The sequence below is a fragment of the Oncorhynchus mykiss genome, chromosome 8 (assembly GCF_013265735.2).
Source record: "Oncorhynchus mykiss isolate Arlee chromosome 8, USDA_OmykA_1.1, whole genome shotgun sequence".
Classification (NCBI taxonomy): Eukaryota; Metazoa; Chordata; class Actinopteri; order Salmoniformes; family Salmonidae; genus Oncorhynchus; species Oncorhynchus mykiss.
The window spans coordinates 27,809,243-28,030,421 of NC_048572.1; the positions used below are offsets into that span (position 1 = coordinate 27,809,243).

The 221,179-nt window shown below is 42.6% G+C and overlaps 6 protein-coding genes across 16 annotated transcripts; 4 read left to right on the forward strand and 2 right to left on the reverse strand.

The window, feature by feature from the left end:
- Nucleotides 1–14,907: 14,907 nt before the first annotated feature.
- On the reverse strand, nt 14,908–142,208 carry brf1b (BRF1 RNA polymerase III transcription initiation factor subunit b). Of its 3 annotated transcripts, XM_021612195.2 has the most exons (19): nt 141,929–142,208; nt 141,279–141,487; nt 121,389–121,469; nt 114,653–114,826; nt 110,185–110,216; nt 108,078–108,150; nt 92,230–92,379; nt 90,219–90,312; nt 87,889–88,015; nt 87,503–87,542; nt 87,112–87,207; nt 86,443–86,748; nt 57,952–58,013; nt 57,337–57,418; nt 56,653–56,705; nt 54,858–55,135; nt 37,556–37,607; nt 17,865–18,060; nt 14,908–17,288 (listed from the first exon to the last, which is right to left on the reverse strand). In XM_021612195.2, exons 2-19 carry the CDS (start codon nt 141,460–141,462, stop codon nt 17,251–17,253), a joined length of 2,118 nt encoding a protein of 705 aa, XP_021467870.2. In that variant the 5' UTR covers nt 141,463–141,487; nt 141,929–142,208; the 3' UTR covers nt 14,908–17,250. The 3 variants fall into 3 exon arrangements, with proteins under 3 accessions (XP_021467870.2, XP_036841109.1, XP_036841110.1); XM_036985214.1 differs by lacking the exons at nt 114,653–114,826; nt 121,389–121,469; nt 141,279–141,487; nt 141,929–142,208 and adding an exon at nt 110,761–114,613; XM_036985215.1 differs by lacking the exons at nt 114,653–114,826; nt 121,389–121,469; nt 141,279–141,487; nt 141,929–142,208 and adding an exon at nt 110,742–114,613.
- Nucleotides 100,463–105,321, forward strand: btbd6b (BTB (POZ) domain containing 6b). Of its 3 annotated transcripts, none has more exons than XM_036985218.1 (5): nt 100,463–100,662; nt 102,076–102,370; nt 102,516–102,606; nt 102,915–103,033; nt 103,498–105,321. In XM_036985218.1, the coding sequence occupies exons 2-5, from the start codon at nt 102,165–102,167 to the stop codon at nt 104,528–104,530; spliced, it is 1,449 nt and encodes a 482-aa protein (XP_036841113.1). In that variant the 5' UTR covers nt 100,463–100,662; nt 102,076–102,164; the 3' UTR covers nt 104,531–105,321. The 3 variants fall into 3 exon arrangements, with proteins under 3 accessions (XP_036841113.1, XP_036841112.1, XP_036841111.1); XM_036985217.1 differs by lacking the exon at nt 100,463–100,662 and adding an exon at nt 100,689–101,824; XM_036985216.1 differs by lacking the exon at nt 100,463–100,662 and having other exon boundaries at nt 100,689–102,370.
- On the forward strand, nt 122,259–138,809 carry LOC110529728. 3 transcript variants are annotated; one of them, XM_036985211.1, is made up of 19 exons: nt 122,259–122,541; nt 122,671–122,729; nt 122,806–122,892; nt 123,133–123,260; nt 123,615–123,758; nt 124,039–124,116; nt 124,219–124,389; nt 124,615–124,711; nt 126,620–126,843; nt 128,461–128,650; nt 128,792–129,000; nt 129,106–129,223; nt 129,334–129,539; nt 132,528–132,645; nt 132,727–132,896; nt 133,160–133,257; nt 133,501–133,616; nt 133,700–137,197; nt 137,372–138,809. In XM_036985211.1, the coding sequence occupies exons 1-19, from the start codon at nt 122,510–122,512 to the stop codon at nt 137,410–137,412; spliced, it is 5,784 nt and encodes a 1,927-aa protein (XP_036841106.1). In that variant the 5' UTR covers nt 122,259–122,509; the 3' UTR covers nt 137,413–138,809. The 3 variants fall into 3 exon arrangements, with proteins under 3 accessions (XP_036841106.1, XP_036841107.1, XP_021467871.2); XM_036985212.1 differs by lacking the exons at nt 133,501–133,616; nt 133,700–137,197; nt 137,372–138,809 and having other exon boundaries at nt 122,263–122,541; nt 133,160–133,414; XM_021612196.2 differs by lacking the exons at nt 132,528–132,645; nt 132,727–132,896; nt 133,160–133,257; ... (1 more) ...; nt 133,700–137,197; nt 137,372–138,809 and adding an exon at nt 129,982–132,514 and having other exon boundaries at nt 122,264–122,541.
- A 184-nt stretch (nt 142,209–142,392) lies between the features above and the next one.
- On the forward strand, nt 142,393–161,588 carry xrcc3 (X-ray repair complementing defective repair in Chinese hamster cells 3). 2 transcript variants are annotated; one of them, XM_036985220.1, is made up of 8 exons: nt 142,393–142,564; nt 155,193–155,330; nt 157,024–157,236; nt 157,506–157,660; nt 157,976–158,188; nt 158,590–158,636; nt 158,903–159,492; nt 161,123–161,588. In XM_036985220.1, exons 1-7 carry the CDS (start codon nt 142,546–142,548, stop codon nt 159,195–159,197), a joined length of 1,080 nt encoding a protein of 359 aa, XP_036841115.1. In that variant the 5' UTR covers nt 142,393–142,545; the 3' UTR covers nt 159,198–159,492; nt 161,123–161,588. The 2 variants fall into 2 exon arrangements, with proteins under 2 accessions (XP_036841115.1, XP_036841114.1); XM_036985219.1 differs by having other exon boundaries at nt 142,436–142,634.
- Nucleotides 161,589–167,500: 5,912 nt separating this feature from the next.
- Nucleotides 167,501–191,664, forward strand: LOC110529731 (kinesin light chain 1). 3 transcript variants are annotated; one of them, XM_036985221.1, is made up of 15 exons: nt 167,501–167,672; nt 173,438–173,498; nt 177,698–177,977; nt 178,989–179,228; nt 181,799–181,874; nt 182,233–182,461; nt 183,337–183,424; nt 183,642–183,743; nt 184,021–184,194; nt 184,549–184,648; nt 184,902–184,948; nt 185,094–185,173; nt 186,010–186,118; nt 188,538–188,702; nt 190,564–191,664. In XM_036985221.1, exons 1-15 carry the CDS (start codon nt 167,582–167,584, stop codon nt 190,675–190,677), a joined length of 1,956 nt encoding a protein of 651 aa, XP_036841116.1. In that variant the 5' UTR covers nt 167,501–167,581; the 3' UTR covers nt 190,678–191,664. The 3 variants fall into 3 exon arrangements, with proteins under 3 accessions (XP_036841116.1, XP_036841117.1, XP_036841118.1); XM_036985222.1 differs by having other exon boundaries at nt 185,106–185,173; XM_036985223.1 differs by lacking the exon at nt 173,438–173,498.
- Nucleotides 191,665–202,554: 10,890 nt separating this feature from the next.
- On the reverse strand, nt 202,555–214,683 carry LOC110529732 (zinc finger protein 436). 2 transcript variants are annotated; one of them, XM_036985224.1, is made up of 3 exons: nt 214,307–214,683; nt 204,724–205,617; nt 202,555–204,194 (listed from the first exon to the last, which is right to left on the reverse strand). In XM_036985224.1, exons 2-3 carry the CDS (start codon nt 204,977–204,979, stop codon nt 203,314–203,316), a joined length of 1,137 nt encoding a protein of 378 aa, XP_036841119.1. In that variant the 5' UTR covers nt 204,980–205,617; nt 214,307–214,683; the 3' UTR covers nt 202,555–203,313. The 2 variants fall into 2 exon arrangements, with proteins under 2 accessions (XP_036841119.1, XP_021467876.2); XM_021612201.2 differs by having other exon boundaries at nt 202,555–204,197; nt 214,307–214,674.
- Between the last annotated feature and the right edge of the window lie 6,496 nt (nt 214,684–221,179).

Below are 221,179 nucleotides of genomic sequence, written 5' to 3' on the forward strand. Positions count from 1 at the left end.
ATTTATTGGATATTTCAAACTTTTTTAACAAATCAAAAACTGAAAAATTGGGCGTGCAAAATTATTCAGCCCCTTTACTTTCAGTGCAGCAAACTCTCTCCAGAAGTTCAGTGAGGATCTCTGAATGATCCAATGTTGACCTAAATGACTAATGATGATAAATACAATCCACCTGTGTGTAATCAAGTCTCCGTATAAAGGCACCTGCACTGTGATAGTCTCAGAGGTCCGTTAAAAGCGCAGAGAGCATCACGAAGAACAAGGAACACACCAGGCAGGTCCGAGATACTGTTGTGAAGAAGTTTAAAGCCGGATTTGGATACAAAAATATTTCCCAAGCTTTAAACATCCCAAGGAGCACTGTGCAAGCGATAATATTGAAATGGAAGGAGTATCAGACCACTGCAAATCTACCAAGACCTGGCCGTCCCTCTAAACTTTCAGCTCATACAAGGAGAAGACTGATCAGAGATGCAGCCAAGAGGCCCATGATCACTCTGGATGAACTGCAGAGATCTTACAGCTGAGGTGGGAGACTCTGTCCATAGGACAACAATCAGTCGTATATTGCACAAATCTGGCCTTTATGGAAGAGTGGCAAGAAGAAAGCCATTTCTTAAAGATATCCATAAAAAGTGTAGTTTAAAGTTTGCCACAAGCCACCTGGGAGACACACCAAACATGTGGAAGAAGGTGCTCTGGTCAGATGAAACCAAAATTGAACTTTTTGGCAACAATGCAAAACGTTATGTTTGGCGTAAAAGCAACACAGCTGAACACACCATCCCCACTGTCAAACATGGTGGTGGCAGCATCATGGTTTGGGCCTGCTTTTCTTCAGCAGGGACAGGGAAGATGGTTAAAATTGATGGGAAGATGGATGGAGCCAAATACAGGACCATTCTGGAAGAAAACCTGATGGAGTCTGCAAAAGACCTGAGACTGGGACGGAGATTTGTCTTCCAACAAGACAATGATCCAAAACATAAAGCAAAATGTACAATGGAATGGTTCAAAAATAAACATATCCAGGTGTTAGAATGGCCAAGTCAAAGTCCAGACCTGAATCCAATCGAGAATCTGTGGAAAGAACTGAAAACTGCTGTTCACAAAGTCTCTCCATCCAACCTCACTGAGCTCGAGCTGTTTTGCAAGGAGGAATGGGAAAAAATGTCAGTCTCTCGATGTGCAAAACTGATAGAGACATACCCCAAGCGACTTACAGCTGTAATCGCAGCAAAAGGTGGCGCTACAAAGTATTAACTTAAGGGGGCTGAATAATTTTGCACGGCCAATTTTTCAGTTTTTGATTTGTTAAAAAAGTTTGAAATATCCAATAAATGTCGTTCCACTTCATGATTGTGTCCCACTTGTTGTTGATTCTTCACAAAAAAATACAGTTTTATATCTTTATGTTTGAAGCCTGAAATGTGGCAAAAGGTCGCAAAGTTCAAGGGGACCGAATACTTTCGCAAGGCACTGTACCTGAACATTCCCCTGACCACCCCTGAAGAACCCCTGTCTCCAGGAAATGAGCGGATTGTGAATAGCCAGCCAGAGAATCCCCAACACCAATGAAAACGCGGTTGAATCGATAAGGTAGAAACTGATGCGCCCCCTATGATCCCCCTGCGTTACCATGTCCAGCGGAACTGTGGCCTCCCTGACCAACCCTGACCCTAACGGTCGGCTATCTAAGGAGTGCACGGGGAAGGGTGGGTCTATCTGCACCAACAGAATCCCCAATTTACGGGCGAGTCCGCAATCCATAAAACTCCCTGCTGCGCCTGAATAAACTAGCGCCTTATGCTGGAGAGAGGGAAAAAATGCAGGGAAAACCAACAGGGAGCTCTGGGTGAGTTTGGTGCCTACTCACCTGGGGTGGCCGAGAAGTGTTCCGCCTGCCATCTCGACTCCCAGACGGACTCCTCCAGCACCGGTCCAAAGTGTGTCCTCTCCAGCCACAGTAGGTGCAGGAGGAGCCTCCTCCCCCGGTCCCCCTAGATGCAGCTCCTCCCAACTCCATTGGAGTTGGAGCGGGAGGGCTGGGAGGTGGAACTGACAGGACCCCCTCTGAACGCCCGCGGGCAGCTAGCAGGTTGTCCAGTCGGATCGACATGTCTATAAGCTCGTCAAGGGAGAGTGTGGTGTCCCGACAAGCTAGCTCCCTGCGGACGTCCTCCCGGAGGCTGCATGGTAGTGGTCCATCAGGGCCCTGTCATTCCACCCTGCACCAGCAGCCAAGGTCCGGAACTCCAAGGCAAAGTCTTGCGCGCTCCTCGTCTCCTGTCTGAGGTGAAACAGTCGCTCACAGTCGCTCAACAGGAAGAGGCACAATCTTCGGTAGGATTCGTGACACAGTCCTCCATAGGAATGAATGTAAATCTGCAGTATTTCAATTAAATGTTTCAAGGACAAAATTATTATTTTTATTTTGTTGTAGTGGGGACAGTAACATAGTATATAGTTTTTTAATGTTTAACTTGCATAATATAATTTACAAGTATGCATTAAGATGTCTGTAATAGAATACATTTGGAAAAAAACAAATATACATATTTTTTAGAATGGTGGGGTAGTGCCAAGATGGAGGCTAGGTAGCTTCAACAAAGATCCCCCTACCAGTTATCTAGTGTATATATAAATCATTGGTTAGAACCAGGTATAAACAGGGCTTCTGAAACACAATACTGCTGTATACTAAATAAACACAGTACATTACATAGTCACCATAATACATAAATTGCACTGACCTTCTAGCTCAGCACATTGTCTATATGTACACCCAGATACTGGTATGAACTAACGTGCTAAATTGGCATTGTGGCCGACCACAGGCACGTACGTGGTCACCAACAGATTTGGGGTAAAAAAAACATTTATTTGCATTGAGGATGAGATGGTGCTCATCGCACCACTTGACAAACCTTTGAATCTCTGACCTGTACCAAGTTGTATCAGCATCTTTACACATCAGACTAAGAATGGCAGAATCATCAGAGAACTTGACATTATAATTATCGTAATTACTGGTATTGCATTCATTTGTGTACAGTGTGATAAGATGGGAGAACTCACACAACCCTGCAGGGCCCCAGTGCTAATGTCTAGACTCAGAGAGTATACTGTTAACTCTAACTGGTTGAGTATGGCCAGTCAGGAATGAGTGGTACCACCAACATTTTATTTATTTAACTAAGCAAGTCAGTTAAGAACACATTCTTATTTACAATGACGGCCTACCCCGGCCAAACCCTCCCCTAACCAGGACGAAGCTGGGCCAATTGTACGTCGCTCTATGAGACTCTCGATCATGGCCGGTTGTGATACAGCCTGGGATCGAACCAGGGCCTCTAGTGACGCCTCTAGCACTGAGATGCAGTGCCTTAGACCGCTGCACCACTCTGGAGCCCCAACACCTAATGGTGTAGTCGTTAACACCCATCTGCTTTAACTGGCTGAGTAGGACATGTGGCTGTAGCATGTTAAACGCTGAAATCAATAAACAGCAGTCTAGCATAGGCCTTGGGGTTTTCCAGGTGCTTAACAATGAGATGCACTATGCTGTTGATTGCATCATCAGTCCCACGATTTGCCTTTAGGCAAATTGATAAGAATCTAACAAAGGGTTCACATGAACGGAGCTCGCACACCCGGGTGCCAAAGATGTGCATGTCGATTAAGGCAGCGTGAATTTCGATCAAGGCAGCCCCCCACACCTCTCTGATTCTCTGACTCTCTGATTCTGGGTTAAATGTGGAAGACACATGTCAGTTGAACAACTGACTAGGTATCCCCCTTTCCCCTTATCTTTTCAAAACACGTAATTACAATGGGGGGGGGGGGGGGGGGGGGTCACAGCAACTGGTCTGTAGTCATTTAATTCAGAGATGGGACAGTGTGGAAGTATACGGACCTCTGAAAGATGGAGCACTAAGCTGGGATAGGTTCCTCTGTACAAGTTTTTAGAAGAAAAGCAGAGATGCCATCATGGCCCGTTGACTTATTCGTTCAGATGTGCTTACTGATTTCCAACCTAAGCAATAACAATCAAATTTAGCATACAAACATTTAATTCATTAGCTTTTGTCAGTTCAGCTGGTGTGTACAAGGATTTTGGGGGGGGTTCATGTTGGTTATTGTCTTCATCGACCCATGTCTGCATGTCAGGTACTCTGACATGCAGACAGACATAATTAACTTGTGGCTAAGAGCAACTCTAAACACAAATTGTCAAACGGGAAGATATTAAATTGAATTTGAAAACCATATGAGCCTCTTAACGGTGGACTTATTCGTGTATCTCTTTTGCTGTTCTTTTAGGCCCTGTACACACTCAGGTTGTACAACTGATGTACAACGTATTTGACACAATGGTTCTGATACAAGTGATATTTTTGTGATACAATGGAAAGTTTGTTTGCACAGAAAAGTTCACAGCCATTGTGCTTATTTTTGTGCCAATAAACTCAATTGTATCACAACTGTGCCAAATGTAGCATGGGTGGTCACATATAGTGATTCTCTGCACATAGTCATAGTATCTATTGATAAGCAACTGCTTGCTAAGGTTAGGGTTAGGTTTAGAACAAGTGTTAGGGTATGAGTTAAGGTTATGTTTAGTAGATTGTTAGTTGAAATGTTACTCATCTACAGTACAGATGTTAGAACATCTACAGGATTATCCAAATAAAATGTTACTGATCTACAGTACAGATGTTAGAGCATCTACAGTACAGATGTTAGAGTATCTACAGTACAGATGTTAGAGCATCTACAGTACAGATGGATTATCCAAATAAAATGTTACCGCATGGGCAACACTTTTGACAACTCCACATGGACTACTCTTCTGACCACCCCGCCACTCTTCAGTGCCAAACTTGTTTTTTGACGTGTTCACGAAGTTAATATGGTCAATGAAAGAATCCCGTTCCCTAAAGGTTGCTATCCGACCTACGCAGTAATGACACTGCAAATGTCTGCTTCTCTAACTGCATTACCGCCACCTGTCCTCCTCTTCCCTCTCAGATTTGATCAATTTTTCTCCCCTTTCCGTTTGATCATACTCGTAACTGATCCCTTTGTTTGAGGTGCCCCTTGTAGTGCTGTATCACATTAGACTCCTTCAAAGCGTGTGCCGACCTCTTTAGCTAAGGGTTTTTGTTTAGCGGTTGAAAGATTTTGTGTGTCTGCATTATTGACTAGACCACATGGTGGGTGTAGGGTGAAGTTGCCCCTAGATGCTGATCTTGGGTTAGTTTGGCTTTTTCCTCCCTAAGGGTTCAGGCTAGGATTTGGGGAGGGGAAGCTGATCCTAGATTTGTACCAAGCGGAAACTTCACCCCCAAGTGACCTGGTGCTAGTGGTAGGGTATCTGTTGAAAAAGATTGAGATGATAGTCACTTTCTACACATACTGTAAATATGTGTGCTTGTTGTGACTGCGTGTGCTTATGAGGTTAGGGGATGAGTGTATTTCTTTTTAGCAGGCCTTCCTCTACAAGGCTGTGACCCTTCTCCCAAGGCTTCCCCTGTTCTTTTCAATATTCTCCTGTTAAACTCTTACACTTCTGTAGACAAATGTGATTCCTATGTTTTTTTGGGTGTGTTTTTGTTAAGTGTCCACATTCATAATTACTCATACATGTTCTCGTTGTAATTTGCAATCAGGAAATAGGTACAGTATAACTATAGCATTTTTTAGTCAAGGCCTTAATGTTCAACGATTCAATCTTATCGTACAAAATTGTGAAAGACTAATTTGCTCATTCACAGACGAATAAGAGTGGAAACCAGCGCGCGCACACACACACACACACACACACACACACACACACACACACACACACACACACACACACACACACACACACACACACACAGACGGCAAAATACTTTTGGGAATCCTACTAAACAGACCCCTTACAAAAAACTCATCCCTGAATCCCAGAGTGGCTTTTGACTCGGAAAAGGAACTTTAACTCTGTTAACCGTCAGGTACTGCAGAGAGTCGTCATGAGATCTGGCTGCCTTTCAAAATGTGTTAACATCCTCTGTCTCCTGCATGGCAGTATGAAGGCTGTCATCCTCTCCGGTGGTTAAAGCACAAAGCCAATCGAGGACCTAGATTAAATCAGTTCAGCGTTAACCCGATAATATGTTTTTATTTAGGCGATATGTCGGAGGTGTAACTGTGTTGGAGCTGCTTGTGTGGTCATTGTTACGAAGCCACACATCCCACTCGCTCTAGAAGTTCAGAACAAGAAAGTGTTCAAATTGAAAATCATGAAATTAAAAATGAGGTTTTCAATCAGCCTAATCAACGTGTAGATTACATCACACATTCCAGCATGGGATTCATACTAATCCAACTGTGCAGCCAATAGCAATGTCCATGATAGGTATAACACCGGGAGCTGCTTGTGGATTTGACAGCTGTAACGCAGTTCCACCTCAGACACATCAAAACAACAGCTATATAGGAGTCAGCTAGCATGGATCTGATTGAATCTAGCCTGAGGTAAGGACCGGAGTAAAGCAAAGCTGCATCATTGCACCAACCCTCTTCTTCAAACCAACATCAGAGTCCTGGAGTGAACCAACTACTTCAGTAAAGAAGTCACAATTATGAAACATCAACTCCGATGGGCAGGTCACCCTGTGAGTATGAACAACTCAAGGCTTCCTAAACAGGTCTTCTACTCCCAGCTCAGAGATGGATCCAGCACCCCTTGAGGTCAGAAAAAGCATTTCCATGACCTTAAAGCACAGATCAAGAAACAGGGAAGAGTGGGTTATGTTGAGCCATTTTTTACATTCAGGATCACTACGTCAAGGTGAATATATCTACATATATTTCAGGATATTGTCTCTTTGCAAAACTTACACTGGGTATGGGGTAAATTTTGCATAGGGACAGGGTAAGTTGAGTCGCCTTGGTAAGTGGGTGATGGTGTCCTGTGACAGTGGGTGATGATGCTGGTAGGTCAAAGTTTAATTCATGAAATGGGGGTGTGGTATATTGTATATCTTAAAATGTATGCCTACATTCAGATATATACAGTGCCTTCGGAAAATATTCAGATTTGACTTTTTTAAATTGATATGGGAAAACAATTGAATCAATCTACACACAATACCCCATAATGACAAAGCAAAAATTGGTTTTTAGAAATGTTTGCTAATTTATATAAAAATAAAAAAAACTGATATAAAATATACATAAGTATTCAGACCCATTACAAGTTTGGCACACCTGTATTTTGAGAGTTTCTCCCATTCTTCTCTGCAGATCCTCTCAAGCTCAGTCAGGTTGGATGGGGAGCGTTGCTGCACAGCTATTTTCAGGTGTCTTCAGAGAAGTTTGTTTGGGTTCAAGTCAGTGCTCTGGCTGGGCCACTCAAGGACATTCAGAGACCTGTCCCGAAGCCACTCCTACGTTGTCTTGGCTGTGTGCTTAGGGTCGTTGTCCTATTGAAAGGTGAACCTTTGCCACAGTCTGAGGTCCTGAGCGCTCTGTAGCAGATTTTCATCAAGGATCTTTCTGTACTTTTCCCCGTTCATCTTTCCTACGATGCTGGTACCTGCCACTAAAAAACATCCCATCCAGCATGATGCTGCCACCACTATGCTTCACTGTAGGAATGGTGCCAGGTTTCCTCCAGGCGTTACGCTTGGCATTCAGGCCAAATAGTTCAATCTTGGTTTCATCAGACCAGAATATCTTGTTTCTCATGGTATGAGAGTCTTTAGGGGCCTTTTGTCAAACTCCAAGCGGGCTATCGTGTGCCTTTTACTGAGGAGTGGCTTCCGTCTGGCCACTCTACCATAAAGGCCTGATTGGTGGAGTGCTGCAGAGATGGTTGTCCTTGAACCTTCAATGCTGCAGACATTTGTTGGTACCCTTCCCCAGATCTGTGCCTTGACACAATCCTGTCCCGGAGCTCTACAGACAATTCCTTCGACCTCATGGCTTGGTTTTTGCTCTGACAAGCTCTGTCAACTGTGGGACCTTATATAGACAGGTGTGTGCTTTTCCAAATCATGTCCAACCAATTGAATTTACAACAAGTGGACTCCAATCAAGTTGTGGAAACATCTCAAGGATGATCAATGGAAACAGGATGCACCTGAGCTCAATTTCGAGTCTCATAGCAAAGGGTCTGAACACTTACGTAAATAAGGTATTTCTGTTTTATGTTTTTAATATATTTGCTAACATTCTAAAAACCTGTGTTTGCTTTGTCATTATGGGGCATTGTGTGTAGATTGCTGCGGAAATGGTAGACAACAGGAACTAGAGACAGACAGGTGCACTGGAAAAATACTGGTAGGCTTGACAAAACAAAACGAACTGGCAACATACAGAGAACACAGGTATAAATACACTGGGGATACTGAGGAAGATGGGCGACATCTGGAGGGGGGTGGGGACAAACACAAATACAGGTGAAACAGATCAGGGTGAGACAGGTGTGAATACCTCCCGAAGGCACTGTAGATCACTCTGTTCAATTTCACTTACCCTTCCATTTCTTGATTAGTTGTCTGGGACAGAGATGTTGTTTCGATGTGCCAATTCGAAGGTACTAAGCCCATGAAACTGGTCCGGGAGACTCTTGATACGTTTATCAAGCTCAGACTCCATGTCATCAGACATGAACTTGTGTGCCTCTGTTACTCTCTCATAGCCTGTCTTTCACACAGGTACATGTTCGTTATCCTTTGTGTACCTCTTCAGTGTCATTCTGTCATTTTTTTTATATCTCTTGCTGCTGCTCAAATGGACTTCTTCCATTCTCTCACTTCCTTGGCTGCTCTCGTATGAACATCAATGGGGGCTAGACCCTTACTTGTTTTACATTTGTATACACGGGGAATGATTGTCTTCTCTGTAACAATAAAAATTCACTATCTTGAGTTTATATGCATGACACATTGCAAAAATACTACTATATTATCCCACCTACATACAGTGCCTTCACACCGTTTGAATACAGTATTCATACTCCTTGACCTTTTCCCCAATGTGTTGTGCTACAAAGTGGGATTAAAATGGATTAGATTGTCATTTTTTGTAAACGATCTACACAAAATACTCTAATGTCAAAGTGGAAGAAAAATGTGAAGATTTATTTGTAATGAATGGAAAATAAAACGCAATATATTTTGATTAGATAAGTATTCAACCCCGAGTCAATACATGTTAGAATCACCTTTTAGCAGCAATTACAGCTGTGAGTCTATCTGGGTAAGTTTCTGGGTAAGAGCTTTGCACACCTGGATAATACAATATTTGCACATTATATTTTTTATTTATTATTCAAGCTCTGTCAAGTTGGTTGTTGATCATTGCTATACAGACATTTTAGACATTTTATTCAAAACTGTAGCTAGGCCACTCAGGAACATTCAATGTCGTCTTGGTAAATTAAATACATTTAAAAATAATCATAATTCCAGTGTATATTTGGACTTGTGTTTTAGGTTGTTGTCCTGCTGAAAGGTGAATGTGTCTGTCTTGAAATTCACTGCTCAACTAAGGGACCTTACAGATAATTGTGTGTGGGGTACAGAAATGGGATGGTCATTAAAAAATCATGTTAAACACCATTGCACACAGACTTAGTCCATGCAACGTATTATCTGACTTGTTAAGCACATTTTTACTCTTGAACTCCTGAACATTTCAGCTTTTAATTTTTCAGAATTTGTAAACAAATCTAAAAACATTATTATACTTTGACATTATGGAGTATTGTGTGTATCATCAGTGACACAACATCTAAATGTAACCCATTTTAAATTCAGGTTGTAAAACAACAAAACATGGAAAAAGGGTGTGAATACTTTCTGAAGGGACTGTAGCTACAAGGATGCACTTTCATGCTCGATTTAGGACCTCATATTGTAGCTTATAGAGACCCCAACTGATGTATAAAACAATCTTAAAATGATCTACTTTGGTTTAGATACAAGCATTATGAAATACAAATTCATTTTACTTTTTGAAAATCATTTTTTTGGACCTAACATGCTTACCACTTTTTCCATGTGGTTTCTTCCTTCAGACTCCGTTAAATTATGACTTCTTACAAAATACTTTGTGTATGGTTTCCTAGAAACAAGGGGTGGCTCAACTTACCCTACTCCTCCCTATGGATCCAAACAACTGGGTAATCCATTCCCTTGACAGATCCTCATGGAAGACCAAAATCACTAATGGAACACAACTCTTCGAGGCCGAAATAAAGATAACGCTAGCCGGGAAAAGAGCACGCCGCAAAGGACAGACACCGGTGCCAACAACAAGCCCTGGCCACAAGATGTACCATCTCTGCCCCCACTGTGACGAAATGTGCAGGTCACGCACGGATTGGCCTATTCAGCCATCATTGGAACCGTGGCCAGTCACACCATAACCCGGACCTGTGATAGCTGGAGGGAAATCATACTCGACTACGAGGGATCCCAAAGGAAGGACGGTTTGTGTAGCTGCATTGGTAGCCTCTTGATACTTGGCTCTATGGCCTACAGTGAATGTGAGAGAAAGAAAGATGGAGGGAGACAGAGAGAACGAGAAGGAAGGGAAAGACCGATACACACCGAGGAAAAGAGAGAAAAGGCAGTGACAGCCATAGAAAGCGAAGGGGGAAAGAGCAAGGTAGAGATACAGTACAGTAGACACAGGAAAAGAGAGTGATCGTCTCCTCTGCCCTACGTATCAGTATGTGCAGTGGGGCTCGAGAGCTGTCCTCCCTCATCGATCACCCTCATTTCAGGGAGGTGAGGATGAGGCACAGTCCAATTCAAGGTCAGGCCATGTGTATCTGCTCCACGTGTGCATGCATTGTGTGTGTGTGGGTGTATGTATGCTTGCATGTGTTTAGTACTGCTTATTCTATACAAGTGGGATTGTGTGCACATGGCAGTAGTCAGTGTAAACATCTATATTCTGTGGGTGCGTGCTTACTAGTGTGCATGCATATACACGTGTACAACCAGCTCCTGCCTCCCCCGCCCCCCACTCCACTCGGCATAAGTACAGTAGCTGAACTCCTGCTATCAGCTCATGCAGCCATCTCCACAAGAAAATGTCTAACTAACCCAAGATAGACCAGAGCCTGTCGTTTTTCAATGGGAGCAAACTAATCATAGTGGGCAGAACAAGCAAGGAGGTGGGCAGAGCCAAGCTGGAGCTAGTGAGATCCTATTGGTGCGTTCATCCATTTATTTGCAAATTTCTGTTAGGAATGCCTATGCTGTGAAGTGTGCATGTGCAATAACTAAATTCGCCTTTGCACCCCTTCTACATTTAAAAATAACTTTAGCAAAGGGTAAAGTCTACAAAAAGCTGTTCACTCTGTTACAGATTCTAGTTTTGGAAACAGAAAACTTTATAGAGATCAAATGTTTCATCAATGAGAAAATTAGCAGAATGTCGGCCATTTTTCTCCATCTTCTCCCACGGCTGGCCACTGGGCTTCCTCTCATCACCATATTTGGTAGTGAGTGGAAATGCCAACCGGATGCTTCACATTTATACATCCGGTGAAATATCTGGCTCATTGTTCTATCTGTGATGTCAAGCTTGCATGGGGTCAGCACCGATACACACATTGTGAGAGAAGTTAGCTGTCAAAGTAATTTCAGACCCATGCTCCGTGTTTATGAAAAACATCTTATTCATCTTAGCAATGCCGCTGCTCTGAGGAAGACTGTGCTCCAGATGGCACCCTATTCCCTAGTGCACTACAGTCGTGGCCAAAAGTTTGGAGAATGACACAAATATTAATTTCCACAAAGTTTGCTGCTTCAGTGTCTTTAGATATTTTTGTCAGATGTTACTATGGAATACTGAAGTATAATTATAAGTATTTCATAAGTGTCAAAGACTTTTATTGACAATTACATGAAGTTGATGCAAAGAGTCAATATTTGCAGTGTTGACCCTTCTTTTTCAAGACCTCTGCGATCCGCCCTGGCATGCTGTCAATTAACTTCTGGGCCACATACTGACTGATGGTAGCCCATTCTTGCATAATCAATGTTGGAGTTTGTCAGTATTTGTGGGTTTTTGTTTTTCCATCCTCCTCTTGAGGATTGACCACACGTTCTCAATAGGATTAAGGTCTGGGGAGTTTCCTGGCCATGGACCCAAAATATCAATGTTTTCTTCCCCGAGCCATTTAGTTATCACTTTTGCCTTATGACAAGGTGCTCCATCATGCTGGAAAAGCATTGTTTGTCACCAAACAGTTCCTGGATGGTTGGGAGAAGTTGCTCTCGGAAGATGTGTTGGTACCATTCTATATTCATGGCTGTGTTCTTAGGCAAAATTGTGAGTGAGCCCACTCCCTTTGCTGAGAAGCAACCCCACACATGAATGGTCTCAGGATGCTTTACTGTTGGCATGACACAGGATTGATGGTAGCGCTCACCTTGTCTTCTCCAGACAAGCTTTCTTCCGGATGCCCCAAACAATCAGAAAGGGGATTCATCAGAGAAAATGACTTTACCCCAGTCCTCAGCAGTCCAATCTCTGTACCTTTTGCAGAATATCAGTCTGTCCCTGATGTTTTTCCTGGAGAGAAGTGGCTTCTTTGCTGCCCTTCTTGACACCAGGCCATCCTCCAAAAGTCTTCGCCTCACTGTGGGTGCAGATGCACTCACACCTGCCTGCTGCCATCCCTGAGCATGCTCTGTACTGGTGGTGCCCCGATCCCGCAGCTGAATCAACTTTAGGAGACGGACCTGCGACTTGCTGGACTTTCTTGGGCGCCCTGAATCCTTCTTCACAACAATTGAACAGCTCTCCTTGAAGTTCTTGATGATCCGATAAATGGTTGAATTAGGTGCAATCTTACAGGCAGCAATATCCTTGCCTGTGAAACACTTTTTGTGCAAAGCAATGATGACGGCACGTGTTTCCTTGCAGGTAACCATGATTGACAGAGGAAGAACAATGATTCCAAGCACCACCCTCCTTTTAAAGCTTCCAGTCTGTTATTCGAACTCAATCAGCATGACAGAGTGATCTCCAGCCTTGTCCTCGTCAACACTCACACCTGTGTTAACAAGAGAATCGCTGACATGTCAGCTGGTCCTTTTGTGGCAGGGCTGAAATGCAGTAGAAATGTTTTTTGGGGATTCAGTTCATTTTCATGGCAAAGAGGGATTTTGCAATTAATTGCAATTCATCTGATCACGCTTCATAACATTCTGGAGTATATGCAAATTGCCATCATACAAAATGAGGAGTCAAACCTTGTGAAAATGTATATTTGTGTAATTCTCAAAACTTTTGGCCACGACTGTACTTTTGACCAGAGCCCTAGTGTACTACTAAGGAATAGAGTGCCAATTGGAATGCTGCCTTTGACTTGAGTGAAATGGATTATCTCTGCCTCTGTAATCATTGTAACACGCCTTGGTAGATTTGTGGAGTGGATATGTGTTTGTAAAAATAAATGCTAAAATGTGTATTTATTTTTAGAATGTTATATTCAAAGTTTTCCCACAATAAACATCCGGTCACAATGTACAATTCAAGATATCATTAAAGATGGGCTACTTGGCTTCAGCACCCAGAGAAACAACTGTGTTTTCCTGTTTGGGCTACAGTTGATCATACCAGATTGTGCAATTGGGGCGTGCTGTGACTCACCTGAATCAGTCTTGGAACCCCCAGGGTGTCTGTGCACATCTTTGGTCAAGCCCAGCACTAACACATCAGACACAGACACCCTGGGGGTTCCGAGACTGATTCATGAATTTCAGCCTCTTTCTCCTCCACCTCTCTTAGGCTCTCCCTTCTTTTTCTTCCTGTGTCTACTGTACCGTAGCTCCACCTTGCTCTCTCTCCCTTCTCTTTGAATCAGTGCTCTTATAAGCTATGTTCCAGCACCTCCTGATTAACAAATTAAGCACTGGTGCATACCCTAGGGATCCTCCAGTGATGGATTGGGAAATGTGTCATGTAGGTATTATGTGTTTGGATGCAGTGCATTGTAAGACTTGTTATGAGCATATATGGCATTGTTATAATGCCTTTATAGTCACCTCATAACGATCCGGACTAAATAGCATCATTGTCGGATGAGACAGTTGAAAATGTTGTCCATGGAGAGACATAACATATTATAAGCCTAATAAGACATACAGTTAACACCAACACTAAAATAAAGAAAACACCAACATAAAGACATTGGGCCACCACAAGCCAGAACAGCTTCAATGCACCTTGGTATTGATTCTACACGTGTCTGGAACTCTATTGGAGAGATGTGACACCATTCTTCCACGAGAAATTCCATCATTTTGTGTTTTGTTGATGGTGGTGGAAAGCGCTGTCACAGGCGATGCTCCAGAGTCTCCCATAAGTGTTCAATTGGGTTGAGATCTGGTGACTGGCACACACGCACGCACGCAACACACACACACAAACACACCATTAAACCCCCTATGCTCCTTTGAGACCCCTCTGTCAAAGTCACTGAGATCTCTTCTTCTAGCCATGGTAGCCAAGATAATGTTATGTAACTCTGCCAGACAAATAAATATTTGGACACCTTGTAACGATTTCGTTCTAATCCAAGTCAAGGTCATGCTTTTAAATATTCAGAGTATATGATACTGCTGCAAATTCACAAGAGTAAGAGTTTTAAGAAACACCACATTAAAATGTCAGTGTCAGTTCAATATTTCTTAACACCTACTCCTATCTTTCTCTATTTCACCCTTTCTTCCCACCAATTCCACTCTTTCTTTCCACCTGTCCTCGCTTTCTCTATTGATTCAAGCCCCCTTCCCACCCAGTGGAGTCCCCCCCCCCCCCCCCCCCCTCTGCTTGACAGTGAGATACATAGCTGATACGATCATATCATCCAATTAAAAAAATACACACTAACTGAAATGAGTTTATTCACTGATAAAAATGGAATGTGTGTGATTGTGTTGTTGTGAGGAACTATTGTCCCTTAACTAGGGCCGGGATTCAATGCAAGGAACGTTATTGTGTACCACAGTACACTATACCACAGTACACTGTAACCGACTTTAAACAGTAATTTACGATTGAGCTGCCATAAGCACTGTGAATGCTATCTCTGCGAACGTCAAGGAAAATGCCTTTAAAAGGCACATTGTCGGATGTATAGCGATGTGCGCTATAACACACCTTGGATTGAATCCAGGCCTAGATTAACTTGGAATGCTGTTAGGAAATGTTCTGTTCAAAAGCTGGTGGAGTTGACGTGTAGAATATCAAAATACAGAACACCAGGATCTACAATCCTTTTCAGTTTACCAGTGAATTCATATAAAATCATAAAATGACAGAATTTTGTCATAAAACATACTGTAAGTAAATGTACAAAAACACAAAAGCAGGCTAATATTTCATCTGAAATGGCCATTTGAGGCGAAACAACATATATAAACATACAAACAGACTACCCAACAAGGATTGATATTTACATTCATACATAGTTGTAGTTCTTCATATTTGCTTTTGAAAAGTATGCACAAGATAAAATAGCTAAAATACAATGACATTTCTACAAACAAACAAAAGCATTTCAGTAAACTTTCTTTTCTTTTTTTCCTTCCTTTTTACAATGATATACAGAGCTCTACCAAGAGATAGCTGCCTTGGAGTGCTTGTACTATTCTAGGTTTCATGGATACATCAGGCCTCACTTTGTCAAAGCATAAAAGTGCCGCTAGTGTGGAAAGTGACCGTATTACTCCTAATAATCGTAGCAGCATTTTATTTTTGAATCTTTCATTATCAAAACAACCTGGGAAAAAAAATCGGCAACGAGCAGCGCTTATACACGATGCACACAATTTATTTGAAGTGATACGGTTTGTTATGACAACAGCAGCACTTCTTTGCTTTTTCAAAATACCACCCACTGAGTTTTGCATTAGGTACATATTTTACAAAATGAATGCCAGTTAATTTCATTATTTAAAAAACTGCATTTGTGAATACCATCATTTGATGACGATCATAAAGGAAGATTCTACAGAGATCAAAGGACAGGGGGTAAACAAGGATGGACGTAAGCACAGTATCAATTCCCTTTCAACCACATGACAGTCGGTAATAAACAACAAGATAAATACGTCCAAATGTTAATTTCAATGACTGGAATTGAAAAGGGACTGACCAACTCGGGTATTTATTGAGAGAATGGTGATGGGCATTTTGTGCCCATTGTGCTACTCAGTGCCCATAGATGCATTGAATAGCCCTGCCAGCTGAAGCCAACGTCCCGTTTTGACAATTATAGCACCGCTACGAAAGGCGAGCAAGGTTGAGTGGATACACTCCGGTATGCCCTTTCCCTGACCGTTTCCCAAATGGCATTCCCTATATAGTGCACTACTTTTGACCATAGTGCATTATGTAGGGAATAATAGGATGCTATTTGGGACGCAGGCCCTCTCTACAGAGCATAATGCAATGCGGCAATGACAAAAGGCCCATTGCAGTACCAGTGAACTGGCACGACCTAGCTGTTCTCGCCGACTGCTCATTGAGTGGACAGACGGGTCAGTGTGAACTCTGTAACAATAGAAAAGTAGGTGACCGAGGATTGTGGATATTTGTGAAAAATATTTTTCCAAACTAAAGCACAGGATCAGCGTCCCCCCCCAAATTCTAACCTTCATTACTGGCAAAACTGATTCAAGATCAGCATCTAGAGGAAATTTCACCCTACGCTTCAAGATGGCTAAAGAGGTATAACCACATTGTAGCCATTGAAGATAATGTGAAGCCATTCACTGAAGCCAGTCACTTGCAATCTGCATATACCCTGCACTGCTTTAACTTCACTGCTTCGCGTATATATGTATCTTTTGCTAATGCACTCCAGAGTTCCCAACCCCAAAATGGTACCCCTGTCTTTCTAGAAGACCGGGGATGGCCAACCCTCCTCATAGAGAGCGACTGGTTGTGCAGGAACACACCTGATTCTACTAACCAATTCCTGATCATGACATTGATTGGCTGAATCAGGTGTGTTTGAGCAAGGCTGGAATAAAATCTTGCATACCCCGTAGCTCTACCCACACCCAGCCACACTCCATGTTCACCTTAGCAGTTTATCTGAACAGTGGATGTCCTTTTCCTCTCCTCCCTTCCTCTGGCGACTGTCCCCCGCTCAAAGAGGTCAATGGTGAGACAACTATTTTGGAGAATCCGCAGTATTTGATGAAAGAAGAGGAAAAATCGAGCCTAGAAAATCTCTTCCTCTTCAGCCTCACAGCCGTACTCTAAGAGAAAAAGAGAAAGGGAGTGAAATGCTAGTGTGCAGGTCCATTGGGTTAGCATTTCAATCAGCACCATCACAAGCTCACAGCGCTAGGATTATGTTGCCTGGGGTATGCCTTCAGGGCTGATGCAATTTATTTTACCAGGCAAGTCAGTTAAGAACAAATTCTTATTTTCAATGACGGCCTAGGAACAGTGGGTTAACTGCCTGTTCAGGGGCAGAACGACAGATTTGTACCGTGTCAGCTCGGGGGTTTGAACTTGCAACCTTCCGGTTACTAGTCCAACACTCTAACCACTAGGCTACCCTGCCGCATGCAATTTTTAACAACGTTGATGAAAATAAGCCATAACACCTACGATTCACACGCGTTGAAAAGAGCTTGCAATGAATTGTTACTTACCTATTGTGCCATGGATACGTTCTATAGTCAAGTCTGTAATGACATGCTATGACTCGCTTGTGTGTGTGTGTGTGTGTGTGTGTGTGTGTGTGTGTGTGTGTGTGTGTGTGTGTGTGGTGTGTGGATGTTTTTGTACTGTAATGTGTGTGTGATCTGCATTGCATGTTCACTCACCGTTTCCTCCCAGGAGCTGCAACGCACTGACACAGGGCTCCTCCACTTCTTCCTCCTCATCATCCTCTGCCACTTCGTCATAGGCCACCGGGCCACTCTCCACCATAGTGGGTCCTGGAGGGGCCGAGTTGGGGGTAGGCGGGCTGGACAAGTTGGGCAGAACAGCGGTTGCAGCCGGGGTCAGGTTAGGGGTCACCTGGAAAAGGAACGTGTTTACGTTAAGCAATACTGTTCCTCGGCGTACACATCACAAACAAACTGAATTGGTCCACCCACACAGACAGCATCGTGAAGAAGGCGCAGCAGCGCCTCTTCAACCTCAGGAGGCTGAAGAAATTCGGCTTGTCACCAAAAGCACTCACAAACTTCTACAGATGCACAATCGAGAGCATCCTGTCGGGCTGTATCACCGCCTGGTACGGCAACTGCTCCGCCCACAACCGTAAGGCTCTCCAGAGGGTAGTGAGGTCTGCACAACGCATCACCGGGGGCAAACTACCTGCCCTCCAGGACACCTACACCACCCGATTGTCACAGGAAGGCCATAAAGATCATCAAGGACAACAACCACCCGAGCCACTGCCTGTTCACCCCGCTATCATCCAGAAGGCGAGGTCAGTACAGGTGCATCAAAGCTGGGACCGAGAGACTGAAAAACAGCTTCTATCTTAAGGCCATCAGACTGTTAAACAGCCACCACTAACATTGAGTGGCTGCTGCCAACACACTGACTCAACTCCAGCCACTTTAATAATGGGAATTGATGGGAAATGATGTAAAATATATCACTAGCCACTTTAAACAATGCTACCTAATATAATGTTTACATACCCTACATTATTCATCTCATATGTATACGTATATACTGTACTCTATATCATCTACTGCATCTTTATGTAATACATGTATCACTAGCCACTTTAACTATGCCACTTTGTTTACATACTCATCTCATATGTATATACTGTAGTCAATACCATCTACTGTATCTTGCCTATGCTGCTCTGTACCATCACTCATCCATATATCTTTATGTACATATTCTTTATCCCCTTACACTTGTGTAAGGTAGTAGTTTTGGAATTGTTAGCTAGATTACTTGTTGGTTATTACTGCATTGTTGGAACTAGAAGCACAAGCATTTCGCTACCCTCGCATTAACATCTGCTAACAATGTGTATGTGACAAATACAATTTGATTTGATTCATCTGCTTATGGCCATTGGATACCACTTCTGCCACCGAAATGTCGCTAAATCATGTCTCTAGCAAAAATTGAAAATATTAATTAAATGAGGGAGTGAGTTAGAGAGAGCAAATGGAGACAAAGAGGTAAGAAAGGGGAAAAAAGAGCAACAGAGGGAGTGAGGGATAAATCAGGGACCGCATATCCCAGCAGGCATGTTTGCAGGAGTGAAGGGAAGCAACGCCGGGAGGTGTGAGAGGCCTAATTAATCATCATGTACTGGAAAAGAGGAGGCTATTTGAACTAATTATAGCATGGCCCTCTCTTTTTTCTCTCGCTCTCTCTTTCTGTCGCTGCCTCTTTCCTTCTCTCTCATGCTAGGGCATAATGAGGACCATCTCCAGGCGGTGACAGTCAAGTCATGACCACCAGTAGGAGACCTGATGGCAGATGGTCAGGGAGAACAAGTTGACTAGCCTCAAACCCCTACAAGGCTCTGACCAAGGGTCTTCAGTACTGTTCACAGGCAGGCTTGTTGAAGCCTGGGCCAGTGGGGCCTGGGCCAGTGGGGGAGATTGACAGAGAGTGGAGACTGGGATAGTGTGAAGCCATGTTGGCCTTAACTAGTGGGTTCACCAACGAGAGGAGAGACAGCACAATGGTTGGGCCAGGGCAGGGAGGATCCCGATTGAAACTGCAGCAGAGCCATGTATACAGAACAAAAATATACAGTTGAAGTTGGGAGTTTACATACACCGTAGCCAAATATATTTAAACTCAGTTTTTCACAATTCCTGACATTTAATCCTAGTAAAAATTCCCTGTTTTAGGGCAGTTAGGATCACCGCTTCATTTTAAGAATGTGAAATGTCAAAATAACGGGGTCAGAAGTTTACATACACTCAATTAGTATTTGGTAGCGTTGCCTTTAAATTGTTTAACTTGGGTCAAACGTTTTGGGTAGCCTTCCACAAGCTTCCCACAATAAGTTGGGTGAATTCTGGCCCATTCCTCCTGACAGAGCTGGTATAACTGAGTCAGGTTTGTAGGCCTCCTTGCTCGCACACACTTTTTCAGTTCTACCCACAAATTTTGTGTAGGATTGAGGTCAGGATTTTGTGCTGGACACTCCAATATCTTGACTTTGTTGTCCTTAAGCCATTTTGCCACAACTTTGGAAGTATGCTTGGGGTCATTGTCCACTTGGAAGACCCATTTGCGACCAAGCTTTAACTTCCTGACTGATGTCTTGAGATGTTGCTTCAATATATCCACAAAATTTTCCTGCCTCATGATGCTATCTATTTTGTGAAGTGCACCAGTCCCTCCTGCAGCAAAGCACCCCGACAACATGATGCTGCCACCCCCGTGCCTCACGGCTGGGATGGTGTTCTTCGGCTTGCAAGCCTCCCCCTTTTTCCTCCAAACATAACGATGGTCATTATGGCCAAACAGTTCTATTTTTGTTTCATCAGAACAGAGGACATTTCTCCAAAAAGTACAATCTTTGTCCCCATGTGCAGTTGCAAACTGTAGTCTGGCTTTTTTATGGTGGTTTTGGAGCAGTGGCTTCTTCCTTGCTGAGCGGCCTTTCAGGTTATGTCGATATAGGACTCATTGTACCTGTTTCCTCCAGCATCTTCACAAGGTCCTTTGCTGTTGTTCTGGGATTGATTTGCGCTTTTCGCACCAAAGTACGTTCATCTCTAGGAGACAGAACGTGTCTCCTTCCTGAGCGGTATGGCGGCTGTGTGGTCCCATGGTGTTTATATGTAACAGATGTGAAACGGCTAGCTTAGTTAGCGTGGGCGCTAAATAGCGTTTCAATCAGTGACGTCACTTGCTCTGAGACCTTGAAGTAGTAGTTCCCCTTGCTCTGCAAGGGCCGCGGCTTTTGTGGAGCGATGGGTAACGACGCTTCGTAGGCGTCAGTTGTTGATGTGTGCAGAAGGTCCCTGGTTCGCGCCCGGGTATGGGCGAGGGGACGGTTAAAAATGATACTGTTACATTGATGCTGTTGACCCGGATTACTGGTTGCTGCGGAAAAAGGAGGAAGGTCAAAAGGGGGGTGAGTGTAACAGATGTGAAACGGCTAGCTTAGTTAGCGTGGGCGCTAAATAGCGTTTCAATCAGTGACGTCACTTGCTCTGAGACCTTGAAGTAGTAGTTCCCCTTGCTCTGCAAGGGCCGCGGCTTTTGTGGAGCGATGGGTAACGATGCTTCGAGGGTGACTGTTGATGTGTGCAGAAGGTCCCTAGTTCGCGCCCGGGTATGGGCGAGGGGACGGTCTAAAATTATACTGTTACATATACTTGCGTGTTATTGTTTGTACAGATGAACGTGGTACCTTCAGGCGTTTGGAAATTGCTCCCATGGATGAACCAGACTTGTGGAGGTCTACACATTTTTTTTCTGAGGTCTTGGCTGATTTCTTTTGATTTTCCCATGATGTCAAGCAAAGAGGCACTGAGTTTGAAGGTAGGCCTTGAAATAGATCCACAGGTACACCTCCAATTGACTCAAATTATGTCAATTAGCCTAACAGAAGCTTCTAACACCATGACATCATTTCTGGAATTGTCCAAGCTGTTTAAAGGCACAGTCAACATAGTGTATGTAAACCTCTGACCCACTGGAATTGTGATACAGTGAAATAATCTGTCTGTAAACAATTGTTGGAAAAACTACTTGGGTCATGCACAAAGTAGATGTCCTAACCGACTTGCCAAAACTATAGTTTGTTAACAAGGAATTTGTGGAGTGGTTGAAAAATGAGTTTTAATGACTCCAACCTAAGTGTATGTAAACTTCCAACTTCAACTGTAAAAACAACATGTAAAGTGTTGGTCACATGTTTCATACGCACAAAAAGGTTATTTCTCTCAAATGTTGTGCTCAAGTTTGTTTACATCCCTGTTTGTGAGCATTTCTCCTTTGCCAAGATAATCCATCCACTTGACAGGAGTGGCATATCAAGAAGCTGATTAAACAGCATGATCATTACACAGGTGCACCTTGTACTAAGGATAGTTTTGTCACACAACACAACACAATGCCACAGATGTCTCAAGTTTTGAGGGAGCGTGCAACTGGCATCCTGACTGCAGGAATATCCACCAGAGCTGTTGCCAGATAATTGAATGTTAATTTCTCTACTGTAAGACGCTTAAGAGAATTTGGCAGTAATTCCAACCGGCCTCATAACCGCAGACCATGTGTAACCACACAGCCTAGGACTTCCACATCCAGCTTCTTCACTCGCGGGATCAACTGAATAATCAGCTGAATCAGCTGAATAAACTGTGGGTTTGCACAACCAACGAATTTCTGCACAATCTGTCAGAAACAGGGTCTTGACCTGACTGCAGTTCGGCATCATAACCGACTTCAGTGGGCAAATACTCACCTTCGCTGGCCACTGGCAAGCTGGAGAAATGTGCTCTTCAAAGATTAATTCTGGTTTCAACTGTATCAGGCAGATGGCAGACAGCATGTATGGCATCTTGTGGGCAAGCTGTTTGCTGATGTCAACGTTGTGAACAGTCTGCCCCATGGTGGCGGCTGTGGTTATGGTATGGGCAGGCACAAGTTACAGACAACGAACACAATTGCATTTTATCGATGGCAATGCATGAGGCAAATGGTGGTCACACCAGATACTGATTGGTTTTCTGATCCATGCCCCTACCTTTTTTTAAAGGTATCTGTGACCAACAGATGCATATCGTATTCCCAGTCATGTGAAATCCATAGATTAGGGCCTAATTGACTGATTTCCTTACATTAACTGTTACTTAGTGAAATTGCTGCATGTTGTGTTTATATTTTTCAGGTTAGTGCACCTGGGCCACGTGCTCCTGGAGGCAGGTTAGTGCACCTGGACCACGTGTCCCTGGAGGCAGGTTAGTGCACCTGGACCACGTGCCCCTGGAGGCAGGTTAGTGCACCTGGACCACGTGTCCCTGGAGGCAGGTTAGTGCACCTGGGCCACGTGCTCCTGGAGGCAGGTTAGTGCACCTGGACCACGTGTCCCTGGAGGCAGGTTAGTGCACCTGGACCACGTGCCCCTGGAGGCAGGTTAGTGCACCTGGACCACGTGCCCCTGGAGGCAGGTTAGTGCACCTGGACCACGTGCCCCTGGAGGCAGATTAGTGCACCTGGACCACGTGCCTCTGGAAGCAGGTTCCACCACTCACTTTCTGTACTGTATCCCTCTCCTTTATCTCTCCATTTACATTTCTCTCACTGTCAATAAAACATGTACAAATTCCTAATAAATATATGTAAAAAAAAAAAAAAAGACAACATAAAAGTGAACCTTACAAAGTGAACCTCTATGGTTACTCTTTCGAAAGATGCCCCTTTGACGTGTCTTGTAAACGTTTCACTCCTCTCTCTTTCTCCTTTCCTGAATGCAGGCTTTACTTCCATTCTGAACACTATGCTCCAGCCAATTAGTGGACTTTTTCATTGGTTCCCTGGAGGTAGCATTGGGTTGCCTGGCAACGGGCAGATGACCCCCACAAGGTTCTTGTGTGAGGTCCTTTCTACTGCTGATTGGTGAGCTGTGAAGTCTCATTCAGTTGTCAGAGCACTGAGGGAGCCCAGAGTAGACCACTAACATGCCAACTCCTGTGATAATCAACATTTAGCCCCATGCTAATACCTTATTAACCAAATGCTTACCGAACTTGAGTTACGTGCTAATACAATGTCGACTGCTGACCCTAAGTTGAACAAGAGCAAACCTAATGAGTACAGTGGACTGTATCAAAACAAAACAATGGTAAGTAGTCACTTACAAAACAGGGTATGGAGCGATCTGAAGTGTAAGATTGAAGGTGCTATTTGGTTTAGGGGTCAAGGGAAATCAATGATAATCAAGGCCCTATTCAAATAAGTATTAAAAAATACAGACCTGCCAACTTCAGACTTTTTTATGAGTACCTCTTCAGCACGGTGGCGGTACTCCCAGCCCCGGACCCCATGACGCGCACGTTTAGCTTAATAATGATGTTGGCAGAAAACTGCCTCAGTAGTGATGGGTTCTGACTTCTAAACTTGAAAATATGAAATATCCTTATTCAGGGAGAAGGGAATGCAGAACGTTTACATTCTGTCAGAACATGTTATTGTTAGACATCATGTATCTTATGGAAAGAAGAAGCGCCACAGTCTGGTACAAGTCAACAGGACAGCCAACAGTGAGTTGGGGAGGAGTAAGGAATTTGGCCGAGGTCAGCTCAGATGAAGTGAGAAGTAATCACCAAAGTCCAGTCTAGCAACAGAGATCTATTGGCTGTCCAGATGTGTAAGGAGGAGACTCAGCATAGGAGGAAGGTTTAAATACCAGTGCTTGTGTAAATATGTCTTTTGCAGCTGTGTGACCCAGTGGGTGAATAAACTTGGTTTAAGCTTTACTAGACATCTGAGTTTTTACTCGGTTTATTTAGAACCTAACAGTTGGCACTGCGAGCAGGGTTCACCACGATTTACAGTTGAACTACAGAGTCAGAATCAGTGACAGTTCCTACATCTGTTACCACTCATTCTAACATCTTGGGGAGATGAGAATCGTAGGCTGAACAATTTTAGGATATGGACCTAGAAAGCCTGAGTTTATTCAGTAGGCCAATTGTGTAACGACTGGTCGTAAATATATGGTGTAGGGTAGGTGTTACATCTGCTCCTCCATGCCCTCTACTTCTCATCCTGTGTCTCCCTAACCTGCCGCCACTCCCCCAGTGCTGTCTGTCTGTCTGTGGGTGTATGTGATTGTGTGAGTGGAGACAGGTGTGCTGGAGTCAGAGCGGATCCCCACCAACTGCAACCTGTTCCATAATCAAGACCTCTACAAATATTTAGCCCTGCCACTTCCACTCTGCCAGATCGTAGCCTCTGCTCAGTCAGTCTGCGTTTCAAGCCATTTGTTCCTGCATAGATCTTATCCTGTTGTGCCTATTTTTCCCTAGCCTGACCCTGCTTTTCTCTCCACTACTGTTTCTGTCCGCACTGACTCTGGTCCCTGTCTCCAGTCCGCTCGTCTCGTCAGTCCTGCTTCCCTGCCCTGAACCCCCACTCTACTGCTTCCTTGGATTCCACTCCGGACCTGCTTATCCTGCCCCTACTCCCCTTGCCCCAGCCTCAGTTCCTGGTTCCCTACGACCTGCCTGAGCTTTCCCTGGCCTGCACCCCCCCAACACAAACAGCTGAGACTGGGTTTAACAGCTGAGGGGGTTTAATCTCGTGAGACATTTTATTTCCTCTTATTCTGAAATAAATGTATAGAATTGACGAAAGGGAGGAGGGGTCACGAGAAATTAGATTGGAGTTAATGTTGTAAGTGTTAAGAGTTTTAAAGAATAAATTCTGTCAAGCGACAGCATTGGGGTTGCCAAACCTGAAATTACTTTTTAAAATGTTTGTTCATGAACATGTAGGGCATTGTGGTGTGGTGGTTAAGGAAACTCATGGGGAAAAGAGAGACCAATGAATTGTTAAACTTGGTTGAGAGATAAATGTCACCGTGTCTAAGGGTAGTACATGCTAAATAAGAGTACATTAACGTTGGGGTGGATTAAAACAAACAATTGGAGGGAGGACAGTGGACTCATGTTTTGATTGTAATGAAAACTTTTATGTTGCTGATTAAGATGTACACTTTCACTTCCAGAAGAGGAGGGGCTGTCATCATATCTCCCTTTAGAATGTTTCCTGAGACTGTTGTCTTGGGAGAGCAGTTGTAATGAACACGAGGGGAGACAGAGCTTGTTTCAAGCGCAGGGAGCAGCAGGTGTTTGCAAAGGACCACAGGAGGAGGCTGGGTCCTGGGGCAGGCAGAAGGTCATACACAGGGAGTCCAAAAGGGCAACAGTACAGACATGGAAAAGGCTAGTAATGTAGTTCGGGAGATCAGGCAATAGGTAGATAACAGGAAATTCGATAGACTAAAGTACAGGCAGGGTGTTAGTGAGGCAGGTAAAAAATATCATACACGGGAGGAGTAAATCACAGGAAAAACAGAGCTCAGAAAGACGTGTGTCACAAAACAAACAATACCTCACAGTGATGGGGTGCAAAGAACTGAACTAAATAGTGTGTGATAATAACATACAGGTGTGTGAACAGGTGATTAGAATTCAGGTGACTGGGATCTGGAGAGTGAGCTGCGTTCAGGGGATCTAGGTGTTTGAGGGTTTGAGTTGGAAGTAGCAGTTAGTGAAATTCTGCAGTTTTAATAAGTATAAAGGTATCCGGATTCAGCCATAAAGGGAGCTCCCAGATAAGTAAGACCTGGTCATGTGTTTGTTTTTTCCCTACGGTTTACCACACACACAAGCACGCACACACAACTCACCGGTTATGAATATTTGTTAGTGGTGTTAATACCGTGTATGATTTATTGTGTGAGGTCTTTTTAATTTGGTTTTAAACTGGGTACGCAGAATGATGGAAATGTTTGACATGTTGTTAAGTGGTTCCTGAATTACAGGGAAAGAAAAGGAAAATAAAATACTTAATGGTGTTAAATTACCTTTGTCCTGACTTTCTGGTGAGGCCTGATCAACCTCAATAGAAATGATCAAGACAATAGGTGAGATTTAAGCATAATATGAATGTGGGACACTCGTCTCTAGTCTATTTTACCATTACCTTATGGGATACAAACTCTTGATAAATTGACCAAGAACAGTGTGAACCCCCCCCCCCCCCCCCCCCCCCCCCCCGGCAGAAGAAGTAGTGACAAAGGCATTCACTACGGCCTTGTCTTTCACCACTCCTACCTGTGATCTGAGTCCGAGCCGTCAACCTGTGTACGAGCAGCAGGAGTGCGGCATGAGGCCTGAGACCGTGCATGTGGAGTGAGCATGGAGAGAAATCACGTCCAAACTTCTCTCATGCTGCTGGTGTACTGGTGGGAAAAATGCACCAGCAAGAATGGACTGCACAGAATGGTGGTGGCAGCTCAGTTGAGAGACCCGTGTGCTTGGGAAAATCTGATTCATTTCCCAGATATTGAAATCAGGACATTATCATGGGCCATCAACTGTAACAGGCACGAGTTACCTATGTGCTGTTGGGAACTGTAACGCTACCTGTATCGCTACCTGAAACGCTAGCTGTATCGCTACGTGTAACTCTACCTGTATTGCTACCTGTAACATTACCTGTAACGCTACTGTAACGCTACCTGTAACGCTACCTGTATTGCTGCCTGTATCGCTACCTGTAACGCTACCTGTAACGCTACATGTAACTGTACCTGTAACGCTACATGTAACGCTACATGTAACGCTACCTGTAACGCTACCTGTAACGCTACATGTAACGCTACATGTAACGCTACATGTAACTGTACCTGTAACGCTACATGTAACGCTACATGTAACGCTACCTGTAACGCTACCTGTAACGCTACATGTAACGCTACATGTAACGCTACATGTAACTGTACCTGTAACGCTACATGTAACGCTACATGTAACGCTACCTGTAACGCTACCTGTAACGCTACATGTAACGCTACATGTAACGCTACATGTAACGCTACCTGTAACGCTACCTGTAACGCTACCTGTAACGCTACCTGTAACGCTACCTGTAACGCTACCTGTAACGCTACCTGAAAAAGAACATGAAGACACGCTAAAAGGATGAGTCCAGGGAGAAACGGGGGGTGGTCAACCATGCCAATAATTGTTTATTTGGGGTATCAGGTTGATTGTGGAGGTCTGCACACTGCAAAATGTATAGTAATTTAGACTAAGAGTGCATTGAGATACCGATCTGTCATTAACATGCCACTCGTGACAGTAAAACAGGGACAAACGGGGGCTGTAATGAGAAAAGTTAATATGGGTAAAATATGGTCCGGTTTGTAAATGTACATTCTAACCGTGACAATGTGTGCTAAGTTGAGGGGCTTGAATTCAAGTGATGGACTCAACATAGAGTACTAAGGACTGTAATTCTAAATTTGGGTTGGATAATTTATCAAATGTTTTAATTATGATTAGAAGATAAAGAGAGAGAGAGTGAGCACTGCCCCTCAGCTGTGAGGAGAGCACAAACTGAGGGGAGGGTGCACTGCTTGAATTTATTGAGGGTTTTAATTACTTTAAACCTTATCTTTTAGTGTCCTCCGAAAGGGAGGTTATTAGAGAACCCACTAGATGATAGCTTGGGCCAACCATGAGGGGGTACTGGATAGTAGGGATTTCGTTTTACAATATCATCAGAATCATAATGTTAAAGCGCATCAATACATGTGGATTGCTGGATGATACCGTACAACTAATTACGTACAAGGCTCATAGTCTGTGTCTTGCTTTGTCACCCGAGGATGAGGATGAAGGAGACTTGCATGGAGACTAGCATCCCATGGGCATAGAACAGAATGGATGGATGGCTCTCTCCCCAATCTCATCCGCATCAAGGGTGGTGTGAAATTGTTAACATGTATTTTTGTCTCTTCCCTGTTCAAGTCAATATGTTTCTAGATGTCGTGGAACATAAGAGTGATCATTGTTCCAGAAGAGGGATTGTTTGGAAATTGACTAATTGACTTGAGAATGTTTTAGTATGTTTATAACTATAGAAGTGGATTAGTAGTAGTGACTAATGTGTTATGGGTTAGATTAAATGATTTATGTGCAAATCTATTTGTAGCAGGAGGCAAGGTACGTACAAATCAAATCTTATTTGCCACATGTGCCGAATACAACAAGTGTAGACTTTACCGTGAAATGCTTACTTACAAACCCTTAACCAACAGTGCAGTTCAAGAAGAAAATATTTACCAAGTAAGCTAAAATGAAAAGTAATAATAAAAAGTAACACAATAAGAATAACGAGGCTATATACAGGGGGCACCGGTCCTGAGCCAGTGTGCAGGGGTACAGGCTAGCTGAGGTAATCTGTACATGTAGGTGGGGGCGAAGTGACATATGCATAGGTAACAAACAAACAGCGAGTAGCCAGTGTACAAGAGGGGGGGGGGGGGGGTCAATGTAAATTGTCCAGTGGTAGATTTTTTAAAATTGTTCAGCAGTCTAATGGCTTGGGGGTAGAAGCTGTTGAGGAGCCTTTTGGTCCTAGACTTGGCGCTCCGGAACCGCTTGATGTGCGGTAGCAGAGAAAACAGTCTATAACAGTTTATGGGCTTTCCTCTGACACCGCCTATTCTATAGGTCCTGGATGGCAGGAAGCTTGGCCCCAGTGATGTACTGGGCAGTTTGCACTACCCTCTGTACACCGACATCAGTGCATTCTGTGGAGTCCCAAAAATCAAGGCATTAACGTTACAGGGAATTGGGAGAGCGGGATGGACCGTGTCTGGGGTGGAGATCTGTGTGGCTCATAAATTAAGGAAGGGGTTAGTAGAGTCTGGGGAACAATACCACTCCGCTGTGCAGAGTGATACCATGGAATAGCTCAAAGAACAGGAAGGACAGCTAACTGTGCACAATATAAAGACAAATATGAAGTTAAATCGTTACGTCACACATACCCATATTATTGTGGCAGAGATACTGTTGTCATTTCAGAGACTATTGTTAACTTTCAATGATGAGTTTGTCAAAGAAGGTATCGACCGTAGCAGAACACAGGTCATTGAAAATGTTGGGTGCTAGGGAACCGGGTATGAGTTGGGAGACAGGCAGGGAGTATCTGAAAGGGTTAGTCCTAGATCTATCAGTGAACCACAAAGACAATAGGAGAGCAGGAGACAGATTCCATGCAATAGCTATTCTCACGGCAGTCGCTGTAGATACAGTAACTGAAGGAGCGGCAGTATGGCGAAGGATATTATAGTAACAGCATGGAATTGGACTACGGCTCAAATGAGGGATTTTGAAGTATGCGTCATGGGCAGTGTTAGTAGTAGCAGGGGTTACCTTTGTAGCATTGTTGGGATATCATCTTCTGAGGGAAACGTATATACAGTGCTGAGTTACCTCCAGATGAGGTAAAGTTGATTAAGGCCACCACACGTGTATATCGGGTGGCCATTCAGGAGGAAGGAGATGGAGAGAAGTGAAATTGATATGGCTTGGGAACATCTTTTTGAAACATGTGGCCGGACAGGGGAAGACTGGGTGAAAGCATAAGGAGGTTTTTTAGAACCTTCATTTTTGTGGAACCCAGCAGAAAAAGTATCCCGAAGGCATAGAGTCAGGTGAAAAGAGATTGGGAATCGTTATGTTATCAAACTGGTTTTTCCTTGCATTTACAGTTGAAGTCGGAAGTTTACATACACCTTAGCCAAATACATTTAAACTCAGTTTTTCACAATTCCTGACATTTAATCCTAGGAAAAACCCTTTCTTAGGTCAGTTAGGATCACCGCTTCATTTTAAGAATGTGAAATGTCAGAATAATAGTAGAGAATAATTTATTTAAGCTTTAATTTCCTTCATCACATTCCCAGTGGGTCAGAAGTTTACATACACTCAATTAGTACTTGGTAGCATTGCCTTTAAATTGTTTAACTTGGGTCAAACGTTTCAGGTAGCCTTCCACAAGCTTCCCACAATAAGTTGGGTGAATATTGGCCCATTCCTCCTGACAGAGCTGGTGTAGCTGAGTCAGGTTTGTAGGCCTCCTTGCTTGCACACACTTTTCCAATTCTGCCCACAAATTTTCTATAGGATTGAGGTCAGGACTTTGTGCTGGCCACTCCAATACCTTGACTTTGTTGTCCTTAAGCCATTTTGCCACAACTTTGGAAGTATGCTTGGGGTCATTGTCCCTTTGGAAGACCCATTTGCGACCAAGCTTTAACTTCCTGACTGATGTCTTGAGATGTTGCTTCAATATATCCACATAATTTTCCTATCTCATGATGCCATCTATTTTGTGAAGTGCACCAGTCCCTCCTGCAGCAAAGCACCCCAACAACACGATGCTGCCATCCCTGTGCCTCATCATTGGGATGGTGTTCTTCTGCTTGCAAGCCTCCCCCTTCTTCCTCCAAACATAACAATGGTCATTATGGCCAAATAGTTATATTTTTGTTTCATCAGACCAGAGAACATTTCTCCAAAAAGTACGATCTTTGTCCCCATGTGCAGTTGCAAACCGTAGTCTGGCTTTTTTATGGCGGTTTTGGAGCAGTGGCTTCTTCCTTGCTGAGCGGCCTTTCAGATTATTTCGATATAGGACTCATATTACTGTGGATATAGATTATTTTCTATCTGCATCCTCCAGCATCTTCACAAGGGCCGTTGCTGTTGTTCTGGGATTGATTTGCACTTTTCACACCAAGGTACGTTCATCTCTAGGAGACGCGTCTCCTTCCTGAGCGGTATGACGGATGCATGGTCCCATGGTGTTTATACTTGCGTACTTTTGTTTTTACAGGTGAACATGGTACCTTCAGGCATTTTGAAATTGCTCCCAAGGATGAACCAGACTTGTTGAGGTCTACAATTTTTTTTCTGAGGTCTTGGCTGATTTCTTTTGATTTTCCCATGATGTCAAGCAAATAGGCACTGAGTTTGAAGGTAGGCCTTGAAATACATCCACAGATACACCTCCAATTGACTCAAATGATGTCAATTTGCCAATCAGAAGCGTCTAAAGCCATGACATAATTTTCAAAGCTGTTTAAAGGCACAGTCAATTTAGTGTTTGTAAACTTCTGACCCACTGGAATTGTGATACAGTGAATTATAAGTAAAATAATCTGTCTGTAAACAATTGTTGGAAAAATGACTTGTGTCATGCACAAAGTAGACTTCCTAACCGACTTGCCAAAACTATAGTTTGTTAACAAGGAATTTGTGGAGTGGTTGAAAAACGAGTTTTAATGACTCCAACCTAAGTGTATTTAAACTTCCGACTTCAACTGTATAATTATGCATAGCTTGACACATTATTAGTCTTGTGCTATCACTCTCTTAGGAACCAGTAGGAGGAAATAGAGACAGTCAAAAGCTCCAGCTGAAATGCCATTATCAGTTGTCCGACGAGAAAGGGAAATAAGAGTGTGCATAGTGTGATTACAGATCAGAGGCCATACGTCTCGGAGATGATGATAATCATGTTTTGTTTCTTTCTTTTTTTTTCTTTTTCATGTGAATTTTTACCCCCTTTTTCTCCCCAATTTCGTGGTATCCAATTGTTTTAGTAGCTACTATCTTGTCTCATCGCTACAACGCCGTACGGGCTCGGGAGAGACGAAGGTTGAAAGTCATGCGTCCACAACCCAACCAAGCCGCACTGCTTCTTAACACAGCGCGCATCCAACCCGGAAGCCAGTCGCACCAATGTGTCGGAGGAAACACCATGCACCTGGCAACCTTGGTTAGTGCGTACTGCGCCAGGCCCGACCACAGGAGTCGCTGGTGCACGATGAGAAAAGAATAAGAATCCCTACCGACCAAACCCCCCCTAACCCGGACGACGCTAGGCCAATTTTGCGTCGCCCCACGGACCTCCCGGTCGCAGCCGGTTACGACAGAGCCTGGGCGCGAACCCAGATTCTCTGGTGGCACAGCTGGAGCTGCAGTACAGCGCCCTTAACCACTGCGCCACCCGGGAGGCCCATGTTTTGTTTCTTGAACATGTTTTATTTTTTTGGTTAATTTCTAAGTAATTTCCAAGTTTATATAATGTTAAACAGTATGGAATTATTGTTCAAAAGGGGGGACTGATGGGTTCTGACTTCTAAACTTGAAAATATGAAATATCCTTATTCATGTCACTGAGGAAGAGAGGGGAATTTCCTATGGAAAGGAGAAAAGCCACAGTCTGGTACAAGTCAACAGGACAACCGTGAGTTGGGGAGGAGTGAGGAATTTGGTTGAGGTCAGCTCAAATTAAGTGAGAAAGAACAATAATCATTTAAGTCCTGCCTAGCAACAGAGATCTATATATTGGCTGTCCAGATGTGTAAGGAGACTCAGCATAGGAGGAAGGTTTAAATACCAGTGCTTGTGTAAATATGTCTTTGTCTTATGCAGCTGTGTGACCCAGTTGTGGTTTGAGATTTACTAGTCGTTCGTGAGTTTTTTCTGTTTATTTAGAACCTAAGAGTAGGAATGGTAGGATATAGACTGCTATGGGTACTTGGTAATTGGCTGGTCTTTAGAAACTACCTAAAAATATATTTTCAATCAGGGCTCTCCCTAGCATTTTCTGACAAGGTGGTGCTGATGAAGGTCAAAGGTCGTGACCCCCTCAGGGAGTTGGAGCATTTAGCATTTTTAAAAACCTGTAACTGCCATTTCCTGAAACCTAGTGTCTTAAATTAAATCAAACAATATAGCCATAACAGTAGTCTAGTGTTTGATCCAGAATTAAATTGAGGTGGTCTCAATGACACCTTTACATGATTGTAGGTCAAATGTAGGGGTAATTTTTATTCCAACGCAGGGGTGTCAAACTAATTTTGCCTTGGGGGCCACATTCGGTCATCAACGAGGTCCGGAGGGCCGCACTGAATTTAAAAAAATATTTCCTAGCTGTCAATTTTTTTTATTATTTCCCTGACTGTCTAGCTTTCATTCAGGTGATTATGAGCGAGCTGGACACAGTCAACAAACTGTTAGAATGTAGGTCCATTATAATTTCTACACAGTTTCGATTTGGTTTTAGTTATTTTGAAGTACAGTGTATATATACAGTACCAGTCAAAAGTTGGGACACACCTACTCATTCAAGGGTTTTTCTTTATTTGTACTATTTTCTACATTTTAGATTCTTCAAAGAAGCCACCCTTTGCCTTGATGACAGCTTTGCACACTCTTGGCATTCTACCAGCTTCACCTGGAATGCTTTCCCAACAGTTTTGAAGGAGTTCCCACATACGCTGAGCACTTGTTGGCTGCTTTTCCTTCACTCTGTGGTCAAGCTCATCCCAAACTATCTCAATTGGGTTGCACTCCATCACTCTCCTTCTTGGTCAAATAGCCCTTACACATCCTGGAGGTGTGTTGGGTCATTGTCCTGATGAAAAACAAATGATAGTCCGACTAAGCGCAAACCAGATGGGATGGCGTATCGCTGCAGAATGCTGATTAAGTGTGCCTTCAATTCTAAATCACAGACAGTGTCGCCAGCAAAGCACCCCCAAACCATCGCACCTCCTCCTCCATGCTTAATCTACTCTCCGTCTCACAAAGACACGTCAGTTGGAACCAAAAATCTCAAGTTTTGACTCATCAGACCAAAGGACAGATTTCCACCGGTCTAATGTTCATTGCTTGTGTTCCTTGGCCCAAGCAAGTCTCTCCTTCTTATTGGTGTCCTTTAGTAGTTGTTTCCTTGAATAAATTTGGCCATAAAGGCCTGATTCACACAGTCTCCTCTGAATAGTTGATGTTGATGTGTCTGTTACTTAAACTCTGTGAAGCATTTATTTGGGCTGCAATTTCTGGGGCTGGTAACTCTAATGAACTTATCCTCTGCAGTAGAGGTAATTCTGGGTCTTTCTTTCCTGTGTCGGTCCTCATCAGAGCCAGTTTCATCATAGCGCTTGATGGTTTTTGAGACTGCACTTGAAGAAACTTTCAAAGTTCTTGATGTTCCGGATTGACTGACCTTCATGTCTTAAAGTAATGATGGACTGTCGTTTCTTTTTGCTTATTTGAGCTGTTCTTGCCATAATATGGACTTGGTCTTTCACCAAATAGGGCTATCTTCTGTATACCACCCCTACCTTGTCACAACACAACTGATTGGCTTAAACGCATTGAGGAAAGAAATTCAGGAAAATTACTTTTTACAAAGAACACATTTAAATGCATTCAAATCAAATCAAATGTTATTGGTCACATACACATGGTTAGCAGATGTTATTGCGAGTGGAGCAAAATGCTTACGCTTCTAGATCCAACAGTGCAGCAGTATCTAACAGGTAATATCTAACAATTGCACAACAAAAACTAATATCTAACAAATTTCAAAACAAAACCTAATACACACAATGTAGTAAATGTAACCTTTATTTAACTAGGCAAGTCAGTTAAGAACAAATTCTTATTTACATTGACGGCCTACGTAAAGGAATGGGATAAGAATATATAAGTATAAAATATATGGATGAGAAGCGACAGAGAGGCTAAGATAGAATAGATAGTGAAGGATACAGTATACAGTATATACATATGAGATGAGTAATGTGAGATACAGTGCCTTGCGAAAGTATTCGGCCCCCTTGAACTTTGCGACCTTTTGCCGCATTTCAGGTTTCAAACATAAAGATATAAAACTGTATTTTTTTGTGAAGAATCAACAACAAGTGGGACACAATCATGAAGTGGAACGACATTTATTGGATATTTCAAACTTTTTTAACAAATCAAAAACTGAAAAATTGGGCGTGCAAAATTATTCAGCCCCTTTACTTTCAGTGCAGAAAACTCTCTCCAGAAGTTCAGTGAGGATCTCTGAATGATCCAATGTTGACCTAAATGACTAATGATGATAAATACAATCCACCTGTGTGTAATCAAGTCTCCGTATAAATGCACCTGCACTGTGATAGTCTCAGAGGTCCGTTAAAAGCGCAGAGAGCATCATGAAGAACAAGGAACACACCAGGCAGGTCCAAGATACTGTTGTGAAGAAGTTTAAAGCCGGATTTGGATACAAAAAGATTTCCCAACCTTTAAACATCCCAAGGAGCACTGTGCAAGCGATAATATTGAAATGGAAGGAGTATCAGACCACTGCAAATCTACCAAGACCTGGCCGTCCCTCTAAACTTTCAGCTCATACAAGGAGAAGACTGATCAGAGATGCAGCCAAGAGGCCCATGATCACTCTGGATGAACTGCAGAGATCTACAGCTGAGGTGGGAGACTCTGTCCATAGGACAACAATCAGTCGTATATTGCACAAATCTGGCCTTTGACAATGATCCAAAACATAAAGCAAAATCTACAATGGAATGGTTCAAAAATAAACATATCCAGGTGTTAGAATGGCCAAGTCAAAGTCCAGACCTGAATCCAATCGAGAATCTGTGGAAAGAACTGAAAACTGCTGTTCACAAATGCTCTCCATCCAACCTCACTGAGCTCGAGCTGTTTTGCAAGGAGGAATGGGAAAAAATGTCAGTCTCTCGATGTGCAAAACTGATAGAGACATACCCCAAGCGACTTACAGCTGTAATCGCAGCAAAAGGTGGCGCTACAAAGTATTAACTTAAGGGGGCTGAATAATTTTGCACGCCCAATTTTTCTGTTTTTGATTTGTTAAAAAAGTTTGAAATATCCAATAAATGTCGTTCCACTTCATGATTGTGTCCCACTTGTTGTTGATTCTTCACAAAAAAATACAGTTTTATATCTTTATGTTTGAAGCCTGAAATGTGGCAAAAGGTCGCGAAGTTCAAGGGGGCCGAATACTTTCGCAAGGCACTGTATGTAAACATTCTTCAAGTGGCATTATTAAAGTGACTAGTGTTCCATTTATTAAAGTGGCCAATGATATCAAGTCTGTAGGTAGGCAGCCACCTCTCTGTGCTGGTGGTGGCTGTTTAACAATCTGATGGCCTTGAGAGAGAAGCTGTTTTTCAATCTCTCCAGCTTTGATGCACCTGTACTGACCTTGCCTTCTGGATGGTAGCGGGGTGAACAGGTAGTGGCTCAGGTGGTTAATGTCCTTGATGATCTTCTTTGCCTTCCTGTGACATTGGGTGTTGTAGGTGTCCTGGAGCGTAGGTAGTTTGCCTCCAGTGATGCGTTGTGCAGACCGCACAACCCTCTTGAGAGCCCTGCGGTTATGGCCGGTGCAGTAGCAGTACCAGGGAGTGATACAGTCTGATAGGATGCTCTCAATTGTGCAACTGTAAAAGTTACTGAGGGTTTTCGGTGACAAGACACATTTTTTTCAGCCTCCTGAAGTTGAAGAGGTGCTGTTGTGCCTTCTTCATCACACTCTGTGTATGTGGACCATTTCAGTTTGTTGGTGATATGTACACCAAGGAACTTAACACTTTCCACCTTCTCCACTGCTGCCCCATCGAGGTGAATAGGGGGGTGCTCCCTTTGCTGTTTCCACGATTATCTATGTATGATTGGCTCAGCTCCAACTTCAAACGGTTGAGTCTAAAACCACAATGTGCCAGCTAGAAGCCTCTTTTTGAATATTTTAGAGTAGTTTTTTAACCAGAGTACTTTGACCTTAAATTGCGGGCATGGTATGCAAAATGTTTGCAGGTTGGCAGGTCTGAAAATGGTCATCCTAATTTTTCCAAGTCGCATTAAATACAGTTTATTTTACAGCTCAGTTTAAGGTGGTATTTACGTTGTATTTACTAGGAAACTAGGTGGTAACAATGGATACTTTCTGATACTTACCTCACATAATTTATAACTACTTGGTACCAAATGGTACAAACTACGCTTATGTAAATTAATCTCAAAGAAACTAAATTGTAATTTGTATGCAATTATTATATAACTGTAATTTCAAAGTAACTATCTGTTAAATACCGGGTTGTAAAAAAAAAGGTTTACAGAATTTAGATTTTGTTGTGTGTGGTGGGGCTCACCTGTGAAGCGGCTCTCTTCTTCTTGGTTGCAGAGGATATAAGTGGACGGAGTCTGAAAGAGAGAAGAACGTCTAAACCATCAGAATTGAAAAAGAGAGCACAAGCATGAGTAACCTTAGCTAACACTCGATGAAAAAACAGAATGCTACACAAAAATGTACCAAACTAGCACACCTCCTACATTCTAGGACTCCTGAGTGGTGCAGAGGTCTAAGGCACTGCATCTCAGTGTAAGAGGCGGTCACTACAGTCCCTGGTTGGATTCCAGGCTGTATCACATCCGGGCCGTGATTGGGAGTCCCATAGGGTGGCGCACAATTGGCCCAGCGTCGTCCGGGGTAGGCCGTCATTGTAAATAAGAATTTGTTCTTAACTGACTTGCCTAGTTATATAAAGATACAAAAATTATAATCATTTTCTACATTATAATTGAACGCAAAAGATTCACCAACCTCTCCTCCAATAAAAAAAAAACGAGTTTTCTGGAAATAAACTATTTATTACAGCAAATTAACAACCCCGCCCACCCTTCAACCTACTTGCCGTTTTGACTTTCAAACCTGCGCATTTGAAACATTTCAGTCCAAGACCTTCCCCGCTGGGGTTCAAGAAACCCTCTGGCATTGATGAAACGCTGGGGCTAAATTGGCTAGAAATCAGCTTTTAACATCAAACGCTACTATTTAAAGCTAATGCTATTTAAGGCTTATATCAAAAAGCGCTCTCTTACAAAGTTAATTAGTCTTAAGGGGGAAGTGGGGGAAATGAGGGATTCTGGAAGGTTGGATAGAAAGTGACCTTGACGTGTTTCGGTGTGGAGAAGGAGAATGCGGTGGTACTGTATTTCTCTAAGGTAGGCTACGTCTGTAAGGCTGTTTTATGGCACCTGTTAGTTGGGGAGTTTCCTCTAACTCAGGCATCCGGCCACATTGGGACGCATGAACATGGATGAAATCATACATGCATTCATCAATTGTCTGCTTTTGTCCGTCAAATGACAGCCCAAGTCAACTATTTTCATACAAGTTGCATAAATAAAAGACGGACCAATTTGTGCATTTTTTATCTGACAATCATCTCTGTTGTCCATCATATATCAACAGATGACTCCGGTTGAAAGAGGAATTGCTCAATATGGAATGTTCACACAAAATGTAAATGTGGCCACAGCCTAAATAAGACACCACTGACTACTCTATCCATCAGTGTCGTTGTAATATTGCCTTTATAGAAGGCAGGTGTAGCATATTAAAAAGGAAAAGCAGCAAGAAATATTTTAACAAAACACACAAGTGCCCTAGCCACACCAAACCCAGACATATACACAACTAAGTCGCTCAAACATAACTCATATACCCTGACAAATTAATTCATTAAATATAGTTTACACACAAACAAATGCAAATACAAACTCCCTCCCTTCCTACCCCCCTCCCTCCAGCGTGACACACATACACAACACTCCCTCCCTCCCTGCATGGAAGAGAGAATTTCCCCCATCTCCTCTTCCACCCCCCTTGTAGAGAAATAGGGGGTCTCCCTGAGGACTCAGTGGGAGTGCTTTCCCCTTCGATAAGGGAAAGTGCCACTAATTAATCTGATTAGGGAAAGGGAGGAGGCAAAAAAAGGGGTGTGGGAGGGATAGCGTTTCTCGTTTGCCAAGCAGGGCTCTCTCTCCCTTTGTCGAGCCTCATTAAGAGAGGCTGTAAGCATTAGCCATCTGCGTAGTTTGACGGCACATGCTTCTAGAAATACAGTGGGTTGAACCTCCGTCTTCCATTGAAAGCAGTGGCTAGCGGTGCGCTAGTAGTTTGATTCTAGGCTAGCAGACGTTGAATCAAACTGCTGCTTTAGCCACAACAGTTTTCAGTATTCAGTGTGTTTGTTAGTGTTTTTATAACTCAAATGTTCCAAATTCAATCTCACTGCCACATAGAAAGACCTATTAAAAATGGGTGGAATATGAAGAAGAAGCATGTCATTTCCAGCCATCCCATGTCTACGTCCTCCCCACAACGACCACAATAACCTTCCTCGGCGTGCCAGCGAGTTCACCAGTGCCACACTATCATTAGGACTGCTGTGCGCCCTTACTGGAGAAACACAACCATCCCTGGGGTGGGTATGGCGAGCGCAGCAAACCGTAACACAACCGAGTAGAGTGAGTCAATAGCCTTGGACAGAGAGCTCTCTTTCGCCCAGCTGTGACTAATACACTTACAGCATGGGCCAGATAATAGCCATGTAGCCCGCGGGTCCTGAGTTTCGCGCTTGCACGCTTCCTAAAGTTAAATACAGTCGATGCATATATAGCTATATAATCCTGTCATAGGCGGATCATGGTGTGCTGTGCAACCAGCTAACCAGCAGACATACAGAAATATTCTGGATGCAAGCATGAAACGGAATTGAGGTGTGAGGAATCTTAGTCATATGCACACAGTGTGAATACAGTCACACAGCTGATAGGCGGATCAAAGAGCGTAAGGTTGATTGAACTCAAGGTCGAAAGGTCAGGTTTGTTTTTTGTTATCGTATACCACAGCATTGTTGAATACTTTATTCTGATGTGCTTGTAAGGCATTCTAGAGTGTGCATTATTTTCAGATAAATGGACAGTTGGAAAAGTTATTGTACACCAATTGTTTTTTGTTCCAGCAATAGGTGCCTTATTAACGTTTTAAATCAATGCACCAAGCGGACCTTACTTGTTACAAAGTGACAAAAAACGAAATCAACAACCACACATACAGAAATGTCTGGATGCGAAGGTGAAATTGTATTGAGGTGTGAGGAATCTTAGTCACACGCAGTGCATATACAATAAAACAGCTACTCGGTTGGGTTGATTGAACACAAAGGTCAAAAGGTCCGCTTGTTGTGTGTAGAAGCGCTTTTGATTTTTGTTATCATGCCAGTTAGTATTCTGACCTTCCATTTTGGTCCAAAAGTAATGGAAGGGAATCAATAGCAATTCTACAGAGCACACTGCACACTGGGCCTTAATGCTGTCTGTGAGGGCAACTATGCAACCGCAGACAGACCCGAGCAAAAGCATCTGCCAATTCAATCAGATATTATATGGTTTTCAAATTCAATTCTCAAAATGCATCAGGGTATTTTCCTAGAACGAGCTGCCACTTGCCGATGCAATAACGAGTATCCATTTGAAGGAAACGCATGTGCGTATTACACACACACACTAGCACGCGACACAGAGTGGTAGGTAGCCTAGTTAGGGTGGCAGGTAGCCTAGCGGTTAGAGCGTTGGGCCATTAACCGGGAGATGGCTAGAATCCCCAAGCTGATGTGTCCCTGAGCAAGACACTTAACCCTAATTGCTCCAGGGTCACTGTTGATAATAGCAGACCCTGGCTGTGACCCCACTCTCTGAGGGTGTTCCAGGGGGAGTTGGGATATGCAAAAAACACATTTCCAATTCAAACATGCGTATTAATACACACTTGTACATGAGTTAAATGTGTTTCCATCGCAAAAAAAGCGGATGCGATAAACAGCAAACTTGCCCAATCTGTTTTTGGTGCTTGCTTTCTAGACAACAGTGGACAGGGTAGGTGGACAGGGTAGGTCATGTCATGAGATATGGATAAGGTCAATATCATTTATATTTGATAATTGGCAGCCAAGCATTGATCATCATGTCACCAGCATTCAAATAATAACCTATCATCAATACTTATAGAAAATCCCCGTCCATCACTTAACCACCATAAAGTTTATCATAACTTATACTGAGTGTACAAAACATTAAGGATACCTGCTCTTTCCATGACACAGACTGACCAGGTGAATCCAGGTGAAAGCTATGATCCTTTATTGATGTCACTTGTAAATCCACTTCAATCAGTGTAGATGAAGGGGAGGAGACAGGTTAAAGAAGGATTTTTAAGCCTCAAGACAATTGAGACATGGATTGTGTAAATGTGCCATTCAGAGGGTGAATGGGCAAGACAAAAGAGTGAAGTGCCTTTGAATGGGGTATGGTAGTAGGTGCCAGGCGCACCGGCTTGCATCAAGAACTGTAACGCTGCTGGGCTTTTCATGCTCAACAGTTTCCCATGTGTATCAAGAATGGTCCACCACCCAAAGGACATCCATTCCCTGTGGAATGCTGTCGACATGAAATGAGGCTGTTCTGAGGGCAAAGGGGGTACAAAAAGATCCCACCATGTCGAACTAACAAATTGTGAAATGTATATGTTACAATGACACTATATGAAATTATACCGACACTTCATGTTTCCATCACACCTGTCACAATTTTTTTTAATGCATTACATGACTTAACTCGCATAAAAACTGTGGATGGAAAAGTGGTTAATGCTAGTGAGGCATCCTAAAATCAGGACCATTTCCACCCTAGAGTCTTCACCAATATGGTAGTTAATTACATGAATGGGGCTCCGATTAAAAAAGACTGACTGCGCTGTTGAACTCCACAGACATTCTCTGAGGAGCAGCTATACTGTTCAGTCATGTAACAGTTATATCAAAATGGTTTCTGTGGGCAACTATAAGCACATTTGTAGAACTTTTGCTACTCGTCTCCCTTTAAAAAATGTTTTTACTTAACTGGCCTTTTCTCACTAGCCTGGGAGGGGACGGCTTGGGGACGGATACATGACCTCGTATGATATGAGCTCCCAGATGGCCCTTGGGGACTGATTTGACACTGTGTGAGGCTAACGCAGAGTGACACCCATTCTGTTGGGGGTGGTGAAATGTGACCGGGGGCCACGCACTGAGGTGCTACGGCTGCTCTGACGGCCTTGCAGTCTGGGGGCCCTCTGGTTTGGACTGGTGTGTGTGCGTGTGTCTTGGATCTGCCTGTCTGTCTGTCTCTGTTTTTGTGTGCCTTTCCCATTTCATGTGCATGCTTTCATGTCTGTGTGCGTGTGCTCAAGAATGTGTGTGAAGGGTGTGTGGGAGCAAAGTGGATGTGACTATTGCGTATGTGAGGGGGTAAATTGTGTGTGAGCAAGTGTGTGATTGGGAGGAGGGTCTGTGAGCACTTGTATGATGAGGGTGAGGGTGCAAGGCGGCTGTCGAGGGTTTTAGAATGCGTGTGAATATGTGTAAGCATTGTATATGTGATCAGAATGTGGCCGTGAGGAGTGTAAGTGTGTGAGTGTGTGTGAGTGATCAGAAGGTGTGGTCCCGAAACAGTTAAGATATGTGCATGTGGGTTTAAGTGTGTGTGAATGACATTCTGAGCCTAGGGGTAGATTTTGGACCTGGGTGTGGATTTTGACGATGAGGTAGATTATGTGGCATTAGTTGACAGTGGCTGACTGAAGTGGAGTGAGAGACACAAAGGAACCACTCACTGAAACCCCCACAGGGGCGGAAACTTCACAGTTTGGCACGAGACACACAGCTGTCAGACACACCCCTCCCACCCTCCCTCCCCAAGCACAAGTCAAAGTCTGGGGGGGCAGGGGTCAAAACTCTCACTTTAGTGTTGGGGTCAATTCCAATCTACGTACATTCCAGTCCTTTCAGGAATAGCCCCATTCCACTGTGACGTCAGCATAAACAACATGCTGTCTGAGAAAGGTGAACGGTTGCTAGCCTGAAAAGCAATGACTCTCGGAAAATGACAAAAGTGAGCTATTGTGTGCCATATTTATTGCTTTGAATGCATAGGAAAATGTATAATATACACTACCGTTCAAAAGTTTGGGGTCACTTAGAAATGTCCTTGTTTTTTTAAAGAAAATCCATTTTTTGGTCCATTAAAATAATATCAAACTGATCACAAATACAGTGTCGACATTGTTAATGTTGTAAATGACTATTGTAGCTGGAAACGAGTGATTTTTTAATGGAATATCTACATAGGCGTACAGAGGCCCATCATTAGCAACCATCACTCCTGTGTTACAATGGCACGTTGTGTTAGCTAATCTAAGTTTATAATTTTAAAAGGCTAATTAATCATTAGAAAACACTTTTGCAATTATGTTAGCACAGCTGAAAACTGTTGTTCTGATTAAAGAAGCAATAAAACTGGCATTCTTTAGACTAGTTGAGTATCTGGAGCATCAGAATTTGTGGGTTCGATTACAGGCTCAAAATGGCCAGAAACAAATAACTTTCTGCTGAAACTCATCAGTCTATTCTTGTTCTCAGAAATGAAGGCTATTCCATGGAAGAAATTGCCAAGAAACTGAAGATCTCGTACAACGCTGTGTACTACTCCCTTCGCAGAACAGCGCAAACTGTCTCCAACCAGAATAGAAAGAGGAGTGGGAGGCCCCGGTGCACAACTGAGCAAGAGGACAAGTACATTAGAGTATCTAGTTTGAGAAACAGACGCCTCACAAGCCCTTAACTGGCAGCTTCATTAAATAATACCCGCAAAACACCAGTCTCAACATCAACGGTATCAGAGGCGACTCCGGGATGCTGGCCTTCTAGGCAGAGTTCCTCCGTCCAGTTTCTGTGTTCTTTTGCCCATCTTAATCTTTTCTATTTATTGACCAGTCTGAGATATGGCTTTTTCTTTGCAACTCTGCCTAGAAGGCCAGCATCCCGGAGTCGCCTCTTCATTGTTGACGTTGAGACTGGTGTTTTGTGGGTAACATTTAATGAAGCTGCCAGTTGAGGACTTCAGTTTCTTGGCAATTTCTCGCATGGAATAGCCTTCATTTCTCAGAACAAGAATAGACTGACGAGTTTCAGAAGAAAGGGGGCGGCAGGTAGCCTAGTGGTTAGAGTGTTGGACTAGCAACTGAAAGGTTGCAAGATCGAATCCCCAGGCGGACAAGTTAAAAATCTGTCGTTGCCCCTGAACAAGGCATTTAACCCACTAGGCCGTCACTGAAAATAAGAACTTGTTCTTAACTGACTTGCCTAGTTAAATAAAGGTATAATTTAAAAAAGGGCTTTGTTTCTGGCCATTTTGAGCCACAAATGCTGATGCTCCAGATACTCAACTAGTCTAAAGAATGCCAGTTTTATTTCTTCTTTAACTGTTTTCAGCTGTGCTAACATAATTGCAAAGGGTTTTCTAATGATCAATTAGCCTTTTTAAATGATCATCTTGGATTAGCTAACACAACGTGCCATTGGAACACAGGAGTGATGGTTGCCTATAATGGGCCTCTGTATGCCTATGTAGATATTCCATTAAAAATCACCCGTTTCCAGCTACAATAGTCGTTAACATTAACAATGTCTACACAGTATTTCTGATCAATTCGATGCTATTTTAATGGACAAAAAAAATTGCTTTTCTTTCAAAAACAAGGAAATGTCTAAGTGACCCCAAACTTTTGAACGGTAGTGTATAAGAATTTAGAAATAATAAATAGTTGTGATATATATTTTGCTTTCATCCGAGTTTAGTTTATAGCAGAAATGGCTCGCTCACTAACTAGCAACAAACTTCTTCGGCTGTCCCCATAGGAGAACCCTTTGAAGAACCCCTTTTGGTTCTATGTAGAACCCTTTTGGGTTCCACTGAGGGTTCTACCTGAACAAAAAGGGTTCTCCTATAGACCCTTTCCCAGTACACGACACATTGACGTCATGCACAGATGCGCGCGACTCTTGGCGGCAGTTAGAAATTCATCGCCATCTGCGCCCATAGCCTAGATTGAAGTTTTTATTATTTCTAAACAAAATAACTTTTTGGGGTTCTCATACGCTTACAATGATGTTATGAACAGCTTGAACAGTCACTAAGATTACATTTGTTTGTAATCTTAGCAAAATAACTATTTTGTATGCAGTTGTAGCAAAAGCTAGCAAAAGAGCCATTTTACTGGTTGAAGTTGAAGTGTTTTTTAAGCATTATGTAGTTATGTAGGCTCCCGAGTGGCACAGCGGTCTAAGACACTGCATCTCAGTGCTAGAGGCGTCACTACAGACCCTGGTTCGATTCCAGGCTGCATCACAACCGGCTATGAATGGGAGTCCCATAGGGCGGTGCACAATTGGCCGGGTGTCATCCGGTGTAGGCCGTCATTGTAAATAAGAATTTGTTCTTAAATGACTTGCCTAGTTAAATAAAAAAATATGAATAACATTTGCGATGATGACACAAACATTGTGTTAAGCAGGACATTCATAGGCTAATGTAACAAAAATATAAATGTATTTAATTTGACCATGGGAAAAAAGATACTACATAAAGACTGTACTACAGGTTAAATTGAATTGAGCCTCGACTTTCATTTCATCATATTTGAAACCAAGATTGAGGAACATCTTTTGTGGTAAAAGGGGGAGATGGGACCGCTTGTGTGAAACCGGGGTCACCCAAAAGGGGAAAGGAATCTTCCAGTAGAATTGGCTGGCATAGGGACCACGCCCAAATGTGCCCAAATGCCCGCCCTGTGCACCGCAGGTGCCCTCTCAGCCTTTAGTCAGATGGTCAATACAAGCTCTAATGGAGCGAGTACACCAAAGACAGATCTGCCAGTTAATTATATCATTAATTCCTAGGCTTCTCCAAGCTCCCCCTTGCACCCCCCTCTGAGATGGGGGGCTAGGCAGGGTTGGATGAGTATTCCCATCTGCTTAAAATTTGTATTTTATTTGTACTGATATTTTCTTAGAGTTATGTCTGTCTGAGATGTGGGTCGGTTAGGGTATTACCAAGATTCAGGACTTAGACTGAAGGCTTTGTAAGTCAAAGTAACATAAGTAACACAAGTCTTTTTTTAAAGCAAATCTGAGCTCAGATCAATAATGGCAACATGGAAACTTCATCACAGTTATCAATTGGGGGCAGCAGGTAGCCTAGTGGTTAGAGCGTTGGGCCAGTAACCAAAAGGTTGCTGGATTGAATCCCTGAGCTGACAACACAAAAATCTGTTGTTCTGCCCCTGAACAAGTCAGTTACCCCACTGTTCCCCGGTAGGCTGTCATTGTAAATAAGAACTTGTTCTTAACTGACTTGCCTAGTTAAATAAAATAAAAATATCAATGAGAGAAATGTAACGCTTCTACAGTTACGAGATACATATTAGAGGGCTTTGCAGCAAGCATTTAAATGACAGCCATTGGACTTGACTGTAAAATGTGTGGTGGTGATATTAGAACATCTCTCCCCTCCACCGGTTCAGAGCGAGAGCTTTTTCCAGGCAGGCCCATATGTCACCACGTCAATAATGCTTGTCAATTCAATCTGACAGCAGGGGAAGGGAAGCCATATTTCACTGGAGCCAATATCGCACAGCAGATGTGTGGATATAAATATATTTGAAGGGAGTGTGCACTCGACCATACCATAGTGGGTGGTGGTAGTAGCAGTGATCACCCACAATGGTCCTTTCTGTCCAGCTGGTGTGGGTACCAGTATGAAGGGGCCACACCCTGATTATTTCCCCCCATCGCCTTCCTGCAAAGGGGTGAGCACAGATGGAACACGAGTATTGCCAGGTCCCTCACTATCTGGTGGGTGGAGGCGGACGACCTGTGGGGCGTGGGCCCAAAGGGCTAGCAGGAGCCTCGGAGCTCCACCACTGTGTCCGAGCGTCTGGAAAAACGCTCCTGCGGCACGGCCATTCAGAGCCAATATGTAGAGCGCTGGCTAAAGCCACCTAGTGCGAGGCAGAATGGAGGCAGACGGCCAGGGACAGCCTGGAGGATAGTGCTATAGGCTGGAACATGCCAGAAGTGAGGCCTTCTGGTATGTTCCAGCGCACTGCTGCTTTCACACTCCACTATCAGCACTGAAGAGCGAGGTTATGGATTCTAACCTTTTTTCAGGGGGGCTGGCTCAGGGAACATGAAGCCATCCCTTTCCCCAAGGATAAAGCCATTAAAGATGGAGTACAATGTCTCCAATCCAACAGCCGATACGGGCTACCCCGGAAGAATACAGATGCAATCCGACCAGGGGCCGTGAGTTTGCATCAGCAGTTTTTCCCCTGCACACGTGATTTCACCTCCTCTGGCTGACCAGCGGGCCTTATCACGCTTCTTGCAGACACATTCTGGAGGGCACGGAGGGTCTCGGGAATAGGAATGAGATGGGGAATCTTCGGAATGGAGGAAGAAAGAAGTGACTATTATCTGATGCTCCCACTGAGCAGGTCAGCAGCGGGGAGAGATTTAGTTACACCCACCCCACCCCCCACTGTATCTCACTGTTGTGACGGCACTCTCCCCCATCTCTGCACACCCAATTTCACAGTTGGTATTCTCCAACTGTAAATGGGACTGCCTGTGGGGGGCTTTCTTCCACAACCCCCAACACACAGACACGCTCCCCCTCTACATTTTTCTAACTCTCAATAACATTCACAAATAGTATTGCGAACAGACCGCTTGGTTGGATCAGGTCAGGTTTGTTATCTACTAGGGAAATGTTCACCATGCCCTTCCCTGCAAAACATTGATCATCTGAGATTTATTTGTATTTTTATCATTGTCACATACACCAGATAAGTGCAGTGAAATGTGTTGTTTTACAGGGTCTAGATCATGGGAGATTTTATGACCACTGCGACTACACTGCCAGTCAGTAATATCAAATGGCTGTTCTTGAATTGCATTTAGTCTCATGTTCTCATTCTATACATGAATCTCCACCCCTAACAAAACAATAGGGTAAGAGGTGGAGTTTCTTTATTATAATCCTGCACTGAATATTTACTCTAACAGTGGTCAGAACGCCTGTTCAGCCCAGGCCTATCTAGTAGGACTACAGCTGAGAGCTGTGCCCATGGCAACCCGGTGAGTGGGAGGGAGTTCCCACAGAGACAGCTTGAGACACAAGAAATGTCTGCATCACCTTCCCTTGACGCAGAGAAGCAGATGGAGAAAGAGGGCCGGCACAGAAATGTGTGTGGATCACCACATAGATAGATTTGCAGCACCAAGGCTCCGTGATTTATCTTCACCAGTTGCCCTGAGCAGTTCAACCTCTGAGTCTATGAGGATTCATGACTTCCCTCAAATGGTTAACAACCTGCTTGTTGTTGTGAATGAGTGTTCTTGTGAAAGGGACTTAATGTAATTTACCATTGGTAAATAAGAGCAAAAGTATCAAATGTAATAATGATTATATTGCCTATCACATTAACAAATGTAGCCAATTGAATGGCTGATTGTCTACGATATAAAGAGTACACACTAATACATGAATTAAAACATAATAAACATCAATGAATCAATAAACATGAACTAATGCACACCCTACATAAGGTGAAAAAGATATTTCCTTCATACGTCAGATATAAGTGTTAACGTTTAGCATGGAAGGCAAAATTGACAAAATTACATCCACTGAAGTAGCATCCCCTCAAGAGCTCCTAGCCAAGGAGATTGTATGGTCCAAGCCACCTTTGCCACATTGGGCACTTCCCAAATATAACACCCTATTCCCTACATAGTGCACTACTTTTGACCAGAGCCCAATCAGTACCATAGGGGTACTATTACCTATTCATACTAGGCGGTGTCTGAGGAAGGCCTCAAATAATTGCCAAAGACTCTATCCACCCCAGTCATGGACTGTTCTCTCTGCTACCGTCCAGCAGGAGGTACCAGAGCATCAGGTCTCGGACCATCAGGCTCCAAGACAGCTTCTACCCTCAAGAAATAAGACTCTTGAACAGCTAAACAATGGCTGCCCACCCTCACCCACGGACTATCTGCACTGACTCTATGCACACCAACAGGTGTATACCCATACATTCACAAACACTGACACTGACACGCTTGCACACAAATGTTGCTGCTATAATTGTTATTAATTTATTTATATTATCTATCCTGCTACCAGTCATGTTTTTACCCCTGCTTACATGTACATATCATATCTACCTCTACTCCAGTATCCCTGCATATCGAAATTATGGTGCTGGCACTGACCCTGTATATAGCTTACATTCTCATATTTGTATTATTCGTTTTTTAAAACTTTATATTATTTAATCTTAACTTGATATTGAATAATGCATTTTTGGGAAAGAGCTTGCAAGTAAGTGTCTCACTGTTCTGTTTTACACCTGCTGTGTCCTGTGCACTTTGATTTGAGTTGGGACACAGCCATTGTTCCTAACAGCAGGAAGTGGTTTTCGAGCTCAAACATCAAGGTGCCCTCCAGACTGCCTGACCACAAGCTACAGATAAATCACTGCCCTCAACAATGTGGAACAATAGTGGGTGAGCCATCTATGACCTCTGTTACCATTCACTTTACAGAGAGGTCAGATGTCAGTGCAGCTGAGGGAAGTTCCTTTGAAGAAGGACTTCCACCCGGCCAACAGTCTCCACTGCTAATCTTTAAGAGAAGACTCTGACTAGCTGCTGTTTCGCACAATTGCACAGACGGACAAGGGGTGCCAGTGGGGGAGACAGTGACTGTCTGGCTAAGAAGAGGCTGGGATTCTTCCACACACAAATAAGTGGCTGCCCCTGACAAGAGAGGCACTGCGAGAGTGGAGCGTGGGCAGAGATTTACTGACATAAGAAATGCATCTGCGAGCTTGAGCCATCCCTCAGACTGTTTGAGAACAGAAAGAATGCCAGGCGTTCCGGAAAATACATCTCAGGAAAAGAGCTCTCTGGTGCATTAAGCAGACTAAACATTACAGAGTCTGCTATGTGATCTGTATAGTCCATAGGAAAGAGAAGCCCACACAACCAGACATCCAGGTCCTGTTCTGCACACGTCACTCTGCAAGTCCTTTCCTGCCTACGGGTGGAGACAGGGTCTGCTCGCGTGCCTTCCCTCCGCTCCCCACAGGCATGGCTCAGGGAGACACTGATAGGCCAGATCCTGCCCTCTGGGGAAATCGTCTGTCAACAACTCCAGTGTTTACCAATGCAGGGATACTGGGGATGTGGCACGACATGACAGAGATGCTGTGGAGAGTTGACGAATCAATCTGTCGGTTGGGGGCTGTGCTTAAGGGCATGGAAGGGGGTGGGGGTCTAGGGGAGAACCAGGGGGTCTGGCTGTATGGTGCATCATTCACACACAGCCACAGCACATTCCACACCCAGGTGCCTCCATAACAGGTCCCCTCAACAGCAACCGGATGGGCATCTGAGGGCTTTGGCATGAACCAGAGCATCTGTGTCATCTGTTGGTTTGCAGAGGTAGCCTTTCGCACGGGTGCTGGGAGTGGGTTAGCAGGCAAAGGGGGAGGGGGAGTCACAGCAGAGGGAAAAGTAGCAGCCGGATGGAAATGATGACATTTCAAGAGGAAATTGGAGATAGTTTGAGGGGGAGAAGGCGAGAGGCAATCTCTCAGAGACGAACCCTGCAAAACACATCAGGGTGCCCCAGATCCTGGGCTGCTATTTCTGGCCAGCGTGAGACGAGACAGCCTGTGCTTCTTGCTCCAAACTTTGACCTTTGTGAGGTCAATAAAGACACAAACAAACACACCTGACCCCAAGGTTGACATTATTGTATTGTATCGAAAACTAGTCAGGAGAAAAAAGGTCGCCGGGAGGCTGGAATTACGAGCCCTTTCAAATGCAGAACAGCTCTGTGTGTCTGCTGAAGTTTCCTGCTGTGTCACTGGTCCCGAATGCTACCAGTAAAACGAAAATCATATCAAGGTCAAGTAAAGGGTACGGTTGAGAGGCTCCTGCGGGACTCCCTGAAAAGAGATCAGCACACAGACTTTTCTGCCACCGTTCGTTACAATTTACACTTAAAACAACCAACCTTGACTAGTCAGGGATTGCAGCTTTCATAAAGAGAAAGGGATGGGGCGGGAGGGAGGAGTTGATGAGGGACAAAGAACTACAGGGTAATTAGTTTTGACCTCTCTGGAAGAGCGCTTTTCCATCTTTGTTAGTTTGGTGGGCGCGGAGGGGGCTTTCGTCTGGCAGCTGGTGGAGGACTTGTAGTGAAAGGGAGGGGTGAGACTTCTCGTGATCTGTGGCTGTGGGAAAGTTTCAGTGTTCAGAGTGTGTCTGAATGCGAGACAGAAAATTAATTCTAAGAGTCTCTGCTCTGCGAGTGAGAGAGCACCACAGATAGCTGAGCACGTTCAGACTCGGACAGTTAGCTCCAGTTCTGTCAGTGAGAAAAGAGTTTCAGCCCTGTAATGGGGGAAATATATGTTTAATTACTGTATTGGACTGACTCTGCTGTTGTGTTTGTTGATGTCTCTGTTGATGTGTCCTGTACATCTTGCTGGGCCATTAATGCAGATGACAACTACTTCTCAATTAATTTACCTGGTTCAAATGAGAAGGGAAAAAAAACATGCATCAGATACTGTTCCAAGTTTGTGTCTAAGAAAGTATTTCAATTCAGTGACAAAGTTCTCCGCTCTGAGTGGGAGGGGGAGGCTAGGATGATATTATCAACAACACTAGCTGTGCGTCATCCGAGGAGAAGGAGTCTGGGGGGGTTGTGTAAGCGCGGCGGCGCACTAACCAACAGGATCACAGCGAACAATGGATTTACTGTCAGGCTCCCTTCTCCCTTTCCACTCCTTTCCTCTAAGGGCTTTTAAAACACAACGCACGCTCTGAGGTACCAGGTATAACAGCCAGATCCAAGAGCAGGCTAAGCCACCTGAATCCCACAAGCTCGACTCGCATCGCGGTTCCTCATACAAATGGGAGGCAGCAACAACTTTAAAGAGAGCAATCTTGCCTCCGACTAATGTAAGATGCATCACAATGACAAGCACTGAGCATTTTATGTGACAACAAACTGAAATGTGTTGTGCGGGGATACCAAGTCACATACCAAGTGCTAGCTTTCAAACATTCAAGAGAAACACTTAGAGAAAGTCACTCTGTTCCCTCAGTCTCAGATATCTGGCTGTGATTCAATACTAGATGCTGATATAAAGTTGAGGGAGTATTAAAAATGCACACATTCTTATTTGAATCCAATGAGGAAACACGTACGAAACAGAAACAAAACGTAGCCATTTCTCACTGACGGGAATAGAAGGTGCTTTATGAACAGAAGTGAGGCTGGCATACCTTATAGTTCAGGGTGCTGGCCCAAGCTAGACAAAACCAGGCCAGCTAAAGTGCACACAGGGAAACGAATCTTACCCCCCTCTCATCATCCCAATAGACAGAGTTCCAGATGCTTTCCCATAATCCAGCAGGAGGCTCAGATCCGCTGCTGTAGCACTGGAACTAAAACTCGAGTTCATTGTCATATTTTTGGCCTTTCTAGGGAGTCTTTCCTAGCCACCGTGCTTCTACACCTGCATTCCTTGCTGTTTGGTGGTTTTAGGCTGTGTTTCTGTACAGCACTTTGAGATATCAGCTGATGTAAGAAGGGCTATATAAATAAATTTGATTTGGTTCACGTCGTCTACTCCCCACCTCCCCCCACGTAAGCTGATCACATTCTGAGAACCGGTAGTCTGTTCGGTTGAAGCCCAGAGCCTCAGCAACTTCAAGGTTGCAGTGATGGGACACAAGTGCATCAATGAGTCAATAAGACTGTAAGGCTTTGTGCTCAAACAATAGGAGAAGACGTGCAACCTTAAATATGACGAATGAAAGGCTGGACCCTTCTTAGTTGAAACATGATGTCTAGGTCTTCAACGTTCATAAAAAATCATACCGTAATGCTTGTATCTAATTCATTAACACACTGAATAGCCAGAAGTGACACGATTCCATCAAATGAGCTCTACTTCCATGGACACATAACATTCATAACTGATGGCAGTCAATCCATTGTTAGTGGGAGAAAATTGAATATAAACCCAGCATCTGCCTTTTGATGAAGAATCGAGGCCTGAAGGGATAGCTCCAATCTGTTGGAGTTGACCAGAGACTAGATAGTACCGACCCCGGCACCTGAGCCTGCTGAAGGGGGAGTAGGGTAGGTGATGGGGGGCTTTGTAATTCTACCGGCAGTCTACTCATCAGCTCTCCAACAGTGCCTCACATCTCATTTTCATTACCAATTCAGAATTCATTACCAAAATGTTAATTATCATTAATGTGGCCGTGGCATGATCTAGAAATTATTGGCAAAATGAGAAATGGTCTGCCGTGGCGTGTCAGTAACAGAAGTCGTGATCTCATGCTCCGTCTGCTCTGCATTCATTACATCTCTCACAAGGACATTTGGAGTCCAACTGGAGGATTAATTGGAGAGAGGGGGGAAGACGGACACCTCAGACATGACGTCCAGAGGGCAAGATTGGCTTGTTTTCGGCAAACCAGCCTAGGGATCAGAAATGGGGTGGGTGGTAGTGGGGGACTGAGGAGGGTGTACAATTTGAACACCTCCAGAGGCAATAGGGGACCTTTACGCCACAATTGGTGCCTATTATTGGTGGTAAAAAGGGCCTGGTTCCTGTGGTTATGTGAAAGTGTTTCCATGTTGTCAGGAAATTATAAAAATGGCTTGTTGAATAGCCTGTCTGTTTAATACCTCGATAAGAGAGAGGCATCATAAGCAACATTAGCCTTGTTGTATTTTCTATCCCAGAAGTGCTTCTCAGAGCCCAGCTATTGGGATATTTTCCAACCAAAAGGACTTTTCGCAATCTAAACATTTCTATATAACTCCAATTCCTTCTCTGTTGAAGCATAGTCCTGACATTAGCATTTCACTACTGTACCTTCTCCTATATTCACACATGAATAGCATTCAAATCAAATCTAACTCCCATCTAATTTTTGTCACATACAACGAATACAACCTTACCGTGAAATGCTTACTTACAAGCTCTTAACCAACAATGCAGTTTTAAGAAAATAGAGTTAAGAAAATATTCAATAAATAAACTAAAGTAAAAAAAAATAAAAAAAAGCTATAAAAAAAAGCAACACAATAAAATAACAATAATGATGCTATATAGTCGAGGTAATTTGAACATGTAGGTAGGGATAAAGTGACTATGCATAGATAATAAACAACGAGTAGCAGCAGTGTAAAAACGTTAGCGCAATGACTGGAAGTCTATGGTTGTTAGCAATTGCTCTAACACTAGTTAGCCACTTCCTTAAACTGCACATAGAGACATAAAAATGGTATCCACAAGTTCATCTGACTCTGGGAAAGTAGATAAAGGGCTTTCATTGCCAAAATCCCAAAGTATCCCTTTAAGAAATAAAACCTGCAGACCTACTAATGAGAACAGAATTAGCTCAACCCAAGCTAATTCTCCCGTGTGGATCAGTTGGTAGAGCATGCTGCTTACAACTTCAGGTTTGTGGGTGTGATTCCCACGGTGGACCAGTAGGTAAATGTAGGCACTCACTACTGTAATTGCTCTGGATTAGAGCGTCTACTAAAATGTAAATGTTAGTTACACTCATCCATATGTGAAGGCTAGGTTACTTCTAACAATTCTAGTTGAAATCCCCTTACCTCTTGCCCATGATGGTGGTGGCCAGGCCCATATTGGTCTTGTTGGGCTGCTTCTTGCGGCGGGTCAGCCTCTTCCGCCCAGGGGGGCCACTAGGTGGCTCTTCCGTGGAGGTTGGCTGGGCAGGGCTGCTGTTGCCGCTGCCACCCTTGCTGTTAAGGTCACGCAGCACGTCGTAGTTGATCTTGCTGGAGATCTTCTTCTGCTCCAGCATCTTCTCGATGGCCTCGCCCGCCGTACTGGCACGGATGGGCTCCCGCTTCTTGGACGTTTTCTTGGGCTGCAAGGGGAAGAGAGAGGGGGGAGAGTTGAGAAGATCTGGAGTGTGTTCATTAGTGCACACCATAGTAAACCGGAGCAAAATGTTTTGCAACGAAAACAAGTGTTTGTTATTGGACAAGTTCAGGTTAGTCCCTCCCCATTTCAGCCATTTGCTTACGTTTGGTTCCTAGTGAATACCCCCCTGATATGTCGGGAGGAATTTAAAATTGGTTGAATGAGTTCCATTAGATTGTTGGAAGCATTAAGATTACCTTTATTATTTCTTTTTTATTTAGGGAGGAATTTGCGAGACTTAATAATGCGATGCAGATATACTGTACATACTACTATGTCAGATATGATAGATGTATAGAGTGGCATTCTCTAATCTGGTCCTGTAGACTTTTGTTCCAGCCCAGCAACCAGTAGTTCTCCAAGACCAGAGACGGAGAACTCAGCTGCAGGACATTGCAAGCCGGGAGACACCAAGTTGAGAGTTACATTCACAGATTGATATATTGATATTAGTGATAACGTATCAAATGGTAAACTCATTAACTAGAATCGCTGTTGATAGTAATAACAACAGTAGCTAGTTAAGTGTTGTATTAAGTCAAGGACGATACGCCCTTTTTCTTTGGGGTCAGGAAGCATGATGTCACCCTAAAAAAGTCTGTGATTAGCGAGATGACAGAAGCTCAGTAGGCCCTGAAACCTTTCCATGCCTCTCGGTCGGCCGTGACCTTCAAGTGATCTCCGAAAGACCTTGGGTGTGTCCCAAATGGCACCCTAATGTAGTGCATTACTAATTTTGACAGGGCCTATAGGGCTCCGGTCAAAAGTAGTGCACTATATAGGAAATAGGGCACCATCCGGGACGCAGGTCCTGTTTATCATACAGAACGCTGTATCAGCACAAGGAAAACCCCCACTGCCTTGACCACAATAAGACCCCAACTACTGTGGACCTTGAGCCCCTCCTCCATAGTTGTGCCTCTTGACACTGATCTTGGGCCAGTTTTACATTTTCTCTAGTAATGGTTAAGGTAAATATTGGGGGGAGAGGAAGCTGATCCTATATCTGTACCTAAGGGTAACTTCACCCCTGAGCATCTGGAATAGGTATCATGTCCTCTCTGCACCTCATTAGGCGGTCTGCTACTCTGCTAGAGTACGGCTAATCCGACCGGGTTGAAAGCGGGCAGATGTGGAGATGGCGAGACAGGTTAGTGCAGGGTTAGCGCACCCCTGCCATAGTAGTCATATTCATATAGTCTCTGGAGCCTGCATTGAAACTGAAGACCAGAACAGAGCACAGGCTGATTTGGCTCAAACTGAAAATATGCGAAAGCTCTAGACAAACAGCTGTTCTGTGTCTGTAGCCAGCCGTGGGACTGAGGAAGGGCCACCTCTACACACACGTGCACACACAATTCTTGAGCACACAGCTGCAAAAGCATGCACATGAAACAAACGCATATAAAACCCAGACAGACAGAAACACACACACACCATATCCACCCTTCAATTCCTTACCTTTTCCTTGTAGGTCCCTTGCTCTTTCTCTTTAGTTATCCTCTCCTCCTTTTCTAAAAAAAAAACAAGAACAAAACAACTGGATATATCACCTCCACAATAGACAGTAAGGACTGAATAGGTCATTATGTATAGACAATAGTATAGTATAGGTAATTACTGTATTCTGGTACTGATAGAATAGAAGACTTAGTTACAGCTGTATTTCAGAGGGAATAGAGGATGCATCCCCAAATGGCACCCTATTCCCTATATAGTGCACTACTTTTGACCAGTGCCTTATGGGAGGTAGTACACTATAAAGGGTATAGGGCGTAATTAGGCACACATCCTTTTTTGTTGACCCTAGCTATTAAGCCACTTACAACAAAATAACAGCCTAATAAATTCCATTGGTTCAACTGGGCGAGGGTGAATTAACATAAATTAACATAGATAAATATATTGAAGGGACTTAAAGGGACAAGTACTTAAAATGCTCAACAAAGAGGTTAATGACCATGATGACAGCAGAAAATCTTAAACAAACATTTTTGACCATCGAGGATTGGGAACAATTGGTTCGTTACAGAGCTGGCTAATATGAAAACCTGTTTGGGAACTGCGTCGTAACACGGTGGATCAATATGAATATGTGTATTTTGAATGGGGCATGAGAGGTTTTGCCTTTGTCTGTTCACTCACCTTTCTGCTCCCTCAGATATTCCTCATTCTGCTTCATCCACAGAGCCGTCTTAACTCTCACTTCTTTGTCGTTGAGGATATACTGCAAGAAGGAAGGGGGAAGTAAGGGTTTTAGTAAGGTGCTATAACGGTAAAGTGCTAGGGTACGTAGACTAGCAGTTAGAGCATAGGGCCAGTAATTAAAATGTTGCTAGTTCGAAATCCCTGAGCAGACAAGGTGAAAAATATGTTGATCTGCCCTTGAGCAAGGCACTTAACCCTAATTACTCCAGTGTCGTTGTTGATAAAAAACATTTTTATTTAACTAGGCAAGTCAGTTAAGAACAAACTCTTATTTACAATGACGGCCCAGGAACAGGGGCAGAACAACAGATGTTAACCTTGTCAGCTAGGGGATTCGATCTATCAACCTTTCGGTTACTAGTCTAACGCTCTAACCACTAGGCTACCTGCCACCCCATAATGGCTGGCACTCTGTGGGAATTGGGATATGGAACAACAAAAAAGCTCTCATGTAAGGGACATAAGTAGAGGAAGCTTGTGTTTAAAGAAAAATCATTATGATTTGTGTTAAAAGTATTCTTATCTCAAAAGCACTTAAGAGGAAGAGCATACCCTCTCAATTTCATTATCGTCGATGCCGTCCAGGTCCAATTCCCCGCTCTCCGACTTGCCATCTGAGAAGAGAGACAGAGAACAACACATTTACCAGTCTAATAACAACACTTGTCTTCACATTTTCTGGAAGACAGGGCTCCGTTTAATGTCGTATCAAGGGTAGCATTCCAAATGACACCCTATCCACAATATAGTGCACTAGTTTTGACCATAAGGCTCTGGTCAAAAGTAATGGACTATATAGGGAATAGGGTGGTATTTGGAATGCAGACAAAGCCTCCTGTTTTCACGTTTTTAATAAAGAGGGCAGTTTTTTATTTTTTATTTGACAGGGACTTGATTTCCATGTTTCCAGGGGGACGGGGCAAAAGGCTTGATTATCTGATAATGATTTCCCCATTTTCTTTTGGTGCCCTCGAAACCTTGCATGCCTTCAGGCGTGACTCTGTGATTACTGCGCAGTCAGGTAATTCATTGGAGAGGGAGGCCATTTTGAAACGGAGAGATAATCTTCTCCGCCTCGCTGGAGTCTGGAGTGTTCAGAGTCTCTGAGACAATGCGATGCTACGCTGTTTAGTATTAACCCAAGTTGCATCAATAATGTAGGCGGACCCCGGGCCGCCTTTGTGGTATGCTGTAATTGTCGTAACAGGCTTAGCGGTGAGAGCTGAGAGGATTGAGTTTTATTTGGAGAGATTTTGGAATTGTCTTCCACTGCAATGTGTGTTTTGTATTAATCTCCAGCACCCATTATAATGTTGCATTTTCAGGCAGATACAAGGGAAATACACAGAGAGCCTGGTATAATGACTGACACCATTACATATTCATATTGTGTGATGCAGTTCATCAATATGCTCACGTTTATCAGTAGCTTGACATGGGTTAAATATGGATATCCGAGTCTGAAATTATTTGGGCAAATTCAGAATATTGGGGATATTGATTTACATGGGGTTTTGGTCGGGAAATGCTAATATAAAAAAATAAGTGTGGATTGCAGACATTCCTTATCCAAATACTTATTTTAAGGTAAGGAAACAAATATCCCCCTTGTTAAAATTTGAAATTGCATTTGGAGCCGATTAAATGGCAAATTCTTATTTCAACATGCGAAGAAATATTGAATTACAAGGTGCCTATATCCCTCTATGAATAGTTAAAATCCAAAGGTAGAACTGAGGAAAAAAACTATAGAAAGTTGACTTGTGGCATAAGAGATCTGACCTCTACTTAGCGAAAAAGGATAACATTCTCAAAAGCGATACAGTAAAAATACTCTCCATAAAGTCCAAATACTCTTTACATAGAAGGACTGGATGTGTGACCAGGACACCACTATAACCAAACAACACAAATAGCCCTACCTAAATAAGAATCTAAATAAGATTGTCCTGTCCCCATAGTTCATTTCACCTCAATAAACTGTCCCTAAGCAACGGTTTGTGACAACAGTGCAACTTTCAAAACCAGCAGAGCACAATCTCATTTGACCCATCTTTCTTTTTCAAACTCTTCCAATGGCTTCCATTTATAAAAGAGGCATCATCCCTGACATTCTTCTCCCAGGATCTCTTTCCTCCGTTTCTGAGACTCTCCTGACTTCAAAAACGTATTTTGTGTGATAAAAACAAGCTTTGCTGGATCATTAAGAGCTATGAAAATTTCATTTATCCGTTATTTTACCAGGTAAGTTGACTGAGAACACGTTCTCATTTACAGCAACAACCTGGGGAATAGTTACAGGGGAGAGGAGGGGGATGAATGAGCCAATTGTAAACTGGGAATTATTGGGTGACCGTGATGGTTTGAGGGCCAGATTGGGCATTTAGCCAGGACACTGGGGTTAACACCCCTACTCTTACAATAAGTGCCATGGGATCTTTAATGACATCAGAGAGTAAGGAAACACATTTTAACATCCCATCCGAAAGACGGCACCCTACACAGAGCAGTGTCCCCAATCACTGCCCTGGGGCATTGGGATATTTTTTTGACCAGCGCAAAGAGTGCCTCCTACTGGCCCTCCAACACCACTTCCAGCAGCATCTGGTCTCCAATCCAGGACCAACCCTGCTTAGCTTCAGAAGTAGGCCAGCAGTGGTATGCAGGGTGGTATGCTGGGATAGTTTAACAGCTTAGCGCAATATCTACTAATAGGGACCTATGCCGATATTCTTTAAGCAGGTTCGGTAAATGTTGAATGTCGTAATGGTAGACTTAGGGAGATGACATCATCATCATAAACACTGGGGAAACTTCCTGGTTTAGAAGCTCTTTTTGGGAAGAGCCATATGTTATTTAGATGTAGGCCGATATAATGTAGGGAAGGTATAAGACACCTTCCCTACATAAGGAGCCACGTAGCATAGATCTAAATTGATAGCTTTGCAACAGAAAAAGGCAACCAGAAACGAGCATTCAAAAGAACGAGCCGTGTGTGCCAAGCTGCCAAGAAGATCAAGGGAACGCCAGAGAACGGGGTTGGTGGAAACCCATCATGAGAAATAGCAGCCTAGATATGGGTCACAATCTGTCAGCCATCTTAGTGCCTTCATTATGCTGTCATTTGGGGGTTTGGATGGGACCCTGCAACGACTGATACAGGACGTCGTACTGTGATGAAAATAGCAGTTGTGGGGGACAGAGAGAAAGAGAGAGAGAATGAAAGAAAGAGAGGCAGATGGAGGGAGAGGTAGAGAGAGAAAGACAGAGAGAGAGGGAGATTAATTTACAGATCTGGGGATTATCTATCCAAGTGTCACTGTGAATTTCAATCCAAATGACACAGCAGTATAGAGTCTCCTTATTGGTGACAGATCTAGTCACAGGCAGCTACCATCTTTGGACTGTGCTTCCATGTATAATGGCAACAAAGCTGCCAAACCTCAGACTCTAACGTTCTGTATATTCAATCAATTCCATTGTGTATTCCATTCAATTACATTATTTTCAATTAACTTTCAATTCAATGGAGGGCGAGAGAGAGAGAGAGAGAGAGAGAGAGAGAGAGAGAGAGAGAGAGAGAGAGAGAGAGAGAGAGATAGAGAGAGAGAGAAACCCAAAGACAGACATGAAAAGAGAAGTGAAAGGGGAGGGCAATAAAAAGCAGAGTAGAGCAAGATTGTTTCCAGCATATATTTCCAGCATATTGACAGGGGTCCCCAGTGGCCAGACTGTCTGTTGGGTAAGATTGGAGTTGGGGCTGCCAGTAAACATTAGCCACAAATGCACACAGGCAGAGAAATGACTCCCTGCACGTTCAGGGGCCGTCTTGGGGTCAACAACAAGGCAGTACAGAGCTGCACAGACACAGGGCTATGTAGCGTGCAGACAGGAATACTGTGTGTGACTGTGTGTGGACTGCTTGCTCAGAGTGAAGAGTGGAACTGATATTTCCAATATTCGAATGGTGAGAAAGTTCCAAAAGTGTAAACTTTAATAGGGAGAACCTGGTTACCGAGATTTACCGCCCAAACCCACTCCTGTTTCCTGTTGTGAATAAATGTTCATTTTTATTACCTTTTATTTATTCAGGGTAGCCCAATTGAGACCAGTGTCTCTTTCCCAATGGTGACCTAAGTACAAACATTTTCTCACAAACAGGAAGATAAATGTACATTACAAATAAAACAAGAAGAATAAAAATAACCACAAGGCACAACCTCAACACCACAATTTCTACAAATAAACCACTACAATCAATCGAAACAACTGCAATTAATGAATTCAACACCAGAGTCCTAAACTGCACTAGTGGCACCAGGGAATTAAGATGCAACGATTTTGGGGGATTATTTCAACATTGGGGGGAACTAAAACTAAAAGAGGATTTAGCTAAATGGTTGAGACCAGAGGGACATAAATAGTTAATCAATCCTTCGAGCAGGTTTGGTAGCTCATTATTTTATGCGTTAGAAACAAAGTTAAGTAAACTGGAATCTTGAGTAGAAGTGATCTACGGGACTTTAAAGAGGACCAGCCAACCTTTTGATACAGGATGCAGTGGTGAGTATTAAAACTGTCCCCTGTGATAAAGCGAAGGGTGCTATGGTAGATGGCATCCAAACGTTTAAGAATAGTGGCTGCTGCAATCTGATAAATGGTGTCAACATAGTCAAGAACTGGCAGAAAAGTTGACTGTACAATCTGCTTCTTGCTATTTAGGGAGAGCCAAGATCTACTTCTAGCTTATCCATATACACTGCTCAAAAAAATAAAGGAAACACTTAAACAACACAATGTAACTCCAAGTCAATCACACTTCTGTGAAATCAAACTGTCCACTTAGGAAGCAACACTGATTGACAATAAATGTCACATGCTGTTGTGCAAATGGAATAGACAACAGGTCGAAATGATAGGCAATTAGCAAGACACCCCCAATAAAGGAGTGGTTCTGCAGGTGGTGACCACAGACCACTTCTCAGTTCCTACGCTTCCTGGCTGATGTTTTGGTCACTTTTGAATGCTGGCGGTGCTTTCACTCTATTGGTAGCATGAGACGGAGTCTACAACCCACACAAGTGGCTCAGGTAGTGCAGCTCATCCAGGATGGCACATCAATGCGAGCTGTGGCAAGAAGGTTTGCTGTGTCTGTCAGCGTAGTGTCCAGAGCATGGAGGCGCTACCAGGAGACAGGCCAGTATATCAGGAGACGTGGAGGCGGCCGTAGGAGGGCAACAACCCAGCAGCAGGACCGCTACCTCCGCCTTTGTGCAAGGAGGAGCAGGAGGAGCACTGCCAGCGCCCTGCAAAATGACCTCCAGCAGGCCACAAATGTGCATGTGTCTGCTCAAACGGTCAGAAACAGACTCCATGAGGGTGGTATGAGGGCCTGACGTCCACAGGTTGTGCTTACAGCCCAACACCGTGCAGGACGTTTGGCATTTGCCAGAGAACACCAAGTTTGGAAAATTCGCCACTGGTGCCCTGTGCTCTTCACAGATGAAAGCAGGTTCACACTGAGCACATGTGACAGACGTGACAGAGTCTGGAGATGCCGTGGAGAACGTTCTGCTGCCTGCAACATCCTCCAGCATGACCGGTTTGGCGGTGGGTCAGTCATGGTGTGGGGTGGCATTTCTTTTGGGGGCCGCACAGCCCTCCATGTGCTCGCCAGAGGTAGCCTGACTGCCATTAGGTACCGAGATGAGATCCTCAGACCCCTTGTGAGACCATATGCTGGTGCGGTTGGCCCTGGGTTCCTCCTAATGCAAGACAATGCTAGACCTCATGTGGCTGGAGTGTGCCAGCAGTTCCTGCAAGAGGACCAGAACTCCATGGGTTGATAAACTTGATTTCCATTGATAATTTTTGTGTGATTTTGTTGTCAGCATATTCAACTATGTAAAGAAAAAAGTATTTAATAAGAATATTTCATTAATTCAGATCTAGGATGTGTTATTTTAGTGTTCCCTTTATTTTTTTGAGCAGTGTATATATATTTTTGCTTTAAATCTTTGTCAATCCAAATGCTCAGATATTTATAGGAGGGAACCTGATCGATGGAAGAACCATCCAATGAATAAATATGTAGTCCATCTGAAACTTTTTTGTGAGAATTGGAGAACAACATATATTTAGTCTTACCTGCATTAAGTACAAGTTCTAAACAAACAAGGGCTTTCTGTAAGGCAACAAAGTCACATTGCATCTCTAACATAGCCTGGTCAACAGTTGGGGTAATGGCATACATATCAGTGTCGTCTGCATAACCGATAGACCAATATTATTGATTAAATTGTAAAGAGAACAGGCCCCAGTACTGACCCCTGCGGTAAAACCTTTTGTAATATCCAGGAAACTAGACTTGACACCATCAGAAATCACGCATTGAGTACTATCTGACAGACGATTCTCCAACCACATGCAAGAAGCCTGATACAGGCTATTTCACTCAACCTTAGAATAAGAGTGTTTTGGTCAACAGTGTCAAAGGCCTCGGAAAGGTCTATAAATAAGGCAGCACAATGATTTTTATGATCTAAACAATTCAACACATCATGTAAAACAAGCGTAGCAGCTGAAACAGTGTCCAGGTCTAAACTGAATTGGTGCACATTAAGAATAGAGAGAGAAGTTAAAACAATTCTTAGCTGACAGGGAAGATAATTTGGAGATTGGACGGTAGTTATCTAAGTCAGAAGGATCTCCTCCTTTATGTACGGGGAGGACATGTGCTGCTTTCCAGATTTTAGGGATAACAGCAGAAACAAAATATGGGTCAATGGTTCTACAAGAATGGTGCAGAGAGCTGCAGTAAGAAGGGATTAAGTGAGTCAGCGCATATGGATTTTTTTTTAAACATCAATCTTTAGCAAAGCACTTAGTACATCATAGATATCAAGTAGCTGAAATGAAAATAAAATATGTAAGTCTGTTTGTGCATCATTCCCTACAATCTGTTCTGAGGTGACTAGAGGACTCTCTAGTAGAATTATATTAATTTTTAAAGATTATCCTTTCAAATACGTTGCCAGCTGAAGCAAAATACACTACAAATGTACATTTTGTTTAGTATGGGACCAGAGGCTGTCAAAATGTGCTGTAGTAAGAAGGGGGTGTAGTTTTGTTTCAAAGATTTGACCACTTTCCTGAAATTAGCTGGATTACCACCACTCTCCGATACACAAATAAATATGGTGATTTTGCTTTTCTAACCCCAGATATAGACATTCATTTTTCAATTGTCTGAAGGACTGCCAATCTGATGTAGAATCAGTCAGTCTAGCGTTAGCCCAAACTAAATGTATTTCCTGTAATTTCAGACAATTTATGCGTGAACCAAGGATTAGAACTGTTTTCACCCTTAGCATTTTGTGCGGTGCATGTTCATCTGCAACATCTCTTATGCAGGCAATGGGACAATGGTTACTGAACTGATATATCCCATTGGCTGTAAACTCATGAGGGGTATTAGAATAATATCGAAGAGAGAAGATTTTTCAGGGTGTTTAAAGTTGGAGCGAGTTGGATTTAGCTCAGTACAAATATCTTTAAGCCCATCAGATACTGGAATCAACCAATCCAGATTAAGATCGGCAATTATTAATAATTCGGATTTAGCATAGTTAGACAGCAGGTGACACAATTTGATCAGAGCATTAATTATAATACATTATCTCTATGAACAGCATGATGTGAAATGGGACTGTTCAATGATATGCGATGTCTAAATCTGGCTTCTCTACAACCTTCTCTGCTCTACTATCTGCATGATCAGTCATCAACGTTCCGGGTGGGGACAAACAGCTCATCTTAGTATAGAATGCAGTTCACAATGCATGTATCATCTCATCAGCTGGAAGCTTTTCTTCTTGTGACAGGTACATTTGCTGCAGAATAGCCTATGCTACAGTAAAATTAGGACTAATACAGTGCACACAACTTGACTTTCCCCATATTTTGTTACATTACAGCCTTATTCTAAAATGTATTACATTGATTTTCCCTCAGCAATTAACATGCAATGCCCCATAATGACAAAGCAAAAACAGGTTTTGAGAAATGTTTGCCCAATTTAGATTTTTTTGTTGTTGTTGAAATATCACATTTACATAAGTATTCAGACCCTTTACTCAGTACTTTGTTGAAGCACCTTTAGCAGCGATTACAGCCTCCAGTCTTCTTGGGTATGATGCTACAAGCTTGGCACACCTGTATTTGGGGAGTTTCTCCCATTCTTCTCTGCAGATCCTCTCAAGTTCTGCCAGGTTGGATGGGGAGCGTCGCTGCACAGCTATTTTCAGGTCTCTCAAGAGATTTTAGATCGGATTCAAGTCCAGGCTCTGGCTGGGCCCCTCAAGGACATTCAAAGACTTGTCCCGAAGCCACTCCTGCGTTGTCTTGGCTGTGTGCTTAGGGGCGGTGTCCTGTTGGAAGGTGAACTTTCGCCCCAGTCTGAGGTCCTGAGCGCTCTGGAACAGGTTTTCACCAAGGATCTCTCTGTACTTTGCTCCGTTCATCTTTCCCACGATCCTGACTAGTCTCCCAGTCCCTGCCACTGAAAAACATCTCCACAGCATGATGCTGCCACCACTACGGTTCACCGTAGGGATGGTGCCAAGCGTCCAGACGTCCAGACGTGACGCTTGGTATTCAGGCCAACATTATTTTGGCAAACTCCAAGTGGGCTGTCATGTGCCTTTTACTGAGGAGTGGCTTCCTTTTGGCCACGTACCATAAAGGCCTGATTGGTAGTGTTGCAGAAATGGTTGTCCTTCTGGAAGGTTCTCACAGAGGAACTCTAGAGCTCTGTCAGAGTGACCATTAGGTTCTTGGTCACCTCCCTGACCAAAGCTCTTCTCCCCCGATTGCGTAGTTTGGCCGGCCGGCCAGCTCTAGAAAAGGTCTTGGTGGTTCCAAACTTATTCCACTTAACAATGATGGAGGCCACTGTGTTCTTGAGGACCTTCAATGCTGCAGCATTTCTTTAGTATCCTTCCCAGATCTGTGCCTCATAAAAATCCTGTCTCGGAGCTCTATGGATAATTCCTTTGTTTTTGCTCTGACATGCACTGTCAACTGTGAGACCTTTTATAGACAGGTGTGTGCCTTTCCATTTAATTTCCAATCAATTTAATTTATCACAGGTGGACTCCAATCAAGTTGAAGAAACATCTCAATGATGATCAATGCTCAATTTCGAGCTTCATAGCAAAGGGTCTGATTACTTATGCAAATAAGGTATTTCTGTTCTTTATTTTAAATTTTTAACAAAATTGTCTAAAAACCTGTTTTCGCTTTGTCAATATAAGATACTGTGTTTAGATTGATGAGATTTAAACACATTTCTTAAAATCAATTTTAGAATAAGGCTGTAGCGTAACAAAATGTGGAAAAAGTCAAGAGGTCTGAATACTTTCCGAATGCACTGTATATCTGAAACCGGTCGACTTATTTTTAAATTGTAAAGATGATTTTAATTTTTGCAGCTGCAGAGTTTTAAAACAACATCACTCTAAAATGGCTGCTTTAAATCAGTACAAAATAGATGATCCTGTTCAAGATTGATATATATACACATATGTACCAGTCAAAAGTTTGGATACACCTACTCATTCATGTTTTTGTTTTTTTCCCACTATTTTATACATTGTAGAATAATAGTGAAGACATCAAAACTATGAAATAACACATATGGAATCATGTAGTAACCAAATAAGTAACCACCCTTTGCCTTGATGACAACTTTGCACATTCTTGGCATTCTCTCAACCAGCTTCATGAGGAATGCTTTTCCAATGGTCTTGAAGGAGTTTCTGAACCCAGAACTGTTTATGTTCATGCCTTATCCATGCTGCCATTCAAGTCAAAGAAGGAGTGGCAAGGAGTGGCATGATAGCACCCAGGCTAGGAACAGGCCGCATTAGACTGCCTTTTCGACAGTCAGCATATTTCAAGGAAGAGTGTGCTCCAGCTACTTCTGTACACTTGACTGAGCATTGTCCCAAATTACATAACAAATTATGTAAATAATTACGAATTATACATGAATCAGCCTTGGCACTCCTGTCGTAACTAACAAACACACACACACACACACACACACACACACACACACACACACAGACAAACAAACACACACGTGAATATAATTAGCCTAAATATGATTCAAATAATCCCAAAAATGTACCAAAACGTGTTATGTTGCAGCAAATTGCCTAGTAATGGTTATGAGAGCTATAAAAGCTAATTTCACCTCAAAGAACACCGAGTGAAACATTTAGTGCAATCCTACATAATAGCATTGGAATATAAGAGGAACACTGCTTTTGGGCTATACAAGGATACATCTGCCGAATAGAAATGTATAGAAACATTTTACATTTTAGTCATTTGGCAGACACTTTTATCCAGGGCGATTTACAGTTACTGTATTCATCTTAAAACAGCTAGATGGGACAACCAAATATCACAGTCATAGTAAGCACATTTTTCCTCAACAAAGTAGCTAGCAGTAAAATAAGAGCTAGTAAGAGGGAAAAGAGTCAAGCGCAAGTGTTAGATCACGAAAGGTTTTACTACATTTTGGGGGGAGGGTTGAGGAGGGGGTGCTGTGGGATCATTTAAGATACTCTTTCTGATGTTTTCAGAAAGATGGGCAGGGACTCTGCTGTCCTAGCTGGTTCCACAATTGGGGTGCCAGGGCAGAGCTTGAACTGGGCTGAGCGGGAGCTGCCCTGCCGTAGGGGTGGGAAGGCCAAGAGACCAAAGGTGGCAGAATGGAGTACTCGGGTTGGGTGTAGGGTTTGAGTAGAGCCTGAAGGTATAGGGAGGGGCAGTTCCTTTTGCTGCTCTGTAGGCAACTACAATGGTCTTGGTGTTAATGTAAGCTAGTGGAGTGTGCGGAGGAGTGGGGTGACATGGGAACACACAAACATTCTAGAAACATTGTACTAATGACTTTCAGAGGAATCCTATTCTATTCACATTGGGCAAATATTATGATATCATATCGCATTGCATTATACAACTACAGTCGTGGCCAAAGGTTTTGAGAATGACACAAATATACAGTTTCACAAAGTCTGCTGCATCAGTTTGTATGATGGCAATTTGCATATACTCCAGAATGTTATGAAGAGTGATCAGATGAATTGCAAAGTCCCTCTTTGCCAAGCAAATGAACTGAATCCACCAAAAAAAATGACCACTGCATTTCAGCCCTGCCACAAAAGGACCAGCTGACATCATGTCAGTGATTCTCTCGTGAACACAGGTGTAAGTAAGTGTTGGCGAGGACAAACCTGGAGATCACTCTGTCATGTTGATTGAGTTCGAATAACAGACTGGAAGCTTCATAAGGACACCCTTGGTGCTTGGAATCATTGTTCTTCCTCTGTTAATCATGGTTAACTGCAAGGAAACATGTGTCGTCATCATTGCTTTGCACAAAAAGGGCTTCACAAGCAAAGATATTGCTGCCAGTAAGATTTCACCTAAATCAACCATTTATCTAATCATCAAGAACTTCAAGGAGAGCGGTTCAATTGTTGTGAAGAAGGCAATTTATGTGTGGGGTTGCTTCTCAGCCAAGGGAGTGGGCTCACTCACAATTTTGCCTAAGAACACAGACATGAATAAAGAATGGTACCAACACATCCTCCGAGAGCAACTTCTCCCAACCATCCAGGAACAGTTTGGTGACAAACAATGCCTTTTCCAGCATGGTGGTGCACCTTGCCATTAGGCAAAAGTGATAACTAAGAGGCTCAGGGAACAAAACATCGTTATTTTGGGAACATGGCCAGGAAACTCCCCAGACCTTAATCCCATTGAGAACTTGTGGTCCATCCTCAAGAGGCGGGTGGACAAACAAAACCCACAAATTTTGACAAACTCCAAGCATTGATTATGCAAGAATGGGCTGCCGTCAGTCAGGATGTGGCCCACAAGTTAATTGACAGCATGCCAGGGCGGAATGCAGAGGTCTTGAAAAAGAACGGTCAACACTGCAAATATTGACTCTTTGCATCAACTTCATGTTATTGTCAATAAAAGCCTTTGACACTTATGAAATGCTTGTAATTATACTTCAGTATTCCATAGTAACATCTGACAAAAATATCTAAAGACACTGAAGCAGCAAACTTTGTGGAAATTAATATTTGTGTAATTCTCAGAACTTTTGGCCACGACCGTACATAAAAATAAGTGTTGCATCAGATCGGCAGATGGCTATATATGACGTATTTCAGGAAGCTAGGTGTATGTCACACGTTACAAGAGAGACATTTCAACATATTATTATTTTTAGCAATTGCGTTTTTTTGGTAGAAATACCTTCTGGAACATGTGAACTTTCATGGGCCTTAATAACAAACTTGTATTCCATCTGTAAATACAAATAGCATTGTTAAATTACTAGTTGATTTGCCGCGGAAAAATACAGGAACCTTCCCGCTAGCCATGATTGGCTGAGATAATGGATGGAATTGTATGTGCAGAGAAATAAGTTTGGATTGGCCTGCCATGTAGCGTGCTTCTGTCTATAACGTGAGCTGATCAATATGTGTTGATAGTCCTTTCTACCTCAGCGCTTTTGGAAGATATAACGTTTGCCATCGAGAACTACAAAAGGTTTACTACTTTTCTCAACAACATTGATACCCTGAATTTAGCAGCCGCGATCGACAGATCAGTTGGAAAAAATTGTGATGGGCTACTTTCTGCAGACGCAACGGTCAGTGTGAACCGGAGTAACTTGACACAATGCTGGCCAAACAAGATGTATACTGAACAAAAATATAAACGCAACTTGCTAACATTTCAACGATTTTACTGAGTTACAGTAATCTGCAGATTGAAATCAATTCATTAGGCCCTAATCTATAGACTGCACATGACTGTGCAGTGGCGCAGCCATGGGTGGGCCTGGGAGGGCATAGGCCCACCCACTGGAGGGGCCCAGCCATTCAGAATGAGTTTTTCCCCAACAAAAAAAGGGCTTTATTACAGACAGAAATACTCCTCCGTTTCATCAGCTATCCGGGTGGTCTCCGATGATCCCGCAGGTGAAGAAGTCAGGTGTGGAGGTCCTGGGCTGGTATGGTTACACGTGGTCTGCAGGTGTGAAGCCGGTTGGACCTACTGCCAAATTCTCTAAAACGATATTGGAGGCAGATGGTAGAGAAATTAACATTAGATTCTCTGGCATAAGCTCTGGTGGATATGGCTGCAGTCAGCATGCCAATTGCACGCTCCCTCAAAACTTGAGACATCTGTGGCATTGTGTTGTGTGACAAAACTGCACAATTTAGAGTGGCCTTTTATTGTACCCAGCCCAAGGTACACCTGTGTAATGATCATGCTGTTTAATTAGCTTCTTGATTTGCCACACCTGTCAGGTAGATGGATTATCTTGGCAAAAGAGAAATGCTCACTAACAGGGATGTAAACCTGTTTTTTGTTCGTATGGAACATTTCTGAGATCTTTTATTTCAGCTCATGAAACATGAGACCAACACTTTACATGTTGTGTTTATATTTTTGTTCAGTATAGCTATAAACAAAACTAAGTTAAATGGTTCCCGTCTGCCATGAAGTGTTCATCCATGTATACTGGTAAGAGTCTATCTACATATTCAGATATTATGCGTTTCTAATTTTGCCAGAAAGTCATTTTCATTGCAAGTTAAAGCCTACTGTGAGAAAGCTAGCGAACGTTAGCTTGCTTGCTGGCTCACTAGCTAACATTACGTGTATGATCTGTGTAGTAATATTATTTGAATCAGAAATCCAATTGTATTTCTAGTTATAGCCTAATGTTAGCTAGCTAACATTGAACCTAGTTGGTTAGCTGTAGCTACATGCAGATTCATACTACAGCTATAACAATGTTTGTTTTGTAGTAGTATGAGTTGGGATTATGCCGGTTCATTGTTTAGCTAGCTAGCTAGCTACATGTCTAAACAAAAGACTCCATTTCGCCAGATGATTACATGACCATCAAGATAACCAGGTGTGTCTGGGGGTGATTACGGCCATCTATTGCATTTCATGAACATGTGTACATGTCTATAGACAATAGTGACCCATCCACTTCAATGAGGGGTGGTTATAGCATTTATTTCGCATGACCCATCAATTTAGACAAGTGTATCAGGTAAACATAATCTAATAATTATAAAATATTTTTATCTGGACACTTTCTGTTTTTGATATTGCTACCATGCAAGTGACCATTTCACTGTACCATTCACAACCTCTGTATCCTGTTCATGTGACAAATAAACATAGATTTGTATTATATATAGTGTGTGTGTTTAGCAGAGACAGTAATGTGAAGAACAACATGACCTGCACCAAAGTCAGATTATGATATACAGTGCCTTCGGAAAGTGTACTATTTCCACATGTTATTACGTTACAGTCTTATTCTAAAATGGATCAAATAAATAAATATCCTTAGCAATCTAACCCATAATGACAAAGCTGAAACACATTTTTAGACATTTTTGCAAATGTATTACAAATAAAAAATAGAAATACCTGATTTACATAAGTATTCAGACCCTTTGCTATGAGACCTGAAATTGAGCTCAGGTGCATCCTGTTTCCATTGAACATCCTTCAGATGTTTCTACAATTTGATTGGAGCCCACCTGTGTAAATTCAATTGATTGGACATGATTTGGAAAAGCCAACACCTGTCGATATAAGGTTCCACAGTTGACAGTGCATGTCAGAGCAAAAACAAGCCATGAGGTCGAAGGATTTGTCCATAGAGCTCTGAGACAGGATTGTGTAGAGGCACAGATCTAGAGAAGGGTACCAAAACATTTCTTCAGCATTGAAGGTCCTCAAGAACACAGTGGCCTACATAATGTTTTAAATGGAAGAAGTTTGGAACCACCAAGATTCTTCCTAGAGCTGGCCGCCCGGCCAAACTGAGCAATCGGGGGAGAAGGGCCTTGGTCAGGGAGGTGACCAAGAACCCAATGGTCACTCTGACAGAGCTCTAGAGTTCCTCTGTGGTGATGAGAGAACCTTCCAGAAGGACAACCATTTCTGCAACACTCTACCAATCAGGCCTTTATGGTACGTGGCCAAAAGGAAGCCACTCCTCTGTAAAAGGCACATGACAGCCCACTTGGAGTTTGCTAAAAGGCACCTAAAGACTCTCAGACCATGAGAAAATCTCAGACCATGAGATTCTTTGGTCTGATGAAACCAAGATTGAACTCTTTGGCCTGAATGCCAAGCGTCATGTCTGGAGGAAACCTGGCACCATGAAGCATAGTGATGGCAACATCAGGGACTGGGAGGCTAGTCAGGATTGAGGGAAAGATGAAAGGAGCAAAGTACAGAGAGATCCTTGATGAAAACCTACTTCAGAGCGCTCAGGACCTTAGACTGGGGCGATGGTTCACCTTCCAACGACCCTAAGCACACAGCCAAGCAACGCTGGAGTAGCTTCGGGACAAGTCTCTGAATGTCTTTTAGTGGCCCATCCAGAGCCTGGACTTGAACCCTGGAGAGACCTGAAAATACATGATCAGCAAAGCTCTCCATCCAACCTGACAGAGCTTGAGAGGATCTGCAGAGAAGAATGGGAGAAACTCCCCGAATACAGGTGTGCCAAGCATGTAGCATCATACCCAAGAAGACTTGAGAAGTAATCGCTGCCAAAGGTGCTTCAATAAAGTACTGAGTAAAGGGTCTGAATACTTACGTAAATGTGATATTTCAGTTTATTATTTTTAACAAATTAGCAAAAAACTCTAAAAACTGTTTTGGCTTTGTCATTATGGGGTATTGGGTGTAGATTGATGAGGGAAAAAAAAAAACAATTTAATACATTTTACAATAAGGTTGTAACCTAACCAAATTTGGGAAAAGTCAAGGGGTCTGATTACTCTCCAAAGGCACTGTAGGCCAAGGACTAGATAAAGTGTATTTTTATCTGGAGATTACTACACTACTCACTCTGTTTAGCACATGGCCTCACATGTGAATCCTTAAAGAGATGGGTGTGGCTAAGGCTTAAGAGAGTGTGAACAATGATTAGTGGGTGTAGAACTCTCCAGTAAGTGTACCAAAACATTCAAGGGACATTTTCTCAAAAGTGGGGTTACAAGTTTGTCAACTTTCAAAGCAGAATTACTGTACCATTATTCCTCAACTGCAGTGTAAGATATACAATTTTCTAGCTCTGAGTCTACTTTTAAGCAATTTAAAAAACGCAATTTAAAATGTTGCTACATTGGACCGAATCCAGGTGGTGGGTCACATATTTGTAACATGACACATTACATCATATTACTGGGGCATGTAAAGCTCCCCTTCAACATTATCTCACTTATAAGCATAAAATGTTTCTCAGGACAATATCCAGGCTTCTCTGCTTTGTAGCCCAAGTGTGTTTTCTGCGTGACAGGCCCTGAGTGTAGCTGATGTGTGTGTGACTGTGTACACCAGGAGGGGAAAAAGAGAGGAGGGTGCCACTTGCTTGTCTCCCTTCCTGTCAGTTGTCATCCGTTCAAGGCGAGCTCCTCTGTGGTAAGCTGTCAGTTCCACAAACACATTTAGATACAGTGTGTACACACACAGAGACACACACAAACACTGCATATTCTGTCTCAGGAACCACACTAATAAGATATAAGAAATAACAAATCTCCTGAGATAACACTGCAAAAAAGACAAACCGGAACAGTGTTGCCTGTCCCTTTAAGATGAAGGCCAGGTGGTACGGCAGAGCAGAGCTGCAGCTGTACTGTCACTGGCAGGGGGGTAGGCAGGTTGGCCGGAGCAGCTGTCTAATTACATCACGGCAGGAGGTCAGTGCATGGCCAATCACCCTCCTTCGCCGACACACCTTGCAGCTCCAATAGAGGACAGAGGGAGAGAGGAAGGGACCGTCTGCATGGACAGCATAATAGAGACCTAGAAAGTCACTCAATGACGTTGACCATAGTACTGCTTTCTGCATTGAAAAGGAACATGAGGAAGGTCTGTACCCAATATTTCCAGTGAAAGAAAGAAAGGAAAGCTTTCGACAACACATGGCTAGAAGCCAGGCCTGGCTAAACATGCATTTGAAGTACCAAATACATATGTGAAAATCTTATAGTAAATAATGTTGTGTTTCTTCAAAAACACATTCAAAGAGGTACCAGTTCCAGAGTTCATGTAAGTCTAGTCTATATTAGGAAATAATGCAACTAGCTGATAGGAGCATATTGGCTCAAAAGGCAGAAAACCTGATTCAACAAGCAGCCGGTATAGCCACTAGTAGGAATACCATCAAGTGAACCATTGTCCATGCTTTCCTTTCAGACTACAAGCCACACCATTTGCATGTTACACCTTGATGTCAACGTAAAATGCTCAACGTAAAATGTCACTCAGGGGTAGGTACTCAAGCCAAACTCATTTTGAGAGATTATAAAAATCCAGAAACGTTGTTGGTATTGCATTTGTTGGATTGTAAAAGTAATTCACAATATATATATTTTATTATAAAAGTCAGTCGACACGGTTTACATTTAATTTGTTAATCGAACTGGCCAAGGCTTTCGACTCTGTCAATCACCACATTCTTATTGGCAGACTCAACAGCATTGGTTACTCAAATGATTGCCTCGCCTGGTTCACCAACTACTTCTCTGATAGAGCTCAGTGTGTCAAATCGGAGGGCCTGTTGTCCGGACCTCTGGCAATCTCTATAGGGGTGCCACAGGGTTAAATTCTCGGGCCGACTCTCTTCTCTGTATACATCAATGATGTCGCTCTTGCTGCTGGTGATTCTCTAATCCACCTCTACGCAGACGACACCATTCTGTATTCCTCTGGTCCTTCTTTTGACACTGTGTTAACTAACCTCCAGACGAGCTTCAATGCCAACTCTCCTTCCGTGGCCTCCAATTGCTCTTAAACGCAAATAAAGCTAAATGCATGCTATTCAACCGATCATTGCCCGCACCTGCCCGCCCATCCAGCATCACTACTCTGGACGGCTCTGACTTAGAATACGTGGATAACTACAAATACCTAGGTGTCTGGCTAGACTGTAAACTCTCCTTCCAGACTCACATTAAGCATCTCCATTCAAAATGTACATCTAGAATCGGCTTCCTATTTCTCAACAAAGCTTCCTTCACTCATGCTGCCAAACATACCCTCGTAAAACTGACCATCCTACCGATCCTTGACTTCGGCGATGTCATCTATAAAATAGCCTCCAACACTCTACTCAGCAAACTGGATGTAGTCTATCACAGTGCCATCCGTTTTGTCACCAAAGCCCCATATACTACCCACCACTGCGACCTGTACTCTCTTTTTGGCTGGCCCTCGCTTCATACTCGTCGTCAAACCCACTGGCTACAGGTTATCTACAAGTCTCTGCTAGGTAAAGCCCCGCCCTATCTCAGCTCGCTGGTCACCATAGCAGCACCCACTCGTAGCACACGCTCCAGCAGGTGTATCTCACTGGTCACCCCCAAAGCCAATTCCTCCTTTGGTCGCCTTTCCTTCCAGTTCTCTGCTGCCACTGACTGGAATGAACTGCAAAAATCACTGAAGCTGGAGATTCCCATCTCTCTCACTAGCTTTAAGAACCAGCTACCAGAGCAGTTCACAGATCACTGCACCTGTTCATAGCCCATCTGTATACAGCCCATCTATCTACCTCATTCACATACTGTATTTATTTATTTTGTTCCTTTTGCACCACAGTATCTCTACTTGCACATCCATCTTTTGCACATCTACCATTCCAGTGTTTAAATGCCATATTGTAATTACTTCGCCACCATGGCCTATTTATTGCCTCAACTCCCTTATTTGACCTTATTTCAGTCACTGTATATAGACTTTGTTTTCTTTTTTTTCTACTGTATGTTTTGTTCATTCCATGTGTAACTCTGTGTTGTTGTATGTGTCGAACTGCTATGCTTTATCTTGGCCAGGTCGCAGTTGCAAATGAGAACTTGTTCTTAACTAGCTTACCTGGTTAAATAAAGGTGAAAAAAATAAATAATAATAATTTCATTGGGGGTAATGGAAAAAACGCTCAGAAGTGGGGTGTGGGAGGGGTTGGGCAATTGTACCGTAATATTGATTGATTGTGTTGTTTATGTGATTCCAATAAAAATGAATTGTTTGCTAAGAAAGAAAGAAAGAAAGAAAGAAAGAAAGAAAGAAAGAAAGAAAGAAAGAAAGAAAGAAAGAAAGAAAGAAAGAAAGAAAGAAAGAAAGAAAGAAAGAAAGAAAGAAAGAAAGAAAGAAAGAAAGAAAGAAAGAAAGAAAGAAAGAAAGAAAGAAAGAAAGAAAGAAAGAAAGAAAGAAAATTCAGGCCGAATCGGAAGGATTGGCAACCGTAGCCTCAAACCCACGTTGCAGTACACCACCAAGCGAGGTTTGTAATTCACAGAGACGGCTTGTCTGTGAGGTAAATTCTGCTAAACTCAGCCCTGAGTTTAGCATTTTTGTTCAAAATGGCAGAGTTCACATAAAGTTAATGCCAAACATCGTTTTTAAAAACAGTCTACAACAAAAGACAAGTTTGCTCAAACCATGCAGAATATAACCATAACCAATATAACCACTGGTCTTGGATTGGATTTACTGGATAATCCTATATCTGGCTAGCGCCGTCAAAGTCAGGTGAACAGCCGCTGCTCTAGTTTGGGGAATAGGTCTCTCCTTATCCTGTATTTAGGCTAGATACTTCTGTTTAGATCTAGTATGAAGAGACATTTTGATGACATCAGCATGAACTAGTTACAACTTTATTCTGAGGGAGATGCCTCTGGGGAGTTAAAAGCGGCGTCCTCTCCTTGGGAAAGTGGGACTGCTTTAAATAGGCACCGGGTTCGAAGGAGGTCGTCACATCATCGGTCATTTTGGCTCATCACGGAGCGCCTATTGAGGGCAGATGCACTTAGTGGTGCCAGAATGCTGGGGTGACTGGAAATAAAATGGAGTCCACGGGAGCTACTGTACACACAGCCTGCAGAGAGATGGCCCCGGACTGTCAGCTTTAAAGAGTGAGGGGGGTGGGGGTGCCCAGTAGACCTCACACACACACACACACACACACAGATAATGCGGAGACAGACAGGCAGGGAGGCACAGATTTATATAATGCCACACAAACAACACACACTTTTAGGCAAATACTTGAGCAGACACACTCACTTTCGGACTTTATGGGAATGCTATGAGGTCCAAAAGTTATGGGCAGAGTTAGAAAGTTGGCTGTCAGAAGTATTACAATGTAATTCTACTTTAATCCATCTGTCTGCATATTTCAAGACTTGCAGTGAGATACGCAATGGCTTAGACAATACTCTTCTTGTCAATTATCTTGAAAAAGCATACTTAAAAACTATGAATCAACCAATCCTCCATCGTTAAGTCAATGGAAAGATCATATGCTTCATTATCTAAATATTGAAAGAGCGTGAGGGTTGGAGAGGAACAAAATGGTGCAATTTGAGGACGTGGCGGAGAGTAGTGCAGGCAGTGGAGATAGAGGTGGGAACAGGTGGGTCTGGTCAGGTGTGATGTTGTTGATGTTTGTGTGCATCTGTATGTTGTCTTTTGTATGTTTTGTATTGTATTAAATAATTAATTAAATAAATAACACCAACACATTATCACCGACACATACACGGCAGGGTTTTAAATGAGCAGGACGCTGAGCCAGTGAGCCCACGCCTATATTTCTGTGTGTGTGTGGGATTGGGGAGATTTATCTCTGCTAAAGCCACTAAAGCCCAATGTTTACGAGTCCTGGGGCCTGAGCCTCTCCCAAAGAAGCTTTCCCTCCAGCCTCTCTGCTCTGTCCAAAATTATTCCCTATATAGTGCACTAATTCTGACCAGAGCATTATGGGTCCTGTTCAAAAGTAGTGCACGATATAAGGAATAGGGTGCCATTCGAGACACACACCTCAGCTTCCCAGGCACAAGGACAACGATGAATAATATCCATCCACTCCGCATAGCTACCGTTACCAGCTAGCTAGCAACCTATAAAGAATGCTAGCCCAACTACATTTCACATCACAGACTTTAATTAGGGTTATTGTATTCAGGGAGCATGTTAGCTAGTAGTGCTAGTGCGCTAAATATTTTATTAGGGTTCCTGTATTCAGGAAGCGTGCTAGTAATGCTAGCACCAGCTTTTTACTAGGCTTACTGTAATTCAGAAGTGTGTTTGGGTGCCTCAAGGAAATATGAGCCAGTTTGTTTGGACAGGCGACAGTGGCCAAGTGGAGAAGGAAATGGGAGGTCAAATAGGGGTAGAGGGGTAAAGAGGGTCGGGTCAAGAGGCGAGCAGCTGTGAGGATCTGCAAAGCCTGACCAATGATCTACTACTATAACATTCTATTTCACTTCTCATACCATTTCAATGAATGTGGAATTTCTCCAAATCAATAATATCATACTATCACAAAGAAAAATAACTTGGTGTTTTTCTCTTGTCCCTGATAATGATGCTGTTAGCCTGAATACTGTTTTTATTCACATTAAACACAATTTAATTATAGGACAAACTACTACAATGTAGCCTACATAGTCAAAAGGAAGCAGCAGAACTGTAGGAAAATGACTAGGTAGTTTATATGGACTAGAAAAGTGTAAAGAAGGTCAACATCAGTCCCCAATTAATCTGAAGGAATTGATTGGACTAAAGGCTTCGCACACAACCCTTCAAACGCCAATCAATGTTCTACAATACCATCCAAGGGTCCCTTTACACTCACAGAACTAGGCATGCGTCTCAAATCGCACCCTATGGTCAAAGCTCTGGTCAAAAGTTGTCCACTGGCCTCCCGGGTGGCGCAGTGGTTAAGGGCGCTGTACTGCAGCGCCAGCTGTGCCATCAGAGTCCCTGGGTTCGCGCCCAGGCTCTGTCGTAACCGGCCGCGACCGGGAGGTCCGTGAGCCGACGCACAATTGGCCTAGCGTCGTCCGGGTTAGGGAGGGCTTGGTCGGTAGGGATGTCCTTGTCTCATCGCGCACCAGCGACTCTTGTGGCGGGCCGGGCGCAGTGCGCGCTAACCAAGGTTGCGCGCTAACCAAGGTTGCCAGGTGCACGACACATTGGTGCGGCTGGCTTCCGGGTTGGATGCGCGCTGTGTTAAGAAGCAGTGCGGCTGGTTGGGTTGTGTATCGGAGGACACATGACTTTCAACCTTCGTCTCTCCCGAGCCCGTACGGGAGTTGTAGCGATGAGACAAGATAGTAGCTACTACAACAATTGGATACCACGAAATTGGGGTAAAAAAATAAATAAAAAAAAGTTGTCCACTATAGTCGTGGCCAAAAGTTATGAGAATGACACAAATATACATTTCCACAAAGTTTGCTGCTTCAGTGTCTTTAGATATTTTCGTTACTATGGAATACTGAAGAATAATTACAAGCATTTCATTAGTGGCAAAGGCTAAGGCAACATGAACATGATGCAAAGTTGATGCAAAGAGTCAATATTTGCAGTGTTGACCCTTCTTTTTCAAGACCTCTGCGATCTGCCCTGGTATGCTGTCAATTAACTTCTGGGCCACATCCTGACTGATGGAAACCCATTCTTGCATAATCAATGCTTGGAGTTTGTCAAAATGTGTGGGATTTTGTTTGTCCACCCGCCTCTTTAGGATGGACCACAAGTTCTCAATGGGATTAAGGTCTGGGGAGTTTCCTGGCCATGGACCCAAAATATCGATGTTTTGTTCCCCAAGCCAATTAGTTATCAATTTTGCCTTATGGCAAGGTGCTCCATCATGCTGGAAAAGGCATTGTTTGTCACCAAACTGTTCCTGGATGGTTGGGAGAAGTTGCTCTCGGAGGATGTGTTGGTACCATTCTTTATTCATGTCTGTGTTCTTAGGAAAAATTGTGAGTAAGCCCACTCCCTTGGCTGAGAAGCAACCCCACACATAAATGGCCTTCTTCACAACAATTGAACCGCTCTCCTTGAAATTTTTGATGATGTGATAAATGGTTGATTTAGGTGCAATCTTACTGGCAGCAATATCTTTGCCTGTGAAGCCCTTTTTGTGCAAAGCAATGATGACGGCACGTGTTTCCTTGCAGGTAACCATGATTGACAGAGGAAGAACAATGATTCCAAGCACCACCCTCCTTCAAGCTTCCAGTCTGTTATTCGAACTCAATCAGCATGACAGATTGATCTCCAGCCTTGTACTCGTCAACACTCACCTGTGTTAACGAGAGAATCACTGACATGATGTCAGCTGGTCCTTTTGTGGCAGGGCTGAAATGCAGTGGAATTTTTTGGGGTTCGGGATTCAGTTAATTTGCATGGCAAATAGGGACTTTGCAATTAATTGCAATTCATCTGATCACTCTTCATAACATTCTGGAGTATATGCAAATTGCCATCATACAAACTGACGCAGCAGACTTTGTGAAAATGAAAATTTGTGTCGTTCTCAAAACTTTTGGCCACGACTGTAGTTGTATAATGTAATGCGATATGATATCATTATATTTGCCCAATGTAAATAGAATAGCATTCCTCTGAAAGTCATTAGTACAATGTTTCTAGAATGTTTGTGTGTTCCCTCCGCACACTCCACTGGCTTCCAGTGGACTGTATATAGGGAATAGGGTGCCATTTGGAATGTAACCTATGATTAATGCAGTCCATTTATGTGGTCAACATTGGCCAATGGGTGAGGCAGTGTCACATTTGGAATTCGGCCCATATGCCTTAAATGTCTAAGGTGTCTGTGTATTTCATTGTTTATAGTCTCCTATGAATCATCCTCACTAATAACCAATGGAATTTTCTCCTAGGAAGTGTGAAAACGCTGGCTCTCAGTATCCAGCATATTTTGGGAATGAATGCTAGTGTTTCTGGTAGACTTCCAGTCATTGCGCTAACACTAGTTAGCATTGGCTCTCTGAACTCCTAAATATAAATATCTGTGCACTTCATTCCCCTTTTCAAGGGATTAATGCAAGGGCACCGATGAAACGTTCTGTTAATGTTTGCCAACACAATCCCCCTACCAAATCTCAAAGAACACTGACGATAAGGCTCCAATAAAAGCATTTTATGGATTGGTCAACAGATCAAGGAGAAATACTAGGGCTTCAAAATAAGGTTGTCAGAACAAGGGTTGGCAAACAACCATCCATGAATCAAATCAAATGTTATTAGTCACAGTGTGCCGAATACAACAGGTGTAGTAGACCTTACACTGAAATGCTTACTTGTAATATCTGTCGAAGTTGGATATTGTACACGATCAATGCTTTGGTACCTAAATAATAATTTGGTAAAATGGGAATCCTTCATATAATTTCAAAATGTTTAAATAATACTCTATGCTTGTTTTGTTCCATAATAATAACATAGGGTTTAAATAACAGTAGAGTTTACCCTATGAGACAGGCCTTTAAAATTCAACCTGAACTTCCAGTGACTCTGTTTGGGATAGCGCCCTGCAGATTAATGAAGATTTATGACAACAGTCTGACCACTGGTCAGGATAATATCAGCCCAGCCCAGCCTCACTGAGCTGCTGAAACCGAGGCAGAGAGAATTTGTACCAAATGGCACACTATATCCTATGTAGTGCACTTGAAGTGCAATACTTTTGACCAGGGAGTAATAGGAGCCATAGGAGCCATAGGGCTATGGTCAAAAGGAGTTCACTTTAAATGTTTTATTTATTTTAATTTTAACAGGGAAGACATATTGAAACCTTTTCCAAATTCGCCCTGAATAAAACAATATACAGTTGAAGTCTGAAGTTTACATACACTTACGTTGGCGTCATTAAAACTCGTTTTTCAACCACTCCACAAATTTCTTGTTAACAAACTACAGTCAAATTGTTAACAGACAGATTATTTCACTTATAATTCACTGTATAACAATTCCAGTGGATCAGAAGTTTACAAACACTAAGTTGACTGTGCCTTTAAACAGATTGGAAAATTCCAGAAAATTATGTCATGGCTTTAGAAGTTTCTGATAGGCTAATTGACATAATTTGAGTAAATTGGAGGTGTCCCTGTGGATGTATTTCAAGGCCTACCTTCAAACACAGTGCTTCTTTGCTTGACATCATGGGCAAATCAAAAGAAATCACCAAGACCTCAGAAAGAAAATTGTAGACCACAAGCCTGGTTCATCCTTGGGAGCAATTTCCAAATGCCTAAAGGTACCACGTTCATCTATACAAACAATAGTACGCAAGTATAAACACCATGGGACCACACAGCCGTCATACTGCTCAGGAAGGAGACGCGTTCTGTCTCCTAGAGATGAACGTACTTTGGTGCGAAAAGTGCAAATCAATCCCAAAACAACAGCAAAGGACCTCGTGAAGATGCTGGAAGAAACAGGTACAAAAGTATCTATATCCACAGTAAAATGAGTCCTATATCGACACAACCTGAAAGGCGCTCAGCAAGGAAGAAGCCACTGCTCCAAAACCCAGACTACGGTTTGCAACTGCACATGACGACATGTGCAGTACATTTTGGAGATAGTACATTTTGGAGAAATGTTCTCTGGTCTGATGAAACTAAATTAGAACGGTTTGACCATAATGACCATTGTAATGTTTGGAGGAAAAAGGGGGAGGCTTGCAAGCTGAAGAACACCATCCCAACCGTGAACCCCGGGGGTGGCAGCATCATGTTGTGGGGGTGCTTTGCTGCAGGAGGGACTGGTGCACTTCACAAAATAGATGGCTTCATGAGGATGGAAAATTATGTGTGAAGACAGTGAAGAGCCGACTCCGGGATGCTGGCTAAGGGATGCAAAGAAAAATCCATATCTCAGACTGGCCAATAAAAGATTGGCAAAATAACACACACTGGACAGAGGACCTCTGCCTAGAAGACCAGCATCGCCGGAGTTTCCTCTTCACTGTTGACGTTGAGAGTGGTGTTTTTTGTACTATTTAATGAAGCTGTCAGTTGAGGACTTGTGAGGCATCTGTTCCTGTAACGGCTGTTGGAAGGAGAGGAGCAAGGTGCAGCGTGGTACATGTTCATACCTTTAATTTGAACTGAACACTGAAATAACAAAAAGAACGAACAAAACCGAAACCGTTCTGTCTGGTGCAGACCCACAAAACAGAAAACAACTACCCACAAAACACAGGTGGGAAAAGGCTACCTAAATATGGTTCTCAATCAGAGACAACGATAGACAGCTGCCTCTGATTGAGAACCACACCCGGCCAAACACACAGAAATAGAAAACATAGAACACAACATAGAATGCCCACCCCAACTCACGCCCTGACCAAACCAAAATAAAGACATAAAAAGGATCTCTAAGGTCAGGGCGTGACATTTCCTCAAACTAGACACTAATGTACTTGTCCTCTTGCTCAGTTGTGCACCGGGGACTCCCACTCCTCTTTCTATTCTGGTTAGAGACAGTTTGCGCTGTTCTGTGAAGGGAGTAGTACACAGCGTTGTACGAGATCTTCAATTTCTTGGCAATTTCTCACATGGAATAGCCTTAATGTCTGAGAAAAGGAATAGACTGACGAGGTTCAGAAAAAAGTTATTTGTTTCTGGCCATTTTGAGCCTGTAATTGAACCCACGAATACTGATGCTCCAGATACTCAACTAGTCTAAAGAAGGCCAGTTTTATTGCTTCTTTAATCAGCAAAACAGTTTTTAGCTACGCTAACATAATTGCAAAAGTATTTTCTAATGATCAACTAGCCTTTCAAAATGACAAACTTGGATTAGCTAACACAACGTGCCATTGTAACACAGGAGTGATGGTTGCTCATAATGGGCCTCTGTACGCCTATGTAGATATTCCATTAACAAATCTGACGTTTCCAGCTGCAATAGTCTATTACAACATTAACAATGTCTACAATTGTATTTCTGATAAATTTGATGTTATTTAAATGGACAAAAAAATGTGCTTTTCTTAGCAAAGGAGAAATGCGCACTATCAGGGATGTAAACAAATTTGTGCACAACATTTTTGAGAAATAAGCTTTTAGTGTGTATGGAAAATTGGGATATTTATTTAAATTAGGATATTTAATTTCAGCACATGAAACATGGGATCAACACTTTACATGTTGCGTTTATTTTTTTTCAGTATATATACATTGTGTAGTATACATAGTGAAGAGAACAGGTCCCAAAATCGTCTGCTGTGGTACACCTTTTTGTACCTCAAGAAATTCAGACTTAACCCCATCAATTCTCTTCATAGGGTATAGGGTGCCATTTCGGAAGCAGCTACAGAGAGAGGTGGTGGGCGTATTGATTGGTTAAGTGAGGCTAGGGGATGTGCTGGAGTTAATACCTTTTGTCACGTTCTGACCTTTATTTCCTTTGTTTTGTCTTTATTTAGTATGGTCAGGGCGTGAGTTGGGGTGGGCAGTCTGTGTGTTTTTCTATGTTGTGGTTTTGAGTTCAGCCTAGTATGGTTCTCAATCAGAGGCAGGTGTCGTTAGTTGTCTCTGATTGTGAATCATACTTAGGTAGCCTGGGTTTCACTTTTGAGTTGTGGGTGTTTGTTTTCCGTGTGTGTGTGTTTGTTGCCACACGGTACGGTTTCGTTCATGTTCACGTTTATGGTTTTGTATTTTCATAGTGTTCAGTTTATATCTTAAAATAAAACGTTATGGACACTTACCATTGGTCCTCCGATCCTTCTCGCTTCTCAGAGGAGGAGGAGGAGGAATGCCGTTACACCTTTAGCCATCCAGTCGGGAGCAGAGAACCAGAGAGCTTTTCGCTCGGCACACACTTGCTCACATCATTGATCCGGTATGTTAAATAAAATATAGAACCCACTTAAGCCAAATTAAGGCATGTGGTCAAATCAAAATCAATCAAATCAAATGTATTTATATAGCCCTTTGTACATCAGCTGATATCTCAAAGTGCTGTACAGAAACCCAGCCTAAAACCCCAAACAGCAAGCAATGCAGGTGTAGAAGCACGGTGGCTAGGAAAAACTCCCTAGAAAGGCCAAAACCTAGGAAGAAACCTAGAGAGGAACCAGGCTATGAGGGGTGGCCAGTCCTCTTCTGGCTGTGCCGGGCGGTCAAATGCAGTCAGGGCTATAGGGGAGTCAGTGGGTATGGTGGGTAGAGAGTGTTTTAAGTTGTGTTTGAATGACCCCTCAACCCGCGACTGATGTGAGGGGTGTGTGGGGAGAACTCTGAGGCCAAAATGGCAGTTATTAAGAAAAGAGAGAGAGAGAGAGATTTGGTGATCGCTTGACTGACAAGTGCTCAATAGGAGATTCTGACCAAAACGTCATGCTGATAGACACACAAAAAATACATCTAAATTATGTCCTTTCACAACCAGTATACAACCTGACTGTGACAACACTTTGCACACTGGTATTACTAGCAGTTTGGGGGTGGACTCACAATATCACTCAAACACAGCTCAAGGCTTTCCCGGACGATTATGGTTAGGGGTAACAACACGCACTGTAATCTTGGGTTATTACACGGTTAAAAGGGAAGTTTAGGACTTTAATTTGATGTTAGATGGTTCCTCACCCTGAAAGTAGTCTATGGGCCTGGAGAAACTAAAATCCATGGTTCAGTTTTCTTTAAATGGATACTTTGGGATTTTGGCAATGAGGTCCTTTATCTACTTCCCCAGAGTCAGATGAACTCGTGGACACCATTTTTATGTCTCTTCGTGCAATTTGAAGGAAGTTGCTAACTAGCGTTAGCGCACTAGGTAAGTAGCATTAAAGTAATGACTGGAAGTCTATGGGTATCTGCTATGGGTAAAACTACTTCTACCTCCTTCATACTGCACATAGATATAAAAAATGGTATCCACTAGTTCATCCGACTCTGGTGAAGTAGATAAAGAAAATTGCCAAATCCTGAAGTATTTCTTTAAACAGCCATCACAAACTCCAGCTAACATAAGCCACTGCTAGAGAACAATCAATGGAAGTGATATGAGCAATTGTGCATTTACCAAAACACTATGGAGCTGATTTGATTTGGCAATGTAGTCTGGACTCACCACTGTCCTTGTCCTCTGCAATGCACTCATGGATGGACTCACTGAGCCCCAGGCTAGCCGCGCTAGGCAAGGGACCCAGGATGGAAGCTAGGGAGGGCCCTCCTCTGGGTGGTGGATGTGGAGGGGGTGCCTCCTCTGTCACTCCTTCTTCCCCTCTTTCGTCCCCTTGCTGTTCCCCCTGGATGACCTGGCAGAGGAAGTCCTGGTTCAGGTGTTGGGCGACTGCCTCCAGCTCCTCGTCCTCCTCGGGGTCCACCTCCCTGGGGCTGGAGCACGAGGCCTGAGAAAGCACCTCGTCCAGCGGGTCTGAGGGTCAGAGTGGAGAGGATGGGTCTTGGGGATATATACAGTACATACACATATTCAGGGATTGAGTCACATAGGTGTTATGTGCATAGCTGTACTTTAGACACACACACACGCTGCTCTTTTCAGAGAACTCAAAATGACAATCATCCGCAGTTCTCCGCCTGCCATTTTCAAAGGGCAAAAGTGTGACCTCATGACACTGATGAAGCACCTTGTCAGAACTGACCTACAGCGTCGCCTTGATTAAAAAAACGACAGAAGCCACAGAGACGTGCTTCTTGTTGAGTTAGTATAAAAAACACACTAAAGGCAGTGGGCACACACACGCACGCACGCACGCAAACACACACACACACACACCTATTTCTTTGGCATAGGCAGCGTAGATCCCTCTGAGCTTTGGCCTGCTGTTTTCCAGCTCCGTCTCGATCTCGTCTCGATACAAACTGATTTCACCTGCAGGGGTAGAGAGACGGTGAAACTGAGATGACCCTTCACATTACATTGTTTGTTTTCACATTTACAATTCTCTCAATCCTACAGTGACCTAGTTGATCGCATGCATTTTATGACATTTTACATTCATTTACATTACATTTTATATCACAATTATTTTGATGAGATTTTTGAGTTTTATTTACATACAAAATGCTCAAAGATCTAATCAAAAATGCTCACAGACTTAAAGTTTCAAAAATTTGTGGTAGCCTGCGCTGAGGCTACCTATTACCACAATATAAACCAAACATACCTTGAACTTCATCCAGCTTTTTGGCTAACTCTTGTTCAAGCTACAATGGGGTAAGGGAGAGTCAAAGTGAAAAAAACTATTGATGGGATTCAGTGAATTGCAGATTTACGGATAGTGCTTTCAGAAGTGTATTGGAATTGCACAGTAGCATGTTCTGGATGGATGAGTTGACACTTGATATGGAAACTGGCAGTCTGGTCACATACCAGATTACTTCTCATCCACGTTTGTGGTAAAAACTGAACGAGTCACGCCATGCAACTAAAAGTTTCTAAATCAAGTGTCAACTCCTTCCATTCGGGCCACGCTTCTGTGCAAATCAAATGCACTGAGATATGATTGACAGGGCAAGCCAGCCAATGCCTGGAAAGAGTCAGATAACGTACCGCCTGCATCTTGACCTTCCTCTGTCCAGCAGTGAAAGAGGGTGGGTCACACTCCTGCTCCAGATCCACCCGCATGAACTCATCGATGGTCAGCTGACTGGTGGGAGTGTCCTCGAACTCTGTCAATCTTGACAACAGAAGGAGAGGTGTGTCACATTCTGACCTTAGTTCCTTTTTCTGTCTCTATTTTGGTTTGGTCAGGGCGTGAGTTGGGGTGGGCATTCTATGTTTTTCAGTCTGTTTTGTTCTGTTTGTTGTATTTCTATGTGTTTGGCCTGGTATGGTTCCCAATCAGAGGCAGCTGTCAATCGTTGTCTCTGATTGAGAACCATACTTAGGTAGCCTGTTCCCACATATGTTTGTGGGTAGTTGTTTTCCGTTTTGTGTATTGCACCTTGCAGAACTGTTCATTTGTAGTTTTGTTTGTTCAAGTATTCGTATTGATTAAAAGATATTATGAAGACTTACCACGCTGCACCTTGCTCTTCTCCTTCTCCCGACAACAGACGTTACAGAACTTACCCACCACCAACGGACCAAGCAGCGTGGTAAAAAGGAGGAATGGACATGGGAGGACATTCTAAACGGGAAGGGAGCCTACACATGGGAGGAGATCCTGGCTGGAAGGGATCGCCTCCCACGGGAACAGGTGGAGGCAGCCAGGAAAGCGGAGGCAGCCAGGAAAGCGGAGGCAGCAGGAAAAGGGAGCCAGCGATATGAGGGAACACGGCTGGCAAGGAAGCCCGAGAGGCAGACCCAAAAATGTATTGGGGGGTGGCATACGGAGAGACTGGCGGAGTCAGGTAGGAGACCTGAGCCAACTCCCCGTGCTTACCGTGGCGAGAGGTTGACCGGGCAGGCACCGTGTTATGTGGTGAAGCGCATGGTGTCCCCAGTGCGCACGCATAGCCCGGTGCGCTACATCGCAGCTCCTCGAATAGGCCGGGCTAGAGTGGGCATCGGGCCAGGAGGGATGAAGCCAGCTCAGCGCATCTGGTCTCCAGTGCGTCTCCTCGGCCCGGGTTATATGGCACCAGCCCTACGCACGGTGTCCTCGGTTCGCCAGCACAGCCCAGTGCGGCCTGTTCCAACTCTCCGCACTTGCCGGGCTACAGGGGGTATCCAACCAGGACGGGTTGTGCAGGCTCGTTGCTCGAGACCTCCAGTGCGCCTCCACGGCCCAGTGCATCCGGTGCCTCGGCCAAGGAAGAGGCCGCCTGTATGTCTCCCCAGCCTGTCCGGCGCCGCCAGAGTCTCCCGCCTGTCCGGCGCCGCCAGAGTCTCCCGCCTGTCCGGCGCCGCCAGAGTCTCCCGCCTGTCCGGCGCCGCCAGAGTCTCCCCCCTGTCCGGCGCCGCCAGAGTCTCCCTCATATTCGGGGCCCGCGGTAAGGGTCCCCACACCAGAGGCACCACATAAGTGGGTCAAGACTAAGGTGGAGTGAGGTCTACGTCCCGCACCAGAGCCGCCACCGCGGTGAAATGCCCACCCAGACCCTCCCCTATAGTTTCAGGTTTTGCGGCCGGAGTCCGCACCTTTGGGGGGGAGGTTTGTTATGTCACGTTCTGACCTTATGTCTATATTTTGGTTTGGTCAGGGCGTGAGTTGGGGTGGGCATTTATGTTTTTCAGTCTGTTTTGTTCTGTGTTGTATTTCTATGTGTTTGGCCTGGTATGGTTCCCAATCAGAGGCAGCTGTCAATCGTTGTCTCTGAGAACCATAACTTAGGTAGCCTGTTCCCACCTGTGTTTGTGGGTAGTTGTTTTGTGTATTGCACCTTGCAGAACTGTTCGATTGTCGTTTTGTTGTTTGTTTTGTTCAAGTATCCGTATTGATTAAAAGGTATGAATACTTACCACGCTACAACTTGGTCTTCTCCTTCTCCCGACAACAGACGTTACAAGGTGTCACTATCTGGTCAAGTTACAAAGGACGGATGAAGACCTTTTCTCTATACACACTGATGATGGCCTAACAGCTGAAATATTTGTATTTTGCTCTTGTTACATTCAAATAAAAGCAATAAATAACTCTGAAAATCAATTTCTTAACTCAAACCTTACCACCAACTTCCAGCCTTAATTTAACCATAACCCCAGAGCTTGCATGGTCATCTAGCAGTGTATGTGTTAGGGTGCGGGGTTAGGGAAAGCATAGGCTTTACCAACAGTCTTCAATGGACCAAACTGCATTTGCCAACATGATGGGATCTACTAAGCTGCAGTAGGCTAGTGAAGGTTTGGTGGCTAGCGAGAGGATATGAGCCCTGTCCAGAATAGGATTCCAGCCATGACAGAGACATGCCCTCATCTGCTCCCCTCTTAGCTCGTACCTTTTCCTCAGTGTGGCCTCGCACACTTTCACCACTCCGATCACGTCCTTGACGGTGCGGCGGAACTCGTGCATCCGGGCAGCCACCAGCAGCGCTGGGGAAGAAGCGAGGATTACAGTGATCAACCAACACACACCTCTCTTTTTCACCCACAGAAGAACACACGTGCATAGTTTTAAAAAAATCAGTCTCTCGATGTGCAAAACTGATAGAAACATACCCCAACCGACTTACAGCTGTAATCGCAGCAAAAGGTGGCGCTACAAAGTATTAACTTAAGGGGACTGAATAATTTTGCACGCCCAATTTTTCAGTTTTTGATTTGTTAAATTTTGAAATATCCAATAAATGTCGTTCCACTTCATGATTGTGTCCCACTTGTTGATTCTTCACAAAAAAATACAGTTTTATATCTTTATGTTTGAAGCATGAAATGTGGCAAAAGGTCGCAAAGTTCAAGGGGGCCGAATACTTTCGCAAGGCACTGTACTTCCAAAGTTGTGGCAAAATGGCTTAAGGACAACAAAGTCAAGGTATTGGAGTGACCATCACAAAGCCCTGACCTCAATCCTATAGAAGATGTGTGGGCAGAACTGAAACAAGTGTGTGCGAGCAAGGATGCCTACAAACCTGACTCACGTTTGACCCAAATTAAACAATTTAAAGGCAATGCTACCCACTGGGAATGTGATGAAAGAAATAAAAGCTGAAATAAATCATACTCTCTACTATTATTCTGACATTTCACATTCTTAAAATAAAGTGGTGATTCTGACTGACCTAAGACAGACATTTTTTACAAGGATTAAATGTCAGGAATTGTGAAAAACTGAGTTTAAATGTATTTGGCTAAGGTGTATGTAAACTTCCGACTTCAACTGTACATGCTTAGTACTTTTGACCAGTGAACCAGTATCTATACCCTAATGTTCTGTGCACACTGGTTGGGACTGCAATAAGTAGGCTAGACCCAATCACTTGTTTCCATGCGTGAAGAGACAAAAGAGGCTGTTGTGCCATCACCGCGTTGCACTTGCGCACACTTTTGTCGTTCTATATCTGAACAGACCTCACGGATAGAAGAGAAGGCTTTTCTGTTTACAGCTCATCTTCCACCCCAGAGGACAGAAGCCATTTAAAGCCATGTGTCCTAGTCTAAACTTCCCCTCCTTTGCTCCAAATACTTTGAATGATTAATGAATAAATTATGAATTATTTAGATATCGCAGTAGGCAGCAAATATTTGGGAGGGAAGGCGGGTGGCAGTAGTGGTTGGGGGGTTTTAAGAGCTGAACCTTACACTTGAGGAGGAAGCTTGTTGTGCTATTTATTCCTAAACTATGGGATATTGCTGACTCCACAGCGCAGAATAGAATAGAAGCTTAAATGCACTGCTTTAGGGGTTTGAGGGCAGAGGGGTCTCAAGCTGTTAAATTTTGAACACTGTGTTCTTAGACTCCAGGCTAGGTACTGAGTAGGCTTTACAGCTTTTCATGACTGTTGCTTCTCTGCCACCCACAGCACATTCATAACCCACAGCACCTTCATAAAGAACTATTAACGGTCACTTCAATCTTTTTTTACATTTATTTTTTAACCTTTATTTAACTAGGCAAGTCAGTTAAGAACAAATTCTTATTTACAATGACGGCCTACCCCAGCCAAATCCGGACGACACTAGGCCAATTGTGCGCCGCCCTATGGGACGGCAGGATGTGATACAGCCTGGATTTGAACCAGGGACTGTAGTGACACCTCTTGCACAGAGATGCAGTGCCTTAGACTGCTGTGCCAATTGGGAGCCCAATGTTAAGACCAATGTTTCAGTCACAAAGACAGTTGAATCTATGGTTCTAGCAACCTGTCTTTTTTAAAAGTGTTATGCTGGCACTTTTGGACAGGAAGTCTTGTGTAAGGACAATTGCGCCGATCAAGACCTTCAGGTGGAGAGACTGGTCACTCCAAAGGTCAGGCCACGTCCTAAAGTTCATCCCCATAGCAACCAACGTACCTGCCCCACACAGCCCAGAGGGCCTGCGTCCCGTGTGCATCCAGTCCCTCTTCATCCTCTGTAGTAGGCGCAGTGCAGTCATGGACACCTCATGGGTCTTCTCCCCAAATTCCAGCATGTGGGCGAAACGAGGGATGTACAGGCAAGGGTCTTCGGGAAGGAGGAGAGGAAGTTAACAATACAAATATGTAACATCATAAAAATATAAGGAGGATGAAGGCACTCTTCATTAAGGGTGTGCCGACCTGGCCATACTCATATTCATAATCGTATCTGTAAATTGACAGTTGATCGGATGATACTCGTGATCGGAAATATAATAATACCTAAGTACAGTGCCTTCAGCAAGTATTCACACCCCTAGACTAAAATAGATTTAACAGAGTACCACAGTATGAGTCATAATACCCATAAAACCTATCAGTCAAACAAGGAAATGGTTCCAATAGTTTTTCCAATGAATAGTGGAAAAACTATTGGAACCATCTCCCTGTTTGATCGCTAGGTTTTATGTGTATTATGACACCTCTACTGTGGGGCTCTATTGTCATTTTTTGTCAACGATCTACACAAAATACTCTGTAATGCCAAAGTGGAAGAAAAATTCTAACATCGGACAATAAAACACTAATATACAGTATCTCTAATAAATAAGTATTCAAGCCCGAGTCAATACGTTAGAATCGTCTTTGTCTTTCTGAATAAGTCTTTAAGAGCTTTGCACACCTGGATTGTACAATATTTGCACATTATTATTTTCAAAATTCTTCAAGCTCTGTCTAGTTGGTTGTTGATTATTGCTAGACAGCCATTTTCAAGTCTTGCCATAGATTGGCCTTGTGTGTTTGGTAATTGTCCTGCTGAAAGGTGAATTTGTCTCCCAGTGCCTTTTTGAAAGCAGACTGAACCAAGTTTTTTCCTCTAGGATTTTGCCTGTGCTTAGCTCTATTCTGTTTCTTTTAATTCTAAAAAACTCCCTATTTCTTGCCGATGACACGCATACCCATAACATGATGCAGCTAGCACCATGCTTGAAAATATGAAGAGCGTTTCTCAGTGATGTGTTATCTTGGATTTGCCCCAAACATAACGCTTTGTATTCAGCACAAAAGTACATTTTTTGCAGTATTACTTTAGTGACTTATTGCAAGGATGCATGCTTTTCCCTCTTTTTACTCTGTAATTTATGTTTGTCGTTACTCCACAATACTATGTTGTTAATCCATTGTCAGTTATATCCTATCTCTTCCATTAAACAGTAATTGTTTTAAAATCACCATTGCACTCATGGTGAAATCCCTGAGCGTTTTCCTTGCTCTCCGGCAGCTGAGTGAGCAAGGGCGCCTGTATCTTTGTAGTGACTTGGTGTATTGATACACCATACAAAAGTGTAATTACTAACTTCACAATGCTCAAACATTCAATGTCTGGACACTGGTCTTACACATAATGAACATTTTATGATTCTAATTCCCACGTAGGCAGGAAATTAGAGTAAATACATTTTACCTCAACTATGGCGTGGGGTTGGAGTCAATTCCATTTGAATTCAGTCAATTCAGGAGATGAATGAGAAAGTGACATTTTAAATTCTTAAATCGACATTTCAATTAACTTTCAGAATTTATATGAAAATAACCCCAACTCTCATTTACATACAATTCCATGTGCAACTTAACAAATGCTTGGCAGCTAACTCTAAACTCGCCACTGGAGCCAAGGTTACTGAATGGGTGAGTGACGGTTATAAAGCAATAAGGTGAGACAGGCTTTGCTTAATTAAGGGCTTGAGGTAGTGTTATGTCAAGAAATATGATCCCATAAGGGCCCTTTTTTTTTTTTTTTAATACAGTGTGGCTAAAGAAACTGCGAGTTTAAATAGGAAACTGGATCTGGTGAACTCATACCCCCTATATACCATAAAAAACAGACTTCAATTTGAGTTTTCATAAGTACCTTTCACTGATATCCTTTCTACTGTATAAAAGGAGCTTGAAGAAGATGAAAAGACATTCAGCAACTCTTGGTAGTACAATGGCAGATTTGGCTGGTTTTTGTTAAAACCAATGCGTTTCAGCAAATGTCATGGAATTAATTAATTAAAGGTGTTGAAAAGCACAGTTTTGAGTCCTCATCATCGGCTTCAGGGCAAATCTGGGTCTGTTTTGTAGAGCAGTGCTGCTCTGTGGGGACAGTTGTTCTCTGTGGGTGTGGTGTCACACCAAGGATATATGCCCAGTATCTTATATAAAGTAAGTGAGAGATAGTGTCACCTAGATCTAGCTAAGTCCTTGGCAAACTGTGTAGCTGTCCCACCAAGGCTTAATATTTCCCTGCAGTCCCTATTCCAGTGCCTATTCCAAGCTATGGCCCACTTTATACAGAGCAACTGGCATACTAGGCAATATAACCAATCATAGACCTCCTTTTATTTGAATCATTGCACATCCTGAGGGCGACCATTTTGAATCTATTTTCATGTTCACTCTGTTGGTAATGTTTAGAAATTGGATCAAAATTGTAAAAGTAGCAGAGATGCTACTCTGGAACTTTGATAAGCCCATAGAGTTTATGTTCAACAATATATATATATATATATATATATATATATATAAAAAATGCAAGATAAAAAAGAATTGATATAATATAATTCAATATCATGTTTACATTTTTCAATAACCACCAAAAACTCTGAAATCTCCATCCCTAACTACAACATTTTCAGACAAGATAGAACGGCCAAAGGGGGCGGTGTTGCAATCTACTGCAGAGATAGCCTGCAGAGTTCTGTCCCACTATCCAGATCTGTACCCAAACAATTTGAACTCCTACTTTTAAAAGTCCAACTCTCTAAAAACAAGTCTCTCACCGTTGCCGCCTGCTATAGACCACCCTCTGCCCCCAGCTGTGCTCTGGACACCATCTGATTTCCCCCCCATCTATCAGAACTCATGCTGCTAGGTGACCTAAACTGGAACATGCTTAACACCCCAGCCATCCTAAAATCTAAGCTTGATGCCCTCAATCTCACACAAATTATCAATGAACCTACCAGGTACCACCCCAAAGCAATAAACACGGGCACCCTCATAGATATCATCCTAACCAACTTGCCCACTAAATACACCTCTGCTGTTTTCAACCAAGATCTCAGCGATCACTGCCTCATTGCCTGCATCCATAATGGGTCAGCTGTCAAACAACCTCCACTCATCACTGTCAAACGCTCCCTGAAACACTTTAGTGAGCAGGCCTTTCTAATCTACCTGGCCCGGGTATCCTGGAAGGATATTGACCTCATCCCATCAGTAGAGGATGCCTGGTTATTTTATTTAAATGCCTTCCTCACCATCTCAAATAAGCATGCCCTATTCAAGAATTTTAGAACCAGGCACAGATATAGCCCTTGGTTCTCTCCAGACCTGACTGCCCTTAACCAACACAAAAACATCCTATGGCGTTCTGCATTAGCATCGAACAGCCCCTGTGATATGCAACTTTTCAGGAAAGTTAGAAACCAATATACACAGGCAGTTAGAAAAGCCAAGGTTAGCTTATTCAAGCAAAAATTTGCTTCCTGCAACACAAACTCAAAAAAGTTCCGGGACACTGTAAAGTCCATGGAGAATAAGAACACCCCCTCCCAGCTGCCCACTGCACTGAGGATAGGAAACTCTGTCCACTATAATTGAGAATTTCAATAAGCATTTCTCTACGGCTGGCCATGCTTTCCACCTGGCTAGCCCTACCCCGGTCAACAGCGCTGTACCCCCCACAGCAACTCGCCCAAGCCTTCCCCATTTCTCCTTCTCCCTAATCCAGTCAGCTGATGTTCTGAAAGAACTGCAAAATCTGGACCCCTACAAATCAGCCGGGGTAGACAATCTGGACCCTTTCTTTCTAAAATGATCTGCCGAAATTGTTGCAACCCCTATTACTAGCCTGTTCAACCTCTCTTTCGTGTCTTCTGAGATTCCCAAAGATTGGAAAGCAGCTGCGGTCATCACCCCTCTTCAAAGGTGGGGACACTCTTGACCCAAACTGCTCAGACCTATATCTATCCTACCCTGCCTTTCTAAGGTCTTCGAAAGCCAAGTCAACAAACAGATTACCGACCATTTCGAATCCCACCACCCCTTCTCCGCTATACAATCTGGTTTCAGAGCTGGTCATGGGTGCTCCTCAGCCACGCTCAAGGTCCTAAACGATATCTTAACCGCCATCGATAAGAAACAATACTGTGCAGCCGTATTCATTGACCTGGCCAAGGCTTACGACTCTGTCAATCACCACATTCTCATCGGCAGAAATCATCGCCTTGATTTCTCAAATGATTGCCTCGCCTGGTTCACCAACTACTTATCTGATATTCAGTGTGTCAAATCGGAGGGCCTGTTGTCCGGGACTCTGGCAGTCTCTATGGGGGTGCCACGGGGTTACATTTTTGGGCCGACTCTCTTCTCTGTATACATCAATGATGTCGCTCTTGCTGCTGGTGAATCTCTGATCCACCTCTACGCAGACGACACCATTCTGTATACTTCTGGCCCTTCTTTGGACACTGTGTAACAACCCTCCAGACGAGCTTCAATGCCATACACTCTCCTTCCGATCGCTGCCTGCACCTGCCCGCCCGTCCAGCATCACTACTCTGGACGGTTCTGACTTAGAATATGTGGACAACTACAAATACCTAGGTGTCTGGTTAGACTGTAAACTCTCCTTCCAGACTCACATCAAACATCTCCAATCCAAAGTTAAATCTAGAATTGGCTTCCTATTTCGCAACAAAGCATCCTTCACTCATGCTGCCAAACATACCCTCGTAAAACTGACCATCCTACCGATCCTCGACTTCGGCGATGTCATTTACAAGACCCTGCCACATACGTCTCATGTCTGAGCCGTTGAATTGCGACTCCACCTTGTCCCTGTACTGGTATTTTGCTTGTTCGATTGCCTTGCGGAGGGAATAACTACACTGTTTACATTCAACCATATTTCCAGACCTCTTTCCATGGTTAAATGTGGTGTATGGCGCTTTCAGTTTTGCGTGAATACCGCCATCCATCCACAGTTTCCATCCTTCCATGGCGAGGGGCAGTCATTGCACTAACGCTAGTTAGCAATTGCACTAATGATAGATAGCAACTTCCTTCAAACTACATACAGAGACATAAAAACATTTGACTCTGGGGAAGTCGATAAAGGGCTTAATTACTAAAATCTTGAACTATAGCTTTAAGTACTATGTAAAAACATGTTATACAATGTTGTTACTAATGTAATTACATTGTTGCTACACAGGTTAAGAGCAACTTAATGTAAAGTGTTACCACTTGATGATAAAGAAATAAGAACAGTAGTTCAATTCGAAAGCTTCTCTAATAACAACCCAACAGAGATAAATACTAGTCTGGTATCTAATCTGTCATTGTCAAGCCAAACATGAGTAACAAGTAACAAGGACTTGGCATGATAGCACAAACAGACAGCACTCAGGCTAGATAAATACTAGCCTATGATAACAATTTCCACAGTGGTTTATTGATATCATCGGATTGACCTACTGCGGTTTTCTACTGTGCTATCTTTTATCACAATAGACATGATTGTAAATATTGGTCTGATATACACTAAGTATACAAAACATTAAGAGCACCTGCTCTTTCCATGACAAAGACTGACCAGGTGAATCCAGGTGAAAGCTATGATCCCTTATTGATTTCACTTGTTAAATCCACTTCAAATTAGTGTAGATGAAGGGGAGGAAACAGGTTTTAAAGAACGATTTTTAAGCCTTGAGAAATGGATTGTGTACGTGTGCCATTCAGAGGGTGAATGGGTAAGAAAATATTTAAGTGCCTTTGAACGGGGTATGGTAGTACAGTAGGTGCCAGGTGCACCGGTTTGTGTCAAGAACTGCAACACTGCTGGGTTTTTCAAGCTCAACAGTTTTCCCTATGTATCAAGAATGGTCCACCACCCAAAGGACATCCAACCAACTTGACACAACTGTGGGAAGCATTCAAGTCAACATGGGCCAGCGTCCCAGTGGAACGCTTTCGACACCTTGTAGATTTCATGCCCCAATGAATTGTGTCTGTTCTGAGGGCAAAAGGGTGGGGTGCAACTCAATATTAGGAAGGTGTTCCTAATGTTTGGTACACCCAGTGTACATATCATATACATTTTGCTCCAAGCAACATTAGCACCGAAGCAGACATTTCAAGGAAGCCATTCACAACAAAGAATAATGCAGTTTCAATGAAGAATGAACCCCAGGATATGCTTCATATTACACTGGAATTTAAATTGATCTGGAAGTCACTATTTCATTGTAACTGCATGGATAATATAATGTGTGTGTGTCAAACTTTGATTAGCGAGTGTGATGAATGGTAATGGGTTGAGAAGGATCTTCAAACAATAGCAGAGTAGTGTAAGTCTACTGGGCGGCTGAGTGCCAACTCTGGACTGGCTGACCTGAGTTGCCTCCCAAATGACATCCTATTTCGGATATAATGCACTGATTTTGACCCCTATGGATTGACAACTCAAATCGCTCAACAAAAAAAAGAAAAAAGGGCTTTCTAATTAGCCTTCTTACCTAATGACAGCTTATAGCTGTAACAAAACAATACCTTTACATTCAATATTGTTTAGACAATCAAATAGTTTAATTGAAACTTAAATAAACCATTTCCAGAATCGAATATAGGCTGCAAAAATAAATTTATTTAGTAGGCTTTCACCAGCTGCACCGGTTTAAACATGATATAGCCTGCATAGCCTATGGTCTAAATCATGGGTTTCAAACATCTGGCCCACGGGTGGTTTGAGTAAAAATAAAATTTAAAAAAATAAACGTTTTGTATTTAAAAAAATAAAATAATGGGGGTGTGTGGGACGAGCTCAATATCCTAAAAATCAATAAAACCAAATCGAACTGTGTAGAAATGATAATGGACCATTCATAAAGTGTCTTGACTGTGTCCAGCTCGCTAATAATCACCAAAATTAAAGCTAGACAGACAGTAAAGGCGCATCGAAAATAAAAATGTAACTGACACTCTTTGTGTTAATGAAGGAAAGCCTGAATTAACGTAATAACTAACTGATAATAAACTGAATTAGTCTATCGTAAACAAAGAATCCATCTACCGGGTTGTTGACTTTGTCCACAATGACTCGTAAATCCTTCCAAACCAAACCGGGGCTTTCACTTGTGCAGGACCTGTTTCCAAGACGGTGTATTTCATAACATTTATTTTTACTTATCTGGTTACGTTAGGCTAGCCAGGGAAAGTAGTCTAAACTTGACAACGTATTCTCACGTGGGGGGATGAAACATATGTTCTAGCACTACACAAATAATCGACAGTTCCTTTATCCATTGCATGTACTGTACTGTATGTCTGCCCCACCGCACACAGAATGGGATTCACAACACAATGCAACACAACAAGCTCCAGGGTTTGTAAAAAAATATTATCTTGATTTAAAACATTTCCAACCTTCAATATAATTGCTCTGAACCACGAACTGACCCGTGGGTTGAAATAATTTTTTCATTACACCCACCAAATAATTTTTCTATAGGTCAATCGGGAGGAAACGCAGATATCTGACCAGATACAGGACTCTACTGTACTGAACTATACTCTACAATTGGGGCGGCAGGGTAGCCTAGTGGTTAGAAGGTTGGACTAGTAACCTAAAGGTTGAAAGTTCAAATCCCCGAGCTGACAACAAATCTGTTGTTCTGCCCCTGAACAGGCAGTTAACCCACTAGGCCGTCATTTTTCTTAACTGACCTGCCTAGTTAAATAAAAGGTTAAAAAAAAAAAAAATTAAAATCATGGACTTGTCGTCTATGTTTTGGCCAAATCAAGTCCGGTCCAAAAAACAACCTCCTTAGACGTTGAAATCAAGACCGGGGCAGACGACCCGGTCAATGTATTTTCCAACGTCCATGGACGTGGGCGTCGAACTGTGCTCACTGGGTATCAATTGCCAACCATTAAACGATGATGAATAGCCTACTATCAGTGGCATTGATGTAGCCTATTCTTGATTAAGCTTCCTCTGCATGCCACTGTTTAGAATTTATAATAGACAATAACAAGACCACAAGATCTGCCAGGCAAAATACCATTGTCTGAAATTGTATTAAGTATAAGCTGCTTACTTCTGGACCCGTCCGTTTTTAAACCCCTTCCAAACGATTCCATTTTGTAGCTCCGTGGCCCTCTGTTGGAAAACCGGGGAAACTGGCCTGGGAACAGGACAAACAGTTGAAGCCCAACCCCCCCTCTCCCTACCGTTTACCAGTCCTCCGGATTTTAACATGGCTCCTGGCTGCGAACAAGCGTCCAGTAACCGAACCTGAACGTTTTTCTCTGTCAATCGACCCTCCCGCATTTCAATCAGGTAAAGATTTATTAACTGTTCGGTCGTGGGGTTTCCCACGACTGGAAATGTTGCTGAATCGAACGCTATAGTTGGCATCACTTCGACTGTACAGCCTGTGCGATTAGGGGAAGACATTTCAGCAGATATTTTCTGTGTAGCCTACTTCGTCTTCTTAAAAATGCACCGTTTCGAGAGCAACATTTTGGGCTCATATAACTTGAAATTGTGTACATTGTGTCTAACTGAAAGACTGGCGATTGCATCTCACAATTGTATCCAAATATTTCAATATAATTTACATAATTGTGCAAGCACTTCGCTTCATTTGTTACATGGAACGCAATTAAAAACGGCGTCCGTTTGGCGAGCCATGTCCCGCACTGTCAGCAAATTAATTGTTTCTCAAGTAGGCTTTTGCACCTTGAATATGCTATAGCTCGATATGCTCTATAAAACACACATGATATATATGTCTGTTCAATCCAGTTTTCGTGGAGCGTGTTTTGGTTCATAATTCGTAGTTTAAGTAACTTTGTGCAGTAAACTATTCATGTGGCGTACAAACCAGATGGATTTCATAGTAGGCTACAATGTAGAATATATCATACGCTATCTATGAACCAAAATCACAAACGGGGCCTCTTCTGATATAAATATGCCTGAAATGAACCATATTGCTCCCATTTATGTGGGCAATTTAAGTAGTGACGAGAACGTTACGGTAAGGGTTAACTCTCTTGCTCGGATCTTCGCCATGTAATATTGTACAGATCAACTGTGGGAGGCGCATGCGGAATACTGACGTGCAAAGGCATCAGGGAATCTGATTTGTCAAACTCGAACTGGGCGCCCGCCCTCGATACACAAAACTACAGTACATACAGTCATAAGAGTAGAATGATTGTTGGCACAGGGATGGATCACGTACCATTTGGATAATGATTTGAACTCGCGTCCGCCTGGATATCTAATAATTGTGACAACATCGTCGCCGCAGTGGAGTTATGCAACATTGTAACAATTTGCAACAGTTCGCCCTTTGTGCAACGTGGATGTGATTATTTTAGAGGGGATACATTGTCGCTTAAAAGGAGGACGCTATGAGAGATTAAATTGTAACCGCTTCGGATGTAATTCCGCTGGACTGACACCTTGATGTTGCTGTGCAAATATTTTCAGGGTGCGTAGGGGTTTTGTTTGATTGTACATAGACCTACGACCGATGACAGAGGGTATCGGTTTATAAACGTGTTACATTATGTGGAATTATTTTTTTTAAATCTGAACTGTTATACATTACTTATTTGCACTTTAAATGCACGTCGCCTTGTCCAAAGGTTGATAGGTGGATTTGTTTTCTGATGCCAGAACCCCCAGATTGCCTGTATGGCCGAATCATGAAGTTTTTTACATTTTTGCTTTTGCTTCCAGAAACTTTAAAAAGGACTAAAAAGAGTGGGAAGCAGTCCGGCAAGCTGCCAGTATGCTATGAAATCGTGACTTTGTCCGTGAAGAAGAAGATGGCTGCAGAACTGTACCCTGCCAGTTTAAACACCAACCTCCCTAACAGCAACGGCGCGGTAGTGACTGCAGCCAGCAAGAAAAACATCGTTCAGGTCACCCAAGCTGTGACCGTGCCGACTACGACTGCCACTCAGCAAAATATCAACAACAACAACGTCGAGACTACCAGTTGGCAGTCCACTCACCCGACATTGCGAGAAAGGTATGTCAAGCTTCAGTTCTCGTTCTATTTTATAATGCAAATATTATATTATGCAAAACCTTGCGTAGTGATTGCCCCTCCGTGATTAAATATGTCATCGATTTAACGTGGCATGATACATTATATCTTATTTCGCTTCTTTCAGGAATGCCTTGATGTTCAATAAAGAACATATGGCCGATGTTCATTTCATTGTGGGTCCCCCTGGTGAATCACAGAAAGTTCCAGCGCATAAAGTAAGTGCGCTTTTCTTCTGCGCCACAGTCTCAGCGTGTTGGCTCTGTAGATTAGAAGTCTGAAGCAGTCATGTAGGCATATGTATAGTAGTAGCCTACCATGCTTTTCCTGCCATTGTGGCCCATTGGACACTGGATTTTCTATTTGTTTTAGGAATTACATTAAACTGTCATATAATTTACATTTAAGTAAATATAAGCACAACAACTGTGTAATGTGCACATGCTTTATTAAGAATGTATCCCATCTTGCCAAACAATATGCATAACCATATTGAAATAACCCACTTTCCCTCTTGTGTTTACAGTATGTTTTGGCTGTGGGCAGCTCTGTTTTTGGTGCCATGTTTTATGGAGACCTGGCAGAAGGGGAGTCTGAGATTCACATCCCAGACGTGGAGCCTGCTGCTTTTTTAATTCTGTTAAAGTGAGTAACACATCTCTGTGTAAGACTTGCTAATGCATTTCAGTCCTTTTTGTCAGCAAAGTTGCCATGCTTTTGTCATATAGCCAATATATAGGGGCGGCAAGTAGCCTAGAGGTTTGAGAGGCAGGCCTGCAATCTGAGGTTCGCTGGTTTGAATCCAACGTTTCCTATTTAGTGCCCATCAGCAAGGAACGTAACCCTTTAACTTCCTTTAAACCCCTTGGTGTGATTGTTTGATTTCAGGGGGTTGGGTTGGACAATAAAGTATTTTTTCATGTATTGCTGTGGTTGGGGTCAATGTCATTTACATTCAGGATATTCATTGAATTGGCTCATTGAAATGGATTTGGTCCCCAACCCTGATCGATTGGATGTTTAGCAATCATTCTATCATACATTGTGATGGTGGATGTGGTTATAATGGCTAAAATCCTCACTCCCCCCCCCCCCCCCCCCCCTTCCAGGTATATGTACAGCGACGAGATTGAACTGGAGGCGGACACGGTGCTGGCCACTCTGTACGCCGCCAAGAAGTACATTGTGCCTGCCTTGGCCAAGGCCTGCGTCACTTTCCTGGAGACCAGCCTGGAGGCCAAGAACGCCTGTGTGCTGCTCTCTCAGAGCCGCCTCTTTGAGGAGCCAGAGCTGACACAGCGCTGCTGGGAGGTGATCGACGCCCAGGCTGAGCTAGCCCTCCGCTCCGAGGGCTTCTGTGAGATCGACCTGCAAACCCTGGAGATCATCCTGCGCCGTGAGACGCTGAACACGCGTGAGGCAGTGGTCTTCCAGGCAGTGCTGGAGTGGGCGGTGGCTGAGTGCCGGCGCCAGTGCCTGGGTGCCACGGCACGGAACAAGCGAGCGGTGCTGGGCAAGGTACTGTACCTGGTGCGCCTCCCCACCATGACTCTGGAGGAGTTTGCTGACGGCGCGGCACAGTCGGACGTGCTCACCCTGGAGGAGACGCACGACATCTTCCTGTGGTACACGGCGGCCAACAAGCCCAAGCTGGAGTTCCCGCTGGCTCAGCGGACAGGCCTGACGCCGCAGCGGTGCCATCGCTTCCAGTCATCGGCCTACCGGAGCAACCAGTGGCGATACCGGGGCCGCTGCGACAGCATCCAGTTTGCCGTAGACAAGCGTATCTTCATTGCCGGCCTGGGCCTGTATGGCTCGAGCGGCGGCAAGGCTGAGTACAGTGTCAAGATTGAACTGAAGCGGCAGGGTGCCACACTGGCGCAGAACCTCACCATGTTCGTGTCGGACGGCTCCAGCAGCACATTCTCAGTGTGGTTCGAGCACCCGGTTCAAGTGGAACAGGACACCTTCTACACGGTCAGCGTCGTGCTGGACGGCAACGAGCTGAGCTACTTTGGGCAGGAGGGCATGACTGAGGTGCAGTGTGGAAAAGTGACATTCCAGTACCAGTGCTCCTCGGACAGTACCAATGGGACGGGCGTGCAGGGGGGGCAGATCCCCGAACTGGTCTTCTATGCATGAACCCTAGGGTTGGTTTGTAACACATCCCCTCCCCTGCGTGGAAGTGCATTCTACCACTGGATTCGTTGAACATGCTGGGGATTATTAGAGGGTCCAAAAGCAAAAGAGTTCCTTTGCCTTCTTCAACAATGTAGCAGCAGTGAGAAATTATGTAAATGAAAACATGCCTGTTAGTCCTTTGACAAAATGTTTGAGTGATGGAATGCTCTTTAAATTTTTATTTATTGAGATAAAGATAAAACCTATGATTTTAACTATTGAGCGCTGTGGCATGCAGCCTGGTGTAAATATTACAGAGAAGTTGTATTATTGCACTCCTACTGGGCCACTCCCTGTTAGCGTGTTGTTTTTTGTAAATAACTTGAGGCTAATTTGTTTACAGCTTGAGGTTGGCTGACAAATGACATGTCTTGTATTTAGTGCGCAGCTTAATGGAACTGCAGAACATAAAGAAAACGTTTTTGTGACTCAAACTCAAAGGTGTTGATACTTGTTCTTTGGTAACACGCCCTGAGATTACATGACAGAGTATACTGTTAGACGATGAGAGAATTAGGGGTCACCAGGGAACCATTTTCTTACATAACATCTCCACCTCTTCCAATAGCAAAATGATGCATACCATGTAGTCTGGAGTTTGAAATACTCAGTCATGTATTTTTTGACACAAAATGAGGCGTAATGGAATTATGACTCTTTATTATGCTGCAGCAAACTCAATTTCGAATAGGCCGACAACCTCATATAGTGAAATGTTAAAGAACTAACAGTAAAATCATGTTTCGGCTTGCCACTTGTGCCTTTTTAGGAGGGTTTGATCACCAATTTAAACTTGAAAGGCAAATGACCTTCGCACAACCCTGACAAATCACAACGGATTCATACGTTTCTCTCACGCTGTGCTTTCAAGTGTTCCACAGGACAACATAATCGCTCTGTAATCAAAACAGAATAATTTGCATAAATTGCAGAGGCGACGAAGCGACTCGCAGTGCCCTTTTTTCCTGTTTCAACCAAAGCTTTTTACTCACATCTCCAACATATTCAGGGGACTGTCTGGCTCATCTTTCTGGTTGGGTGCCACCTCTCAAAGTTGTTAAGTGAAATTGGGAGATGGATTTGAATTCAATCCATTGAAATGTGCTTGCAGTGCTTTCATCATTCTAATGAGGGGTAAACACTAGAGCAAGTTGGAGATGGTAGAATGGCAGACTTTCTGCTGACAGGCAGCTGGATAGGAATTACCTAGCAGGGAAGACATACTGACATGCAACTCAGGGCCCATATTCACAGTCTCCGAGTGCTGCTGACCTAGGATCAGTTTTGAATTTTCGCCAATATGAATTTATGGACAGGGGGAACATATTAGGGTAGCCTAGCCGTTAAGAGCGTTGGGCCAGTAACCGAAAGGCCGCTTATTCGAATCTCTGAGCCGACAAGGTGAAAAATCTTTAGGTGTGCCCTTGAGCAAAGTACACATTTTTCCAGGTTCGCGGTTGATAATGGCTGACCCTGACCCTGGGATATGCAAGAAACACATTTCCAATTCATGCATATAATACATGTGTGAAATAGGAAATGTATTATTATTATAGATCAGCACTCCTCTGGGTCTGTATTCAAAGAGCATATCAGAGTAGGAGTTCTGCTGATATAGGATCAGTTTTTCCTTTTAGACCATAATGAATAAGATTATATAATTCTTGGAGGGATTTATTTTAGTTTTTTGTTCCTTTTTTGTACTTTTTTTTAACCCCTTTTCCTCCCCAATTTCGTGATATCCAATTTGTAGTTACAGTCTTGTCCCATCGCTGTAACCTCCGTACGGACTCGGAAGAGGCAAAGGTCGAGAGCCAAACACGACCCTGCCAAGCCGCAGTGCTTCTTGACACACTGCTCGCTTAACCCGGAAGCCGGCCACACCAATGTGTCGGATGAAACACCGTACCACGGGCGACCATGTCAGCTTTCATGCGCCTGGCCTGCCACAGGAGTCGCTAAAGAGCGATGGGACAAGGACATCCCGGCCGGCCAAACCCTCGCCTAACCCAGGCGACACTGTGCGCCGCCTCATGGGTCTCCCGGTCGCAGCTGGCTGCGACACAGCCCGGTATCGATCCCGGATCTGTAGTGACACCGCTAGCACTGCGATGCAGCGCCTTAGACCTCTGCGCCACCCGGGAGGCTCTTCTTGGAGGGATTTTAAGTCTATTAATCCCAGGTTGTGTACTTGGATGATTACCTCGTTTACTCTCTGTACCCCTCTCATTACATTAGTCAGATGAGAACGAAGCAGAGATGTTGATTTTTTACGGGAGGGGAGGGGATGGGAGGCGGGCATAAAATGACTGCATAGCAAGTTGTCAAAACACTTGAAAGGTATGGGGACACAGTGCCCCCACTGGTCAAATTGCAAAATGAGGTACAGCACTTGTCTTCACAATGTGTATGCTATTCAAATGGAAAAGTCTTAAGAGAGATCCTTGGGACGTCCAACTCTTGACTTCATCCCAATGAAGTTGACATTTAAAATGGTTAGGGTTCAGGGTAGGGATGTCCCAAGGGTGCAACGGCTGCTGGCATATGTAAAAGTGCAAACACTCATATGGTCTGCATATTTCTTGGCAGGGTGATTCCAAAGACTGTACAGTATGAAGATAGGCAGAAACTGCTTCGCCAATAGAAATCCCCGATCACACTTGACATTGGCGAGCTAAGCTCATGCGCAGAAACACTTTATCGGGTAAAACGGTCGTCTCGTGCCGAACTGCGCATGTGCAGACCGGCAAATCAAACACACTCCTATATAAAGTTGTTTTTGACTAAAAAGTTTGTCACAAAATGAAGTTAGAGTAATAACATGTTCATCCTACTTGAATCTAGGTTGTGCCTTTTAGATTTCGAGAAACAGCTATGGAAGAATTTTTCACTTCTCTCCTTGACTTCTCATACCCCAAACCCCGGCCTGGTCTTCTTGGTCTGCTTCGTAAGCGTTCCCGGAAGTCTCTTGATGTTGGGCCTCGGGGTTTAGAAACTGTGGTGATTCACTGTGATGTGTCCAATCCTTCAATAGTTTTTCCCTTTCTAGAAGATGACTCATCTATCTGTTATCCAGTCTTCCATCAGTGGCCATAATTGAAATGAACTAAATATGGAAGGTATTGTTGGTCACTTAAAGTGTAGGGACATAAAATAGCCTTTTAGCTTTCAGATGGTTTGTTAAAGATAGAAAGAAAACAATGAGTGAGATACATTTACAATCGGCAAGGATTGGATAGCTGTAACAAACAAGCCAAAGTTCCACCCAGCCTATCAGCAGTGAAGCAAGTACCATATTGCTTATACCTATCCAATCCCTTTCAGATCTGACCAAGTACTCACTGGCCAGGTTGGAGGGCTATGGATCGATTTTGGAATTCAGCCCTTGAGCTAAAATAAGGAGTAAGGTGACGTTGCCCCTAGACAATGATCTTGGGTCAGTTTTAAATTTTCCAAACTAATGGTTAAGGCTAGGATAGTGGAAGTGGAAGCTGATCCTAGATCTTACCTATTGCTGGGGAGTTGATGCAGAGCTCTCGAGCCAGCAGGAGGAAGGTCTTCCCTAGGATGTACACGTTCACCTGTAAAGCGGAGGAGAGTTGGGCTCTGTTCCAAAACTTTAAGAACGCATCTTTCCTGCCTGCCTACCTTGAAATTCCTGATCGGATTGGTGAAAGCCATGTTATTTAACTGTTTCCCACACCTGTCAATTTGTGTTAGATCTGTTATTACATCAATGAAAGAATGCACATCCTTCCCGCCTCCCGTCCTTGAAGAAATCCCTGATCTGACGTGGCTGGATTGGTGAAAGCTATGTGTTAGAACCGTTTCTTAGACCTATTGATTTGTGCTAGATCAGTGATTATGTCAAGGAACGGAGGAAGGAAGGCTGTTTTTAAAGTATTCAAACAAGGCCTTGGCCCCTGTTCCAAAACTTTAGAAACATATCCTTCCTTCCTTGAGGTAATTAATTATCTGTACCTACATGGGTAGATAAGTGAAGGCAATGTTTCCAATTACTTTGTCCAATCAAACCTAGGCAGATCAGTGATTTCTTCAAGGAAGGAAGATTGCTTTGCTGTCAGCTAATTATCATTTAAAGCTTAATAGTTGCAGTCATATGAAAGTTAATTCAATTTCAAAGCAGCACAATTGAGGAATTGTATATGGAACTGGAGTAGGTAGAGAAAGTATGTTTATATTGTGTTCATAGATGTAAAGTGTGTAGGGGGGTGAAGAGCACATTACTCAAAACCCTTCCACCCTGTGCCTTAGCCCCCAGTGTCATGAGAAGTTGCCCCAACTCTGTACATACTGATCTAAGGTCAATTTTGTATTCCCCGGCTAATGGTTAAGGTTAGGCTATGGGGTGCATCAGCTCTTCCCAGATCAGTGTCTATGGGCGACTTAGGACCCACTCGGGGGACCAGGGTCACATAGCACTTAGGATTCCGTAGCCTGGTCTTAAATCGGTTTGTGCTTTCTTGTAAAGTCATATGGTTGTTGTTTGGCATCAATGGCATGAAAGCCACTATGGGAGTGGGCTATATAGCACAAACAGATCTGGGACCAGGCTAAGGATTCAGTGCATTGGTGGCATATTTCTGGAGAGGCTCCACCCTTGACACCCTGGCCTGACCACGGCCTTCCAATACCAAACAGGGGTGAGTCTAGGGTGGGGGCCGTGCTCCCAGGACAGCTGGCCTGGACTGGGGGTAAAAATATTGCACTGCGCCAGCTGTGTCGGACAGAAACGCTTCCCCCAGGGACCCAACAACTGAACATTAAATTCCCTGCATTGAATTGACATACTCTCTGTCCTCTAGTGGCTAGATACCCCATGGGAGATTAGGACTTTGTTCTTCATACATTTAATGATGTTTTGGGAGGTTTTACTATGTGAGGAGCTGAAATGAAAATGGTTTGGTTATGACGGATCTGAGATTTAAAATGTCCTTCATCTGAATATCCTTTGGTTTTTCATTTTTGGTAGGAAGTTCAGTTGTTTAATTTGGTGGTCAGCTGACTTGCTTGTGTCACACTCCCTGCAGACCACATCATTCATTGTGATGAGGCTATACCCAATGGCATTAGTATGTGGATATCACATATCGCCTGGGGCCGTATGTTTTAAGCATCTCAGGCTAGGAGTGCTGATCTAGGATCAGCCCCCCCCCGCCCATGCAATCTTATTCACTGTAATCTAAAAGGCTAAATGGATCCTAAATCAGCACTCCTGCTCTGAGACACGTCGTACATACGGCCCCCTCAAATACTTGAGAGCAGTGCATGATTTAGTCTGTGCTGTACAATGGATCCAATGGAGTAGTCCCAATAGTGACACTTTATCAGTAGTTAAAGGCAACCTTTACCTTACTTCCCTGAATGGTTGTCCTGCATGGCTACATTCCGTTTCTCTACCACTCTCACAATGTGTACACTCGAGCACTACCCTTATGGATTTAAAAGAAATAGACTGGTGCCAATAATAAGGTGGGAACTCCCTCCAGCCATGCTTTCACCAATCCAATGCTTTTAAATGCATGAGGAGTGAAGTGCACACATCTGGAGAAGGGTAGAGAATCGTAATGGACGAAGACAGAGACTAAACGTACCTGTAGGAGATCACTCAGGTCCAGAAGCATGTCTGAAGAGGGAAGGAGCGTTAAGGAAGGAAAGGTGACAGCAACCAGGGCTTTACCGCAAAGAACAGAGATACACCATGGTTGTGTTCAGTAGGCACTAAACAGAAAGTAAATGGTCTGAAACTGCAGGGTACTATATGAACTCAGTTGCATGACCCATTTCTCAATGGGTTCAGCACTTACAAATACTGTTCAAAGCAAAGTATACAACATTATTACAAGCCAAAGGCTATTTTAATTATTTATGTTTTTTGCCGAAATGGCCCAAATCGATCTGTCAATAACATTCTAAGAATGACCTAAAAAATGTATTCTTAATAATGCTAATAAGTAAGAGGTGCAATGTACTTTTCCATCAACAAAACTGAGAAAACAAATTCTAAAAAGAGAATGCCGTCCTTTCAAACTGAAAATAATGTAAAAACATTAAATCCGGTGTTCAAGACAAGTAAGTAAGTCTAGGGCCTTAGAATTGTGCACTAGGTTTGTTTTTTGCCAATTACTACGGTGAGTGAGACGGTGCATACGTTGATGCCGGGGTCTTACTGCAGTCAAGCATCGGGTGACTCAAACTCCCCTGATGCTTGGCCCCTTCGGCTGCCGATGCGCGGCTAAATATAGAACTGGTCCCGCAGTGCCTCAGCTCCGCCCTAGCAACCTGCAGACGAGTTCACCTAGAGACGGGACAGAGGGAGCGAAGTGGATTGACTCGGGAAGACTGCCGGCTGAAGCTCACCTCACAACGTGGTGAATGGACGGAAGTGTGCAAGCACACACAGACACACACACAGACTGGAACATACATTCCTAATTGGAAGACAAACACACACCTGGAACACAAACACATATTATAAATGACTACATACCTAGCGTACACGACTACTATTTACACATTGCAAACTTCACAGCCATACACACACCTGACCAACCTCTTATTTACCATTACAAACAAACACCCGAAAAACACGCGCGCGCACACACACACTAACCAACACACACTGGATAGGCTACATTGAAAACAATCGACTGCCAGTTGAAAACACACACTTCCCTTCCGCCCTCTGATGTACACACACGCTCGTACCTGAGCAACACACACACGGACACACAGACACCTGAGGTGACACACACATAGCAGGTGTGGCCGGTGGAGAGATTACAGGGTCCATTAATCTCAGCGGGGTGAGATTAGATAAGCGCCACAGAAAGGGAAAGGATAATCTGATAGTTCCGCCGCCATTCGACAGATAATGCAGACCGTCGCTAAACCTCACACACTAGGGATGTGTTCCAAATGGCATCCTATCCCTACATAGTGCACTACTTATGACCAGGGCACCCTATTCCCTAGATAGCCCTATGGGCTTTGGTAAAAAGTAGTGCAGGTACTTATATTTTCCTACTAGCACTGATAACTACTTTGTTGACGGAAAATGTACTTGCTATCTTAAGATGAATGCACTAATGCAGGGGTGTTTAACTAATTTAACTAAATTCGGTCTTCAATGAGTTCCAGAGGGAAAATGTGCTTTATTTCTTTGCTGTCAAAATTTGCTAAAATATTTTCCTCTTTCCATCATTTATGGAATGTTTTATGCTCCCTGACTGTCGAGTGATTTCAATCAACTTTATGAATGTAGGTCCATTGACTGTGCATAGTGGTTATTAGCGAGCTGGACAGAAGAAACTGTTTGACACACCTGCACTAATGTAAGTTACGATGGAGAATAGTGTCTGCTAAATTACCAACATGTATATAGGGATTAGGGTGCCATTTGAGATGCAGTCAATCACTCACAAGTAGGGGGTTCCCCTGCCAGTATCATAGTACTGTCAGTTGCCCATAGCTCGCTTTCAAAGAGGGACAGACAGGCGTGGGGCAATGTTTTTACACTTTGGGTTTGTGATAAAATAGTTTTGGCGTTAAAAATAACAGCGACGAGATGTGTATTTGTTCCCAGAAAGCATTAACGAAAACGCTAATTTCCGAAGTGGTCCACAAGAAAAAAACCTAGGAATTGTACCTTGTATTGATAGTTCTTCTCCAATGGACTATTTTGGTAGTTCGAATCCACTGAGGATTTGAATAGCAATATCAAGGAGAGTGATAGGTTAGACAGTCCTGTATAACGCATTCGCCTTTGGGCGAGTGGTGTTAATGTTACTGGATGAATCCATGTAGATAAGGCTAGACAGTTCCCTTCAACGGTTGCTTGTGTGTATTATAGTCTAGTAAAAGGGTGTGGTTGTGTGTAAATCAATAGGATTGAATGAAGCCCCTGAGGACCTGTATCTTTCTATCTGAGTCCCCTGTGACTAACCGGAGGAGCCCAACCCAAACCCGACCTAACCCCCAAGGAAAGAGAGGTGCACCCTTCTCCCAGCAACGCCACAATACACAGACAACTGCTGAGATTCTCTGGTGTTACACAAACACATTTCTCTTTAGTACAGGCCTTGAACGTTACAGTGGTACAGAACCCGGGTTGGACTGCTGAAGTGACAAATGAAGACTTAGTATCACTACTGTGAACCTAACACCAGCAGTGATGTGGTGGTGCTATACCCTGAAGCAGGACACAGCGACCTGAGAGGGATGGCTAGAGGTAGGCCAGATACAAGCATCATCAAGTCACTGTAAGATACAGTAATTCCTTTCTCCCCATCACTTAACCATATGTGGTTACGTCAACTGTAAATAGAATAGAATCTACAACGTATATGGTCCTCCCATTGTTATTCTAAAAGAGTCCATGCAAACACACATATGAAGAAAACGCTGGTCAATGGTCAATAAGAAGACTTTCACGTTACTTTGCAAAAGGTACTACTGAGCACGACCAGGGTGAGTAGAATCTCTGCCCAATCAGTGCGACCTTAATCAATTCACTTCCATGGGAGGAAGAAAAACAGCAGTGCTCCAGACCTTCAGGCTTATATTTGAATATCCTTGATGTAGATCAGTCATGGCTGGAGACACTTTAAATGGGAAGGACAGGCTCATAGTAATGGCTGGAACGGAGTTAATGGAATGGTCTCAAACACATCAAACACCTGGTTTCCATGTGTCTGATTCCATTCCATTCACTCCATTCATTAAAATGAGCCGTGCTCCCCTCACCAGCCTCCTCTGATGTAGAATTACTTATGGTGGTCGTGTGGCGCTGGGTCCAATTCCGCTGGGGCCACAACTCAAAATGCATCCACACATGACTGTAAGTCACTTTGGATAAAAATGTCTGCCAAATGGCATATATTATATTATTATATATTATTCCTCACAGACAAGATGGCCTCCCTTTATGACAACAGCTTCACCAAACTTACACCTTTGTTTGCTTTACACTCGTCCATACTGTCGCACCTGAGGAAAACATTTGTTGTTCCACTCTCCACCGTTTAACAGCAATAACTAAAACGCTGATGACATCCTCAAGGTTGTGGAACTATAACTGTAATGGCTCTTACGGGAAAAGGTGGGAGGGCAGGAGTGGCGCTTCCTCAACGCGACACCAACAGAAAGCAGATGAGCTTCCTCAAAAGACCAATTAGTGAAAAAAGATCAGAATGTGGGCTGCCTGTGTAAACGCAACCTATGTGATTTATAATCTGGAGTAGGGTGATGTTGCCCCTAGTAGACACTGATATTGGGTCAGTTTTGCATTTCCTCCACTAATGGTTAAGGTTATAATTGGGAGAGGGGAAGCTTATAATGCATTCTGATCACTGCGCGGTTTGATCTGGACGCTGCGGTAAACATTCCAGCTCTTCTGCGGCCTTGGAATTGGGAGGTGTGTCGTTGGACCTGATCGGAAAATAATGGGTCTCTGAGAGATGGGTGTGTAGAAGCACGTGCTGAGCATCCATCCACAATAACTCACAAACACATCCTCTCTATTACACACATGGATGCACAAACACATCCACAAATACACACATCCACAATAACACACACAGACAATACGTCACAAATACAATCATTCTCCCTTTCTCTAATCTCCCCTGGGCAGATTCTGTGTGTAGACCGAAGAATCTGCCGGGACTAAATGATATGCGAGAGATAACGAACAGCCTTAGTTCTGGTTTTTGTCACTGGTTATTTTGATATATCTGGATCGGCCGAAGGCGGTGCTTCACCTCGAGTTCTTCGCGCATGTACCCAAAGTAGTTTCCTTTAGCGAGGGTGGAAACTTTGTTTTTGTAAGAACACATATGAACACAGTTAATCATGCAGCTGACCAAAGATTGTACTTCTGGGTTAACAGAGATTACCCTTTCTTTCACAAATACAGTACTCAAACACACACACACACGTTAATCTGTAACCATTGATATGCCTTGGAAACACCGTCACCCCAACCCCCCATGTTCAAATACAATCTCCCCCCTTTGGCCCCCTTTAGGGCAGCAGGGGGTGTGGTCCCAGTCCCAAGGATACGGGGCGTGCCCTCAGTCCGGCAGACCAAGTAGAGGCAGGCGGCAATGACGTGCGCCATCTTGCGTCCGCGCGTCAGGTGCTTGCTCACCACCATCTTAAAGAAGTTGAAGGCCGTGTCCAAGCAGTGCTGGTTGAGCTGCAGCTGGCTGCCCAGGTTGTGGATCTGCCGCTTTCCTGTGGACCGAAACACAAACACACACACGTTAGGGTAAATAGTTACACACACATTGGTAGGCGTAACTTACACACACAAACATAGACGCATATGCACAGACATGGATAAATAGTACACCCACACACACTAGACTACTAGTGTTTTGGGTTGCCAGCAGCGGTGATGTCATGAGCGCGAGAGCGGGGCAGACAGGCCTAGTTAATAGGGCCTGACAAACCGCCCCAGTGCTTCTCCCAGGCAGAGAGAGAGACAGACAGCTGTGTACTTACCAGAGAGAAGCCATCTGCAGCACAGCCTCACACACGCACACACGTATGCTTGCAAACACATACACACTCACAGACACACACAGACACACACACAAATAAGCAAAATCCATGAACACACAGATGGTAATACAGAACACACATACTGTATACAGCAACTCTAGTCCAAACACAAACATAAAAAATATAAAAAATATGCATGTTCAGTTCCATTCCCCGTAGTAGGATATATTTGTGTTAGGCTATCAATAAACCCGTCTCAATTGACATTAACATCTCCCTCAACGTCAGCAAGACCAAGGTGCTGATTGTGGACTACAGGAAACAGGGACGGGTGAACACCCCCAACATTCACAAGGCCGCAGGGCCAGACAGATTACCAGGACGTGTACTCTGAGCATGCGCTGACCAACTAGCAAGTGTCTTCACAGACATTTTGAAACTCTCCCTGTCCAAGTCTGAAATACCAACATGTTTTAAGCAGACCACCATAGTGCCCAAGAACACTAAGGTAACCTGCCTAAATGACTACCGACCCGTAGCACTCACGTCTGTTGCCATGAAGTGGTTTGAAAGGCTGGTCATGGCTCACATCAACACCATCATCCCAGAAACCCTAGACCCACTCCAATTTGCATACCGCCTAAACAGATCCACAGATGATGCAGTCTCTATTGCACTCCACACTACCCTATCCCACCTGGACAAAAGGAACACCTATGTGAGAATGCTATTCATTGACTACAGCTAAGCGGTCAACACCATAGTGCCCTCAAAGCTCATCAATAAGCTAAGGACCCTGGAACTAAACACCTCCCTCTGCAACTGGATCCTGGACATCCTGACGGGCCGCCCCCATGTGGTAAGGGTAGGTAACAACACATCCGCCACGCTGATCCTCAACACAGAGGCCCCGCAAGGTTGCGTGCTCAGCCCCCTCCTGTACTCCCTGTTCACTCATGACTGCACGCCAGGCATGACTCCAACACCATTATTAAGTTTGCAGATGGCACAACAGTGATAGGCCTGATCACCAACAACAACGAGACAGCCTATAGAGAGGAGGTCAGAGACCTGGCCATGTGGTGCCAGGACAACAACCTCTCCCTCAATGTGATCAAGACAAAAGAGATGATTGTGGAATACAGGATAAAGAGGACCGAGCACACCCCCATTCTCATCAACGGTGCTGCAGTGGAGCAGGTTGAGAGCATCAAGTTCCTTGGTGTCCACATCACCAACAAACTAACATGATCCAGACACACAATGATAGTCGTGAAGCGGGCACAACAAAACCTATTCCCCCCCAGGAGACTGAAAAGATTTAGCATGGGTCCTCAGATCCTCAAAAGGTTGTATAGCTGCACCATCGAGAGCATCCTGACTGGTTGCATCACTGCCTGGTATGGCAACTGCTCAGCCTCCGACCACAAGAAACTACAGAGGGTAGTGCAAACGGCCCAGTACATCACTGGGGCCAAGCTTCCTGCTATCCAGGACCTCTATACCAGGCAGTGTCAGAGGAAGGCCCTAAAAATTGTCAAAGACTCCAGCCACCCTAGTCATAGACTGCTCTCTCTGCTACCACACGGCAAGCGGTACCGGAGTGCCAAGTCTAGGTCCAAGAGGCTTCTAAACAGCTTCTACCCCCAATCCATTAGACTTCTGAACATCTAGTCCTGAACACCCCCCCCCCCCCCCCCCCCACACACACACACACCACTACCACTCTCTGTTGTCATCTATGCATAGTCACTTTAATTAACTCTACCTAAATGTACATACTACCTCAACTAACCAATGCCCCCACACATTGACTCTGTACCGGCACCCCCCTGTATTGTTATTTTTTTTTACTGCTGCTCTTTAGTTACTTTTATCTCTTATTCTTATCTGTATTTTTGGAAACTGCACTGTCGGTTATAGGGGCTCGTAAGTAAGCATTTCACTGTAAGGTCTACTACACCTGTTGTATTCAGCGCATGTGACTAATAACATTTGATTTGATCCACATTGACGGGGCAGCAGCGGAGAGGGTCAAGTGCTTCAAATTCCTCTGTGTCCATATCCCTGAGGACTTAACATGGTCCTCTCATCCCTCAGATCCTTAACAACTTTTACAGCTGCACCATCGAGAGCATACTGACTGGTTGTATCACCATCTGGTATGGCAACTGCACCACCCTCGACCAGAAGGCCCTACAGAAGGTGGTGCGGACGGCCCATCCAGGACATACATGCCAGGCCATTGTCTGAGAAAGGCCTGAAAAATTGCCAAAGACTCCAGCCACCAGAGACATGGACTGTTCATAATCTCCATGCTTCCGTCTGGCAGGCGGTACCGGTGCATCAAGGTTCAGAACAACAGACAGCTTCTATCCTTTGGCCATAAGACTGCTAAATGAATAACACACTACTGCTCTCCCTCACACCAACGCTGCTGCTAAAATTATTATTGATTAGATTCATTATTACCGCTTTGCTGCTGCTCATTGATTATTGACTTCCATTACCATTTATCTATCTATATATCATGCTACTGGTCACTATTACTCCTGTTTACATGTATTACCATTATTATATTACCATAAATATTTATATATTCCTGCTACCAGTCACTTTCCAGCCGTGTTTACATGTATATCCGCCTTTCATTCCTACACTGACACTCACACTTGCACACACACACACACACACACACACACACACACACACACACACACACACACACACACACACACACACACACACACACACACACACACACACACACACACACACACACACACACACACACACACACACCCTATGCTGCTGCCATACTGTTTACTACTGTTATTATTATTTATCCTGCTACCAGTAACGTTCTCGTAATCTCTGCCTACATGTAAATATTTATCTCAAATACTTCAGTATCCCTGCACAATTATGGACCCTATAGCTTCCTTTCTTATTTCTTGTGTTTTTTTATTACTTATTCTATTTGATATTGAAAACTGCACTGTTGGGTAGGGCTTGCAAGTTCAGCATTTCCCTGTACTTTTGAACGTGACAAATAAAACTTGAAACTAAATTGGAGCGTATGAGAGCTGTATAAGTAATGTTTAGTGTGACAATCAAAGATACACTCAACTATTGACGGTAACAAACTCAGTTATGATTACTAATGACTGTTTATGAGCAAGTGTGTTAGTATGACTGTGCACAAACATACACACACAAACTCAACCTCAGGAGACTGTAGAAATTTGTCTTGGCCCCTAAGAAACCCCTCACAAACTTTTACAGATGCACCATTGAGAGCATCCTGTTGGGGTGTATCAACGCCTGGTAAGGCAACTACACCGTCCGCAAAGACAGGGCTCTCCGGAGGGTGGTGCAGTCAGCCCAACGCATCACCGGGAGCACACTGTCTGCCCTTCAGGACACCCGGTGTCACAGGAAGGCCAAGAAGATCATCAAGGACCTCAGCCACCTGAGCCACGGCCTGTTCACCCCACTATCATCCAGAAGGCGAGGTCAGTACAGGTGCATCAAAGCTGGGACCGAGAGACTGAAAAACAGCTTTTATCTCAAGGCCATCAGACTGTTAAATAGCCATCACTAGCTGGCCTCCACCCAGTACCCTGCCCTGCACTTAGTCACTGTCACTAGCTGGCTAACACCCAGTTACTCAACCCTGCACCTTAGAGGCTGCTACCCTATGTACGTAGACATGGAACACTGGTCACGTTAATAATGGAACACTGGTCACTTTAATAATGCTTACACACTGTTTGACACACTTCATATATATATACTGTATATTTTAGTCATGGCCATCCTATTCAACTATTGCTGTACATACAGTGCCTTCGGAAAGCATTCAGACCCCTTTCCACATTTTGTTACGTTATAGCCTTATTCTAAAATTGAATAAATAAAAATGTTTCCTTATCAATCTACACACAATACCCCATAATGACAATATGACAATTTGACATTTTTGCAAACGTATTAAAAATAAAAACAGAAATACCTTATTTACATACAGTGGGTATTTTTGCTATGAGACTCGAAATTGAGCTCAGGTGCATCCTGTTTCCATTGATCATCCTTGAGATGTTTTTACAACTTGACTGTGGTCCACCTGTGGTAAATTCAATTGATTGGACATGATTTGGAAAGGCACTCACTTGTCTATATAAGGTCCCACAGTTGACAGTGCATGTCAGAGCAAAAACCAAGCCATGAGGTTGAAGGAATTGTCCGTAGAGCGCCGAGACAGGATTGTGTCGAGGCACAGATCTGGGGAAGGGTGCCAAAACATTTCTGCAGCATTGAAGGTTCCCAAGAACACAGTGGCCTCCATCATTCTTAACTGGAAGAAGTTTGGAACCACCAAGACTCTTCAACATCTCTGAAGAGACATGAAAATAGCTGTGCAGTAACACTAACAATCCAACCTGACAGAGGTTGAGAGGACCTGCAGAGAAGAATGGGAGAAACTCCCCAAATACAGATGTGCCAAGCTTGTAGCGTCATACCCAAGAAGACTCGAGGCTGTAATCACTGCCAAATGTGCTTCAACTCAATAAAGGGTCTGAATACTTATGTAAATGTGATAAAGCTGCTTTTGCTCTGTTAATTGAAATGCATTCCAGGTGACTACCTCATGAAGGTGGTTGAGAGAATGCCAAGAGTGTACAAAGCTCTCATCAAGGCAAAGAGTGGCTACTTTGAAGAATCTAAAATGTATTTTGATTTGTTTAACAATTTTTGGGGTTACTACATGAATCCATATGTGTTATTCCATAGTTTGATGTCTTCACTAGAATTCTACAATGTAGAAAAAAAATAAAATAAAGAAAAACCCTTGAATGAGTAGTGTCCAAACTTTTGACTGGCACTGTACATATATACATATATATATATGCTCCGGATTCGAACATTGCTTGTCCTACTATTTCTTAATTCCATTCTTTTACTTTTACATTTGTGTGAATTGTTAGATACTACTGCACTGTTGGAGCTAGGAACACAAGAATTTTGCTGCACCCGCAATAACATCTGCAAAATATCTGTATGCGACCAATAAAATGTGATTTACATGTGTTCACGCATACTGATATGTGAGTTGGATGTGCATGCGCACAGGATGTGTGTATATGTGTATGTGTGTTTGTGTGTCAGGCAGGTTGGTCTGGAATGCAGAGTGGAGTGAAGGCCGGTCACCAGTGTCAGAGAACCATTCAACCCATCACCAGAAATAACCCAAAAAGCTTTTAAGAGCATTATTCGTTCTATTCTCGAACCTCTGTGTGTATATGTGTATATGCGTATATATGCGTATGCAACTACCCATGCGTGTTTACGCGACTACTCGTGCGTGTGTATGTGTTTCTGTGTGTGTATCCCCTCCTCCCCCGCCCCACTAGCTCCCCTCAGTCTCAGGAGAGTTTCATCCTGTGTGTTTGGATGGCAGAGAGTGTCGGATTAGATGTGGATTGTGTGTGCGCGTGTGTGTGGTGCGTGTGTGTGAATAAGTGAATGTGAGGTTTGTGTGTGTGCATGTGACAGAGAGAGCGAGAGAGAGAGGGACAGTGTGTGTATGTGTGCGTGTGAGAGAGGGACAGTGAGTGAGTGAGTGAGTGCATGTGAGCGGTAGAGGGACCGTGTGTGTGTGTGTGTGGGTCCAGGTGTGGAGTGTGCCCTGAGAACACAGTGTTCTCTCACAGGTATGTACTTGTTCACAGTGATCTCCACAAACTATACAATTTCTCATCAAACCCCTCTCTCTCTCTCTCTCTCTCTCTCTCTCTCTCTCTCCCTCCCTCCCTCCCTCCCTCCAATTTGAGACATACACCAAACTAGCCTCTCCATAAAACTGTCTTCTATACAATGATTGGATATGAAACTGTCAAGTAAACCAACTTCCCAAAATGTAATCTTAGATTTTATATGATAACAGACCAAATGAAACCAAAAACATCCTGGTTAATTTCACTCACTATCTCACAACCAATCATTCAGTTTCCTGCTTGAACAGGTTTTGTTTGGTCCCCAGATACAGAGTTATGCATACAGGGGTGAATCCCAAATTCCATTTAAGTAACATTTTCACTTAATCTCCCATTGACATCAATGCATTAAGTGAAAATAGGTCTTAATTGGCAGAATTCACCCAAGAATGTATATTAGTTGGAATAGTGAATCATGTCCACTCTGTGTTGCACTTCTATCTCCAATATGCTGAACAAGCCCCAGCTGTTTTGAGAAGGAGAGAGGGCATGGTGGGTTTTAGTTCAGGACTCACCGTTCTGCAGCGTCTGAGCACGGGACTCTTTTCCAAGGCTGGTGTGGAACCCAGTACCCAGGACTGGGGCTTTCACTGGACCTGGAAGGAGATTAATATATTAATAATAATATAATAATAATAATAATATAATAATAATAATAACAATCACAACAATATATATTTTTTTCAGGTACTCAAAGCACTTTTCATTGTATTGGGGAGAATATAATCATCCACTACCAATATATAGAAGCACCTACCTGGCTAATGCCACTGAAGCCATTCGCCTTTCTGATGTCAAACACTAAAGAGCTGACAAAAATGTTCTGTCAAATTAAAAAGTCATTATTGCAAATTATAACTACATAATTGCTAACCACTCAGCATATTTGAAGAGAGCCCATATATTTTACCAAACATTTAGTCTATTTTGAATGAGTTTATTTTTAATCAGCATATGCAAAACAATGTTAATTTAGAGAAGAAGTTTGTTTGCATTCTAAATCTCAGAGTATAAAACAAATGAATATTGCCATCTGGTGGTTTGTGATAGCTAGACAGCACAGCTCAGCAAGAGACGAGATAAAACGCAGGCTTATGACAATTTACCTCCCTCTGCTGGCTTTTTTCTGTGATAAACATAAGATTTTGCTTCTACAAGACCAACGTTTCCCAAACTCGGTCCTAGGACCCCAAGGGGTGCACGTTTTGGTCGTTGCCCTAGCACTACACAGCTGATTCAAATAATGAACTCATCATCAAGCTTTAATTATTTGAATCAGCTGTGTAGTGCTAGGCTAAATCAATTTCATATTCAACCACCAAATATAACATTTTGTGCAGTTGGCTATGCATACCCAAATAAGCTTCACTCCTTTTGCAAGAAACGGTGCCAATGGAAGTCATCAAACTTTTTACAAAGCAATCAAGTTCAATCAGTTGCACCTGGTTTCCATTCTGCCTCCTTCTTCTGGTGGTGATTAGTTTACCTGTGACTGAATTAACTTTTCTTTTTTTTTTGTCCCTTTGGTTCGTAGCAAGGGAGTTTCAAAGCAACCTGTTTTGCTTTTCTTGCCATCTTTATTTTCTGCTACTATCTGACCAGTACTGTATTGTTTGCTGGGGATTTGTATAGCGAAATGATGGCTCCAAGCCTTGGCATTAGTATTGGGTAAATTTGATATTCTTAAATTCTGAGTTTGAAGTCACTTGGAAAAATGCAAAACAATTTTGATGTGTTGTGGTTCTCCATGCTTTTTACCCGTGAGAAATGTCAGATATTAATTTAACTTTCTCCCAGAATATCATTGCTTTACATGGGGGTTCTTGGAAGTCCCAAAGGTTACAGTATTCCAGAAGGTATGCAGAGTTCTTTTCATTGATCAAGGTCTGCATGAGTCTTCTAATGTACCCTAACCTGAATTGTCTCGTGTAGGAGTGGATATACAGTCAGAATGTCGGGATCGATACCTGTGGGTGCATGTTGGTTCGTCTGGCAACGCCCCTAAGTTTGAGGCTGTAGGTGGGTGATGACAAGGTTTAAGTATTTTTTTGTATTACTTTAGACCTTAATTAAAGTATGGCTCAATTAGATTTAAACGGTTTATGATTGAAAGATTTGGTGCCCTCTGTCTTAGATAGTGGGTCCTCAATATTGGCATTAATGACCATAGTAGGCAATAAGTATCCAATAGTAGGATGGAGTATATTTGTTTAATGTAATTGATGCGCAGAGTGAAATGTAGTGTCCTCTTCTCTGCAGATGCGGTTGGTGTGCATCCCATAGATGAAAAGAATGCGTCCCGGTGTGGTTACACCATCAGCACCTTCAAGATGGATGGCTACACCACTCTCAGGGCTTCCTACTTCTCCTGTCACATTGACAACCAGGTAGCCTATTGGTGCATCCCAATATCTCGTTCCTCCTGAAGTGTTCCCGCAATGTGAAAGCGTTGGATTGGTGGAGGCATGGGCTAGTGGGAGGGGGATAATTGGGATATACTGTAGGTCTCACTCTAGGACAGCAGAGTTCTAAAGTCTTAGCCCAACCTGATTCAACTGTCTCAATGAATCAAGGGTGGTTTGATGATTTGAATGAGGTGGTGAATAGGGTGTGTTGGTTTAAGGGATGGAACAAAAAGGTGCAGGCTGAGGACCCGGACTCAAACTCCTGTCTTCCCATGCTGGACTGTCATCTTGCTGAGCTGATCAAACCTGATGACTAACAAATATTTGCTGTTTCAGAACGATGAGGTATTCACCTTCCAGTTCAATATCATTGTCATGGATGCCAAGGACCAACAGTCGCGCTACCCTTTGTCTCAGACCTGCTCCCTGCTACTGCCCTGGTCCCAACGGGAGGTTATATGTGAAGAGGACTACATGGAGGTACAGTAAGGCTGCCTTTTCCGGTCCTGGGCCTTTCCGGCCTAGCCTAGCCTAGTGTGCATACTGGGTTTCACACTGAGTAGAAATGCAATTTGCTTTGTCAAATGAACCCAATCAAATGAGTATGTTTTTGATCATTATTTAAGAATCAAACTAATTGATTGATTAATTCTGCTGGCATATAGTGGGCCTCCAGAACCAGAATTGGAAAATCCATAATTGTTTTTCTTTGACACAAAGTTAGATGACCCCTCTTTAAATATAGTCCTATATCCCTTAGGTAACTGTGGGGAGAGATGTGCCTTGTACTACCTCTGAAGGAACCTCAAAGGAAGCATGGAGGGCTGCCCATTCTGTTGTAAGCCACATCCTTTAGAAGCATTCAACATGTTTCTTAAGTATAATCTTTGCATTGAAACATGTTCAAGCTTGATCTTGACTCAATACTGACTCCTCTTAGGCCCAAAATATAGCCAATTCTGCATGGCAGGTAATGTTCCTAAAGAATGAGGATGAAATGGCCACCATGCCCATCACCGAAGCACATCGACTGGGTTACGAGCTGAGTGCCACTCCGAAAAGGGTTCTCTTCCGCTCTCCCTACAGACAAACTCACTCGGAAATCATAATGGTGGGTATTTCAAGAAATTCTATGCGTTTCAGTACTCTGCGCTGATCTGAAAACATTATTGAAAGAAATATGGTGGGAGCCCTCAAGACGCTTGCTCTTATAGCGGTGTATTCCCAATCGGTGCAGATGACGAAAAGCAAGAAACGTTGAACGTCTAATTTATTATATTTTAAGGCCTAAAACTGTCAGACCCTTTTCCCAACCACATTGTCTTTCTACTCTCAGGTTGACGGTGTTGCGGTGGAGGTCATTCATGGGACAGTGTTCTTCAGTCAGAAAATGATGGTGGTCATGATTGACATATCTGTGGCCTGCACCATAAGTATATTTATTTGTATTCCCCTATATTGCTAAAGAATGGTCTTTAACAATGCCACTACAATTAGCTGCAGCAGATTTTTTGATAACTCCATGCAAATGAGTTTATTATATTCAAATATAATGCACGTAACAATCCAAGACAACTGTGGATTAATATTTCTTCAAATAAACCATGAAATTGTGCTTCAATGACCAGGTTTCCAGTGAAGAACATGTAGGATAAATGACAGGCCTGATGGAAACTGGACATTCTGTTAAACTTTCCAAATGTTGACAAAACAAAATACATAAGATGGGATCATTTTGTCAGTAAAATTATGAGAAATGTCGGAAACGCTAACGCGCAAATATTGATATAATAACCATATCGAGAACTTGTGACGCGATGGCATGTGTGGTTCTCCCACTACAACTGGTCCGGCAAGCATGCAGTTTATTAGGCTACAGATGAAATGAATTAACTTCACAGGGTGGTGAACGTACAAGGAGGTGCGCTTGATGCTCCTTTCCAATAAGAATTGGTCTTATTCTGGTGACATGATGATCAGCGCTTGGCTTCTGTTTGACAAATACTCGCTCTTTTGATACATTTTCTCATGTATGCTATAAGTGTGCTCTAGGCAGCAGCGCCATCTGCGCGTTTTTGGCTGGCGCGAACATGCCACTAACATGCTGACCAGACCGGACACGTCGCGTGCGCGAGCGTCGCAAAATAAATTTAGAAATGCATGTTGTTCAATTATTGCACCCACACTGCTCGCGCACGCCAATGAGCGTCTGCGACGCCAAGGGCTAAATTAGAACTCATTCCTATTTCTGACCGCAGGTCGCGCTGCAAGTCCGGCCTCTCCCATCTCCTCATTGGTTTATAGAAGCAGGTACCCAAGTGCCATCTCCTCACGTGGGTGACAAAGACTAACTGTTTTGCTGGTAGTCGCGGTAATACAATGAGCGTTTAGATGCGATCACCATATAAGTTAATTGATGAAAAGGCCTGGAAGGAGGGGAGAGATGACTAGAAACGATTTGGTTGGCCGTGTTATGTGTGGATTAATTGTCGGAGTAGAGGTCCTTGTGCATTTCAGGTAAAAAAACAACTCAATGTTTATATCCCAGGACAAATTAGCTAGCAACAGCAAGCTAGCTAAATAGGACAAATTAACGTTAGCTAGCAAGTGCAAGCTAACTAGCTAAATTGCCATACATGTTTAATGATCTTTGACCTGTCCCCAAATTAATGTCATTGGTTCAGACTTTGTTTTGATATTTTAACCTGCGTGTGGGGTGGGGGGGGGGCAAAATAAATGTATGCGTGGGTAAGCTCTTAACATTTTTAACAGTGAGTAAGCTCTTAACTTTTTTTGAACTATTAGTTGAAAATGCAATTGAACCCCATTTAACTAGTTTTAGATTATTTTTTTTTATGTGCACTGTCATCTGCAACAATTTGATGGAAACATCTCTGAAATGCCGGTTTTATCCAGACTTTAGAATATTCTCATGAAAATATGTTGGCAATTAGATGGAAACCTAAATGTAAATACAATCACTCATCCACCTCTTGAAAGGAATTTGCATTTGAAAAATTCTGTTGTAATTGCTGAACTGTTTCAAATTGAGTACTTGTTTAAAATCTACCTACTGTGTGCACATAGTGGCATTTGAAAATGGAGTACTCATTTAGTGATCATGTACAAACCTTCAATCGGGTACTTGTGCACAAACCTTCAATCGGGTACTTGTGCTCATCCCTACACTGTTAACCAGAGTTATTCAAATCTGAGCCTGGAGGTTCAGGGGTAGACCTACAGATGGTTTTCTGTTCTACCTGATAATGAAGGTCTGAATATGTCGCTGATTGGCGACATGGCTACCATTCTAAAGACTTGTATTTCTTTCTCGCTCTCAGACCCAGGATACTTTGACGGGGTCAGGCTACTCTGGGAGACCCCCAGGATCATGACACCGTTGGTTCACAGCGGCTTTGGCTTTGAGAGCAAGCAGATCAACATGGGTGTGGAGAGCCAACTGCTAGATGCGGGCACGGCGAGGGCCAGGGGCTACACTCTAGAAGTCAAAGGGCTCATGGTACAGATGGGTGTCCCCTTTGGTGCCGAAGGAGGATATAGGAAGGTAAAGGCCACTGGACTTTAGCTCCGATCTGGGTTCAGACATAGCCTGGGTGGCAGTCTGTTTCTGCTCAACTACAAACTCCTTATGGAATTGTCATGCCAAACATAGTTTGACAATGGAGTAGGCAAAAGCAAATACTGATCTGGGACTAGGCTAGGTTCAACTGGTGCCAGGTTTTCAAACTGCAGCCCCAGAGAGCTTCTGGGTGTAAAGGCTTTTTTCCCTCCAGCCCAGCACTAAGATGACGCTTGTTTAAATGTCCAATACAGCTGTTTATCACTATCAAATCATTTCTGGGTAACAATTAAATACATTTGTGATTTAAAGAAACAATTGGCTTCTTAACCAAGGGCAAATTTTCAAGAAAATATCTTGCTAGGACTGTGGAAGTGGTCTGAGTGGGGAGGGGAAATCAGAAAATTAGCTGTTATTGGCAGTTTGAAACTTTAAAAAATTAAAATTGGTCTAAGTAATTTACAGCATGGTGAAGTCACTACGGAAGGCCAAAATTCATCCCACCAAAACAAGCTGTAACTTATCAAACCGCTCTTGCACTAAAAGGGCATTATCATCATTTTATATTTCATTTACACAGGAAAGTCAAGTTTGTCTACACTGGGCCTTTTTTCAACTTTAAATAAATCAACTAGGCCTAATCTTTCATCTGGACCACAATTGAGCAAGTATTTTTGTGCTGGGCTGACACCCAAGCCTGCACCAAGTAGCTCTCTGGGACTGGAGTTGGAAGACCTGATCTATAGTGATCAAAAATAAACGCAACATTTCCAATTATTTTTTTCAGAGTTACAGTTCAATTGACTGATTTCGTTCTATGAAATGCATTCATTAGGCCCTAATCTATGGATTTCACATGACTGGACTGGGGCGCTGCAATGGGTGGGCCTGGGAGGGTGTAGGGCCCCCCACTGGGGAGCCAGGACCAGCCAATAAGAATTAGTTTTTCCCCACAAGGGCTTTATCACAGACATACTCCTCAGTTTCATCAGCTTACAAGGTGGCTGGTCTCAGATGATCCTGTATGTGAAAGTCCTAGACTGGTGTGGTTACATGTGGTCTGTGGTTGAGAGGGTGGTTGTAAGTACTACTAAATTCTCTAAAATGACGTTGGCGGCAGCTTATGGTAGAGAAAAATAAGAGAAACTAGTTGAGAAACTCTCTGGCAACAGCTCTGGTGGCCGTTCCTGCAGTCAGCATGACCATTGCAAGCTCCCTCGATGTAGACATCTGTGGCATTTTATTGTACCCAGCACAAGGTGCACGTGTGTAATGATCAAGTTTAATCAGCTTCTCGATATGCTACACCTGTCAGGTGGATGGATTATGTTGGCAAAAGAGAAATGATCACTAACAGGGATGTAATCCAATGTGTACACAATGAGAAATAATATTTGTGCATATGGACAATATCCGGGATCTTTTTATTTCAGCTCATGAAACCTTATACATGCTGCGTTTTAAATATTTTTGTTCAGCATAATATATTCATAGATAACGTTTACCTAGTGTGCTTTTAAACTTAAATTGGTTCTAAAACTAGATTGTTGCTTATTCACGACAGCTTGAAGTGCAAGCTAACACAGTAAACTGTATTTTTAGAGTTTGGTGACAAACAATATCTACCGGGAGATGTACGTGGCTTGCCTATTCTATGAGCATGTGTTCTCTCATGTCTACACTGATGGTAGCACTGTTGAAACGAGACACCGGCTGCTCAGGGTAGTGGACACTCCATTGCTGTGCCGACACCCCTTCACCGTTGATGTCGACGCCCTTCCTCCATACCACAGTATGTTCATCCTTTTTGCACATAACAAACATGTGGTTACAATAACCAAGGTGTCATTTCCAATGTGCTTTGTGGCGTTGCTGATTTCTTGTTAATCATGGTTATTTGGCTACTTAACTATTTCCTCCATTACTACTCCAGATACCAGCTTTGAAGAGCATACGTTCAACGTGTACTTGGGGAACATTCCTCACGATGTGGCTCTGATGGGAGTGAAGTTGAATGAAAAGCAGTTCTCTGTGTCAGATGCTGCAGAACATGGCTACACCATCAGTAAGATCGTCCATGCCAATGGCACCCATGCCTATACTATCAGAGTTCCTTTTGACGACAAGGCTGTGCATAGGACGGTGAGTACATTTTGGATCCAACACATTTCCATAAATGGAGCTTATAGTCATGAATTGCAACTTTTGAAATAATACTTGATTTTTAAATGTTTTTTTTCTTAATAGTACTTAGGTGAGGGGCTCTTCCAGTACTCCATGGACATGAACTACACGTTAAGCATCATGCCCCTGGAAGAGGCTTACTACCATCTAGCCTCTGTTATGGAACAGCTCAGCAACGCATGTAAGGACTTGATTTGAAGACGTCTTTATATTTTACTTTCAAGCGTAACATTTTACTTTGAAGACCTTGCTAAAATAACTTGCTTTCAAAAATCTGCATTCTCACCCCAGTCCCTCCTGAGCTCAAAGGGGTTTGCACAAGAGGAGGCATTGTCTTTGACATGACCCAGCCAAGACTGGGATACCTGTGGGAGATCGGGGTCGGTCATGACCCTCTAACACCTGAGCTGGTGGCTGAAAGAGGGTACAACCTGCGAAACGAAAGCCATATTTTGACCTTGGAGGTGCCACTGTTCACTGTTGGCTACACTTATGAGGTACAGTATGTTGTCAATTCTAAAGCTGATTCAGCTATTCTCCAAGCCTGTGATTAGCTGTATCTGCTGTGTTGATGCTGGTCTAGAACAAAAAAAGATCAGTCTCAATCCATTCTTAGGCAGCGGTTCCCAAACTTTTTGGCTCACCCCCCCTTATACATTTGGGATATATATATATATATATATGTTTGTTTGCATTTCACTTCATACTTTTATTTGGTCATTTACATGGGTAATTACCATAAACCCATGAATACTCACTCTAATGAGATGGCTGAGCATGACGCTGGGAACACAGCATTTGTATTCAGAGCTTTATGCTTGACACAGATAAAAGTAGTTAATGTTCCACTCTCGTGAGTCGTAACATTTTAATGTATGTAAGTGCGGGAAAAGTAGCTTCACAGATGAAAAAGCAATCAGTTTATCAATGCGATTTCAGATGATCCTGGTTATTCTCCTGCGATTGACAGACCGAATTCAACCAGCGGGGTTGTGGCAAAGGCTGCACGCAAGGTCCTGTCACTGGACAGTTCCAGGAATACTGTAGCTCCGATGACAGCGGTGGTGGCAATGAGCGGTTGTTGGCTCCAGTTGTGGTTTTCGTGGCCTCTTGAAAGTACCTCCTGAAATGTCCATTATGTTTTGGAGGTAATGAGTGATTGTTGCTTTTTGTGACATCCAGGTACAGTTCGTTCTCCTCAAACTGAATCCAGTGAACGCCTCCACACTCGTCCCCTCTACTCCACTTGCACTGCCCAGCGCTCCAGCTTCTTCACAATCTCCTCAACTTTTTCAGCCAATGACATAATGTTGGTAATGGGGCCTTGCCATGACATGTCCATTCAGTCTATCAAAAATGTCTGCCAGGTTTGCCAGCCAATCTGCATTGGGTGACTCTGTATCCAGTATGAATAGGTGCTCTTCATCTTATTTCAAACAGACGCAGCAGCATTTTACCTCGACAACCACCTGACCTCAGTATGCAACAGTAGCGATTCATGCTCAGATCCCATATGTCTCGTATTTGAGGCTTGCCTTTATGAAGTACACCATTTTGTTTGAAGCATACTAATAAGCTTATTATCAAGGGCCTTAGAAGAAAGAGCATCCCTGTGTAACACAATGAGGGAATACTACGCGTGGCACAACAGCTTGTACCTTTGCCTTCAGACCCTTGTTTGCCCATCTGTACACACGCCCATACAGTTCTCCCAACACAGCCCCTCATCCCGCATCATCAAATGTTGAATGTCCCCTCAAGCACACTGCAAAATAACACCTCTTCATGTTTCCAGATAGCAGTATTTGATGAATACGAGAAGGTGAGCTTCATGTGACATCAGCTGACTCATCTAGTTGTAGAGAGAATTTCCCACTTTTTGTTCGCTCAATCTGACGCTTTCTTTTGCCGCTTCATATATTCGCCGGGCAACAGTGTTATCAGACAGCGGGATTTGTTTGCGCTGACGTGCTATTTTCTCTCATACCTATTGCTGCGAGGAGATTGAGTCTCACCAATAGTATGTGGCTTTTTAGATTTCTTGTATTTGAGACACTTAATGATATGATACTTAATAACAAACAGCTTGGGCTTTGGTAGGGGTTGTAGTCTGTGGTCAATGCATGCTTTTGGCCACGCAAATCTTGATCTTTGCCACGGCCAAAATCCACCGGTTTATCAGCGTAGAGTGTTTGTGTAAATGTCTCTTCAGTTTCACTGGCTTCAAACTGTTCGATTTTTATTTTTTTAGCACATGCAACACATTGTGGATGTGGATCCCAAATCAACCATGAGACATGTGAAAACAAACTGAATGTATCGCCTTTCTCTTTGCTGATTTCGAGTGCCAGCTCACCCTTGTGCTCCTTTCCCACTGGTACTAGGGTCTCAACAGGCGGTGCCTCGCTCGGCCTAGGCTCAGTGTCATTATCAGATGGCGTTTCATCGGTTGTAGATTCACCCTCATTAATGGTTGCATTGTCTTTATTTTTTTAAATCGACCACCGGTTCATATGAGGAAATTAGTCAATCAAAATAAATTCATTAGGCCGTAATCTATGGATTTCAAATGACTGGGAATACAGATATGAATCTGGTCACAGATGCATCTCAGTACTTCTGTGCATTCAAATTGCCACCAATAAAATGCAATCGTTTGTTGTGAGTAGCTTGTGCCTGCCCATACCATAACCCCACAGTGGGACACTCTCTTGACATCAGCAAACTGCTCACCCACATGATCCAATACATGTGGTCTACGGTTGTGACGTACTGCCAAATCCTCTAAAATGACGTAGGTGGCAAAATGAATATTAAAATCTCTGGCAACAACTCTGGCGCATATTCCTGCAGTCAGCATGCTAATTGCACACCCCTCAACTTGAGAAATCTGTGGCATTGTGTTGTGACACAACTTTACATTTTAGTGGCCTTATCCCCAGCTCAAGGGGCACTTGTGTCATGATCATGCTGTTTAATCAGCTTCTTTATATGCCACACCAGTCAGATGGTTGGATTATTTTGGCAAAAGAGAAACACTCACTAACAGGAACGTAAATTCATTTGTGCACAGTTTGAGAAGTTGTCTGTATGGAACATTTCTGGGATCTTTTATTTCAGCTCGGCAAGCATGGAGACCAACACTTTACATGTTGCGTTTATATTTTTGTTCAGTGTAGTTAAAACATTTGCACTAATTTGGGGAGGTGGTCGACCAGTTAAAAAAAATAAAAATAATATTGACTAGGCCCACTACTACATTGGTGTTGAAACTATGCCACCCCCTAGAGGCTCAAGGTAAAATGACTGGCAAAAAAAAAATGATGCCGTTTATCTCCGCCTACCTGTCTGTGCCGACACCACAGTTTGGGAACCACTGATCTAAGGTATGACCATCAACCAAATTTGGCAGGACATTGCCCTCACTTTTAATAGTTGTTTATAGGCCTACTTCACTGCTATGGGCCAAAACCTTTTCATTTCAGGATATCAACTTGAGGCATTTTTATGGCATATTTGAAATACACTCAAGAGATTCAAGGACTTTGGAGATCCAGACAGCAACAGCAACGCGCTGTCTTTTCAGACGTGATCAGCTTATAAGTGAGTATCCATCCATAACTCGCATGCTTTGTTTTTGTATTGGGATGTCATCTGCAGCTTTGACCTTTTTTGTCTTTCCAGTCTGTTCAACTGATGGGATCATGACTGTGTTGACCAGTACAAAAACTACCTGGCCTGCAGTGAATCCACGCAGTACTACCCTCTTGGACAGAACCTGTAAACCAAAATTAATGGACGACTCAAGAGTTCTGTTTGAGTTTGGCTTGAACACGTGCAATACCACGGTTATGGTATAATCTCATTTAAAATATACGTTTGGAGCCTGTGGAATTTTTTGTTTTAGCTAAATTTGAAAGGTCAGCCTAATTGATTTAAATACTTTATTAGGGGGGGGGGGGTTCGATTTTAACATTATCTAGGTCTAAATGACAATCCCATAGAACAAACAGTATACAATAATGCTATAGGCTAGATGGTGGGAAAATTCAGTCATGAGCTTTTGACTGACCTGAGCTACACATTAAAGTAACAGAAGTTTCCACTTGTCTTATAGGTTGAAGACTCTTCTGTAGTGTATGAAAACGAGATCCTGTCTTATAGGGAGCTCATACTTGACAGCGCTTCTTTAATCTCCAGGGATTCTAAATTCAGGTAAAGATCAGTCATGGTTATTTGGGAACATGATCGATCTTAGCATTTCAATGCTGTCATTTTCATGATACAATGCCCTGATCTGAATATGATCATGTATTTGTGCAATAAACTACTTAAGAATACAGTAGGTGACCTAGGTGTGAATAATCATAGTCCCAAATGTCATTAATAAATCTGATCAAGAAATGTGGATTAACTGTGGCTGCATATGGCACAGCTCTAATGACCTTTCCTTTTTAGACTCACAGTGCGATGTCTCTACCCACTTAGCTCGGTCAGTAGGCTGTTTGTGGACAGGACTTTTAAATCTGAAATTTCTGGGGTTGGCTCAATCAAATTCACAGGGAGCAACAAAGGTAAGATTGTTTTACATAACTACATGTAGTCTACTTTGAGCACGGTTTTGAGGAATGTATAAAAATAAATCCTTTGTTTTTAGATGGTGCAGCCAATAAACCAGTGCCTGACTGTCCACAGCAAGTTCCCACCAACACTGAAAGTGTCCATGTTATTGGCACAAAGCCTTCTCCAAGCAATCATGAGGTGTCACAGACAGGGGGGCATTATAGTACCAACTATGGATCTTTAACAGCTGACAACATCCTGGATCCTTCTCTCAGACATTACAGCGGTCTCCAAAGAAGTGGTGCCCCACAATCATCCAGCAATGTACAAAGTGTTCTGAATCGCTATGGACTTGTGCAAGGTGGAAGTGCTTATGGTACTGGCCAACACAAATTAAGTGACACCCCAGCCATAAATGCCTATGAATCCACCCAGGATTTAAATACTCCACATCAAAAGGGTATGGGAATCAGGCCTGAAACTGATGGAGGCAGCAGGCTCGGTGGATATGGGCAATTTCCCATCCATAGCCCTGTCCAGGGTGACGGGATCAAATATATCCCAGGCCACTATAGGCCTACATCTGCAAAGACGATCAATGTCCAATCTAGTGTCCTCAATCTAGTTCCCAGCCACTTAAACACTACTCCTGGTGGCAGCACTCAAAATGCACAGCAACATTTGAGACCTCACCCAAACTATGAGGGTAAGAGACCAAGCAACTCTGCCCAACATGAGATGTACAGTGCTGTACAATCAGCAAAGGTGCGCAAACCAGCCACAAGCCATCATGCAACTGTCCAAACGGTGAACAATAAGCCCACTTTCAGTAACCCCACTGCACAAAGTGGCAGCACACCGCAGCATTCTGGAGGTAATGTCCTCTCTGGCTTAAGACGCTATAGCCAATATGGTGTTTTGCAAAGTTCTGATGGCATATCTATCCCCCAGCAATATGTCAAGCCAGCCAGTGAACAATATACTCCTGGCACTGTCAAGACCCCAAGACACTATGACACTCCAAGCAAGGTAAACCCTTTCCTTGCTTCCTATGTTTACCAGAATACTAAAGTACAACCTGGTTCCAACTACAACACAGATGCCCAGCGTTTTGGTGTGAAACAAGTCCTTCCTGCTAATGCATATGGTTCTTCTCAAGTAAGGAACAGCTTCCAGCAAGTCCCCAGTCACAAAGTTCCACTAGGGACTGACCGTGCCCAAGGTACCTCAAGTTATGTGAAATCTGCTTCCAGAGACAACTTTGTTGTCCAAGGTATAGATCGTCAACCTACCACCAGCAAAGTCCCTGAATACAGCACGTATGGGGATAGCCAAAGTGGTTTATCTCAAGTTCTTGGCCATGATGAAACCTCCTTTGGAGAAGTGAAGTCCACCAAAGCTCAATTGGCACCAATTAAGATGCTTGTACCTAGCCAACTTTCTGTAAACAAATATGGACCTAGCAAGGGACAATATGCCAAACCAGCTTCTGGCCATTATGGATCCTCAGTTGGCAGGACTGAAATTGTCTACAGTGGTGCAAAACCTAACACCGACTATTACAGCACAGCACAGGGCACGGTCTACCAAGCTTCAGACAATGTCCAGTCTACCCCTCAGTTCCCATTTGTGAAGGCTGATGGCAAGATCACTCAACCTAACCCCAGCAATACAAAACCTGTTCACTCTGGTATATGCCAAAGCCACAAACTTCATAATAGTGCAGCCTCTAGCTTCTATGGAACCAGCCAGGACACACATTATGTCCCTGTGGCTAGCAAGTATGATGCTTACAAAAGCAATCATGTCCAACCAGCTTCGAACCAGTATGTGGGAACGCAAACCAGCATTGTTACACCTGGTCCGTACAGTGGAACTCTGCAGAAACTAGCTACTATCCTGCATGCTGCCTCTCAACCACATAATGTCCAACCCATGACTAGTTGGTATGGTGCTACTCAACACATTGCAATCAAACCTGCCCTTAGCCAAGATCAAGTTTCACAAAGTGATAGAGTTAAACCTGCTACTAGCAAGTATGTAACCCTTAAACACCACAGCATCCAACAAGTTCCTGGCCAGGATGTTTCTCAACGCAGTAGTGCGAAACCTGCCACAAGCACATCTCAATTGGTGCCTAGCCAGTATGATGGTTCTCAAAGCAGCAGAGTTGCCCATGCCCCTATTGGGACTATTCTTTTTCAGCAGAACATCATACATCATACTTCTAACCAGGACAGGGGTCCACAAAGTGTCAGCATTAAACCTACCAAGTCTGCTCCTACTCACAGTAATATCAACCAACAAGCTACTGGCCAGTATGGAGGTTCACAAAGCTACAGAGTTGAGCCAGCACCACCACATCAGATCAGGATCCAACCTGCCACTAGTGGCATAAGGGAACCCTCTCCCGGTCAGTCTGCTTCTTCTCACCTAAACATTGACCAACAAGCTACAAGCATGTATGGAGGTTCACAAAGCCACAGAAGAACTCCAGCTCCTAGCAAGTATGGTGCTTCTACTGTTCAGTATGCAGCAAAAGGACAAGAGCGAAATCCGCTTGCAGTCATAAGTGGTAGCAATGTTGATACTGACGGATCAGATCCTTGTGTGGAATGTTCCCTGGGCAACTCTGGAGGAAATTCAAACTTCATAAAAGTTAGCAGTGGAGGCCAGCCTATGGTTTCTCAAGACACTGGTGCCCAAGACAATCCCAGCTGTGTCAGTCCTATTTATTGTTTGTTCAACCAAGGGTCAGCCCAAAGTGGTAGTGCCCAATCAGTGGAAAAGCAACAGAACTTTGCCCAGAGCCACATTGTCCAGGATCCACCCAGCCATTTCCAACCAACATCTCAGGGTGGGAAAAAAAATGGCCAACCTGACCCAATTCATGGTACCACTTCTAACTTTCATCAACCTGTGCAGCATGGTGGTCATCTTCAAGCATTAAACAGAGGTGAAACTACACTAGACTACCATGGGTCTGCACAGCTTACCAGTGTCCAGCTGTCGCCCAGCCAAGTAAAACCAGCTTCCGCCTATTACAGTAAATACCAACGTGGTTTTAGCAAGAATGCTTATGGAGCTGTACAATCAGCCAATGGTGCCTATGAGAACACCCAGGGCAGCAATGGCCAACTTAATCGTAGACAACATGGGTCACCTTTAAGCTTCTATAGAGCTGTTCATGTTAGTGCTAAGAAACCTTTATCGATGACCAGTGTTCAATCCCCAAGATACGGGGTTGTACAAACGGGCAATATCCAACGAGACAGAAACCCCAACACTCATAGTGAGTATGGAGCAAACTGTCTTGGTTGTGGACAAATTCTTTCAGATCACCATGGGTACTTATCTAGCCTCAAAGGCATGCAAGGTGGAGCTGAGAATAAGCCCAACAACTTGAACTTCATCTCTACAGAAAAAGGAAAAGCTACAGACCTGCCCAAAGTCAGTGGTAACCATATTGATGCTGAAGGATCACATGAAAACTGTCCTGACAACTCTGGGCCAAGTTCAAATAACCCTCTAAACCCCAGGAGCAGTGACCCAGGCTGCTACGGTGGTAGTGTGCATGAAGGCATCTTGAGAGGTAGGCAATATGTCCTATAATTATCATTATGTAACCCTAGACTATAGCTGTGATCAAAGCAGATTGCTTATCTTATTTTCTCAAGTAGTTTGCTTTGACAATGTGCCTGTGTAGCCATAATTTCTGGATAATACAAAATGTAGATCCTTTAACATGTAACTTCTATTTCATCAGGTAAGCGTGGCCAAAGAAATGAAAAAGCCAACGTGAGTTGAGCACCTTGGAACATCACTCAATATAACTTGTCAATTGTTCCTCTAGGATAATGTTGCTTACTGGGGAATCTTCCATGCCTATCAAGATCTTCTATTGCAATACATTTCTATTTCAGATATTACGGCGTTGGAGTGTTTTTAGTCTAACCTTTAAATTGAACCTTGTCTATTCAAGTGCTATTTTTGATTGGGAGGTTAACTATAGCCCACAGACTGGGTTCATAAGCTACATATTGCATGGTTCTAGGACAACTAAAAAAAAGTAGAAAGTAATGAGCTAATTCTTACTATTCCGTCAAAATTAAGCATCATACAAAGAATATAAATAAGTTGGTAATTTAAGATGAAGTAACATTTCAATGAACTTCTGGACCAGACTTGTGTTTAAAGGCCCACTCTGAATTTACGTGTGTTTAACATTACAGCCATCTCAAATAAAAATGTATGTCCGTTGATTCAATGTCACATTTTTAAATGCCTCATGCACTTAATTTAAAATGGTTTATAACCCAAAATAAGGTTTTAAGCCATTTGTAAATGATCTTTAACCATATTTTGAAGCAATACATTAACTGTCATGGACTGTTAGTCCTTGCAGCTATAGTGTCATCTCTGCACTGGAGTAGTTACATTTTTCCAGCCCTAGCCATCTCAGTATAGCAAACGAAGTGGCAGGGTAGCCCAATATTAGATCTCTGATTTAATTAGACAAGTTCTAAAGGCATTCCATAGTGACTACCTGCTAGCAGCATGTGTTCTGAATCCGAAGTGACATCCATAATAGGTAGATGGTTCTGATTGGAGAATCGCTATTTGCATCACCGAGCAGTGAACGTAACTATTAAACCATGTTTTTTTTTTTAGCTGCTTCCCCTCCCCAAATAAATCTAATATGGATGCCAATGTGTTCTAGCTTCGCACGTAGATGTTTCCGTCACTTCTCGTCTGGGGCAGCACCTGCCTGTTTTGCAGGACTCATTAGCTAACTGACAAGTGTGAACCACAGACGGGTGTACACAGAAAGCAAAAACCAAACATTGGCATCCAAATTAGATCTTGATTTGGGAGTTGGCATCTAAAACATGGCAATGACAGAGTGGGCTGCCTCGCTTCTAGCCTTAAGGAACTGCAGTATTTGTGTATTTTTCTTACATTGTTAGCCCAGAAAATCTTAAGTATTACATACCGACCCACCCAGGGCATTTGAACTAATTCCAGAGGCTGACCCAAAACTGCATTTATTGTAGCTGCGATTTTAACAAGGCAAATTAGAGCGACAGACTGGATCACTGCTACGTTAACTTCCGCGATGCATACAAGGCCCTCCTTTTGGAAAATCTGACCACGACTCCATTTTGCTCCTCCCTTCCTATAGGCAGAAACTCAAACAGGAAGTACCTGTGCTACACTGGTCTGACCAATTGGAATCCACACTTCAAAATTATTTTGATCATGCGGACTGGTATATGTTCCGGGTAGCCTCAGAATATCAACGTATAAGCTGATTCAGTGAGTTTATAAGGAAGTGTATAGGAGATGATGTACCCACTGTGACTATTAACCTACCATAACCAGAATCCGTGGATAGATGGCGGAATTCACGCAAAACTGAAAGCGAGAACCACCGCATTTAACCATGGAAAGGTGACTGGGAATATGGCTGAATACAAAGTTATTCCCTCCAAGGCAAGAAAAATGTCAGTATAGAATAAGTGGAGTCGCAATTCAACGGCTCAGACATGAGACTTATGTGGTAGGGTCTACAGACAATCACTGACTACAAAAGGAAAACCAGCCACGTCACGGACACCGTCTTGCTTCCAGACAAACATGTTCACCCATGACTGCATGTCCATGCATGCCTCCAACTCAATCGTCAAATTTGCAGACGACACAACAGTAGGCAATGACGACACAGCCTACAGGGAGGAGGTGAGGGCTCTCGGAGTGTGGTGTCAGGAAAACAACCTCTCACTCAACGTCAACAAAAGTCAGTTGTACACCTGAATGCATTCAACTAAAATGTGTCTTCCGCCTTTAACCCAACTTTGAATCAAAGGTGCGGGCGGCTGCCGTAATTGACATCCACGTCTTCGGCGGCCGGGGTAAAATGGCTCGGGCAGAATGACAGATTTATACCTTGTCAGGCTCGGGGATTTGATGGAGCAACCTTTTCGGTTACTGCCTGGTGCCCCTATGTAAAAACAAAGGAGATGATCGTGCACTTCAGGAAACAGTTTTAAGTTCCTCTGAGTACACATCACGGACAAGCTGAAATGGTCCACCCACAGACAGTATGGTAAGGCGCAATAGCACCTCTTCATCCTCTGGAGGCTCAAGAAATTTGGCTTGTCACCTAAAACCCTCAAACTTTTAGATGCAAAATTGAGAGCATCCTGTCATGCTGTATCACCGCCTGGTACAGTAACTGAACCGCCCACAACCGCAGGGCTCTTCAGAGGGTGGTGCGGTCTGCACAACGCATCACCGGGAGCAAACTACCTTCCCTCCAGGACACCTACAGCACCCGATGTCACAGAAAGGCCAAAAAGATCAAGGACAACACCCACCCGAGCCACTGCCTGTTCACCCCAATACCATCCAGAAGGCGAGGTCAGTACAGGTCCATCAAAGCTAGGACCAAGCGACAGAATCTGTTTTTCAATCTTAAGGCCATCAGATTGTTAAACAGCCATCACTAACACAGAGAGGCTGCTGCCTACATACAAATGTGAAATCTTTGGCCACTTTAATAAATGGATCACTAGTCACTTTAATGCCACTTCAATAATGTTTACATATCTTGCATTACTCATCTCATGTGTATATACTGTATTTTATACCATCGATTGCATCTTGCCTCTCATCGCTCATCCATATTTTTATATATTCTTAATCCATTCCTTAGATTTGTGTGTATTAGATAGTTGTTGTAAAATTGTTAGATATTGCTGCAGTGTCAGAACTAGAAGCACAAGCATTTCGCTACACTCGCAATAACATCTGCTAACCATGTGTATGTGACCAATTTGATTTAAGTTTCTTGCTCATTGTTCGGTGATGGAAATTGCTTCTTTTTTTTTAAAATATTTTTTATATATGGATGTAGCTATGGACATGGGGCACATGCTGCTAGCAGGTAGTCATTGTACCAGAAGTTCTCAAATGCAGTCGCTATGGAATGCCCATCGACTTTGTCTTATTCATTAATCAGAGGTCTAATATTGGGCTAGTGGCATGATTGTATACTTCAAAACCATATGCATATCATTCATTTAAAATTCCCATATTTATGATGTGCAATTATTTTTTTATGACTGACCTTACAGCAAGACCATAACACAATTAACTGAACTTAGAACAGTATCTTTCATTCCAACTTCCAGGGTGAACACTTCATAATGGGTTTGTGAAGGCTTTATTATTGTTACTATTTCTCAAATCATAAGAAAACAGCATGGGGGTTACGAAACATTTAGCAAAGCCCACAAGACGTAGCCAAATGCTGATTTTTATTTTTTTTAAAGGTAGTCTATGATTTGTGAAACATTTATGTAGCCTAGTGCTTATGATGACATGCACTATATATATACTTTTTGTTTAATCTAACTGCAATGATTTCTTGCCAATTGTATTATACCATCAAGCTTATTTGAACAGTTGTCTTTATTTGTGAAGAACTTTTCTTACATTGTCTGCTTAACATCAGAGACAAGCTTGCATGTAATATGGTGCATTTTCACATATGCAATATTTAGCATCTCTAAATATGGATTTGGGCAGAGGATATTTGTGTAATACTGCACAGTGGTAAGCTCAATTTCTTTTTTGTGGTGCTGAAGTCTTATGCAAAATGCAGGTCTTACCATCTGCTGAGACGAATTGCCCCACAGCTGACGAAATCCCACCACTGCCCTCCACGAATTGCACCTCGGACACGATGATGTTGTCCTCCAGCACAGACCCACAGTTCGTGCATACTGCATTGCCCCGAGCCTGATCGAGGTCGATCTCGGAACAACCACAGTTCTTGCATATGCGGGAAGTCATGTCTGTGGTGTCCGCCCAAATAAACCTGTATCAAAAGAGGATCATTTGTCACTTCTGTGTAACGTTTGCTACATAATCATATTTACACATTCCCCATGCAATGTGTTGATTAGACCAGTAGGCCACCATTGACAAGCCATCAATATATTTGTGCATGCTAAACTTTGCTTTAGAGAAGATTTTTCAAGCAATTACTGAAATTGTTCGGACAAGACATGAGATCACAGTAACCTGGGACAAGGTTTGCGCTCATTGTCACAACAGTACCAAAGTCAAGATAACCAGCTAGCTAACCCATTTAATGTGTAGCTAGCTACATTAGCAACTAGATATCACACACCCACTACTGTAATGCAGAAGGGGAGACATGCATGGCAAATATGTTTTCATTTCATTTTCAAAGCCGAGATAGTACTTACTATCTTTATATTTAGCTAGCTACCTGACGTTATTCAAAGTTTAATACCTGCGCGGTGTTAGCTAGTACTTGTAATGGCGACAAAGAAATCCAGTACAGGAGGAAACACTTCAGACGCTATGGATACTTGGTTAACTCTTTTCTCATAGTAAAAAGACTGTGCATATGCTAAAAGCTTGTTCTCAAAACATGTTCACGTGATACAACGATATGCCGTTTAAAAAAGGTAATTGTTAGCTAATTTCATATCCCATTCGACGAGGTTGCTTATGTTTTGGTGTTTTGACTTTCGCAAAACCTACTCGGCATAAGCTAAACCAAATATTTTATTTTCAGGGTAAGGATGACAACTTCAGGATGAGTATTGAATTTATTGAAACTATGTACACAGTATTCTTATTTATGTATCTCAATTATTATGTACACCGAAATACAATGAAATCACTTTACAGTTAGTAGCTATTGCTTTAAAAAAAAAGGTTTTAAATGTACACCCCTAAATTTACATTTAGTTCCTTCCATCACTAATCCGGGTGCGACGCGCTCTGTGATGACGATTGGTGGGCGGGTATTTCGCGCGCCAATCCTCCAGTGTTTTTGTTACCACAATAGTTAACCAGCATGCCGTTCACATTTTGCTTGCTGATGCCTCACAGAATGGAGAAATGTATCCCAGACTAAATGGTATGTATGGGAAATATGGATTGGGAACAATTGGAGCTCAACCCAAGGATTATAGCAGCCGTAAAGAAAGGTAAAAATAAACGGACGTTCGCTAGCTAGCCATAATTCGGCTAGACGTACATTAGCTAATTTTATATAACAGTTGGGACTAATCTTGGATGCTGATTGGTTAAAACCGCATTCCAGCCCGTGTCTATAATTAAGCAGTAAGGCCCGAGCGGTGTGCTATATTGCTAATGTACCACGGCTAAGGGCTGTTTGTAATTCCGACGCTATGCGCGGAGTGCCTGGATACAGCCCTTCGCTGTGGTATATTGGCCATATACCACAAACTCCAGAGGGGCCTTATTGCTATTATAAACTGGTTATCAACGTAATTAGAGCTGTGAAATGAAAGGTGTTTTCATACCTGTGGTATACAGTCTGATATACCACAGCTGTCAGCCAATCAGCATTCAGGGCTCGAACCACCCAGTTGTATATTCCACAAGTTACCACTGGCTAAAGCTATGATGTTGAAATGTCTATTTACTTTGATCCATCTCACTGTGCAATCCACTGTGATCAGCCCAGCCAGCCAATTTATAGATTTGATTTCCACTATAAAAAGCATCTAGACATTTAATTTAGACTAGCATTTGATTTTAAATAGCAGATATTTGTATAAACCTTGCTGTCTGTCTCTGATATTTGCAACATTGTTTCAATATTGAAATTGGATATCCCGCTGTCCCATAGTAATGAACATGTCGAGACGAGACGGACAGGCATCTAGTCAGCCAGTCAAAATCATGAATCAGCTGGCAGCATTTTTATGGATGTATACATAGAAATGTCAATAGAAAACAGGTGAAACGAAATGCAGCTAGTTTGATGTCTTTCCAGCTTCAGTTTGAAGTGATTGTGTTGTTGGCTAGCTCCTCTGAACAAGTGTCCTGACGAGAAAGCACATCTTCTATGCCAGGCAAAATCGTGGATCATTAGCTCATTGTTGTGCGTGTATCCAAATAAATGTCACTAGAAAACAGCTTAAACAAATGCAAATGCAGCTACTTTGCTGTTATTCTGGCGTAGTTGGCTAGCTAGCAAGAAAGGGTTATAAGAATGTTGCCAGCCAGTATGACAATGGAACATTTAGTACGAACAAAAGACTGAACGACTGGGTCACGTCTCTGGCAACCAAGCCAATAGAACGAATGATCAGCCGGCTCTGGGTAGCAACCCTAGATTTGTGTCAGGACTATATCTTGTGGAAGGATGAAATAGTATGAATAAATTAATCAAAATAATTTTTTTTAAATGAAAATGTCAATCATTATTTGACTATGTTGGTAACCCATTATATGAAAGTGATAATGCCCTTAAAGCTGGTGTTTGAAGGATATATTGGCACAGCTGATTAAACAGCATGATCATTACACAGGTGCACCTTGTGATTGGGACAATAAAAGGCCACTCTAAAATGTTCCATTTTGTCACAACACAAAGCTACAGCTGTCTCAAGTTTTGAGGGAGTGTGCAATTGGCATGCTGACTGCAGGAATGTCCACCAAAGCTGTTGCCAGATAACTAAATGTTCATTTCTCAACCATAAGCTGCCTCCAACGTCGTTTCAGAGAATTGGTCGGTACGTCCAACCGGTCGGTACTTCCAATGGTCTTGGCCTGACTGCAGGTCGGTGCCGTAACCGACTTCAGTGGGCAAATGCTCACTTTCGATGGCCTTCGGCACACTGGAGAAGTGTGCTCTTCACAGATGAATCTCAGTTTCAACTGTGCTAGGCAGATGGCAGGCTGTGTATGGCGTCGTGTGGAAGCAAACAGTTTACGCATGTCAATGTTGTGAACAGAGTGCCCCATGGTGGTGTTATGGTATGGGCAGGCAAAAGCTATGGGCCGCGAACACAATTTCAATTTGAACCAACAGAGTTAACGTGATGAAATCCTGAGTCCCATTGTGGTGCCATTCATCCACCGCCATCACCTCATGTTTCAGCATGATAATGCACGGCCCCATGTTGAAGGGATCAGTACACAATTCCTGGAAGCTGAAAATGTCTTAGTTCTTCCATGGCTTGCATATTCACCAGACATGCCACCCATTGAGTATATTTGGGATGCTCTGGATGTGACGTGTACGACAGCATGTTCCAGTTCCCACCAATATCAGAGCCACTTTGCACAACTTTCCACAGGCAACAATCGACAGTCTGATCAACTCTATGCGAAGGCGATATGTTGCGCTGCATGGGACAAATTGTGGTCACACCAGATACTGACTGGTTTTCTGATCCACGCCCGTACTTTAAAAAAACTAAAATATACAGTGCCTTGCGAAAGTATTCGGCCCCCTTGAACTTTGCGACCTTTTGCCACATTTCAGGCTTCAAACATAAAGATATAAAACTGTATTTTTTTGTGAAGAATCAACAACAAGTGGGACACAATCATGAAGTGGAACGACATTTATTGGATATTTCAAACTTTTTTAACAAATCAAAAACTGAAAAATTGGGCGTGCAAAATTATTCAGCCCCTTTACTTTCAGTGCAGCAAACTCTCTCCAGAAGTTCAGTGAGGATCTCTGAATGATCCAATGTTGACCTAAATGACTAATGATGATAAATACAATCCACCTGTGTGTAATCAAGTCTCCGTATCAATGCACCTGCACCGTGATAGTCTCAGAGGTCCGTTAAAAGCGCAGAGAGCATCATGAAGAACAAGGAACACACCAGACAGGTCCGAGATACTGTTGTGAAGAAGTTTAAAGCCGGATTTGGATACAAAAAGATTTCCCAAGCTTTAAACATCCCAAGGAGCACTGTGCAAGCGATAATATTGAAATGGAAGGAGTATCAGACCACTGCAAATCTACCAAGACCTGGCCGTCCCTCTAAACTTTCAGCTCATACAAGGAGAAGACTGATCAGAGATGCAGCCAAGAGGCCCATGATCACTCTGGATGAACTGCAGAGATCTACAGCTGAGGTGGGAGACTCTGTCCATAGGACAACAATCAGTCGTATATTGCACAAATCTGTCCTTTATGGAAGAGTGGCAAGAAAGCCATTTCTTAAAGATATCCATAAAAAGTGTTGTTTAAAGTTTGCCACAAGCCACCTGGGAGACACACCAAACATGTGGAAGAAGGTGCTCTGGTCAGATGAAACCAAAATTGAACTTTTTGGCAACAATGCAAAACGTTATGTTTGGCGTAAAAGCAACACAGCTGAACACACCATCCCCACTGTCAAACATGGTGGTGGCAGCATCATGGTTTGGGCCTGCTTTTCTTCAGCAGGGACAGGGAAGATGGTTAAAATTGATGGGAAGATGGATGGAGCCAAATACAGGACCATTCTGGAAGAGAACCTGATGGAGTCTGCAAAAGACCTGAGACTGGGATGGAGATTTGTCTTCCAACAAGACAATGATCCAAAACATAAAGCAAAATCTACAATGGAATGGTTCAAAAATAAACATATCCAGGTGTTAGAATGGCCAAGTCAAAGTCCAGACCTGAATCCAATCGAGAATCTGTGGAAAGAACTGAAAACTGCTGTTCACAAATGCTCTCCATCCAACCTCACTGAGCTCGAGCTGTTTTGCAAGGAGGAATGGGAAAACATTTCAGTCTCTCGATGTGCAAAACTGATAGAGACATACCCCAAGCGACTTACAGCTGTAATCGCAGCAAAAGGTGGCGCTACAAAGTATTAACTTAAGGGGGCTGAATAATTTTACACGCCCATTTTTTCAGTTTTTGATTTGTTAAAAAAGTTTGAAATATCCAATAAATGTCGTTCCACTTCATGATTGTGTCCCACTTGTTGTTGATTCTTCACAAAAAAATACAGTTTTATATCTTTATGTTTGAAGCCTGAAATGTGGCAAAAGGTCGCAAAGTTCAAGGGGGCCGAATACTTTCGCAAGGCACTGTATGTATGTATATATCTGTGACTGACAGATGTACAGATATGCCAGTCATGTGAAATCCATAGATTAGGGCCTAATGAATTTATTTCAATTGACTGATTTCCTTTATATAACTGTAACTCAGTAAAGATCTTTGAAATTGTTGCATGTTGCGTTATAATTCGTGTTATTTGTCTTATGCATTTGGTCTTTTACAGCATACTATGCCAGTAGAAGTCAGATACATTTGTATATATAATTTATGTGGACCACCCTTCAAATTTGTGGGTTCAGCTATTTCAGCCACACCCGTTGCTGACAGGTATAGTATGCCACCTTTCCAACAAGTCAGTTTGGCAAATTTCTGCCCTGGTAGTGCTGCCCCGGTCAACTGTAAGTGCGGTTATTGTGAAGTGGAAATGTCTAGGAGCAACAACGTCTCATTCGTGAAGTGGCAGGCCACACAAGCTTACAGAACGGGACTGCTGTGTGCTGAAGCACGTAAAAATCATCTCAGTTGCAACACTCACTATCAAGTTCCAAACTGCCGCTGGAAGCAACGTCGGCACAATAACTGTTAGTCGGGAGCTTCATGAAATGAGTTTCCATGCACAAGCAGCTGCACACAAGCCTAAGATCAGCATGTGCAATGCCATGCGTCGGCTGGAGTGGTGTAAAGCTCACTGTCATTGGACTCTGGAGCAGTGGAAACGTGTTCTCTGGAGTGATGAATCACGCTTCACCATCTGGCAGTCCAATGGACAAATCTGGGTTTGTTGGATGCAAGGCGAATGCTACCTGCCTGAACGCATAGTTCAACTAAAGTTTGTTGGAGGAGGAATAATGGTCTGGGGCTGTTTTTCATGGTTCAGGCTAGGCCCCTTTGTTCCAGGTGAAGGGGAATCTTAACGCTACAGAATAGTGACATTCTAGATTCTGTGCTTCCAACTTTGGCAACAGTTTGGGGAAAGCCCTTTCCTGTTTCAGCATGACAATGCCCCGTGCGTGCACAAAGCGAGGTCCATACAGAAGTGGTTTGTTGAGATCTGTGTGGAAAAACTTGACTGGCCTGCACAGAGCCCTGACCTCAACCCCATTAAACACCTTTGGGATGAATTGCAACGCCAACTGTGAGCCAGGCCTAATCGCTCAACATCAGTGCTCGACCTCACTAATGCTCTTGTGACTATTTTAATTCATGGTGTCAGAATACACTGCTCTATTAAAGCTGCAATATGTAACCTTTTGGGGCGACCGGAACAATTCACAGTGAAATGTGAGTTTTATAGATCTGTCATTATCATTGAAAGCAAGTTTAAGAAGCTGTAGAGCTGTTCTATGTGCACTATTGTTATGCTTCCCATTCTTACGTTTATATTTGGCGTCGTTTACTTTCAGTTTTGTACACCAGCTTCAAAAAAGCTGAAAATACAATATTTTTTGTTTATAGAAGAGTTATTTCACAGCGTTTTTAGATGGTACAATTATTCTCAACATGATTCTTGCTTGTTTTGTCACAAACTGAAATTAGGCAAACATTAGAATTTTAGCAACCAGTAAATGGCGGAGCGATTTCCACGTAGTGGAACTTTAAAGCAATTCAGAACTAATTTGTTGACATGTTTTGTTGCAGATTCAAAGCCAGATGAACTCATTGCAGAATATATCCATAATCATGAATGAATAAGTACATTTATTTGACAAAAATGCACCTAGTCACCGATCAAATCACGTCAAACACCCGAACTCCAACAATTACATTGTTTTAAAGAAATCAAAATAGTAAGCAATTTGTACATATGCCTTTTATACATAACATATGAATTGAAGTAAAATTATGAATTCATCAATGTCACAAACCTGGGAAGAGCACCATATGAACTATTATTATTGAGAGCGCACAGATTCTTATGCTTTTCCATTTTGACGAATTAGACCAGCACAAACAACAAACGAAAGGGAATATTGAATGATCCATCGCATCTCCCAAAAAACATTTTCAACATACATCTGTAAAATGATAGTTTCTAGACTAAAGCTTTGTGGTTGTCTTCCTCTAAGGCTTCCATGTCTTCTCCCTGGACCTCCTCAATGTCCACCTCTTGAACATCAGACTGAGGCCTCATCTTCACTGTCACTTTCCAACCTTGTTGGGGATGGCTTGTTGTCAGGCTCAAAAAGCCTCAAATTTGCCTGGATGACCACCAATTTTTCTGCCAAGAACCTTGCCCTCATCCAGGCCAAGGTGGTGAGACACGGTAGGGATGAAACCATAGGCCTTGTTGAGCTCTGCACCAGCCAGGATGCTCTTGCCAGCATACTTGGTGTCCAACATGTATGCTGTGGCGTGTATGAGCTTCAGGCAGAAGTCTTCACACTTTTTGATGTATTTCAGAAGTACAGTAACCTCTGCTTGGAGCAACAGTGAAGTGGGCAGGGCTGTACAGATTTTTCTTTTACATTTGCAAGTAGAGTCTGAACATCAGACAGGATGGCATTGTCTCCCTCAATCCGTGCAATGGCTACTGCTATAGGTTTTAGGAGTTTCAGGCTGCTTACCACTCTTTCCCAAAATACATCATCCAGGAGGATCCTCTTGATGGGGCTGTCCATATCGGCAGACTGTGATATGGCCATTTCTTGGAGAGACTCCTTCCCCTCCAGGAGACTGTCAAACATGATGACAACACCATCCCAACGGGTGTTGCTGGGCAGCTTCAATGTGGTGCTCTTATTTTTCTCACTTTGTTTGGTGAGGTAGATTGCTGATGACCCTTCACATACCAAACCATTTCCCTGGCTCTCTTGTAGAGTGTATTCATTTTTTTCAGTGCCATGGTGTCCTTGAGGAGCAGATTCAATGCATGAGCAGTACAGCCAATGGTTGTGATGTGAGGGTAGGACCCCTCCACTTTAGACCAAGCAGCCTTCATGTTCGCAGCATTGTCTGTCACCAGTGCAACTACCTTCTGTGATCCAAGGTAATTGATGACTGCTTTCAGCTCATCTGCAAAGTAGAGACCGGTGTGTCTGTTGTCCGTAGTGTCTGTGCTCTTGTAGAATACTGGTTGAGGGGTGGAGATTATGTAGTTATTTCTTGCCCACGAACATTCGACCACCCATCAGAGATGATTGCAATACAGTCTGCTTTCTCTATGATTTGCTTGACCTTCACTTGAACTCTGCATCCAGCAAATGAGTAGATAAAGCATGTCTGGTTGGAGGGATTTATGCTGGGCGAAGAACATTCAGAAATCTCTTCCAATACACATTGCCTGTGAGCATCAGAGGTGAACCAGTTGCATACACAGCTCTAGCAAGACATTCATCATAATTTCTCTGACTACGTTCCTCCAATGAGTCAAAAAAACTTCTGATTCCAGGAGGACCATGAGCTGTTGCTGTTGATAAGGTGTCTGATTCATAATTTTCACCTCGAATAGAAGTAGAGGGACTTTTGTCAGAGGTTGCTTGCTATAGCGCTGAGGGAACTTTATGCACTTGGCCAGATGATTCTGCATCTTTGTTGCATTCTTCACATATGATTTGGCACAGTATTTGCCAATGTACACAGCTTTTCCTTCTACATTAGCTGCAGTAAAATGTCTCCACACATCAGATAGTGCTTTTGACATTTTCCTGTAAAGATTAGTTTTTTTTTTATGTAAAAAAAAAAAAAACGCACAATTCCATGTACAGATAAATAGTTAAGCAGTTAGATTAAACAACTCCTTTGTAAGATAAATGTTTTAAAATGAAACATGTATGGAAACAGGGGAATTAACACTCCTCAGTTAGCAGGCTCAAGTTAGCTACAACCCACATGGTAGCAAAGACTAACTAGCAGAAATCTTTAACAAGTTAGAAGTAATTTAAACACACTTTGCTGTAGGCTACTATTTACTAGTAACAAAAAATGTATGTCATGTAAAATATATATTCACCCCACCCCGTATTGTAATCAAAACTTACCAGAAAGCATGTAGTCCTAGGCTCAGACAGTGTAGTAGTGTGGGCTCAATAGCATCTCATTAGTGTGCAAGATCTTGAGGATCAGCTGTACATGTTATGGAAGAATGCACTGTGCATGCAGAGGGTTGCAATTCCATTGAATTGGGAATAGTTTAACCAAAATATGCCACAAGACCTAGAATTGCCTTGTGTATCCCACAAAAGAGGTTAACTGTTAGCTTATAATTTTTTTTGATGAATTTAAGAAAGATTCCCATGGAAAATTTCCGGATGTTTCCTGGAAAGTTTCCGACCCTTTGTAACCCTAGTCTGAACCCCAGAATTAGCGGGACAGCATTACACAGGTGGGGAAAAAGGTAGCAAAAACAGTACACCACAACACTTTTAAACATGTTACTGAGTCTAGAGGTTATCAAATCAGGAGAAGAACAAGTGAAGGAAGCAGCATAGGGAAAATGGGTGAAGGTAGGGTGTGTTTATAGAGATAAGATTGAGAGTTCCAAAATGTCCGAAGTTGAGGGGGGCATGAAAGGCATACAACTTAATTATTGATGACAGCATTTTGTAGACAACATGGTGGTTTACATTTATGTCTACTGTGTGTGAATGATGGAAGAATCTTACCCCAGCTGTAGGTCAATTGTTTGAGGTCATTTAGGCCTGCACATCAACCAGTACTGGGACCATTGGAGACTTGGAACGCTTGCTCTCAAAATGCTGTTTGAATGTCTTTGGGTCTGCATCTATAAAGAGATCAGGTGGAGTGCTCCACAGTGCCCAAAGTTGAGGGACTATGGGGCATAAAAGGCACACTGTTGAATAAGGGGTAACTTGGGGGGTGGTTGGCTTTCATGGCATCAGTCAACAAGTTCAATTTGAGAGTGGAGCATGCATTATATCAATACCCCCCCTCCCCCAATCCAGATCTGAATGGCAGGAGTGTGTATACGCTTTTGTTCCAGCCCTTACCTGATTACAAATAGCCTATTGCCATGATTCAGTATGTTGATTATTTAAGTCCGGTGTTTGAGCTGGGCTGGGACAAAATTTGTCACACACATCTGGTCTTCAGGACTTCCTGCAATGCCTGAAACAGACTAGAGCAGGAGAATAGTGTTTCAGGTTGAAACCGCTTACTTAGTTGAGAGGTGGCAAGACTCCGGCACACCCACTGGTTCTGGAATAGAGAAGGCGCAAATAAGGTTTTCAATTTGGCCTCAATAACATGACAGTAATTCTACCGAAAAAGCAAATGTTTTGAGTACCAATTAATTAAAAACCCACTATAGCAGGTAGGACTAAACAAGGTTGCATAACTTTGCCTACTAGCTATACTAATGATCTGCTGACCAAAGCGTTACAGCAAACATATCAATGTTTTCCTGCAGTAAAGTAAGCACACTGTTGACTGCTGAAACCTATCAAAGCCAGACTAAAATAATACAGCTAGCTAGGGTAGTTACAAGTAGTAGTACTTGAAGTAGTATGTCTCACCCCTCACCCAGACACAAACCAACATTATCAAGAACGCCTAGCCCTAGCTTCACCATTTAAGTTAATTAGCAAGCTAGACTGTTGGTTTATAAAAGCCAAAGAAGGTTCTCATGCATTTAAATGACTAGACAAGTCGATGGCTAATGTAGCTATCTAGCCAGGCTAATGTTGCTAATTATCTGACTGTGAGCGAGCTAGCTAGCTAGATTACAGGCATATTTAATTGAATGGTCTATTTTAAAAAACTTTAGCCAATTTATTAATACATTTAGCTAACATTAGATAGTTAATCCAGAGATTCTTACCTTTGCCTCGATTTGACAGTCTTGTCCAGGTCATCATGGCCCTGGTGAGGTGACGTGAAGCTTGAGACAGGCATTTGTCATGCTGTATGATAGCAGCTAATTAGCATTTAATTTCAGGGGGGTAAATACAGGCGAATATATTGAGAAGTCGCCTTGTCTGAGAGAGATGTACACGATTATGAATACATCACGCCAGGGTAAGCCTACACGATACACAGCCATTATTTGAAGTGTTTCTAAAATTCACAATGGCTAAACGAGTGGTGGGAAAACGATTGGAACCATTTCCATGTTTGACCGTTAAGTTTGTGTGTTATGACTCATACTGTGGTAGGCTATTACCATGAGCCAATCCTCTCCAATTAAGGTCCCACCAACCTCCTGTGTTGTATTGCCATATGACATGGAAACGTAGCTAATGTTATACCCCTTGACTTATTCCACATTTTGTTGTGTTAGACTGAACTCAAAATTGATGAAATCGTTTTTTTTATATCACCCATCTACGAACAATACCCCATAATGACAAAGTGAAAACCACCTTTTTGGATTTTTTTTGCTAATTTATTGAAAATTAAATATAGAAATATCTTATTTACATAAGTATTCACAACTCTGAGTCAATATTGTGTAGAAGCACCTTTGGCAGAAATTATAGCTGTGAGTCTTTCTGGGTAGGTCTCAAAGAGCTTTCCACTCCTGGATTGTGCAACATTTGTAACAACTGTAACTAGGCCACTCCGGAACATTCACTGTCTTCTTGGTAAGCAACTGTAGTGTAGATTTGGCCTTGTGTTTTAGGTTTTTGTCGTGCTTAAAGGTGAATTAATCTCCCAGTGTCTGGTGGCAGTCAGACTGAACCAGGTTTTCTTCTAGGATTTTGCCTGTGCTTAGCTCCATTCTGTTTGTTTTTTTATCTTAAACTCACCAGTTTTAACGATTACAAGCATACCCATAACATGATGCAGCCATCACTATGCTTGAAAATATGGAGAGTGATATCTCGTAATATGTTTGGAGCATATCCAATACCACACTTTGTATTCAGGCCAAAAAGTGAATTGCTTTGCCACATTTCTGACAGTATTACTTTAGTGCCTTGTTACAAACAGAATGTAGGTTTAGGAATATTTTTGTTCTGTACAGGCTTCCTTTTCACTCTCAATTAGGTTAGTATTGTAACTACAGTTTTCTCCTATCACATTCAACTCTTAACTTGTTGCGTCGAGCAAACCCGTATCCGGGAGCGTAATCATAGCCTCAAGCTCATTACCATAACGCAACGTTAACTATTCATGAAAATCGCAAATGAAATGAAAGAAATATATTCACTCACAAGCTTAGCCTTTTGTTAACAACACTGTCATCTCAGATTTTCAAAATATGCTTTTCAACCATAGCTACACAAGCATTTGTGTAAGAGTATTGATAGCTAGCATAGCATTAAGCCTAGCATTCAGCAGGCAACATTTTCACAAAAACAAGAAAAGCATTCAAATAAAATCATTTACCTTTGAAGAACTTCGGATGTTTTCAATGAGGAGACTCTCAGTTAGATAGCAAATGTTCATTTTTTCCAAAAAGATTATTTGTGTAGGAGAAATCGCTCCGTTTTGTTCATCACGTTTGGCTAAGAAAAAAATCTGAAAATGCAGTCTCTACAACGCCGAACTTTTTACCAAATTAACTCCATATTATCGACAGAAACATGGCAAACGTTGTTTAGAATCAATTCTCAAGGTGTTTTTCACATATCTATTCGATGATAAATCATTTGTGGCAGTTGGGTTTCTCCTCGGAAGCAAACGGAAAAATACACGCAGCTGGAGATTACGCAATAATTGCGACGGAGGACACCAAGCGACCACCTGGTATATGTAGTGTAAAATGGTCAATCTTCCAATGATATGCCTACAAATACGTCACAATGCTGTCAACACTATGGGGAAACGACAGAAAGTCTAAGCTCATTCGTGACCCATTGACAGCCATATAAGGACTCATTGGAACACAGCGCCTTCAAAATCTGGGGCACTTCCTGTTTGAAATTTCATCTTTCATCTTCACCTGTAGCATCAGTTCTGTGGCACTCACAGACAATATCTTTGCAGTTTTGGAAACGTCAGTGTTTTCTTTCCAAAGATGTCAATTATATGCATAGTCGAGCATCTTTTCGTGACAAAATATCTTGTTTAAAACGTTTTTTTATCCAAAAATTCAAAGAGCACCCCCTATATCCAAGAAGTTAACTGTTTTAAAGTCACCATTGGCCTCATTGTGAAATCCCTGAGCTGTTTCCTTCTGCAGCAACTGAGTTAGGAAGGACACCTGTATCTTTTTGTAGTGAATGGGTATATTGATACACCATCCAAAGTGTAATTAACTTCACCATGCTCAAATCGATATTCAATGTCTGCTTTTTTTTCTCCCATTTACCAATAGGTGCCCTTCTTTGCGAGGCATTGGAAAATCTCCCTTGTCTTTGTGGTTGAATCTGTGTTGAAATTCACTGCTCCACTGAGGGACCTTACTATTATCTGTATGTGTGGGGTACAGAGATGAAGTAGTCATTAAAAAAATAATGTTAAACACTATTATTGCACACAGTGAGTCCATGCAACTTATTATGTGACTTAAGCACATGTTTACTCCTGAGCTTATTTAGGCTTGCCAGAACAAAGGAGTTGAATACTGGTCTCAAAACATTTGAGCTTTTCATTTTTTAATAATATACAGGTTATAGTGTGTAGGCCAGTGACAAAAAATGTAATCCATTTTAAATTCAGGCTGTAATACAAAACATTAGGATAAAGTCAATAGGTGTGTGTATACCATCTGAAGGCAATGTATCTATAACATTTCGCTTTGCTAGTCAACGTTGTGGTGTTAAAATGTATGCTGTAGGTGCGTCTGCTCATTATTAATTTATGTTGATCTTAGCTAATGTGAAATCAGCGAGGGAGATTCTCAGTCTCTCGGGTCCGGATCTACAACGACTCACCCACCTGTCAAAGTCAGACGTGCAACACCTGCACACAGCTGTTGCTGTCTCTTACCGCAGACATTCACCTGTAACAGGTAGGCGTGCTCTATTCTATTGCAGGGTTCTCCAACTCCAAACATGGAGAGCTACTGGGTGTGCAGATTTTGATTCAGGCCCAGCACTAACACACCAACTAGCTAGCTATGTTTAGACAGGTGTTTTAGTGCTGGCTAGACTAAGTGATGCAAAAACCATACATTTGCATAGATTTTTTTGTACAGCAAAATCATGTCAACATGCATTCGGAAAGTATTCAGACCCCTTTACTTTTTCAACATTTTCTTATGTTACAGCCCTATTCTATAATTGACAAAACATTTTTACTCCTGAATCTACACACAATACCCCATAATGACAATGCGAAAACAAGTTTTTAGAAATACAAAACAAAACCTTATTTGCATAAATATTCATACCCTTTTGGTTATGAGACTCGAAATTGAGCTCAGGTGCATCCTGTTTCCATTGATCATCCTTGATGTTTCTAAAACTTGATTGGAGTCCACCTGTGGTAATTTCAGTTGATTGGACATGATTTGGAAGGCGCACACCTGTCTATGTAAGGTCCCACAGTTAACAGTGCATGTCAGAGACAAAAACCAAGCCATGAGGTCGAAGGAATTGTCCGTAGAGCTCCGAGACAGGATTGTGTCGGCACAGATCTGGGGAAGGATACCAAAACATTTCTGCAGCATTGAAGGTCCCCATGAACACATTGGCCTCCATCATTCTTAAGTTGAAGAAGTTTGGAACCACCACTACTCTTCCTATAGCTGTCTGGCCAAACTGAGCAGTTGGGGGAGAAGAGCCTTGGTCAGGGAGGTGACCAAGAACCAGATGGTCACTCTGGCAGACGTCCAGAGTTCATATGTGGAGACTGGAGAACCTTCCAGAAGGAAAACCATCTTTGCAGCAATCCACCAATCAGGCCTTTATTGTAGAGTGGCCACTCCTCAGTAAAAGGCACATGACAGCCCACTTGGAGTGTGCCAAAAGGCACTTTTAAAGGACTCAGACCATGAGAAACCAGATTCTCTGGTCTGACGAAACCAAAATTGAACTTTTTGGCCTGAATGCCAAGCTGGAGGAAACCTGTCACCATCCCTACGGTGAAGCAATGGTGGTGGCAACATTCTGTTGGGATGTTTTTATTTTTAGGCGCATGTGCGAGTAAAATAGTCGCACTGTATAGCCCTGAAATTCACACACCGAGATGAAGGTGCATCATGCTCTCCTCCATGTAAAGAAATTTGACTGCAGCCAACCACTGCGCACAAATCACACTGCCAACAGGTAACGGGAGGTGGGACAGAGGGCAGATTGTCAAATCAGCAGTGTTTCCCTGTCATCGCTCGCCTTGCGACTGACTGCCTGTTCAATCAATAGATTGCTATAAGATGCATATCGTTCATTCTAGTGAGAGAGGGCAGGGCAGACTTTTTTTTCTGACTGGCAAATGGAAAAGTAGCCTAGTTTAATTTATTTTCTTAAAAAAAAAATTTGAGTCCAAAACAGGAGGTTTAAAAAGTAACCGAGACATTTTCAGTCCTCTGCAGCATTGCATTAATTAACAAAAGCCTGCACCCCCAGTAACTCACCAGAGTTGGAGATGCACTCTACCACTGTATCCAGCCACCCGGAAGTGATTGTAGCCTAGGCTTTACAATCCTAGTCTCAAACAAGTTTTAGTTTATTATTCAAAGTAACGGATTGTTTGTTTTCACACAGCCTTACAAGTGCACCGTGGAGAGTGTCCCTCTTTGGAACCTGGACACAAGCTAAGTTTGGCTTGCCCTGTTCTGGACGCTCTACTGCGAGGTGGTATACCGTTGAGCGGCATCACAGAACTGGCAGGGGAGAGCAGTGCAGGAAAGACCCAGTTTGGCTTGCAGCTGTGTCTTTCTGTGCAGTACCCACTGGCGTATGGAGGGCTCAATTCAGGTGACCTAATGGATAAAATGGACTGAATCGGGGAGGGACGAATTGGACTAGCCTCTCCAATAAGGAACACATAATTTGTTGCAAAACATTTTAAAACGTTTTCCATTGCATGCCCTTATAAATGCGACCCAGCTCTTTGTTGGCAGTGTTTTGTCCTGATGTTCTGCCTGTAAACCGTATTGTCTAAATATTGTAACTTTTTCATTATTGGCAGATAGTGAGGCTTATGGCATGATATTTTGTATGTGCATGTGTCTTTACACCTGCAGGAGCTGTGTATATTTGCACAGAAGACTCGTTTCCCATCAAGCGTCTGCGGCAGCTCATTACCCAGCAGGCTCGGCTGCGGCCAGAGCTTCCCCATGCCCTGATACAGAGCATCCGTTTCAGCGACAACATCTATATAGAGCATGCTGCCGATCTGGTAGGACAGTGGTGCAACAGACACCCACTTTAGTGGAGAATTACTATAAAACGCCACTGGCACAGGTTGAAAGCAGTTCATGACGTGTCCACATGCAATTGGCTTTCCAGATATGTAGTTAGGTTATGTTCCCATTTATTGCAGAAGTAAAAGATACAAAATATTTTGGTTCAAACATGATGAGGAGCATTCCATAAGCTGTTCTAGTGAGACTGTAAGAACCATATGCTCTCTCCTCTCACCTGTGCTAATACTTTCTGGTCACCTGTGCTTCCTAATATACATGTGACCAGTGTTTCTGTGCTGTGCCAACAGGGTGCACTGCAGGCCTGCGTGTCCCAGCGGGTGCCCATTCTGCTCTCCCGGGGCCTTGTTCGGCTGGTGGTGGTGGACTCGGTGGCGGCTCTGTTCCGCAGCGAGTTCCAGGCGGACGAGGGTATCGAGAGAGCCCGCCACATGCTGGCCTTTGCCGCCACTCTCCACCGCCTGAGTCACAACTACAGTACCCCGGTGCTGTGCATCAACCAGGTAGGGAAAGCCTTAACTACTCAGCAGGCCCAGGTCAAATTCACTATATCAGACTATTTAGGTTTTCCTGGTACTAGTAGGGAAACACTGGAATAGTTCCAAAGTGCAAACTCGAGTATATCCGGAAACTTCCGAGTATTTCACCCAGGTCTGCTGCTACACATGCATGTCCGATGATGTATTATTATTCTTGGCTCACTTGAAAAGGACGTGTTAATCTCAATGTGACTTTGCTGTTTTAAATAAAGGATCAATACAATGAATGATGTTGGATGTGTTCTATTGATATTGCATTGTATAATGTAATTATGTTATATTATGTTAGCCTGACCCTATAGATGAACAAAAGCTAGCGGTATGTTCAGAATAATGTAATGAGTTATTACACCGTACCTATTCAGGTGACAGATGTAATGGATGGGCCAGATCCAGCACACTGTAACTTTGGGTAAGCTGTTTGAGTCTCCTGGTATATTTACTAGTGTGTGTGTATGGCTTTGTGTCTTTGTGTTGTAGTAATAATTAGGTGGGTGCTTACATTTGTCCTATTTCACACATGTAGCAGTGTGTATAAATACGTGTGAATTGGAAAAAGTGGTGTTTGTTTACCCCACTCCCCCTGAAACACCCTCGGAGAGTGGGGTCACGGCCAGGGATCAGACATTATTGACGCGACTGTGTGTGTTTGTGTCCGTCCACATGCTTCTTTCTCAGGTTGGTGGACAATAAGGTGCTGCCCGCCCTGGGCATGGCCTGGGCCAACCAGGTGATGGTGAGGCTGATGCTGCTCCGCCTCCCGGGCTGTGTGGGCACCGGGGAGCAGGGCGGTACCAGCGCCCCTCGCAGGCTGGAGGTGGTGTTTGCCCCCCACCTCCCCAGAGCCAGCTGCCTGTGTGGGGTGTGGGAGGAAGGAGTGAGAGGGCTGCCAAACAGACCCCGGTCTGTCACCAACAGCGTTACCAAGAGACTTGAAACCACAGGCGAATTGGGCCTGAACGATGGTACCTAAATCCGATTAAACTTTTACAGTTATAGGATACAAGGAAAAAAGTGCCAAATTGGAAAATGATAGGGACCCGCACACTGTTTAGATGCTCTGCAGTTTTCTTGGCAATATTGTAACCACAAAGGCATTTTTTGTATCAGGTGATTCAAGGGTGATTCCAGCAGGGAATGCACACTGGAGGAGAGTGGACACTGCAGGATGGCAGGACTGTTGCCTTACTTTGTGCTTCGACATTCCATAGTGAAGCCTATATGCATTTAAAAGGAGAGAGAAGATAGTAGAAAAAGTATGAAAGTATTACAGTGCCTTGCGAAAGTATTCGGCCCCCTTGAACTTTGAGACCTTTTGCCACATTTCAGGCTTCAAACATAAAGATATAAAACTGTATTTTTTTGTGAAGAATCAACAACAAGTGGGACACAATCATGAAGTGGAACGACATTTATTGGATATTTCAAACTTTTTTAACAAATCAAAAACTGAAAAATTGGGCGTGCAAAATTATTCAGCCCCCTTAAGTTAATACTTTGTAGCGCCACCTTTTGCTGCGATTACAGCTGTAAGTCGCTTGGGGTATGTCTCTATCAGTTTTGCACATCGAGAGACTGACATTTTTTCCCATTCCTCCTTGCAAAACAGCTCGTGCTCAGTGAGGTTGGATGGAGAGCATTTGTGAACAGCAGTTTTCAGTTCTTTCCACAGATTCTCGATTGGATTCAGGTCTGGACTTTGACTTGGCCATTCTAACACCTGGATATGTTTATTTTTGAACCATTCCATTGTAGATTTTGTTTTATGTTTTGGATCATTGTCTTGTTGGAAGACAAATCTCCGTCCCAGTCTCAGGTCTTTTGCAGACTCCATCAGGTTTTCTTCCAGAATGGTCCTGTATTTGGCTCCATCCATCTTCCCATCAATTTTAACCATCTTCCCTGTCCCTGCTGAAGAAAAGCAGGCCCAAACCATGATGCTGCCACCACCATGTTTGACAGTGGGAATGGTGTGTTCAGGGTGATGAGCTGTGTTGCTTTTATGCCAAACATAACGTTTTACATTGTTGTCAAAAAGTTCAATTTTGGTTTCATCTGACCAGAGCACCTTCTTCCACATGTTTGGTGTGTCTCCCAGGTGGCTTGTGGCAAACTTTAAACGACACTTTTTATGGATATCTTTAAGAAATGGCTTTCTTCCTGCCACTCTTCCATAAAGGCCAGATTTGTGCAATATACGACTGATTGTTGTCCCATGGACAGAGTCTCCCACCTCAGCTGTAGATCTCTGCAGTTCATCCAGAGTGATCATGGGCCTCTTGGCTGCATCTCTGATCAGTCTTCTCCTTGTATGAGCTGAAAGTTTAGAGGGACGGCCAGGTCTTGGTATATTTGCAGTGGTCTGATACTCCTTCCATTTCAATATTATCGCTTGCACAGTGCTCCTTGAGATGTTTAAAGCTTGGGAAATCTTTTTGTATCCAAATCCGGCTTTAAACTTCTTCACAACAGTATCTCGGACCTTCCTGGTGTGTTCCTTGTTCTTCATGATGCTCTCTGCGCTTTTAACGGACCTCTGAGACTATCACAGTGCAGGTGCATTTATACAGAGACTTGATTACACACAGGGGGATTGTATTTATCATCATTAGTAATTTAGGTCAACATTGGATCATTCAGAGATCCTCACTGAACTTATGGAGAGAGTTTGCTGCACTGAAAGTAAAGGGGCTGAATAATTTTGCACACCCAATTTTTCAGTTTTTGATTTGTTAAAAAAGTTTGAAATATCCAATAAATGTCGTTCCACTTCATGATTGTGTCCCACTTGTTGTTGATTCTTCACAAAAAAATATCTTTATATCTTTATGTTTGAAGCCTGAAATGTGGCAAAAGGTCGCAAAGTTCAAGGGGGCCGAATACTTTCGCAAGGCACTGTATGTGTCAAATGATATGGAAATCCTGACAAACCACCTTTAAAAAAAAATCAAAATACATTTTTAGCAGCAGACATTTTCTGCTTTTCTTTTCACAACAGAATGTAATATAGGCTATTGCAAAAATATATATATATTTTGCACTACACTTCTGAAGTTTCATTTTGCATAGCAGCGTGTTCCTGTTGGAGGAAGCTGACATTTGATTTAGAAATCGGCAGGCCTGTGGTGTATGCCAATTAGTACTGACAACAGCACATCCTAGCAACAGCACTGACGGTTTCTAAATAGTGTAATTTCACTCCAACCAGGACATGCTGCTCTGCAAGTCAAATGCACTTCTGAAAACAGTGCAGAAAACTATCTGCAACGATTGAATTCTGGCCAAAGTCTTTTATTTGTTTCACATGTTAGAGGATGTTCTATCCAGTGATGTAGTGGTAAATAAAATTGGTGGGTAAAGCTAATTGCCATTGGTGGTGAATGAAGTAACGCTTTTTATACTTTCAGTGCATTTTTCCCTAATAGCTGGCTAAACACTCGCAGTGCATTTTTCCCTAATAGCTGGGTAAACACTCGCACAAAAAGAGTAAATGGCATTTACGTGCATTTACTTTAGACGGCTCGGTGCATTCAACACCTCTCAAATACAAGCAGTACTTTGAGCCAGGCATTGCTTGCTGTTTGGGGTTTTAGGCTGGGTTTCTGTACAGCACTTTGAGATATCAGCTGATGTACGAAGGGCTATATAAAATACATTTGATTGATTGATTGAGAGATTGACACGCATATTCGTAATATCAGCTCTGTGTACATCCAAGGGCCAATCGTGCTGCCCCGTTCTGAACCAATTGCAATTTTCCTAAGTACTTTTTTTGTGGCACCTGACCACTACTGAACCGTAGTCCAAGTGCGACAAAACCAGGGACTGTAGGACCTGCCTTGTTGACAGTGCTGTCAAGAAGGTAGAGCAGCGCCTTATCATGGGCATACTTCTCCCCATTTTAGCTACTGTTGTATCAGTATGTTTGACTATGACAGTTTTTACAATCCAGGGTAACTCCAAGTAGTTTAGTCACCTCAACTTGCTCAATTTCCATATGATTTATTACAAGATTTAGTTGAGGTTTAGGGTTTGGTGAATGATTTGTCCCAAATACAATGCTTTTAGTTTTAGAAATATTTAGGACTAACTTAGTCCTTGCCACCCACTCTGAAACTAACTGCAACTCTTCAAATGTTGCAGTCATTTCAGTCGCTGTAGTAGCTGACATGTATAGTGTTGAGTCCTTTGCACACATAAACACTCTGGCTTTCCTCAAAGCCAGTGGCAATTCATTAGTAAAGATTGAAAAAAGTAATGGGCCAAGAGAGCTGCCCTGGGGAAATCCTGATTCTACCTGGATTATGTTGGAGAGGCTTATATTAAAGAACACCCTCTGTGTTCTGTTAGTCGGGTAACTCTTTATCCACAATGTGCATGTGTGTGTACGGCTTTGTGTCTTTGTATGTCACTGTGTGTGTCCTGCAAAAGTCATTTTTACATATTTCTGCAGACGTACTTTTAAATGGATAGTCATTGGCTCAATAACCGGAAGTCTATGGGAACAGCTAGCATATCATTGTGCAGGCACTAGCAGCAATAGAACCCCCCTTACCACCACTGCTGAAAAAAAATCCTAGGGGGATCTCTCCTGTCATCTCTCTACTTTGACAAATAAATAATTGTATTCAGTCCTTCCTTGCCTGGGTAATTAATTTAAGCTTAATACAAATTTAATAGACTATCAATATAGATATGTACGTGTCCAAATACCCATACTAGTGTACAATGTAAATAAACTGCATCGTATGTACTCCTCTTCGCATACTATTTATGTTGGAAGGTTTAGTAAAAAGTATGCAGTTTGCCACGGGCGTAGTGTACTACTTTTGCTACAGCTTCGCATATGTAACTGGCTAGCTAGGTTAAATATGAAGTTGTTGCTCAACAATAGCAAGCTTATCGGGTATTCAACTTCAAATCCTACTAAAGCACATAGTTAACGTATTTAGCTAAAGTAAAGGCACGGCATGCTGCAAATAACAATCTGTTTTCAAAGATACGATTAAATGGTCATGATCCTTTTTAAGGACAAAAAAATGACTTGCATTTGAACAGGAGACTCTGCTCGTTGTCTTAGCCATCTTCAATATGTTTTTTTGTTTACTTTCAGAGAGCTATCAAATTCCAAAGACCTATCTGGTATGAATACATTTTGTGTTTGTGTGTGTGAGAGAAACTCCTGAAAAGTTTACAAGTCATTCATACTACATGAGAAGCCGAAATGAGTATGACATCCTGGCTTTTAAAGCATACTACTTTTTTAAATGTCACATGCTATTGTTCGCATACTCAAAAGGCTACTATTTAGGATGCTAGTATGAGTATTTGGAGCACGGCCGCTGTCGAAGGCACCGCTCCAGAATCTCCCTTAAGTGTTCAATTGGGTTGAGATCTGGTGACGGAGATGGCCATGACATATGGGTTACATTAGTTTATACTCATCAAACCATTCAGTGACCACTCATGTGCCCTGTGGATGGGGGCACTGTCATCCTATGGGGGCATAACCATGGTAGCCAAAATAATGTCCTGCCCGGCATTTTTATACATGACCCAAACCTTGAGATGTTTATTGTTTAGTTAACTGAGGAACCACAACTGTGTGGAAGCACCTACTTTCAATATACTTTGTATCCCTCATTTAGTGTTTCCATTATTTTGGCAGTTGCTAACAGCTCTAGCTGCTGTTCCCTTCTTATACATTCATTGAGTGTACAAAACATTATGAACACCCTCCTAATATTGATATTTTTATGATTTTCTTTCACCTTTTTATTTAATTAGGCAAGTCAGTTAAGAACAAATTCTTATTTACAATGACGGCTTACTGGGGAACAGTGGAGCAGAACAACAGTTTACCTTGTCAGCTCTGGGATTTGATCCAGCTACCTTTCGGTTACTGACCCAACGGTCTAACCACTAGGTTATCTGCCGCCCTGAGTTGCACCTCCTTTTGTCCTCAGTATTATCAGGATCAGAGAATAACAGCTCCCTGTCCCAATCCAATAGCAAAGTAGCACACTACGCCCGTGGCAAACTGCATACTTTTTACTAAACCTTACATCATAAATAGTATGCGAAGAGGAGTACATACGATGCAGTTTAAGTACATTGAACACTATTATGGGTATTTGGACATGGCCAGCGTCACCACCATCAACAAAACACCAAATTATGGAATTTCTTGTTGAAGAAGGGTATCCAATAGAGTTCCGGACAGATTGTAGAATCTATGCCAAGGTGCATTGAAGCGGTTCTGGCTCGTGGTGGCCCATTGCCCTATTAAGATGCATTATTTTGGCAGTTACCTGTATTTGTAACAGTGGAACAGCACAGTTAAGCCTAATTTATCAGAGAATCAGACCCTAAATGTACATATCTATATACTATATTGATAATCTATTAAATCTGTATTAAGCTTAAAAATGAATTACCCAGGCAAGGATGGACTGAATAAAATGATTTATTTGTCAAAGTAGAGACTTCCAGCTTTTCCTCTGAGGTCCAAAGTCCAGTCTTGAGTTTAGCCTGAAATAAAACCTTTCTTTACTGAAAGATTGAATTAGTCAGTGTCATATCTCAGGGGTGCACAATTATCTTCACAGCGCTTACAACCTTTAAAAGTCTAAGATGGTCATACCATGGATCACTTAGCTATTTGAGTTTACATTTTAGGACCCGTTTTAGGTATCAAAAAGATATATAGAAAAATGATTTGATCAAATATTGAATTTGGCCTTTACTACTAATACCTCAATTGCATTGAATACACATCCATAAATGGTAAAAGAGCATCAAGATATAAGAAAGCTCAGGAAATATTTTTTACCTTCAGATGAGTCCCGTCATCGTGTTCGTGAGAGTCTCCCCTTTTCATAGTGGTCATAATAGTAGCCAAATTAATAGACGCTACAGACGTTTTCGTGAGAGAACTGATTTTCGGGATGTCTCATGGTCTGACAAACAGCTGTAGCTCGGCCATCTTCCACCGCAGATGCGGAAGGCCTCCGTAGCCAGATGCAGTAGATTGAGATGCAAAATAGCTCTAGCTTAAACTGACAGATTTTGATGGGGGTTTTTTTGTGTTACGTAGATTGACGCACGGGTGACCAGTGGGTTGAGTTTCTTACTGTGCAGACTGTCGCGCAACTCTTCTGAAGCTCTCTGACCTCCCTCCTGTAAGAAGGCCTCACACAGGTTTTTTTTTAAACCAGGTTACATGGATGTTTGTGTCTTGATGATCCACTCCTGCAAACTGGACACTCCTTACACTCATTCCCTTTCCAGTATTCCTGCAGACAGATTTTACAGAAACTGTGTCTACATGACAGGAGGACAGGATCCTTGAAGATGTCACAGCACACAGGACAGGAGAGATCCTCTGGGAGAAACAGTCTGGAAGCCATTTTCTCACTCAGTCACACTCGCCTCTTGTGTCAGTAATGCTCTAAGAAAGGAGGTTACTTTTAAAGACTTACCCTTGTTTAGTAGCAGAGCTATATTGACAGTTTTAGTGATTTCTCCTCCAGTAACTACGCTGAAATGTTGACATTAATGAGTCATAGGTCTGGTGTCAGGTAGCCTAGTGGTTAGTGCGCTGGGCCAGTAACCGAAAGGTTGCTGGTTTGAATACCCGAGCTGACAAGGTGAAAAGAAATCTGTCCATGTGCCCTTGATCAAGACACTTAACCCTAATTTGCACCGTACTACTATGGCTGACCCTGTAAAACAACACATTTCACTGCACCTATCATATATACACTGAGTGTATAAAACATTAGGAACACCTGCTCTATCCATGACATAGACTGACCAGGTGAAAGCTATGATCCCTTATTGATGTCACCTGTTAAATCCATTTTAATCCGTGTAGATGAAGGGTAGGAGACAGGTTAAAGAAGGATTTTTAAACCTTGAGATAATTGAGACATGGATCGTGTATGTGTACCATTCAGAGGGTGAATGGGCAAGACAAAATATTTAAGTGCCTTTGAATGGGGTATGGTAGTAGGTGCCAGGTGCAGAGGTTTGAGTGTGTCAAAAACTGCAACACTGCTGGGTTTTTCACACTCAATGTGTGTATCAAGAATTGCCAACCTGACACAACTGTGGGAAGCATTGGAGTCAACATGGACCAGCATCCTTGTGGAACCCTTTCAACACCTTGTAGAGTCCATGTCCTGACGAATTAAAGCTGTTCTGAGGGCAAAAGTGGCGCAACTCAATATTAGGAAGGTGTTCCTAATGTTTTGTACACTCACTGTATATACAGTACATAAGTCCTTTGTTGAAAACATTGGTCAAATAGACACCAGTAGAACAGAGCTAAATGTTAGTGCTGCAATGAGTTTTACTTCCTGTAATAAGACTTTCTTGACTCTGTATTACCTGTGTATGATCGTGTATTCTTTGCAGTGTAAGACATACAATAGCATGGAGTTCTGAGAGAACAGAGTAAATGAACCAGTATGTGAGTCAGCTGTGTTTTACTGTGCTGTGATGTACTTTACCCTGTACAGATCAGGTGAGTGCTGTATTTCCTGAGTTTTTTTTTAATGCAGGTGTTTGAGGAGTGGAGCTTTGAGTGAAGAAGGAATCTCCATAAGGAACACATACTTCTATCATCCACAAGATTATGTCACAGGGACAATTCATGTTTAATGCAACAATGAACAGCAAATAGGCAGATGGAACATTACTCTTTTTTAATCTACTTGAATGTGGTATGGAATAACAAGGACTGCATTTAAAAAAATATATATTTATGTATTTTTTTTATCCAGGAAGTCCCATTGAGGTCAGACGACCTATGTTATGAGTGAGATCTGGCCAAGAGGGCAGCTCAATAAAAATCACACATGTATCATACACAGCACAGTAACATTAACTTGGCTAACTTTGCATACAAGTTCTGAATAATGTATGTTATTTAAATGAGTTTGTATACTGTTTCATCTGTGCAGATGTTCCGCAAACATGTGGATCTCTTATTGATTAGGATATACTGAATAAGTTTTGATTTGATTTGATAAACATATATAATGTTAAGAAAAAGTGATTCATTAAAACTAACTTGTACATTTTAAGGAGGGAGATGAGAGGCTAATATAAAAGTATGTTGGCGTATATTCAGTAGATCAATTGATAGAGGCTATATAGGTAAGAATTACACTGTTAGTATACAAATAATATACAAATAATAACCCCAAAGGTTTCCCACCATGGCAATCACTTTGAACCCCAAATGGGGGGGGGGGGGGGGGGATACGGGGCTGAGTTTGTGTGCACTTTGAATCCAGAGCGAATTTGAGCACGTAGCCGGAGTTTTGCCGGACGATATACGCTATCGATTGGATGTTTTCCACAGCACTAAAGCGATGTCAAAGAGACAACACCGACGATACTCAGTGTCTTTATTCGAAAGGAATCCACTCCACATTTGGAGGTAAGTGAATGTAGGCTACTTTGGCGTACCGGTAACACGTCGTTATGTGAATGTGTTTGCGCGTATACAGTGTGTAGTGGTCTCGATGAAGCTAGACGTTCATTATTTTATGATATGCATGAAATTCCCTAGAAATAAAATGACACAAATATTTTCAGTAAGCATTCAGGTATAATGCATAATGATGCAGTTATAATGCATTAAAAGGCCTACTTGTCAGGAGCAACATATTATGACCACTTTATAATGACTTATAATAATCTCAATGATCTGCTAAATAACAGCCAGTTTGGTTGAGAAATGTATTCATAGTGAGACACAGCGCAAGCCTTGTTATAAAACATTACAGTTGAAGTCGGACGTTTACATACACTTAGATTGGAGTCATTAAACTCGTTTTTCAACCACTCCACAAATTTCTTGATAACAAACTATAGTTTTGGCAAGTCGGTTATGACATCTACTTTGTGCATGACACAAGTAATTTTTCCAACAATTGTTTACAGACAGATTATTTCACTTATAGTTCATTGCATCACAATTCCAGTGGGTCAAAAGTTTACATACACTAAGTTGACTGTGCCTTTAAACAGCTTGGAAAATTCCAGAAAATTATGTAATGGTTTTAGAAGCCTCTGATAGGCTAATTGACATAATTTGAGTCAATTAGAGGTGTACCTGTGGATGTATTTCAAGGCCTACCTTCAAACTCAAAAGAAATCAGCCAAGACCCCAGAAAAAAATTGTAGACCTCTACAAGTCTGGTTAATCTTTGGGAGCAATTTCCAAACACCTGAAGGTACCACGTTCATCTGTACAATCAATAGTACGCAAGTGTAAACACCATGGGACCACGCAGCCGTCATACCACTCAGGAAGGAGATGCGTTCTGTCTCCTAGAGATGAACGTACTTTGGTGCGAAAAGTGCAAATCAATTCCAGAGCAACAGCAAAGGACCCTGTGAAGATGCTGGAGGAAACAGGTACAAAAGTATCCATATCCACAGTAAAACGAGATCTATATCGACATAACCTGAAAGGCCACTCAGCAAGGAAGAAGCCACTGCTCAAAAACCGCCATAAAAAAGCCAGACTACAGTTTGCAACTGCACATGGGGACAAAGATCGTACTTTTTGGAGAAATGTCCTCTGTTCTGAGGAAACAAAAATAGAACTGTTTGGCGATAATGACGATCGTTATGTTTGGAGGAAAAATGGGGAGGCTTGCAAACCGAAGAACACCATCCCAACCGTGAAGGACGGGGGTGGCAGCATCATGTTGTGGGGGTGCTTTTTGCTGCAGGAGGGACTGGTGCACTTCACAAAATAGATGGCATCATGAGAATGAAAAATCATGTGGATAAATTGAAGAAACATCTCAAGACATCAGTTAGGAAGTTAAAGCGTGGTTGCAAATGGGTCTTCCAAATGGACATTGACCCCAAGCATAATTCCGAAGTTGTGGCAAAATGGCTTAAGGACAACAAAGTCAAGGTATTGGAGTGGCCATCACAAAGCCCTGACCTCAATCCTATAGAAAATGTGTGGGCAGAACTGAAAAGGCGTGTGCGAGCAAGGAGGCCTACAAACCTGACTCAGTTACACCAGCTCTTTCAAGAACAATGGGCCAAAATTCACCCAACTTATTGTGTGAAGCTTGTGGAAGGCTACCTGAAAGTTTGACCCAAGTTAAACTATTTAAAGACAATGCTACCAAATACTAATTGAGTGTATGCAAACTTCTAACCCACTGGGAATGTGATGAAAGACATAAAAGCTTAAATAAATCATTCTCTCTAGTATTATTCTGACATTTCAAATTCTTAAAATAAAGTGGTAATCCTAACTGACCTAAGACAGGGAATTTTTACTAGGATTAAATGTCAAGAATTGTGGAAAAACTGAGTTTAAATGTATTTGGCTAAGGTGTATGTAAACCTCCGACTTCAACTGTATAACAAGTTATAAACCATTATACCTGGATAAAGTATTACCATATTTTAAAAGTATCAATATCTGATACAGGAAATAATATTCTGACAATAATATACAAATAGAAAGATACATATAGATCTATTCAAATAACCAAGTATTATTCAATTCACTTCATCCCTGTTTTATATGCAGAAATGAAAGACAAAATATGTCTTTCTATTTGCCACCATTATATTACAAGTATTTCATTGACATTGCAAATAGACTATACAGTGTACAGCACATAGCCTACATCAGGGATTCACAAACCTGTTCCTGAGAGCTACCCTCCTGTATGTTTTCGCTCCAACCCCAGTTGTACTTACCTGGTTCAGCTTATCAACTAGCTAATTATTAGAATCAGGTGAGCTAGATTGGGGTTGGAGTGAAAACCTACTATACGGCATCTCTCCAGGAACAGGATTGCAGAGCTCTTCTCTACATTCTAGTAGCTTCCTGGCACAAGTACCTTTTTAGGAGATGCTTACAGTGAACAACAGTGGTAAAGATCTCTTTCACCACTGTTTTCATTGCATGTTCATTGAGTTAGCAACATTATTGGTTAGGTAAGGTGTCAAGGCACCTGTGTACAGTTTATATTATTCACGTTGGAACCTGGACATAAAATATAATTTGTTTGACAGTAGTAAAATGAACCCTCTCCCCAACATAAAAAAATATGTTCACATGACTTTTCATAATAACTTGCTGTGACTTCCTGTGTAATGCATGCATCTACTTGTGAGTTCCATTTATTTTGTACCATTGGGGAGAAAGAGTGGGTTGAGAACCAGAAATCAGAATCTTTGGTTCAATATTGAACAAGGTTACCAAAAAGTGCACAGTGAATAAGGAATCATTTGTGGGATAGCTATCTCCTCTAAGCGAGGTTGGTGAATCTTTGTGTGTTTACCAATGTAGCAGGTCTGATTAAATCCCTGTCACTCCATTAATTCAACCACCTCAAAGACAATTGGTGTACCCTTTTGTATGAGTCAAATAACTGTCTTTAGGCCAACACATAGCAGTGATCTAAGTGCCACACTATGATTGTACTAACCTAAATTATATTTGTGCTGTTTCAACAAATGAGCAAAATTAATATAAACAATTGACCTTCATTGTTCATTCGAGGCTTACAGAATGAAACCAGTATAAAGATGTGAGACAAGACACTGAGTGTGCCCCTGATGGGCATATGTATATGTTTTATTTAACCTTTATTTTAAAAACCCTTGAGGTTTTGAGGATCACCTGGCGAGATGTCAGCAGGAAGTAGTCAGCGTGTACACATAACACAAGAGCACAATACAATACATTAAATACAATTACAATGGTCAATTAAATTTTCTTCTATCAGAGCTTTAAACTCAGGCAGTGACACTCTCTCCTCCAGTTTTAAAATATTTTGGTATTCAGACTTACCTTATTTGGCTCTGCAGGTGTGGCTACCTTGCGCGTTCTGAATACATTTCATTCAACCGCTGAAAACCCTCCCACTTCCTGGCCAACAGATGTTTAATTCAATGGGGTTTTCAGTATATTTACCTTAAACCATCCCTTTTAATGCGGTACACCTTTTAGTTTGAATTTTGTCGACGCGCTAGAATATATTGAGAGTACAGGTTCAGAATAATAGGGATCAATTGAAGAAAACCGTCGAAATATATGCACATTCGTCTCTGTTTCAGTATCAATTGGTAGAGAAAAAATGAGATTAGATAGATTATTTAGGTTTAGAAAGGTATTTATGAATCATTAAAAAAAATGGTTTCGAGAGCCTTTACTCATGAAAGAAATTTACACTTTCAGTTCTTCAACCCATGTTAAGGTTGGAAGATTATTGTACATATAATTATAATAAGGGGAATAGTGTACAATAGTAGTCTATTCCCCGGTCTATTGCCTGCACTATCCATGAAACTGTCTGATGACGCGGCCTAGTATTGCGCCATAGGTCGGTTTCAAACTGTTACGGCTTGGTCTGCGCTCCACTCCATTACGATTTAATCAGCCTACATTTTTTTTATATATATTATCAACTGTTACTAATGATCCTCAGCAACAAGCACATGGCCATGCCGTCGTTTATAGAGGAAGCAAATTAAGGTAAATGAAACAATATGGAATAATAATGTAGGGAACCTGAAGGGAACTAACAGTAAATTGGCATTTTAATTTGTTTGGTTATTAGGCCTACTGATTGTCAATACTGATATTTAACATGATATAAATAGGAGACAGAGAAAGTCAGGGTAGCCTATAATGAAGACATTCGAGAATGCCCATCCCTGCAAGTTAAAAGGCCATACAATTTCAATTCTGCGTAATGGTACAGGATTTCATAAACTTTACTGCTTCAGTTTGCTGCCATATGACTGGTTTCGCATTCCCTTATCCAAACGGATTACTCATTTATTATCTAGCTCTTATCAACTTGTAAACGACAGTGCATGGAGAAGGATGTAATTTCTATCGGAAGTAGATTATTTTTCCACTTGGAACGGGTTTGTTCGCTAGACCTTATTCTGTAGACACTGCTCCGCCACACCTACATTTATTCCATCTTCCCTCAAAACGAATAGCGGGTGAATAGCATGCTATTCTCATGCCGAAATTCAAGACTGACAAACGTTATGTTGTGTAACTAACATACTGTATCCGTTAAATCGCAACCAACCATTCTGTCAAATGCGCGGTACACCAGTTGTACAGCCTGAGTATGCACAGAGCTTTCCTCTCGAAGGCAGTTAGTTGCCTTGAACGTCACACGGTAGGTAGTTTGGGCCCTCCACTGTGCCTCAAGCCCAGGAGCACTCCCACTCATTCAAGAGGCTCATCCAGCTGTCCTAGTAACAGTTGGCATGGAACTCTTTGTTTTGGTGACTAATAGGCTATAGCCTAGAAACAGAGAAGACAATGTTATCTATTAGCCACCATGACTCTTGCAATGGACTTCCGCTAACATTCTGGCACAGAGCAGCACCAGGATACTGTGGCTGTGGGATGTCACATCTATAAATTATGATGGCTCTATGTGTATTTATATCACAGTTAGCCACATGAGGATATTCATTTTTTTATGATGTGTATGGATTGGCTTCAATATGTGTTATCTCATATTTAATTCCATTGGTCCCATCAATTATACAGGGTGTATATTAATCAATAATGTCTCAGGTATGTCTTTCACTATATTCCACTGATCTTATAGGACAATGAATAACAAAATATTCCATCCACGGTAATTAAATAGGACAACATTTCATTTGCAGACTGCACATCCCTCCTCTTATGAAATGTCTGTAGCGGCACCCTTCTCCGTCTCCACACAACCCCCCCTATTATGATGGACTCAAACCTCTGCCCCCAAATCATACTGGGAGGGGTTGTATAATGAGTGGGTCAGGCCATTGTTGTGGCCCGTCCACGGTGCCCATTCACAAAAGCATTCCTTGGGGTTAGCCAGCGACCCCTCTGCAGGGGGTCAGGGTACTATGGGAATATCTCATTTTAGCTGCGAACGAGACCGGGCTGAGCTTGAGATGATGAGTTTGGGACTCTGTGGAAGTTTGTGAGTGAGAGTCAATGGCTCTAAGTTTGAGAGAGAGAGACAGAGAGTGCTTTTGTGTGTGTGTGTTGTATTAGTATATGCACAATGTTTCATTGCCGATCCAAATACTGTATTTAATTGGGTGTGTGTTAGTGCCATTTTAGTTTGTTGTCTTACTCATAGGGTGTGGCTAAGCTGTGGACAAATCTTTCATCACACTACTTCATTGTACTTACAGTGCCTCACATCAACACAGGATTAGGATCAGCGTCTCTCTGTCTCCCAATTCTCAATTTAAGGTAGGTTTAACAAAATATACTGCTGTTTTCAAGTTAAACTAAATACCCTGCTCTTGTTAACACGTTGAAATCAAATCAAATCAAATCAAATTTTATTTGTCACATACACATGGTTAGCAGATGTTAATGCGAGTGTAGCGAAATGCTTGTGCTTCTAGTTCCGACAATGCAGTAATAACCAACAAGTAATCTAACCAACAATTCCAAAACTACTGTCTTATACACAGTGTAAGGGGATAAAGAATATGTACATAAGGATATATGAATGAGTTATGGTACAGAGCAGCATAGGCAAGATACAGTAGATGGTATCGAGTACAGTATATACATATGAGATGAGTATGTAAACAAAGTGGCATAGTTAAAGTGGCTAGTGATACATGTATTACATAAGGATACAGTCGATGATATAGAGTACAGTATATACGTATGCATATGAGATGAATAATGTAGGGTAAGTAACATTATATAAGGTAGCATTGTTTAAAGTGGCTAGTGATATATTTACATCATTTCCCATCAATTCCCATTATTAAAGTGGCTGGAGTTGAGTCAGTGTCAGTGTGTTGGCAGCAGCCACTCAATGTTAGTGGTGGCTGTTTAACAGTCTGATGGCCTTGAGATAGAAGCTGTTTTTCAGTCTCTCGGTCCCAGCTTTGATGCACCTGTACTGACCTCGCCTTCTGGATGAAGGGTAGCGGGGTGAACAGGGTGAACAGGCAGTGGCTCGGGTGGTTGATGTCCTTGATGATCTTTATGGCCTTCCTGTAACATCGGGTGGTGTAGGTGTCCTGGAGGGCAGGTAGTTTGCCCCCGGTGATGCGTTGTGCAGACCTCACTACCCTCTGGAGAGCCTTACGGTTGTGGGCGGAGCAGTTGCCATACCAGGCGGTGATACAGCCCGTCAGGATGCTCTCGATTGTGCATCTGTAGAAGTTTGTGAGTGCTTTTGGTGACAAGCCAAATTTCTTCAGCCTCCTGAGGTTGAAGAGGCGCTGCTGCGCCTTCTTCACAATGCTGTCTGTGTGAGTGGACCAATTCAGTTTGTCTGTGATGTGTATGCCGAGGAACTTAAAACTTGCTACCCTCTCCACTACTGTTCCATCGATGTGGATAGGGGGGTGTTCCCTCTGCTGTTTCCTGAAGTCCACAATCATCTCCTTAGTTTTGTTGACGTTGAGTGTGAGGTTATTTTCCTGACACCACACTCCGAGGGCCCTCACCTCCTCACTGTAGGCCGTCTCGTCGTTGTTGGTAATCAAGCCTACCACTGTTGTGTCGTCCGCAAACTTGATGATTGAGTTGGAGGCGTGCGTGGCCACGCAGTCGTGGGTGAACAGGGAGTACAGGAGAGGGCTCAGAACGCACCCTTGTGGGGCCCCAGTGTTGAGGATCAGCGGGGAGGAGATGTTGTTGCCTACCCTCACCACCTGGGGGCGGCCCGTCAGGAAGTCCAGTACCCAGTTGCACAGGGCGGGGTCGAAACCCAGGGTCTCGAGCTTGATGACGAGCTTGGAGGGTACTATGGTGTTGAATGCCGAGCTGTAGTCAATGAACAGCATTCTCACATAGATATTCCTCTTGTCCAGATGGGTTAGGGCAGTGTGCAGTGTGGTTGAGATTGCATCATCTGTGGACCTATTTGGGCGGTAAGCAAATTGGAGTGGGTCTAGGGTGTCAGGTAGGGTGGAGGTGATATGGTCCTTGACTAGTCTCTCAAAGCACTTCATGATGACGGAAGTGAGTGCTACGGGGCGGTAGTCGTTTAGCTCAGTTACCTTAGCTTTCTTGGGAACAGGAACAATGGTGGCCCTCTTGAAGCATGTGGGAACAGCAGACTGGTATAGGGATTGATTGAATATGTCCGTAAACACACCGGCCAGCTGGTCTGCGCATGCTCTGAGGGCGCGGCTGGGGATGCCGTCTGGGCCTGCAGCCTTGCGAGGGTTAACACGTTTAAATGTCTTACTCACCTCGGCTGCAGTGAAGGAGAGACCACATGTTTTCGTTGCAGGCCGTGTCAGTGGCACTGTATTGTCCTCAAAGCGGGCAAAAAAGTTATTTAGTCTGCCTGGGAGCAAGACATCCTGGTCCGTGACTGGGCTGGATTTCTTCCTGTAGTCCGTGATTGACTGTAGACCCTGCCACATGCCTCTTGTGTCTGAGCCGTTGAATTGAGATTCTACTTTGTCTCTGTACTGACGCTTAGCTTGTTTGATAGCCTTGCGGAGGGAATAGCTGCACTGTTTGTATTCGGTCATGTTACCAGACACCTTGCCCTGATTAAAAGCAGTGGTTCGCGCTTTCAGTTTCACGCAAATGCTGCCATCAATCCACGGTTTCTGGTTAGAGAATGTTTTAATCGTTCTAGCAACGACATCTTCAACGCATGTTCTAATGAACTCGCACACCGAATCAGCGTATTCGTCAATATTGTTATCTGACGCAATACGAAACATATCCCAGTCCACGTGATGGAAGCAGTCTTGGAGTGTGGAGTCAGCTTGGTCGGACCAGCGTTGGACAGACCTCAGCGTGGGAGCCTCTTGTTTTAGTTTCTGTCTGTAGGCAGGGATCAACAAAATGGAGTCGTGGTCAGCTTTTCCGAAAGGGGGGCAGGGCAGGGCCTTATATGCGTCGCGGAAGTTAGAGTAACAATGATCCAAGGTCTTTCCACCCCTGGTTGCGCAATCGATATGCTGATAAAATTTAGGGAGTCTTGTTTTCAGATTAGCCTTGTTAAAATCCCCAGCTACAATGAATGCAGCCTCTGGATAAATGGTTTCCAGTTTGCAAAGAATTAAATAAAGTTCGTTCAGAGCCATCGATGTGTCTGCTTGGGGGGGGATATATACGGCTGTGATTATAATCGAAGAGAATTCTCTTGGTAGATAATGCGGTCTACATTTGATTGTGAGGAATTCTAAATCAGGTGAACAGAAGGATTTGAGTTCCTGTATGTTTCTTTCATCACACCATGTCACGTTAGCCCTAAGGCATACGCCCCCGCCCCTCTTCTTACCAGAAAGATGTTTGTTTCTGTCGGCGCGATGCGTGGAGAAACCCGTTGGCTGCACCGCCTCGGATAGCGTCTCTCCAGTGAGCCACGTTTCCGTGAAGCAAAGAACGTTACAGTCTCTGATGTCCCTCTGGAATGCTACCCTTGCTCGGATTTCATCAACCTTGTTGTCAAGAGACTGGACATTGGCAAGAAGAATGCTAGGGAGTGGTGTACGGTGTGCCCGTCTCCGGAGTCTGACCAGAAGACCGCCTCGTTTCCCTCTTTTTCGGAGTCGTTTTTTTGGGTCGCTGCATGGGATCCACTCCGTTGTCCTGTTTGTAAGGCAGAACACAGGATCCGCATCGCGAAAAACTTATTCTTGGTCGTACTGATGGTGAGTTGACGCTGATCTTATATTCAGTAGTTCTTCTCGACTGTATGTAATGAAACCTAAGATGACCTGGGGTACTAATGTAAGAAATAACACGTAAAAAAAACAAAAAACTGCATAGTTTCCTAGGAACGCGAAGCGAGGCGGCCATCTCTGTCGGCGCCGGAAAATGATTAATTTGTGTGTTCTCGCAGCAAAGAGAATGTCATTTTATTAATTGACAACACAAGGGGAAAATAAAGAAGACAGTAGAATAACTACTGCCAAAATTAACTCTGATCATCTTACATTACACTTGGTGTGTGATAACAGAGCTTCCTGGATTGATCATGTACAGCACTAACAGCCAACTGTTTTACATCAGGGGTATCAGCACAACATCAGCACAGCATGCTGCACTCTCCTGGGTCCAAATGACATTGGGAAAAATATTTGACTGCATTACAAAGAAATAACAAATGCAACCCATCCTCATCATCACCAGGAAATTAAATGATTTTGTGTCTGCCTTTCTCTCACAGATTGTTACCCAGGTGAGTGCAACATGCTGTGCAGTGTGCATAAAATACTGCATCTGTAGTTAATGAATTGACATGGATTTCCCACAGATTTCACTCACCTGGTGTCCCAGGTCAGAATCAGTCCCAGATAAGAGGGGAAGGATGAAAACCAGCAGTGCTGCAGCCCTCGAAGCCCAGAGAAAATGGGGTTCTTCTACACAATCTATTTCTAATTTAATTGAATTAGGACCTAATCCCAAAATTGTTTCGCCATGTCCTCTCTTCCCCACCCTCCATCCCTCCCCAGGATGTATGAAAACGCACCCGCCTTGGTGGCACCACAGAGGGTCTTGGGTGATCGTAGGACAACTCAGGAGGAGATGCTGGGCCAGACCAGGCAGGTGATCCAGGGGATGGAGGCCCTGAGACTAGAGCACCACTCTCTCCTGGAGGGCCTACTGGGGAGCCTGCACTGCCTGGAGGTGGAGGGGAGCCAGAACCACGAGGAGCCCAGCCCTGCCCAGGAGAAGGCCAGGGCCATCCGCCGCTCGCTGGACACCCTAGAGCTTGGGCTGGGCGAAGCGCAGGTCAGATACATTGAATTGTAATCATTGCAATTTGCAGATGAAGAACAGATGCTGCTGATGTAATAAATGTCTGCAGGGCAAAAACATTTTTGACATTTGTAGGATATCTCTTGTGTAGAAAAGTAAAATTCTTTATTCAATTATTTTGTTTATACATGTGGCAGGAATAAAAAATGCACAAACACGTTGTGGCTGTAGCAGCCTATGTGGGTGATGTGCAGGTCAGATGTCTATGGTACATTATATGCCAAAACTCTTAAGTTAATGTTTCAGTCTCTTAGTCAAAATCACATGTGGGACTGCGCTCAGATTTTGGATCAAGAATATCTGTTTCTTATTCTTTGTCTATCTTAACATTTGTGAGGAGGAGAACGCGTTTTTCAATTTGTAGCTAGCCACTTTGTTTCCTGTTTCACTTCTGTTTTGCCTGATGGACCTGACCGAGGTCAGAGGTTAAGGGTACTGCTTGTGGCAGCTGGGGTAAGCTTTCTTTAGCTTAGAGCAATTTGCATAGTATTGTCAGTATGTATCAAGTTAGGGTTGAGGTCATGTCATGGGAGGTCAGATGACACTTGCTTGATGTCAGCCACAGTAATGCAGCATTAAAAACTGCTGGGAACTCGGAACTCAAAAATCTCTGACTTCCGACTTCAGTGCGTTCAAGACAACTAGGAACTGTGGAAAAACTAGCACAGAGTGGGAAAAATAGTTTTGAACGGTCTTCCAACTCGGAATTTCAACTCAGGAACTCGGGCCTCTTCCCGACTTTCCAACCTAAAGATCCCTAACGTCATGATTTTACCTCTTATTTTCTGATTTCCCAGTTGTCTTGAACAAACCATAAGGCAAGACATGGTAAGAAAAACCTATGCAGTTTCAGGTTAAAGGCCTATCTGGGTTTTCCCCCATAGAAATAGAATTACGAGAACGGACATTCACATGCAAGTGATGGGTGGACTGGCGGCCATATTGTCTTTTCCAATAATTATTTTCCTTCCTCCCCTTCCCTAGGTCTTGCTGGCACTGTCGGCCCACCTTAGCATGGTGGAGGCGGAGAAGCAGAAGCTGCGTGCTCAGGTGAGGCAGCTGTGCCAGGAGAACCAGTGGCTGCGGGACGAGCTGGCCAGGGCACAGTGGAGGCTGCAGGAGAGCGAGCAGAGTGTGGCGCAGCTGGAGGAGGAGAGGAAGCACCTGGAGTTCATGAGCTGCCTCCGGCGATATGATGACGACGGCGATGACCTTTCGTCCGCCGTGAGTCAATAGTCACCGCCATCACAGTTTATTTAGAGATTTTCAAGTGATTTCAAGTAAAGCATAAATACATTTTATCAGATCAAAAACAAACTTACAGGCATTAATCCACCCCATTTAGCCATCAGGAATTGTAAAAAAGAAATATGTATATTGCTAGACTAGTATAAACTTGCTCTCTCAGCATTAATTAAAAAATAAATACAGTGCCTTGCGAAAGTATTCGGCCCCCTTGAACTTTGCGACCTTTTGCCACATTTCAGGCTTCAAACATAAAGATATAAAACTGTATGTTTTGTGAAGAATCAACAACAAGTGGGACACAATCATGAAGTGGAACAACATTTATTGGATATTTCAAACTTTTTTAACAAATAAAAAACAGAAAAATTGGGCGTGCAAAATTATTCAGCCCCCTTAAGTTAATACTTTGTAGCGCCACCTTTTGCTGCGATTACAGCTGTAAGTCGCTTGGGGTATGTCTCTATCAGTTTTGCACATCGAGAGACTGACATTTTTTCCCATTCCTCCTTGCAAAACAGCTCGAGCTCAGTGAGGTTGGATGGAGAGCATTTGTGAACAGCAGTTTTCAGTTCTTTCCACAGATTGGATTCTCGATTGGATTCAGGTCTGGACTTTGACTTGGCCATTCTAACACCTGGATATGTTTATTTTTGAACCATTCCATTGTAGATTTTGCTTTATGTTTTGGATCATTGTCTTGTTGGAAGACAAATCTCCGTCCCAGTCTCAGGTCTTTTGCAGACTCCATCAGGTTTTCTTCCAGAATGGTCCTGTATTTGGCTCCATCCATCTTCCCATCAATTTTAACCATCTTCCCTGTCCCTGCTGAAGAAAAGCAGGCCCAAACCATGATGGTGCCACCACCATGTTTGACAGTGGGGATGGTGTGTTCAGCTGTGTTGCTTTTACGCCAAACATAATGTTTTGCATTGTTGCCAAAAAGTTCAATTTTGGTTTCATCTGACCAGAGCACCTTCTTCCACATGTTTGGTGTGTCTCCCAGGTGGCTTGTGGCAAACTTTAAACGACACTTTTTATGGATATCTTTAAGAAATGGCTTTCTTCTTGCCACTCTTCCATAAAGGCCAGATTTGTGCAATATACGACTGATTGAGTCTTCCACCTCAGCTGTAGATCTCTGCAGTTCATCCAGAGTGATCATGGGCCTCTTGGCTGCATCTCTGATCAGTCTTCTCCTTGTATGAGCTGAAAGTTTAGAGGGACGGCCAGATCTTGGTAGATTTGCAGTGGTCTGATACTCCTTCCATTTCAATATTATCGCTTGCACAGTGCTCCTTGGGATGTTTAAAGCTTGGGAAATCTTTTTGTATCCAAATCCGGCTTTAAACTTCTTCACAACAGTATCTCGGACCTGCCTGGTGTGTTCCTTGTTCTTCATGATGCTCTCTGCGCTTTTAACGGACCTCTGAGACTATCACAGTGCAGGTGCATTTATACGGAGACTTGATTACACACAGGTGGATTGTATTTATCATCATTAGTCATTTAGGTCAACATTGGATCATTCAGAGATCCACACTGAACTTCTGGAGAGAGTTTGCTGCACTGAAAGTAAAGGGGCTGAATAATTTTGCACGCCCAATATTTCAGTTTTTGATTTGTTAAAAAAGTTTGAAATATCCAATAAATGTTGTTCCACTTCATGATTGTGTCCCACTTGTTGTTGATTCTTCACAAAAAAAATACAGTTGCATCTTTATGTTTGAAGCCTGAAATGTGGGAAAAGGTCGCAAAGTTCAAGGGGGCCGAATACTTTCGCAAGGCACTGTATGAACCCTTATATAACTAGGCAAGTCAGTTAAGAACAAATTCTTATTTACAATGACAATCTACTCAGGCCAAACCCAGATAACACACCTCTGGGACTCCCAATCACAGCCAGATGTGATACAGCCTGGATTTGAACCAGGGATTGCAGTGACATGTCTTTCACTGAGATGCAGTGCCTTAGACCACTGCACCACTTGGGAGCCACTGGGATTTAAGTCCCTACAGACAGCAACATTTCCTAGATCATGTTTGAGAACTTTATACTCAAATGCAGGTCAGACATTTTGATTAATGGTTTTTGGTGGCAGCAGTGGGATCCATGCTATAACAGAAGGCACAGAAGAAGCCAGAGTTTCTGTCAAGGTACTAAAGAGGAGACTTTTGGAGACAAGCATGGATTCAACAGTGCCACAGAATGTGTGAATGCATGCCAAGCCAACAACTTTTGGTTCCCAGAACAATTAATCAATGTTACAGATAGCATTCTAGCATCTCTAACAACTTATTTTCTCGCAAAACCATTCCAGGACAGTCCAAAAAAAATTGTGGGGTGTTGACATGAACAGGGACGTTTTTCTTCCACATTGTCAATGTATCCAGAACATGAATCACCTGATATGTTCCCATAAAGTTTTGTTGGGCTTTCTTCTCAGTCAGACAGGAGTGAGAACTTAACCTCATGTTCTAGGAACAATTCTTGTTAGCTGTGTGTGCGCTAACAATAGTGATAATACAACCCTAGCTTTACTCACCAGGAAGAGATGGATTCCAGCAAGGAGACACTGGATGACCTCTTACGCAATGACGAAGAGGAGAACCAGGGCCATGGCGGTAAGCACTGGGTGGGCAGGGGATTAGAGACCGGGATTATTACTGTAATCTAAACTAGAATCGTATTCAGTATCAGAATGGCCTACTATGTAGCTTTCAAACATTCTCTGGCACAGTGAAACACTAACAGTAACAGCAATGATAGTCACAAAATAAAAACAAAATACATTTTATTCCCCTGACGACAATAGTACAATTACTAATTGTTGTAATGGTGATGGTGGTATTATTTTGTCAGTGGCACAAATTATTTGTTGCATGTATTAGAAGCTAGTATTACTAGCTAGTAAACTAGCGGTAGAGATAATGGTCACAGTTTCTATGCCATTAAATAAGGTAGACTCCATATTCCCTTCAGTTCAGCAGCACAGTAGCAATGTGGCGATGGCTGCCACCAACCAGGGTGGCTACGAGATTCCAGACCGCCTGCGTACGCTCCACAACCTGGTGATCCAGTACGCCTCGCAGGGTCGCTACGAGGTGGCCGTGCCTCTCTGCAAACAGGCCCTGGAGGACCTGGAGAAGACCTCCGGACATGAGCACCCAGATGTGGCCACCATGCTTAACATTCTGGCCCTAGTCTACAGGTGAGCCCTGCGGGATGCCGGAGAATATGATGACGGACCACAGGAACGATCCTGCGTTATATTCAGTTATGTTCTCCGATGAGATATTGTTCCACCAGTTTGATAAGAGTAAGACGGGATAGTGTTTGTAATGGAAAGAATCTGATCAGAGAACATAAAACATATCATAGTGATGACAACATAGGCCTATTGTCTTTATTACACTGAAGTTATGTATCCTTCAATGAGTGCTCTTATGGTCTTCCAGTCATATTTGACTAAATATGAATATCAATATTTACTTATTTTTCCCAAAACGAATTGGTCAACGTTATGGTACCATCGATTTAGGATTATGTTACTTTTGAATAGACAACAGCTAACATGAGCTAAGTAATTGATCCAGCTTTGTGCATTCCTCATGTAGGGGGCACCTAGCTTTCCCACAGATGGCAATGGGCTAGCAGGTTCTAAACTTCAAAGAAGCAGTGGCTTCCTATAGAGTAAAAATATCAGGTGTCAAATTTCAGTGTTGAAGCACATTATGATGCAGGAAGTTTATAAGGACATGGGCTCCGCCTTTTTTGGAATAGCTGCCAGGCGCAAATGTTTGTTTTTTCTTCTGTCTGTATGATTTAGTGTGGAAATCCTACCTGCCAGCCACACCATTTCATTCAAAGCACGATCCACCAACTCTGCAGCCCAATCCCAGCCTAATGTTTGACAGTGAAAGCATTCGGGTTTAACATGATAAATTGTCAGTTACTCTTCTCACATGATGGGAACCATTGTTGTTGTTGAAAACAGCCAAGATCTGCCAACCCTAACCCTGGTTTTACCCTGAGGTTGCCGTGGCGATACCCTAGTAACCAGTCCCTCCACCCCTCTCCTTCCAGGGACCAGAATAAGTGCAAAGAGGCAGCAAACCTTCTCAATGACTCGCTAGCGGTACGGGAGAGGACCCTTGGCAGGGACCACCCGGCGGTGAGTGTATGACCATCACTTTGTGTCTATGTGTGTGTATGACCATAACTTTGTGTTTGTGTGTGTTTGTCCCTGACCCCACTGTTGTGTTGCTCCCATACCTGCTTCCCCTTCCAATCCTAAGGCTGACAGCTACTAGTCACTGTAGACGTCATTGACCTAGCGGCTGTGTGAGTGTCACTGACCCTGTGTCTAATGTCCCCTACCCTCCTCTCAGGTAGCTGCTACACTCAACAACCTAGCTGTGCTTTATGGGAAGAGTGGGAGGTACAAAGACGCCGAGCCACTGTGTAAACGAGCGCTGGAGATTAGGGAGAAGGTGGGTCACTAGGTGTGTGTGTGTGTGTGTGTGTGTGTGTGTGTGTGTGTGTGTGTGTGTGTGTGCATGCGTGTGTGTGTGTGTGTAAAAATTATAATAAAACATGGATTCAACAGTTTACATCAATAAAGGGATCATAGCGTTCACCTGGATTCACCTGGTCAGTCTGTGTCTCCTAAATGACTAAAATGTAAATGTAAACTGTGTGTGTGCCTGTGTGTCTGCATTTATCTAAATAGCTCATCCTACCCTAAACTCCTAACCCCTGTTGATTTAGATACTGGGTAAGGAGCATCCTGACGTGGCCAAGCAGCTGAACAACCTGGCCTTGCTGTGCCAGAACCAGGGGAAATATGGAGAGGTGGAGCAGCACTACCAACGGGCCCTGGACATCTACCAGACCAGGCTTAGCCCCGACGACCCCAACATGGCTAAAACCAAGAACAAGCTGGTGAGAGTCTGGTACCCTTTCCACACTACTGAGCTGAGCTGAGTTTTAATGGTCTGGCTTGGTTAAGCATCCGTCACAGTTGATAGAAGTGTGCTGGAATGATGAAAGGAAAATACCGGGACACTAGCATCTAGTCCCAAACAGTGCCTGGGCTAGAACTCCATTTTGAAAGAACATAAAAATCCTACAATGTGATTTTCTGGATTTTTTTTTCTCATTTTGTCTGTCATAGTTGAAGTGTACCTATGATGAAAATTACAGGCCTCTCTCATCTTTTTAAGTGGGAGAACTTGCACAATTGGTGGCTGACTAAATACTTTTTTGCCCCTCTCTGTATCTCCCTTCCTCTCTTAGGCCTCCTGTTACCTAAAGCAGGGGAAGTTTAAACAAGCAGAAGTGTTGTTCAAAGAGATCCTAACCCATGCCCACGAGAAGGCCAGTGGCTATACAAATGGTAAGGACCCATCATTTACATCTTCCATTCAAGTTTTTATTTTGAAAACAGTATGGAAAATGCCTCTAGTTCCCAGCCATACCTGGATTGAAATAGTACTTTAACTCTTTCAAATCCTTGAGGTGTGCTGTGTTTCACTTAGCCTGCATGCTGGATGGGTGGGTTTGCACTTTGGGGGCTATTCTATTGGTTCCATTACACCAGTTAACTTGTCTGTCTGTCTGTCTGTGTATTTATTTATCTGTCGATACAGGGGAGGTCAAGTCCATCTGGATGCAGGCAGAGGAGAGGGAGGAACAGGTGAGCAAACTCAGCCCCTCATATTTGATCAAATCTCATTTCACCTACTACAACCATAGTAAACAATTTGCCCACACTGGACTATAACCTGCACAGCAACCAATGCTCTAACCAACTGAGCCATTATTCACCATTCTCCTAAAAGTGTGCTCCTCAGGGCAGACAGAGAGAAGGCCTGTCTATAGGAGATCAAGGTAGCTGGGACAGAACTCGCAAAGTGGACAGGTCAGTCATCTCCATGCTCCGGGTGACATTTCCACTAGGTACAGCTCTAGGATCAGCTTCCCCTCCCCTAATACCAACCTTAACCATTAGTGGGGAAAAAACTAAACTGACTCAAGATCAGCATCTAGAGACAACTTTACCAAGAAGTCGTTCCTATATCGTATTTTTGTCTCTACCTTCTTGCCCTTTGTGTTGTCTGTGCCCAAGAAACCCTGTTTTGTGCTGCTGCCATGTTGTGTTGCTACCATGTTGTTGTCATGTTGTCTTGTCATGTGTTGCTGCCATGCCATGGTGTTGTCTTAGGTCTCTCTTTATGTAGTGTTGTCTCTCTTGTCGTGATGTGTGTTTTGTCCCATTTTTTTATTTAATTTATTTTAATTTTAAATCCCAGCCCCTGTCCCCGCAGGAGGCCTTTTGCCTTTTGGTAGACCTTCATTGTAAACAAGATTTTGTTCTTAACTAACTTGCCTAGTAAAACATTGTTTTTTAAGATTCACCATCTACCCAGTAGTTTTCTAACTGAGTATGCTGAATTTGTCCCTTGAGTCACTGATGTATGGTCAGTTTCTCATTCTCCCTCCCTTTGGTTAAGGTAAGGATTTGGGGCGGGAAAGCTGATCCTAGATCTGTGCCTAAGGCTGGGAAAATTCGTCCTACTCCATTAGGCTCATATTAGGCATGAAATGAAAGAAAACAGGCTGAAACGGGGAAGGAATACCTGAAACTGTCCAACAAGAAAGACTTGTTTTAGTTTTCTGTTGTAAAAGGTTTTGCTATGGTGTACACTAATGAATATTACCTGGCTTACACAACCCTTGACCTTTGACCCCGTGCAGTGCCACCATTACCAACACCCTGAGGAACTTGGGAGCCCTCTACAGGCGACAGGGCAAACTGAAGGCAGCAGAGACAGTGGAGGCGGCGGCCATTCACACCCCTAAACAAGTAGGTTTGGTCTGCATTTAAAAATCTATATATATATTACTTAACTTAATATAATTGTTTTATTTAACTTTTATTATTATTTGCTTGATTTATTTTTACAGTTTAGATTTATTTTTAGGAAGGGAAAAAAAGGCAAGTGTTCAGTTATAGTATGGTACACATGAATGTATTGTTCATAATGAAATTCCTATAAAAATCAAATCAGATTTTATTGGTCACATACACATGGTTAGCAGATGTTATTGCGAGTGTAGCAAAATGCTTTTGCTTCTAGATCCGACAGTGCAGCAGTATCTAACAGGTAATATCTAACAATTCCACAACAAAACCTAATATCTAACAAATTCCACAACAAAACCTAATACACACAATCTAATAAAGGAATGGGATGATAATATAGAAATATCAAATATATGGATGAGCAGTGACAGAGAGGCTAAGATGCAATAGATAGTAAAGAATAGATAGTGAAGGATACAGTATACAGTGTATACATATGAGATAAGTAATGCGAGATATGTAAACATTCTTAAAGTGGCATTATTAAAGTGACTAGTGTTCCATTTATTAAAGTGGCCAATGATATCAAGTCTGTAGTTAGGCAGCCGCCTCTCTGTGCTGGTGGTGGCTGTTTAACAATCTGATGGCCTTGAGAGAAAGCTCTTTTTCAATCTCTCTGTCCCAGCTTTGATGCACCTGTACTGACATAGCCTTTTGGATGGAAGCGGGATGAACAGGCAGTGGCTTGCTTGGTTATTGTCCTTGATGATCATTTTGCCTTCCTGTCTCATCATTGTTGGTAATCATGCCTACCACTGTTGTGTCGTCTGCAAACTTGATGATTGAGTTGGAGGCGTGGATGGCCACGCAGTCGTGGGTGAACAGGGAGTACATGAGGGGGCTGAGAACGCACCCTTGTTGGGCCCCAGCGGAGTGGAGATGTTGTTTCCTACCTTCACCACCTGGCGGCGGGCCGTCAGGAAGCTCAGGATCCAGTTGCACAGGGTGGGGTCAAGACCCAGGGACTCAAGCTTAATGATGAGTTTGGAGGGTACTATGGTGTTGAATGCTGAGCTATATTCAATGGACAGCAATCTTGCATAGGTATTCCTCTTGTCCAGATGGGATAGGGCAGTATGTAGATGTGATGGCGATTGCATCGTCTGTGGACCTATTGGGGCGGTAAGCAAATTTAAGTGGGTCTAAGGTGACAGGTGAGGTGATATGATCCTAGACTAGTCTCTCAAAGCACTTTATGATGACAGAAGTGAGTGTGACAGGGCGATGGTCATTTAGTTCAGTTACCTTGGCCTCCATTGTTCCTGTCTTTGGTAGCGGTTCGCGTCGGTGGCACTGTATTGTCCTCAAAGCATGCAAAGAAGCTGTTTAATTTGTCTGGAAGCAAGACATCGATGTCCGCGACGGGGATAGTTTTCTTTTTGTAATCTGGAGGGAATAACTACACTGTTTGTATTCGGCCATATTCCGTGTTGCCTTGCCATGATTAAATGCGGTGGTACGTGCTTTCAGTTTTATGTGAATGCTGCCATCAATCCACGGTTTCTGGTTAAGGAAGGTTTTAATAGTCACAGTGGCTACTCCTATACCCTTCCTTATAAACTCGCTCACGGAGTTAGCATATACGTCAATGCTGTTATCTGAGGCTACCCGGAACATATCCCAGTCCACGTGACCAAAGCAATCTTGAAGCGTGGATTCCGATTGGTCAGACCAGCGTTCGATAGACCTAAGCACAGGCGCTTCCTGTTTTAGTTTCTGTCTATAGGAGGGGAGTAACAAAATGGAATCATGGTTAGATTTGCCAAAAGGAGGGTGGGGGAGGGCCTTGTATGCATCGCGGAAGTTAGAGTAGCAATGGTCAAGCGTGTTACTCGCTCATGTACTGCAATAGATATGATCGAATTTAGGTAGCCTTGTTCTCAAATAACCTTTGTTAAAATCCCCAGCTATAATAAATGCAGCTTCAGGATATATGGTTTTCAATTTGCATAAAGTCCAGTGAAGTTCCTTGATGGCCATCTTGGTATCCGCTTATAGGGCGATATACACGGCTGTGACAATAACGGAGGAGAGTTCTCTTGGGAGATAATGCGGTCGGCATTTGATTGTGAGGAATGATCTAATACATACAACCGTAACCACCTACAAGTAGGAAACGAGTTCACCCGCAAGTGACTTATTAATACTGATGAAATGTGAAGGTTTAGGAAATACCTGGCCAGGGAATGGCCAGGATGTGTTTATCCTCCCACAATTAGTAGTATTGCTGTGTGTTTCCATGTTGTATGTGTTCATGAGATGTGTGTGTGTTTATGCATTTGTGTGTATGCATGCTTTTGAGTTTAGGCCCGCTCATGCAATCATGGGTTCATCTGTGTGTGCGTCTGTGGGTGTATAGAGCCAGAAGCGGTGTGTTCTAGCTGCAGAGGCCTCCAGCAACAGCACGGCCATGGATCACCAATGCAGCAGTAGTGAGAGCCTGACCTCTGAGGTGATCACAGTGAAGTACGACAGTGGCCTACATGGGGGAGAGGAGGTCAGCCTCAGTCTGGAATGGAATGGGGTGAGGAAGAGCACAATTCTCTACCGCTCAGGCTACGGTTACAGAGACTCATGAGCAAGGATGAAATCGTGTATATGCATTCATCATCAATTGTCCGTTTTTGTCCGTCAAAAGTTCAACTCGAGTCAAGTTTTTCCGTGGTGAGGAAAGGCAGCTTATAGTAATGGCTGGAATGGAATAAATGGATTGGTATGAAACACATTAAACACGTGTTTGATACCATTCCCTTCAATCTATTCCAGACATTTATTACTATGAGCTGTGCTGGCCTTCTAGGCAGAGTTCCTCTGTCCAGTGTCTATGTTCTTTTGCCCATCTTAAACTTTTCTTTTTATTGACCAGTCTGAGATATGGCTTTTTCTTTGCAACTCTGCCTAGAAGTCCAGCATCCCGGAGTCGCCTCTTCACTGTTGACGTTGAGACTGATGTTTTTCGGGTACTATTTAATGAAGCTGCCAGTTGAGGACTTGTGAGGCGTCTGTTTCTCAAACTAGACACTCTAATGTACTTGTCCTCTTGCTCAGTTATACACCGGGGCCTCCCACTCCTCTTTCTATTCTGGTTAGGGCCAGTTTGCTCTGTTCTGTGAAGGGAGTAGTACACAGCGTTGTACAAGATCTTCAGTTCCTTGGCAATTTCGCGCATGGAATCTCCTTCATTTCTCAGAACAAGAATAGACTGACCAGTTTCTGAATAAAGTTCTTTGTTTCTGGCCATTTTGAACCTGTAATCGAACCCACAAATGCTGAGGCTCCAGATACTCAACTAGTCTAAAGAAGGTCCGTTTTATTGCTTCTTTAATCAGCAAAACAGTTTTCAGCTGTGCTAACATAATTGCAAAGGGTTTTCTAATGATCAATTAGCCTTTTAAAATGATAAACTTGGATTTGCTAACACAACGTGCCATTGAAACACAGGAGTGATGGTTGCTGATAATGGGCCTCTGTACGCCTATGTAGATATTCCATTAAAAATCTGCCGTTTCCAGCTACAATGGTCATTTACAACATTAACAATGTCTACACTGTATTTCTGATCAATTTGATGTTATTTTAATGGACAAAAAATGTGCTTTTCTTTAAAAAACAAGGACATTTCTAAGTGACCCCAAACTTTTAAACTGTAGTGTAGGTATTACAGACTCAGTCAGGGAGAGGTCGAAAATGTCAGTGAAGACAGCAGTGGCTTGTTGTGTCACTTTAAAATCGGGGGACGGGCTCATTGTAATGGCTGGAACATAATTAATATAACGGTATCAAACACATTAATTTCATTCATTCCATTCCAGCTCTACTATGAGCTGCTCTCCCTTCAACTGCTCTAATTTTGCTATTTGGTTTAAATCCAGATCGTCCTGCTTAGGCTGTGTTTACAAAGGCAGCGAAATTCTGATCTGTTTTTCACTAATTGGTCTTTTGATCAGCTGTGAAAAAGATCTGCTGTGAAAAAATCTGATGTGATTGGTCAAAAGACCAATTAGTGGAAAAAATATCAGAATTGGGCAGCCTGTGAAAACGCTTAGTCTATAAAAGTATGTGCTGCCTACAGTGTGACTGTATAGCCCTACCCAGAGTATGCATGATGTATATGTACATGTATACAGACAATTGGGCCTGTGTGTGTAATTGGGGAGGACAGGCTCGTGGTAATGACTGGAGTGGAATGGTATCAAACACATGGTTTGATGCCATTCCATTCGCTCCGTTTCAGCCATTATTATGAGCCGTCCTCCCCTCAGCAGCCCCAACTGGTGTGTGTGTTTGTGTCTGTACGAGCATGTGCGTGTGGTGTGTGAGCAGTTGCATGCATACATGTGGGTGAGCATGTGTGTGTAACCCTCCCTTGCTCTCTCTCCCCGTAGGATGACCGTGGCTCCCTGAAGAGAAGCAGCTCCTTCAGTAAGCTGCGCGCCTCCATTCGACGGAGCAGCGAGAAGCTCGTCCGCCGACTGAAGGGGGACAAAAACCCTGGCTAACCAGTCCCATGTCTGACTAGGTTTCACAGTTCACACCCTTGCCACAACAGAGGGCGGGGCAGTGGGCATGTATGGGGCACCAAGGCCCAGGCCTCAATTTAACAATGCCTAACCCCAAACCCCCAGGCACTTGTAGATCTGAAAGCATTGGATAGGTATAAACAATATACAACCTAGTGGGGAAAAAAGCAGGGCCATATTACTAAATGCAATACTTTCTGAAATACAGTGATTATGCGCCTGGGATGTGGTTGTTTCAAATAGAACCCCATTGTCTTACATCAGATAGCATAACTTTTGTTTGCACTGATCGGTAGAGGGACTAACAGTCGAAGAAGTAGGAGTGGCGCCACCTGTTGAAAGACAATGACTGAATCCTAGCCCTTAGCTTCCATTTGTTGGTACTCTTTTGATTCCCTTTCAACATGACTGGACTGAACAAAGCTGTAGATGGAACGCTTGGCCATTACCGTCCCAACCCTAAAGCATTGTGAGATTCTGATACAGTACCATCGCCTTATTCTATGCCAGCCATATTTGCACCACCTGGGTATTGGTAATGTAACGGTAGCTCAAGCTTGTTTCTCAAACTAATGAGATGCGCCCTTTGATTATCTGTCTATGTGTAGCAAATGGGAGAACTGTAAAACTCACTCCTTAACCTGAAGTGTCACTTTTTGTGCCATTGGAAAAGTCCTTTTCAATAGTGCGACAGGTTAGAACACTTCAGGAGGGAGGTCACGTGTGTTTGCGGGGCAGAGGTCCTGAGTTGGAAGTCTCGATATGAGTCGATCAAGGGGAAGCGGTACTCGCTAAGCAAGCAGCGTGACGTCCTTTATATATGTAGTAGACATGACTTGGCTCAAGCTACTGACATTCTCAACCCCTTCATTTACGTTTCATTTAATGTCTTGTTTATATGTGAACATTTCTCTGTAAAAACTGTAGAAATGGTAGAAATGTTTAAGAGCCAGGTTGTGCACATTTTCATGTGATTTTCGTGTGATTTTTAAACACCTGCTGGATGAAAAAAGTAGAGAATTTCACATCGTAGTTGCATTTAAATATACACAGAGTATACCAAACATTAGGAACAACTTTCTAATATTGAGTTGCACCCCCCCATTTTGCCCTCAGAACAGCCTCAGTTTGTCTGGGCATGGACTCTACAAGGTGTCGAAAGTGTTCCACAGGGATGCTGGCCCATGTTGACTCCAATGCTTCACACAGTTGTGTCAAGTTGGCTGGATGTCCTTTGGGTGGTGGACCATTCTTGATACATAGGGGAAACTGTTGAGCGTGAAAAACCCAGCAGCGTTGCAGTTCTTGACACAAACCGGTGCCACTTGGCACCTACTACCATACCCCGTTTAAACAAACTTAAATCTTTTGTCTTGCCAATTCACCCTCTGAATGGCACACATACACAATCCATGTCCCTATTGTCTCAAGGCTTAAAAATCCTTCTTTAACTGGTCTCCTCCCCTTCATCTACACTGATTGAAGTGGATTTAACAAGTGACATCAATAAGGGATCATAGATTTCACATGGATTTACCTGGTCAGTCTGTCATGGAAAGATCAAATCAATCACGTTCACAGATATCTCATTCAAGGTAAACGCTGCAGATGTGAGCTCAATTGGAATCAACCGTTAAGCGTCAAGCAGGCTGTAATGCTTAAGATTGAAACCTGGCCATAAAGGAAAAATCCACTGAAAAACTATATTTCTGTATTTTTTTAATTAGTCCAGTTAATACAGTCCCAAAATGTTTTGCATGTCAGCAGTCAAGTTTTTTGGACTAACTCAGGGCACACAGGTCAAAGAGGTGTGCCCAATCACAAGAATAGTTCATGTTTGAGGGTGTTATTTTAAGAAACCTAATGCAAATGGTAAATCTAAGTGCTGGCATAGTGCTATAGGTCCAGGGGTGTGTCAGAAATATTTTTGCTATTTTCACAGCAGTAATGAACACAATAGTTGGCAGAAGGCCGAAAGGGCTGGGTTTTGACGAATAAACAAGTTTTAGGTGTAATGAGGGGCTTGGCCGCTCACTGGCCAATCAAGGCATTCCATGGCTTAATACCTCATGCATTTTTCGCAAAATCTGTATATTATTGCGTTGTCATCAACTCCAATTCGGCTAGGGGCACAGAATATTCTCATCCTAGTCGATTGTGGATTGATACTACAGTTTATTAAATAGCATAGGCAACAGTAACTAGTGATAGCAACACTATTAAAAAAAATCCACTGTTTGCTCAATATCTTTGGAGTGTTGACAGTCAAGATTGTTGTAATTAGCTTCAATGAGTATAGGCCTTTATGCATCGCACTTATCCGCAAATAAAAAATACTAGTCTTCCGTAAATTGTATTGTATGTGTGAGGCATGTTCTCAATAAACAAGATATAGCCTTGGCCTACTGTCGATACAGCGTTAAAGTACTGAAAATGTTGAATAGCCTGTGTTTGGGGGAGCGAGTCTTTGGCAACTGGACAAGAGGTGGTCTTTGGAAATGGATACAAGCCATATGTTATGCACTGCAGGTAGGCCTATGTTAATTGTGAATATTGGCAAAAGTCACAAGTATACATTTTAGAAATGTTTTATGGATAGGCTCTTTGGCTAATACATGGCCGGGATAAGAAAAATACAGTAGACACATTGCTGTTGAAACAGCTTTCGTTATACTAGGGTAAGGGTGGCCTACTATAGGGGCTTGTTTTTTTAAATCAAATGAAATGGAAAACAAGCCATTGTTACAGGAAAATAACTTAAATGCTTCTAAATATGAGTTTCACCGGATTGTCTCAGCTCTCGTTCCATGATGGTTAGGCCTTTATAGCCTACATGTATGGAGTTTTAACGCACATCCCAAATAATAAAATGCGCTGTAATACCCTACATACTGTAGGTGTGACGTTGCACAGGATGTATTCACTGTTTTGACAAATTGGATATTTTAACAAAGCTCTGGTGATTTAAGATTTATTGGTGATTAAGATTTATTTGAAAGCGGTCTCATAAACCAAACACTTCATCGATAGTCTTGACCACTTGGCGAATGTATTGGGTATGACATAAAAAAACAGCCTTCATTGAGAGGGGATGCTATGCTTGGTTTTTAATCAAATTAAACGAAATGGGGGGGGGGGGGGGGGGGGGGGGAACGAGGAATAAGGCACAAAAAGCACACAAAAAAAGCAAAAAGCACAGCTCTTGTTCCATGTGCGTCAAGGCTGGCTGCGCTTCCGCTGTCAAAATCCATGCCATAACCAACCGTGTTACCACTAAGACCAGCATTCAGTTGCTCTTAAATATCCCCACCAGGCCCATACTGGAAATTGGCACTTTGGTGCACTTTTAAGGACACACTTCGGATATTACCACCTCAGCGCAAGCGAGCTCATATAATACAGTCAAATTACCAATCTTGGCTCTGGGGTTTGAAAATACACTGAACAAAAATATAAACGCAACATGAAAAGTGTTGGTCCCATGTTTCACGAGATGAAATAAATGATCACAGAAATGTTCCATATGCACAAAAATCGTATATCTCTCAAATTTTGTGCACACATTTGTTTACATCCCCGTTAGTGAGCATTTCTCCTTTCTCCTATATTAAGAAGCTGATTAAACAGCATGACCATTGAACAAGTGCTTCATGTGCTGGGGACAATAAAAGGCCACTCTAAATGTGCCGTTTTGTCATATTTCTCAAGTTTTGAGAGAGCGTGTAATTGGTATTTCTGACTGCTGAAATGTCCACCAGAGCTGTTGCGAGAATTGAATGTTAATTTCTCTACCATCATGCCGCTTCAATATAGTTTAAACATTTGGCAGTACGTCCAACTGGCCTCACAAATGCAGACCGCACGTAACCACACCAGCTCAGGAGCGCCACATTCAGCTTCTTCATCTGCGTGATTGTCTGAGACCAGCCATCCATACAGCTGATGAAACTGTGGATTTGTACAACCGAATCATTTCTGCACAAACTGTCAGAAACTGTCTCAGGGAAACTCATCTTCGTGCTTGTCGTCCTCACCAGGGACGACAAGTGGGCAAATGCTGGCCACTGGCTCGCTGAAAAGTGCACTTCACGGATTAATCCCGGTTTAAACTGTAAACGGCAGATAACAGACATCATGTACAGTTGAAGTCAGAAGTTTACATACACCTTAGCCAAATACATTTAAACTCATTTTTTCACAATTCCTGACATTTAATCCTAGTAAAAATTCCCGGTCAATTAGGATCACCACTTTATTTTAAGAATGTGAAATGTCAGAATAATAGTTGAGAAAATCATTTATTTCAGCTTTTATTTCTTTCATCACATTCCCAGTGGGTCAGAAGTTTAAATAGACTCAATTAGTATTTGGTAGCATTGTCTTTAAATGGTTTAACTTGGGTCAAACGTTTCAGGTAGCCCTCCACAAGCTTCCCACAATAAATTGGGTGAATTTTGGCCCATTCCTCCTGACAGAGTTGGTGTAACTGAGTCAGGGTTGTATAGGCCTCCTTGCTCACACAAGCATTTCAGTTCTGCCCATACATTTTCTATAGGATTGAGGTCAGGGCTTTGTGATGGCCACTCCAACACCTTGACTTTGTTGTCTGTAAGTCATTTTTCCACAACTTTGAAAGTATGCTTGGGGTCATTGTCCATTTGGAAGACCCATTTGCTGCCAAACTTTAACTTTCTGACTGATGTCTTGAGATATTGCTTCAATATATCCACATAATTTTTCATTCTCATGATGCTATCTATTTTGTGAATTGCACCAGTTCCTCCTGCAGCAAAGCACCCCCACAACATGATGCTGTCACCCCCGTGCTTCATGGTTGGGATGGTGTTCTTTGGCTTGCAAGCCTCCCCCTTGTTCTTTCAAACATAACGATGGTCATTATGGCCAAACAGTTCTATTTTTGTTTCATCAGAACAGAGGACATTGCTCCAAAAAGTACAATCTTTGTCCCCATGTGCAGTTGCAAACCGTAGTCTGGCTTTTTTATGGCGGTTTTGGAGCAGTGGCTTCTTCCTTGCTGAGCAGCCTTTCAGGTTATGTCGATATAGGCCTCATTTTACTGTGGATATAGATACTTTTGAACCTGTTTCCTCCAGCATCTTCACAAGGTCCTTTGCTTTTGTTCTGGGATTGATTTCCACTTTTCGCACCAAAGTACATTCATCTCTAGGAGACAGAACGCATCTCCCTCCTGAGTGGTATGACAGCTGCGTGGTCCCATGGTGTTTATACTTGCGTACTATTGTTTGTACAGATGAATGTGGTACCTTCAGGTGTTTGGAAATCACTCCCAAGGATGAACCAGACTTGTGGAGGTCTACAATTTTTCTTCTGAGTTCTTGGCTGATTTCTTTTGATTTTTCCATGATGTCAAGCAAAAGCACTGAGTTTGTAGGTAGGCCTTGAAATACATCCACAGGTACACCCCCAATTGACTCAAATTATGTCAATTAGCCTATCAGAATCTTCTAAAGCCATGACATCATTTGGAATTTTCCAAGCTGTTTAAAGGCACAGTCAACTTAGTGTATGTCAACTTCTGACCCACTGGAGTTGTGATACAGTGAATTATAAGTGAAATAATTTGTCTGTAAATAATTGTTGGAAAAATGACTTGTGTCATGCAAAAAGAAGATGTCTTAACCGACTTTCCAAAACTATAGTTTGTTAACAAGAAATTTGCGGAGTGGTTGAAAAACAGGTTTTAATGACTCCAACCTAATTGTATGTAAACTTATATAATATAATGCAACTTTGCACAGCCATTGAAGAGGAGTGGGACAACAGTCTACTGGCCACAATCAACAGTTTGATCTATGGAAAGGAGATGTGCCGCGCTGCATGAGGCAAATGGTGGGAACAAGGGAGAGCTCGTTTTTTAAAAGTTTGTTGTTCTGAAAGTACAGTATATTGGAACATTTCTTAGTGGCTAGCTAACTTTTTAGTTTGGATCCCATGATGTATTTGGCAACAGCTGATGGGACTGCTAGTCTCTGTCCAGTGATCCTGCTGTCCGAGGCCAGGTCTGAATAGCTATTTGGCGTAGCAGCTAGCCTATCAAGCTAGCTGGGTTTTCTTGAAGGTTTGAAACCAGCACGCGACACGGTTAGCCATTGTAGCTGGGACTCCCTTTGACCTGTCCTGTCTGGAACTGTGAGGAGTAACAGCATAACATATGTTGCTAGCAACCATGACAAAAGCCGGTAGGAGTACCGTTGAGGACAGTGATGTCTCTCACACGTAAAGGATCTTTTAAACGAACAAAAAGAGTTCTACAAGAAGTTGTTACAACAACAAGAAAATAGCTTCAAGTGTTTTGTGCAAATACTGGTGGATTCAACTAATACAAGAATGGAAGACCTGACCAGATAGGTCCAGGACCTGAAGAACAGTTTGCAGTTCAGGGAGTTGAAACAGGAGGAAAGCAAGATGGCAGCAATCTGTAAGTCATTGAGAGAGGACATCAGTTCTTTGTGTGAATCCATGATAACAATGATGGAGAAATCAGATTATCTCGAGGGACAATCCAGGCGGAACAACATGGTTGTGGACTGAGTTGCAGAATCTCCACAAGAGACCTGGACGGAGTCTGAGGACAAAGTGAGGGAAAGGATCTCTGAGAAACTGAAGATGGACCACAGGAAGATTGAGGTGGAGCACGCCCACAGGACTGGAAAACCCACCACCCAGGTGACAGGCCCAGACTGATAGTGGTCACAGTCCTGAGGTTCAAGGACAAGGTAGCTGTTATGGAAAGATCCAAGAACCTGAAAGGAACATATATCTTCCTCAACGAGGACAGTCCTGAAGCTGTGCGCCAGAAGAGGAAGTAACTTATCCCAATCATGTAAGCTACCAGAGTGCGTGGGGACATTGCTTACATCCGCTATGACAGGCTCATTGTCCACCCTCCCTCCCAGAAGCCTGGAAGGGATGAGAGCCAAGCCTATGGGTTCGTAGCTTCAACCCCGCAGCACACACACACACCAATTTATTAATGGACTGCTGAATGTATATCTTTTTTTATCTTGCTTTGTTTGCTCTTTTTAGTATTACGTCAATTTCTGATAAGCTACCCAGGAAAGTGCTGAAAATAGCCAATTTTAATATATGTAGCCTTAGCAATCAGATAACATTAATCTATTAGCCACTTCTAATACTCAGATAATTAATTTGATGATACAGCAGTAGCAATACAAGGATATAACATCTTTAGAATAGACAGAAATGCGGTGGTGTTGCTGTATATATTCCGAGCCATATCCCTGTAATGCTTGGAGAAGATCTTATGTCAAGTGTTATTGAAGTGTTGTGGATTGTAGGTTCACTTGGCACATTTAAAGCATTTTCTTTTGGGATGTTGCTATAGATCACCAAGTGCTAACAGTCAGTATCTAAATAATGTGTGTAAAATGCTTGATAGCGTATGTGATGTCAACAGAGGTCTACTTCCTGGGGGACCTGAATATTGACTGGTTTTCATCAAGCTGTCCACTCAAGAGGAAGCTTCTTACTGTAACCAGTGCCTGTAATCTGGTTCAGGTTATTAATCAACCTACCAGGGTGTTCAATTCCATCTTTCATAGAATTCGATGGCTTATTCATCACAAAATCATGTGATGGATGTTGCCAATTATTTCAATGATTACTTCTTTGGTAAAGTGGCCAAACTTAGGCAGGAAATGCCAACAACGTGAGCCATCGTATTCATGCATAAAAAAAAACAAATAATGAAAGAAAAGCATTGCAAGTTTGGAAAATGTTTCAAACGTATCATTATCGATCAATAATGACAAACCTTCTGGCATTGACAGCTTAGATGGAAATCAACTGAGGATGGTAGCTGACTCTACAACCACTCCTATCTGTCATATCTTTAATCTGAGCCTAGAGGAAAGTCTTTGCCCTCAGGCCTGGAGGGAAGCCAAAGTCATTCCGCTACTCAAGAGTAGTAAAGCTGCCTTTACTGGTTCTAACAGCTGACCTATAAGCTTGCTGCCAGCTCTTAGCAAACTTTTGGGAAAAATTGTGTTTGACCAAATACAATGCTATTTCTCTGTAAACAAATTAACAACAGACTTTTATGAGAAGGGCACTAAATATGTACTGCACTGACACAAATGACTAATGATTGGTTGAAAGAAATGTATAATAAGATTGTGGGAGCTGTACTATTAGATTTCAGTGCAGCCTTTGATATTATTGACCATAACCTGTTGTTGAAAAGGGTTTTCTTTAATGAAGCTTCTCTAATGTCAAACATGTAAAGTATGGTGTACCGCAGGGCAGCTCTGTAGGCCCTCTACTCTTTTCTATTTTTACCAATGACCTGCCACTGGCATTAAACAAAGTATGTGTGTTCATGTATGCTGATGATTCAACCATATACACATCAGCAACCACAGCTGATGAAGTCACTGAAACTCTTAAAGAGTTGCAATCTGTTTTGGAATGGGTGGCCAGTAATAAACTGGTCCTGAACATCTCTAAAACTAAAAGCATTGTATTTGGTACAAATCATTCCCTAAGTTTTCAACCTTAGCTGAATAAGGTAATGAATGGTGGTGGTCAACAAGTTGAGGAAACTAAATTACTTGGCATTACCTTAGATTGTAAACTGTCATGGTCAAAACATAGATTTGATGGTTGTAAAGATGGGGAAAGGTCTGTCCGTAATAAAGATATGCTCTGCTTTTTTGACACCACACTCCAAAAATAAAGTTCTGCAGGCTCTAGTTTTGTCTTATCTTGATTATTGTCCAGTCGTGTGGTCCGGTGCTGCAAGGAAAGACCTAGTTAAACTGCAGCTGGCCCAGAACAGAGCGGCACATTTTGCTCTTCATTGTAATCAGAGGGCTGATATAAATACTATGCATGCCAATCTCTCTTGGCTAAGATTTGAGAAACTGACTGCATCACTTCTTATTTTTTTATAAGAAACATTGTGTTGAAAATCCCAAATTGTTTGCATAGTCAACTTACAAACAGCTCTGACACACACACTTACCCCACCAGGCATGCCACCAGGGGTCTTTTCACAATCCTCAAATACAGAACAAATTCAAGAAAGCGTACAGTATTATATAGAGACATTATTGCATGGAATGACATTCCATCTTGTATTGCTCAAATAAACAACAAAACTGGTTTAAATAAACAGATAAAAAAATAAAAATAAAGCAACACCTCACAGCACAACGCCTCTCCCCTATTTGACGAAGATAGTTTGTGTGTATGTATTGATGTGTAGGCTACATGTGCCTTTAAAAATAAAATGAATGTAGTTCTGTCCTTGTCTATTAATGTTCTGTATTATGTCATGTTTCATGTGGATCCCAGGAAGAGTAGCTGCTGCTTTTGCAACAGCTAATGGGGATCCTAATAAAATACCAAATACACCACATGCTGACTGGTTTTCTGATCTACGCCCCTACCTTCTATTCCCAGTCATGTGAAATACATTGATTACGGACTAATTTATTTATTTCAATTGACTGACTTCCTTATAGGAACTGTGACTCAGTAAAATCTTTGAAACCGTTGCATTCTGTGTTTATATTTATGTTCAGTGTAGAAGAGCACCGGCTTTAACAGGTTGAAATTGCAAATGAGCATGCGTTTGACAATTGTGCTGGTTTAAGGTCAGCTGAAAATAGAGCCTTAATACTTTCCTACAACTTCCAATCTCCTTTCTTCCTTTTTATCACTTCCCTTTTATCATTTTCAAAAAACACTTTTCAAGCATGTTTTTAATGAATAGAATCAATAAGAGAATCTGATCAGTAACATCTGTGCTGATTACATTGATATATTTATTCATTTGTGCGATAATGCCTAACTTGTATCTTGGACAAAGTTGCTTGCAGTTCTGATCCATCTGTTGAGGTGAATACATTTTACAATAACAATGTTGACAGGATTTTGCTTGGTTTTACACGGCTGGAAAAATAATATGTACAACCACATTAGTAAGATCATATGAATAAAATACAGTATAGCATCGTCAATAAGCAATTACATGCAGTGAGCATTGAACTTCAGTCTGCTTACTTAGTGCAGTCCAATATTAGAAAAGTGGGATTAGTGAAAGGGTGCACAACCAATTTAGTTTCTCCCCCAAGTTGTGCACTTGTTCACTCCCACCTCAAAGATTTAGTGCCATTGGATTGGTGTATGCACTGGCTTGAGGGAGTTCCCAACACATTCCCTATGTGCGTTTGTAACCAAGTGGCAGGTGGGAATTTACCACATACCACTGGGGAAAATCATAGATATATAGAGGACTCTTTGTATCTGTGCTATTGTAGCAACTGGGTGGCGGTCGAAGGCACTGCATCTCAGTGCCAGAGGCGTCACTACAGACACCCTGGATCGAAACCAGGTTGTATCACAACTGGCTGTGATTGGTAGTCCCATAGGGCGGTGCACAATTGGCCCAGCGTCATCCGGGTTTTGCCAGTGTAGGCCCTAAATAAGAATTTGTTCTTAACTTGACAGCATAGGCAGTGCAAAACGTGATTTTCCTGTGTTTTATATTTTTTCTACACTATGAGGTTGGAATAATACTGTGAAATTGTGATTATGCCATTTTAGCGTAAGAGCTGTTTGAAAAGACAGCCTAAAATATCTGCCTGCTTTGGTGGGATGGAGTTTTGGCCTGCCTGGTGACATCAATAGGTGGTAAATGAGTTAATAGACCAATAAGAAAGAGAGTTCCAAACCTCTACCAATAACAGCTAGTTTTCCCCTGCTAGACAGTCCTAGCAACATTCAATGCTTGAGAAATTGCTCTTTGCTAAGAAGTTATTTTTGTTTATAGACAGTAAGGTACTTAATTGCTAACCAGAAATGTAATATTTAGATAAAAACGTCTGCATTGGACCTTTCAATGCAACAACACATTATTTATAAAAATACATTTACTAATATGTTTTTTGAGCACTAATTTGTTAACAAGCATGATAGCTGTACTGTTAGTTTATGGTTTACCCAGCTTGTTGGGCATTAGCCAATCAATGTTTCTCAACGAGTTCAAAGCATGCGAATGCATCCAACTGGTATTTACGACTGCAAAAGTGGGAAATTCCCACCTCCCACTTGGTTACAAACACAGCATAACACCAGGGGTGCATTCAGTTCGCTTCAAAGTTTGCTAAGTTGTGTGATGGTTTCTATTGAATGACACATTACCCCAAAACCCATCTTCAACAGCCTTTGAGGTATGTTTACTCCTGTTTGGTGGGTGTGGTTAAGTGTTGCCTGATCAATATTGGTGTGATCATCGGAAAATCATGCAGCAAACCATATGGGATCTGCTCTCTGGGCCACCATAGTCACACGGGTTCATTGCAATAAACAAGCAACAAACTACGCACTCATCACTGTGCTAACACTGGTTTCCTTAAAACAATACTTCTGAGCTAAAATAACAACCAAATAAACTAACAGACCAAGTTGTTACAGCCCGCATGAAAATGGTCATTGTCTACTTCCATCCCAATGAAGTAATATTTGCATATTTTTTATTTTACCTTTATTTTACTAGGTAAGTCAGTTAAGAACAAGTTCTTATTTTCAATGACTGCCTAGGAACAGTGTGTTAACTGCCTTGTTCAGGGGCAGAATGACAGATTTGTACCTTGTCAGCTCTGGGATTCGATCTTGCAACCTTTCGGTTACCAGTACAAAGCTCTAACCACTAGGCTATGCTGCCGCCCCAGCGGTTAAAGTGATATGGATTGTGGCAACACGTGAGACAATTTAAATATCAATATAAAATGAAGCACTTTAATTAAATTAAGATAACGACTTCCAAATAGAATACAAGATATTTTTTTATATAAAATTGCCTACAATACTGTTTCAAATGTGTATCCTACAGTTCAGGAAAATGTTCTTCACCTCTCTTGATGGAAAAAAAAATTGCATATTTTATTTAGACAAGTTAAATAATTAATGGATTACATAAATTGGAAATAAATGTATCCTACACCATGATTTTTCCAATCATAAAATGTGTAGGGTAGGCTACACTGCCATAGAAGATTTGCTGTGGAAAACAAGAAAATTAAATACTTTACTTGTATGGAATGATTGTCAAATTGATTAAAATCACCTTGAATCTGCAAAAAAGAATAATAATAACAGGATTCAATTGTTCTGATGATAATACCCAACAGAGGGCAAAATAGTCTTAAAATCAGAACTAAGAGTAAAGCCCAACATCCACTTTAGGGAGAGGTAATGGTGTCCAATAATGGTTGCAATTGAGATCAGCTGTGTAGGTGATTTTAGCGCCAATTATTGGTTTAACTAAAGATCAGCTGGCGATAATCTGGTGGCCATCGATGGTTGCAAATGGCTTAAAGTTTTTAAGTGCCGTTTCCATTGAATTCAAGGTTGCTCACCATTCTGTGGTACTGAATGCAAACCAGTCCATTCCTTTTAAATCTGTAAGGAGTGTGCAAGTGAACATTTCAGGGAGAAAATGAAATTGGGACTAAGAGTTTTGTTTGAACATGACAAAGCATTTAAGGCACAATCTATAGTTTCAAATGTAGGCTATCAATCCCAATCAGAGACAACCAGTTCAATAATTTACTTTCTGAAATGTGCTGTCATTGCGAGTGACGTTGACTCTTTGTGAGTCCTCTGATGTGCTTTTAATGAGGGGGCTGAGGAGTAACTTTTCCCACACTGGGAGCAGGGGTAAGGCTTTTCTAGTTCATGTGTGCCCTGGTGTTGAGTTAATTGTCCCTTTTGGGTGAAACTCTTCCCGCATTGAGAACATTGGTACGGTTTCTCTCCAGTGTGCATGAGCTGGTGTCTCTTCAGTGCCACCGAAAGAGAGAAATTCTTCCCGCAGAGCAAGCACTGGTACGGTTTCTCCCCAGTGTGTGTGCGCTGGTGTTTCTTTAAAGTCCCCTGGAGGGAGAAACTCCTCCCACAGTCAGAGCAAGTGTAAGGTTTCTCCCCAGTGTGTACGGTCTGATGACGTGTCAAGTGGTGTATATGAGTGAAACTTTTCTCACAGTTGGTGCACTGGAAAGGCTTTTCATTGCTGTGCGTGCTCTGGTGTCTTTTTAGGTTGGTAGATGAAGAGAAACTCTTCCCACAGTCAGAGCACAGGAAAGGCCTCTCACCGGAGTGTGTGAGCTGGTGTTTCTTCAAATTGATTCTCTGAGAGAAACTCTTCCCGCACTCACCGCAACTGAACGGTTTCTCCTGCGTGTGCGTGCGCTGGTGGCTGTTGAAGTGTCCCAATTGTATGAAACGTTTCCCGCATTTGGAGCAGTGGTAAGGTCTCTCTCCGCTGTGCGTCCGCATGTGCTGCTTCAAGTTTCCGGACTCTGAGAATGTTTTGCCACACTGGGAACAGCAGTGAGGTTTCTCCACAGGAGCTCGCCAGTCCAGTTCCTGTATCGAACTTTTTCCACTCTTCGAGCCCCATTTAGTCTCGGTGCTGGGGCTAGGCCTCTCTGCTGTGAGGATGAGAATCATTTTGTAAACAAGTAAAAAATGTAGCATCAGCATAAAATAACATATTTGCTAGAAGGCGTTATAACAACCGTTGTCAGCTCCCTACCACTTCTCCCTTTTCCAGTTAGCATTTTTAGCAGCTGAAGCAAGTACATAATTTTTCTAGCAATAAAGTAACTTTTTTCAAATCTAATGCAGACACGTTCTTCAGAAAGGGATACTGGCCATAATAGGAGTTGGATAGGAGTGTTTGGCGTTGAAATGTTCTGAATTAAATTGAATGGAGCTCTATGGCAATACTGACTCAACAAAATCATGTCAATATAAGAGAACTAAATACAAAAAGTCTGCCTTGGGGGAATCAACAGCCACGTTGTGTTTATAATCATGCTAAATTGTATTTTGAGTGGAACATCCCCCTCAAATGAAGAACGTCATAATGACTTTTTAAACAACACTTCCAGTCCTACTGAAGAGTTGAAATGTCATTTTCAAGACATCGCTTAGGACTACTTGTGCAATTCTTACCTCCACCCTCCTCAATTTTCACTGTGATAACCTCGTCCTCTTCTTCTTTCACTGTTGAAACCTCTTCCTCTTCTTTTTTAAATGTGAAAGTCAACACCTCTTCCTTCACTGTGAAAGCTTCCTCCTCCTCCTTCACTGTGAATGCCTCCTTGTCCTTCATTGTGAAATCCTCCACCTGCACCTCTTCCTCCTCCTCTTTGACGTAAACATTCAGCCCCAGTGTCCCACTGCAATCATCCATCTTCTCTGAAGCCATACTAAAACCCTGCAGGGCTTATGCCTGTACAGCTGGGCTCAATACCTGGAGGGCTGCTGCAGTGTCTGCTGGGTCATGTTCAGTAGGCACGCAATGGAAGACAGTGACCCGAAACGGAGTGAAATGTTGTTTAATAAGCTTGTTTGTGTTTCCTATTTTAAAATGTTTTTCTACAGTATGCGCTAATGAACACGATTCAGGTATTCCTTTTTCCCTTTTAGTCAGTGTCTAATTTAGAACAAGGGCCCTGTTCAGCTGCAACATTACCGTATGCTCAGATAGACAAAATGTATTCTGCATAAAACTTTTCTGTCATCTAGAAATGGGAATCGTCTAGAACCTATTCATTCCATTTCTATCTGTAAAGTTCAGGATGTTGCACATTAACTAATATAGTACATCACTGGTGTACGTTGGCCTCAAATCAATAACATTGGCTGATCAGTTAAGTGCAATGGAGAAAGGAAAACCCACAGACACTGCAGCTGCCATCAAGGACTGGTGTGACACCCGTGCAGGGCAGCCTACTCTGTCCATTGTTTGGTTCCAGTCTGGACGTTTCGGCAATGCATCAGCCCACTATATAGGTTGCACCAGCAATTAAAACTCCCCCTGATGCACTGGACAGTGGACACCACCTAGGCAGAAGACATAACAGTTGGCATTGTTTATCAGAGTGTAAGCAAAGCAAGCAAAGACATTTCAAGATATTGGACACTGTTCTGGCCGTCACTATTTACCACAGCCACAAATAGCTAAACCCCACCTATTTCTACAATTAATATTCAATTGATTTGAAACCTAACCCTAAACTTAGGTGCCAAGCGTATGGTCTCTGATTCAGTGGGATTGGGTTAAATGCGGAAGACACATTTCGGTTGAATGCATTCAGTTGTGCAACTGACTAGGTATCGCCCTTTCCTTTAACCACACTGCTAAATCAAATGTAAAAAACACACTGCTAACCTTGACTAACTCTAACCTTAAATGAAGACCAAAAAGGTGAAAAAATGTTAGGAACTTTTACAATATAGTGGCTGTGGTAACTAGTTACAACCCTTTGTTCCCCCTAGTTTAACTTCCAGGCGTGACAATGCTCACAAGCTAGGCTACATTATCAAGCACTGTTGCAATAACATCAATGTTTTGTTTCACCCTTTCCCTTTTTCCTGTGTTTTTCTGTGTTAAAGTTCCCCAGTTTTCACCCCATACAGTAGGTGGTGGCATGTACCTAAAACCTTTGTTTGGGGACCACCATAATAGAGCCCCACAGTGGAGTTGTCATAAAACCCACAAAACCTAGCGGTCAAAACAGGGAAATGGTTCCAATCGGGATTTTCTGGCATTCATTTTTTCCATAGGGGATTTTAGAAACACTTAAAATAAGGACTGTTTAGTGTAGGCATACCCTGGCATGACGTTTTGATAACCCTGTAAATCTCTCTCAGACAAGGTACTTTTTATCAATATATTCAGCTCTATTTACTCCAAATTTGAAAATGCTACTTAGCATCAAAGTAGACATCATGCAAGACTACAAATCCCTGCAAGCTCCTGTAAGTCATCTCTGACAACTTTGTTAACAGGTAGTGTCAATTTAAAACTTACGTAAGACAGTTCACAGAATTGTCAATTCAAAGAAATGTAGCTAATCTATTCATTACTACATTTAGCTAACATTAGATAGTTAATCCAGAGATTCTTACCTTTGTCCTGATTCGGCAGTCTTATCTAGATCATCATGCCATTTGAAGTTGTTTATGATAGCTACATTAGCAGATAAATATAATTTCATTTTTGGGTGTTAAATACAGACGAATATGTTAATGAAAGTCAACTGTGTAAATCTCTCTAGGCCAAGGTATCTAAACGTCACGCCAGGGTAAGCCTACATGGAACACAGCCCTTATTTTAAGTGTTTCTAAAAACCACTATGGGAAAAATGAATGGCAGAAAAACTATTGGAAACCATTTCCATGTTTTACCGCTAGGTTTTATGGGTATTATGTCTCATACTGTGGTACTCTATACTATAGAAGACAGTGATTCTAAGGACTAGAACACAGAAGTTGAAACAATGTCGGACGGAATGGAAGACCTAGTTATCCTTTTTATTTTTAACAGAAAAGTAGTTTGATTTAGTTTTGTTTATTTATTTTGGTAGTTTGTATGAATGCATGAACCCACATTGGTTCAGTTTTTTTGGGAATCCTGTTTCCATCCCGGACAGTAGGTGCAGGCATGCACACTAAAGTGTGAATGCTAATATACCATAACAAGAAGCAGCTAGCTACAACGAGAGGATGAGAAGGATAAAAGGTTTCCGGAGTGGAGGAATATGGTCATATTCAAAATACAAGAACCATTTGCTATTACAGCAGATGAAGGAGTGGAAAGAGCGTGAAGGAAAGGAGCCGAGTGTAGAGGGAAGCGGTGTGGTGAGAAAGATTGGCGTCAAAGTACAAAAAAAGGGGGGAAAAAAACATACTTTCGGTAGCTTAGAAAACAAACCTGAATAGAGTGAGGAGGAATTACCTGCGGTGGCATATACGGGGAAGACCGCCGAGTTCAAGCCTCATCAGGATAATGACTAGGATGAAGAGGTTGGGGAATGTTGAAATCGGTGAAAGTAACTCGAAGTAGACTTGTGATTATTATTATTTGTGTTATTATATTTTTTTCTACACCTTTTTCGTGGTACCAATTGGTAGTTACAGTCTTGTCTCATCGCTGCAACTCCCGTACGGACTCGGGAGAGGCGAATGTCGAGAGCCATGCGTCCTCCGAAAAACAACCCAACCAGGCCACACAGCTTGTTGAAACAATGCATACTTAAACCGGAAGCCAGCCGCACCAATGTGTTGGGGGTAACACAGTACACCTGGCGACCGTGTCAGCGTGCACTGCGCCAGGCCAGCCACAGGAGTTACTAGTGCGTGATGGGACAAGGACATCCCTGCTGGCCAAACCCCCCCTGAACCCAGATGACGCTGGGCCAATTGTGCACCACCCCATGACTCAAACCCAGAATCTCGTGTCATAGCTAGCACTGCGATGCAGTGCCTTAGACCACTGCGCCACTCGGGAGGCCTACTTGTGATTATTTTTTGTGTGTCTTCCATCCAGAGGAAGCGGGCGCTCCACACCACGTGCCTCGGAACAAGACCGGTGACATGCTTTGCTCTCCTGAACAGGGCGGCTTTGAAAGACATGATAACTGGAGTGGCGTTAAGTGTTGAGGAGGACCAGCTGATGATTGTACTGATAAGTAGGACACGTAACATCCCGACAACTTTGAGAAAGAAATACTATATTGAAGGTGCCTTGAGATGGCTATGCATATTCATGACGAGGCTAGTAGCATAGCATCTTTCCATTGAACACAGGCGGTTGATGTCAACACCCCTCATCGAATATTCAAAAAAGTATTAAAATAACAAAATGTATCCACCAATCCAAAGAGGAAGAGGCGGGAGCTTGACAGCCCACCATTCCGCTTTGTGGACAACGAATCCCATTGTTAGAGTGGAGACATACAGTACCAGTCAAAAGTTTGGACACACGTACTCATTCTTTATTTTTACTATTTTCTACATCGTAGAATAGTGAAGACATCAAAATGATGAAATAACACAAATGCAATCATGTAGTAACCAAAAAAAAAAAAGTGTTAAACAAATCCTAATAAATAATATATATTTTATAAATTTACATTCTTCAAAGTTGCCACCCTTGATGACAGCTTTGCACATTCTTGGCATTCTCTCAACCAGATTCACCAGGATTACATTTCGAACAGTCTTGAAGGAGTTCCCACATATGCTGAGCACTTGTTGGCTGCTTTTCCTTCACTCTGTGGTCCAACTCATCTCAAACCATCTCAATTGGGTTGAGGTCAGGTGATTGTCATCTGATGCAGCACTCCATCACTCTCCTTCTTGGTCAAATAGCCCTTACACAGCCTGGAGGTGTGTTGGGTCATTGTCCTGTTGAAAAACAAATGATCGTCCTACTAAGCAAAAACCAGATGGGATGGCGTATCGCTGCAGAATGATGTGGAAGTCATGCTGGTTTTGTGTGCCTTGAATTCTAAATAGAATCGCTGCAACGATATATGCAACGCAGGACACGCTAGATAAACTAGTAATATCATCAACCATGTGTAGTTAACTAGTGATTATGATTGATTGTTTTTTCTAAGATAAGCTTAATGCTAACTAGAAACTTACCTTGGCTTATACTGCATTCGCGTAACAGGCGGGCTCCTCGTGGAGTGCAATGAGAGGCAGGTGATTAGAGCGTTGGACTAGTTAACTGTAAGGTTGCAAGATTGAATCCCCAGGGCTGACAAGGTAAAAATCTGTTGTTCTGCCCCTGAACAAGGCAGTTAACCCACCCGTTCCTAGGTGGTCATTGAAAACAAGAATGTGTTCTTAACTGACTTGCCTAGTTAAATAAAGGTGTGTAAAAAAATAAATAGGCAAAATCGGTGTCCAAAAATACCGATTTCCGATTGTTAAGAAAACATGAAATCGGCCCTAATTAATCGGCCATTCCGATTATTCGGTCGACCTCTAGTCCAAAGGACAGATTTCCACAAGTCTAAAGTCCATTGCTTGTGTTTCTTGGCCCAAGCAAGTCTCTTCTTATTATTGGTGCCCTTTGGTAGTGGTTTCTTTGTAGCAATACGACCAGGAAGGCCTGATTCATGCAGTTTCCTCTGAGACGTGTCTGTTACTTGAACTCTGAAGCATTTATTTGGGCTACAATTTCTGAGGCTGGTAACTCTAATGAACTTGTCCTCTTGCAGGAGAGGTAACTCTGGGTCTTCCTTTCCTGTGACGGTCCTCATGAGAACCAGTTTCATCATAGCCCTTGATGGTTTTTGCGACTGCACTAGAAGAAACTTTCAACGTTCTTGACATTTTCCGGATTGACTGACCTTTATATCTTAAAGTAATGATAACTGTTGTTTCTTTGCTTATTTGGACTGTTCTTGCAAAAATATGGACTTGGTCTTTTATCAAATAAGGTTATCTTCTGTACACCACCCCTACCTTGTCACAATACAACTGATTGGCTCAAACGCATTTAGAAGGGAAGAAATTCCACAAATTACAAGGCACACCTGTTAATTGAAATGTATTCCAGGTGAATACCTAATGAAGCTGGTTGAGATAATGCCAAGAGTGTGCAAAGCTGTCAAGGCAATAAGGTGGCTACTTTGAAGAATCTCAAATAGAAATGTATTTTGATTTGATTGACACTTTTTTGGTTACTACATGATTCCAGTGTGTTTTTTCATAGTGTTGAGGTCTTCACTATTCCTCTACAATGTAGAAAATAGTAAAAATAAAGAAAAACCCTTGAATGAGTAGGTGTGTCCAAACGTTTGACTGGTACTGTAGGTATCTCGTCATTATACCCAAATCTCTGATGAGCTTGAATTTGGCAGGTCGTGTAATGGTGGAAGGGGATGCAATGTTTGATTCTGTTGGCGCGAGTTAAATTGGTAAGAATAACTGAACGATGTTAATAAATAAGAATGAAGCTAAAAAAGCTGAAGTTAGAATTGAATTGCAGTTTCTGGTTGGAGTACGTTTCATGAATAAGGATTTTTATTTGGGAGACCCGTTTGCAGTTACGAAGAGAGTGAAGGAAGAATTGTGAAAGGTGGAGTTGGTCAGATTGACCAGGAGCAGTATGTTGGTGTTTCATGTGTATTGAATAAGCAAAAGGAGAAAGCTCTGTGGCTCTATAAACTTTCAATGTACGAAGTGGAGAGTTATGATTTTTAGAGTAAGGCACCGAAGAAAGGTGTCATATCTGGTGTCTCATTGGATCGAGGCTTCATGGTTTAGGGACAACATGCCAGGAATAGTTGGGGCACGTTGATTAACACGTACTGTGAATGGAAAGGAGGAAAAGCTTTCTGTACTGTATATGAAGTTGTATACGTACAAAAACCAATACAATATAATTTTTCAAGTAAGGCCATGTGTCAAGTATTTGCAGACGGAATATCAGTTTGAATCTGAGGATGCACGATGCTGCAATTGTGATGGGAATCATGTTCCAGAGAAGGAGGTCAAAGTAGTAAGGATCAAGGCTGTCGAGTAAGTCTCCTATGCGGAGGCAGTGAAAATTGTTGAAGGAGAGAGTAGACGTGAAAGAGACGTGGAGAAGTCAGAGATAGCCAGACTTGTAAATGGGCTAAGGAACAGAAGTTGTGTTTATGAGAAACGCCATCAGTGTGTGCTTTGCAAGCAATGTAGAGGATGAAGGCGCGGCAAGAGCGAGGTGAACGGATAGACATGGTTATGGACAGTGAGGAAGGAGAGCCGAGTGTAGTGGGAAGATGTGTGTTGAGGAAGAATGGTGTCAGACATGATAAAGAAGAATCTGGACCAGTAGGAGTGGAATTTTGGGAGGAAGTGGATCCCTTGCCTTATGGCAGATCCATTTGTGGTTTCATGGTGGGTGAGAAAGGATTTGAGTGAAGTTGAATCCGTGAAGGTAACCTGCAGTGGACTTGTGATATTTGTTTGTGTTTCTTCTGACTAGAGGGCAAAGGCACTCCGTGTCACACAACTTGGGTCTAGATCTGTTTCTTGCTTTGCTCTTAGGAACAGGGCACCATTGAAAGGAGTGATTTATGGGGTAGCGTCATGTGGGGAGGTGGTACAATTGAAGTTGAAGATTCTTGTTGTTTGTGATGCCCACTGTTTGGTACGACGCAGACCCGGTGGGGAGCATGGTGAAACAGTCATTGTCAGTCCTTTTGAGTTGAGTCTCTACCAGACAAAGTCATATTAGGATATATCAGTTATACTGTTAGAGCGTTTGTGACGAATCCACTGAAGTGTTTCAGGTGTAACGTTTATGGCCATCTTGCAGCAGTGTGTAGGAGGGAGATGTGGGAAGTGTGCTGGAGGGCATGGGACAGACAATTGTGTAGTTTAGGTGGATAAAGTTGTGTCAATCATAGGGGTGCTCATGTTGCTGGGGATCGGAAGTGTCCGGCGCAAGACAGGCAGATTTATGTGGACAGAGTCAAAGTAGTGCAGAGGGTGTCGCATGCAGAGGTTGGATCAAGGGTGAGGGATCCTGAGAGGACCCCTGTGAGTAGTAGATCTGTGCCTGTACAGAGGGATAGGGTAAGTAGTGAGTTATGCTTCAGTAAGCTTGGCTTCTTAGATGTCATAGCAATGGTTAGCAACTGTATCGCAGAAATGGAGCGTAAATCACAGAAAATATATGTGGTGGCAGCTGCAGAGAAGTATTTGGGTATTTGAGATTTGACTTCAGAAGTGTTACGGGGTGGTGTCCCATCCTCCCAGGCTGTTGGCATGGGCAGGAGCAGATAGGGTCAAAGTAGTGGAATGGGGTAGTGGGTTTTTAATCAGCGTAGGTGGCAACTGCAGAGAAGTACATGGGTGTATGAGATTTTACTGCAGAAGAGTTAATGTGGTAAACATGGTATGTGGTAAATAGTGGTAAACACACTACATGACCAAAAATAGGTGGACACCTGCTCGTCAAACATCTCATTCCAAAATTATGGGCATTAATATGGAGTTGGTCCCCCCCTTTGCTACTATAACAGCCTCTACTCTTCTGGGAAGGCGTTCCACTAGATGTTGGAACATTGCTGCGGGGACTTCCAATCAGCCACAAGACCATTAGTGAGGTCGGGCACTAATGTTGGGCAATTAGGCCTGGCTGAGGTCAGGGCTCTGTGAAGGCCAGTCAAGTTCTTCCACACCAATCTCGATAAACCATTTCTGTACGGACCTCGCTGTACGGACCTCGCTTTGTCGTTCTGAAACAGGAAGGGGCCTTCCCCAAACGGTTGCCACAAAGTTGGAAGCACAGAATCGTCTAGAATGTCATTGTATGCTGTACTATTAAGATTTCCCTTCACTAGAACTAAAGGGCCTAGCCCAAACCATGAAGAACAGCCCCAGACCATTATTCCTCCTCCACCAAACTTTACAGTTGTCACTATGCATTCAGGCCGGTAGTGTTCTCTTGGCATCTGCCAAACCCAGATTCATCCGTCGGACTGCCAGATGGTGAAGCGTGATTAATTTACTCCAGAGAAAGCATTTCCACTGCTCCAGAGTCAAATGGCTGCGAGCTTTACAACATTCCAGCTGATGCTTGGCATGGCGAATGGCGATTTTAGGCTTGTGTGCTGCTGCTCGGCCATGGAAACCCATTTCATGAAGCTCCCAGGGAGCAGTTATTGGGCTGACATTGCTTCCAGAGGCACTTTGGAACTCAGTAGTGAGTGCTACAACAGAGGACAGATTTTTATGCACCATGCGCTTCAACACTTGGTGGTCACGTTCAGTGCGCTTGTGTGGCCTACCACTTCGCGGCTGAGCCGTTGTTGCACCTAGACATTTCCACTCCACAATAACAACAGTTACAGCTGAACGAGGCAGCTCTAGCAGGACAGAAATTTGATGAAGTAACTTGTTGGAAAGGTGGCATCCTATGACGATGCCACGTTGAAAGTCACTGAGCTCTTCAGTAAGGCCATTCTACTGACACTGTTTGTCTATGGAGATTGCATGGCTGTGTGCTCGATTTTATACACCTGTCAGCAACGGGTGTGGCTGAAATAGCCGAATCCAATTTGAAAGGGTGACCACATACTTTTGTATATATAGTGTAGGTGTTAAGATTAGTTGGTGGTGCATTTTTTTCCTTCTCCTTTTAGGAACAGGAATAATGAAGAGATTTTCATGTAGGCAGGCCGTAACTGGCCTCACACTTCAGTACAGTAGGTGGCAGTGTATGCACTATGAAGATGGATACGATCCACCAACCCAATCCCAAAGAAGAAGAAAAAACAGCAAATATAATACTTGGCCTATGCAGTGGTAGTGGAGGGTAAAAACACTTTACTCACCTTTTTATTTTGCGGAACAGTTTACACACCTTTTGCGGAAAAATGCATTAAACGTACAACAAGTGTTACTGTTTCACCGCGACCGACAAATCAGAGTTTACCACCTATTAGTTATTTACCGCTACACTACATCGGGCCTATATTGATTTCCAAAACGAATAAAACATCGATATCAAGCTAACAAATCTAACGTTAGCTAGTTAGTTAGCTAAATAACTCGTCTAGCAGGGACACAATCAGATCGTTTACTATCCAACTTAACCGCATTTACCATTGAGTTAGCTAGCAACAGTTCATGTTTATAGCTAGCTAACGTTAGCAAGCTAGCCAAGTAACGTTAGCTAGCTTGCTAAATTGTTAACGTTACACAAGTAAAACTACTCACAAATGAAGGAAACGTTACTTACTTGAGCAAACAAACTTTGCATTCCAATCTACTACATGAACAGATAACTAAAAATGCTCAAATATCTACTGAATGGGTGTCGCTAATATAAAGAATAGTGAGGAGGAGCTCCGCGGAACCTTAGTGTCCGGAAGTAATTTAGCCATTCATTGTAGTCATTGCGATTTGTGCAGTTGCTATTTTCTCGAGTTTTCTCGTGCCAATTAAGTCGTTACATTCCTGGATTACGCATTATATGAATAAAGGCCGATTTAATGAACAAATAAGAGAGTCAGTTGAAAAAAGGTTAAGGATACATGACTGTGTACATATATGGTTGCGTTGGCAAAATCCCTAAATATGCCATCGAGCCAAGCGGGGAGAGGCTGCCCGTTGTCCCAGTTACAAGACGAGTCAGATAAATTCAGCCAGTGCTTAGGAGGTGCCAGAACAAAAAGTGTGCACGAGAGAAAAATAATAAACTCAATAACAAAGCATTGTATGCATGTCATCGCATTTGAGCCTGTGTGGACTTTGTGATTTTAACAGAAGTACCGTGCATTTTGGTTAGACTTGTTCATCCAAAACATATTTTGTTTTGGGGGATATTTTACTAATCCCGTACAGTAGGTGGCGGCAATACACCGAGTGTAGTCTGCCAATAAACCAAAAAATATATATAAGAATAAATAGCTCATTGTACGTGCATATTGCAGTAGGGCGTAACAGAAGTTGTACACATGGGGAAACATTTTTAGTAGCCTTCGGTCAGGGAGAAATATGGCCTATATTATACAATGCTGCTTCGTTTAACATGACTAGAGACTTTGGCAGAATCTTTAATATTGCACAAATGATTGAAATAACAGGCTACTCTGACACTGACAAACTGAGAATCTGAGATCAATAAAAACGACCTCGTCTTGAATGTCGTCAGCATGCTGTTCACTTAAAGATTTGCCGCTCGTTCCCAACTGTAGGCTATGCAATCCACAGCTAGGCAATTTTTAATTTTTTAAAGCTAATGATCCTCTGTGGCTAAATTATAGGCCTTCTCATGGTGTAGTAGGCTATTCTGAATTGTTACATTTCTTTCTGAACAGTCAGCAGTAATTATATAACTTTGGCAAATGTATTCAATTTATCAGGGGTGCTGCAGCTCCTCCAGAACCCAAAATAATGCTAATTTAATCGTTCTCCTATTTGTTTAAAATGCAGTGGTAAACATTGGATTCATGGTGATTTACATATCTTAGTCTTGTACCCTTAAACCTTTTAAAACGGACTATAGTATTTCTTGATTAAATTTGACTTTATTTATATAATGAGTAATCCAGTAATGTCACGAGTTAATTGACACATGAATACTCTAGAAAATAGCAACTCTACAGATCCAATTAATACAATGAATATCTAAATTACTTCCACTCCACAGCACTCTATTTCCAAATGTTCGGTGGTGATAAAAACGACTTTATATTGATTCCACGGCCTGCACATGCGTAGTTCGGCCCGAGACGTCCGTTAGACGCGAAGACTTGTTCATGTGCATGAGCTTAGCTAGCCAACATCGTTTACAAGTGTGATTGGGGATTTCGATTGGAGAAGCAGTTTTAGCCTATCTTCATACTGTACTGTCTTTGGTGGTACCTTCACCTAATTGCGTTTTCAAACCTGTCTTTTATACTGGATAGCTAGTAGCCAATAGCTAGCTTTTGGGAAAGAAAATTCCACAGGCTTTTGGAACGAAATAACAGTTTTATAGTATTGTTTTTATTTAACAAAAATGTGTTAGTTTGTCACTTTCATGAGGTTGGAGTGATAATATGTTCAACAGCTTAAGCCATTGGCTCGAACCTAGATTGTTTCTTTAGATTTCGAGAAAATTAACATCTAAAGAAAAGTGGTTGATTTCTAAAACCCCAAACCCCGCCCTGATAGCTGCAGTCCTAACACGTTATGTTGCCCCTCAGCCCTCTTCCTAACCACTTTCTCCCGGGAAACCCAGTCAAAACCGGATGCAGTTTGATTTTTACATTTATTTGTTTATTAACAACAAATCAATACATAAAGCACACGAGGGAACACAAGCATACATAGATGACAAACAATGGACAATCGAGCTAGGGGGTACAATATCACATTACAATTACACAAGGACCTTAATAAGGGACATACATATACTTACAATTCTAACAGCTTTTTTGTTAGTAGAGTACCTAACTGTCTTAAAATACAGTTATTTTTGTAGGGTAAGATAATGTTTTTTTGTTTGTAAATTTACATTTCTGTATATGAAATTTGGCCAAAAGAATAATGCAATTAATTACATAAAAATGTTTCAGCTTATTTCTATCATATGTAAAGAATCCAAGCAGTACATCTCTCCACAATAGTGTAAAATCTTCATAAATGTGTTCAATTATAAATCTAATGATGTCTTGCCACAGTTTTCTTACATGAATACAATGCCAAAAAAGATGCAACACTGTTTCTGGGCAGTCATTACAAAAGGAGCCATTTGAGTTGATGTTTTCCTTAAACTTCTTCATTTAGTGGTTGGCAGGATAATATTTATGAATAATTTTAAAGGAAACTTCCTTAATTTTTTTAACAAGTAGGTATGTGTGTGGCAACATCCAAACTTTTTTCCAACAGATATTATCAATAAATCCATTCCAATAAGGCATGACATAAGGTATAGATACAACATCCTGCTGAAACAAGGTTCGTATCGCTCTGTTGTTGAATGGACCAAAAGAGAAACAAATCTTTCCTACTGATGAGTCAACAGGGTCAATAGAAGGTAGGCTCTGAGGGTCAGGTCTTGACACATTCCTGAATAACAGAGCAACACCTGAGGGAATGGCATCTAAAACAATTGCAAAATATTTAGGTGTTACAGGGACCTTGTAAAGTGATAAGAATTCCTTATAACTGAGTAAAAGACCCTCTGCATTTACCAGTTGGCTCATCAATAGGATATTATTTCGGAACCAATATTCTAAAAACAAAGAAGTATTTTTATACAATATATCCCGATTATTCCATATATAATATCTGTGTGGAGAAACATTATGTTTATAAATTAAGGACCATGACAAGAAAACCTGCCGATGAAAAGCAGAAAGTTTCACTGGAACTTTGTCAATATTATAATTGCAAAACAATCTGAAGTTAAGGCCACCAAAAGTAGAGAAGACATGATGAGGAATAAAATTCCAGATAGAAGTGGGTCTTCTTAGGAATTGTTTTATCCAATTGATCTTAAAAGTATTATTTAAAGTAGTAAAGTCCAGAAAATTCAGTCCACCTTTCTCATAAGTGTTCATTACAACAGTTTTTCTAATGTAATGGGTACGGTTTCTCAAAAGAAAGTTGAAAAGCATCTGGTCTATCTCCTTGCTTATTTTACTGTCAAGATATAAAGAGAGAGTGCCATATGTTAGTCTATAGATACCTTCGGCCTTGGTTATTAGGACTCTACCTTTTATAGATACAGTGCCTTGCGAAAGTATTCGGCCCCCTTGAACTTTGCGACCTTTTGCCATATTTCAGGCTTCAAACATAAAGATATAAAACTGTATTTTTTTGTGAAGAATCAACAACAAGTGGGACACAATCATGAAGTGGAACGACATTTATTGGATATTTCAAACTTTTTTAACAAATCAAAAACTGAAAAATTGGGCATGCAAAATTATTCAGCCCCTTTACTTTCAGTGCAGCAAACTCTCTCCAGAAGTTCAGTGAGGATCTCTGAATGATCCAATGTTGACCTAAATGACTAATGATGATAAATACAATCCACCTGTGTGTAATCAAGTCTCCGTATAAATGCACCTGCACTGTGCAGAGAGCATCATGAAGAACAAGGAACACACCAGGCAGGTCTGAGATACTGTTGTGAAGAAGTTTAAAGCCGGATTTGGATACAAAAAGATTTCCCAAGCTTTAAACATCCCAAGGAGCACTGTGCAAGCGATAATATTGAAATGGAAGGAGTATCAGACCACTGCAAATCTACCAAGACCTGGCCGTCCCTCTAAACTTTCAGCTCATACAAGGAGAAGACTGATCAGAGATGCAGCCAAGAGGCCCATGATCACTCTGGATGAACTGCAGAGATCTACAGCTGATGTGGGAGACTCTGTCCATAGGACAACAATCAGTCGTATATTGCACAAATCTGGCCTTTATGGAAGAGTGGCAAGAAGAAAGCCATTTCTTAAAGATATCCATAAAAAGTGTTGTTTAAAGTTTGCCACAAGCCACCTGGGAGACACACCAAACATGTGGAAGAAGGTGCTCTGGTCAGATGAAACCAAAATTGAACTTTTTGGCAACAATGCAAAACGTTATGTTTGGCGTAAAAGCAACACAGCTGAACACATCATCCCCACTGTCAAACATGGTGGTGGCAGCATCATGGTTTGGGCCTGCTTTTCTTCAGCAGGGACAGGGAAGATGGTTCAAATTGATGGGAAGATGGATGGAGCCAAATACAGGACCATTCTGGAAGAAAACCTGATGGAGTCTGCAAAAGACCTGAGACTGGGACGGAGATTTGTCTTCCAACAAGACAATGATCCAAAACCTAAAGCAAAATTAACAATGGAATGGTTCAAAAATAAACATATCCAGGTGTTAGAATGGCCAAGTCAAAGTCCAGACCTGAATCCAATCGAGAATCTGTGGAAAGAACTGAAAACTGCTGTTCACAAATGCTCTCCATCCAACCTCACTGAGCTCAAGCTGTTTTGCAAGGAGGAATGGGAAAAAATGTCAGTCTCTCGATGTGCAAAACTGATAGAGACATACCCCAAGCGATTTACAGCTGTAATCGCAGCAAAAGGTGGCGCTACAAAGTATTAACTTAAGGGGGCTGAATAATTTTGCACGCCCAATTTTTCAGTTTTTGATTTGTTAAAAAAGTTTGAAATATCCAATAAATGTCGTTCCACTTCATGATTGTGTCCCACTTGTTGTTGATTCTTCACAAAAAAATACAGTTTTATATCTTTATGTTTGAAGCCTGAAATGTGGCAAAAGGTCGCAAACTTCAAGGGGGCCGAATACTTTCGCAAGGCACTGTAAGTCCCTCTGTAGCCATTAATTTAGCTTCTTCTGGGTATTTTTAATAATAGGGTTAAAATTTTGATCCTTTGTAATGGTTATGCCTAAATATGTAAGTTCTTACCATAATATGAAGTTGTCACACAATCTTTGACAGCTATGAGTTTACAGTTATTAATGTTAAGATATAGACCAGACGCTTTTGAAAGGGATTGTATCACATTGATCGATATGGGAATTTGGTTAGCGTCTTTCAGAAAAAGTGTAGTATCATCAGCCTTATAATAATTTCTTTACCACCTATGGAAATACCTTGTACAGGACTATTATTTAAAGAATTTGCAAGAAGTTGGGTGATTAATAAAAACAGGTACGGGGAGATAGGACAACCTAGGTGTCTGGCTAGACTGTAAACTCTCCTTCCAGACTCATATCAAACATCTCCAATCTAAAATCAAATCTAGAGTCGGCTTTCTATTCCGCAACAAAGCCTCCTTCACTCACGCCGCCAATCTTACCCTAGTAAAACTGACTATCCTAACGATCCTCGACTTCGGCGATGTCATCTACAAAATAGCTTCCAACACTCTACTCAGCAAACTGGATGCAGTTTATCACAGTGCTATCCGTTTTGTTACTAAAGCACCTTATACCACCCACCACTGCGACCTGTATGCTCTAGTCGGCTGGCCCTCGCTACATATTCGTCGCCAGACCCACTGGCTCCAGGTCATCTACAAGTCCATGCTAGGTAAAGCTCCGCCTTATCTCAGTTCACTGGTCACGATGGCAACACCCACCCGTAGCACGCGCTCCAGCAGGTGTATCTCACTGATCATCCCTAAAGCTAACACCTCATTTGGCCGCCTTTCGTTCCAGTTCTCTGCTGCCTGTGACTGGAACGAATTGCAAAAATCGCTGAAGTTGGAGACTTTTATCTCCCTCACCAACTTCAAACATCTGCTATCTGAGCAGCTAACCGATCGCTGCAGCTGTACATAGTCTATTGGTAAATAGTCCACCAATTTTACCTACCTCATCCCCATACTGTTTATATTTATTTACTTTTCTGCTTTTTTGCACACCAATATCTCTACCTGTACATGACCATCTGATCATTTATCACTCCAGTGTTAATCTGCAAAATTGTAATTATTCGCCTACCTCCTCATGCCTTTTGCACACAATGTATATAGACTCTCTTTTTTTCTACTGTGTTATTGACTTGTTAATTGTTTACTCCATGTGTAACTCTGTGTTGTCTGTTCACACTGCTATGCTTTATCTTGGCCAGGCTGCAGTTGCAAATGAGAACTTGTTCTCAACTAGCCTATCTGGTTAAATAAAGATTCAATAAAAATATCAAAAAATCAAAAAATCAGTGTTATTAACCCCTGACTCATTGTAGGAGGGAGAACATTGTTTTTAATACTCTCTAAAAAACACTTCAAATAGGAAGGGAGCTATTTGTTCAGAAAATAATTTGTAAAATTCTGATGTAATTCCATCAACACCTGGTGATTTATTGTTCTTTAGATGTTTGATAGACTCTATAATCTCTTCAGCTTTGATGGGTTCATCACACTGTTTAGATTATATATCACTGATAGAGTGAACATTATTCAGTGAGTTAAAAAACATATCTGTGGATTCCTGACAGTACGTAGAGCTATACAATTTTCGGTATAAATTGCTGCTACAGTATTTAGCGATTCATTTTTGGTCATCTGTAATAACACCATCAATGTTACATTTATGGATAGTGTTATTTTTAGAGTAAAATTGATCAAGTCTAAAGAAATAGGATGAATTCTGTTCT

Excerpts from the sequence above, each read along its gene's own strand:
- LOC110529731 (XM_036985221.1), top strand. The coding sequence starts at position 167,582 with ATGTTTTCCACAGCACTAAAGCGATGTCAAAGAGACAACACCGACGAT. Across the intron at positions 185,174-186,009 it reads AGAACTCGCAAAGTGGACAG|TGCCACCATTACCAACACCC; the intron begins GTCAGTCATCTC and ends GACCCCGTGCAG. Across the intron at positions 186,119-188,537 it reads CCATTCACACCCCTAAACAA|AGCCAGAAGCGGTGTGTTCT; the intron begins GTAGGTTTGGTC and ends GTGGGTGTATAG.
- xrcc3 (XM_036985219.1), top strand. The coding sequence starts at position 142,562 with ATGGTATGTATGGGAAATATGGATTGGGAACAATTGGAGCTCAACCCA. Across the intron at positions 155,331-157,023 it reads CAGACATTCACCTGTAACAG|CCTTACAAGTGCACCGTGGA; the intron begins GTAGGCGTGCTC and ends GTTTTCACACAG. Across the intron at positions 158,189-158,589 it reads CGGTGCTGTGCATCAACCAG|GTGACAGATGTAATGGATGG; the intron begins GTAGGGAAAGCC and ends GTACCTATTCAG.
- btbd6b (XM_036985216.1), top strand. The coding sequence starts at position 102,006 with ATGCCAGAACCCCCAGATTGCCTGTATGGCCGAATCATGAAGTTTTTT. Across the intron at positions 102,371-102,515 it reads CACCCGACATTGCGAGAAAG|GAATGCCTTGATGTTCAATA; the intron begins GTATGTCAAGCT and ends CGCTTCTTTCAG. Across the intron at positions 102,607-102,914 it reads AGAAAGTTCCAGCGCATAAA|TATGTTTTGGCTGTGGGCAG; the intron begins GTAAGTGCGCTT and ends TTGTGTTTACAG.
- LOC110529728 (XM_036985211.1), top strand. The coding sequence starts at position 122,510 with ATGATGGCTCCAAGCCTTGGCATTAGTATTGG. Across the intron at positions 129,001-129,105 it reads ACAAGGCTGTGCATAGGACG|TACTTAGGTGAGGGGCTCTT; the intron begins GTGAGTACATTT and ends TTTTCTTAATAG. Across the intron at positions 133,617-133,699 it reads ATTCACAGGGAGCAACAAAG|ATGGTGCAGCCAATAAACCA; the intron begins GTAAGATTGTTT and ends CTTTGTTTTTAG.
- LOC110529732 (XM_021612201.2), bottom strand. The coding sequence starts at position 204,979 with ATGGCTTCAGAGAAGATGGATGATTGCAGTGGGACACTGGGGCTGAAT. Across the intron at positions 204,198-204,723 it reads GAAAATTGAGGAGGGTGGAG|CAGAGAGGCCTAGCCCCAGC; the intron begins GTAAGAATTGCA and ends TCATCCTCACAG.
- brf1b (XM_021612195.2), bottom strand. The coding sequence starts at position 141,462 with ATGACTTCCCGCATATGCAAGAACTGTGGTTGTTCCGAGATCGACCTC. Across the intron at positions 114,827-121,388 it reads TGCTCAGACGCTGCAGAACG|GAAAGCGGCAGATCCACAAC; the intron begins GTGAGTCCTGAA and ends TTCGGTCCACAG. Across the intron at positions 90,313-92,229 it reads CTCTGGGCTGTGTGGGGCAG|CGCTGCTGGTGGCTGCCCGG; the intron begins GTACGTTGGTTG and ends CTTCTTCCCCAG.